The sequence below is a fragment of the Bemisia tabaci genome, chromosome 3 (assembly GCF_918797505.1).
Source record: "Bemisia tabaci chromosome 3, PGI_BMITA_v3".
Taxonomy (NCBI): Eukaryota; Metazoa; Arthropoda; class Insecta; order Hemiptera; family Aleyrodidae; genus Bemisia; species Bemisia tabaci.
In genome coordinates this window covers 45259328-45507127 of record NC_092795.1, presented here as the reverse complement: position 1 = coordinate 45507127, position 247800 = coordinate 45259328, and the positions used below count along the sequence as shown (strand labels likewise).

At 38.2% G+C, this 247800-nt stretch overlaps 9 protein-coding genes and 1 long non-coding RNA gene across 17 annotated transcripts; 5 read left to right on the top strand and 5 right to left on the bottom strand.

The window, feature by feature from the left end:
• Positions 1 to 11119: 11119 nt before the first annotated feature.
• Positions 11120 to 12419, top strand: LOC109030671 (uncharacterized). The gene is made up of 2 exons (XM_019041757.2): positions 11120 to 11247; positions 12104 to 12419. The coding sequence occupies exons 1-2, from the start codon at positions 11130 to 11132 to the stop codon at positions 12295 to 12297; spliced, it is 312 nt and encodes a 103-aa protein (XP_018897302.2). The 5' UTR covers positions 11120 to 11129; the 3' UTR covers positions 12298 to 12419.
• A 794-nt stretch (positions 12420 to 13213) lies between these two features.
• Positions 13214 to 17565, bottom strand: LOC109030529 (uncharacterized). 2 transcript variants are annotated; one of them, XM_072298454.1, is made up of 3 exons: positions 17082 to 17565; positions 15724 to 16011; positions 13214 to 14608 (listed from the first exon to the last, which is right to left on the bottom strand). In XM_072298454.1, the coding sequence occupies exons 2-3, from the start codon at positions 15952 to 15954 to the stop codon at positions 14462 to 14464; spliced, it is 378 nt and encodes a 125-aa protein (XP_072154555.1). In that variant the 5' UTR covers positions 15955 to 16011; positions 17082 to 17565; the 3' UTR covers positions 13214 to 14461. The 2 variants fall into 2 exon arrangements, with proteins under 2 accessions (XP_072154555.1, XP_018897071.2); XM_019041526.2 differs by lacking the exon at positions 17082 to 17565 and having other exon boundaries at positions 15724 to 16071.
• A 2010-nt stretch (positions 17566 to 19575) lies between these two features.
• Positions 19576 to 142325, bottom strand: LOC109030636 (ATP-binding cassette subfamily G member 4). Its single transcript, XM_019041696.2, has 13 exons — positions 141760 to 142325; positions 98113 to 98341; positions 38261 to 38378; positions 36499 to 36688; positions 34037 to 34182; positions 32425 to 32663; positions 26695 to 26817; positions 26298 to 26428; positions 25632 to 25800; positions 24325 to 24425; positions 23549 to 23704; positions 22619 to 22754; positions 19576 to 21703 (listed from the first exon to the last, which is right to left on the bottom strand). The coding sequence occupies exons 2-13, from the start codon at positions 98321 to 98323 to the stop codon at positions 21432 to 21434; spliced, it is 1992 nt and encodes a 663-aa protein (XP_018897241.1). The 5' UTR covers positions 98324 to 98341; positions 141760 to 142325; the 3' UTR covers positions 19576 to 21431.
• Positions 44556 to 52351, top strand: LOC140224270 (uncharacterized). The gene is made up of 2 exons (XR_011899569.1): positions 44556 to 47056; positions 50782 to 52351. It is a non-coding gene; the product is annotated as an uncharacterized lncRNA (long non-coding RNA).
• Positions 142326 to 155373: 13048 nt separating the features above from the next.
• kri (uracil phosphoribosyltransferase krishah) lies at positions 155374 to 169059 on the top strand. 4 transcript variants are annotated; one of them, XM_072298451.1, is made up of 7 exons: positions 155374 to 155760; positions 157370 to 157412; positions 157831 to 157980; positions 158774 to 158922; positions 160400 to 160526; positions 161749 to 161812; positions 166078 to 169059. In XM_072298451.1, the coding sequence occupies exons 1-7, from the start codon at positions 155624 to 155626 to the stop codon at positions 166092 to 166094; spliced, it is 687 nt and encodes a 228-aa protein (XP_072154552.1). In that variant the 5' UTR covers positions 155374 to 155623; the 3' UTR covers positions 166095 to 169059. The 4 variants fall into 4 exon arrangements, with proteins under 4 accessions (XP_072154552.1, XP_018897247.1, XP_018897246.1 ...); XM_019041702.2 differs by having other exon boundaries at positions 155376 to 155760; positions 158774 to 158918; positions 160396 to 160526; positions 166548 to 169059; XM_019041701.2 differs by having other exon boundaries at positions 155376 to 155760; positions 158774 to 158918; positions 160396 to 160526.
• A 3484-nt stretch (positions 169060 to 172543) lies between these two features.
• Positions 172544 to 188346, top strand: bel (ATP-dependent RNA helicase bel). Its single transcript, XM_019041629.2, has 13 exons — positions 172544 to 172702; positions 173249 to 173330; positions 174764 to 174907; positions 176318 to 176521; positions 177429 to 177607; positions 178267 to 178488; positions 179369 to 179490; positions 180589 to 180714; positions 181158 to 181308; positions 182759 to 182927; positions 183706 to 183887; positions 184510 to 184627; positions 185872 to 188346. The coding sequence occupies exons 1-13, from the start codon at positions 172658 to 172660 to the stop codon at positions 186225 to 186227; spliced, it is 2100 nt and encodes a 699-aa protein (XP_018897174.2). The 5' UTR covers positions 172544 to 172657; the 3' UTR covers positions 186228 to 188346.
• A 1222-nt stretch (positions 188347 to 189568) lies between these two features.
• On the bottom strand, positions 189569 to 204050 carry LOC109030587 (isovaleryl-CoA dehydrogenase, mitochondrial). 2 transcript variants are annotated; one of them, XM_072298450.1, is made up of 9 exons: positions 204032 to 204050; positions 200214 to 200303; positions 199665 to 199886; positions 198519 to 198680; positions 197602 to 197767; positions 196541 to 196634; positions 195892 to 195982; positions 195074 to 195242; positions 189569 to 194662 (listed from the first exon to the last, which is right to left on the bottom strand). In XM_072298450.1, the coding sequence occupies exons 3-9, from the start codon at positions 199878 to 199880 to the stop codon at positions 194529 to 194531; spliced, it is 1032 nt and encodes a 343-aa protein (XP_072154551.1). In that variant the 5' UTR covers positions 199881 to 199886; positions 200214 to 200303; positions 204032 to 204050; the 3' UTR covers positions 189569 to 194528. The 2 variants fall into 2 exon arrangements, with proteins under 2 accessions (XP_072154551.1, XP_018897175.2); XM_019041630.2 differs by lacking the exon at positions 204032 to 204050 and adding an exon at positions 202589 to 202946.
• A 3168-nt stretch (positions 204051 to 207218) lies between these two features.
• On the bottom strand, positions 207219 to 228170 carry mael (germ-plasm component protein maelstrom). Of its 2 annotated transcripts, none has more exons than XM_019041705.2 (15): positions 228012 to 228170; positions 226442 to 226573; positions 224414 to 224618; positions 223748 to 223903; positions 222315 to 222445; positions 220652 to 220793; positions 218511 to 218716; positions 217772 to 218011; positions 216057 to 216125; positions 215386 to 215449; positions 214888 to 214935; positions 214019 to 214117; positions 213332 to 213427; positions 211401 to 211478; positions 207219 to 209892 (listed from the first exon to the last, which is right to left on the bottom strand). In XM_019041705.2, the coding sequence occupies exons 2-15, from the start codon at positions 226571 to 226573 to the stop codon at positions 209846 to 209848; spliced, it is 1713 nt and encodes a 570-aa protein (XP_018897250.2). In that variant the 5' UTR covers positions 228012 to 228170; the 3' UTR covers positions 207219 to 209845. The 2 variants fall into 2 exon arrangements, with proteins under 2 accessions (XP_018897250.2, XP_018897249.2); XM_019041704.2 differs by having other exon boundaries at positions 227972 to 228130.
• A 317-nt stretch (positions 228171 to 228487) lies between these two features.
• Sec6 (Exocyst complex component Sec6) lies at positions 228488 to 243278 on the top strand. Of its 2 annotated transcripts, none has more exons than XM_019041688.2 (13): positions 228488 to 228757; positions 229912 to 230022; positions 231479 to 231627; positions 231935 to 232130; positions 232786 to 233040; positions 233686 to 233841; positions 235304 to 235429; positions 235924 to 236106; positions 236900 to 237072; positions 238221 to 238338; positions 239607 to 239759; positions 240879 to 241025; positions 242039 to 243278. In XM_019041688.2, the coding sequence occupies exons 2-13, from the start codon at positions 229933 to 229935 to the stop codon at positions 242501 to 242503; spliced, it is 2211 nt and encodes a 736-aa protein (XP_018897233.1). In that variant the 5' UTR covers positions 228488 to 228757; positions 229912 to 229932; the 3' UTR covers positions 242504 to 243278. The 2 variants fall into 2 exon arrangements, with proteins under 2 accessions (XP_018897233.1, XP_072154549.1); XM_072298448.1 differs by lacking the exon at positions 228488 to 228757 and adding an exon at positions 228865 to 228883.
• On the bottom strand, positions 243270 to 247559 carry LOC109030628 (uncharacterized). The gene is made up of 3 exons (XM_019041689.2): positions 247290 to 247559; positions 245970 to 246207; positions 243270 to 244913 (listed from the first exon to the last, which is right to left on the bottom strand). The coding sequence occupies exons 2-3, from the start codon at positions 246111 to 246113 to the stop codon at positions 243900 to 243902; spliced, it is 1158 nt and encodes a 385-aa protein (XP_018897234.2). The 5' UTR covers positions 246114 to 246207; positions 247290 to 247559; the 3' UTR covers positions 243270 to 243899.
• Between the last annotated feature and the right edge of the window lie 241 nt (positions 247560 to 247800).

Here is a 247800-nt window from a genome sequence, read left to right as displayed (position 1 = left end):
GTTCAAGTTTAGTTTGTTAGTTCTTTTACTTGAATTGTTCATTGGAGTCAAATACAAGGAAAATAGTCAATTTACAAAAAATGCAAAACACAGCCTCTTACCTTGCAGAAAGGGCTTGAATATTTGGATACCTTCAAACCGTCTTGCCTATACTGTACTTTTATTGACTAAGTTATCTGAGTCGGCAGTATTTTTTTCTCTCGTATTATTCCGTTATTTTACGGATCTTTTAACCCATCAGAGGTAAGCAATTCATCTTCATTCTCAGAGACATCGGTCATGTTGCATGCGGGTTATAATATAGAGGTAAGATTAAGTGTTACCCATAAAGAGACACAGCTTTAGGTTGTCACATTTACGGCACCATGAGAGTAATGGAATGAACTTCTGTTTGAAGATCGGAGACCTCGAATTTCTTGGAAACTTTTAAAAGTCATCATTTTACCGGATATTTGTACCGGGTACCATAACGGTTTTGCGAGGAAAATTTTACAATGTTGAGTTGGAAACAGTTTGATATGCAAATACCAGTGAACACCCTCAATCTAGATTTAAAACTTACCTCTACCATTTAGTTGGGTATTTGAATAGTCTAATTACTATTTTTGTGTTCAAGAAACCTGCATTCATCAAGATTCATTATCCTTCTCATCTATAGGACTACCATCCTTATACTCAGCGTATGAACGCAGTCGTACAACTAAAATTACATTGAGAAGGAAGCTTTACTACAGAAAAAACTCCGACTTACATGACTATGCTCTACGCATGCGGTATAGTTCGCAAATCACGGTAGAGATAATTAATTTAAACATATCTAAGGGCTGTTTTATCAGTACAGCACTTAAATATTATTAAATATATTCATCTATCTCCTCTTCTCTCTTCCGAATTCCGATGGCTAATGAGTGACACCACGTATTTCCATCGCGGTATTTCAAAATCTCCGCTCCGGTTTACATTTTCGAAGAGGAACAAGTCAACTTTATTGCTTGAAATCTTTACAGAATATTCTGCCAGGAAAGGAGGAAAATCCAGGAAGTTTTCAAGACATTACGTTGACTAGTTTTTCAAAGGAATAATGAAGTATAACTGGATGTATTTCTGTCAAATGGAACTAAGCGCCATCGGGGAGGAAGGTAGAGGGGGGCTTGGATTGGCGGCGGAACCGGGCGTCGAACTCATGCGTTCCTATACTCGCAATGCTTTTCCATGGCGCTTAGTTCCGTTTGACAGAACGCGCTATCCGGGATTCTAAATTCCTCAAAAGGAACTCAAATTGGCGCTTAGTTCCGTTTGGCAAAAATACGTCCAACTGGAAGTACACTACGTCGCAAACGGAGATACGTGGTTTCAAACTTTCACCATCGATATTATGCATCTTGTCAGAAACCTATGGATTTTGCGGATTTCGGAGGATTTTTGCGTGTTAAACTCCGAAATATAAACATGCTAAATGCAAAATAAACATGCCCAGCCTCCGGCTTGTCATTTATCAAGCGCGTCACTGCGCGTCTCAGTGAGTCTGATTGTGAGAGAAGTCAAAACGCCTTCAACATTTCGTCTAGGCAACAAAGACAACCGTCAAGTGTGATTTGTTGCGCGTGGGGGTTACCATCATAATACTGCCGTGCTAAGGAAGAGCGCCGTATGAGCCCTCGGGTGTTGCCAAATTTCCTTCGGTAAATGACGAATTCTCGGGAAAATTTGAAAATAATTTTCTTCCAATGTCTCGTGTAATTTTGTTCGCAATTTCACCAAAAGTTTCTGAAAATTTCAAGGTAAAAAATGCAAAGTTTTCCTCAAAAATAAACATTTCGTCGAAGGAAATTTGGCAACTCTCGAATGTTCATACGGCGTTTTTCCTTTGCACGGCAGAATAATATCGTGTCGAGCTCGATGTATGTGCCTTTAGGGAGCAGTTACTGCTAATTAGCTGCGCAAACTCCGAAATTTTGATTTGCGCATGTTACATCGGTTCAGCTAAAACGTACTCCGGTCGAATACCACGGTGTTTGCAAAATAACTTTCCTTGACATCCGAAAATGAATCATTTTCATTCGCACCAAATTTCTATGGTAACAAATGGGTGTCTGAACTTACATCGGTGTCCCTGGAAAAATACCTCTACAGTAGTCTATTCGAGATTTTTTTCCGAGTTGTTTGACGATCAGTAATTATTCCAAGTAATGTGTGTCGGCTTGTGTAAACGTCGAAGTAAATTTTTAGTCTCAATCATAATTTTTTGAAATGCGTCACTTGCTGAACCTCCCAATACCGTAGTTTTGACGGCGGTAAAGAAATATTCATGGTTCAAATTTTTTGAAAATAATATTATGAAGTTTGGTAACTTAGTAACTTTTCTATAGACTCTCACATTTTGGAACTTACTTTGGAACGTCTTCGCATGTATCAAGATAAATTTCATTTGACTGAAAATATAGTAATATTTTTTTTTCCCTTTTTTTTGTAAGTTAGGTACATTTCAGACGTCAAGTTGTAATAATTTAGAATGCGGATAGTATTGAAGTTCATCCTCTGTGGGCAATCATCATTAAAACACAGGTAGAATTCATGTTTACATGATTTGATGTATGGATTGGTTCCCTAGAAAATACGTGATTAAAGTTTTATCAGAGATCATTTGGCACAGAAAGAAGTTATTTTTGTTAATAGCCTACATGAGGCTCTCGAGAGCAATATTTATTACAAAATGAAAACACGAGTTGAACTTATTCCTCAAAATTTCAAAATTCAAGGGGTAATCATTTTTTAAATAATAGAAACACGGATGAAAATATGCAATAACATGCCACAGAAGGAAAATGCAATTTTTAAAAAATGAAAAAATTGCGTCGTCTCATTTCGCTATTTTTTTCCTCTCCCTTCACGGTCTTCATTGTTCTTTTACTTCACTCCATTGACCAAGCCACTTTTTTTCAATTCCGCGAAAGGAATGGTCGCACGTCATTTTTCCATGCTTTAAACACGCGAACTGCTTTAAAAAGACCCTACTCGCAGAACTTAAGTGGCCTACGTTCATATCGTGCGAGACGCTACGAATCGGCGGCTTATAACGAAGAAAAAAATGATTGTTGCTCTCACAATGCGCGCAGAGGATTCTAGACTCCACCTGCTTTTCTAGTCGTAATTGGGTACACATTGGAAATTTTATGATACTAATCGAATGTGATCTTGTTACCAGGACCGTATTAAATGTTCACAGAGAAAAATAAGACGGGGGTTCCTACGTAAAGACGTTGGAGAGCGATCACCGTAGTACCTCGTCAATATGTAAAAGTGGTTTTGCGCGGACGGAAGAGAGCGCTGCAAGACGCTGTTGAGCTAGACGTGGAGCGTACCCCAGGAAACATACATATATAAGGAATGTCTTGTCATCATAGAGTAAAATATAGGGCTCATTAGTTAAGGGGTACTTCGTACCCAAAAATTTTTCTAGAACTACGACGACAAAAAAGCACGATGCTCGAAAGAGTCAATAAATAAAAGTACGTTGCGTTGCAGAGTTTTAAAACGTAAAAGAATAAATTTGAATGCTTTGGAAATCATTAAATTTGACACGGAGCTACTCTTATATTTACGAAAAACACATTATATTTTCCAGTAGTACATATTTCTTCTTCATTGGTTTACAAGGGAATAATCAATGCAGAGAGTGCAAACATTTCAAAATCATGAGTTGAAAAACGCTGACTCCGCGAGTTTAAATATTAGAGCCTAACACAGAGCGGAGCGGCGTGTTAGCAGCGCAGAACGCACACTGGTGCCTACAAACCTAAAGGATACTTCACGCATTGCGCAAAGCGTGAAGTATCCCGTTAGGTTTGTAGGCGCCCATGCGCGTGTCACGCTGGTTGCCTGCCGCGCCGCAACGCTTCAAGCAACTATTTTGTGTCAGAGGGGTTGCACAGTATCCTACAAGATTGAAGGCGCACGAAATAACTAGTTAAAGAGGACTTTCAATTTTGACAGCATCTGTTACTGAAAAATGTTTAATTTGGCATTGGAGCGTTTCCTAGGCTTCCGCTTCGGTTTTCATCTTATCATATCCGTACAGTGTACACATGAAAATATATTTTTATCTGATCTTAGAGTCTGTTCTCTTTCATGACTTGATTCATGAATGAAATGTTTTTGAGAATGAAGGTAGTAGTAGTATGCATTTATTTTTGAGGTAGTTCCTGTCATTTAAATGAGAACAAAAAAAATGTGGACATAACATGTCCACAATTTGGACAATCTTGGACATATTCATGGTTGGACATTAAATCATGTGGACTTAATATAGACTGGACTTAATGTTTAGTGAACATAAATGGCGGTGGACATTTATTAAATGGACGAAAGGTAGGTAGACATAAAGTCCTGGAAGCGGTGGATCTATTAAGAAGCTGGCCTTTCGGAAATTTTAATAACTGGCTATCCGGAAAAGGAGGAGAAGGGAAGAGGAAAAAGACCGGGAAGGTCTACCGTGCTAAAGAAAAATGCTGTATGAGCCTTCAGACGTTGCCAAATGCCATTTGATTTTAATACTAATTTTCCGGGAATTCTGCAAGGATTTTTCCTACAATTTTTCAAAATAATTTAACGGAGAATCAGACCTAAATTATCCGAAAACAATGGCATAAAATATTCGTAACCCTCCTCATATGTAATATTTTCATCGTAGAAATTTTGGCAACTCCCAAATTTTAATACGACGTTTTTCCTTAGCACGGCAGAGGTGGTGAGAAGAGTGAGAGGGGGAATGAAAAGAGTGAGGAAAATTAAAATTGTCTAATAAAAGGGAATAGAATTCAAGAAATTAAGAGAATGTGCTGTTAATTAAAAATCACCGTTCAACAGTCTTACAATCTACTTCAAAAAATCCGTACATTTTCAAAGCAGCGAAAAATACTATGTAATGCACAAACAAGGTTCACTTTTGTCCCTTTTCATGTTTCGATCGTCATCTACGGACCCAGCCGCACCGATCCGTGATATACAATGGCGAGGCGTGTATGAGCGATTATTTATACTCGTATCTCCCCATTTAAAGCTGTGGTAATGAATCGGTTACTGCGGTGTCCGTTGTAAACACCCTGTCTGCAATTCTTTTCCGTAGGTTTAATGGCAGATTAATCGGTTTATCGCATATCACGACACGTCACTGGTAATATAAATCTGGAGATTCATTCCCTTTAGAAAACCTGATTGGACACAAAGGCTAGTGCGGCAATCTAGTTACGCCCTTGCGTCAGAGGAGCGACGATACATAGAAGAGATCATGGGAAGATCCTTTGAATTAAACTTTGACACGTTATGAATTGAAGCACGACGCAATTTGTTTTTCTTTCTAAAGGCGGCTCAACTCTAAGGTCACCATGGAAAGTGGAGGGGCGAGGTGTCAATTGTAGTTTTTATTGTTCTTTTACTTCACTGCATAAACTACACCGAGGTTTTTTTTTCATGCCCTCGAAAAAAATTGTCTCGCGTCATTATTTCATGCTTGAAACACGTTTACAGCGTCTTCACCCACGGTAGTAGACCCGATTCTCAGAACTTTGGCGACATACGTTCATATCACGCGAGACATCACGAATCGGCGGGGATAGTGGAGAAAAAAACATGCGGGAAAGCTCTGATACGTTTGTATTAGAGAAACGCCCGGCTGTGTACTATGTGGGCACTTGTTAAAGTTCTCAAAAGAAGATGAGACCGTTGGGATGAAAGAACTATATCGCATCACGATTTCAACTAGCAATTTTGAGAAAACTTGACTATCGCCGAAAAATAAATTACAAGCAGTTTCAACACATAAGTGTTGAATAGCGCGCCCATATCCACATCTATATTAATTGCGGGTAAATTAAGTTGAAGTTAAGTTTGGCAGCTAAAGAAGCGGACTCAGGGGATCCTAAGAGCAAAGGAGATAGATTTCTGGAGGAGGGGAGGAACCCGAGAGATCGGGTCCGCAATGAAAGAGTGCGTTAGATCATGGGAGTCGAAAATGACATCATATTCGACGTCATGACCAGACAGCTTGTCTGGTGTGGTCATGTCAATAGATTGACAGACTAAAGGCTGCCAAAGAAGTTGCTTGATTGGGTTCCTCCTGGGAGGAGACGAAGGGGACGCCCAGTGAAAGGGTGGCGACATGGAGTTTTATATGAAATGAGGGTTTGTCAACTCCCTAAAGGGCTTTGGGAGGATAGGGGACTTTGGCGGCTGGGGGTCGCAGAGCGCCAAAGAGCTCTATAAAAGCAGCTTTATACATAAATACAAATTAAGTTAGTTAGTTAGTATATATTGAGACATTCAGCGTCACAGGCTATTAACGTCTTTACAGAGAATTTTGAAAATGGGAGTATATACGAAAATTTAGATTTTTAAATTAAGAGAGGTGAAGAGTTTCAGAATTTTGGTAGTAATATTGGGTTCGTCGCATGTAAGTGGGTTTGTATTTCTGTTGATTATACGGGAGTAGATCTGTGATTGGAGATACCTGAGGGCAGAGCAGTCCATAAGTACGTGTTTGATGGTTAGAGGTGATAATTTACAAAAGTGACAGATGGGTTGATTTTCTTTGGAGATGATATGATCGTGAGTGAAAAAAAATGAACAGAAACTAAATACATGCAAGGTTAGATAATCTTGAAAAAGCCAATAGAGCATTTTAGGCCACGTGCGCCATCTTGTTTTTTTTATGATATTTAGGAATTTTGAAAAGTTGACTCGGAATTCAAGTTTCCCGTCCAAACATACACAGGGATATCGAATTTCACCAAAATCGATCGAGAAGGAGCCGGGGTAGCATTTTAGCTTTCAGAGAGCTTCGGCAGTGGCGATTGAGGACGGAGGGGTGTAGCCACGGTAGTCGATCATTTGGGCGACTCGCCCAAACGAGCGTATTATTTGGGCGTTTCGCCCGAATGAAAATGCTAATTTGGCAACTTTGTTTTTAAAAAGCACTATTTTTGATGGACAGCAGTTGACATACTCCGATGTTCGCAGGGTTAGTGCTGAAGGAAACGATGAAAACTGATTGCAGATTGCAGGGAGAGAACCTGACAAACCTGTGACAGGACGGTCCCCCATAGGGTCTGATGGGTAATCTGAAAATATGCATTGCCTCTCTTAAGGCCCATAACTGTAGTCGCGGAGGCATCGGTAGAGACCGGGTGGATTTCACAGACCACGAAAAGGTCAAAACTCACCTCATCTAAGTGCTTTGCTAATGGAATTTATTCAACTCATCCGTTGCGTCCTCAATTGCGTGGTGACACCTACTTCGTTGACGCTCAAATGTCAGGTACCCGAGATAGGACAAGAGGGAAAAGTAGACACTTTCAATGCGATTCTCTTCTTAAACCATTTTTTATATCCGAAAATTTAATTTTTTTCCTGCCTATTATTGTACGTATAAAACTGCGCGCACTAAAGCGAGCTGGCATTCTTAGTTGCTGAATCAGAATGTAAATTTTTTAAGGATGAGGTCTCCTCACTACGTTTTGTTCATTTTAGTTTCATCGTTTCTTCGCCATGACGTCAAAGTGGTGAGTTACAAGCAATTACACAATACAGCATTAACACAAAGAGGGTACCACAGATAAAGAAATAAAGTGACTATGTAGTGTAGTTTGCGTTTCAATACCAAAAATACATGAATAATTTTAAAAAAAAACATAAACCTCTGACTTTAATATTGGGATAAAATAATGAGTTGAACCGTTCAATATGTTCACAAAGTGTACGCTTACGCAACCTTACCTCCTAATTGCTTTTAAGACAAAATAAAAGCCCCCCCCCCCCTTCCATCTAATGAAATGGACGATTCATGCTTCGTCACATCTTCAGATTTTTAACGTGTCGAAATAGACGTTTTGAAAAGTTAAAATCAACCAGCGAATCAATTTATCATGGAACTAGGAAAACAATCAGTTTTCGGCGTTGTGCATTTCCCTTCACGTTGTTGTTTTAAGAAGCAGGCGATATTGATCTATCATTAGTATTGTATCAAGAGTTTGTATTTACATTTTTTATAAAGTACCCTCAGTTTTCGAAGAATACGACTTGAAAACTTCGTTTAGAAGTGTCTTGTGATTTTACATCTTGAAAGACTAAAATGAGTAGGAGAGAATATTTTGAAACGCCGCGAAGAATATGCGTATTTTTCTATACTGTCACCACCAATATGCAAACTACACGACTTCTTGAATCACCTAAAATCATTATAACATATTCTCCAATTATTGCTTTCTCGCTCCCCTAGTTTTAAAATGTGCTCATACTTTCAAATTATAAATTAGCTTTTTGCTGTAATGAGTTTATTCAACAATTTTTTCTTCAGCTTTAACGCACTTATCATTTTTTTATACTTTCTTTCATAATTAGGATCATTACATTCACATGACACTTAATTTTAATGCCTGCTTTTTAAGAAGGAACGTTCCCACAACACATCTGTAGTCTAATATCCGTGCACGGAGAAAAAAACTTCGTGTCTGGGACCCGAAGTTGAGGTCATGTGGATCTCTGAAGTTTCCTGATCACACATCCGAAAACTTGAGGTCGAGCTGCCGAAGTTCGGGTCAGACATCGAGGCACTTCGGCATGTACCGGAGTACTTCAGTTGTCTGGCCCGAACTTCGGCTACTGGAGCTCAAGTTTTTAGATACGTGATCCGATAACTTCAAAGATCCATATGACCTCAATTTCGGGTCCCACGCATGAAGTTTTTTTCTCCGTGTGCGTGGTTTTGCCTAAGTTTTGAACTGATCCACCGCCATCATCCGTTACAACTAACCGAACTTTCCTCCAGGCGATGATATGCCTACAACATTTGCCATGTTGGCAACATTGACAAGCAAATCCTAAATACTGGACCCCCCTCCCCCCCTTAGCGGTCGGAAAGGGATGGATACAGACGTTGGTGGTCAAAATTCATTAATTAACTGAGTTTAGTTCTTGACTTCAATAGAGCGTTCTCCTCCTTTGGGTTGCAAATCTGCTGATCTGGTTGAAAAATTCTTACAGGTCCGCTCCTAAAAATTTGCTCTTTGCCGAACTTCACTGACGCGTTTGTTTTCTTCTTTGTCTTTTTTTTTTTCCTTTCGTCGGAATTAGTCATCCAGCCCGAAGTGGGACAATCTTCGCCTATGAAAACGCGAGCAATCGGTGCAAGGAAATCACGAACGAATCTCCCGGACCGGAAAAGCAAGCTGCAGCCCAGGCCTGCGCGCAAGCATTCGCGCACCTAGATGCGCTTGCGATGAACCTTTGCCTCCAATGGGAAAAGCCGAAATGTCGTCAACTCCCAGACGAGCCTTACTACCAATGCTCGATCAAGAATCCTACCTGTGCATTTCTCGAACCGATACAAAGAGCCAGAACCTTATACGAGTGTGCCTACAGAACCGTGCGCGAAGCGGTGGCAATCAGAAGCGGAGGCGGAGGTGTAGGCGGAGTTGGAGGCAGTCGCAGAGGAAGGCCGCCCCTGTCATCCAGCGCTTCCCGGGGATCGCGAGGGCGAGGGTCGCCTGGAAGAGGAAGAGGAAGAGGAAGAGGAAGAGGAAGAGGAAGGTCAAGAGGAAGACAAGAAACCGATGGTGCGAGAAGCCCAACGTATACACTTCCTCCAACTCCTGAGAATCCTCATATCCCTGATGACCCTACACTCGAACATGATCCTTCATTCGACATAGGTTATTATGGAACACCTTCGCGTGCGGTTATACTTGCTGGTAGTGGTTCGAGCCGGTCCCCGTATGGGAGTCCTTCGCATACCACCATGAGTCCACCAATAGGTTCAAGTTCGAGGTATGATAGTGGTGGTGCGAGCGGCTCTGGAAGGCGAAGCCCGACACCTTCCCTCCCTCCATCTTCTGCAGATACTTCGATCGCTCATGGTCCGACTCTCCCATATCATCCCTCATTTGGAGTTGCTGACTTCTCCACAGGGAGTCCTCGTCAGACATTCTTGGGTGCACCGTACGGCAGTTTACCTCCTCCAGCTCCGATACAACCAGGAAGTCCTCGTCAAACATTAGGTTCAAGTTTGAGGTATGGTAGTGGTGGTGCGGGTGGCTCTGGAAGACGAAGCCCAACACCTCTCCTCCCTCCAACTCCTGCAGATACTTCGATCCCTGATGATCCGAATCTCCTACATGATCCCTCATTTGGAGTTGATGACTTCTCCACAGGGAGTCCTCGTCCAACATCCTTGGGTGCATTGTACGGCAGTTTGCCTCCTCCAGCTCCGATACAACCCCCGAATCCAGTCCATGTACCACAATCTCTCACTGGAGATCCCAACTTTGGAGGTGATGCGTATGGAACTCCATCATATGGTCAAGGACCATATTACACCACCACAGGTCAAGGCGGGTCCTCAAGTCGCTATCAAGGAGTTGAAAGCTCCTCCGGTGGCGGTCAAGAGGAAGAAGAAGAAGGCGAAAGTGGAGATGATTCGGGTACGTCTGTCTATTTACTATTACTGTCCTCTTTGATAAAGGGTGCATATGTTAAGGTGGTTCGTTTCTGAACCTTTCCTGAAATTACAAAACGGCTCTTGAAAAGTCCATGTTCCTCCCCGTCCTGATGAGGAACGCTCTTTCGGTTTTTAAAAATGTCGATATTAAAGGGTATCCCACTAGAGGGGTACCATTTTTTGGTACATTTTAGCATTGTTTTCCTTTGGCGGATTCTTCAGTTTCGTAGAGGCGCAGTATAAATGTGAATTTACCGAGTATTTAAACACTGCAACGAAAAATCAATGCTCTACGGATGACAGACGATTGATTTTGATCGTTTTTATAAGGAAAAGTACGCTGAAGGGCCTATACATGTTTCACCTTTTTACATAAAAATGCAGCGAAAAGAGTCTTCAACGGCTGCTCTCAAGTTACCTTGGGTAGGCTTGACACTCAAAATTTTCCATCATAGGTTAAGAGGAAATGAAAGGCACGACCAAAAGCGAAATATGTTGATATTACAAGATTTCAGGGTATTTTGTCCTCCTCAAATGGCTTCGAGGTGAGGGGCCGCACTACTGCAATTTAAAAATTTTTGCTCAGACAACCCCCACCCCCCCCTCCCTTTTCGGTGAAATCTAATCGTTCAAGGCGCATATGAGAGTTCACAAGTGGGTTGCGGAAGGCAAGTATCGCTGCAACGATTGCGATCTAAACTTGACCTCAAATCGCAACTATAAGCATCATATGCTTCTTTATCATGGCATACGAGTAGGTAAGTCTTCGTTGTTTTTATCCAATTGCAATAGGTACTTGCTAGATGCACCTAGAATCTGCATTTAAATGAAGATAAATAGTGACCACATTGCAAAAATTTCCACTGGTTTTCTGCAGTGTGTTATTTGGGCGATAATTCTAGGAAAGGAAGCTAGGGACCTCAGGTGTTGCATTGTTGCAGTATAAACAGTCCAATGACATTTGGCATTAACTGATGTATAATGGTTTCCTTTCAAAAAATACTGCTTATTTTTAAAGAGAAGTCCTTGAAGGCTCTGCAAGAAGTAAGGTGGTAGAAAGGAGAGCAACAATACCATTGCTTTCATCTTTTTCAATTTAAAAATTTCAGAGAAGTCGGGAGAAATGTTGACAAATATTTTCACCCGGCCGGATTGACCTAGTCTCCATTTTGCCTCAATCTAAGCCACCGATGAGAATACTGATAAATGAGGATTTTGGAGGACAAGGCGCATTCGTGAAGTTCTCAAAGAAATAGACTTATTTTTTATTTTAACTAAAAATAGTCTTAAAATACTCCTGAAATACAGTACTTTAAACGTCATAAAGTGAATTTTGAACCTCACTCAAATCAGGGCACTCTGAGTCATTTACAATCTTTAAACACGTACTGTTTGATGTATTGAAAACTGTACTCATGCTCTTTGTACTCCAAGTCCTTCAAGTGACCCTTTCTTTTGATGAAGCACATACAGCTAGTATTTATGCGTCCGTATTAAACGCTACTGTAAACTGGCGCATGCATGTATGTGCTGGTGACATATATTGATAACGTTTTCATTTGAGTGTTAATAAGTAAAATGTTGTTAGAATATCGCTAATTCTTTCTTTTTTAGAATCCCCAAGTGACGCCAAGCCTCACAAGTGCGACTATCCTAACTGCAACAAAGCGTACACAACTCCCAGGATCCTGACTGTGCACAAGAAATCTCACGAGGAACTGTATATCTGTCGTTATTGTGGTAAAGAGCTCAGATTACGGAATAGTTATATAAAGCATGAGAAACATTGCAAAAAGAGGCCGTCTTAAAAGTGAAGATTTTGGAGAGCGCTCACAGAATCTGGAAATTATGGACATCACTTTCGTCTATCATTTTTGCGTAGTAATTTTTAAAAGTGAATTTGTTGAGCTAAATGAAGATCCAAATTAATAAAATCGTTATGCCATACCGTATTCAATATGAACTCTTTCATTATCAGGTTATGATTATCCATGCACACGCCTTACAACTTAATTAGAAAAGGAGACTAGGCAGAGAAGCGCAATGAAGCCTTGAAGTAATAATGCCACATAAATGAACAGAAAGATAACCTTAATCTCTTATGGGCTTTCAATTTTACGATAAACTAGGGGCTTACGGAGCTGCTTCGCAGCCCCTTATTTTTCATGTACACCTTTCTCTTTCACATGTCTTTTTTTTTCTTTTTCTTTTTTTTCTATGATGACAAATTATATTCATTGAACCGACTAAAAATTGGATAACAAAAGTTTCATCAAAGTTCTGATCATCAATTTCATACTTCCGAAATGAAGAAATGAAACTTTGATTTTCGTTACTAATGATAGAGTTAAGTTCTTGCTTCACCAAACAAAGATGCGAAGAATTCTGGAAAACGCGACCACGTTTTGGAGGACGACCGCTTCGGTTATTGAAAATTTCACTCATAACAACTGTTAAATTTAAAATTAAAATTATACGTTTAAAAATTATTATTCTTTAAAAAAAATCACAACAGACGAAGTTCATTTACTGATTTTAAAAAAATAAATCAGAAGAAAAAGGATGAAAAGAAAAATGGAAATTAGTAATAAACATATTAATACACATTGGAAAGGAAATAACTAACAGCGTGAAACGTTCTGATTGGAAATGAGAAAGAAAAACTGTTAACACAATTGTGTGTGTAAAGAAATTGTGGCTATAGAAGCTATTGGAAATCTTACAGCCGGCTGTAGGTCTATGGTATTTTGGAACACAGATACTACTGCCAATTTTTACCACGGTTGACTATCTACCGACGCATTCGAAAAAATGCATAATTTCGATGGAGATGTTTCGATATCGAGATTCCTCGATAACTATCGAGTCGCGAGTTGATTGTACCAGAATTCATTCCTTTGAGAAGTATCTGAATCCTCCACAATCGGACCGCGCGATCGCGATATATCAAATAGATGGGCAAATGACGATTCCAAAATGGAGGCCAAGGGGTGCTATAAATCTTGGGAAAAAGCTAGACTTCATTTATGGATGGCACCGGAGGCGTCACTCTATGTTGTTTCTGTTCGTATTTTTGTTTCGACCGATTGCTTCGTGTGCGGTCGTATTTTATCATAATCTTCATTTATAATTTTTAAAGTCTACGAGTGTCAAAAAGCATGAGATACTAAAATGTGAATATACCGCTACCTATCATCAGACTTATTATTTTCTCAGCCAGTTCCTTCCATGAGATTCCTCCTTCGACGGGCCTATTTTCTTCCAATTTTGAAGGTAATAAATCAAAGGAAAGTACAAAAGAGAAAAATAAAAAGTATTTAAAAAAACGCTTTATTATTAGAAAATATCAAGAACGAGGGAGGAGGAAAAAGAGAAGTTAACTTTCATCGTTTGAAATAGAGGAAGATTTATTTGTTTTCTAAGAGAAAAATTAAACAATTAACAGCTTGATTTTTGCTGAAATTAAAAACAAATAATTGATCTCCAACTTTTCGAAGACCAGACGTTCAGTGACTTACACACTTTCGTTAGATTGGATTTTTGTGATTACTCATTGGCTATACTTACATCGAATACATTCTTTCAGCAAAAACGCATCGAGTCGCATTTTGAAGAAAAAATGAGTCATGAGACATTCTGAATTCAAGTAAGTGTAATATCTTCCCGTAAAAAATTCCAAGTATAGTGAAAATATTAAGCGTGAAAATTGTTGTTAAACTTTTTCCTTAAATTTGAGTCTTGTGAGGAAAACTTTGATTCTCTTTTAATTGGTTCAAATTTAATGTGACTTAGTGAGCTTCTGTTAAACTCGGTCTTCTCGTTGTCGATGATTCTTTTTTTCGGGTCGGTTTTTTAACGTCTCATCTTATCAGATAATTTCCTTCCATTTCATTTGCACTAGAATTAACTGTGTTATTTTAGAATACGCTCGTTCTGATTTACAAAGTCTCTTGCGGAGAATGTATTGAGAGATTATTCCCAGCACTTTGGACATAAGAATTGTAAGATAAGTTTCATCCACCCGAATTGAGTTTTCCAATGGTAGTTGGCATCTCCTGAGAAAGTGAGGGATATTTTCCCGCTGTCCTCTATTTTCACTTTGCTCGCCACTGTGTAAGTCTGAAATCAGTTCATAATTGAAAGATTATGAGGGACAGACAAATAAGAAACGGAACCATAGACATGTCCTGTAGTTGAAAAAATTCTAATTCGAATTGATTGTGTGAATATTTGACAGGCGGAAATCTTTCATCAAACCTTTCAACCAGATATCAGTAAACTTTACAATTTGAACCATTCATCTCTCAACGCAAAACACCTCCCCCTAAAACGCCTGCAACTTTGCACGAGGGCAATCAGCGCGACCGCGAAGCATGAATAGTCGCTCTATATTGAAGTACCACCTTCAAACTATTCGGCGCGGAACAAGTTCAAAGTATGTGACATTGATAAATTAAGTTCTTTGGCGATCCTTTTTGGTCAAGATCTTGATTCTGATAACACATAAACATGGCCTGCTTTCCCAGCGCTCCATGGCGCTCTGCGACACTTAACCACCATAATCACTTATCTCCCCATTGCTCTTCAGGGAGTAAGCGCCCCCTAATTTTTTTGTAAAACTGTCGCCATCATTTTCTTGGGCGTCCTTTTCGTGTCCTCCAAGGAGGAACCCAATTAAGCATCGTTTTTGGCAGCCTTTCTTCCGTCATATGGTTAAGATGCCGAAACCGACGGGCTGTTTGGTCACGATGTCCAACATGATGTCATTTTAACTTTCACGATCATTCTATCATTACGAATTCTTGGTATATTGTGAAAATTTGATGACCCATGAGAATTATGCTCCCACAAGTTTAGGGGCGGTCTGGCCAGGGTTGCGAGGGAGCTTCAGCAGCCCTAAGAATTTGACGGTGGGTCAGGGGGCCCTGCTAGAACGCCTATAAGGGCTTCCTAATACCCACTTGAAAAACTCGGATGAAAAAGGACTTAAAGCCATAAGGAGGGGCCCCACCCGAGCGGGCCCCAAAAACGTATTGGTACATCCCCAAGAATTTTTGAGCCAGACCAACACTATGCAAGTTGACTGAGAAAATGACACTAACATCCATTGGATTCAGTCCGAAAGGAAGTCGAGGTTAACTTTCAATATGGACTTTCAACTTTCCTTGAACAGTCGTAACGGTCGTTGATTCGCCGCTTTCTCAAAAAATAAACTTGTTATACACTTCACAAACCTTTTTCGGCTTTTCCTTCGACGATGTGCGTCTGATATGATGTGATAGGATTATCAGTCTGGGATTTTGCGCAGACCGTGGTTCAGGTACTGATGATGCTGCTTTCAATTTTGCGATTATTGTTGGGTTGAATAGAGGATCCAACCCTGCAGCTTTGATCGTCACGTACGAGAGTATCATACCACACACAACGATAAGACGCAGAGTTACTTGCAGCTGAGCGCGTAACATTTTGCGATGCTTTAATCAGTCTTCTCGAAAATAATTCTACTTCAGGAGTTCCTCTACCTTGAAAATGAAAATCCAAAGAATCACTTTGAGCATTGACCCTCAAATTTTAGAATATTTTTTATTTATTTACCTGTAAATTTATTTTTTGGAGAAGAAACTGGAGCAAGAGTTTTACTCGCAAAGTAGAATAACTCCAGCTTATTTTTCGATTTCTTCAGACATTCATTCGAACAAAGCGAGAAAAATTAAATAGGTTTATTGTAATTTTAAAAGACAAAACAAAACAATATGAGAATAAAACGTTTGATGAAAATAACTATTTTGTATTGCGAAGTTTGATGACTGCCTTTAACTTGTCGATGATAAGGCTTTCTTTATTTGAACGTTGGGGGATTGAAAATCATAGTAAAATTTCAAAATAATTTAACTCCTGATATTTATGAATTATTTTACCTTGCATTATCTTCTATGATTTGTTTCGATGGACGGTCGTCGTTTAGTACCCTTACTCCATACTCAAGTTTTGGAATTTTAACTAGAGTAGGTAGAAATTGGTCAAATAAAAATTCACACACCTCGAGATGAAAATATGAGGAACTGGTCATCTTCTGATTAAGATTGTACCAAACATAAAAATATAGGGGGTGAAGAAAGTTATAACACTTAAGGTCAGTAAGAATGCGGCATGTTAACTATTCTCCGTGAAATCTGATTAGTATATCGTAAGTATAAAAGTTTAGGAACAGTAATTTCAAAGTAGGAACGTTGGAGAATTTCAATTTTTTTTTTTTTTTTTTTTTTTTTTTTTTTTTAGGTTTTAAACTTGAAAGCGTAATGGTTCCTTCTAATCTCACTTATTCTCTTAGAGAGCACTGCAAAAATAACTGATCCACATTCATTTTGGCACACACGTAGTAAAAAACCTTCACATTTTAAAACACCACACTCGAGATGCGTACTAGTGAATTTCTATCGGCAAGATTTGTTGAAACACACAGTTAGACGTTTCCTAGTGAAATATTTCTAATTTGGCATAGAAGTTTAGAAATTAAGCATCAACCACAATTTAATAATTCGAAACTTAGCTTAAAGGGCGACCATTTACTTAAAATTTGAACTGTACTTACGAAAGATGGAAGAACGAAAACATCACGCGTTCACTTACATTCAGCTATGCTTTGGGCCGAGAATATTATTAAACATTTAATGAGGGTTCGATTTGAAGTGACCGCAAACTTGCGACTACCAGTTTTGTTACAATAGTACAGGAGGTGGTTTTATCGCCATTGAATAATACTTCCTATCGTGGTGAAGTTACGCATGAAAATGGGACGAAGAATTTTGTTACTTAGCCCTCCAATGAATCTTCATTTCATAGCCCAACCTGTCTTCCTGAAAGGTAGATGCCTGTTGTCAACTTTTCGAAAATACATGATAATTCTCATCTAAACTCGAGTTTAAAAACCGCCGATTTTTTAGTTCGACAGCGGAAATGAAGCAAATGAGCAAAAAAAAAGTCACATAGACATTCGCAAATCTTGGCTACCGGATACCGGCGTTTTCCCTTTATTTATTTATTTATTTATTTATTTATTTATTTATCATTTATCTATTTATTTATTTATTTATTTTTTCGTGCATCAAACGTAATACGTTACTGTTGTAATTTCATATTTAAGACTAAGATTGTTTGTTCATTTAATTGGTAAGTTAATATTTGACATTTACGTTCGACTCAGTTATTTATTTAATATATAACCTTTTTAAATTATGATATGAAATTGTCTTCCTTAACCGATTGAAGGAGAAAACTTCTTGACGGCATTTGATGCTGACCGAAACGATAAATGCTTACAGTTACGGAGGAGCTCGATAAATTTTCTCAGCGATAAGTCACTACCATTTTAACAAAAATAAATAAAATAAATAAATAAAATAAAATGTATACAATTCAAGACAGGTTATGTGCACGTCCATCAGTCTGGCAATGAGAATAGGTTACATCACTAACCTTGCAGTTGAGTTCAACTTCATCAATACCCGTATATTTCCGATCTTTTTTATATGCGTTATGCTCTAGGAAATGTGAAGCAAGTCATCTGAGACGTCATAAAATATCCGAACATCAATAACCTATAGCTTACTTTTACGTCCTTTCCCATGATACGACAATTTGCGTTTGTTTCGTGGTGCTTTAATCAGTCAACCAAGCTCTCGCAAAGTTAAAATTTCAGTATTTTTGACAGCTATGTCTGGTCGGCTGAAAAAACGAGTTTGACTAACAAATGTATGTACATTCGATAAAACAGATTCATTGCTACCTGGTTGCTGATCGTCGTAAACTAGCTGGCCAACCATCTATGGATACTTATTTTATTCAACTTAAAGCGGATTAAAAAGTATATTTCTACCACCGGCAACAACTTAGACGAGGCCAAAGATTTATACACGACTTTTTAAAAAGGTTCCTCATTAGCTAGTTAATTTTACGTCACCCGTCAATTTGACGAGATTAAATCAATGGAGCTACGTATTTCTGTTGTGACCGGGCTCTGACGATGAGACCCGTAGAAAATCTTGCATGATGTGCCTCACAGTGTTAGTACCTTTTGCTTTACAAGCATCCAAATATACAGAGTCAAAATATCTTTATGATTTCACGGGGTTTTTTCATCAAACCGTTTGAGGAGCTAATAAAAGCGTTTCAGTATTATTTTTCTACGCAACAAATATGTAACAGAGCCTGATATATCATTTGAAGTCGATCCAGGAAAATAATCGGGAATGGCAGTTTTGATTATTTCGCCAAAAAATGCAAAAAAATTATATTCGAAACAAATAGTTTTTTCCACATACCTAAATTTCTTTTGTTTTCAAATAATTATGAAAATAATTGAGGAAAATTTTTTTTTGAAAATAGTCAATTTAATATGTCAACTGATATAATACAAAATTCCCAAGAAGGATCTTGGTGACTATTTACAACTCTTCAACAAACATTCAATACTTACATTATTTACAGATAAAATCATAGGGACAGCCAAGACAGCTTTAAGATAGGCAAGTAAAAAAAATCGTGAAAAAATCGACGAATTCAAAGTTTTTGTGGGGGAAGGGGAGAGGGACAAAAAATTATGAACAGACTAATTAGAGAAAAACTCTAAATGGGGATATCCTGTAAATTTTTTAAAAATAATGTACTTACAGAACATATTTTATTCATTGGAAATGGATATAAATGGAGGAGAAAGAAGAAAGATCTTTATAGAACTTCATACATATAAGTGATTTTTGTCCAGTCTCAGGTACTTTTTTGTCTAACTGTATTTATATAATTACACCTTACTTGAAATTAAAGAAAATAGAATTACAATTCAAAGTACTGATAAAATAAACACCCAACAGCCTTCATTTTATTTTGACCCTGTCAGTCGTAAATATTTTGTTTTTCACTACATACATGTATAGCACCAATAAAAATTACAGAGATATCATATCTTAATCTTCGTCTTCAACTTGCATGTCCCACCTAATTCTTTTGCTCCCTCAGATTCTAAGTGATGTATCCTTTTGGGAAAAAAACTGGTTTAATTTGTTTATCCAGTTTCTTAATTATTGATGATAATCAATGCAGCCACTCCCTTTCGTTACATTGTCTGTTAGATTGAACTCAAAATTTAATGTAGACACTCACGTCGTCTAAAAGCTCCAAAGAGTTAAAACTGATAAATTCGGAAAAGTTGGTTGAGGTAATGATAAAAACTGAGTGTGCTAACAATAAAGGCCGGACTCATTCAAGATTTTCTCAGCTCCCAGTGAAAATGATTATCAATGTTTTCCATTAACAGTCTATTATACTCCAATAATTACCTTTGATAATTTAAACATTTGTGATTAGCTACTGAAACACTTGCAGTCAATGAAATAAAATTAATATTCATGATACTCTGAGTTTTCTTTTTGTGGGGCAAGTTTCAGTGGTTATTACATAGTGTAACGTTTTTTTAAAAAAATGTAAATGCATTATTCTAAAGTAAAAAATACTGGTTTTGTTCCCAAAGTCCCTGTCGAATCCTCTCCATTCTTAAGTACTGAGAAGACAAAAGAAGAAAATGAAGTATCTATAAAGCATGAATGCATTTTAGGGGGCCCCGTCCACAGGACGTGTCAAATTTTAAGATCGACATTTTTAAGTCACTGCAACTTGAAATCACGAAAGGGGTAAAAATTAATACGGCACAGTAATGCAACCACACTATTTTCTCCAATGAGATAAATCAAACCTACAAACATAAAGTAACCTCAACAGTTTACTAAAGAAAACGGAGATGGTAATTTACCTTCGTGTCTAAAAATTCGGTAGAATCCACACCTAATAAGTTTGAAGCACTTCTAGACTGCTATACAGCTGTGCTAAGGAAAAACTAAGGAAAATTTCACTTATTTTCAGAAAAACTTCTGAATATTTGGGAAAAAATTTCTCTGATATTTTTGTTTGTAATTTGATATGAAACGCTGAAAATTTCAGGACGAGATGACACTTATCATACACTCAAGTGACGCGACGCCCAGCCTCCGGCCTGCATGCCGTTTCTCAAGCGCGTCACCCGTCTCAATGAGTCTGATTGTGAGAGAAGTCAAAACGCCTTCAACATTTTGTCTAGGCAACAAAGACAACCGTCAAGTGTGATTTGTTGCGCGTGGAGGTTACCATCATAATACTGCCGTGCTAAGGAAGAACGCTGTATGAACCCTCAGGCGTTGCCGAATTTCTTTTGGTAAATTACGAATTCTCGGAAAAATTTATAAATATTTTTTTCCCAATGTTCCATGTAATTTTGTTCGCAATTTCACCAAAAGTTTCTGACAATGTCAAGGCAAAATATTCATAATTTTCCTCAAAAATAAACATTTTATCGAAGGAAATTTAGTAAATCTCGAATGTTCATACGGCGTTTTTTCTTAGCACGACAGTATAGGAGATCATTTGGCGTCACTTTTACATGTGAAGTAAATGGAAGAACCAAGATGGTGGATCATCAGTCGCAGTCTAAAAGTGCGTAGCCTCATTTGGCGTGGACTCTACAAAAATGAAAATCTCCTATTAGAGGAAATACACTCATCCGAGCCCACTTTTCCTCATACACACATACGCTTCGTGGTGCATCGCAAGTGACGGCGAGTCGATGTTACGATCGAGTTACCGAACAACGGTCATCACGACCAGAGAAAAAACGTTTGAGAGATTCTGCGGTAACATCAAAACTGGACGGCCCGTCCAATGTTGATGAAAGAGGAACGTTGCATGGTGATCAACAGTCATCAAATGGTCAATTTTAATCGGAATTCATCGTCCATCGCGGCGTCATCGGTCTGCGATCACGATGACAATATCTAAGTCTAAACGACTCGTGCAACGTTCACAACCGTATACGATGATAGTTTTTAGTTTAGGCGATGCTTGTTCGATGCGAGGATCAGTGCTCGATGTAAGACTTGATGAATCTGATGACGTAGGAGAGGGCCGACCAGGATTTGCGGGAGCTGAGCCTTTGACGTAGGAAGACGTACAGTGTGAGCTTGAAGAGGACGAAGATTCCGACGAGGGCGACAAAGTCCGTCCAGTAGTCAACGTCCTCCATCCCCACTTCCTTGAGGAGGGCGCGGGGCTCCCGCAGCTCGCACACCATCTCTTCGGTCGGACACATCATCTTCGCCCGGTTGTCGCCGTAGATCGCCATCGTTAAGCCTGTTGGGAAGGAAACGGGGGCTTATAGTATGAAACAACAATCGATATTTGGAGGTATTTCTATCAAACGGAACTAAGCGCCAATTTGAGTTCCTTTTGAGGAATTTAGAATCCCGGATAGCGCGTTCTGTCAAACGGACCTAAGCGCCATGGAAAAGCATTGCGAGTATAGGACGGAATAAGCCGGACGCCCGATTCCGCCGCCAATCCAAGCCCCCCTCTACCTTCCTCACCCTATGGCGCTTAGGTCCGTTTGATAGAAATACGTCCATTTGGACCGCGTTAAGCGGAAAGGAACCAAGCCACATCAGCTATTGTCAAATTTATCTGGTAGCTGAATTGGACCTTTGCGATTAGGAACTACAAATGTTGGCTCGTCTTAAAAATAGTATAAATAGATATACCGTAAAGTATTGCTTAGTAGGTGCTTTTGTGGGTGAGCCTGCAATTGTAGTTCCTAGTTGCAAAATTTAATCCAATTTTTCGTCCTTTCGACGAAAAAACGTAACTACATCTCGAGTTTGCGAACGAATCTCTCGATAATTACACGCTCATCGGAAAAATGTTGGGAATCCCTTCCTGAAAATTCCCCTGATTTTTTTCTCTGAATGCGCGCAAAAATCAATAAGAATTTAGACAGAAATTGCACCGTTATTATATTCCGATAAAATTTTGGTTGGTGGTGGTGCTTTAGTGAATGATGGCGGCTAAAGCAGCCACCGAAACGCGTCCTGAAAAATAGCTACTCTTGCGGAAGCTTGAGTTTTTTGCAGTAATTTTTTAAAAATCTGACTGTTTTTGGATTGTTTTTTTGGAGTATCATAACCCTGATTCAATTTTAAGCAAGTACTGTAGGAAAAAGTTGAAGGTCAAAAAGTGAGCCTGTTTTTTACGGGTCTTATGTTTCGAACATACCTTCAAGACCGTAACGCAAGTAGCTGAAGTACATGGCCAGTCGAATCAGAATTGGAATATGATCGCTGTCGCCCAAACCGTAAGCAGCCAGCAACATCAAAGGAACGGACAAACATGGACCTACGAATACACTATTCTGGAAAAAGAAACAAAAGGCAATGTATAGTTGATAGTGTATTAGGATGGATCGATGGGTAAAGGAATTCATTTCGAAAGAAAAAGTGTCGGGGGCTATCCCCTAAAATAGTGGTACCGCCCCAATTTATTGGATGATATGGAAATTTCTAGTTAATTACTGTAGCGGTACCGAAATTCAATCAAGTTGGGGCAGTGCCCCAACATTTGGGTTAGTAATCCAATTTGTTTGGGTACCACAATTATTTCGAAGCGTTCATAGCATCCCATAACCTCTTGCACTTTTATCCCTTGTTGGATCAAACACAATGCCCTCGACTTTTTATTTCATGATGGGTTCTCTTCTTTTTATACATATTTTGGGTCCTCCCAAAATTGCAGCACTCAGCTGAATAAATAATATCGAGAGAATTTTAGCATTTTGGTTTGGTGTATTTTTCAGAATTTGATTCTTTGAAACATGTTTACATTCATTTTAGTTCAAATCGAGCGAACTATGCTAGGAGATGCAGTAGTCCGGGTGGTTAGCTTAAAAAACCAGACAATAGAGAAACTAAGGATTCTCGTTCATTCATAAATACTCATTTCGACATCCGACGGACACATTTTCAGAGGTAAAATGAAAATATGGTTACCAATTTAGAGACGCAAATCTGAAAAGTTTTCTACCATTTTCCATTCAGAAAAAACGACTGATCATTTTTTCTCCGTTTAAAGGAACAAGGGCATCCATGAATTATCGAAGTATTTCCTATTGGACGATTTCTATCGAAAGGATTGCACTTTAATACTTACTACAATACTCAGTCTAGATGATATCGTTAATGCCATTCCCTCCGACGTAATGGCAATGAGGTAGCAAATGGCGGCGAACTTCAGCCCTCGAGACCATTCCATTGGTTGGTCTGTTAAAAAGTAGGCTAACACTATATACACTGTTGACAGCATCATCTGGAAAAGATAACAAAAAAATCAAGGATCCCCTGTGGCGCGGGCTTAATAGCCAATGTTAGGAATTGCATTTGAATGCTTTACATAGTAAAAATATGTCGAAGTCTAATTATAGGGTTAAAACCCATAGATACTTAATTACATTTGCGATTCGGCATTGTAAAATTTAATTTAACATTTTATTCAACACCACCATAGAAAGGTGTATACTTTATTCTAAAAATTGTATAGCTTTTCTTCGTAATTTGACGAAAGTTATCTGAAACTCTCATTGTAACACATGCTTAAATTCATAACATAAATAATATTATTCAAAACATAAATAATAATTAAATGTTTGAAAATAAAAATTACCGATAAATTATTAGGAAAATTTCAGCAACACTGCAATATAATTGGTCCTATCTCAATTTTTCTCATCTTCATCAGAGCATTGAGACGTAATTGCCCGAGATTTTTTCAATATTCCTAAACGGTATTCTAGCTTATACTCAAATTAAACCAGAAAAAATATGTCTTTTCCAGTTTTTTAGCTTATTTTTTACATCGATTCACTTATTTCCTTCAACGGCTAAGGGTATGTAAAGAGGCATTTTACTAGTTTCATGGAAGGAACTTACCTGCAGAGGAATTCTTGAGAAGATCATGGCGAAAAAATAAGCATTCAGGCTGTACCATCGATTAAAATACTCTCGTTTTAATAGCTGAACCTCCTGCGGAACTGGAAATATAAGAATAGAGATAGGATAGAGATAAGAATATAGAAATTAGCTTAGTTTAGCTACTTACTTTACGACGATCAGCAACGGACCAGAAATTTATATTTAATTTAATTATTTACGTCGGGGACCAGAAAACCTTAAATGTTTAAAAAAACTAATATATGATTGATATATTTTTAGTGTAATTTTTAAAGAGGAAACTGGTCCGAGTTCTGACTTCTGAGACTCCAAAATAACCAGTAAAAATCCTAGAAATTTGTGAATTCCTAAAGCTAATGTTATAAAGTGGCGGGCAGTACTCTGCCGTGCTAAGGAAAAAAACCTCCAGGCGTTGCCAAATTTCCTTTGATAAAACACAGATTTTCTGGTAAACCTGTGGATCTTCACCTTCCAATTTTTTAGATAATATTATTCTCAATTTCACCAAATGTTTCTGAAAATTTAAAGACAAAATATCCATAGCGTTCCTCAAAAATAAACATTTTATCGGAGGAAATTTGGCAACTCTCGAATGTTCATACGGCGTTCTTCCTTAGCATGGCAGCACTGCAAGAATCAAGATGATAGAGCCTCTTCACTTCTTCTTTTTTTTTACATATAATCTCTTAAACACAAAGGGTGCGTGCGGACACGACTGGTAATGAGTAGCTTTATTGCCTCAGTTCGGGTATGGGAATGTGCTGAGCATGATTTCTAGAGCAACTACTCGCGCATAAATGTGCGCGCATAATGTACGTGGCGCTCTGTTCTTTAGGATCCGCGCAAGACAGACCGCCACTCAACCCTTCTTGGCGAAGGCCGTGAGTGCCCGAACTCCTGAAGTATCAAAACGCCTTCACTTCGTGCGCATGCAACACGGACATCCTTCAAGCACGAATAGTTGTATCTCTGCGCCGTCGTCAACGCCCGTCATTTCCCTTGCCCGATACTAATTCCACGTTGTGTTGGTTCCATCCCTATTTGTGGTGGTGCTTCAAGGGCTACGTGAGCAACCGAGGACAGGAGAGTCGTATTCGGGCCTCGTTTTTTTTTTACTCATCACCCGAATCTGAGTGACACTTCATTGGCAGATCATAACATCTGCGTTTTCCCCGATTCCCTGTACCTCACCTTCTCTGTCTGTGGAGACATTATGAAATAACGTGGCATAGTAAAGTTTCAATTATGGTTTTGAATAAATTACGTTTGAATTTAAAATTACTTACAATGTAGTAGGACTGGCAGCATAGGTATGTACAGAAACACGATGATAGTGACGAAACAGAATCCAAAATTAAAAATCGTTTTCGAGCCATCGTTCCCCATTTGGAAGAACATTCCTCCAATGATGAGACTGACAAAAACGAACATCACAGCTTTCAGCAATAAATAACCCTGTCAAATAAAACGATTAAATCCGTTTAACAACTGATATGAACTCCCAACTAAAAAATAAGGATTATTAAGAAGCAAAAATTCATTCAATATTGATATTCTTCCCCTTCAAGACACGTTCAGCGCAAAGATAATTCTGTATTTAATTGTTCGAGTTCGGTTCAAAGTTCGACATTTACCGAAAGGCCTGGGTAAGTGGTGTGGTATTGAAATTGTTTTGCCATCTAACATTTCAATACTGAGGGCCGAGCGCTAAGCCTTGAAAAAAGGCGTCATGTTTGGAGCACCTTAAATAATTGAAGGAAAAATATGGGATGGCTGAACTAACTCACTTAGTTACTTGCAATTTGGAGACGTGTGAAACCAAAGAATATGATTATCATATAGGTTATAGAATTCAATTTATAGGGACAAAAACAGCTCTCACGGTCAGTTTTGCTTTAGGTTTCCCTTAAATGAAAGATTTTTGGGACAAGCCGAAATGAAGAAGAACTTACTTTATTCCGTCGATGTTGCAAAATCATCCGGTTGAGTAAAATAAGAAACTGGCTCCAGCTAGAGCTATCAAAATCGTAAAGATGTTTCGAATGGGATTCGTAAGTTTTCCTTGGCCCTCTGTCATCTCTACCTGTAACATCAATTAGTTAATGGTTAAATAATATAATCGTCCTTGCAGAACGGTTTTTTCATCGTTTCACTAAGAATGTTTCATTTTTTTCAAGAGGTTTCGTTAAATTTCTCAACTTTCAACGGTATCTTTAGAGATAGCAAATGATTATCTTGTAGCCCTTTTATTGATACCTGTACATACATTCAAATTATTATTTCGATGTTAAAATAAATAGAAGGTTGCAGATTGATTGGTGGGTAAAATAAACTGAAGATGGTAGTTACCTAAAGGCCTTCGAATTGAGGAACTTTGATTTTCTTGATTCCATCGGAAGCAACGTCCGTTGTCGACAGTTTTAGATAACTTCTCCGTAAAGTTACCATACTCTCCACTCGAAACTTCGATCACTAAAAAAAAAAAACAGCAGAGTAAAGTTTCAAAAGACAGGAATATTTCTATGAGGAATTTAGATTGAGCTTGTTGAGGCTGTTTAAATAACACAAGTACATTTAGAGAAACATTACAGCTGTTTGTAGCCACCAATAGCTAGCCAAGCTTGTGTATCTTGCGATCAGACTCACGAGTAAATTGACTGAATATGCTACAAGACTTTTATCATATTATAATTGAGGGGTTTGGAGAACTAGGTGCATGAGTGCAGTTTTTACTCTTTCAAGAAATACAGGTTTTGAATTAATTTTAGAAATTACGCGAAGCCTTACGGCGGCAAGAACATTGAGACTCCCTCTTTTTTGTGCTTAAAAATTGAATTTTAGTGGTGAACTTTTCACAGAATATATTTAAGGACTATAGTTTACGCTAAAATCATTAATTTCTCAATATTTTTTCAAAAACTAAAATAGTCTTCCATGCGCTTCAATTATAAAAAATGTATAAATATTACTTGTACTGCGCATCCATACTTTTGCATGAATAAAGAACCCATGAATGATAAAGGAGCAAAATAATTCGTAAAACTAAAAAAATTGTGAGTGAACTGTTCAGTGAACTGAAAATAATTAAGTTTGATCTTCAAATCATTTTAAGGTATTAAAATTAAATCAATTTTTCACAGCAAGATTCGCACCACACGCAAACGTAAAATTTGTCCACATTTTAACATTTGAAACGTTTCTTCTTCTTTGAGGTACCATGATGGAAATGAATAGCAGGCACGTAGCCAGGGCTTTTTTGCGGGAGGGCGTGCCCGCGGATGAAGGGATTATGTGCACCCCCAGTTCCACCATCTTTTCTTCCTTTATTTTTTTATTTCGAGGAGGGGGGAGAGCCCCCCTTTAGCTACATGCCTGATGATTGGGATGTAGAGAGGGATTTTAGATGGATCCTTACTTAGATTAAAATCTTATAGAAACATTTGTACACTCAGAACTTTGCAGAAGGTCCAATTTATTTCTATTTTTCCCTGAACGAGACGATTTTAAAACACTCAAGAATCAAGATTCCGACTGAAATTGGAGCATATTTTCAATGCCATTCCTAGCGAAGGGGTTCAAAAACCTCCTATGCGCGGGTATCTGCGCGGATAATTATTGCACGCAACGGTCTTCGGACTACCACCTCACGCTTGTCCACGTCCATTGCTCAAGATTTATGCTCGATATTACTTTAATTATCAAACCCGCCTGCCATAAAAAGATATATCTCAATAATTGCGGACACCCGTTTTTTTTCTTTTTCTTTTTTTTTTTTCTTTTTTTTTCTTACAATTTCTCAACTTGTTACACAAAGGACAATATCTGCTAAATTCTTGACGTTTCAAATGCACAGCTAAGTCCTGTAAATTGGGAGAGCATCATATAAATTTAATTTTTCTAGAGAGAAAAGAAAGAGAAAATAAATACAAGGAGACAATAAAAAAATATTCATAAGATATTACACATACGAGCCCTACATTAGGATTCATTTCTTACACGGGGTTGAGATCTCTTATTTCGCGATTTTCTCAGGTTAACGAATATTTTGTCCGATGAAGCATTGCAATTCAAGCACCTCTTGCTCTAACCTAATTCATCGAATCAGAGATGCAGTAAACTTTAACATTATATTAATTCATTCTTCATGATCTCCACTGAAGAGGAAGATGTAATTCTGTACCTTCCACCTCTTTATGCTAAAAGAAACTACGTGGAAAATAAATTACATCGGAAGGAGCTATATGTATCACGCGAACTGTATACACATAGTTCCATTTAATTTTACTCATTTTCACCTAGCGTCTTATAGCATGGATACGGTCAATGGTCGAATAAATAATCTCTAATATCATTAATATAAACTTCGAAGGATTCTGCCTTTTTCTATTTCACTCGAGGGGAAGTGTCCCCTCCCGGACTCTCTTCCCCACCCGGTGACTGACGCTGCGCTGTGCTGAAGGGTTCAGCCTGAACCTTTCCCCTACGTCTGACCGTTCCCCACTCCTCTGTCAATCGAACCATATGCCACAGCTTACGTATTGTCGCTCGCCCACTCAGGTACCTACCGGCCAGCGGTCAGTTGATGATAAATCTCGCTCATGCTCCTACGCAGCTACGCATTGATTACCTACGCCAGCGAATTACTTTCCAAATAATTAGAATTTCTTCGATAATAGTTTTCTTTATTTATTCGACGGTATTTTTTCTCTGTTCTACTGTGATTTCCTTGGTTCTCTACTGTGTTTGACTGTGTTGAAATTTATATTAATACTCACACGGAGAAAAAACTTCGTGCATGGGACCCGACGTTGAGATCATATGAATCTCTTAAAACTTGAGGTCCAGCTGCCGAAATTCGGGTCAGAAATCTGAAACACTTCGGTATGCACCGAGTACTTCAGATGTGTGACCTGAAACCTTCGGTATATACCGAACTACTTCAATTGTCTAGAGTGGGCGAATTTGAATGAAATTCCAAAAGTGGAAATGCATTCTCGTTAAATATGGTGGCAAAAGTCCTAGCTGTGTGGATGCATCGTCTGTTCCAAAAAATTTTGGAAGAAAAGAAAATGCCGGAAGACTGGAAGGATAGTTTCACAATTCCCATCTTCAAGAAAGGTGACAAATTTGTACCTGAAAATTATCGCGGTATTACGCTCCTAAACACGTGCTCCAAGCTATTTACATCCGTTCTCAAAGATATTTTGGAGCAGATTGTGCATATGGCCGAGGAACAGCAAGGGTTTAGGAAAAACAGAGGCACCAACGATGCCATATTCATGGTACGACAATTGGCAGAGAAATCCATCGAGTTCAACAAGCCTTTATTTTTATGTTTTGTGGATTTGGAGAAGGCATTCGACCGCGTACGGAGAACAGATGTCTTGAGGATACTTAACGAGCGGAATGTTCCCAGGTGTCTCATCGAGATAGTTGCCGACTTGAACTCGAACACCAAGACACGGATAGTCACCAGGGAGGGAACCTCTGATGTAGTCATTGTAAACAGAGGAGTAAGACAAGGGGACTCCCTCAGCTCTTTTCTATTCAATTTGTTAATGAATAAGCTAATCGATGCAGTTAGATTTAAGAGAGGCTATCGGCTAGGCAATTCGAATATCAATATAATCTGTTATGCAGACGATGCTGTTTTAGTAGCAAGCTCCGAGGATGATCTGCAAAGAATGCTCCATTCCTTCAACCTGGCTGCAGAGGTATTCAACATGAAAGTGTCGGCTAAAAAAACAAAAAGTATGGTCATCAGCAAAAATCCAATACGATGTAAGCTAGTCGTGGACGGTACCGTAGTTGAACAAGTAATGCAGTTTAAGTACTTGGGCGCTTTAATAACGAGTGTGAAGGATTTAGGGACCGAGGTGCGGAGTCAGACAATCAAGGCAACTAGAGTAGCCGGATGCCTAAATGAAATGGTTTGGAGGAATAAGTACATGGCTAAAGAGAGCAAAGTTCGAGTTTATAAAACGGTTGTAAGACCTGTGCTGACTTACGCTGCGGAGACCCGAGCGGACACGAAGCGCACTAAACAACAGTTGCGGACCGTAGAAATGAAAGTCCTGAGGAAAATAGCAGGCTTTACGCTCCGAGATAGGCAGACCAACGAGTCAATTCGCGAAGAGTGCCAAATTCAAGATATTGCCAAATGGACCAAGATGCGCCGGAAAATGTGGTCGGAACATGTTGAGAGGATGGACGGGGAAAGGCTTGCCAAGATTTGTATGGTAGGACGACCTCATAGCCAAAGGCAACCCGGACGACCGCCCAAGAGATGGGCACAGAGCTGCCTTTCATCCCCGGAGAATTAAGTGATCTCTCTCATCGGCATCATATTACTGTTTTAGAGGCTAGACAAACAGGGTCACGGCCCTAGTCAGAAGGCAGAAGAAGAAGAAGAAGAAGAGATCATTCGTCTGAAATTCCGCAGTGGTACATTGCTTAAGCCACTTACAATTTGATTGCCGATCTCAACGCAGTTTTCTTTTAGTTTTGCGTCAGAACATCATGTTTTTCAGCAGAATCGAGGTGTGACTGATCGATTATCGATATTTCTCTATTTGAAGCTGCAGTGAAGAATCGATTATTAAGGTGTTCCTTGCGAACACCCTGTTTATCGATCCTTTTACATAGGTTTAAATGGTAGATCAATCGATACATCGCAAAGCACGTCACGCCACTATTTTTCAAATAAATATAAGTAGCAACTGCAATTGAATTGCACTTTTTAACTACAGTGTAGTTTTATTTCGCTTTTATAGTCCAGCCTCGCTGACGTCAGGCAATCTATTCATTTTTACAAAGTTACTTGATATAAGACACTTACAACTGCTCTTGCTGTTGACTGTCATTTATTAGTGTGACTTTTAATGCAGCTTCAAAAGATTATTGCAAGTGCTTCTTTTTTCAAGCCCTTCTCGTGACGAGCTTGAGAATCTGTACGTATTCATGTCTTACACATCGACTGCTGAAGTTAAAAAGTGCGTATCGTAATTGAAACGTGTAAAAATCTCAATTTCTGACTCGGCATTATTTTTAACCTTAGGTCTCCATGAGATTACTAGGGGGCTAGCTCCCCTGGCCGCTACGCGGCCGAACATCTGGAGGGCGCTGTGCGCTCTCTTACATTCAAAATCTCTCGTTTATTTCAATTTTCTGCCAATTTTGAAATTCCCGCTATTTCTCATAGGTGGAAATTTCAAATTTTGCTTATCACCCCGTAGGTCCGACAGAGCACAGGCGAGACTTTCATAAGCCGCCCTGCGCCGTCTGCAGCGCGCATGGCGTACGACCTGCCTTTCATCATTACACTTCATCCATAGTTAACAGTTCACTTATTACATCACACGACCAGTGTCTAATTTTGAAAGTCGAATATGTAAAAAAAATTGAAGAAAAAAAAAATACACAATGTACGAGTTTCTCCGCCAGGGAGCTCTCCCCGCTAGAAATCGGTCACCACCCGCCCGCGCGGCAATCGAGCTACCAGCCGCAAAACTTGCACTGACGCCTACAAACCTAAAGGGCTACCTCACGCATTGCGCAATGCTTGAAGTATCCCCTTAGGTTTGTAGGCGTCGGTGCGCGTTTCAATTTCAAGCTGGCAGCGGCAGCGCGCCGCGCCGCAGCGTGCCATAAACTTGCCCACAATTAATAGGTCAGGATGTTAAAATGTAGCCAATTTGCCATCAAATTCGAAATTAGCGACTCGAAAAAATATCAGTTACGAAACTTACGCGATCTTTCAGTTTTTATCCGACTTATTTCGTCCTATTCTTGAGTTTTGGACCATGGTGTGACGCTCATGAAATTCCCCCTGTGCTCAATCGCCTTAGGTCGCTTAGCTCCCCGGTCTACCCTAATATGAAAAACGTGAGTCACATTTCCAAAACCTGAATAGAGCGGTCTCATGCAGGGACCTGTCGGTATCACCTGTCGATGAACGCAAAAATCATGAAAATCGGGCCAGTAGAACGCTAGAACTAAGCGTTACCAAAAATTAAAATTTAGGAGGCTTCAGAGCTTATATTTTAGGAGTGGCCCTTACTCTTCCTGTGTTTTACTTACTGAAGTCGGCGGGGTTGTAGTGTTTTGGGCAGTACAGGTCGTGCTGCGCCAAGAAAGGAACGATGTGCTGATTTTGGCCTGCAAAGACGCACTGGCCCTCTGAGACGATGTAGACATGGTCGAACATGGCGAAGAGCCTCGCCGAGGGGGTGTGTATCGAGCAGATCACGGTTCGACCCTCCGCCGCCAGCGCCTTCATTAGCGTGATACACTGCGCGCTAGACACGTCGTCCAGGCCCCTGGAATAGAGTTATTAAGAATCAATGATAGTCACCATCGCAAATGAACCACTAGACAAGTTAAGAATTTAAGCATCTGATCATGTTTCCTACCAGAATTTCACGTAAACACGATTCGCATACGAAAATTACTGAAACCAACTCCTAACGAAGATATTAACGCTTTTATTTCACATTGGTTACGAGGAATTTGAACTGCCCGCTCACAAGAAACTCAAAGCTCTACGTGAGTCAAATCGCGCACTACAACGGTTTCAGCAAGCCTCTCAATCGAGCAATGTTCATTTCCCACCATGTGATGTTCAAACTATAAGCAATTTGCTATAGCTGAGCCAAAGCGTCAAGATTGAGGTTGCCAGATTTTTAAATCGCAGAGACTGTCATGATAACGTTTAGCGCGCGATGTGAATCACGTAGAGCATTGAGTTTTCATGAGCGGGTGGTTTGAATTCACGCATCAAGAATCATTAAATATCTTCGTAAGGAGTTATTGCGTAATTTTCGTTGTGCGCATCGTGTTTTACGTGAAATTTTGGTTAAGAAACATGTATCAGCATGCTGAAATTCGTACCTGTCTAGTGGTCCATTGTGAGTGTCCTAATTGAGGCGTTGGGTAGAGAAAGGGTATTTCTTGGTGTCGATGTCTCAGGATACTCCTTAACGTTTCATCTACTTTAATTGAGGAAAATGCATGTAATTCGTTAAAACTTGTACTGAATTTTCTTCATGATTTTACGATGCATGAAAACTAGAAAGTTCAGAAAATTCACCCTCTAGTTTCCTCTCTAAAGTATAAATAAGCAGTGGAGATTCTGCAGCATTGCAACCAAGGAATGCCCTTCCTGCACCCGACGCCTCAATTATGATAAGTCACTTAATGTGTACGGTCAAAATCCTGCGATAGATCTTTTTTGAAACTTTTAGGAAAAACTTATTTTTGATCTCCAACTATCGCCTGGTTTTCTTTACGATTTTCTTAAAATTTACTTGATATTTTATACTTTTAAACAGAGAGGATGAATATGACAGTTGAAAGCCAATAGTAGAATTAGATATTTTGTTAATTCTGTGGCAAATTGTTTCATGGGCTTATTTATGCTAAGTGGTACTAAGGAACTAAGTTAATAAGCTAAGCTGATCAAATATGATATGTAAAATCATATATGGGAGAGAAGGTCTGTCGTTTGATAAATCGTAGGTAATATACATTCAAAGCTGATAAAAAATTGAGAATTTTGTTAAAAATTTATAATGCTTTGTAAAGAATTTTCCTTGACCAAATGCCTGTATACTTAAAACACGCCTAATGTAGTTACTGATGAACTCTTGACGCACAAAGAGTTCAGAAAACTTATCGAGAGAAAAAAACTTACGTCGTAGGTTCGTCTAAAAATATCACGGGTGGGTTATTCACAAGTTCCAAAGCTATAGATAACCGTTTCCTTTCACCTCCTGACAGCAGCGTCGTTAGTGTGTTTCGACACCGCGCTAATGACAAAAGTGACATAATTTCTTCTACCTAAAATACACAAAAAAGAAAATTGAAAATGAAAATCCAACCACAATACGAAAAATAGATAAGGAGGCCTCTCAGTCAAGTGTTTAATGAACTCCTGATGAAAATCTAAAACCTTCATCTCAAATTAAGCCGTCAGAGATCCGTCATTTTCTCTCGAAAATTTTTAAAATTTTTTTGTTGTTTCAAAAATATCTTTAAAAATTACAGACGTAACATGAACATTGTTTTCTTCGAAAGACTGTAGGCAAAAATGACTGTCGTAAATTTTTATGCTTCGCAATCTTGATACTTGACTTTAAAACTTCATCATTGAAGATGCGCTCTTTTCGTCAACATTAGTGATCAATTTTATCTTCAAACATATCTGTGTCAGAGATCAGCAGCGAAACCGGCAATTTTGCAAAAGTCATAGGAGCTGCAAAAGGAAAATCTACTTGAAATCTCCAAAACTACTTTGTTTCAAGGATTTCGGGGGGAAGGGAAAAGGTACAGTTAAGAGTCTTCTGAAACTCCCCTTTCAAACTCATCATAAAGATTGATTCTGAAATTCAGCTCAGCAGACAAGATTAACCCAGTAAAATGTCTGGTCAGTTTATTCGGACACTAGAATATATAATCTATCCCAATCCAGTGTTAAAATTCATTTGAGAGCATGCACTTGTATCTGATAAAGATAAGTAGCTCAGCGAGCTATGCGTTTACATATGCAATGCTGATTTGTTCTCCTGCCAAAGATTCATCTGAAACTGGACGAAGTTCATGAACTTTTTGGAGAGAGGCTACTGACCCACTTGCTAGGTCGGTAGCAGTGACCTGGATATGTCGAAAAGGGAAGATATCTACAGGAAAGTGGTACATAGGCCGAGAATGTAGGGAGCAAATACAGAGGGCATCGACTGGCCCCACTTATCGTTGACCTTTTGGCACAAATTCGTTGCTCATGTAATCAGCATGATTCTTACGTGGAAATCGATCAGAATTTCGTAATACTGGATTTTTAGAACGAGCGTGATATAACATCAACCCTATGGTTTATCCGTCTTGACACGTGAAAAATGAATAATTTTTCTCGGAAACCTTAGAACAATGAACCAGCTGTTCACCACGGTCAAATGTCACTCACTAGCCAAAAAAAAAAAAAAATCAAGTCCTAAATCCGATAATGACAGAGATATCACCATTGAACAATACAGAGGTTGTAATATCTTGCATCTTAGTAGAGGCGGATCCAGCAATTTGGCATTACCGGATTTTCTCAATTTAAAATCATGTTAAATAATCGATTCTTGTCGGAGCACTTACCCCCTCTAAGAATCAATACATTTTCATAGGTATAAATGGAGAAAAGCAACGTTGCCAATTTGCTGGATCCGCCAATGCATCTTAGACTGCGCGTTACCGTGATATTTTCCACCTTAATCCGCATCAATGATGCATAGGACCATAATAAAAATCCATCACTAATCAATAGCACCATAGTGTTAAAAAATACCATGCAGACCAATGCATTGAATGATGTCTTCCAATATTTTCTTTATCAGCAACCGTCACCCCTAAAATTAGTCTGAAAAACTTGGCTGTTGTACACAACTCAACCATCAAAGTATAATTTTTTCACACGTGACATTGACCAATTATACTAATTTTCCCGTCCCAGGTGCCGGAAGTTGGTCACATGGTGCATAGACGAGTAATACGTCAAGTAATACGTATTGCTGATTACGATGGCACAAAACACCATTCAAATGTTAATCTTATGAAAGAAATCAAATCATCAAGTCTTCTGAGGTTCTCTATTCGATGTTTTTTTGTTTTTGTTTTTCTTGTTTCACTCTTTCACAGATATTTACTGAATATTTCAAGAAGATCGTAGAGACGCATTATTAAAGAGCAGCCCGACACGGTGACCAGTAGGTTATCATTTTTCTCAGATCCCGGCCACCTCCATGTAGGGCTCAGGTTTTTCATCGTTTTTTAAATTTTTATTGTAACATTTCCGACTGAAAATGACTCAGTTTTGAGTCGAACGTCTCGGTTTTTTTTTTAATTGTGTATTTTAGCCTTTATTCCCGTTTTTCTCCCTTTTTTTGTACTGTTCAAGAGGATCTGGTGGTTATTCTTGGATTAGCGATTTTTAAAAGTCACAATGGAGATACACGCATTCTTAGACTCTGGCCATCGACGTTCCCGCATACCCATTTAGCCACTCAAGAACGCTCGAGAATGTCTGCCTCAAATAAATGAAATGGTAAAAGCTGTGATTAAGGGCCTCTTGAACAGGATGCACACAGCAAATTAAAGTGCAAAAATACTTACTGTCTCTGATTTTTCTTTGCGAGAGAGTGTGTTGCCTAGTTTGAGATCTGCAGCTATCCTAATGGATTCAACAACGGTGATTCCCGGCTGAAGAAGATCCTCTTGCATGATATACCGAGACAGTTTCCGGAACTGCTTCATGTCTCGCGGTCGCCCATTCACGTATATCGCCCCCGTTGCATCTTGAGTTCTGTAAAACGGGAAAAACTGACAACTCACGAGATATTTCTCATTATTGGTCAAGTGTGTTGACCAAACTAGGATGTAATCATCATTTAAACTCATAGTGAGGGCTTGAATAATGAGAAGTAATATTCGTGCCAAATATTTATTGTGTGAGGAGAGAAATGATTTAAAAGATTAAATTTGATGTGAATGGATGCAATTCTAGGAGATAAAGAAACGCTGTAAACATCGCAGATAAACAGGGTGGTAGAATAGTGCTGGGTCCACATGGTAGGTGGAAGATAAGGCTGGGTGCCTCATCTACTGAGGGGGTCAAAAAAGACCCAAACCGATATGGTTCTCTCGACATGATCCCAGCTCACTATTCTGCCGTGCTAAGAAAAACGCCGTAAGAGCCTTCAGGCGTTGCCAAATTTCTTCTTCCAAATCGCTAATTTTCAGGAAAAGTTTTGAATGTTTGTCTACCAATTTCTCAGATAATTTTGTCTGTAGTTTGATCTAAAACTTCTGAAAATTTCGAGGGAAAATATTCATAATTTTCCTCAAAAATAAACACTCCATCGAAGGAACTTTGACAACTCTCAAATGTTCATACGGCGTTCTTCCTTAGCACGGCAGTATTCAAGTGCGTCTGCCTAAGCTGAGCCCTCTCTCCCCTTCAGTCTTCCACAGAAACTCATTATAGAGTTCATTTTGATGCTGATTTTTGAAATTGTTTGCCTTGATTTCCCCCCAGAATGGTGTGGACCCTGCAGTATTCTACCATTTTAAAACTCAGTATCCACTAAAAAATGTTGCGAATGATGACTTGGCAAATCTAACAATTTCAAATAAATTACCTAAACCGCAAAAGGGGATTCTTTATTTTAAAAATTTTACATTTTTAAGTCCATATGTCAAAAAAAAAGTCACAGTAGCCTTTTGTAAATGGTTAGCAATATTTAAAAAGAAAAACACACGTTCTTAAGGATGATGATGAGTATTTGTTTTGAGCAACTGCACGTGAACGGTATATTTGCACCGTCCTTTTTCAAGTTTTTTTTTTGTGTATTTCACGTTTGGAATTTTTTAAAATATTGGCTATCAGTTTCACATTTTGTATGAAAATTATTGAAGTAAAATGGTCACAGTGTGAGAAGAGGTAAATTCTTGTGATCCACAAATAAACGCCTAGTTTTCCATGCGAAAATAATCCTCCGAATTCTCTGAATCATTGGTGTCGAGCTGTTGGCCTATCTTCAAAATGAAGGAAAACAGCTACGTTTCTCGAATAGCCATGCTCGTCTTTTAACGTGCTTGTATGTGCTATCGTGTCATAATGTTAGAGATACTAAAATCCTTCTTAGATGATCGAAGTGGGATCACAAAAAGGGTAACCGATAAAAATATATACCGATATATTTATAATTTCTCGATGGAGCTCAATTAACTTTGGATTTAATTATTTGGTTCATCAACAGTCACCGTTAGCCCACATTGAAGCCCAATGTGATCTTCTCAAAATTGTTTAAATTTCAATTTCCTTTCATAGGAAGTAAAATCATCCTTGTATTTTGGATGAACGATTGATACTTACTTGTAACCCGCTAAAACGTTCAGCAGTGTGCTTTTACCAGCCCCAGATGGTCCTAATATAGCTGTCAGTTCCCCTGATTTGAAAAGCCCGCTGATACTCCTCAAGATCATTTTGTGACCTGGAACATAAAATTGTAAATTCTTCATAAATTTGGAATCATAAAAAAATGAGTTGACAGAATCAGAAAAAATAGTCACGGTGCTAGTAATTAGTTTCAAATTTCAATTATGGGTCACAGAGAAAAGTACTCCATACAGTCCCGCGTATTATCAGATAGGACTTATCAAGTAATCATGATTGATTTGCTGTCTCTCAATATTGAAGATTATTTCTATTTTATTATCTGAGATGACAAAGTTAAAAGGACGTATACAGCCAGTTTTTTATAAAAGTCGCACGTAACTCATGATAGTAAATATTCATAATTTACTCGTGCACTTTGCACATTTACCTTACGAAGTTAAAGAAATAAAGACTTGAACGGCAAGAATATGCGAATTTGGATTTTGAATGCATAAAAATGGCTAACTTAAAACTCCACTTGCTTGCAGCAAATTTCGTGGACTAAATAGGAGAATTATTAGAGTATGTAATGAGGGTAGTGCAAATCAAGTGGCCAGATGAATTCTGCATCGATGCTTAATCGAGTTTTGCAAAAATAAGGCTCCAGGTCATGGAGATGTATGAGCAAGGTCACAGAAGCACTATTTCCATTGTGCAAAATTTAGAATGCGCAAAATAGAAACTAATTATCCCGATGATGAAGGATCCTCTCTTCCTCCGGCCGACAAAGCGATTTCCTCCGTTGTGAAAGATGTACAATAGATCGGAGGATCAATTATCGAGTGTTTTACATCAATAGCGCTGAGGAAGGAAGTTAATCGCGCTTCCTGGGACTGCGTCTAAATAGCCAGTTCATTCCACGATTGATTACCTATTTAAATACCCATCACTTAATGATTTCAAGTGCAACAGCCTTGGGATATATTCTCATCATTTGAAACAAAATTCTTGCGATCCATTCTTGCGATCTAAAAATTAATGTAAGTGATAGCCGCCTCTGTACTGCCGTGCTAAGGAAGAACGCCGTATGAACATTCGAGAGTTGCCAAATTTCCCTCAGTAAAATGTTTATTTTTGAGAAAAGTTATGAATATTTTTCCTTGAAATTTTCAGGACTTTTCGGAGGAGTCGCGAGCAAAATTGTCCGGAAAATTGGAAGAGAAATATTCATAAGCTCACCTGGAAATGTGCGTTTTATCCAAGGAAATTTGGCAACGCCTGAAGGTTCATACGGCGTTTTTCCTTAGCACGGCAGTATAGTACTTCCAGGCGCTCTATGAACCGTCTCTCATAGCGATCTCAATTGAACCGATTATTTTCAAAATCACGTAAGCGCCAAAATTGCAAATGCAAGGAAAACAAGAATACCTATTCCCTTTGTTGACAATCTTCTAATTTCAAAAAATGTATGTTCTTTTAGGAGGCTATTTTGAAATCAGACATGATTTATTATACCAGAGAAAACAAAGAAAAAGCAACCCCTCTACCACCAAAATAGAGATCGGCGCTCACGTGATATATGTCACCCGTAATATATGTCAGAGGTATGTCACCCAGACGATGACTCTTGTATTTATCATGTATTTTTATACAAATAAATGAATTAAACAACAAAATATGATATAATTTTTTTTTTTTATTAAAATAAAATTGTACAACTGCCCCTTACGGGGCATTACTTACATTGATGTTAATGTGATCTTAAAGCTAATCTTAAAACTAATGTCACAAGATTTTGTTCTTAAGATATAATGACGACAAGAAGTACAGTCCTCGCACGAGCTCGGATCATACACAAAGTTGAAAAGTGGGTGTTAAAATAGCAAGGTCTTAGCAAACAGCTCTTACACGTTTTTTTGCCATTCTCCGGACGGCCGTCGATAGTTCGTGATCCGGAATCTCATCCGGAGCTGGGCGGAGGATCCCACGTTGGAGCCCGCCCGGAAGATAACTTCCGCGCAGGTCGCGGTCAACCACCGGAACGCTTTGCATCCATTCTGCCGTGCTTAGGAAAAACGCCGTATGAATGCCGCAAGCAAATAGTCAAATCAGACATTTTTTCAAATGCCTTTAGGCAAATATTAACTATCGACTTATTTATCAGTTATTTTTTTCTTGGATCTTCACTTCAAGTACTATCTTATCCATTTTTCTAAATTGGAACCGCAATATTTCGTCTCAGACTCGTTGGAAAATTGAAGCGTTTGAATTTCCAATAATTGCAATAAAAGAGAAATTGATTTGTAATAATTTAATCTTAAACATCTGAGGAAATTATCCATCACTTTTCTTGAAACAAAAAAGTACAATAAAGCAAAATTTGGCAACGTCCGAAGGTCTATGCTGCGTTTTCCCTGGCACGGTAGAACAGCAGTGATTAATTTCTAAACAAAACGCAGTGGCGTGGCGTGAATTGCGATAAATCGATTGTTATGCCATTTAAACCTATGGAAAATGATGGATATACAGGGTGTGCCAGCGAACACCTTAATAATCGATTCTTAACATAGATTTAAATTACATAACAATCGATATATCGTAATTCCCGCCACGCCACTGACCGAACGTACACACGCGTCTCAGACATCAACTCCGATGATGCTTGTTGAAGAATGCAGCTTTACTAACGATAAGCACTCCGTAAGCCTTTCATTTGCGGATAAATTTTCTATGTTACAATAATATTTTCCAAGAAAATCTATGAATATTTATCCTCCGATTTTTCAGAGAATTTCGCGCGCAATCATAAATATATTATCTGAACAATTCATGAGAAAATATTCACCACTTTCCTTAAAAATAGACGTTTCAACGGTGGAAATTCGGGAAAATGTTTATGTCGCAGGCAAATTGTGAAATCAGGCATTTTGTCAAATGCCTAGCCAGGTAGTCAAATTTTAACAGTCTACAAAATTTTGTGAGTTTATGGCGAAGATTTCACTATTTTTGGAAAAATAACTGATCAAACCTACGAACTCTTTTTGTCTCTTCCTTTCCAATTGCTTCTCATATTTTCAAATGTTGAAATTCCGAAACTTCTGTATTTTATGATATGCTGAAAATTTCAAGACCAATGTCTATTCAGGAGCTAAAAATCGTTTAAAATACTGTTGTGTGGTGCTTTTTACTGAGAATTTTTTCTTGCAGGAGCAATGAATTATTTTGTCTGAAATTAGGAAAATAATCAGCATTTCAATGTCTGTTAGAATATACCACTATTGCCTGTTAACTATCGCCTATCGACTTATTTATCAACTGATAAATGAGCAAGTAAGCAAACATTTACATAAATTTATCCAAATTTTCACTGCGTGACTTGCGGGCATAATGTGGGGAATGGATCTGAAAAAATATATATATAGCTTACTTTCTTACTCCAGCGTTTAAGTCTCCGAATATGCACACAGTATAGCCTGATTATCGACGCTCCATTGTCTCTCAATCGGATGCATTTAAATATCTATATATTAAAATGCAAAGTCCCGAATCTTGGGGCATTAACTTTGAGAGAACCACCGGACCGATTTGCATGGGATTTTTTTTAAATGAAAGCCCCTGAGCTGTAGATTTGCAGGCTGTGATCGTTTTTTCGATTTTCTCAAATTTTCTCCCATAATTTTCTAAAATTGTCTTCGATGCATTAAAACGGAGGTCCGAATCTTTGGACGTTAACTTTGAGAGAACCACCGGACCGATTTGCATGGGGTTTTTTTTTAAATGAAAGCCTGTGATCTGTAGATTTACAGGCTGTGATCGTTTTTTTCGATTTTCTCAAATTGTCTTACTTTTATCGACGAGTGAAGTTTAGCTGGGCTCAAATTTTCTCCCATTTATTCAGACTAAAGTCCGCATTTTGGGACATTAACTTTGAGAGAACCACCGGACCGATTTGCATGGGGTTTTTTTTAAATGAAAGCTTCTGATCTGTAGATTTGCAGGCTGTAATTGTTTTTTCGATTTTCTCAAATTTTCTTACTTTTATCGACGAGTAAAGTTCAGCTGTTTCGAGCGGTCATCTGGCCGCTACCTGCTTGCCCGTCCCTAGATACCCCCACTAGGGTCTCAGCCACCCCTCCCACCACGTTCTTTCGGCTATCTCCGTTTTCTTTCGTATAGCTTTCCTCCCACCAACCTCAAAGAAGGTTTGGGTCGCATTGTCGTTCGTCACTCACCACCCACATTCCGTCGCAATCTCTCAGCTACTCCGCTTCACCACTTCTTGATAGGCATCCTGGCGGTTTGACTGACCCTGACTTATTAACTGCAGCGGTGCGCACACGTATTGCTAACAACATGTATTGTTATGGACATTTCATTCTTATTTGTTCTTTTCTCTTTCCAACTTTGTTTCAAATTTGCTTCGTTTCTTCCTCTCTCTTTATTTTGTTGGTCGGTCGACTACGTTGATCGGCTTTTTGCTATTGAAAGCACATTAAGACTTCATGGATTTTCAATATCATCATTTGATCTTCCGGAATTGCTTCCAATTAACCTGAATCTTCAAGGGTCAGAGCCTGACTCTCCTCCCCCTAAAACTATGATTCCATGATTTCTGCCGCTAACCCAGAGCAACATCAAATTATTTCTGAAATAATTAGTCTCATCCAAAATCCATCTTACACGTGTAATGCGATTTTCATTGATGGTCCAGGAGGATCGGGAAAAACTTTCGTTTAAGAATGTCTTACTGCGTATTGTACAAAGGAAAACTTAGACGTCATCTCCGTTGCTTGGACAGGTATCGCCGCATCGTTGCTACCTAACGGTCGGCCGGTTCATAGCAAATTCAAAATTCCTTCGGTTCTGAATGAGAATTCTGTGTCGAGTCTCACGGTTAGCTCAAGAGAGGCTGAGACTATTCGGAAAACAACGATCATTTTTTGGGGCGAAGCTCCCATGGTTATCACGCATGCTCTGGCATGCATCGCACCGACTTCTTATTTAGAGAATGGGTAATGATATCCCTTTTCGAGGAAAAATTGTCGTCTAGGGTGGTGATTTTAGACAGGTTTTACCCGTTGTTCCGCATGCTTCTCGCCAAACATTGGTGCAAAATGCAATCAAATTCTCACCACTTTGACCTCTTTTCAAAATCAGAAAACTTACTCAAAATATGAGAACTTTGCAAGACGAAGCGGAGTTTGCAAAATTTTAACTCGAAATAGGTGATGGTGTTTACCTTTCTGCTAAAAAAGGCCATGCCGGAATTCATTGATTTACCGACAAGCAGTATTACTGAAACTGATATTATTACTGAAATTTATGGAAAAGATAGCTTCCTCATGTTCGAACGTAGATTTCACAAACTGCGCAATTCTGGCCCCTAAAAATAAGCATTGCAATGAAATTAACGACAAGGTTGTTGAAGTTCTTTCAGGTGTCTCTAAAACGTACTTCAGTGTTAACAGGCTCATTGTAGAGGAAGAGGGAGAGGCTCTCAATTTTCCCCTCGAATTCTTGGACAGTCTTAATCTTAGTGGCTTACCACCGCTTAAACTCACACTTTTGGAGGGGGTTTTTGTCATGCTTTTAAGAAACCTCAACGTTTCTAAAGGTTTATCGAATGGTACCCGATTGATCGTCTGGAAACGTTATGAAAATTGTCTTGATTTGCAGGTCATTTCCGTCGAGAAGGCCAGTGAAAGAATGTCACTGCCAAGAATTGATTTGTCACCTGCAGACTCCTCTCTCCCTTTCTCTTTTAAGAGGCGACAATTTCCAATTCGCATTGCGTTCTGCATGACCATCATCAAAGCTAAGGGTCAAACACTGAAGCGAGTCGGCATTTATTTACCCCAAACAGTTTTTGGCCGTGGTCAACTATATGTTGCACTCTCACGAGCTACATCGTACAAAAATTTTGAAGTCCAAATTCTTCCCAAAGGCAACCGTACAAAAAACATCGTGCACAAAGAGGTGCTTCGATCTTTTATAAATCCCAAAAGCCTCATAGTCATTAGAAAATTATCAAAAAATAAAAATAAAAAAAAATTAAAAAATAACACAAAAAAAAGAAAAACTAATAATGCGAGCTTTTTATAACATTTTTCGGTAGAATGGCAGTCTCCACCCTGTAACGCAGAGAGGCAGTTAAATTCCTTGATCTTCTGCCGCAGAATCATCATCATTATTAAATAGATTCAACTAATCGCTCCGATTCCAAATAAGCTACTGCACCACCATTGCTAGCTGTGGAGGGCGCCCGTAGGGCGCCCGGAGCAGCTAGTCTTGTAGTATTTTGCATCAGACTCACTCGTTGAGCTTGTTATCAAGACTAAAAACTCAGCCTACACCTTCGGAAAATATTCAAACTACATGCAGAAATGCGCATTTTTAATATGGTTAGTTAGTTAGTATATTTTAAGACATTCAGCGTCACAGACTATTAACGTCTTTACAGATAATTTTGACAATGGGAGTATATACGAAAAATATGTTCATGCATGTCAAAATTTCAAAAAGTATGTAGATCTGTTTTCGGAATTTCATAATATTCTATCACATGTTTGTTTGATGACTGGACCATTTTCGAATTATTTGCGTGTCACGTTCTCTGAGAATTTGATCCGCTCATCCCGTGTATCCTTATGAAAGGGTATATTAAAGGCCTACAGTTCAAATATCCAGATTTCAAATTCAGTAAACGAGGGGCACACCTAAAAGGAGTAATTTTGTCAATATGCATAGAAATTATCCAAAATTGACGACATTTTTGTTGGTTTCCGCACGATTGAGGCATCTTGATTGCGCTGTTTCAGTATTCGCACTTGCATTTGATTTGCCTACAATGAGAGACCCGCCTCAAAAATTTTCATCAAATTGCTATTGATTTTTTATACCCTTGTGAGGAAAAATTCTAAATTTATGGACTAACTCGTGCGACTGTTCTCCTTCAAAAAAATAACATACTGAAAGAGCGCAGCCGAGATACTTTCTTCCGAGCGAGAGAAAAGATGTATCCATTCATTTCATTTTCAGTCATAACTAGCTCCCGTAGGATCAGCAGGTTGTAGTTGCCGACTTTTGTTTTATTAGTGACTATTTCACATAGCGTTTAACAATATTTTGAATTCACGCGGAAACCATTTTCAACGCCATTTTTGTTTAATTAATGAGTCCGGCCATATTGTAAATGATCACGCACATTACGTAATTTACACGAGAAATGGTTAGAGAACTCCTACGAGTATTAACTCGCACGCAAAAATGTACACGCGCGAACTTCGGTTGTCATATTTTGCTGAATTAGCCATTTTAAAAAGAGGACGATACGCTTTAGTGGTATTTTTTTACCCAACTTGGCTAAACATTGGAACAAAAGTGCGTGATTTCAGCACCATAATTGCTTCATTGAAAGACTCGTAAATTTCTCATACTGTCACTAAATCGGAAAAACTTATACCGTGTTACAAATTATTTTCACACTTTGTTTTAAGTTAATAGAAGGCTCCAACAAATACTTAAAAACAGTAAAATGCAGGATTATTTGTTTAAAATGTTTTATTTGCAATCCATCTGTAAGGCTATAGTCGTTAGCTTACTGGTGTGTAAGAGCACTCCTGATATTGTTAGTCGAGTGTTAGTTCTGCGAATTTGATTCTACGAGTAGAAAGGCGTACATTGGTTTTCACACGAATTTTTAAGGTGAATTGACGAAAAAGATCGACAAATCCAGTCTAAAAGGTTCATCGAATTCAGACAGGTGTTAAAATAGTTCTTTTAAACCGTATTAGTATGAATGATTACTTACTTTTTTAGGTATTTTGGACGGACGTGTGTCAACCATCGACATATTTTTGTGATAATAAATAATTAATAGTAAAAAATCAATATCTGCTAAAAAAAACAACCTTGGTTATCTTAACTACTTTATTTGTTCGCATAGTAAATGCATGTATACTTTAAATTGAGGTTTTATAATTACTTTATTTAAAGAGACGACAATCAAAGACATGACAGAAAGACGTATGAAGTATGTTGCTAATTTTCTTTGTAATTAGGATTATTTTCTATTTTTCAAATCCACGTGAGGAAAAAGTCACTCCTCTTTTTAAGTACTTATGTATATGCAGTAACACTGCGGAGATAAGTAACGATTAAAACCGTTATTAAAATTTTGACATTGTAATTCCTAAAACCCGCAAGGTTAAGTGTTCGTTACTTTGATGTAAATTTTGTATTTTCCTCAAATAATCGGTCAACGCTGCCTACTTATTGCAATAAGGCAATTACGGTTCGGGCAGATAACGAACACAACTGCCAGATCGAAACAAAAATTTATTAATTTACAGGCGAGGAATTTGGAAATGCTTTTTCCGTCATAAAATATGGCAACGCGGGTAAAAGTGCGGTGGTATCCGAGAAATGACGCCGGAGAAGGGGGGATTAAGTGGAAATTTAGATGCAAATTTTGCGATAATTATGATTTATGCGGTTCACACGCTGTCTGATTGACGTATGAGATGAGGAGAACAACAAAAGAATTACAGCTTTGGATAAACAGCACGCATCGTAGCGAGCTTTCCTAAACTTTTGCAAACTTGCAAATACTATAGTGTCACTACCTGCGGAGAAAATAGTGGAAATCTTTAATATTTAATTATAGTGAAACTGCCAAACCACGACTTACAAAAATCTGATTTTTTTGGAGTAACAGAATAACTGCGTCCATTCTTTATGGTTCACGATCGAAAGTTAAGTCTGTGAGCATGGACCAGATGCTTTTAACCATTTGCAAGTATATTCTTAAAATCAACATTGACTTTACGACAATACTTCCTTCAACAAGCACCGCATCTGTGAAGTTCAAATCGCAAGACAACGAATCGGCCATACTTTTTCCCCTCATTTTCATTTCATTTGAAAATCTCCATTTCTTGCTCTTTATGTCAACATTCTCCCCTTCCAATTGACCATATTTTACTATGTTGCCTAAAAATTTATGCTGCTCGAATCAAAATCCAAAATGAGCTCCCTCGCAACACCCACCCCTTAAACTCTGATCATCCCAAAAATTATTACTGAAATTTTAAAACTTTTTTGGCTGCTAAGTCTTATTTAATGTATTCTCCTGGACTTTCACGTAAATTAACGATATTTGCTGATCGTCGTATTAAATTAACTAACTCAAACCAACATATTATTGACGGAGGTGGCTACAGTTTGAGCCACAATTCGTCGTCTCCCTCACGAAAGGACATAACTCCTTTTCAATGTTGCCAAATCTTCCCTCGCAAATCGCATATTAATCAGAAGAATCTTGGGCACCTTTATCAGAAAATGTCACCAATTTTCCCTCGTATTTCATGCAAAAATCAGAAGAATTTTGGATACAAACTGCACAGATCCATTTTTGTATAATAAAATTAATTGCTTGAGCCAATTTAGCAACCTCGGAATGAAGTTACATCCCTTCGTCTAGGAGATGACGAATTTTAGTGTATTTCTTTGCACATATTGATCTTTAGGTATTATCCGCCTGCTTATCGTGCACCACTCGAGGAGTAAGAGTAGCTTGATGAACTGGAGTAGCTTGATGACTTCGAGTAGCTTGAGGCATCATCTGCAAACTCGGATGATTTTGATGGATTTTCTGAATCTGAGGCATTGTCAGGTTTCTCTGCTACTTCGGTTTCTGAGGGGTACTCTGCTGCTTCGGTTTCTGAGGGGTATTCTGTAGTTGTGTTAGGTTCCTCGGTGGTCGTCGCTGCTTCCGTTTCTGATGGGTATTCTGTAGTGGTCTTCAGTTCCTCGACAGTCGTTGGTGGTTCAGTTTCGGATTTTGCGCAATCATTTATAGGCAAAAACCCTTTAGTTTGAGGTTCCTTAAATAACTCTGCGAAAGAAGCCTCACATTCGTCTGAATTTTCTCCAGAATTTTTGTCGTGACTGTGGTTGTGGTTGCTCTCTGATTCGACAGAGATATCATCAGACCGACGATGAGACTCATGATGGCGGCAGTCTTTGTCTTTCAAACATTTCCGAAGACATTTTACAGTTCTAAATTCATCATCATTTGAGCAATCACTTGAACATGCCGACCAGTCAGGTTTGAATTGCTTGTAGTCGTTCTCTCTCCGATGCATGCGGTCCGAATCATGAGACTTATCATCAGACTGACGATGTGTCCCAGGATAGCAGCAGTCTTCATCTTTCAAACATTTACAAAGACAGTTTAAAGTTTTAATATCAACATCTGAATTTTCTTCGGAATTTTTGTTGTGACTATCTTTGTGGTTGCTCTTTGATTCGACAGAAATATCATCAGACCGACGATGAGACTCATGATGGTGGCAGTCTTTATCTTTCAAACATTTACAAAGGCAGTTCACAGTTTTTATATCAACACCATTTGAAAAATCACTGGAACATGCCGACAAGTCAGATTTGAGTTGCTTGTGGTCATTCTCTTTTTGATGCATATGGTCCGAATCATGAGAATTATCCTCGGTTTTTGACGTATCACAGTAAGGAACATCCTGCAATCGTTTCAGCAAGCGAGTCGGGCAAAACGGATCAATCGTACTGAAGTCTTCATTTGGCTTAGAGTAAAATTGAGACAATAATGACGGATTAGTGTAAGTGTTCTGTATCGGTGGGTAGCTACCGAGTGAGTTTTGATCAACATATGCACACGGACCGCAGTAGCTACGTTTGCAATAGTTTTTACGCTCAAAGTCGTCGTAATTATAGTTTTCAGCAGGAGAGCCGAGTCTGAATGCCACGTCCTTTCCGGAAAGCCCGGTGCCTGGGAAATAAGGGAGAGAGCAATCTGTTTGAGCAGGAAGCACAGATTCAAGCTGTCTGTAATGGTGAGAGTTGAAGATATTATTATTCCTTGTTCCTTGAAAATGTTTTGGAGTAAAATAATCACAAGTCGATTTTCTGGTCGAGGGATAGTGTACGGGATGAGCACACGAGGTACAATACTCTCTGGATCTCCCAGTCATGCTTGGCTTTGAGTACAAGTTAAGTAAACATTTTGTGGTTGTACTCGTTGGATGATTCCTTTGCACGTTTCCAGAATGGTAATGCAAGTCCCCACCAAACCTTTTGATTGGGCTGTGGGATGTTGCAGGATGATATTTAGAGCCAAAAATTTCACCTCTCGTCGGATGGTGGTGGCGTGGGTTGTAGATCCCTTCGTTAGACTTTGTTGATCCGTGGTAATCCCAAGAATTCTTCCAGTGAGGATAATGCCCCATTTGAAGTGTTTTAGGAACACCAACCAAACATACCAACACAATTTGCAACATTTCAAAAATCAAGTGTCTCTGTTTCAAAGAGTAAATTGAATAAACTCAAATAAATTGAACAGCCAAGGTTGGACCCAGTTAAATCCTAACTTATTCAAAAGCCGTAACTTTCAGCTAAAAATGCTCATGAAATGTTGGTTTCTGATTATTTTGAGTTAATTCACTGAACAAGTCCAACCCTTATAGCTTGGTCCATAGTTTTGTAACTTTACACGCTGCTTTTTGAACTATAATTTCACCACATGATTTTGTCAATAAATCCTAAAATTGTCTTACAATACTTCAAACGTTAAAATACGCATTTCCATCCATTAAGACGGAAAATGAAGACACGAACGAGTAACGATAGAGCACCGCGCACATTCAACACTGATTGAGGGTGCAGCTGCCGTCGATTCCACTTTAAAGGGTTTAGAATAAAAATTTTGAAAAATGGCCGGTCTCCACAAAAAAAAAATATATTTATACCTAAATGTGGTGGATGGCCGAACAATAGCCCACGTGTATGCAGAGTTTTAGTCACTTCATACAGCCCCGCTTGTTTTTTCATTGTGTGAGTGTCCTATTTTCCGGACTCTGAGATCTCAAATTTCCCCAATAATTCTATCAGTCTTTGTTGAAAATTGATTCTTGAGTTTCCGCTTAGAACATTCTTCTAGGTCTATTCGAATCGTTTCCGTGTACATGGTTCCTGGCAGGCAGACAGGTTACATTGGTTAACGAGTCACCCCACAGGTTTTACTTTTTTAAGCTTATTTATTTCAACATTGAAGAATATTATTAATAACTTTATAAATCTATCGTGGAATTTACAACCGTTCTAGTTATTCAAGGACGAACGAAATATTTCATACCCATTTCATTATGAGTCCCATTGAACCAGAATTCTATATACATTTTGAGGCTTACGCAATTTTTGAATTTATATTTTTGCTAAACAACATAATAATACTTCCGGTATTTATGACACTCTATGAAATTTGACCTAACATTTCTTGACTGAGCAAAATAAATACCGGAAATATCCTCCTGCGGTTTAGCGAAAATTATAATTACAAAAATTGCGTAAGCCCGCCAATTCAAAAGCTGACATGTATTTTAGTCAATCAGCTGAGTATTACATCGAACTTCTTCGTTCAGCGCATTAACTCTAATTAAGCGATTAGGAATTTGATAGTACTGTAATAGTATGTTGGTTTGCAGGTGAACAAAGTTCGATGGGAAAATCATAAAAATCAAACGATTCAGCGATGATGTCAACGGAAGTTAATGATGCGATTGACGCACGGATAAATGACCACGCAAATCAAAACACACGCACTTGAGTACTGAGATATCTTCATTAGCCAACTTGCTCTCATGGGGGCGGCTATGAGTCTTTAATTTTCGCGCGCATTTTTCTCTCCGATTCCCATATTTTCCCGCGCTGATGAGATTTGCGCAACGTGCTGGGAATATGGCATTTGACATGAAACGCTGGATGATCATTTGTCATACATCATTGCCCAGGGGGGCTGCACTATGATTGACGGCCGATCAATTAGAAAAAAAAGACGTCCCCTATCGTCGATGGAATTGCGCATCGTGATGAGCATGAATGAATAGTGACATTAATGGTCCTACCAGTCTCAGTCTGCAGAAGTTTTCCATACAAAGTACGTATCGTTCATTCATGAGGAAGCGTAATGCTGCATCTTGTTAAGTATGCAAGACTGCACTAAAAGAAAAATTAAGGAAAGTAGGTGTTCAGGAACTTATAACACGATTAAATATGGATTGCTGATTTAACAATTGAGTTGTTAAAAAATATGTTAAAAATTTACATTTTAAAATGGTGGAAAACTAATATAACCACGGGGGTGGTCAAATTAGCATTTTCTTATTGTAAAATCTACATTGAGATGCCGGACACTTTTTTTAACTACAAAATTATAAATCAGCAATTTTATTTTTTTCCGTGAAGTTTTCTTATAATGGAAATTTCTTAAAATACTGTTTCTTACACCAACGCCTTCCCCAGTAGTGACAGGAAAAAATCTCCACACTCACAAATTAAATATACTTGTATTATTTTTACTCAACGCACTTACATAAAGATGTTGAACTTGATCATTTTCATACCAGCTTCCTAAGACCAAAAATCGTTTCATAAAAATGGCGTGACCCACCTCCTAATATTTGAGTGATTTTCTCCTCTTGAGAATTATCTACCCTTACATTTTAAATAAGTTATTAATCTCTGTAATCTAAATAAGTTAACTAATTCCGATTTATTAACTGACATGAAGTTGGACTTAGCTCTTTGCATGGAATTATCGTTTCTTTCATATTTAAAGGTACCAACACACTTTTTCTTATTTAATTATTTCCTTTATTTTTTTACTCAATTTTGGTCGCAGCTGGAGCAACAATGTTGCAAACAAAATCTAACCGTAAATGAGCTGCCACAACTAATGTTAAGGGCAGTTCTTTAATAAAAATTATTGTACCTCGGTTAAAATGAGAATTCTACAGCACACTTCTATACACAAAAAATTGGTATTTGTATGTTAATTACTGCCGATGGGGCGTTCAATGATAGTGTAACGCACCTTTTTCACTCTTTTCTTCAGCTTGAAACACAAATCAATTATGCGATCCTGAACACCCCTCCCTAGCAAATTATGTAACCCAGGCGGAGATCATTACTCCTCTCTTTCCATCAAATTTTCTAATGAGGATAAACATAGCTCAATAATCCTTATCTTTTCAAATATATGTTAATTATCTTTCATCTTTTCTTTTTTTTAAATTTAGACTGGTTTCGTAACTCACGCGAATTGCCTATATTTCTCCTTTCGGAACGCATAACAGCTCAAGTAAGATTTTCCCTCTCCTAACGATCGGTAAATGATATAGAGCTGTAATATAATGATTTGAGCGTCCTGCAATCGTTGTAAATTATATAAGGCTAAGCAGAACCCCTCATACTTTCTTGCATTGAATCTGCTGAGAATAAATTAACCAGCTCAATAATCTTCATCTCTCAGAATCTGCTCAACTTTTCTTTCCCTCTTTTTTTTGACCGCTCTGTTATCAATCACCCGTCCTTTCTTTTCTTGGAGCGCGCGCGCATCTCAGGTAATAATTTCCTCCTTTCCAAGTGCGGCATATGATACCTATTTGAACGTCCTCCGGTCATTCAGAAGAACGAAACCTGATGAAAAAATCTCACAATTGTTTTACTACTCGCAATTTATACGCACAGCAGTTGCACGGAACTAAATTTCCGATGAAAATAATAGACATCCATATTAAATATGCTGCGAAAAAAAAGTTTCCGTTGAAACAATAAAAAATCTCCGAGCTTCGAACAGAAGCCCTGTTATTTCAAGGAGACGGCGCTTTGTTGTGTTTAAGATATTGCCAGTTAATTCAAGGACAATTGCCGCAAAGCAAATGTAGCAGGAACATTTTTTTCAGTAAATAAGCGAAGTGCATGTTTGTGTGCAAGCATCATATTTCTCATGGAACTAGCTGGGCTTATTGCCTTGATTACGATTTTTTAAAATTTCTAATTATGTTTTAAAATTAGATCATGATTAGTAAGATTATATCAAGTTGTTAGATTATGATATTTTCAGAGAATGATCCTGCGATAAAAAAAAGTCACGGGCTACATCCAGTGGCGTGGCGCGCTTTGCGATGTATCGATTGTTATGCCATTTAAACCTATGATAAAGAATCGATTATTAAGATGTTCGCTGCAAACACCCTGTATATCGATCTTTTTCCATAGGATTAAAAGGCATAACAATCGATACATCGCAAAGCACGCCACGCCACTGGCTACATCGGGTTGGGCGAAAGAGACGTTCGATACGCGTGTAACACGTGTAGGATCCTCATTTGAAAACCTCGATATTTTGGAAGGGTACGGGTGCCCCCTCCCTGCTCCCCTCCAAAAAAAATCCTCCTTCGATGACCAGAAGTACATACCGAACCGGAACTCGTCATAGCCCCAAAATTGTAAGAATTATAAGACGTATTGATCGCGTTTCTTTTGCCCATTCCGAAATAGACATACCGTCTGCTCCGGACTCAGAGGCCGAGAGCCGAAAGTGCTGGAGCCGTAGCTTCAATTGCTCCAGGTGCTACACCCAGAACTTTTGACCTCTGAACCCGGAGCGCGACAAATGCCTAAATAGCAAAAGGTGGTAAGTGCGGTTTCCACAACCGGAGTTTTCGCTGAAAAAAAAGTATGGTGACATTTACTATTATTCTACTTGATTTTTTACACAGGGATACTATTTGGTGGAAATAACCAGAATTATAGTAGTATATTCACCAAACACTCTGGTGATTGTTACCAAAATATGGTAAATGCTACCATAGAGTCGAGCATTCATCACCATATTCGTATCACTGTGTCAGAGTATGGTAAAATCTACCATATTTTTTTTCAGTGTTTTTTCAGTGTGGAGAGACTAAAAAAATCACACAAGTTTCTGCGGTGTGAAATCAATCGGTTGTTTGTCGAGAGAAGTAAAATATGGTAGGACATTTGCAACGTCGCTACTAGCGATACAATACGCATTTTTCTAATTTCACCATTTGTAATTTCGTGTAACGGAGAATAAGCGCACACTCGTAGTACGTGGTGATTAGCAATTTTGACGGTGACACATTCACCGCATCATTCCATCAATCACGGGCCGATATTTTCCGCTGAAAAAAGTTCATTCATCATCGCGGCGAGTGCTGATGCATCGGATTTGCACTAATCCGCTAATTATTCGACCTTCTTCTTCTTCGGCCTGCATGTTTTCCTCGCCGTAAGTTTGGCTCGCGCGGATCGCGAGATCAATGACTCTCCAGGTTGAAGCTCAAGTTCAAAGTGAACGAGACGTCATCACGCGTGAATTTATTAATCTCGCGCCGCATCATCGCTTTATTTTAAGTTTAGAGTTGTGAAAAAAAAAAGAAGAACAAGAAAAAGCACGGAATAGGCTTGAGCATCCATGATTAAGTATGCAGAATTTCTCTGGGTTAAACCGCCGACTGCTGAAGCCCATCCTATGCTGCGATCTTAAGGAAGAACCCCGTATGAACATTCAATAGTTGACAACTTTTTCCGGATAAAACGCGTATTTTTGAGGAAAGTTATGCATATGAAATTTGTGGATATTTTAGTGTGTTTAGTGTTCAGTGTGTACCACAGTTTTTCCATTTTACTGTGTTTATCAAAATAGAAACAAACTTATGAGCTCATCCAAGGGGACACATCGAAGAGAGAACAAAGATCTCCGGGAAAAATACTTTCAGGCGTCGCTTTCTTTCTTCATAATGCACCTCAATTTTCGGCCGCTCGATGGAAAATCAAATTACAATTTCAAATTGGGCGCTTGCTCTCAATTGAGCTGGGCTTGGTTCTAAATACATTACCCCACATACATAAACTCGTATTTGTAACGGATCAGAATCGACCGATTTAAAATTCAAATGCGCGTGCGACTTATCTTGACTGGAAGGGGTTAAAGGTCAGACAGTCCCGGACTAACTTTAAGAAAATAGAAACATTAATAAGTCTACGATATCTGCGAGTAGGTAAATGCATTTTTCTTTTTAAATGAGTCTGGGATTGTAAAACGAAAGTAAAGACTGAGAGGTCTGCAATCATTTAATTATTTTGCCTGCGTGTGCGTAGTCCTTTTTCCCTGTGGATGATCAAATCTGTGGAATTATGTCATTACTTTACTAAAATATATTTGCAGCCATATTGAGCTAACGCAATAGGTCAGTTGCGCTGGTCACAGAATCGTGTTTCGATGCTTGATTCTCGAAGATTAGTTGAAAATACAGCTACTTTCTGCGTTCATAATATTAACCGAGATATCACTCTTTGAAAAGACGGATTTTTGACGTCATCCACTGCGGTAGTGACACTTTTGGATTCTTCCACATTGATTTTATCCGAGTTAACGCTGAGTAACCAGTGCAAATGTGCGTCACACTGACTGATCAAAGCGAATTGGTAGGAACCAGGAGTTTCACTACTGCAGTGGATGCCGTCAAAAACTCGACATTTCTAAGGGTAATATTTTGGTTTATATTCAACGTAGAAAGTTGCAGTTTAGCTAATCTACAAGAATCAAGCATCAAAACACGATTCTGTGACCAGCGCAACTACACCATTGATAAGCCCTTATGAAACATCGATTGCCTCACTTTTCCCCATAAGCTATATAACCAAATATGCAAAGTGACGAAAGTAGTAGGAGCAGAGAGAGAGAAAAACGGATTTGTCTCCTAGTAATTAAATTCGTGAGACTAAACACATCAGTGTTCCAGAGTAAGCAACGATAAACGTGCAGATATTTCTTTGATGGAAGTTTAAACTTTACTACAAAACACATTAAAGTGACGATTTTTAAAGGTGTGCAAAGACTAAGACCAAACAAAAACCAGATTGCGCGATGAGGATGATAAAAATCTCACCTGTCAAAACCTGATTTTTTTTTCTTTTTTTAACGCATACAGTAGATTTTTCTGTTGATACTTGATAATGTCGTCAGGATAATAAACTGGTTTGAATTTGCCGAAGAACAAGTCGACCAGTGATTCAATTCCAATTTATGGAACCACTTGAAGTTGAGTTTGCACAGCACGTTAGTTAATTGACTTTACGCACCGCTGCAAGGCCTATGTTTCAAATGATTTCGAATATTCAATGGAATGCAATTCGATTGGGCTTCAACGCTTTGCAGCACGCAACAACGATTTTGCAAAATTTCTTAAAATTGAAAAGGTGAATGAATAATAAATATTTGATTGAGGCCTCCTAGACACACTAAGGTGTTGAAAATTGACTCAGAAGCCTTGTGATTAATTCAAAAACTTAAAATGTGGTTTTAATTTTCATTTAAAGGCATAAGTTTATTACATCCCTGGTAAAAATTGGCAGTAGAATCTGTGTTCCAAAATACCATAGACCTACAGCCGGCTGTAAGATTTCCAATAGCTTCTATAGCCGGCTACACAATTTCTTATAGCCTTTTATAGCCGACGGCGATTAAGCAATAGCCAGGCGATAAAGTGTATGCTAAACGTTACTAATTACGGATGCTAGGACTTAGTGAGTTTTTGGAACACTGCTCTCTTTTTGGGCCGTAGTATCTTGATTTATTTTGCGAGGAAAGCTCCGTATCTTGATTTAATTTGATGGATGCCTGCCGTTACTAATATATTAGAGCGCCTTCAGTTTTGTTTGATACTGTGCAATACCTCTGGTGTGAAATAGTTGCTTCAAGCGCCGTGGAAGGCGGGCAGCCAGCGCGCAACGCGCATTGGCGCCTACAAACCTAACAGGGATACCTCACGTGTTGCGCAATGCGTGAAGTATCCCTGTTAGGTTTGAAGGCGCCAGTGCGTCGCCGCTCCGCTTTGTGTTAGGCTCTAATATTTAATCTGGCGGAGTCAGCGTTATTCAACTCATGATTTTGAAATGTTTGCACATCCTGTATGGATTATTCTCATTTTAATTGATGAAAAAAAATATGTATTAAAGGAAAATATAATGTGTGTTTTGTAGACATTAAGGTGGTTCCGTATCAAACTTAATTATTTCCAAAGCACACGAATTTCTACACAATTTCTTATAGCCTCTTATAATCTGTGGCGAAAAATCAACAGTCAGGCGATAAAGTGTAAAGCCCGGCGATAGGAACTATAGCCCGGCTGCATAATTTGTTATCGCTTCGTATAGCCCGGCCGTATGATTTTCTCCGCATTCTACAGCCAGCTATATGATTTTCTGTAGCCTTCTTTAGCCGGCTATAAGAATTCCTATGGTATTTTGAAACGCAGCTCTTATCGCCAATTTTTACCAGGGAGGGAGCACAGTAATTTTGAATTTCAACGAGTTACCGTTGAGAAAATTGATGATTCATGGCTTGCACAATAGTTATGAACCTAATCTATTTTGGTAGGAATTTTAACTGGAGGATCCGCGGGAGTGTATGGGGTGGACTGGTCACCTCCCCCCCCTTTCGTCTAAAAAAAAGGGGTGAGAGAGAGAATGAATGAAGAAGAAAGCAAAGACAGAAGAAGGAAAGGCGCTTATATTTGGTAATTATTCATGGCAAAATGTACTCAAACTGCAAGTCAGATGCTTCAAAATTTCGTAAATTTTCTGAAAAAGGCCCCCAGACCTCGCTCTTTCCGCCCCCGCCCACCGTTCGAGGTTCGGATCCACCTAAGGTAACTTTGAGGGTAAAATTGGACACACATGCAAAGGAGCCTACTCTAGCATATAGTTTTGAAATGAATTACGAACGGAAATTTGCAACGTTGCAACTGGACGCGCATTTTTCGACTTTATATCGTCACCTTTCGAGCAATGTATCACAAGCGCCATGCTACGTTCTAAAATTTCCGCCGCCATTTTTATTTTTATACAAAGAAATTGTCGGGTGAATCCGTTTGAAATCGTCGCTGAATTTTATTGGCACAACAAAAAAGCATTCAGCGAAATTTTCGGACAGCTTCGTCGAACAATTTCCGTGTAAAAAAATAAAATGGATTGCATTTTGCAAAAAGGAACCACTAGCATTGCAATGTTGCTAAGATTGTGCAACTTCTTTTGTCTTGGAGGAAAAACCCGATCATCCATTAATAGTTTCTATTTTACTCGCTAAAAACTGTAAATTTAAGACAAAAATTACCATCTAAATTTCATAGTTTTCCACGATTTCCGCAATTTTATTGCAAAAGATGAAGTTGCACAAATCATTGCAATGCTAGTGGTTCCTTTTTGCAAAATGCAATCAAAGGATGACGGAAATTTTTAAGCATCGCATGGCGCTTGTGGTGCTTTAGCCGGAGGGTGACGATATCGTGACACGCCACTTCAATCCGTCACAACCTGTCCACGCAGCTGCGTTGCTGCGTGCCTCTGAACTTGAGGCTGAATCCATAGGAGTGCTCTCGAGCGGTGCACAAAATCAAGTGCATGACATTGCATCGGCCGGAGATGAACGCCTCGGATCCGAATTGGATGGAAATTCGATCGCTCCTCGACGGTTGCCACCATTGGTGCGTCGGGTGACGTCACGCCACGCAACAACGACGCGACGCGACGCGCGACGTCGTCGCGACAAGATGCACGGTCAAGGCGATGCGTGGACCCGCTAATCCACATCCGTCATCCGTCGCCTACGGCTCCTGCCGCCGTCTCAAAAAAGGTATTCGAAATGCCTCGATGAAAGCCTACTTTGTTACACAGGAGATTCACGTATTGGTCAAAAAATCAACCGTAACCGCAATATTGCAGATCGGCCGAGGTATTCGGTTTATGAGACCGTACTTCCCGTTGACTTACAATGAGTTCACGAGATATAATTAAATAGCATAACAGCGATGAAACAGGGTGGCAAAATTTCATGAAAAATAAATTCTTGAAATTTCACGTGATATATTTCATGAAATTTCAGAAATTTATGAAATATATTGAAAAATACCGGTTCGTTTTCATGTTTCGCAAAATTTAAAAATTGGGACTTTCTTCCATTTTTGTGTGTTTAAGTGCGGGTTGCATACTCTAGCCTCTGAAAAATATGAACAATTTCACCGGCTCGTGAAATTTCATGAAATATTTCACTGAAATTTCCAATCTTTCATTTCTTTCTTACGTTTCATGCCACCCTGGATGAAACCAGTGTCTACGGTCAAATCAGCGTAATACAATCAGAAAGCCAAAAATGTGCTTGTATAATATTCTACGAATATACAAAACAGGAAAACGAACGCACTTGAATCAGTGAGAGTGAAAACGCACCAACTCGGAAAAATGAAAATAATCAAGACGCACACGAAACCGAACAGTAAAGGAAGAAATTAGTCTAAGAAAGAGAGTTTTGGTGCCGAAATATAAGCACTTAAGGACTTGTCAAAGGTCCAAGTTGGAACAGATGCTCTAACTTCAATGACTTTTATAAAAATTGACCGTCTCTTATGAAAATTGAGCAATTTCGAGTTACCGAGTCGGTGTGTTTTCGAACTCACTGATTCACTTGTATCCGCATGGTCCCCACGTTGCAACAAAAATTTCAAACTTTTTCACATTCATTAAGTTAAATTCTGAATTGCTTTTCATTTGCACTCACACTTTCATAAATTCTGCGAAGACATTAAAAGCCTTAGTAGCTGAATGTCTCTCAACAATGGTATAACTAATACTACTTGATTTACATAAAATATGTTCATAAACATACAAAAATGAAATTCAGTTATTACATTTTTAACCGCGATCTCTAAGATTTTGTATAAATAACACCAAGTTACAAACATGTTTGATACTTCAATAAGTTCATCCCTGGGAGCAAGCGAAAAGATTGTATTCATTTTAATTCGACCCATTTGTGTTTCACAAAATCTACAATAAGCGTAAAAAGTTAGTCTGTCAGTGTTTTTTAGCCTTGAGTGATAGTTTAGGATGGTAATGTTTAAAACCTATTAAAGTACCAAATATGTATCTTTCATTTTAATTAAGAGTCAAGTTATTTTCCGATCGAAAAAATAAAGTAATTACGTAGATACGCATAAGCTATCAGCCAGTTATAAATATCCATTCTAATGAGTTTCATTGCGGAGTAATGAGGAAGCAAAACGTGCAGCCTACGTGTACCGTTAATCGCCGGTAAAAATTAACTAAGATGAAAATAAACGGTAATTAATCCTCATTCATGCGGAGAGCCCATAAATTGGCAAAAATACTTTATTGTGTAAACTTTATACCTCCCCGCGCTTAATCAACACACCAAATGCGAAGAATAACTCGTGATACATACCGGGTTCAAGATCGAAACGTTCAATTTTAAAAAGCCCTTGTTTAAAAAGTCTTGATCCTTTGTTTTTTATGAAGCCCTGCAGCGATTCATGAGAGCCGGGACCTCAGGACCTCGCCCAATGAAGAATTCATTTGATTGGAGTGGTGATGTCAGAGCAGCCTGTGGACTAGTTTGAACACGCGATGTGCGTTGTTGGTTTTCACTCTAATAGTGATTTGAGTCTTAAGAGTCAAATAATTCTGGGATTTCCTCCGTCCAAAAGATTATATTCTTGCTTTGAGAACTTGTAACAGCTTTAGGCTCATTTGTAAAATAACCTAGTAGTGAACTGTAAATTCTGTTGATCATGTGAGTTTTACTCAAATTGTGTTCATACCTACTGCTCCTAAGGGGGAATTTCTTTGATTTTTGGGGAGGAAAATAGTATCAATATGATACCTATATTCCATGATAATTTTATATCAAGGATTGTGGGTACTAGAACGTATCCTTTATTGTAATATATTACAAACGGGAGGAACCGTCCTCTGACATAACATCCCCCATAAATTGATTACAAATATTCTCGTAAAACTATTTCACAAATATAACTTGTCTGAGAAGGAAAAGATCTAATAGCGTCTTGCAAAAAACGAAAAAACTAGAGGTACTACAAGTTCTAAGTATAGAGTTTCACTACTTAAACTAGAACGTGTTAACAGTGCACCAAAGAGAGGAAATTAAGGGGAAAAGGATGAAAGAAGCATTACAAATCAAGTCACATGATTTCCCTGGTAAACATGGGCGGTAGAATCTGTGTTCAAAAATACCATAGACCCACAGCCGACTGTAAGATTTCCAAAAGCTTCTGTAGCCGGCAACACAATTTCTTATAGCCTTTATAGCCGATGGCGATTAAGCAACAGCCTGACGATAAAGTTTATGCTAAACGTTACTAATTACGGATGCTAGGACTTAGTGAGTTTTTGGACTACCGCTCTCATTTTGAGCCGTAGTATCTTGATTTATTTTGCGAGGAAAGCTCCGCACTTTCGAAGGATGCCTGCCATTGCTAGTATGTTGGAGCGCCTTCAATTTCGTATGATACTGTGCAATACCTCTGGCGTGAAATAGTTGCTTCAAGCGCCGTGGTACGCTGCGGCGCGGTGCGGCGGGCGGGCAGCCAGCGCGGAACGCGCATTGGCGCCTACAAACCTAACAGGGATACTTCACGCTTTGCGCAATGCGTGAAGTATCCCTGTTAGGTTTGTAGGCGCCAGTGCGCCGCCGCTCCGCTTTGTGTTAGGCTCTAACATTTAATCTCGTGGAGTCAGCGTTGTTCAACTCGTGAATTTGAAATGTTTGCACACTCTGTATGGATTATTCTCATTTTAATTGATGAAAAGAAATATGTAGTAAAGGAAAATATAATGTGTAAAAAAAAATAAAAAATAAATAAAAATAAATTGTTTTGTAAATATTATGGTGATTCCGTACAAACTTAAGGATTTACAAAGCACACGAATTTCTACACAATTTCTTATAGTCTTTTACAGCCGATCTGCCGATGGCGAAAAAGCAACAGCCAGGCGATAAAGTGTAAAGCCCTGCGACAGGAACTATAGCCCGGCTGTTTAATTTTTTATCGCTTCGTGTAGCCCGGCCGTATGATTTTTTCCACTTTCTACAGCCAGCTATATCATTTTCTATCGCCTTCTTCAGTCGGCTATAAGAACTCCTATGGTATTTTGAAACGCAGCTCATATCGCCAATTTTTACCAGGGTTCTGAACTGAGCAGGATCACAGTTAAGAACAGGGCGGGCAATATTACTCTGCCTGCGCTACATTGAAATTTGCTGTAAGTACGGACAATTTCGGTCAATTTATGTCGATTTGTTTGTAGATTTTAAGCTCTGCCTCCTCCGAAGAGATTTCGCTCCCCTAAAGTTCAGTAAAAAGTGTAGGTATGGAATAGAAATATAGAAATTCGATATTTCCCAGGAATGCAACCGAGAAATTGCCACAGAGAATAAAAAACTCCATCAACTGCGGGCCATTTTGCTGATAATTCATACGGGTGCATGAGCAAATATAAATAATATATTGACGCAATAAGAATGAGGTGAAATTGGTAGCTCGGTGAAATCGAAAGTGACGAGATTCTGTCAGCTTCATTTGAGAGGATTAATGACGACAATAGCCGTTCTGAGATCGTAAGTGCTCGCTAATCAGGGTGAAATGCTTCTTCAAGTTGAGCGGACCATTCATGAATTTGTGACTTAGCGTGCAGAGCAACGGATAAAAGTTGCGGCTTTTAGCGATGTAAAGTTCGAGGCGGTATGCGGTAGCGCAATTTACGATTCAGACCGGTTCTGGCCGACCGGTGTTGTTGTGGCGTTCGGTTAACATTTTTTTATAATCAATCTTGAAATTGCTGTCATTCATAAGCCGTGGCAGGTGAGTCGCTCTAATTTGCGTGAGAAAAAGCAAGTACGCTCGTACTTTTAATGTAGCAGTCAATGAATTGAGAAAGTTTAGACATTATTGGAATGATTTTTAAGACATGGCATGAGAGCGAAAACCCAAAAATTGTTGGGGATGATCGTTGATGAAGAGTACAGACAAAATTACAATCCAGAGAGGGAGATTCATCCATCACCACTCATTAATGACACATTCCTTGCAGAAATAAAATTTAATTTTGCTAGTCAAGAGGTATACAAACCTACTGGCATAGAATGATCACAATGTTCCGAGCAAAATTCTGAAAAGTTTTGCTTCCATTAAGTTAAGAATTTAAATTTTTGTGATTGCACTCCACTCACCCTTTATATTTTCTGTGAAGACATGAATAGTTTAAGATTCTGAATGTCTCTAATAAAATTATCTAACTAACTCTCTCTGATTCAGCCTGGAAATGTGTCAGCGGACAAGGTTATACGGCGAGATATACTTGCTTCGCGAATGAGGATAAAAAATGGAGCAAAGCCTCATTTGAATTCCCGGAGCTAATTTTGAATTATGCAAAATAAATTTCTGAATGTAGCAAAGTTCTTTGAGACCCTATTTAGAATACGTGCAATTTATAGCAGAAGCAGTTGGAGAGATCATAGTATGACTGAAAAAGGAGCAACACATCAAAGGTTAATCGCGGTAATACCTCTTTTTATTCGCGGAACCATCGCGATCGATATAGTTTTACCTTCGTTCTTTCGATGGATACTAGCTAGGTGGTATTCCATCAAAAATTCCTTCGAGAAAATTCTAATCTCTGAAGAACATTTGGACTACATTTTGCAATTAGGAACTATAAATTCTGGCCCGGTTTAAAAACAACGCACGCGCCATTAGTTTCCTGGGCACATAAGTGTTTTTTCAGATGAGCCAGAATTTATAGTTCCAAATTGCAAAATGCAGTCCATTTATGAATCCCCGAATGAGTAACATAGGAGTTATTATTGTCACTCGATTTTCTAACCTATGACATTTTTGTTCTTAAATTGAGAACTCGGAAGACTTATTTTTATTTTTTAAAAAAAAAAACGTGATATCTGTTTAAGGACGGACCCGCTCGATCTTACACTGAGAGGATTCTAATAGTTCTTCTTTCTATATTAGAATATGCAGTGATTTAATGTCCTCTTTTGGTATCCACATGTCTACATTCCAAACACGGGGTACACGGACTTTATGTCCACTTTTTTACGTCCACAGTTCTAAAGCCCACACTATCGTTAATTCCATTACTTAAACGTCCACTAAGTTAAGTCCACAAATGTAAAGTCCACTAAAATCAAATTCAAGCGTTATATTTTAGTCCGTGTGTAAAATTATATTGACAATATCGAAATGAGAAAATTAAGAGAGAATGAGGTGTTGTTATCGTAACTCATATTTTAAATGAAATGTTAATTTCTTCTTTTGATTCATCTTTTCAAATTGTCTTTGGTAAATACTTGGTTTCATTTCTATCCTTGAAAAAAACACATTATATTTTCCAGCACATGTTTCTTTTTCATCTGTTTAAAAGGGAATAATCAATGCAGAGAGTGCAAACATTTCAAAATCATGAGTTGAAAAACGCTGACTCCGCGAGGTTTAAATATTAGAGCCAAACACAGAGCGGAGCGGCGTGTTAGCAGCGCAGAACGCGCACCGGCGCCTACAAACCTAATGGGATACTTCACGCATTGCGCAACGCGTGAAGTATCCAGTTAGGTTTGTAGGCGCCTAAGTGCGTGTCACGCTAGTTGCCTGCCGCGCCGCAACGCTTTAAGCAACTATTTCGCGTCAGAGGCGTTGCACAGTATCCTACAAGATTGAATGCGCACGAAATAACTAGTCTAAGAGGACTTTCAATTTTGACTGCATCTGTTACTGACAAATGTTTAATTTAGCATTGGAGCGTTTCCTAGGCTCCCGCTTTGGTTTTCATCTTATCATATCCGTACACTGTGCACATGAACATATGTTTTTATCTGCTCTATGAGTCTGTCTTACATGCGATGAACCCAATGTTACTATCAAAATTCTGAAACTCTTCACCTCTCTGAAATTAAAAATCTTTTTCGTAAATACTCCCATTTTCAAAATTCTACCTAAAGACGTTAGTAGCCTGTGACGCTGAATGTCTCAAAATATACCAACTAACTAACTAACTCTTTCATGACTTGATTCATGAATGAAATGTTTTTAAGAATGAAGGTAGTAGTAGTATGCATTTATTTTTGAGGGGGTTCCTGTCATTTAAATGAGAAGAAAAAAATGTGGACATAACATGTCCACAATTTGGACAATTTTGGACATATTCATGGTTGGACATTAAATCACGTGGACTTAATGAAGGCTGGACTTAACGTTTAGTGTGGACATCAATAGCGGTGGACATTTATTTAATGGACGAAAGGTAGGTGGACATAAAGTCCTGGTAGCAAAAACGGACCGAAGAAGTTTTCCGCTCATTTTCTGTTAAGCACAACTTATATTAGCAACAACCGAACGCAGTTTGTCTAGTCCTAAATTTGACATGTATTTCTGAACAGTAATACAAATAGAAAATTGACATGATTTTGCAAAATCCTAGTTTTATAGCTTTGCAGCTCAAAACGATAGAATGTTTGAAATATAGGAACCATTGTTTGCTGACCAAAAGACGGTCCCTGATTAACCAATGGGTTTAATCCTCAAAAGACGTCAATTTTGTTGGACAGGGGTCTTATTTCCATTTTTTTCAATTTCCCTACTTTAAAGTTTAAAATTATACACTGCCTTTGGTATTCATTGCCTCGAAGCTGCCTCCTGAGGGAGCAAAGTGTCTGGTGGGGAGAGGGGAGGTGTTAGGTTCTGCAACGGCCAAGGAGGGGGGCCCTTTCGATTGAATAATTATGTCCGGAAGAATTAGGACCTAGAATCTCGACATTCAAATAGATGAGCTTCACCTCACACTGCAATGTCGGAATCGAATCCCGGACCACCTGGTGATAGCCTAGTGCGCTGACGGCTACACTAATACGAAAGCCCTGAACTGGCATTGATTCCAATCAATCATAAAACATGTCAACGCAGCGCCAGTGTCTGGGTAGACAGCTCGTCTTGATAACTTCAGCACATGACATCGATTTTTATGGAAGGAGATTGTAATTCTGTTAAATATGACAATTCGGTGGGCGTGCCGCGTAGCCATCCCGCCGATCAAAATCATCAACTCTCAATTTGAGTTTGATGTTAAAATTACTCGTTTTCTCGTTTCCTTGACAACAACGCAAATGCCTGATCTTTTGAACTCATTCCCTGCGTCTGACATGGTTGGCAATGGAATCATATCACGAAGCTTTTTTTTCTTTTCCACAAACGCGGCCAATGTTGGCCTTTGGCTCCATTGATGTCGAAACACCAATTTGCAATTCGCATCGGTGTATTTGCGGACCCGAATTCAGACGTGGACAGTTGCAGGATGTCCCTGAGGCCCAATATTTCTCAAAAAATTCATATAATCATCAAATATCATGAGATCTTGAAAAATTCTCTGGAAAAAAGCGTTTTCTCCCATTGAATCGAGTAAAACTAACCCTGCACAGAAAGTCTGAAGTACGTACATGATCAGATATACATATATTTGTACACCATTTATTTAGAGGTAAAACTTGAATATTATGCCTGCATTCATGCCTTCATTTGATGTATGTAACTAAAAAATGAAAGCAGCACGGGAGAAGTGAGGGAGTGATGGGGTAAAAAGTGGCATTTTCTCCGAAAGTAGGGTCATAAGTAATTTCAAATTGACATCAAATATTATGTAAAGTAAACCAAAAGTCAATGCATTTTTTTTTTTTTGTCTTTACTTAAAACATTTTCCCAGCCATAAATCCCCATTTAATTTTCAAAACTAAACTTGTCGTTTTATTGTTTTCTCAGAAAAAGTACGTACTTTTGTCTTTTGTGAATTGTACCTACATATTTGTTTTATTCTTTGATAGGGGCTCCTTAAAATCCTTATCAATTCCTTTTTCTCGGGGTATGAGTCCATTCTAGGCCTCCTCACCCTCAAACCAACTGAGGAGAATGTTATATCATGTATTTGAATTACAAGTACACAGCGACATCGTCCGTTCACGATTTTCGTTAAAACCAGGTCTCTAATGATAATAAACTCTAAACGTTTGGACGATAATGGGCCCTCCTTTTCTCGAAAGCTACCCAGGGTCCCATCGTAAACTCCAGAGCGCCTTTCAACTCATGTTTAATGGTCACAGTTAAAAATTCCCGAGAATAGAGACAAATGGTCTTCTTCGAAGTAAAATAGGTCAAAAGGGGACATGAACTCTCATTGGGTACTACTCCTTGGCAACGTCTTCAGTTCATTCGCCGACACGAAACACATTGCTTCAATCTAACACGTTTTAAATCAAGGATCGACGGGGGAAAAAAGAGAGAAAATTGAGAGTAAAGAGGAATTTACGACTTGACCCTCTCGTGCACATCCATTTGTTTGGGCGCACAATGACGTCATCCACCATGAGAACAAATAAGCCATTATGGTAGGTTAGTTCAACACAAACAGGCCCACCTAGACTCCACCACCTCTGTTGCTTGCGCGGCCCGCAATATCTAGGCTTCACCCAGCCCAGCTATGGAAATCGCCTCTATTCTCTGTTCGACTTGGCGGCGTTGGTTTACGATTACCTCGCGCCAGCCGCGGGTCGACGAACCCCCCCCCCCCCCCATCCCCGTGAGGCTGACCCGGCCAAGGCAGAGACCCGCGAATGAGAGTTGTAGGTTAGCGTCATACACCGCTCCGGTTATACAACCGCACAGCTCAGACCTCTGACCGTGCGTCTGATGAAGCGATGGAGCGGTACGGTGTCTTCTGTGCCAATTTTTTACCCTTAACCTTTATCCAACCGAGCCTTTTCGGCCGAGTCGTTTCAAAATGCGCTCCCTGATGTCGGTAAAAATGCCGTCCGGATCGGTACCTTTACTGACAGTCATGCAGTGCGCTATGGGTGAATCTCTGTGTTCTAAAAATTTCGAATTTTTTCGGTGACTTCATACAAGAAAGAAATAAAATGAAATTTATATCACATTTGTTTCCTCGGAAATGCCCACATTATCAAACAAAATTGGGGTAGTGTCACATTTTTACGAGTTTACCCCCTACGCAGTTTTTCCGCGCTCTAGGGGCGGCTAGCCACACGCTGCTACAAAATCGCTCCAGAGGCTTTGTTTTAACAGATAATCGACGTTTTTGTGACGGCAGGCGCAGTGCGCAAGACGCATTATTCCTGCTCGATGGAGATTGGCTATGGCTACCGCCAATGAGGGGTGAACGCAAGACGCACCACTTCCACTGGATGGTGATTGGACACCACCGGCAAAGAATGGCGGATTTGGCTACGATAGCCAATCACTATCCAGCAGGAGCAATGCGTTTTATGCACTCACCCCACATTCGATGCTGATTGGCTACAGCCACATTGTTTGTCTAATGGTGGGAACGTCCATCTAAAGCTCGCGTTGAATTCTGCTGTATAAGCCATGAAAAAATCGATAACCTAAATACTTATCTATTTGTAAATGTGTGTGTGTTATTAAAACATAGTTAGTTGTGCCCTGAGAAGTATATTTCTAGATGCGGCATCAAGTGGACAATATCTAACAACATAATTAAGGAATAAAGGGCAAAAATGGCCCGAATGGGGTCGATTCGTTCATGCGGAGAACTACTTTTTGTATTATACATATTATCATTATCATGTGGACACATTTTTAATTTTTTTGTAAATTTTTGTACAAAAAAAATGCTAACCTTTCCTTTCAATTATGTCTTTTCTTTCGCTCAGAAACCCCTATTTACATCCCACATAGGTGAAAAGTGATTCCATGCGTATCAAGCATTTACACGCAAAATTTACTTCTCAAATCAGACGTACCGTGCAAAAATGTCCCGAGTACGCCTATTTCTGTTATTTCTGTTATTTCACGGAAAAAAAAGTGGTCCGCTACGTGAGCGGACCTGCTCGGTGAATTTGAGGTACGAGCTTGAGGAACGACTGTCTGATAAAGACCCAGGTGACTCCTGGTTGTCAACCCCGTACTCAGGTCGCCTGTGGAACCCGGCTGTTCGGGTCTGAGATGAATACCGTAACTTCAGTAATGACGAGCGGCTGGTCGGCGCCAACGAACGGGGAAAGTCCACCCGTGGATACCGGACGCATCGACCCCCGTCGGCACAGAAGGATCAGGGCTCAACCCCGCGTTGGTCCGCATTTCCGCATGTCTGTCCGGCCAACTAATTACCGTTGGCGTGGTCTTTGTCCACTTACCACCGCGCGCCATATTGGTGTTTGACTTCCAACCGTTCTGACCGTTTTAACTGCTTTCCAAGTTTCAGTTGGAATATTAATATCTGTGTGAACACTGTGTTATTTTCTGTTTTGTTTTTGTGTACGATGTTGATGTATTTGAAGAAATCTGAGACGATTCTACGAGAGCTGTAGGCAGTTAAGGATTAAGTGTATTGTCAAGGTGAGTGTGTTTATTAGGCCATTTTAGGCCCTCGAATATTCTAGATTTTCAGAATTCGTCACTCATACATTATTACTCACATTTTTATCTTTCTTATTTCATTTCTCACATTTTGCTTCACAGAATCATTCAATTTTTCGTATCTTGGATCTTTATTGTTTTTGCCCCATCACACCTGCAAACAAGTGCACACCTACTTTATACATATATCAAGTACAACGCGAGAATATTTACCATTTGAGTTACGCATAGCTGGACAACAGTGAGGAATTTAATGTAACTAATATTCAATTTTTATTTGCATTCATTCATTTTTAATGGAATCGATGGTTTTATAATGCTTGTATATTTGTTATTTGGTCACTCATTTAGAAATCAATCAATGATAAAATCCGCAATTTGAATTTTTAAGAATACTGGCATTTCATTACACATTCACGACATTAGTAACGCAACTATTAAGTCCCACTGATTTATTGAAAGGCTGAAATCCAAAGAGAGAAAATACTGACATCGACAAACGCGTGATGCACGTTAACTTCAAAGCAAATGTGTTACATGAAACAATTATTTCCCCCCATTTTTTGCTTATTTATTTATTTAGTTAATAAGTAACTAAAGGGTGACGAATTTTGAAAATTGGTAGAAAATTCATGACGGTGTTCAATGACTGATAAACACACACATCTTTGAGCTTTTGAACAGCTTTGACGCCTGACAGCTCTTTTAAAAAACTCTCATCTTTCGGAAAAACTATCAAAATCAAACAGAAACTGATACAGGAGCACCAGATCTTGATTGCGGGACTTTTTTGGGTTTCTGACTTACATCATGAACTGCGCATGAACGGAAGTACGAAATTGCTAAAACGGATGCGAACTGAAGAACTAATAAACTCTTATTCCTATATAGGAACAAGAGCTTTCTCAACGAATAATAACTGGTCTAATGCACAGGGAAAACCTGAGGATCCCTGGAGCAGCAGGGCTGAGAAGGGGGGGGGGGAAGAAAAAGAAATTCGGTACTGTGATTACATCAGTCTAGCTCTGCTACAAAATTCGTCTTGGTCTGATCTAACGAACGAATAAGCCCGCATGAACGACCGGGAGTTCCGGTATTCACAGCGGACCTCTCTGGAGTGGTGAATGAGTAGGACGGTCGGCGTAGCGAGACATTCGCAGTTGTCCACTCCGGCATAGTGACCATCAAATTCACAGGTACTATTACAGTCGTCAACCCGGTAACCCTCTATAGCGCTATATTCACAGGAACTTTCCTGCAACCGGTACGGACTAGTCCGCTCGGGTAGCAGGCCTTTTTTTTCCGTGTTCTCATTTCCAACAATATCTTTCAGTATCTCAATCGTATGCCAACTTAAAATTGAGGATATAACTACCTTTTTTTGACCTCAGCCAATCCTATACCTGATAAGTAACGAACTGATACCACGATGAAATATTCAATCTCTGTTTTGTGGAGCTGCGATCTTGGCGCTTGGGTCGTTTTCGCACCTAATTTTTCAATTACACACCAAGCTTTGATTGTTAGGCTATGAATCTTACTGAACCAGGTATAAATTGATTAATCGCTTGAGTTGATTGTGGTGCCACAAAAATGATCAATTTCATCGCGTGAGCACATCCGAGGTCCTGACTGCCTGACATCTACCGGCCGTGACATATGAGTGCATCTCGGAATGCACTGTGCATGCAGTTCCGGTGCAGTGACATGCTGCGTGCCTTGAATTGCGGCGCCGCTGCGCTTTTCAGCATATTGGCTCCAGCCTTGCCTACACAGCCTTGCTGCCCAGCTTGATCAAAAGTTGCTTCCCGTCGTATGCTATTTTTCACGGTGCGGTTTTAAAGGTAGCCTTTGCAATGACCCCGCATGCGCGAAGGCTGCTCTCTGTTTCCAAAGACTGTCCTTAAAAATTGAGAGAAAAACTTGGAAACCACCCGCTGCCTTGCTGCGGGGCGCAGCCGCAACCTTCCGCAGGTGCAGAAGCCTCTGTCAGAAATACAATGCGTCAATAATGGCAATTGTATTTTTTTCCCAATAAGTACGGTTGAAAGGGAAGTCGCGGTCGAATCCTTCTTGCAGTAATAAAAATCGCTTCCGTAAAATAAATGTTGAGTAAATGAGCCTCGTTATACAACAGAAGCAGCACGAGACACGCGCGACATCGACATTTTTTTGTTAAAATCGATCGGGAGGAGGGTTCCTTTTTTCTTCACCTTTTCAGATCTTGAATTTTTTTCAACTTTCACTTTTGCATACCAACTTACTTTTTGCTTACTTTCTACTAATTTTTTAAGCTTCTGTCTCGATAAAGATCAGCTAGACGTGTCAGTGTGACCATACACGAGAAAAGGGACCTAAAAGCCGAAAATTGAAAAATGAGCCATCCGGTATCATTTAAAGTGCGTCGAATTTTTCACTCAACTTCATAAAAACGTCTCTATTGAAAAATTTTCCCTATAAGAAATAGAATATTTTCTCAATGCTTAGATGGTTAGAAATGTTGATGACTCTAATTTATACCAATTATGACGAGAAAGTTAACTTTAAAACAATTTCTTCATTTGCCGCTGATTTAATCGAACTTTTCCGTCCATTCAAGGGCATTGTAAGGCCCCATCATGCCGTTTAAAACTGGCATTTTGAGACAGAAAATTTCATTAATTGTAAGCTACATTGCCATCGGATTACTTCAGTCTATAACTGCAGCTTCACCGACCTCAAATCAAGAGGGTGATGAGGTTTCTTTCTGACGGTCTGGTCAGTGACCAATATGAGTGCAAGAGCTACCGACACAATCACCCGCCTCTGAAACATCTCACGTGGCTCAAAGCTGCCAAGTCTCCTGAGTGAATGGCTCCGGAAGAAATATTAAAGAAGATGAAGAGACCTTTCTTTTTTGGAGGGAAGTTTCAAGTTAATAATAAAAAAATTTGCATTGGAAGTCTAAAAATGTTTTCCAAATTCACACAAATGTGTGAAATTAACAACAATTGTGTAAAAATACAAGAGAGATTATCTTAGGAGCTACTTTTTGTATGTTAATTACCCTTAAATGATTAATCTTTGAATAATATTCAACGGGAGAGGAGGAAAGTAAGGAAGAATATTATGTATCTTTTTTTTCGAATTTCAATGTTTGCACGTTTAGAATGTCCTGAAAACTTAATAATAGTTTTAATTATTTTTGACGGTATTGTCATGCTATTATAACCAGGGATGAAATTATGCACGTGACGACAACACGCTAACTTTACATTCGCTATAACATTCGCTAACTTTTGAAAAATGATTGAAAGATTATATTTTACGCGTGAAAGTGAAAATGTTTTCGAAATTCACACAAATGTGTAAAATTAACAACAATTGTGTAAAAATGCAAGAGAGATTATTTTAGGACCTACTTTTTGTATGTTAATTACCCTTAAATAATTAAGCTTCGAGTAATATTCAACAGGGGAGGAGGAAAGTAAGGAAGAATATTTAGTATTTATTTTTTTTTTCGAATTTCAATGTATGCCCGCAGCATAAAGACATTTTTCATGTAGAAAATTTTGATGAAAAAATACTTTCCATGAGGTCCATGGGTAGGTAAAACCCGAAAATGTAAAAAAAAACGCTCCGGGGGAGACAATTTTTCGAAATGAGGATCTGTGAGCCTTCGCTGCTATTTTTTGGGTACGCGTCTGCGCTCTCCAGGCTTCGGCCGAAACAATCATTGGATAAAACAAACTGTCAACACTGTAATCACAACTAATGACCTGCTCCATAGCGCCGCGACGTCGACATCGGTTACTCGGTCAAGTTAACATCATCACTGCTGCGGACAACGCCAATGGCGTGGCGTGTTTTGCGATATATCGATCGATCTGCCATTTAAAACTATAGAAAAGGATCGATAGACAGGGTGTTCGCAACGAACACCATAATAACCGATTCTTTGCCATAGCTTCAAATGGGAACAAATCGATAATCGATCATTCACGCCTCGCTACTGATCATCACTGTTGCGGACAAAGCAGAACGCTGTTGTCGAACAGAGCAGTCCGTCGCATTTTGCAAACTGGTTTATTTTGCAAATTTTATATATATATTGATTTTTTTGCGATTGCTAATTCGGTTACGATCCCACATTGGCCTCAAGTCTTTTTCGTCACTGCGTCAGGTGTGGATCCTGTCGATTTTATGGCTCGATGATGAGAGGCATTGAATGGATTGGGGAGAGAATGCATGGACATTTTCTAAGAGCGTATAGAGCGCATTTTACGTGCAGAAAACAACAATCGCTTGACGTAAAGTATTTCTTGTGGGAGAATGTTACAAGAATCAAACCAGTCGCGATTTTTGAGAAATGGCAACACTGTTTTTCCTCCGTTTAAATGTATGAGTAACCATCGATTCTTTACGAGACAGCTTGCCTCACCTAAAATCGATATTTATAATGGATTTAAAAGGAGAAAAATCAGTGCTGCCAACTTGCAAAATCGCTACTGAATCAAACCTTACATACAATAGCAAAATACCAATCAAAGAATATTATGCCTCCGTTGCTATCAGTCCGCATTCTGATGTTGTTGTTGTTGGTTTGGTTTTGTTTTGTTTTGTTTTTCTTCACACCGTATGTGACCCGTAAGTTTATTAAAATTAATGAACCAAATGATTTGAGGTAGAGGAATTAATTGAAATTATGAATTAATTATAAGTGTATAATTTTTTAAAAAATTGTACTGTTAAATTAATACTACAAAATGACGTCAACGTAGTGAAAAATCAAAAAAGATAATAAATTTCCTCTTGGGTAGTGTGACACATTTATCATTGAAATGTTTCGGAGGCTTGTAATTATGATATGTGAACGCAGATATTACGATATCTATAGATAATTTAAGAGGGAATATTTGGTCCGAGAAAAGAGTCAACAAAAAGTACAGATCGCAAAATTAGACTTCCTTTACCCTAGTGCGCACGTGGTAGTGGTAATTAAACAAGCGGAAATTTGACACTAAAATTATACAACACCAAGCATATTGATTTAGATTCAAAATAATGAAAATCAAGAGTTTACGCCAATTTTCAATCGATATTTTCAACAAATTTACTCAGAAAAAATTCAAATTATGACATACCGTCTTGCAACTTTGGATAGAGTGGAATAAAACAGCAGGCTCTTACCTGAAAAAAAAATAAGAAATAACAGATTAGTATCCCGAGACGATCTATACTGCAGTCAATTTTTAGAGAGAGACTTTATCAAAGAAAAGTGAAGCTGCAGACATACGTGCAGGATTTTGACTTTCAAAAAAGTTTCAATAACTTCCATGCAATAAGAGAAAAAATCAAATTACAATGTATATGATTAACTTATACCGATGGAGGGGATCAGAAATTAATTTATTTGGGAAGGAGGGGAAAAAATACGGAGAAACAACACCCTGATTAAACCCACTTGCTAATTTTCAGCTGGCCGAGCGTATGGTGGAAAAAATCTTATCAAGGCACTGTTTTTTTCCACGAGTTTAACTTGCTAGATTATAATTTTATCAGCATCCTGTAGCTGTAAATATCGCATTATTGAATGCAATGTCCGCATCTATAGAAGTTTGTTTGCTTGCAAGTGGTGCACCCACTGATCAGACTCCGCAAACATTTTAAATCTTGGGTTACCCTGTTTTGTACTGATTGTAAGCTCCAAGTTGCATCCTTCTGTTTAAGATGGTCCTTTTGTTTTAAATATTCAATATTCAACGAGGAAGCGTTAATCCGGCAACATTGGTAACTTGTGGTAGATAGCTACATCGTGGAAGACTGTTCATTCCCTATTCATTTACGGGCATGTCTCTCTTCGATGGATAGCCCTCGCAGCACGAATGGCCCAGAGAGCTTTTGTAGACATTTAAAAAGTGAACTAGGAGCCTCTGGCCACCAACCACTGAATAAAAACTACACGTTAAAAATCGTAGAGCAACCATGTTCAAGTTTTTTAAAAGATGAATGAATTCAAAACCCGACGGATGCACCCGAAAGAAAGCGTATATTTCTCTCCGATTGCAACGTTATGCACCAATTTCATGTTTTATATTTAAAATATGTTTTCAAAAAGCTACACACAGTTTTCCGAAAAGTTTCCGCGAATTTACCTAAATGATCTCGAATAAGAGTATCGAACATTTCGACGCGATGTTTTCGTTCGTTCTATTTTCTTTTAATGTGACCAAAATAAAATTGAATATCATCTGAGTTTCTGAATCGTTACAATGAGAATACACATTTCCCCTTTAATTATGGTAAAAACTTGAGCAAGAAGTCAAAAATGATGACTCGCAGTCCAACAGCATTCCTATACATTCTTGTAGGAGCTAATATGCGTTTCAAGCCAAAAGACCGACTGCACTGCTTTTGGCGTAATGCGAGAAGTATTCATGCAGTCTTGTAGGAGCTGATATGGGCTGTGAGCCGCGCGCCGACTGCACTGTTTGGCGCAATGCGTGAGGTGTCCCCACAGTCTTGTAGGCGCTAACATACGTTAAACGCCGGCTGCACCGTTTGGCGCGATTATTCGAACTCCCGTTACAATAATCGTGGCATCGAATAACGGAACTTAAAAGGCCCATGTTGTATTTTGACGCCGCATAGGCATTTCAACATTGCCACGTTTCTCCCGAATAAATATTTTTTCCGAGAAAAGTTAGGGAAATTCTTTATACCCTCGACCAATATTCAATCATATCACTTCGTTTATGATCAAAGGGTAAGACATCGATGATTCGTCAACAAACTAACCTAAACTAGCGTAACATACTAATGCGTTCATTCGCCAATTGTTTCCTGCTTTGCCAAACTTCTACCTTAAATTAACTTCACTTTAAAATTCGCGCATTCCTGTAGAAGATGTTAAGGTCTCTATGCGCTAAATCATTGTGCCTTTTTCGCACAATCCTTAAATATTTTTTTAGACCTTTCGCGCAATTCTGGATTACCACCTTCGAGCCCATTAGAGCCTTGTGAAGAATAAATTGACCCATGCTTTCCATCCCTAAAAAAAATTCCCCAGTTACATTCATAATCTTAACATTTTTGTGTTCGATCTTCTTATTTTATGCTTTTCTCAAAGCTGCAATGACCAAAATATGATTTTTTGGTCACGTTAGTAAGACCCTTTGAGTCCATACCATAAGAAAAGGCGGCCTACTTTATCTTCATGTTTTCAAATTGCTTTAATTCATTGAATTCCTTAATTGAAAGCATTATTACGACATTTTCCAACGAAGATATACGCGTGATGCTAGGCGATAGACAATCGACAGCACAAGAATACGAGGGAAGGGCAGGACTGATTTGCGGCAGTCATTACACGGCTGAGAAAATAGCGCCATCGCGGCAAAATGAATGCCAACAAATCTGCCATTATGCACGACAAATGTGCGTCATTTCAGTGCTACGACAATGTGAATCGGCTTTGTTGTTGGAGACAATTTCAGGATGTGTGTGTCACAAATTGGACATATTTGCATGAGAAGTAGCTACAATTTATACACCAATTGTTGAGCCTAAATTTCTGTAGTTCTTATTGTTTGAAACTGGGTCTTCAATTTTTAGTTTCGCGAGACGCTAGTAGATTCCGAGGAATAGTTTGGTAAAGTGGTTTGATTTTACATTGCGGGGATAGGTACAACCGACTCCGTTTAAATAGCTTTAAAAAAGCTGCCGGACTTAAAATAACCTCACATCTTTTCACGAAGAAACTCTTCTCTCTTATTTTCCCATTTAATTAAGTGTTCCGAATTACGATTAGACGTTCTTACACTAAAAAATAATAATGTACGGAAAAAGAAACCAAAAAGCACTTAAGTCATACGTAGCGTTTGACTGTGACATTTCAGCAGAGATGATTTTCGTATTAAAGCTAAGAGCATTTGTTTTCCTCCATTTTAATCCTTCACAAATTTCGATTCTATTTCGATAAAATCGATTTTTTGACATACATTTCAAAAGCGAGTGAAATCAATATTGTCATCATGGGAGAATGTACATGTATGTACGTGGATTTCAAAGTCCTACTGATTTCAACTCATTTGTGCACAAAGTTTTGTAAGCATATAAATATCGTCATTTTCTGATCGAAGGAACATTAACATATTCCAAGGTTGCAAAATTCACTTAAAAAGTTCATTTTTTTAAAGAATGTACCTGTGCAATTTTGACCCAGAATTTGTCTGATTTTTGCGTTAGATCACAAGAAAATTCAGAGGTATTTTCAGACGAAAATTCTCCTGGTATGAATGCAATTTGCGAGGAGAGATTTGGAGACATGTAGTTACATTCTTCTGTAAGGAGTGCGACGATAACGAAGGTGAAACTGCAAAAACGCATGTATAGGTTGCAGTGTTTCAAATTCTCCACATACCTATTATTTTTATAAAAAGGAGATCCAACCAATATTATGGCTTGAAATGTTCACAGAATATTCATTGCACAACTAATAAAAATCACCACAGTTTCTAAGAAATTACATTCGGTCGTTTTTCACGGAGAAAATGAAGAGTTACAGGAAGTCTGCAACGCCACGACCGCATATTTGCATCGATTTTACTATAAATATGTTCAATTTTACTGCATTTTGATCAATATTACCAAGACTCCTAGGTAAACTGGCCTCTGTTCCTTGTGGTTTTTTGGTCTTTCGGTGAACTTGCAACAGACTCGAGGAGCTGTCTCACGGTTAAGATGCCATCGATGGAAGCCGCGACGGTCGACCGTGGCGCTTCCCGTGCGAGCATGCGGCGGCGCACAGTGGAACGAACTAATGAAAGAAGTCGGGCATGAAATTTTTGACTAAAATTTCCAATTTATATGTTTATTTCGTCACAAACTCAATTTCAAAGGGTGCTTCCGAAAGAAAATTCCACGAAAAAACCAATGGAACTATTCTTTAACTTTTTTGAGGCTCCTGAGTCAGGACGTTCCATCCACCTACGATGCGTCCATCCAGCCGTTAAGTTAGGTTAGGTTAGGTTAGGTTAGGTTAGGTTAGGTTAGGTTAGGTTGAGTTAGGTTAGGTTAGGTTAGGTTAGGATAGGTCAGGTTAGGTTAGGTTAGGTTAGGCTAGGTTAGGTTAGGTTAGGTTAGGCTAGGTTAGGTTAGGTTAGGTTAGGTTAGGTTAGGTAAGATTAGGTTAGGTTAGGTTAGGTTAGGTTAGGTTAGGATAGGTCAGGTTAGGTTAGGTTAGGTTAGGCTAGGTAAGGTAAGGTTAGGTTAGGTTATATTAGGTTAAGTAGGTTTAGGTTAGGGAGGTTAGATAAGGGTGGATGCATGCATCGTAGGTGGATGCATGCATCGCAGGTGGATGCAAAGTCACGCATCCACTTTTTTGTTTCATAATTTTGGAAATATCAACTTTGAAAGTTTCCAGATTTTGTGAGACTTCTCTTATTGAGCCGGTCCAGTGTGCGGCGTGCGGGCGAAGTGACAATGGGGTGTCCTTTAAGCCGCGAGTGAAAATTGGCGGAACGGACGGGGCACGTCCCAATGGCGAATCGCATTCGCCGCGATCGGCCGTAAAAACGATTTAAATCAATCCTTGTCTCACAATCCAGCAAATTGCTCGCCCGTGAAAAAACAATAGCGCGGAGGCTCCTCTTTCCGACGTTGTCACTCTCCTTCAGAGATTCGGTTGCTTTTAGAGAACGAGTCCATATTTTAGTTATTTTTTCCTAAAAATATTAGGGGTCGTCAAAACGAGGCCTGCCCTAATTAGTAATTATATACGTTTGTAGTAAAAAGAGTGTCGGTATAGTGGAGAAGGAGGATGAGGATGAGGAGGAAAAGAAGAGGAAAAAAGGTAGAGGATGAAGAAGAAGAGGAAGACAATAGAATGAACAGAGGAAGAAGAAGAATAATAAGAAGAAGAAAAAGAGGAAGAGGAAGACAAAAGGAGAAGCAGAAGGAAGAAGAAACAAACTGAAAAACAGAAGAAGAGGCCGGAAGGAAGATGGAAGGGAAAAGGAAAAAAGTTGGAGAATGAAGAAGATGATGAAGACAAGAGTATAAACAGAAGAAAAAGAAGAAGAGGAAAACAAAGGGAGAAGCAGAAGAAAGAGGAAACAAACTGAGAAACAGAAGAAGAATAAGCCAGAATAAAGAGGTGAAGAAGAGGAGAAAAGGTGGAGGATGAATGAGAAGAGGAAGATAAGAGTATAAACAGGGAAGAAGAAGTAAAGAAGAAGAAGAAGAAGACAAAGAAAGAAGCAGAAGAAAGAGGAAACAATCTGAGAAACAGATGATGAAGAAGAAGAAGTCAAAGGGGGAAACAGAAAAAGAAGAACACAAAGGGAGAGTTAGAAGAAGAAGACAAATGAGAAACAGAAGAAGAAGACTAAAGAGAAGCAGAAAAAAATAAGAAAAGAAAAAGAAAGAGGCGAAGGAGATAAAAAAGAAAAGACAGAAGAAAAATGAGCATAATTCAAAGAGGTAAAAATCAGCACCGTATAAATATGACTTTCGTGTTTCACTTTCAAATGATGAAAAAACTGAAGGTTCATCGATGGCCCAGTATGCACCGACAGCTTTTCAGGAGGCTGGAGTTGTCAAAAATGTAAGTCATTTTCATTGGTCTGTAATTTGATCGTGTGACGATTACCGATTGAAATTTTTAACAAATTTCAACCGCCTGAAGCTAATGTCTGGTCTCTGGCGTGTGAATATAAAGTGAAATGTTCTTGGTTCCTAGCGGGAAGAAGGTTGAACTGTTAAATGAAAACAAACCTTATGTTTTGAAAAAGATTGAAATGATGGCTCAGAAACACAAAACTAAGTTCCGTCATTCCATGTTTTACTTCCAGTGCTTCATTACTAGAGTTATTAGCAAAAGCATTGCCTCAATTTCTCCCGAAAATGAGTTTCAATATGTTCATGCACATGATCTCGTAATGATTTGAAAGGCTTAGCGACAAAGGATTTCAAAAATTAGAAAAACCGCCTTTTTCCTATCAAAAATTTAAGTTAAACAAGGCCCGTTAGCACAGATGCCAGCGGACACAACATACAACAAAGCGCGACTTAGGTTCAAACCCGGGATACAACTATTCGTACTCAGTGACTGTCCGCGTTGCATATACACATTATTGAAGGCGCTCCGACTTTCTTCGCCCACTTCTCGATAATAAGAGTGGCGTCGCGGCGTTACCATTCACTAATGAGGTGTTGCTCCAAGCATTGGATGCTTGAGCACGGAGGATAGCCCTCATAGGTACTCTTGGTGCCCATCTCTTTATAACCTCATATGATTTCTCGTCTAGACGTGGCACAACATCATCATTATGCGGCACGGTTGATGAGATCGCTGGTCTTAAATATTCAGAACCTTTCTGAAGTAGTCATGAACGTCGGTCTCTTTTTCATCCCTCTGATTTATCTCTATATCCAAAGGAAAACGCCAAATGAACGTTCGAATGTTGCCGAATTTCCTTTCAAAAAAAATTCATTTTTAAGGAACGTCATGAGTATCTTTTCTTGACATTTTCAGATACTTCAAATTTAATAATGAATCTTCTGAAAAATTGAAAGAAAAATAAACACAAGTTTTTCATAGAATTCATGTATTGAGGAAAATTTGAAGATTTTTCTTAGTAAAAATTTTAAATTTTTAAAATTTTAGTTTTGAGACTCATATAACGCTCCTCTTCATCTGGTCACGGCAGTAGCAATTTTGCAAGTTGGCAACACCGTTTCTCTTCCATTTAATACCATAAAAAATATCGATTTTATGCGAGGCAAGCTACCTCACCCAGAATCGATTGTTTTACATAGATGTTAACGGAGGAAAAAAAACGTTGCTAACTTTCAGGAATCGACAATGTGTCACTGTAGCATACGCTGCAAGAATCATATTTCGACTGATTAGATATCACGATCTAAATATATTGTTTCTTTACAAATGGAGTTAAGTTTAATTGACTCGTTTTGATATTGTAAATATTTGTGAGCGGGCAAGAAAAATTCGCAGAACACCCATTTGGTTTGTTTTCTTTTCTTCTCCGTTTTGTTGTCGGCCTCCTATGGTGTAGTGGTTGTAGCGCTAGCTCTATGATCGGGAAGTCCCGGGTTCGATTGCCGGCCAGGCAACCCGAGTTTGATGGTCTCAAACAATGGTTGCCTGGGACTGGTTGCAGGGACGGGACTAAAAGCGCAAGGATTAGCCCTTGTGGGCTATTTGAAGTAGTAAAAAAAAAAATGAAACTTGGGCGGAGCCTCGTCTTCAAAAATACACATTTCTTTGATTTTAGCCATCAAAATATTGATTTAAATGTAGCTTCGAAAGTGAATCAATATGGGCACTCTAAACGGTACTCTAGGTTCTACCGGTCCCTTACCAGCCGCAGCGGGGCAACACTGGCTGAGCCATTCCGAGGTGAGGGCAACGATAAATCGACGGTGAAGGAGAGATGACGCGATGCATATAATCTGCCGTGATCGGGGCTACTTGAAACAATCGAAAATAATGCGGGTGTTTAGATCCCGGGGTTATCATCCATCGGCGATATGCAGACCAGATTGCCAATTTACTGCACCGAGCACCTACCCCGCCCTCCACGATTGGCAAACTATGACATCAAACCAACCTCCCATTCTGCCGTGCTAAGGGAGAACACCGTATGAATATTCGAGAGTTGCCAAGTTTCCTCCGATGAAACATGTATTTTTGAGGAAAGTGATGCATATTTTCCCTCGTAATTTCCCGATATTTTAGATTAAATTCAGGACAAAATTGTCTCAAAGATTGGAAAAATAATATGCAGCATCTTTCCAGGAAATTCGTTGGTTATAAAAGGAAATGTAGCGACGCCTAAAGGCTCGTACGGCGTTTTTCCTTAGCACGTCAGTATTAGAGTTGATGTAACTTCTTGTGGCGGATATAGGTCTACTACAAATGTTGTGATTGGATGTTTGCTGCCGCAAAGTTAGTACATGGTAAAGCCATGGTACATGGTGGTTTTATTTTAACAATGGTTCCAATCCAGTCATCGTTTTAGATTATCTGAAACCTCATGTTTCCATATTTTTTCTGCGTTATTTTTAGACTTCTACCCACCTGACATCTGTAATTTTTGGTTAACGGAAAGAATTGGAAAAACAGAAGCTCACTATTTTCAAATTTTTGGATTTTGATGGTAGAAAAACGCTGCCACGAAGCGACATCCTGGAGGTGCAAGGGCAGTTGTCCGAGGTGTAACGGCTGGAGGAGTCCTCAAATGATTTTGTAACAACATATGTGGGGAGCATAATTCTTAAAGATGGATCGCATTTAGCAAAAAGGAACCAGCGTGATTATAATGTTGTAAAAATCTTGTTTCTTCATTATTTTCCAAAAAATGTCTAAAAATAGCAAATAGCTTCTTCCTCCCACCAAAAGGGAAATGATTTTGTAACTTTTATTACTACAAAAACATTTTTTTTTTTTTTAAAAAAAAAGAAGAAAAGAAAAGAAAAGAAAAAGTTGCACAATTTTGAAAACACTGTAATCGCGTTGGGTTTTTTTTTGCTAAATGCGATCCAGATATTCTTCGATTCGCCGGTGTCTCACAACAAGAGCTATTTCTTTTGAACATTCAAAGGTTTATGGTTCCTCCGCTGCTATTCCAAAGAATTGTAAATCAATTATAATTTTTAGACACCTTTAATGAGATTCTCGCGTTTTCGTATCGAAAAGACAGGACCTAAGACAAGCAGTGTACATTCGATTAGGATAGTGAATTGATTGATTTCATAGTTTTATGTTCACAACCAATCACTCGTAATTGCAAACTGCGGTTCTTTCCACTAACACTTAAAATCTTCTGCGGAATGCATTCATAGATGAATTATTCCAGCCGTTAGCGCATGACACGACCTTTAAATTACATTTTAGTGCATTGATTGAGGTTTCCATGGCGCATTATTTTTAATCGCTACGTTGACGAAAGTGGTCTGGAATCATTTTCAGTATGCGAAGGAAAAGTTCAGAACGATAAATACATTTTCACTGCTATGCTTCATGTCAGCAGTGCCTTCTTCGGGACTGAAGACTACCCTTGTGGGTCAGAATCTCTCTTTGAAACACCTCTAACTTGCCGAGAAATCCAAGAAACTATAAATATGCCTTTAGAATCAAATCATGAAGAAAGGAAAAAATAAAAATATCAGTGCTTTGAAATCGAGTTTTTTGTTTAGACACGGCAACAACGATTCAAACTTTGACGACAGTGGCACAGCGTGGTGTGCGGTAACTGAAGTCCAACCTTGCACAGTCAATCGTGAAAACGAGGCTTGTCACACGCACCATTGCAAGTTGCAGCTTTTAAGTCTAAGTGGGAAGGTTCTTTAGAGCCTTTGCTTCGCGTCATCATTGTTACTTTTCTACACGAAAGAATGCTTTTCCCCTAAAAATCGAGGAAACGATGGTGAACATTTTTCATGACGCTATGGACCACTGGACAAGTTACGACTTTAAGCATTCTGATACAGGTTTCCTAGTCAGAATTTCACGTAGAGCACGATTCGCACAACGAAAATCGCTTAAACCAACTCCTAACGGAGATATTAACGGTTTTATTTCACATTGGTTACGAGGAATTTGAACTGCCCGCTCACAATAAACTCAAAGCTCTACGTGAATCAAATCGCGCACTACAACGGTTTTAGCAAGCTCCTCAGTCGAGCAATGTTCATGTCCCACCATGTGTTGTTCAAACTTTAAGCAATTTGATATAACTGAGCCAAAGCGTCAAGATTGAGGTTGCCAGATTTGTTGTTGTTCCGGACTCAGAGGCCGAAAGTTCCGGGTGCTAGAGCCGTAGCTTCGATTGCTTCGAGTGCTAAGCCTGGAACTTTTGGCTTCTGAGCCTGAAACGCGGACGGTACGTCTATAATTATTATAGCCCGTAAGTACGGCTTCCACGGCCGGAGGTTTTTTTTTTTCAGTGTTCCCATGTTAACACAAAATGCAGGTTACTTTTCTTTCGGTGTAGAGACTTTGGATGCTTCAGGGTAAATTTTGAAGCACTACTACGTGCATAAACACATTGAGCAGTTTTTAAGTTATTATTTTACTGGAAGAATAAGGGAAACGATGTGCATTTTTCCTATCAACTTATTTTCCTTTCGATCTTGCCTCGGAAAGAGCGAGTTTGCATCGGAAAATCCTGACAATGGCCGCGGTCTTTTGCCGGCTCTTTAATTAACCACGTGCGCTGCGCTGCATGGACACGCACGACGATGCGCATGCGCGCGAGTCTCGGCACACTCCCGCAGTTTTCATAAATAACTTCGAGGTTAACTGCACTGTTACTTGCGTGCGTTTACTATTTAACCGCGCTCAGTGGCTTCCCCGCTCTTCAGATGGGAGAACTTACAATTAGCTGATGCAGTCATCATTATTTTCATCACAGATGACGGTGGTGTGTGCAGGAAGGAAAGAACACCGCTTCATATGGAGCATCAAAATGTCATCACCGAAAAAAAAGTGAAGTTGATTTGACATTCCGAATGTAAAAAAAGTGTGTAAGAACTCAAAAAATGCTAAACTAACCGTCCCGGCAGTTAGCTTTACATCTTGACATTGCTAAAGTAACTGCTGTAGCAGTTAATTCAGTGTTTTGTAAGTTCTCGCACATTTTTTCCACATCCAGAATGTTAAATCAACTTCACTTTTTTTCAGTGTGCGGTTCAGGTAGGTAACCGGCCCTCTTGATCCTGGGGATCGAACTTCAGTTCAAGTAACCAGGGTTTTTGCCGGTCATTTTGAGACTCGTATTATTTACCGAAGACTTTGGTTATGAATTATGGAATGAAGCTCGGTACATTCTAACATTTCCCAATGCAGATAAGTGTTTTCATGTATCAATCAGAAATTGTAGTTCCTAATTTCAAAATGAGGTCCACAAATCCGAAAAAATAAGTAGACCGCATTTAGCAATATGGAGCTACAATTTTTGGCTCAGCTTAAAAATAGCGTAAGTACCATTACTTTCCCAATGCATATAATTGTTTTTACGGATGAGCCAAAAACTGTAGTGCCTAATGGACCATTAGACAAGGTACGAATTTCAACATTCTGATACATGTTTCGAAATTGAAATTTCACGTAGAAGACGATGTGCACAACAAAAGTTACCGCCATTAACTCCTTACGAAGATATTTAATGATTCTTGATGCGTGAATGCAAACCATCCGCTCATGAAAACTCAATGCTATACGTGATTCACATCGCGCGCTAAACGTTATCATGACAGTCTCTGCTATATAAAAATCTGGCAACCTCGATCTTGACGCTTTGGCTCAGCTATAGCAAATTGCTTGTAGTTTGAACAACACATGGTGGGTAATGAACATTGCTCGATTGAGAAGCTTGCTGAAACCGTTGTAGTGCGCGATTTGACTCACGTAGAGCGTTGAGTTTCTTGCGAGCGGACAGTTCAAATTCCTCGTAACCAGTGTGAAATAAAAACGTTAATATCTTCGTTAGGAGTTGGTTTCATTAATTTTCGTAATCGTGTTCTGCATGAAATTCTGGTTAAGAAGCATATATCAGATTGCTAAAATTCGTACCTTGCCTAGTGGTCCATTGTGTCTCTCTATGAAACTTTGACACCTGGTCAGCATCAAAACTCTATTCAGTTTTGTCGACGCATTCACATAAACCTGATTATCTTTTTGTGAGAATATAATGGACATCGGCGATGAAGCTGAGCGCCACCGTTTTCAGACACATTCGACGATGATAACATGAATGCGCGATCAGTGGTTTTAATTGCGATTCGCACAGTCAACTCGTAAAAACAGCTCATAAGGAGTCCATCTCATAATGTGATAATTACTGCCATGCGTTGAGGCGAAGAATACGATGCTCTTTGGCGTGGTCTCTGACCTCACATTTCACTACGCTCCTTGCAATAACGCAACGAGTGATTGTGGTGTCGGATTCACACCGACGAAATCTAAAAGTAAACTTACAACCCACCCTCAATTTCATGTGTCATCCAAAAAAAGTTTTTGAGGGAATCAAGTCTACGGATTGAAATTTTCATGCCACCCTCAGCCAGGGATGGGTCAAACCTAAGAAAAATTGGAATCTTTACGACATAACGGCTTCTTTTACAGATTTTGCTGAAAAGAAAGAGTGATAGGTACATTTAACTGAATCAGTGAGAACAAAAACACATCAACTCGGTAATTCGAAAATGCTCAATTTTCATTAAAGACAATCGATTTTGCATTTAGTTCATGGCAGTTAGCGCATCTGTTCCAACTTGGACTTTAAGAGCATCCCTAAGTACTTGTCTTTCGACACCAAAAATCTTTAGACTAACTTCTTCACGTGCTGTGCACTTTTGTGTGTGTCTGGATTATTTTCATTTTTACGATTTGGTGTGTTTTCGTTTTCACTGATTCAACTGTACTCATAGCTGATTTTGGCGTCGACTAAGATGTACTATGCTTTAGTCAACCATTCTGCTGGTTAAGTCTGTCAATCCTTAAGTTATTTATACCAGATCGATGGCAAATTCAACCACATTTCTTGGTTGGCGTCAAAATCAGCTGTCAATATGGTTGAGTCTATCATTCCTCTTTTTCCGTGTTTGTTTTTCGTCGATAAAATGTGATTGAGTCGGGCAATACGTGTCTTTAGGTGTAAACTCAAATCATGCATATGCTGACCAATCTGACCCCCTACCAATATCTTCAATTCGGTACGTGTACAATTTTACGGTGAATTGATATTGAGTATTCGGTTACATTCGGTGCATTCAAAGTTCAATTTGGTAGTTTTGTTACAGCAAAAAAACGATTTCGTGCCAAGAGTAAAGAATTTCAGTTTTTCGTGCTATATATGCTTTTCAAATACTTTCGCAAGGAATATTTGGTCAAAATTTCTAGCCGTAATTCACATTACTGATAATGTTATAAGCATGTGAACTGCTGAATAGTTGTAGGTGGTGCGTGGTGACGTTGCCGGTTTTTCACTGTATTCCTATTAGTAGGGCGGATAAGGGGAAAAAGTTCCCAGAATCGTGCATTTCTGGAAGAAAGCATGAAACTTTCAGGATATCATCTTTACCTATAGAAGGTTCAATTTCGCAAGTGAGCCCAAAATTCTGAGGCCATGGGGGCCGGGGGGGCAGGGGGCCCTGATTTCGCTATGTTTTGCCGAATTTTCGCGTTGGATCATCGTGAGAACGCCGTTAACAATGTAAAATGTGATCAAAACCTGTGTAAACGTCATTAATAGGTTCTCTCAAACAGTATCCTAAAATGCTAGCACTGTCCGATCCCGGAGCACCCCTCAAAATGCCTAAAATTCAAAATGGCGCCCATAATAAGGCCTCCGGAATATCGGTATTTTCACTTGTGCATATCCTGTCATGTGAGGTATCGTTTTCCATGTAATTTTGGTCGCAGATTTCATATTTGAAGTCAAAACAACCCCCCGGTCAAAATTGGTGCCCCTAGTCCAAGATGGCGTCCAGATTTGAAAGGCAGGAGGGTGCATTTTTTAAACTTTTACGCGATAAGGCAAGTGATATGTCATTTCCTATGTAATTTTGGTCGTAGATTTCATTACTGAAGTCAAAACAGTCCCTCGGTCAAAATTAGTGCCTCAAATCCAAGATGGTGGCCAAATTTTAAAGGCAAGGAGTGTGAATTTTTATGAGAAAAATAATCACGTGAGATGACAAGAGAGGCAGGTATCAATTCATACGCAGTTTTAGTCAACAAAACGAATCTAAATGAAATGTAAAAAAAAAATCCTTTACACAAAAATGATCAGTGGCGTGGCGTGAATTGCGATGTATCGATTGTGGTGTCATTTAAACCGATGAAAAAAGATCGATTATCAGGGTGTTCGCAGCGAACACCTTAGTAATCGATTCTTTACCATAGCTTCAAATGACGAGATATCGATAATCGATTATTCACGCCACGCCACTGAAAATTATACGAGATAATTAAGAGGGTGCTCAGTTTGGCCGTCCACGGTAGGAATGATGTTAACAGGAGCATCTATAATGAGCTATTTTATTCATTTTTAAGCCCATATAATTTCTCAATAAAGATAAGGACATTTCACGCGACGCACACGCCGTACCCTCTCCAGTCAGTATAGGAGAAAATCCTAATCAACACATGCTGATTCACATTCCCAGTGAGGCTCTTCAGGATCTTCCTCCTACGGTTCTGTAAGTTTTTACAGTTTGAGTCTTCAGAACTTCTGCATGAGTCTAAGAACGAAAATATTATTTTCTTGGTGGTACAGCATGGTGTCACTCCCTTTCTTACAATTACACCGGATAATTTTAAGCGGGGATTCCGGATGCTGGAGGCAAGTCACTTAAAATAGGATGAAGCTCCTTGTTTTTATTCATCCATCCCCAAAGACAAGCATCCAGATCACTTCATCCCATCCACAGTTGAGTATAAAAGTAGCTCCTAAATTAATGTTACCTACTTCATTGCTGATGATATCGAGGGTAATTTCTCTAATTGAATGAAGACTGATTGAAAGCTGGAAATTTTTCCTTCGATATATGATGACGGAGGTCTTCGAAAGTCACATTTTTTTGGCTACCATTGAGGAGTAATATTTCGACTGGTGAAACAGCAAAAGTGCGTATCTTGGTTGCAGGATTTCAAAATATTCGCTCCTATTTTATTTTTTGAAAGGGGACCAAACCAACATCATGGCTCGACATTTTTACAGAATATTCCTCACATAGAGAGTGAAAACAAGCAAAGTTTTCAAGAAATGACTCCAGTATTTTTTAATGAAGGAACGGAAGTATGACAAGAAGTCTGCAACACCGCAAACCGAAATAGTATTTAAGCAGTTTCACCATCGATTTACTCTTTTCCAGCTCTTTATATCCGTTCATGGTTTTGATTAGGTTCCAAGAACCTTTCTTTAGATTCTTGCAGGTAAGGATCACATAAAAGCGTACAGAATAAAGTTGCTGTTCCTATTTTATGGATGTGAGGGGTTGAATGGCAACCAGTAAACGCATGCAAGAACAGCTATCATCTCGGATTTTGCGCGTTTAACATCACTTTGAAAACGCAAAGAAACATTGGTGTCTGCTCATCAATTTGATGGAACATAGGTTTGTGCAATGGATTCGTAAGTATGCCTATGCTTCGATCGCACTCGATGGAGTAGAGACCCACCAACTGAAACGCCGACTGAAAGTTTTCTAAATTATTTTCGGTACTTATTAATTGTTCATCCTCTGAGTCTAGGGCATCTGAAATTGAGTTCAGAGTTTTTGTGCAGTAACCAGCAAGACACCTCACTATTAGTGGCTCATCATTTTTCACTTGTCAGCCATGATGGCAATCATCTTGATTATCTCGTTTCATTTTTGTGTAAAAGATTTTTTTTACATTTCATTTAGATTCGTTTTGTTGACTAAAAATGCGTATGAATTGATACCTACCTCTCTTGTCATCTCACGTGATTATTTTTCTCATAAAAATTCACACTCCTTGCCTTTCAAATTTGGCCGACATCTTAGACTTCGGGCACCAATTTTGACCGGGGGGCTTTTTTGACTTCAATAATGAAATGTACGACCAAAATTACATAGGAAATGACATATCACTTGCCTTATCACGTAAAAATTTGAAAAAATGCACCCTCCTGCCTTTAAAATTTGGCCACCATCTTGGATTTGAGGCACCAATTTTGACCGGAGGGACTGTTTTGACTTCAGTAATGAAATCTACGACCAAAATTACATAGGAAATGACATATCACTTGCCTTATCGCGTAAAAGTTTAAAAAATGCACCCTCCTGCCTTTCAAATCTGGACGCCATCTTGGATTGGGGGCACCAATTTTGACCGGGGGGTTGTTTTGACTTCAAATATGAAATCTGCGACCAAAATTACATGGAAAACGATACCTCACATGACAGGATATGCACAAGTGAAAATACCGATATTCCGGAGGCCTTATTATGGGCGCCATTTTGAATTTTAGGCATTTTGAGGGGTGCTCCGGGATCGGACAGTGCTAGCATTTTAGGATACTGTTTGAGAGAACCTATTAATGACGTTTACACAGGTTTTGATCACATTTTACATTGTTAACGGCGTTCTCACGATGATCCAACGCGAAAATTCGGCAAAACATAGCGAAATCAGGGCCCCCTGCCCCCCCGGCCCCCATGGCCTCAGAATTTTGGGCTCACTTGCGAAATTGAACCTTCTATAGGTAAAGATGATATCCTGAAAGTTTCATGCTTTCTTCCAGAAATGCACGATTGTTATGCTTATCCGCCCTACATTCCCAGTAAATCTGAAGCTCTTACCCAGGTTAACTCATTGGGTATTATAATAGATGAAACCCTTAACTGGTCACCACATGTACTGAAAGTCACTTCTAAAATTAATTCTATGAAATGGGCACTCAGAAACTTGTCTAAAGTTTTATCTCTGCCATCGTGTTTAATGTACTATCATGCTAACATAATCTCACATTTAAGGTATGGCCTAGTTTTGTGGGGTCTCAACCACTGCTCAGGGCAATTATTTATTGAACAGAAAAAATGTCTAAGACTGATATTTAACAAACCATTTAATTCCCACTGTAAACCCTTATTCATAAAGTACCAACTTTTAACTCTTCCATCTATTTTTATTCTAGACAGCCTAAAATTTGCCATCGACACCGGCCTGATTCGTAAGGACATGATAAAGAACATGAGAAACCCTTTCATCAATTATGAAATTGTTCGCCTGAAGGTTGCTGAACAGTCTGTGTCTCATACTGCCATCAGACTGTTCAACAACCTTCCCTTGAACCTGAGAAAAGCTCTTCTGAAATGGGAAGTAAGAGAGTTCATGGCTGGTCTAAAAGCCTTACTAGTTGGCAAGGCTTTTTATTCCTTAAATGATTTTTTTAATAATATTTAACTGTAATTTACTATACCTTTTATTTTATTTTGTAAAATTTTGTAATATTCTTAATGCTTCCCTGTGTTCTTACGTACCTATATTATATTAATGTGTAATATTTAGGGGGGGTGGGTTGACAAGTATTATAGCCACAACGTGTGGCATTTATGTACATAAATTATAAATAAATAAATAAATATATTGAATTCCTTATTGTACGTCCTTGAACTTTGAACTCCAGTGAAGAATCATAATTTTTGGCATTTGCCAGTGTTTTTGCGCCTTATGATGTGGTATTAATCCCTCTAAACTGAAGAATAGTTATCCAACTTTCCTTTCTACACACTGAGCACATTTTACATGAATTTATCTCAAGTGTAGTCAAAAAAGTTTTCACTGTGCGACATGGACTCAAAGCTTACCTAGCGACGACGTCACCAACATCCTGCCGTTCAAAGTAAAAACGGCGTATAAGCATTCAAACGTTGCCAAATTTCCTTTCAGAAAATATTTATTTTTGAAGAAAGTAATGAATATTCTTCCATGAGTTTTTCAGATTTTACGGATCAAATCACGAACGAAATCATCTAAAAAATCGAAAGAGAAATATTTTTAAATTTTCCTGAAAATCCGTGATTTGTCGAGGGAAATTTGACAACGCCTGATGGCTCATGCGGCGTTTTTCCTTAACACGGCAGCACTCAACACCCTCCGTTAAGCCCCTACCACGACCTTGCAAACCGCAGTGTGCGGATGAGGATCCCGCGGATGGCGACGCTCGTCAGCGACTGAAAACTAAATTATTTCCTGATTGTGAAAATTACAATTCCGGAGCTGGAATCGTTGTCACCGCTAATCATGGATAATCATGCGTAATATTCATTACGCACATACGTTCGCTGGATGTCGGTTTCAGCTACAAAATAATTGCCATATCGATAGGCAAATCATCGCGGGAGTCTTTTTCCGCTCTTTAGGGAAAATGCGTCAAACGGATTTGTCGGGTTTATGGAGATTAATAAGCCTCGCGCAATTTGTGTTTAACATCACAGCGCAAACCGTGCACTGAAAAAAAAAATCTCGGTGTATTTACTAAGAAAAGGGTAAAATTACCAAGAATTCAGGGTTCTATTTTATCCCAGTTTTTTCTTGGTTAAATTACCATTTGTGGAATTGGTAATTTTACCGAGAAATCTCGCTGAAATTATTGAACTTTCTCGGTAATTTTACTGGACCTTGGTAAAAACGCCAATATTTTTTATCGACTATGGTAGAATTACCGAGATAAAATGACAAAGTTACCGGAAATTGATTACCAATAAAAGTGGTATTCTTACCTTAAAAAAACAGTAAAAATACCGGTTTTTAGGTAAGCTTACTAGTCTGTCTTGGTAAAATTACCAATAATTGGTAAAAAAGTGAGATGGTAAAGGTACCAACGGACCTTGGTAAAAACGCCGAGAATTTTTTTCAGTGCGGGTATATGGAGATTAATAAGCCTCGCGAAATTTGTGTTCATCATCACGGCGCAAATCGTGAGGAGTTATATTGGCACCTCAAGCCGAATTTGAAATTTTAAGAACCAATATTTTTTAAACGCCTGAACAAAGAAAGAGAGAAAGAAATTATTATACGTACAAAAAGACACCCGAAGCTTTTAAAAAATTCCAAATTTTAATGTTTAACTACTGTGAAACTAACTACTTATATTTTATTTCTGTGCTGTTCGAGGCCGGACTGGCCCGGGCGATTGCAACCCGGCCCGGGCCTAGAGCTAGGTTAGGTCAGCCTGCGGCCTGTTACGTGAATTAATTTCAATAATGTGTTTAAATTCATTATTTGTCTTAATTTATCTATGTGTAAATTGTTTTTTAATCATATAACTACCTCAATACACAAGTAGAGAAATTTAGGAATATTAATTTTCCACGGAAAAGTTCTCCGCCAAACTAAGTCAATTTTCCCGGAGATCATGGCTTGGAAATTTTTCAGCAAATATTTTTCTGTAAATTTGTGTCTGATACTAACTTACTATAAACTTATCACCTTCGTCTGTAAATTTAGTGACTCACCAACACATCCAGGCAGGACGGTTGTGACCTGTCACGGCCCGAATATTGCCCGCATTGCTCGGCCAGTATAGTTTATTTAGCCTGTTCATTGTGAGCTGTGACCCGTTGAATAACACATGCCTGCCTCCCACTCATTTCCCCCGCCCCCCTCGCCTTAAAAATTAATTGCCGTTCATAACTGACTCACCGGTCAGACGCACCGGTCAGCCACAGGACAGCGATGCCGCAGTGACGACGCACAAAAATTATGGCCTATTTACATCCGCGTACGAAATAAAGTCGGTCAGCCTAGATTTTAAAGTTACGCACCGACAGTGGCGCTTATGGAGGAGTAAAATTCGACATTATCACAGACGATGCAAGTAATACTGTTGTGTGCTAACGTGCTGCGGAAAAACGCCGTATGAGCCTTTAGTCCATGCCAGATTTCCTTTACTAAAAACTAAATTTACAGGAGAACTTTTGAATATTTTTTTTTTCCATTTTTCAGATATTTTTGTCCGTAATTTGATTCAGCATATCTGAAAATTTCACGGGAATATATGCATGACTTTCCTCGACACACGGCAGTATACACTGCCGTGCTATGGAAGAACGCCTTATGAACATTCGAGAGTTGCAAAATTTCCTTCGATAAAATGTTTATTTTTGAGGAAAGTTATGAATATTTTCCCTTGAAATTTTCAGGAACTTTAGGTGAAATTGGGTACGAAATTATCTGAAAGAAAAACATTCATAAATTTATCAGGAAGTTCGTGTTTTCTCAAAGGAAATTTGGAAACGCCTGAAGGTTCATACGGCGTTTTTTCTTAGCACGGCAGTATGGGTGTTCGTCTCTCGGATGGATAGTATTCAGTGTCGTCTGATATTCCGCGGAGTTGGATTACATGAGCATGGCAATGCAACTGAGTCATCTTCTTCTTTAGTCGGTTGTCTGACTTTAAGGGTGTATCTCAATTTCAACGTGAGCTCCGGAAATCATGGATTCATGCGGCCAACAGGGCTCACGCGGAGATTGAGGTATGTCCTTACGTCAGAGGAGTGACGTATTGTGTCTGATGATTCAACTATTAAGCACATTGCCCGAGGTCCTGTCGGCGTGCTCGGCTCCGTGAAGTGAAGTGGGAGATCACATTTATAGGGACAAAGAAAAATTAACGGTTGTTGCGGAACTAGGTCTGTCTCTTCGTTTCTCGACGAGTAAATGGGAAGATTCGTTTATATGTTCGGCTAAAGTTTAAGATTAATAGAATAGACTGCAGTAGAAAGGTAATAGAGAGGAGAATACATAGCTTCTATGCCACCTAAGAATACAAAACTAAATTTTTCAGAAAATGACTGTATCAAGATTTGTAATATTTCGACGTTAACGAAAAATAAAAATCCAAAGCACTAATGCCCGTGAAAAAAATCGTGTATAGTAACGCCGAACCGGTTAGTCGTGAAAACCGAATTTTGGTTGAAATAACCAATATCTTCGGCAAAAAATACGAGGCCAACGACAAATTTGATCACCAGAACTGCAGTTCAGTTCCTGGTACAAACGATTTCTGAATTGAAAACTTTGATATTCCATAGGAATTAAGTTTCTTCTTCGTGTAAACACTTCTCAGTATAAAAAATTCAAGAAGTCTACCTCTTTACGGATGGGACGGTTTAATTTCAATTGCTTTTTCTCAAAATATACATACATGATCGTCAAACATGATGAATGTTTTAAAGAATGAAGATCTGTTCAGAGGGAAGGATTAATCTCAAATGGTATTGAGTGTGCCTTGTAGCATCACGTCTGTCCTAAATTACATGTATGTAGCTGATCGATCACGATATAAAATCAACCATTACCGATGCTTGCGTCCGTCGTAATAAACCACGTATCGCCATCTGAATAGTGACGCCTTGTCACCTATTGTTTCATTGTTTACTCAATTTAGTTTCACTCTTCGCCGAGTGAGTGCGTGACGGCACGTGCCTTGGTGGAGCAACTTTTCTTAATTGGCAGATTTTCACGCTTGCGATCTCAAGAGGCTCTTTCATATCTTTTATATCTATTTGGAGTGAGATGCACGTCTCGCCTTAAGAGACTTAAGCAAGAATTAACAGAAATAGGTCATGCCTCATAATATACGTGAAGGACACAACGGAACGGGACAACAAAGAACTATGATGAATCAACGTATAATTGGAAACAAACTTCGAATATATCAGTCAAACTTCAATTATGTGGATATGTCAACAAATTTTCGGCTCTTTTTACCAACATTTTCGAACGCCACGACCGGATTTTGGCACCAGAATATTGAGTATAAAACACAAGTCTCCGATAAACACGAAAAACTACTCAAAGCACTGATGTTCGGTGTCTTAAGCTCGGAAAGTTATGGCATGGACGGAAAATTTGTGTAGCTTGACTCTTTAATTTTTCTAAAATGCTAAAAATCCAATTCTTTAGAATTTTATGAATAATTTGAAACAACATAAATCATGAGAACTTCTTAATATTCCGCGCCCTTCACTAGTCCCAGAATTGTAAATGTTAAGTCTTTCACCCATAACACGTATGGCTCGTAAGAAAGAAGTTAAACCCAAAATACGATTTCCGCCAGTAAACCCCGCCCTAACTTGTACGTTGTTGATACTGTACCGATACGATAAATTCGGCTATTCCGACCTAGTCTAAAGCTCAAAGCTTGACCTTCAATTAAGGTTTAATCTATCAAGGATGAACGCTCGTCCGTTTCCGGCCTTCGTTTGAGAAAGTTTGTCAGATTTCAGTCAACTGCGAACTTATATATTCTGTTCTATTTCACTGATAGATGCATGAAACAAACGATATTTGGACGAGTTATGCTAAAAACAACTATTTTACACGCAAATTCCATACACATAGCCTTCCTTTAGCATGAATGCGTCCATTAGATCTATGCCCTCTGTTAGATTACCTGCTGAAGTGCTGAAGTTACGCATTGGTCGTTATTTCGATACAAAAAGTAAAATTCAATATTCAATAATATAAATCCAGTATGACACTTGAAATCATCTGGACCGAAGAATTCAATATAAATTTGGTTTTTAGCACAAAATGTCGGTTTAAATTCGAATCCACTTAAACACTATTATCTCAATATTGTTGGTAGTGATTGACAAAATATTTTGGCCGTGTGTGTGCTTACAAATTTGGAATGAGGACAAATTTTAATAGTCAGGGCAGGATTTAGGGGGTGGCCACATGGGCCGCGGCCCACGGCAACTTTATGGGGCGGCAAATTTTTCAATTTTTTTAAATGTAGGTGTAAAATAAAACCGGATTCAGGAAAACAAATACAAACGAGAAAAGGCGACAAAATCTCTCATTATCTGAGAGTAAGGTAATTTCTAATTTTGTCGTCTTTCGGTGATACAAGAGCCAGCACCTTTAATTAACCGAGTTAAGACTAAGAGAGAAACCGAACACGGAATTTGGCCTGGAACGGCGCGGCGCAGAGAGCAATGATGACGAGACTTGAGATGAAAAGGAGAAACCCTCGGCGCGGCGCGACGGTTGGCATGTAACACATATCAGCGCCTACAAGGCTGCATGAATACTTCGCGCATTGCGTGACAGTGACAGTGTGGCAGCTGCGGTCAGCAGCGGACGGCGTGAGACGCATAGCGCCTACAAGACTGCATGGATACTTCACGCGTTGCGTCAAACACAGTGCGTTCGTCTGCGGCCGGCGGGAAACGCATAGCGCCTACAAAATGCGCCATGCGCCATTGCGCCAAAAATGGTGCGGTCAGCGCGGCGCGGCGGCGGAAGTTACAATTTTTAACACATTTATGTTTGTTCTTTCATAATTGTTTCGTTCATTCCTTATAAATGGAAAGTCCTGTCCACACAGAGGTAGGTTTACGGAACTTAACTTTCGCGCAAAGTTCCGTGAATTTTTGCTAGTAGTGTTGACAGGGCTTTCACAAAAAATGTGTCCAACATAATTAAACGCGTCTTATGTACCCCTTCTCCTTCGGCACGTTAACTTAATGGTTTTTATTGATGTTTCAAAACGAATGAGAAGAAGGCGGCAAAATACAGGCGGCCCAAGGGTAGCAAGTGGGTAAATTCGGCCCTGGTAAGATTGCTTGCGTTTTTCTGAGGTATAAATCATTGCAATAGGATTCTGCGATGCAGCGATTCTTAACCACTATTTTTTGGTTGTGAGTTCACTTAATTTATAGTTCGATAGCGAATATTAAAAAAACATGCTATTAATTGTGATGTTTTAGAATGCCTGACGCTGTTAATTTTTTTTTTTTCGAGACAAACTGGAGTACACGTTGCAATGAGAAACTAAAATATTTGGTTCATTTTAAAAATACACACCATTAAATAGGCACCATTAGTTTCTCTGTGCAGATAAATGCTTTGAAGAATGGGTCAGAAATTTTAGTTCCTTATTGCAAAATGTCGTCCAACTGATGAACGTCATCGTTTGATACTTTGCCAGAGTACTTTGTACGTATGGAATGAAGAAAAACTAGTAAAAAGGTTAAGAAGCAGCGCCTGTCAGTTTCCTTTAGAAAAAGGAAAACGAAAAATCTGCAGTTTTCACTAATGGAATTACACATTTTACAATAGGTTCCTTCATTTGGACCAAATTTCGCGACAAGGAACTATGATTTCTACTCTTTACAATGTAGAAGAATACTCACCATTTCTGCCAACGGGGACTACATAGGTGAGATCGCTGAATTCTATGTCGACCGGAGGCCTTTTGAGAACGTGCCGTCGTGTGAGTGGGGGTGTGCCCGGGGGGATTGTGACCAAAGTCGAGGGAGGGCTGGCGCTCCCCCCATTTACCCCATTCTTCCCGTTCCCCACCCCGGTATCAGTCCGCTCCTCGAGCTTGATACCTGTATCCATTTTAACCTGAGTTCACACCTGGAACACAAACGAAAAACAAATTAGTGATGTACGTTTAATCTTATTCTATAATGTAAAATCATACGAGTCACGTGTAACGCATAGCGACTGAGGCGCACAGCACGTCGAAGGGTTGAACCGCGAGGCGGTTAAAGGGCTTGGCCCTCTAGTTCAGTAAGTATGCTTTACAACCAACGTATGGGTAAGATCGGATCCTGCACTGAGAAGGAGACACCGATATAGCCAGGAATGAGATGACTACCTACTTACAGAGTAAGAAAGGGTTCCTAAAGTTTTGGCCTTTTGTAAGTGCTTTCCTGAAGAAGCTTGAAAATTCCTGAAGTTTTGCCATTCATTCTTATGGCTGAGCACAAACGAGCACACCCCATCTTTCCCTCTGCATATAGTTCTGTTGGATAGAAATACGTCCAACTTATCGTTAGTTTGTTATTAAACTCATTAGAAGTGCCATTTTATCAAAATTAAAAAAGTTTTGCAGGGAAGCCAAAACTTATGAAAATCTTAAAAAACCCTATCCGCTGGAAAAAATTGGCAGGAATTCATTATGACTAAAGAAGAAAGTCCTTAAAATTTCTGACTTGAGGAAAATATTCGTGTTAAAAAATTAATCAATTACGCTAAGTGCATTTCAGCTGTTGGCAACGGAATGCTTCTCGGCGTAATCGAAATCTTACGGCTCCTCAGTGTGTAAACGACGTAAAAACATTTCTTGAAGTATGTGCTCGGTAAATTAGTATGGCTTCTTGAATAAATAAACAACGTGTAATTGACGACTATTCCAAAAGTGATATATGACCCATTAAATCTATTTGGGCCATAAATATGGAAAATCGTTATGTAACCGCTCGCGCCTAAGTTTCATTTCAATTTTCTTCCTTAGATAAGACTTTGGCTCTACGATCAGTTGCTTCGGAAAATGAACTAGTGACTGATTTTTTGCTCCATAAACCGAAGGCCAAACACATTAACCATGAACTTGGAATGGCCTCATAAAGGTAGCCGTCGCTTATTTACTTAATTGATTTTTTTTCTCCCCATGAATAATTGAATAAGTGATGCAATCATGCTTTTCCGCACCGCGCTATAAAGTCATTATTTCGTTATTCACATTTTCACCGACTTTCTTCTCAAAACTGTCTACTCCAATTAAGTTCAAAGTATTTACTCCAACAAAATTCTAAAAAATAAGAATCGTTAATAAATTCTAATAATATTCAATGTACGCTAAGTTCCACTCAACTCAACCTCACGTATCGTCGCTTCTCACGTGAGGGCGTATCTTAATTGCCATGTGAGACCTGTTTTACATCTAAATGCATGCTTACTGAGGCTAATGCGGGAATCAAGATACACCCTTGCGTTAGAGGAGCGACGGTACGTGGACGTACGTCTGTTTCACGATTTTGAATTCGCAATCCTTGTAATCATGCGCAATTATTCTCTACTTGTATGTTTTTTTCCTCTGTTTTTTCATATGTTTTACGTGTTTTTAGAGTTGATGCCTCACAAAAAGTATACTAGAAAAGTTTAAGAAATGTTAATTCCGTTCATAATGCGCGTTCTGGGTTCTGACCTGAATAACCGAAACGAAAACTGAAATGCTCAATGACGGTGAACCGAAACTGAACCGTAAACCAAAATTTTCAACGATAATGAAATGGAGCCGAAACCGAACCGAAATTTACCAGTCTTTCTCAAACCGGTTTTTGGACCGATTCAGAAAATCATTTCGGTTGACAGTTCTATCCAGTCTTCGAAACTCACAGGCGTCAACGCGCCAAATGCGCCTAAGAAATCGGTAATGGCGCCTTAAAAATAAAGGCTCTCCGCCAACGTGACCCCTAAAAATCCCCCCCTTCCCCCAGAGAAAATCCTAAGATTATTGCTTGGTGATTTTTCGAAATTTCTCCCAAGTTACAGCTACTTGCTCTGTGACTAAACATCTTGCGTCTAACGTTCCACTGAATACGCCGTGATATTTAGACAAAAAGTCAGTTTGGCCCCTGAAAAATCTTCAACGGCCCCTAAAAATCGAGCTTGATGATCGAAACTCAAAGATGCGTTTCGAACGCTGGTTCTATCTATATCCCCATGCTTTTTAGGTTTCGCTCCGAGGTTTTTGTAAACGCAAAATCTATAAGATGGTAAGATTTGAGGAACGTGCTTACTTACGTTCCTAGGAGTTCAATATAAATACAAAGAGAATTGAGAAATTTTGTAGGATTGGTAGCCTTACTTGATGATCTTACAATCAAATTTTGAAAATCTGTATATTTATGCAACGATATACCGCGGGAAATCGTAACGCGTGCAGCCATGCATACAGGTTACGACGTTATACGGGCCTCCACCAATCCGCACGTTTTTGCACCGTTGGTCGGCTGGAGAAGATGCGAAAAGCAGCGTTCCTTCCTTCCACCCGTGGGATGGAAAAGGACGAGAAAGTCGGCTGTTTTACGTAATCGTCGAAACAACAGCTACGTCCAAGCTCATTCTGACGGGATCGCTGTCGAACGGGGTTGTGGGGACGCCGTGAAAATTCCCATAAATTCCATGCCGAGCCATACGGAAAAGAGGAGATTTTGTCCAAGTTTGGCAACGCTGCATCAATACAGTCGTGTCCCGGCCTGGCCAGGCCTGGCAGCTTTTCCGCGCGCCCGAGCGAAATAATCGCGGGGGACATGCACACGAGACGTTGCAAAATTTGTCTATTAAATGGATTTAGCAAATAGGAACCAGCGCGGTTATACAGTGTTTTCAAAATTGTGCAACTTCTCCTTTCCTATTAAATATACTCGATATATGTACAGTATTCAAGTTCACACAATTATATTCCTTTAAAATTGCTAATTATTTGGTGGGAAGCAAAGAAAATTGCTGTTCTGGAAAATTTTGTAAATGATTATGGAGAAGCAACATTGTTCCAACACTGTAATCGCGCTGGTTCTTTTTTGCAAAACGCGATCCAAATGGTGTCCATGTGTTTTATATTTTTTAGTACACTATTAGTAGAAACCTCGGAGTGAAATATGGCATCACCCTTTGATATAATATCTTAAATGATTAACAAATGCATACAAATGATCGTGATAAAAACCGTAAAAAGCTGTTAAAAACACATGAAAACCAGTACATTTCGGGGTGAGCAAGTATCGACCACTACTTCAACGGATAAAATTAAAATAAAATTAAAACCTTAAAAACTACCTCCACTCCATCTCGATAAAAATGCTTCCATATCGAAATTTTTCAAGAATCAATATGCTCTCCTTCACATAGGACTGATTTTCTCAGTGCAAAAAACAATTTCACTCGCACTAAGTGTAGTTTGAGTTAGTATAGTTTGTAAATTGCTCTATCACTGGGGACTAGTAAATTTTCGACACACAGTCTATGGTGGAACCTTTGCATTTTCAAAAGTTGGCAATCGCGCAGAATGAGACAATCAACGCTCCCGTAATGAGTCATTGCAAAGCGTAAAGCTCAAAACTAGGTTGGCTTTCCACCGCTCATTCCCCGATGAACGGCAATGAGTAAACATTGAGGATCTTATGGCGCACTCTCAGTCATGCACCGTGGAAAATTACCTAACCTGCGGTTCACTCTGCGCCTGTGGTTTGATGGATGACAGTCAGATTTTTCCCGAGCAGGTTGGTTGTTGAACCGGGAGACCAAAGTCATTTCAGTCCCCTTCTTCATCAGAAGTGGCGAATATATTTTCTGTAACGCAGCGGAACTTCGAGCGGCTAAGGCCAGGGATAAAATAAGTACTCCAGAGACCATAACGTCAACAGTGCATGTCATTACAATTGGACATAACATTGATTTATGGTAAAATTAACGATTTTGCGGTGATAAACGCGTGAATTATCGTTGTCATGTATGTTGCCTTCCATGACTCCGCAAATTCTCTGCAGCGAGAGGCAGTTAAAACGCTGAACCGTCAATTTATTTTATGCCTATCTGTTATTATTTCTCCTTTAAAAAATTCCGCCACCCACACCCCGTGTGTATTAGACTAAAAGCTTTGCGAACATTATCGCGCTGTAATCTTCTCGTCAGGGAACTATGTGAATGCTGGCAATGATATTGCCTTGTCGTAAGGTCAACATGAAAAGATAGAGTACAGACATTATCTATAAGAGCGCACACGAAGAAAAAAAAGTATGGTGGTGGTTACACAATTTTTTGTATATAATACGCGAGGAATTTAATACTGTGCACGGCTATTTTCCTGACAACATCAGCCAAACGGCTGGACGCTAAGTTACTTGCCTCGTGTTAACATGCGCGGGGAGATTTGTCAAATATTCGGCACTTGGGCGCGTCGTCAGGGGCTGACTTAGTCATTTCGGAGGAAATTAGCAGCTATAGGAGTTGCAACCATGAGTGGAGGAAGAATCTGGCCGTGTGAAATTTCCAAGTTAGTACCTGCAGATATCTGGTAAACTTCACGCGAAACTTAAAATGGCCTTTGCGTTGTCATGTTGCGCGATTTTTTGGTTGAAAATTAACAACAAACATTCTACTTATCGCTATGAGGGCGACTTAAAAGGCGGGAAATATGGCATCGTGTTGGATAAGAGGTCTTTTTGGCGTTGCTTTTTTTATTGAGAAACTGCGTGGGGGCTATTTTAAGTTTCATGTGAAGTTCTGCATAACTAGGATGACTCACCTGCGTCAGATTATGCCTTTCCTACAGCATACATTTTTCAGCAGGGAAAAAGGTGCAAATTTCATCCCCAGATTGCAAGGTAAGGTATGAATCTCAAATTTTGCCGCTGCGATTTTTTAGCCATTTTCCACATTTACGACAGTTTTTTTTTTCGTGCATCGTAGGAAAAACTTCAATAAAGTCAAGGGTTTAAAATCCATCAATAAACTTCCAGCCGTACCTTTAAGTTGCATCAGATTGAGTCACACTAAATATTGGGATTATATGTATTTTCGCTCATGACAAAAATCGTACAAGCGGTCACTGGTTAAGTCTAGGATCGCACGTTTCTAGAAAAATATCACGCAGTTTGTCTGGGCGTCCATCCCATTCCGCAAAAAGGGGCAACTCATCTCAAAAGAATGAAACCGGTTTTCATGCAAATGGGCACTTTAAATATTTTCCTTTTCTCGCTGTTCCGTCCCGAGCGTGTCAAATCTAAAATAAAAACATTTCTCCGAAAACATTCCTACACTTTTACTCTCTTTCTCCATATCTCATCATAGGTAATGATTAATAGAGAAAAGCGAGGGACGCATTATAACACATATTTGATTTTCTCCTTTTTAAAGATCTAGGATCTATTTTCTACATACATGTGTTTGTACATAGAAATAGAGAGAAATCCAACTTTAGTTTTGAAAGTTCCTGTAGATCCGTAGATAAAAATCTGCAAGCAGATAAAGTAGTAACCTATGTACAAATAGAATGTGGCGGAAGTTTCGTTGAAATAAGAACTAACAGTTACATAATTTTTTTCCCCCGCAACTTTTTCAATATTTTACCTTTTGTATGCACAATCATACTTGAAACACATATGTTTATACTGTGCAATTTTGATTGTTTGCATCACCAAAGATTCGTGCGAATAATTAGTATTCACATGAATTGATTAAATTTTATTACTAACTTTTTTACGACAGGCACAAAAAAATTTATAAATTATTCAACTACTAAATGTATTCGTGAGAAAAAAACGGAAAAGCCATGAGAAAGTCCAAGGTTGGGCGTTCGCGTTGTGGATTCCACAACTCAGTTGAACATCAATAGCTCTAATTTCCTTTTTTGCGCACACTTGAATCAAGATAAAAAAAAAAAACACGGTATGATTTGTACAGTTTCTATTTTTATCGAGTTTTTGGAGGACCGTTTCAAATTGGAAGGAAAATTGGATTCACAAAAAATGTAGGTAGCGAGAATGAAAAAAGGATTTTTTTCTTTAAAAGAATTCGCGGACCAATTAAGCATAAGAAAATGTGCGTATATGCGAATACAACGACTAGAATGATTGATAATGAGAGAAATTACAAATACTACGGATAATATAAAAAAATACAGGGAAAAAACGCGCATCTAAAATGAAGCTGCAGATGAATGCTTATACGTGATGGCGGTTTCAGCAATCATTATCATACTTATTGTCTCGTTATCTTTCTTCTTCGAAAAGGCACCATGCGTTCTTTTGCAATAAGTACATTGTGTTCCAAGTAAGAAATATGAGTCTAAGACTTAGACTGAAATTCGTTTTAAATTAAAATCTAACCAAAACTAAAAGGAGAAAATTATATCTATTTAGAAATAAAAACAAAATAAAATTACCCATATTGTTAAATAGACGGAGAGGCTGAGGCTGTATAAACGTAAACTCCCTAAAAAAATCGCAACCTTTTTCATTTCTTTCTAACAGATTCGCCAAATGATGAGCGCAGACTGATTATTGAATTGATAGACAAAGCTATAGATAAGTAATAGTTAAAGCTATAGACAAAGCGACAAAGCCATAGAAGCGATAGAGAGCTAGAACTGAGAAGACGTAAGGAGGGTGGGGCGATCCTATTAGTTGGAATGGGTAGTTCTCACAAACGAAGATGGGAATGACAGAATAACTTTAGAGTATCTTTTCGTTCAATTGCTGTTACTTCGTCCATTACTTACCTTCGTCGTCCATTGCAATCACCCCATTCCATCAATAGTATCGCCTGTTTGCTTCCAGGACTTTATGTCCACCTACCTTTTCGTCCATTAAATAAATGTCCACCGCTATTTATGTCCACTAAACGTTAAGTCCAGTCTTTATTAAGTCCACATGATTTAATGTCCAACCATGAATATGTCCAAAATTATCCAAATTGTGGACATGTTATGTCCACATTTTTTGTCCACATTTTTTCTCCATTTAAATGACAGGAACCACCTCAAAAATAAATGCATACTACTACTACCTTCATTCTTAAAATCATTTCATTCATGAATCAAGTCATGAAAGAGAACAGACTCTAAGAGCAGATAAAAACATATGTTCATGTGTACACTGTACGGATATGATAAGATGAAAACCAAAGCGGGAGCCTAGGAAACGCTCCAATGCCAAATTAAACATTTTTCAGTAACAGATGCAGTCAAAATTGAAAGTCCTCTTTAACTAGTTATTTCGTGCGCCTTCAATCTTGTAGGATACTGTGCAACGCCTCTGACGCGAAATAGTTGCTTAAAGCGTTGCGGCGCGGCAGGCAACCAGCGTGACACGCGCATAGGCGCCTACAAACCTAACGGGATACTTCACGCGTTGCGCAATGCGTGAAGTATCCCGTTAGGTTTGTAGGCGCCAGTGCGCGTTCTGCGCTGCTAACACGCCGCTCCGCTCTGTGTTAGGCTCTAATATTTAAACTCGCGGAGTCAGCGTTTTTCAACTCATGATTTTGAAATGTTTGCACTCTCTGCATTGATTATTCCCTTTTAAACTGATGAAAAAGAAATATGTACTACTGGAAAATATAATGTGTTTTTTGTAAATATAATAGTGGTTCCGTGTCAAATTTAATGATTTCCAAAGCATTCAAATTTATTCTTTTATGTTTTGGCTTTTACTGTGCTGCAGCGTGGTGTAAGCGCAACTAAACGCTCAAAATTGGACGTATTTGACTCAAGGAGGTCGATGTACAAATAAGTTAAAAACAAAAAATTGCGTGCTTCTTAGTTTTTCCTCTTTTATTAATTTTTGTATAGTTCCTTTCATCACAACTACGGCTCATTGAGATTCATATCGATGCCATTGCTTGTAATTGCTTACATTTGTGGACTTAACTTAGTGGACGTTTAAGTAATGGACTTAACAATAGTGTGGGCTTTAGAACTGTGGACGTAAAAATTGCGGACGAAAAGTCTGTGGACGTAAAAAAAGTGGACATAAAGTCCGTGTACCGCCTGTTTTCTCTCTGTCTTTCATGTCTATCGCTTTGTCTATCAATTTTCAATTATCATCCTGCTGATGACCAAAGTGTCGAGCACAATTGGTGTGTGCTCCGCAAGATTATCATGCATTATCAGGTGGAAAGTAGCATTGATCTCCGAACTTAATTTTTGCGTCAACAATCAACTATCACATTGGTTAGGTTCCTTGTGCATGCGGGCTGATTGTTGAAATTGATAGACAAAGTTATAGACAAAGAGGAAAAAAGGGATTTGGAGGGATCCTATCGGTGGAAACCGGGTGGTTGCAATGGACAAAGAGATTAGGTAAGTGGACTAACTAACGGCAACCCAAGATAGGCCCTACGGTTAGTCCATCATTTTCTCCTTTAGTCTGTAACAATCACTCATTTCAGCCAATAGGATCGCTTTATACTCCCTACGTCTTCTTTGTCTATAGGTATTTCGATCATTTTCAACAATTAGCCCGCAGCTAGGTCTCTAAAATATGTTCATCAGAACAAACTTCATTTGACATCGATCGATACATCGCAAGACACGGTTACCGAATCGATCTATCGCGAGAAATTTCACTAAGGACAGCCTGTCATCATGGACGACCGCCGCGCCGGTGTTATTAAAACCCCGCGCCGGCGTCGTCGTGTGAAAAATAACAATTAAGCTCCGTCGGCTGGAGTTGTAAATCCGCGAGGTTAGAATTTGAAATTTAAATGCCCGCGCGGCGTAAACATGGAACGCTGGGCGCTGGGTGTCCGGGAACTCGTAAACGGCGAATTTCGGAAGTGCCTGGAGCCGGATGGAGACACGACTCTATCAACAACGAGGACAATGAGGACATGCGTATGCCGGACACGATTCAGACCTAATACTCGCGCCACAAATACTGATCGCGAAAACGCTCCTATAGACAAGGTTGTGTCTAGTTCCGATCGAGTCCCTAACCTATAAGGCACGCGGTGGGTCTGTCGCAGGCGAATGGTCAAATCCGGCATTTTATCAAATGCCTAGGCAGATAGTCAAATTTTCAGAGTTTACAAGATTTTATATGCTTTCAAAAAGACCACTCGAATTTTCAATATTTTAAGAGTAAAAATCCATCAAAGTACAAACTGTCATAGAATTTTCCGCTAAAAATGCCTCTCATACTTCCTCAGCTAGCGAAATTGTGAAAACTCTTCATTTTATAAGAATGCTGCATATTTTGAGATAAATGTGCATTTAAGGAATAAACTAAATTTATTTTACATTGTATAAAGCAAATTTTTACATAGAATTCTTTCCCGCATGTTCAGAGAATTATTTTGTCTACATTTAGCAAAATAATCAGAATTCAGTTCGATTAAAGGATATTTGACTATTTGCCTAGACATTTGATAAAATGCCTGATTGACGAATGAAACCAAGGGTATGTCACTACCGCGGTGGATGACTGCATAAACCTAATTCTTCAGAGCGCGATATCTCGCTTAATATTCAACGTAAAAAGTCGCCGTTTCAGCCGTTTGGACAGAGCTTATTATTTTTAGCTGATCTACAAGAATCAAGCATCAAAACATGATTTTGAGACCAGCACAACTGACTCATTGATGCCCAAAAAAATGTGTACAGCGTATTTTCTTCACACACAACAGCAGTCTGTATAAAGAGAATGCACCTTAAAATATCGCTCAGGCTCAAGTTTCATTTTCACTTGATATTCATTCGCTTTTGACGGATGTAAATCTGGATCTGCACATTGCAAACAGAGCACGTTTGACGTTTGCGGACCGGTTTCGCTAAGATCCTAGCCCGAGCGAGGCAATTAGCCGGAAAACCTTGGTTTCTGACCCCTCCCCCTTCGCCTAACTCTTAGAATGCGAATAGCACAGGCAGAAAACTGCTGTGCTGAGGAAAAATGCCGTAAGAACCCTCAGACTTTGCCAATTTCTTCCGGTAAAATAAGACTTTTCTGGAAAAGCTATGAATTTCTTTCTTTTATCTTTCTTAGAGAATATTACTTAAAAATTAATCTAGTGTTCCCGAAAATTCCAACCGAAAATATTCGTAACTTTCGCTTGAGGAAAATACATTATTGGACAAAATATGACAACATTCAAATGCTCATACGCTATATTTTTCCTCAGAGTCACAGAATACCAGAGCTTTCGAACATTCTATCATCCTCATGGTCCCTCGACGTATCAGGATCAGTGAGCTCCTAAATTATGAAGAGTGACGATAATTTTGAGTGCGCGACGCTTTTGACTGGAAACGCAGAGGCTGGTACGATGGTCTCTACTATGTCTTTGAGAAAAGTAGCGAGTGTAGCCAGTAGTTGAAAAATCTAACAATGCATATCAATGTACGTAAAAATAGTTTCCGTTGGAAACACACTCTTGATATTGATGTTATCTTTCTAATAGTTACCATACAATTGAGGTTGTAGTATCAAAATAGGATAAAAAATTTTAAAATAAATATAATGTTTTTACGAAATAATATCCCTCATCCTTTAAGAGTCGTTCATGATGGTTAGACTTTCATGTTTTTTTGCTTTAACTGTGTACTTTCCTTGTTGAGCACTCAATAAGGATGAAAAAAAGAAAAAAATCCCACTTCGATTTTTTCGGAAATTTCAGTTAAAAAATGTATACAATAGAGCTTCCATTGGAAAATTCTTCATTTTCGGCTGCGAGATGTTTAACCGCCGACCTAAGCCACAAAGTTAAATATTCCACCGCTCCGGGCGCATCATGATAATTGAATTTCCGGATAGGCAGGGTCCGAAACATCGGAACTTTCCATTGTTGAGTGGTGTGTGTTTGAAGTTGTTCTCTTTACGGAGATGGTCTCTGTCTTGGCGGTCATCGCCCCATCCAAGTCATCTTGTTTACAAATCCTTGATCTCTTATGGTCATAAGAGCGTGTGTGCTTCACCGGTGGCTTAGTGAGCCGAGCCAGTTTCACTCTTACCCTCCAATTACTCAAATCTAAGGAGTAACGAGTAGTTTGTTCGGGTTATGCAATCTCCAGTTAAAGCTGTCAGATGGCAGACTCCGAGGTGAGTGTTTGACCAAACTTGATCTTGATAACTTGAAACGAGGTTACGGAGCCGAGACCGTTTCAGGCTCAAAAGTTCGCTGGCCACTCAGTGACAACCGATCCGAGTTGAATGGATTCAGTGCCACGGGTGGATCCCATCCAGGTCCGCGATGTGAATCTGTCACCAAAATGCGAGACCACGTATCCCCAATACTTACGGTGTTTCGAAATTTCGTTCCTGGTTTATTAGTTTTTTGACGAGAGCCAAGACAATTTAGACTACATTTTGCAATTAGGAGCTATAAGTTCTGGTCCGGTTTAAAAACGGCGTATGTACCATTATTTCCCAATGCACATAAGTGTTTTTTCAGATGAGCCGGAATTTATAGCTCCAAATTGCAAAATGTAGTCCATTTGATGGCTTGCAATTTACAATCGATACAGAATATTCTGCTAATAGAGAAGAAAAATCAAAGAAGTTTTCAAGAAATTACGTTTGCTGGCTCTCAAAGAAAAAATGTACGTATTTCTATCAAACAGATTTATGTGCAGGTGAGAAATATGGGGTGTGCTCTTCAGTTCTCTGGCCGTAAGAGTGAATGAGAATAATAAAGCGCCAGTGACGTCAGCGGAGATGGATGCCGTCGTCGCGGCTATTCGTGGTGGTCATTAACTGGACGTATTTCTATCAAACAGAACTATGTGCATGATGACGTGAGCCCTGTTATGTGTGTATTCTTATGGGTCTCAGGGCTCATGTTTTAATGCACATAGTTCCGTTTGATAGAAATACGTCCAACTCATGAGCCCTGTCCACAATGCTCTCGTGCCATGCCCGCGGCTCATGAGTTCCGCATTCAGTTAGCACATAGGTCTGTTTGATAGAATGTAAAATCCCGCTTTTCCAATTCTTCAAAAGGAATCACGCCCATTTTTACATAGTTTCTTATGCAGCTTTCTAGAGCACACCCCATATTTCTCACCTGCACACAGAGCCGGATAAAGGGGGTGGCCACATGGGCCGCGGCCCATGGCGACAAATCTATAGGGGGCGGCAAATTTTGCAATTTTTTTAAATGTAGGTATAAAAAAAATTCGGATTTAGAAAAAAAAATTACAAACGAGAAAAGGCGACAAAATCTCTAATTTTCTGAGAGTATAGTAATTTCTACTTTTGTCGTCTTTCAGTGATACAAGAGACAGCACCTTTAATTAGTCGAGTTAAGAGAGAAACCAAACACGCAATTTGGCCTGGAACGGCGCGACTTACCTAGAGAGAAATGATGACGAGGACTTGAGATGAAAAGGAGAAGCCCTCGGCGCGGCGATCGGCATGTAACACATATTAGCGCCTACAAGACTGCACGAATACTTCACGCATTGCATCAAACACAGTGCGGTCATTGCGGACAGCGTGAAACGGATAGCGCCTACAAGAATGCATGAATACCTCACGCATTGCGGCAAACACAGTGCGATCAGCGTGAGACGCATAGCGCCTACAAGACTGCGTGAATACTTCACGCATTGCGTCAAACACAGTGCGGTCTGCGAGGCGCGGCGGCGGAAGTTAAAATCATTAATCCACATTTATGTTTGTTCTTTCATAATTTTTTCGTTCATTTCTTATGAATGGAAGGCCTTGTCCACACAGAGATAGGTTTACGAAACTTAACTTTCGCGCAAAGTTCCGTGAACTTTTGCTAGTAGTGTTGACAGGGCTTTCCCAAAAATGTGTTCAACACCAGTAAACGCGTCTTATGCACCCCTCCCCCGCTGGCACGTTCATTTGATGGTTTTCATTGATGTTTCAAAACGAATGAGAAGTGGGCGGCAAGTAGGTAAATCCGGTCCTGCCTGCATAGAGATATGTTTGATAGAAATACGTCCAAATAATAAAGTATGAAATAAGTCTGCAGCGTCGTAAAAAGAGATAAGTGGTTTTGCATTTTAGCCATCGACGTACATCTTGTCAGAAACCTCTGAATATTGCGGATTTCGGACGATGTTTCCGTATTAAAATTCAGGAATGAGAACAAGACGGAAATGCGGATGTTCCCCTAACCCTCCTGTAAAACAATATTTAAATTTGGTCCATTGACCCATTTCTAAAGGTCTCTATAGACGATCGAATTCCCGAACCAATTACCATCAAAAGTGTCGGGGAGTCATCAGTCTTGAACTCATTAATTTGCTTAATTTTAAAATGCAAACTTGGCAGAAATGTTTCCTATGGCAGGAAATGATGAATGGTGCCACTCCATTCTGATCTTACTTTGAACAAAATAGTGCGGCCCGTCAAAATTTGATGGTAGATGGTGACCATCAGTCATCAGCATGTCTACTTTGATTTCGAATTTGTTTCGGAATTTGATCGTCTATTCCAGGGCTTAATGACGGAAAAAGTGCACAAATTTTGCATTCATCACCTCCAGCGGTAAATCATGTTGACCGGCCATGACGTCTGCTGAACACAGACCGCTCTTGCTGCAGCATTGATTTTTCTCTAAATCCTCAAGTGATTTCCTTGCCGGCCCCTACAGCACTCGCATCGAAAGATACTGCGCCATAATGAGTGGCCACACGGCAATTAAAGTAAATCAATACCGAATTAAGTTCAACTCCAGCCGCTCGGACAATTAATCGGCCTCCTTGAAATGCAGCGACTACTCCCCGCGTCTCGAGACATCGAACCTCGATTTTTAGGCCGCGAACGATGATGACTGGGAATCGAGTGTCGGCGATATCTCCTAGAACACAGGTTTGATCCGCTGGACCAATATCTGAGAACAAATCAAGCGCAAGCACTGCGAATAATGACCGGTTGACCGGTTACTCGTTGTCCGTCACTTGACTTGGTGATCCGAGTTGCCAAATTGATGATCAATTATTCATATTCCGGAGGCGAAAATAGGCCTCATTTAACTCGTCATCGTACGAATATTTCTCATAGAGGCATAAAAACTGCCTTCAAGTAATCGCATATGCAACCACTTACTTCACATATCGAAGTGGTTAACACTTAGAATTATATAACTGTCAAGGGAAAGTTCCTCGGTCATTTAGTGACCGAATGAACTTTGATAATATTTCGGGGCCCTATATTTAAGGGCCCTTGCATTATTAAATGGACCGCGTTAAACGGAAAGGAACCAAGCCACATCAGCAATTGCCAGATTGAATCGGGCAATTTAATTTTTTACATGAAAACTGTTGTGCGGATTTTTGTGCAAATTTCTATGAATTTTTTCCATAGTACAAAGCAAATTCCTTAAAATTTTCCAAGGAATCCGCACAAACGTTCTCTCGAAAAAAACCAAATTCTCCTGTTAAATTTGGCAATGGCTGGTGTGGCTTGGTCCCTTTCTGTTTAACGCGGTCCAAATCTCCTTTGGATAAAAGACAATCACCATGGGTGCAGAACATTCCGAAACGCTAACCGTCTTCCAATCGATTAGGTGTTTTTGAAAAATCTATTCAAAATATATGCACGTGAGGCCTTAAAAGTATGTGAGATCTTGTTGTTGAGTCGGTGCACCATTTGAAACACATTGCCACTAGTGTACTAGAATTCTATCGGCAGGTCGCAGTCAAAAAGCGCACGGAAAAAATTGGTCTCTCTGATTTAACAATTAAATTGTTTTAAAAAAAAGTGTTCGGCATGTTTCAGTGTAGATTTTACAATAAAAAATTGCTGGTGGTTAAATTATCATTTTTTCATTGTAAAATCTACGTTGATACACGTCGGACGCTTTTTTCAACAAATTTAATTGTTAAATCAGCAAGATCACTTTTTTCCGTGTTCCCTATCAGCTGAAGAAGCTTTCACGGGAAATTAACTTTGACATCAGCTCTATTAAACGCCGCTTTATGAACCGGTCTCATATTTTATCCTTATGTTTCTACACGCTAATATTTCAATTTTTGTCATCAATTTTGCATAAGTTCGTTCCTCCAAACGAGATTTCGAAAGGAATCAACGCACGATAAATACGAGTTTTTCCTGGATATTACGTGCTCTCTTCCAGCAGGGCAATGCAAGCTGTTGATATTATCCTGTGCAGCTCATATATTTCATGAATTAGATCATGGTACGTGACAGTTAAGATTTTATCGGAACCGTAAACCTCCAACACAGAAATATAATACTCAACGTTGTGGCACATGACCTTAACCGTGAAGAGGGTGAGATTGGATCAAATTCAAAAGCTCTTCCTGCAAGTTCACATGCAGAAGAACCTGTCGGCGCGGGTGTTTCGACAGGAAATCCTACGAAAGAATTTTGCTCAGCTCTTACGATTGATGTGTGGGAGGGGAGGAGGAGGTCCTCGCGAACACTGCCGTGCTAAGGAAAAACGCCGTATGAACCTTCAGGCGTTGCCAAATTTCCTTGGATAAAACGCACATTTCCAGGTGAACTTATGAATATTTTTCTTCCAATTTTCCGGACAATTTTGCTCGCGATTCCTCCGAAAAGTCCTGAAAATTTCAAGGAAAAATATTCATAACTTTTCTCAAAAATAAACATTTTACTGAAGGAAATTTTGCAACTCTCGAATGTTCATACGGCGTTCTTCCTTAGCACGGCAGAACAGGTCTGCGACCACCGAAACTACTGGACGTGAAACAAGTTTGTGGTCTGCTCTATATTTTTATGCGAGTCTGCGTCAAGCGTTGGACGTTCGTGGCCACCGGATATCCTTGATGCTCAGTCGGCGAAAAATTATTTTTTGAAGATCAAAATCAAGGTTTAAGAGTTAACCAACGTTTAAATCGACCCCTAAAATCTTCCTGGAATGTCCCTCGATTATGAGTCAACCGAGGGGACAAAATTTAATGGACCGCGTCAAGGAAAAAGGAATCAAGCCACATCAGCTATTGCAAAATTTAACTGGGCAATTTAATTTTTTATGTGAGAACGTTTGTGCGGATTCCTTTGAAAATTTTTAGGAAGTTGCTTTGTACTATGAAGAAAATTCACTGAAATTTGCACAAACATTCTCATGACCGTTTTCGGGTAAAAAAATTAAATTGTTCAGTTAAATTTGGCAATAACTGATGTGGCTTGGTTCCTTTCTACATAAATAATCGTTGCTACAGCAATGCACTTACAGTGGCTTCCAGGTCTTAGAACCAAATTAGCCTCAGAGTGCTTATGGATGAAAGGGCCCGCACATTGCGGGTTGCATACTTCGTACATTGAAGGCAGTTGACGTTTTAAAAAAAGCAAAAGGGCCCAGATACCCTCACTTTGGAGCCCTAAATCCTGAAATTTAAGGACCCCATGACGCCTGAAATTCCAGTTTCAGGACTTCTCCGATTCTTTAAAATCTCCGAGACTTCAGGGGCTCCCAAAATATTTGATCAAACCAAATAATAATATGTAATATGAAAATAATAATAAGAAAACCATGTTCCAAGAGGCCGATAGGGCGGAGGGTCCGGGAGTAGCCCGGTACTCACTGGAGCACTTGGAAAAGTCGAGTACATTAAAAAGGAGAGAGGGGAAGGAAAATCTGCAAGCTGCTTTATTCAAAAACATCGTTGGAGGGTCTTCCTACTCTTTAATTTTAAATGTATTTGTCCTTTTACTTACCGATGATTCAAAGAAATGATTACATACACGTTTAAAAATTAATCCAAGCCAGGAAAATTGGTTCAATTAATATACTGACACAAATTGCGCCATTCATTGAACTAACTGTACGTGATGATAAAAAAGAGAAATAAAGAGGAAAGTATGTTTCATAGCTGTTAGATTAGGTCATTCAAGGAAACCTAACTCCGAAGAACTTTGCTTTTTGCAATTAGTATGCCTATTTGTAAGGCACTAGTCCTACTTCAAACGTCTTGTATTGTTTTCCCGGCGCTGGTAAAATAATTAAAATGACTCCCCTCGCCCACATACATAATCAGTCGCAACTATAATAGTTCGTGGCGCATAACGCACGCGCTCTCTTCGTTCAGACACGTACACGCCCGCACCTGCGCGTGCGTAACGCAAGCAGTTGGGTCATTGTTGCCAGATCTTCAAATAAAGTGCAAAAATGACCATAACAAAATGAGGGCCTTAAGATCGATAGAATCCAAATAGTCCAATAATATGCGGCGACTAAAATGATTATGCTTCACCTCCTATTAAATCACGATTGATTTTTTTATGATTTTGCAGTGTAGGATTTACGCAATTTGAAGCACAACGTAACATTCATCCCTACGGGAAAATGTACGGTTCTTCCCTGGGAAATGATAGAGAGATACTCAATATCAAATCAGATTTTTTCACATATTTCCAATTTTGTTCCATCTAAGAAGCTGTTGGTTTACTTCGCTGTATTTTGACAATTTCTTTTCCCTATAAGCAGAGAACGAAGAAAATTTATGCAGGAACATCCTTCCGGTATCTGTGGCGTGTATGTGTCAAGTTTCTTGGAGTGAAAGTAAATTCAAAGCTGCAAAATTTTAAATAAATTTGAATAGTAATGGTGGATTTGCATCGTAGGAGGTCTAACCTGTGTCCTTTATTAGTATACAAAAAACCCTGATTAATCTATCAAGTAATCTCAATGGCCAAATTGTTTCAGCAATCTATAGAGGCATCAGTTTGAAGCGAAAAAAGTGAGCTTTTCCGCGATTTTGTTAATTAATTTTAGTTATTATACATATGTGTTTTCTGCGCAGTAACAAAACGGCAAATTTGACATGTAAACAAAATAGAGCTTTTCCGGCTATAAAACGGAAAACAATATGGTAATTTGCCAGGGAACGCGTGTGTGGAATAAACCTGCTTCTATCTAGCTGGCTGCGATCACATCATAACTCTACAGTACAGTGCTAAAATTTTGGAACGAGTTAACCACACATAAATTAAGCTTTAAAAAATGAGATGGGAAAAAACAAATTCTTCCGCAACTGTAATAACACTGTGGAATCCCGACTCCAAAATTTAAGTCACGCGTGAGCGACTCCTTGCCCGCCCGGCGATTAGAAGCACGCATTAATCCAGACGTGTTACAGAGCGCGAATATATTTTTATCGCTACGTCATCGTCAAAATGCCACCGCAAAAATGTGCCTAACGGTTCATAAGGCACGAGACGTTCTGTATTTTTAGCGCGGAGTGAAGGTAATTAGTTTAGACTATGACTCGAGGAAACTGCTGATCACGTGACGTAACAAAAATCATTCATAACCGGTCGCGTTTTTACAAACTATTTTCTCTTGAATCCGAGGAATGTGAGAGAAAAATTCGCCTCAAGAACATGGAATTTATCATTTCAAAATGGCAGTCGTGGAATTTTACTTCTTATGCCTGGAAAAGTTTGTTTATTGTTCGAATGAAGCGTAATATTATTTTTTTTTTTTCCTTTGAACTTTTCCCCTTTAATCCTAACATAGTCGGCTTGATCTAAGATAAATTGGCGCTTAATTATGGACGCTTTTTTTCTATGGCAAGTCGTGTGCTTGAGTATGAGTATATGCTACGCTACGCGCTCGTCTAAAAATTCGAACCTCTATTATGACCAAGCGTTTTACTCTGCAAGGAATAAACCGCGTGAAAATATAAAAAAGTACCAAGAGATCAAAATTGGTTGTCACTGATTGTTTTTTTAATTTTAGAATATAACATATTTTTATGAAAAACAAACGTGAATGAAATTAACTAATTTTTGTGCGGCCAACTACGAAAATATTGGCTTTTGAAAAACTCGTCAAAAATTTCATCTATCGTAATAATGGGTCAAAAATTAAAAAACTCGACTGTATCTCAATAACTTCAATTTTGTGCTGGACGCTTTTCGAGGCTGCGACAGCCCCCTTTTCTTTTAAATCTTACCTCAATTTTTATTAGTCTCGGTTTTGCAGTTGTATCGTAATATTGCTTGTGTAGAGCAAACATTACTGGGTTACTTGGATTACTTTAGATTTACTTGGTTACTTGTCTCCTGATTCCTCTTGATCCCCAAGAAATATATAGTTGTCGTGTCTTGACTTCTGACAGTGCCCGGACGGTGAACATCACTAGATCCGTAGGTAATTAATACGAATAGAAATCTAGAACTGACAACTAGATTTTAGGGGATCAAATGTAATAAGGAATTAATCAACGACTAACAATCTTTTTCATCGTAGCATATCGTAGTTTTTACACTTCCAGTAACGCGCGTGAGGTGTACATATTAGCATAATACGAGCTTTTACAGTCCGTAAACTGCTTATCGATTATTCCTTGCTGCCAGAAGCCGTGTTCTTGAACTTCAGATGGATTTACTGATTTAGAGATTTTTAATCCCATGAGTCTAAGACATGCATCGCGGCTGAATAAAAAAACTCATCAGAAACCGATCATTTGAAATCGATAAGTTGCTAGACCGCGTGTTGCCTACGCAACGGACTCAGCAAAACATCATCATTCACCTTCACTAAATGCATCGGTGAGGATGGCAAAACGTATCTCAGTGGATATATCTTTGATTGTTAATACTTTATTACGCAGTGCACATGGAGGATGCCGTAATACATTGTGGATTTTTCAGAGGGCGTTGTGGGCTTTTTCTTGCGATAAGAAATGGCTCTTCCTGATTCATCTATAAAATGGCGTATCTAATTAGGGAAACTTATTTTTATATATTTTCTCCAATCCATACAGAGTGTGCAAATATTTAAAAGTCATGAGTTGAAAAACGCTGACTCCTAGAGATTAAATATTAGAGGCTAACACAAAGCGGAGCGGCGACGCACTGGCGCCTACAAACCTAACAGGGATACTTCACGCATTGAGCAACGCGTGAAGTATCCCTGTTAGGTTTGAAGGCGCCAATGCGTGTTTGGCGCTGGCTGCCCGCCTGCCACGGCGCTTGAAGCAACTATTTCACACCAGAGGTATTGCACAGTATCATACGAAACTGAAGGCGCTCCAAAATATTAGGAATGGCAGGCGTCCTTCAAAAGTACGGAGCTTTCCTCGCAAAATAAATCAAGATACTACGGCCCAAAAAGAGAGCGGTAGTCCAAAAACTCACTAAGTCCTAGAATTAGTAACGTTTAGCATATGTACACCTTATCACCAGGCTGTTCCTTACTTGCCATCGGCTATAAAAGGCTATAAGAAATTGTGTTGCCGGCTGTAGAAGCTATGGGGAATCTTACAGCCGGCTGTAGGTCTATGGTATTTCGGAACACAGATTCTATTGCCAATTTTTACCAGGGGAGAAAATTTGAATATTTTTCTTTGGTATTTTCGGAACCTTTGGAAAGAATTGCAAACAATATTATCTAAGAAGTCGGTGGAAAAATATTCATAAATTTACCACGATATTCGCGTTTTATCAATGGAAGTTTGGCAATGCCTGAAAGTTCATACGACTTTTTTCCTGAGCACGGCAAAATATGTGTCGCGTTGTCGACACCTATTCCTGGAAGTCTTCGCTCCACAGACTGGAGAACGCAACTCAATTTTCACCTGAGCCTCAGATAGCATGTAGTTTGCCGGAGTGGAGGGCTCATCTCGAAGTGAACTTAGGCGCTCTCTGCTGGGCGAGGTGGGAGCTTGATCGTGACGAGGATGACCGCGGTTGGCCGGCCGGGGTTCCCGTCCTGATGTCTCGGCCATTCGGAGTAGGAGGCTCGTCGTCTCGACGGAGTTGGAGTCGGGACTTGGAAGGGAGCCCTCTGGTCCCCCGGGGCCCGGCGAGTCCGGGCTCACGTGACCGGCCCGGCGCTCATCCTACCTCTGCATTGCAACCCGCCGGTCCGCCGTCGCCGCCGCCGCCACCGGTTGCAAAATGCATTTTGCGCAAGTTTCTTTGTCATTCGCTGGCTGGACGTCGCGCGATGCCCGGTCGGCTCCTTGCCCAGCCAACGGGCGATGACGCGCCGCGACGTGGATGACGCGAGGCCTCGCCGCGTCGCCCGGTTTCCACCGATCACATCGAAAAGTTCAAATTTCGAAAAGCGCAAATCTTCAATATGGCTTTCGGATGGTGGCTCGTTTGCGCAAATTGTGGTGTGGTTTTGGGGCGACAGAGATGTACAGAGAGAGAAGGAATCAAGTGCTTTTAATACCGTTAGGGGACTACACAAGTTGAAATTCTTTAAAAAATTATTTAAAAACACAAAGATAAAACACACTCACTTGCGTAAAATTGTATAAAATAATAACCGGGAGGGGTCGCGGGGGAGGATGGGAGCTAAGCTCCCGAAACGCGTCCCGGTTATTATTTTATACAATTTTACGCAAGTGAGTGTGTTTTATCTTTGTGTTTTTAAATAATTTTTTAAGGAATCAAGTGGTCAATACTAGGCAGACTCTAACCTAACGCAAGTTATAACAGCCGCAAGCTGAGGTTAAATTAGGTTAAGTAAGGTTACTTTACGTAAGGTTAGGTTGGAGGAAGTAAGGTTCGATTAGGTTCAGTGAAGTAAGTTTAGGTTAGGTGATGTAAGGTTATGTTGGGTTAGGTTAGGTTAAGTAAGGTTAGGTTCGGTTAGGTCAGGTTAGGATAGCTCAGGTGAATTAAGGTTAGGTTAGGTTAGGTTAGGTGATGTAAGGTTATGTTGGGTTAGGTTAGGTCAAGTAAGGTTAGGTTAGGTTAGGTTAGGTTAGGTTGGTTAGGTTGGTTAGGTTAAGTCAGGTTAAGATAGCTCAGGTGAATTAAGGTTATGTTAGGTTAAGTACCTTACCTTAAGGACCCTACCTTACTTAACCTAACCTAACCTAACCTTACCTTAATTCACCTTGGCTATCCTAATCTGACTTAACCATCTAACCTAACCTAACTTCGTACTTAACTAACTCGTTTCTTAACCTAAGCTATCCTGACATGACTTAACCTCACTTAACATAACCTAATCAAATCTGACCTTCCTTCACCTAATCTTACTTAACCTTCAGCTCATTTCCGGATTCCTTTCCTCGATTCTATCTCGTCTCCCTCCTCAAAGGAGGGAAGTTTAAAGGTGACGAATTTACCATGAAGAGGCGAGTCCAGGGGGTCTCTCCTCTCACCTTCGACAAACTTTGAAATAACCGCTCCTATATGCAATTTGAGAAGTTATTTGGCACTAACGGTGATGAAATAATGGAGGAGAGTGCTCTCTTCAGCCTTTAGACCCAGGTATAAGTCCATGAAAAATAAGGGAAAATGCCGTGATCGAAAAATTGTTTCATGTTGAGGGGGATGAAAGAAAAAAAACAAGAAAACTTTTTGATGCGAGCCCCTACCTACGCGTATAGTGTGTTTCTATGTATATTAATTTGTCAAGGCTTTATATAAACGACCGCACATGATTATAAACCGGGTGACTGAAAGGGTTAATCTCAGTGAACGGCACACATGTGAACGCAACGCGGTAAGAGCGAAAGTTGGATTAAAACGATTTTTTAACCGCGTCAAGTATAAATAGCCTTCGGGCTGATTCGACGAGATAGTTGAGACACTGGTGACACTGTTTATAGTTACGTTATTTAAGGGTGTGCGTGTGGGGAGGGGGGGAGAGGACAACGGACGTAATAATTTGGCAGCGACCTCTGACTCGGCGCGAAATGGAAACTTCTCGCTTATTCCTCGTTTTGAACGTGATCTGAATTTCGGCCATTCTTATCAGACCATTCGTGGTCTGTGCGGCCCTATTCAAGGCTGCCCAATTTTTAAAAATTCCTAAATACCACTCGATTGAAATAAACTTAATACTAAGTGGCAGTGCACGAAGAAGTAAATGACAAACGCTCATGAGCTCCGAAAATTCAAGCAATTCTACATTGAGCAGTAGGCAAGAGCCCTGTAGTACTAGCAGTGATAGCGCAGGTGCTTGAGTAATGATGACAATTCTTCAATACACCACAAAATGGTAAATAGTCTGCTACTGGACAACACTGAAACCTTCTTACTCAACGCAAAACCCCCTCTGGTCCTCGTTAATTTCACACTCCAGAATTGTATGTATTTTATATTTATATTTTATATTCAATATAAGATTTTTTAACAGCTTAGTGGACTTTTTCCTGGTTACCTCTAAGTAAACTTAATTCGATCATGCATACATGAGTAATTCTGATTCTTTTAATACCAACGCCTAATAATTAATAGCGTTCCATTTGAGGATGTTCCTATAAATAAATCAGATCTGCGTAATGCGCGAATGTATAATTAATTAGATAATATGTACGCGCGCTTAAAAATGGGTCTAATCTCAAAATATCATTGTCATTATAACGCGCCTAGGGAGGAGTCCAGAAAATAATTACTTCGAAACCCAAGGAAAAATAAAAGCAAAGGTAAAAGAAGGAAAACACAGCAGCGTCGTTGTATTCTGGAGTGAGACTTTTATCTAATACTACGCCTCGTGTAATTATTTTTTTCTCTCTCGTAGGTAATATGTGAAGAAATTCCTCCTCTTCTAATTTCAGAGAATGTTTTCGCCCACGGTATCATGCCTTGCGTGTCAATCCGGAATCAACCGAAGGACACCAAGAAAATGTCAGTGTCAATACGCAAATTTTATGGGACCCGAAAATTTCAAGATAATTATTTGGGTGGAGGCTTGCTAAAATAGTCATCATTATGGGAGAGAAACAACTCAATTTTTTCCGAGTTGAGAACGAGGAGTTATGCAAAAGTGAGTTGTGAAATCATCTTTTTACGGTAGCGATAATTATGAGTGAGACGAATTTTTTGCGTATATTTTCAATACTAAGTTTAGAGAGTAGCTTTCTTTTTATATCAATAGACCGTTTTTTCAAACTGAAAGTTTTATAGATTGTTCGAATTCAAGTCGAGGTACATTGGTTTCAAGTTTAATTTTTAAAGAATTCAACGAGTCCTTCGTGACTGAAAAAGCTGTTGAGTTGAGGTTCCTCTAGGACACTGAGGTAGAAGTTTCTCTAGAACATAGATTTCATGACCAATTAGCCGCAATCATTCAGGATGTGTCTTCGTTGGTTCATGGAAAGGAGAGGGAAAAATGTTTTGGTGATTTTTTGAAATTTTTTTAATCAACAACTTATGCTTTGGCGGCGCAACACTAATACTATTTTTGGATCGAACACATCAGAAGATCCGTGTTCTGGAGTAAGTCGTATATTTTTCCTGCCAAAATTCAAAATTAGGACAAAATATTTAGTTTGTTAAACTAGGGCTGACAATGCATTTTTCAAATCATGGATACATGAAACTTCAAACTTCTTTTCTCCTGTTTAATTCAAATAGAAGAAAGAGTTTACTCTTTAGTTGAATTCGGTCCACTTACTCTGCACTCAACACTGCGCTTTGAGTTTGAAGTTAGTGATACGACTATTTCGACTCCTAAGTAGTACAAATTGCATATGCCCCAAACTGAAGGAGCGTATATTTTTTAACTCGCGCTTTTCCTCTTTTCCTCGTTTAGAACTTCTAAGTCTGCGATATGCTCTACTATATGCATCCAATTACAAGTAAAACTAATGGAAAATAAACTTTTCCTCAGAGCTTTACTAATGTGTTATCTAACGTTTCATCCACAGGTGTGCCACAGGAGCCACTTTCCCTGAAGAGGAGGAGCAAATTTTATCTTTTTGCGATAACTTCCTTACGTACGTAAAGCAGCTTCGAGGAAATCCCAAGGCCGGATTCACCTACTTGCCGCCCATGGCCGCCTGTATTTTGCCGCCTCCTTCTCATTCATTTTGAAATATCAATAAAAACCACCAAGTAAACGTGCCTGAGGGGGAGGGGTGCATAAGACGTGTTTAATCATATTGGAAACATTTTTTTGCGGAAGCCCTGTCAACACTCGTCTCACATCGAAATATAAATTAAGTGCACTCACAACTAAAAAATAGTGGATCAAAATAGCTGCGTCGCAGAATCCTATTGCAACGATTTATACCTCAGAAAAACGCAAATAATATTACCAGGGCCGAATTTACCCACTTGCCACCCTTGGGCCGCCTGTATTTTGCCGCCCCCTACTCACTCGTTTTGAAACATCAATAAAAACCATCAAGTGAACGTGCCGGAGGAGAAGGGGTACATAAGACGCGTTTGATCGTGTTGGACACATTTTTTTGCGAAAGCCTTGTCAACACTACCAGCAAAAGTTCAAGAAACTTTGCGCGAAAGTTATTAAGTTCCCTAAAACTATCCTTGTGTGGACAAGGCCTACCATTTATAAGAAATGAACAAAAAATTATGAAAGAAGAAACATAAATGTGGTTTAATGATTTTAACTTCTGCTCCGCGCCGCGCTGACCGCACTGTGTTTGACGCAATGCGTGAAGTATTCATGCAGTCTTGTAGGCGCTATGCGTTTCACCTCGACTGCTTTTGCTCACTTTGTGTTTAACGCAATGCGTGAAGTATTCATGCAGTCTTGTAGGCGCTTATATGTGTTACATGCCGACCGCTACGCCGAGGGTTTCTCCTTCTCAAGTACTCGTCATCATCGCTCTCTACGCCGCACCGTTCCGGGCCAAATTGCGTGTTTGGTTTCTCTCTTAACTCGACTAATTAAAGGTGCTGTCTCTTGTATCACCGGAAGACAACGAAATTAGAACTTACCATACTCTCTGGAAATGAGAGATTTTGTCGCCCTCTCTCGTTAGTAATTTTTTTTTTTTTTTTACACCTACATTTGAAAAATTGAAAAATTTGCCGCCCCCTAAATTTGCCGCTATGGGCCGCGGCCCATTTGGCCATCCCTAAATCCGGCCCTTGGCAAACCTGCAAAAACCCCTTCACCCCTTTAGACAAAAAATTAACTAGCTTTTAAAATAAAATCTGGAACTTAACTTCAGGTCAGAGTTTTCGGAGGCTTAAATTTACCATTATATCTTCCGCGCAAAAAAATTAAAAGACTGTCAAATTTCAGTAAATGGCAATGCCTCTTTGAGGACATTATTGCAAGAATTGAATTAATTCAAGTTTGTAATCTCTTGTAAAAGTCAAATTGAATTACTCCCCTACAATAAAAACAAATGTCTCTCTTTTTCAACATTATTTTTCACCGGCTCGATCAATGCTAAATCGACGACGCATGTCTTGTTTCTCTCGATGACTGTCGAAGTTTCCGGAAGGAAAAACAAAAACTTTCCATCGCATTTGTATGCAAATGGAAGATGCTGTAGAACAGCAATTACCGTTGGTGGTCGTTAATTCCACGTTTGTGCAGAGCCCGGCCGTTGATTAGGCCGTGATAGTAACGCTTGGCTTATGTTGACTTGTTTATGTTTGAAGTTGATTACTTTAACTTTGTTACTCGTCAAGTAGCGTTCAAACCGCAGCAACAACGCTTGTACTGCCGTTGTAAGGAATGATACCGTGTGAAAATTTGAACGTTGCCAAGTTTCCTCAAATAAAATAGGCATTTGTCGAAAAAGTGTGGGCAACTTACCCCCTACTCTTTCAGTTAATTTTATTCAGAATTTATTTTAGTTAATTTGAAAATTTTGAGGAAAAATGTTCCTACGTCTTTTGAAAAATTAATGTCATACCTGGGATAATTTGGCAGCTTTCGAATGCACTTACGGCGTTCATCCTCACTGCAGCTGCGTGGTCTGGGCGAGTCGAGACAACGACAGCACAGACATCCGGAGTTTGCAAATACGTCGGGATGAAAACAATACAGCAAGATTACCGTGGTGATCGGATGTAGTTAGAGTTATCTTGTATAAAACTCAGCTTTAATGAAGATACTTGACTGATATAGGATTATCGTGTGACGTCATTTTCGTCAAAATATAATAATTATAGATGGTCACTGCGTATGGAGGACTTTTAGCAGTTTCAAAACTAAATATCTCTTTTCATTTCTCCTAGTAACCTTCGTGAAGAAAGGCTATCGCACCTTCTCTTAAAATTGATTGCCGAGAAAAAATTGTGACCCACTTTCTAATGATAATCGATTCAAAAATACTCTCTGCCTTTGTTATCTATTGCAATGAAGTTTCAAATGATCTTACCAAAAAGACACAGTTTTTGATAAAATAATTGTGAAATCATATCAGAAACGCAAAGAGTAACTCGGATTCATCATGACCGAAACAATTTTACAGCAGAAAAAAGAGATAATTAAACAATACAAACTGACCATTCTTAATGTAACAGAATCACATGTTACAGTCACAAGGTGGTCCGGAGAGATTCCCTCAGAACATTTTAGAAATTTTAAAGAGTTCCATGTCCAGTTTAGTTAATTTCGTCATGAATAATCACAAATATACGCTTTCTTCCTTCTTCTTTCTTCTGTTCTCTCCGTTCTTCATTCCCTTTTCTTTCACCATTTTAATTTTTTCGGGCGAACGAGGGGAGGGGGGGGCGGTGAACGCCCCCTACGATTCCTTCCCACCAAAAATCCACCAAAAATTTCAAAGACTACGCTTATGGCTTGCACTACGACCCGTACCCGTGTCCAGGAATTTGTCGCAGGGTTCTCCGAACTTTTGGAACTCCGGAACTTTGAAAATGAAAGTTCGAGGAAGCGAAAACCCTGATCATTATTTTTTCTCAATGAGTTAAAGATTGCGTTAAGTTCTATTACGGTGCGGCGCCACCATGCGACGATACGCGCTAGGCGTGACCGCCAGGAATAAGCAGGAAACCGCATCCATACTGCCATGCTAAGGAAGAACGCCGTATGAGCCTTCACACGTTGCCAAGTTTTCTCCGATAAAAACAAAATTTACTGGGAAAATTAGGAATATTATTTTCCAAAATGTTCAGACAATTTTTTACGCAATTTAATCTGAAGTATCTGAAAATGTCAAGGAAAAATATGCATAAATGTTGTATACAATACATTTTTAATTCGAGGAAATTTGGCAACTCTCGAATGTTCATACGGCGTTCTTCCTTAGCACGGCAGCGTAGCTGAGTGCAACTTGGGACCCAGCCATCCCCGTCCCCCTCGCCCGTCCCCGCGACGACCAACTTTTCCGGGGTTTCCCTTTGTTGCATTCCATCGGAATGCTCCTCTTATCGACCTGTTGATTACTCAGCTCGGATATACTCACCGCGGGGAAACTCATCGATCAGGGTGGTGACGTCACGGAAAGTTCAATGACCCGATAAATGGGATTCGTGCTAGCTCTCACACTCACACCCACGCTCGCATACTGCCGTGCTACGGATAAACACCGTATGAGCCATCACATGTCAAATTGTCCGTGATTGATCACGAATTCCCGGAAAAATTTGTAAATATTTATCTTCCCATTTTTCAGAGAATTTTCAGGCTGTGCTTTTGTTGAACTTGAAGAAAGTATGTCATTTTTACAAATTCTCTCTCCGTTGTCTTCTTTTCTTACAACAGAACTTTATGCAATTCTGGAAGCCCTTTAGTACATTAAAACGATAAATTTCTCGCAGCCTCAAAATGTTTGCTACTATCGGACTCTCTCTCTGGTCTTACAGTCATAGAAAATCAAGGATATAACCCTCTTCTCTTTGACATTTTTGCTCAACTTCAAAATTTACCCCATAATATCACTATTGCTTGGATCCGGGGCCATTCAGGCATCATTGCCCTGGTAAAAATTGGCGATAGGAGCTGTGTTTCAAAATACCATGGGAATTCTCATAGCCGGCTAAAGAAGGCTACAGAAAATCATATAGCTGGCTGTAGAATGCGGAGAAAATCATACGGCCGGGCTGTATACGAAGCGATAAATAATTATGAAGCCGGGCTATAGTTCCTATCGCCGGGCTTTACACTTTATCGCGTGGCTGTTGCTTTCTTGCCATCGATAATAAAAGGCTATAAGATATTGTGTAGAGATTCGTGTGCTTTGGAAATCATTAAGTTTGATACGGAACCACTTTAATATTTACAAAACAATATTATATTTTCCGTTGATACATATTTTTTTTCATCAATTAAAATAAGAATAATCCATACAGGATGTGTAAACATTTCAAAATCATGAGTTGAATAACGCTGACTCCGCCAGATTGAAATATTAGAGCCTAACACAAAGCGGAGCGGCGACGCACTGGCGCCTACAAACCTAACATGGATACTTCACGCATTGCGCAACGCGTGAAGTATCTCTATTAGGTTTGAAGGCGCCAATGCACGTTTCGCGCTGGCTGCCCGCCTGCCGCGCCGCAGCGTGTCACGGCGCTTGAAGCAACTATTTCACACCAGAGGTATTGCACAGTATCATACGAAACTGAAGGCGCTCTAATATATTAGGAATGGCAGGCATCCATCAAAAGTACGGAGCTTTCCTCGCAGAATAAATCAAGATACTACGGCCCAAAAAGAGAGCGGTGGTCCAAAAACTCACTAAGTCCTAGCATCCGTAATTAGTAACGTTTAGCATACACTTTATCGCCTGGCTGTTGCTTAGTCACCATCGGCTATAAAAGGCTATAAGAAATTGTGTAGCCGGCTATAGAAGCTATTGGAGGTTTTACAGCCGGCTGTAGGTCTATGGTATTTTGGAACACAGATTCTATTCAATTTTTACCAGGGTGATAATGAAACAGCGGATATTATTGCCAAATCGTTTTGTAATCCAAATGGTCCCCCTTTATACACACATTTCGTCCCTCCACAAGATCTGAAGAAAGCCCTCCACTCTCACATTAATGATTCCTGGGAATACTACTGGATGAACTATGACAAAAACTTACTTCAAAGAAGGCGTAAGCCATATGATAGCACCTCTTTCAACAAACACCGCACCTGTGAAGTTCAAATTGCAAGATTATAAGAATCGGCCATACTTTTTTCTCTCATTCTCATTTAATATCAAAATGTCCAGTTCCATTCTGCTCTCTGTGTCAACATTCCTCCCTTACAATCGACCACATTTTGCTTTCTTGCCCAAAAACCTATGCTTCAAGCATAAAAACTCAACATTCCCTCCCTCAAAACATCCATCCTTTCAGCTCAGATAATCCAATAGTAATCACTGAAATTTTAAAACTCTTTCAGCAATTAAATTTAAAAAATTTAAGGTTTCCTGCCCCCGACGTAAATAGCCTGGTTGCTGATCGTCGTAAATTAACTAACCAACCAACATCTTTGTTACAGAATAATTGTAAAATTTGAATTTATCATCAAAATTGGCATCACAGCATCGGCTGCAGCACGAGCACATTAGCAATTGTAATATTGTCCCTTATACCCGAACCCAGGACACCGTTACTGGTGGACGAGAAACGTCACTGATGCAACATGGTGGAAAATACATTTGCTGGACAATTCACATTCATGGTCACCTTTGGAGAAGAAATGAGGCAGACAATTTCCAGTGCCACACTTGAAAATGGAATCATTTGTCGGACAATTTTTGACCGACATTTTACAAAAACTGTTAGCACACGTTCCATTATTATTTGTAAAATTTAGGGTGTAAAGGGTGCATTTTAATCTAGCAATTGTGTGCTTTAAACATGTCAACTTAGAATTTTAAAAAGCTTCTCTGGATATTATGGTTTCCAAAATGCAATTTCAAATCGTCGTGGCTTCTGTTCAATTTCAAATCGTATCTGGGCTGGGGGCATCTGGTAAATTGCACTTTGCAATTTTATCTTGAATGCCACCTTACCCAGATTTCGCCGGGCGTTCCCTACATCACCTCCCGGGAGGAGTCCAATTTAGTACTTTACCTACTCAGCAATCGGTCATCCTTCATTCGTTGAACATGACCATACCACAAAAGCTGTTTGGTCATAATTTCATGGCCGCTGTCCTGCTCGGCGTCCATTATCTCACGCACTCTTTCGTTCCTTACGGGATCCCTCCTCGAGATTCCGGCTGATCATCGCCAGAAATCCATTTCCTTGCTTTGAGAATCTTTTGGGTACAATTTTTCATGCGCAGGCGAGACCGGATTTTGGTTTTTGCCGCCCCTGGGGCCTTGGGCCGGCAATATTTTGCCCCCATATTATCAGCAATAGCCCTTCTCTCCTTCCCTCGTGCCACATTCTTTTTCCGCTCATCTTTTCGTTTCGCTCCCTCTCTATCTTGATTTTCTCTTTCCTCGCGCAATAACTTTCAATTTTTTCAATTCCGAATTTTTCTTATCGTCAAAATTTGCCGCCCCTCAAAATCTGCCGCTATGGGCGTAGGCGTAGGCCCCAGTGCCCTAAGGGTAAATCCGGCCCAGCAGGCTGATTGTTGGAATTGGTAGACAAAGCTATAGACAAAGAAGACGACAGCTACAGACAAAGAAGGGATATGAAGGCATCATATTGGTAAAAGCGGGTGGTTTAAATGAACAAAAGAGGTAGGTAATAGACTACTAACGGCAACCACATGAGACCCTTTAGTTAATCCATCGTGTACTCCCTTGGTTTTTAACAATCAAACATTTCAACCTATAGGATCGCTCCATACTCCCTATGTCTCCTTTGTCTATCGCTTCGTCTATCACTTTGTATATCACTTTGTCTATAGCTTTGTCTATAGCTTTGTCTATCGCTTTGTCTATCGCTTTGTCTATCGCTTTGTCTATCGCTTTGTCTATCGCTGTGTCTGTCGCTTTGTATATCACTTTGTCTATCGCTTTATCTATCGCTTTGCCTATCAATTTCAACAGTCAGCCCGCTGTAAGTCCTAGTCGTTCATAAATGATGATAATAATAAAGGCAATGATCCGGATAATGACGTCAAACAACTGACCAAGTCCATAAACCTGCAACAAGTTCGGCTGAAACGCCGGCTCCGAGTCTGCGTGACGCAACCCGTGCTACGTTTTGTCACCGGTCTTCGTCGACGGCTACCCGTTGCGCCTTGCGCGTCGCTTCGCCGCGAAAAAAAAATGTCGGACAGGAAAGTCAAGTGCGTCGGCTTTTTGCCGATTTCGCTCGGTGTCGCGTCGGGCGCTGCATGCGCCGAGTTCGGTGACCTCAGCCATAAACTTGAGGCGTTATCCAGCCGCGATTTCGCGCCTGTCGGCTTGCTTTCGTGACCGCGCGCGCGGGGCGAGGGGAGGGGGCGTTTAACGGGTAATTAGCCTCATTAAGGCCATGTGCTGCAACGTCGCCGCGGTGCCTTTCACGACCTTCAGGCAACGGCCGCGAGTCAAAGGATCCGACGGATGACGACTACGGAGTCAATGAGAGTAGGGTCGTCTCTATTCTTACTTTCAACTCTCGAAAAACATTTTTTCTCCCATAAATAATAGGTTATCTCAACATTAAACTTGATGTTGTTCAAAATCGGTTTTAGCAATCAAAATCAGACTTTTTGGTTCCATTACGTTTTCTCAAAAAGTCTCCCTTAGAGTACCTATATAGGGAGAGTATGGACAATGGACATGTCGGAAATTTTGAGGTTAGGTGATGGAGCTCTTAGGGCCCAAAATGGCATGCAATCTATGAATTCAAATCATCCAGAATTACATCACAATTACACAATTACAATTGTAAGGAACTGTCGTTGGTGAAGCACGTATTTGACTTAGTTTTTGCATAAATTTAGAAATTTTTGCGAGAGAATGCTCATGTATAAACTTTCTTTTCCATTTTGGTCTGATATTCGAGTTTGAAGATTGGCAGTGACATTTTTCGTTTTCAAAGATTACCTACCTTTGGGCCCTAAGAGCTACATATTCCGATAAGTCCACACTCTCCCTATATAGGTACTCTAGTCTCCCCTTCAGAGTTATAGCGTCGGACTTAATATGAGGCCAAAAACGGTTTTTCTGGAGTGCGACGAAAGTCATGAATGAATATGCTCAAAAATTGGCACTTGCATGTTCTTTTTCACGCTGAACACATTTTCTGATCTCAAAAACACTGAAATAATACTTTGTGGGGAGTTTTGGATTTTCTTAAGGGGAATTTGTGAGGAAAGCGTTATGGAACAAAAAAGTATTATTTTGATCCCAACAATCAATTCTGAAATAATCGAGTTAAACTTTGGGACACCCTATACATCTGGAAGTATACCGAACCAATTTTCACCATTTTTCATGTATCGACAAGGAATTTAAAATCCTTTGCCAAGCAATCAAAATAGTTGGCAGTGGTTACTCACTGCTTGAAGGGTTGAAAACTGCACGATGATGCCCACCCACATGTCATTGCTCAAACTATAGTTATGATGTCGGGGGAAAAAAATATGTTGGGAAGTTCTGAACTACCCCTGTCAAGCCTAGAGTTGGCTTCCCTAGATTATCATCAGCTCCCAAAATTGAAGTAATAATCACGTGGTGGGTTGCAAATACCTCCTCTCATGGAGAGGCTCAAAAACCAGCTGGCAGAGTTTTCCGACGCAGGGATCCGTAAGCTCATGAAACGACTCGAGAAGTGTTTGAAACTTCTGGGTGTTTACGATTACGTAAGAAAGAAACTTTTCAAAGAGAATCAATATCTGTTACTTTTTCCGACAATAAATCGTTTATTTTTATGAGGCAAACTGCGTTGCTTTGCCAATCTTTCATGACATGTTGGGAGTATTTCCATCAAACGGAACTATGTGCATTAGGACATGAGCCCTTAGATCCATAAAAACATGTGCATAACAGGGCTTACGTCATAATGCACATAGCTCCGTTTGATAGAAATACGTCCGTTTGATAGAAAAACCGCACTGACAGCGGTGTGGTTTTCACTGCAAAAATGCTGTCAACTTTTTGTTACCTCTCAAACATACTTCCAGACCCGGTCAAGGAACGATTTGAGTAAATTGACAAATTAAAAACATTTCCGTAAAATTTTAGGGAAGTGCTTATTCTTTTTTACACTGAAGAGGAAACGAAAAATGTTATACGCTTCATAAGTACTCAAAATAAGAATAAAAGTCTGCTTGCACCATAACTCTCTACTATACCGGCACAACCTCTGAGAGCGTTTTAATGGCTATAGGAAAAAAATGAGTGTTTCCGATTGCAACGTTGCAAAACTCCATTCATTTTGTATTTTTATTTTGGAGAAAAAAAAACCTAAAAATGTTGTCTATCTATTTTTTGTTTTTTACCTTCATGCATTAAAACATGTTCACGTAAAAATACAAGGAGATGTTCCGGTTAGTTTTCTTTTAAATAAGTAAAACAGAAACGGAGGTTTCAAAACATTGTGTGGCAGAAACAAATTTTTTCAAAATTCACCCATCGATTTAAAATAATTCTGCATATATTCCGACAAAGATGTCTAGATAATTTGAAATCTAGCAACCCTGCTCATACTAATATCAACACTATAGCATCAGTAGCCGAGTAACTTTTTTTTGTTGGTCTTCAGTTGTTCCTCCGGAAGGTCAGTTTTTTGCGCTGGCAAGGCATGGACTCTTTCATTATTTGTCTAGCTCCAGTTTAAAGTGGATCTAGAGTCACTGATCAATAAGACCGCTCTCGATCCTGCTGAAAATGACCTCCACGTATTTATGTCTCTTTTTTGCATCATTTTTTCCATGAAAAAGCAAAAAATCAACGCGCATCTCCCCTTCCAAAATCGTGTGCCATTTCCTGGACCACGTGTTTGCAGTATGATCTGATAGCTTCAAGAGCATCAGAATGAAATTTTGATAACCACTTCTATCGAGCACAAAGAAGGTGCCCACTGTAGACACAGAGCTAAATAAAAAAATAGTGTGTATTTCCTTCGAAAAATAAACTTAAAGCTAAGATGAAAATTGAGGTTTACTTTTGCAAGATCATACACAAAAATATTGATTGAGTTTGCATGGTATATGTATTGACTTCTTGAGAACTGGCATTTATTAGATGGAGTTTCAAAAAATCTATAGTAGAGGTATAATCACTTAATCAGGACCTCCACTCGATGAATGATAACGCACCGTCGCGCTGCTGCCACATCATGCCAAAAGGCTTTGGAAGTCAAAGCGCCTTCAATGTCCTCTACATACAACACGCGCATCCATTAAGCACGTATAGTTGCATCCAGGCGTTTTTAACAGCGCTGCAATAACTACAGCCACCGTTTAACTAACCGAACACCGCTGATGCTTCAATTGCCGTTAACAACTTCAACACCATGATATTTTCTTTTTTAAACGCATGGTTAAAGGCAATGCCATTTTTAATGCAAACTGCAATTGATGTTTCGGGTGTCTTTAATACTTAAAATTACATTTTGTCCCGAAAAATGATTGGAATATATAGCACGTCCTCAGGAGTGGTGCCAAACTCTCTGATTTATGAACGCGCATAATATTAAATGGGGAAACTCCTTCATTTTTCAGAGAGCAAAACTGTTTATGAGATACCAATAATGCCACCGCCATGCCGCACGGCGGGAGTGCTGCCAGCGCGAAACGCGCATTGGCGCCTACAAACCTAAGTGGATACTTCAAGCATTGTGCAATGCGTGAAGTATCCACTTAGGTTTGTAGGCGCCAGTGAGCCTCTCGCGCTGGCAGCACGCCACGCCACATGTTCTGCGTTACAATTTCAAGTGAACGGTGGAACACAAAACCCAAATGTTCCACTAATTGCACGTTGAGGTTGTCATCCTCATTTCTGCTAAAACTGTGCACTCGATATGTCACATCGGTTAAGATGTTGAATCAGATATCTGTATTCAGTGTAACAATAACTGTGTAGTATAACTTTAGATCCTCTCGCTCATTAAAATATCCCGCTTCCAAGTCGTGATTTCAACCCCTTTAGATTGCAGGTTGAGATCCTGATTTCTGCTAAAACTACATATATTCACTCGATATATCACATTGGTATAGATTTTGAATCAGATATCTATATTCAGTGTAACAATAACTGTGTAGTATGACTTTAAAATTCTCTCACTGACTCACTATCGTGATTTCAACCCCTATAGCTTGCAGGTTGAGAATCCCTGGTGTATGTCATAATCATATCGCAAATCAAATGACGGGAGTCTAAAAGACAAGAAGTAATTAAAATTAATCTCCTACTTTATTCGACCCGACCAATAAGGACTAGAATGGGGAGAGGAGGGCAAGAATCCACGCAATGAACATGGTAGCCTCATCAATTAACCGACTTTGAATGGAGGAGTCAATGCAAAAGTGCAATGGACAAAGCCTCTGCTAATCAAACTGCATATAAAGGCTGTCCGTCATCAATTGCCGAGGCCTGATTTGATTTGATTTGAAAAGATGACGTATGTTTTTGTCCGGCGGCTTTGAGCTATTGCAGCGCGCAAAGACAGTGACCGCTTCCGTTTGATTTAGTCGTGGATTGCCATCCTTCCATCTAAAAGCGATGAGCCTAACCGAATTCATCAGTTACGTGCTACCAATAGCTAGGCTACGATCGATTAATATTCTAAAACGCAGAATCAATTCAGATTAACAGCAATAATGTATATAATATTCAATGAAAGTGAAAAAAGTATCTCATATGTATCAGAATATTTAACTGAAATGCCACGAGATCTTTTAAGAGTTCAAATTGAAAGTCAATTTTTCTATCTTACAATTTCGTCAAAATTTTATCAATTTAGTAAATTTTCAAAATTTTCAATTTTCAAATCTGGAACTGTGGGTATGGGCTCATTGAATATTATCATTCTCAAGGAATACCTCGCCTGTTATTAACTGCTAATCAATGAAACTTTTCCATCGACATTCAGTGTAGGTAACGCTCTAGTGACGTATTTTCCAGTTGCATTACGTGGAAAGTCGCTCCACCTCTTTTATTTTAAGGAAATTTTCAAGAGGCAAACCATCAAACTTGAGATGATTCTGATCATGATACTTCCATGTGATTCTAGCTTTCATTCAGTGTTTCAGGGACGCATATTACGGTTTAAAAAGAAAATTAGTTATGACGGAAAATTCAATTTCCACGTTCCGAATTGGCATACTTATTTTCTTGTCGCACTTCGGTTATCTACACCGTGAATCTAGGTAGATAAAATATAAAATTTCTTGAAATATAGATCCAAATTTCATTTTATCATGTTTTAATCTTGATTTTTAAATATCAGTAGTGAACAAAAAATCAAAAAACGTGAAAATATGCATCGCGCTATCTCAATTCATGCATTTTTAACGAGAAAATTTATAATTATTGAAACGATTAGATAACATCCATCACACCCATGATTCTCTTGCTATCGAACTGGCAACCTTTTATCAGTTAAAGGAGTTGGAAGAGAGGGGTCGAACTTAGGACATCAAAGATTAGTGATTCATCCCGGGTGCCTTGTTGGTACACAATCGGCTCATAAAAAAAGTTCGTTACGCCCGCGGACAAAACGTTGCCATCTCAATTCTCGGGCCCTTTCTTTCCAGTAATTAATGTAAAGTATAGCGTACTACAAATAGATTCCCCACGTGCAAAAAAACACTTGGCACCAATGCCAAGTTCGTGTAGGTAAGCTTTCTCCCCACCCTTATACCCTTTCCTTGCCCCCTTATGCTCCGGTCCACTAAGTTTATCAATATCTATGTTCATTTTATCAAAAGTCAGTGGCTTCGAACTGCCATGCCAATGTTGAAAATTAGGTCGACGGAATATTCATAGTTAGTTTATCAATCGTTGATGCTTGTTGGAAGAGCAGTGGTTCGCGCATTGAACGACTCTCAAAAGGGCTGCGCATCTTTAATTTTATCAAATTCAACACGGAAAATAGAGGTGCGGATTGTCGGATGATATGGACTTTTCCCATTAATTGTGGTGGCACCCCAATAAATTAGGTTACTAATTTAATTTTGCGGTGCTACATGCCCCAATTTATTGGAAATGCCCATATCATCCAAAAAATTGAAGCAGTACGATAATTTTAGGGAAAATCCCTGCTACTTTTTCCCGTGAGTTAGAGAGGATTAAATGAAAAAAGGTAATATTTTTGGGCTTTTACATGACACCTGAATACCTTCTACTTACTTCTTAGTGACATGTGAAAACTACCGCTTTCGGAATTTCTCCACTCTCTCCTTTAAATTTCCCTCTTGTCGAAGGGTTGTTGAGCAATTCGAAGTTGAACCCTTTGTGCTGGTGGGAACACTGCTCAAAATGTAAGCCGCGGAAAAGTTATTTGCGAGCGGAGAGTTACCTTTATTAATTATAGTGCGCCTATATGACCTGGATATCGGCCAGATGCGAATGTTAAATTAGTGGGTTTTACGATTTCGGTATATTCATTACTCATTATTTGACCATCCACAAGGGAAAGGATCTTAACCTGCAACAACGCGAGATTTAGTTATTAATTCCACATCACGAAGGAGTGTTCCAAAAATGCTTTGAGACAAAAGCAGGCCAAAATTGATACCTACCTAAACCAAATCGAAGTTATGGTGGTTCAAAGTTTGCAGATAAAATAAGGAGTATCCAGAAAAAAAGTTAATTTTTCTAATTTGCCTATAAACTCTCGGAATAAATGCTACTTCACGCCTTTCACTGGCACGAATAAAAACTGAGCAACCCAGAACCTATTCTGCAGGACATCGGGAAGAGTTCTTCGCTGAAATTTCAAATATTCGGTAAAAATGACTTGTTTAAAAATTTTATCTGAAATCCCTTTTTCCCGGCACAGTCACATTTCTACTTGATTATAAATCCAAAACTCACCCCAGTTGACTGAGTTTCGCGTGCAAACGACGACGGTTTCAACTCAAGTTGAGCAACTGGGGCTGCAACGGCCGGTCTCCCGCGTGGATTGACCAATCACAGGCGGCGGACAGAGCCCCGAGCAAAAGCCGGTTCGCCGCTACTCGTATCGCGCGATGAGGCAAACGCAGAAAACGACGTGGGTAAACTTTACGCAAGACGCGGTAATACCGACAATAATAAGCGCATTGTCGCTCCGGCGAATGTAGCGACACCTCGGCCCTTGGAAAATAAGCTACCGATCAAAGGATTAAAATTGGACAATAAATAAGCTTCATACTGAGATCGGATTGATTTTTTGGAGGAGACTCCAAGTTTGCTGACAATGAGAATGTTTAAAATTGTAAAAGAAGATGTATTCTATTCGGATGATGTATTGCCCCTCAAAATGATCTGTTCGCTGGTAATAACGCCGTTCAATTCAGTAAAAATTGCTCAAAACTCATCAAAAATGCTGTTGATGGTTATATTATAGGAAACCTTTTTTTTATATTCTCATGTAAAACTTTCCTGGAAAAGCCTTTTTCTTAGAAAAAATCTACTGTTACCTAAAGAGTTTCCTTATGTTTATTAAGCGTTCAAAACCAAAAATCTCAGTAGGTATAGATATATCTTTAACGAGTTTTTTAACACCTGACAACTGCAAGTTTAAGTTTCTCAACTTAACTCAAGGTTCTCAACGACAAGTTGAGTTAACAATATTCCGTAGTTTAGTAGTAATTTCCTGTAAATTATACTTAAAAAACACCAAAAAACCAGGGTTTCTAAAATAACTTTTAATGGGTTTATAGAGTTTTATTTTTCGTATGTAATTTTTTTTAAAAAAAGTTTTTTTTTTTTTTTCAACAATCATTGTTACTGGATGTAACTGGATAAAAGCAGTCTACTTGCATGGGGAAACTGATTGTCAAAATGTCATTTCCTAAAATGAATCAGAAATAGTAGGTCCTTGATGAAGAATATGGTCCAATTGAATTTTATGAAAGAACATCTACCTAAATTTTGCCTCAACTAACACGTAGCTGTCGTGGCACGATATCGATGGTCAAACCACGTATCTCCGTGTGCGACGTTCTAAACTTCCTGTTATATTTTATTTTTTTATTTTTTTTTTTTTGTGGAAAACTAGGTATAGTCGTCGAAATTTCTTGAAAACTTGACTTGCATTTCTTCTTTGTCAGCAGAATTTTCTGTTATAATTCCAAGCGATAAGGTTGGCTCGTTTCTCTTCGCAGGAATTAAATAGGAGCGGAAATTTTGAAACACCGCAATGGAGATTTTTGCTTCCGTGCTTCGGCTATCGATTTGCTTTTGCTTTACCGTACTGAATATTTTTTTCTTGAGATATTACTCTGACTTACAGTGTCGATTCTTGTCGACAAAATTTGGTTCCTTTGAGATAAAGAAACGTTGTTTTGCTATCGTTTTTTAAATTTAACTTAGCGGTAGCAAAACGACGCTTTTTTCATTCAAAATAACTTACTACAAGTCGAATCCGAACGGATTTAACTGAAAAATACCAAATTTTGTCGACAAGAAACGACGCTTTGAGTCAAAACAATATATCAAGAAAAATTTTTTTTCAGTGGCGGGTATTTACCAGTGAAAGAATTCCATTTCTCTTACAATTAAACCTTCGGGGACTTGACCCATAATGTCAGTTTAGTGTCCTAGTGAAATTGTCACAATACAGCCACGAAGAGGCTCGATGAAGAGTGGCAGTTTTTCGAGGATAAAAAAGAGAAAAACGGACGAGCTTTATGTGTCAATGGTGCATCGACACACAAGATCATTTCTATACTGGTAAATGTGTTCAATCGAAGGCAAAGCGGTCAAGCACCCATGCAATTCCAGGTTACCCTAGTTCCAGTCACCTAGGTCAGAACTTGCAGCTCACCGAGACGCGAGGAGGTTCTCGCTTCGAGCAAGTTTACGCCGTTCCATCATACCAACATTACAGCGCTCAAACAATTTAAAGCAACTGCAACAACCTTCAGGCTTGCCAGGTCGCTAACAAATCACACGATTCAACGCCCCCGTGGATCAAATGGACTTCATTTTGCAATTTGGAACTATAAATTCGAGCCCGGTTTAAAAACGACGTATGTGCCATTATTTTCCCGATGCACATAACTGTTTTTCCAGAAGAGCCAGAATTTTTAGTTCCAAATTGTAAAATGCAGTCCAAATGGACCGCGCCAAGCAGAAAGGAACCAAGCCACCTCAGCTATTGTCAAATTTAATCGGGCAATTTAATTTTTTACATGAAAACGATTGTTCGGATTATGGTGCAAATCACAGGGCAGTTTCTGCATAGCACGGAGCAAATTCCTTAAACTTCACAGAAATCCGCAGAAACGTCATCTTACAAAAAGTTAAATTCCCCTCTTAAATTTGGCAATAGCTGATGTGGCTTGATTCCTTTCTGCTAAACGCGGGTCAAATACAAAGGCCCAATACTAAGATACTAAGGAAGAACGCCATATAAACATTCGAGAGTTGCCAAATTTCCTTCGATAAAATGTTCATTTTTGAGGAAAATTATGAATAAATTTCCTTAAAATTTTCAGAAGTTTTAGATCAAATTACAAACAAAATTATCTGAGGAATTGGGAGACAAATATTCAAGAATTTTCCTGAAAATTAGTGATTTTCCATGGGAAATTTGGCAACGCCTGAAGGTTCATACGGTATTCTTCCTTGGCACGGCAGAATGGGGCTCTTGAATGTGAGGGGGATTTGCGATTTCAGTGCTCTTTGTTGCGCATTTCGCGAGAAACATGATGGTGCCACTGGTTTTCTCTGAAAAGAACTCCAAAGCTCGAAGCTCTCAAAGTTGAGGCCGTACGGATGGGATATCCCACGCGACCCTGAGAGTCCACCTCTATATCAAGTCAAACTCTTCATGCAAAGATGGGAAGTAAACACATTAGCAGGGTTGCGGTGTTTTCAGTTTTGGGGTCCCCAAAAATAGTGGCTGCCCTATCAACGTATTTGCTCCCTATCTTTGGATGGAGTATTTGACTTGATATAGAGGTGGACTTTCAGGATAGCGTGGGATATCCTCTCCATTGCGGTCTCAACTTTGAGAGCTTTTTTTTAGTTTTAGGAAACCAGTGACTCCATTGTGTTTCTCGCTAAAATTTACTTGTAGGAATCAGTACTTAAATCGCAAATGCCTGACATGTGCAGGAGCTACATTGCACCGTGTTTAAAGGAAACGGACAAAGTGGCGTTTTGAAAAAAATGAGTTGGGAGTAGTTTTCAGATCAACTAGTCGTTGAATCTATTCTGTCAAAAATTCGAAGTCGAGAAAAAATATTTCAAAAGCGAAAATAGCCCCAACAATTTTTAAGTCTTCTGAAGAATTACTGACAATATTATGAAAAACAATAGAATTTTCGATAGCATTTTCAAACGAATTTTTCTAGGACTCGGACGCAACATGGTCCATTTTCCTCAAATTTTTTTAGTTCATTTACTGCTCTCCTCAGTAGCATGGCGCCTTACGGAAATTTGACCAGATGAATTATTATCAAGATTTAAGATAACCAGCCCAGTGCAAATCCAAGCGCCTGAATATGCATTACGACGAATCATATATTGGTTGTGATGAAATTCCAAGTCAAACTGACCGGAGTTATAAACGATATGATGACAAAATTCCAAGCAGTTGTAGTCGCAAAGTAAGGTTTTGGGGTTTTATGGTGGATAATCTTGTTAGAGCATTTCCTCTACAAGCTGAAGAGAGAATCCAATGAAAGTCGGCCATTTTTTGTCATCATTTTTTTCGACGTTTCCGGTTGAACTGTGTGGTTACATTTGAGGTATTACACTTTCGATAAGCTATTCGAAATCCGGTCAAGAAAATATTGATGCCAAAATACCTTTTTTTTATCAGACGCATGAGGTAAAAGACGTTGTCTCGAGGTAAGAATGGTCTTTTTTGACCTGCACTCCTTTAAAACTTTTAAAGTTATATTAACGATTAGGAACAGTTTTCAATCAAAACTGCCCGATTACATCAACGTATGAACAAGGGTACACCCTTTTACCTATAATGATTTTTGGTTTAATCTGTCCCCACGAGTTATATTCAGCTTTCATTTTACCATAGGAAATGAACTAACTGAACCATAGTGCCATCACTCGGTCGATCCATCATTCATATCATGTGTCTGTCTATTTGGAATAACCTTTGCGTAAGCAAACGTTCTTCACTGGTCAGTAAACGCTCATGGAATTATTTTTTTCGCTGCGGGTCGATTGTTGGATCGATATCAAATTAGTTTGATCGATAACTCCCTATCTGCACAATGGTATATATCGATCAAGGCCAATCGACAACGATTCATCAATTGGACGTATTTCTGTCAAACGGAACTGTGTGCAACAAGACATGAGCCCTGAGACCCATAGGAATACATGCGTAACAAGGCTCACGCCATAATGCACATAATTCCGTTTGACAGAAATGCGTCCAATTGACCCGCAGATGAGCTTTCATACCACGGTGTTCGTTGACACCACATATGAGGGGCTTGGAGGACAAAGCGCAAAATTCCTAAATTACATGGATCCTTTTGGCGGGAAAAAAGTTCAAACTGACTTTCTGGTGCTTAAAAATTGAAATTTGGGAGCAAATGTTTCACAATATATTATGCATTTAGGACTAGTTTCGCTTGAAATCATCAATACCTTCATTTTTTCAAAATTTCAAGCCCCTCATATGAAGCAGGAAAAGACGGTCTTTACACCCAGGCTCAACAAAAACAAAGTTAATATAGGTACGTACATTGTAATTTAACATCACTTCAGGTTTTTATAAAATTTTCATTTATCATAATTTTCGAAACTTTCCCATCAAAACTTTATGAAAATATCGCAAGGGGAGGGAGGAGGGGGGCACGGGGCACATCGATCAAGAAAATCAACAAATCTACGTTTAAACGAGAGGTAAACAAAGCTATAAAAATATACTCACAATCCTTAAACTGACGACGAACGAGAGATAATCCAAATAGAGACACTCCAACGCTTATTTTTAGAACACTTCACAGTTTCACAACAATTCCTCTTTCACAGGAAGCACTAGTTTCGTATGCCGAGCGACGGGCCCGACGACAAATAAAGGGGCAACGATTCAAACTTTGCAACACTGGAACGAAACTTTCGGGGCGCTCGGAATGCTATCCATGTGCTCCCCTAATCCGTCCTCGATTTTGAAAAAAATTCAACGAACCTCTCGGGATGGAGCTCGACTGTGACTCCGGCCGCACTTCACACTTCGAGACGAGCCTTTTTGCCTTTCTTGCGGACGAGGAAAAGGAACTTCTTGACGCAGAAGAAGAGGTAATCGGGCATTGGAGAAATGCGCAGCAGCGACTCGAGTGCTTAACGCCGCAAGTGCTCGAAAGTGCACTTGGAGTGCCGTGTCTGTGTGCTCGGGTGAACTCGCGCGCCGAAACAGGGCAGGGGAACGCGCGACCGCGAGGACTCAAGTTCACCGGGAACGAACGCTGTGCGCCGACTGACTGGCCGGTCCCGGTGTCTTATCAGCCGGGTGAGGTTCCTAGTCATGGCGAGGCGGGCGGGGTGATTACGGGAATACACATGGGTGTCTGGGATGCTCCACCCCGGCCTTTGCAGCGGCGAGATGGGCGAACGCTTTTCTTCAAAGAGGAAAAGGGGCTTAGGATAATCTTTAGAAATAAATTAATAATTGCATAATTGTGCCGTTGCAGGGCGTCGAGGTTTTGCCGCTTCGTCGTCCCTCTGATGTGAGGGCGTATCTGTGTTCTACAATAAAAACACACTAAAATACAAAAAACAAATGGGTGTACAAAGCTAGAGGAGACTAAAGCAACCAGGACGTTTCGTGCTAATTACATGCCCATTCTCAACTGGAACAGAAGCTAAAAAATGTAAAAATGTGTTCTACGCTGCCATGCTAAGGAAGAACGCCGTATGAGCCTTCAGACGTTGCCAAGTTTCCTTCGATAAAAATCGAATTTACTGAGAAAATTGTGAACATTTTTTTCCCAAAATTGTCAGACTATTTTGTACGCAATTGAAACTGAAATATCTGAAGATTTCAAAGAAAAATGTGCGTGAATGTCGTCCAAAATTCATGTTTTATCAAGGGAAATTTGGAACTATCGATTGTTCATACGGCGTTCTTCCGTAGCACGGCAGTGCGTGAGCCCCGGAGAGCGTATATTTATACGGCGAACACGACTCACGTTGAAATTGGGGTATACTCCCATACTCCCGTGCTGAGGACGGAGCCGGATTTACCGACTTGCCGCCCATGGGCCGCTAGTATTTTGCCGCCCCCTTCTCATTCGTTTTGAAACATCAATGAAAACCATCAAATGAACGTGCCAGCGGGGGAGGGGTGCATAAGACGCCTTTACTGGTGTTGAACACATTTTTTGGGAAAGCCCTGTCAACACTACTAGCAAAAGTTCACGGAACTTTGCGCGAAAGTCAAGTTTCGTAAACCTATCTCTGTGTGGACAAGGCCTTCCATTCATAAGAAATGAACGAAAAAATTGTGAAAGAACAATCATAAATGTGGATTAATGATTTTAACTTCCGCCGCCGCGCCTCGCAGACCGCACTGTGTTTGACGCAATGCGTGAAGTATTCACGCAGTCTTGTAGGCGCTATGCATCTCACGCTGATCGCGTTGTGTTTGCCGCAATGCGTGAGGCATTCTTGCATTCTTGTAGGCGCTATCCGTTTCACGCTGTCCGCAATGACCGCACTGTGTTTGATGCAATGCGTGAAGTATTCGTGCAGTCTTGTAGGCGCCAATATGTGTTACATGCCGATCGCCGCGCCGAGGGCTTCTCCTTTTCATCTCAAGTCCTCGTCATCATTTCTCTCAAGGTAAGTCGCGCTGTTTGGTTTCTCTTTGAACTCAACTAATAAAAGGTGCTGTCTCTTGTATCACTGAAAGACGACAAAAGTAGAAATTACTATACTCTCAAAAAATTAGAGATTTTGTCGCCTTTTCTCGTTTGTAATTTTTTTTCAAAATCCAAATTGTTTTTATACCTACATTTAAAAAAAAATTGCAAAATTTGCCGCCCATGTGGCCGCCCCCTTAATCCGGCCCTGGCTGAGGATCAACGTCGTTTGAACATTCAGGTGTGATAAAATTTCCATTGAGAAAATACGAATTAATTGGAGAAGTTGTGAATATTTTTCTTCCAATTTATCAGGCACTTTCGTTGGAAATTTAATGCAGAATATCTGAAAGTTTCGGGGGGTAATATTCATAACCCCTCTCCAAAATACATTTTTTATCGGAGGAACTTTGGCAACATTCGAATGCTCAATATTGTTTTTCCTTAGTATGGCAGCACAGGCTAGAGGGGCGATGATTTGACTCAGCGGATCACACCCATAAACTGTAGAAGATCACACTCCGAGCGTTTCAAAGTTCTAGAACGACAAATCGCAAATTGGATGTGAACGCCCCGATGGCAGTGACTGGTGAAAAGGAAATTTCGAAAACTCCTTGAAAATACTTGTTAAAAATGAACGAGTAGGGAACCTTTTATGACTTTTTCAGTATGTTTATGTCCCGGTAAGCTTACGTGAAAATGTCTGAAACCATTGTAAATTTTGTAAGGTTTGCTGAAAAACTTTTACATTCAAAGTGTTGAGAACCATAGTAGGTACATTGTTAAAAATTGAGGAGTGAAATTAGGTGGCGGAGTCAATATAGTGCCCAAAAACCTGAAGTGATATGAATGCGATGTGAAATTAGCACCATAAAAAGTATGCCACTCCGCAAAAATTGTAGATTCCTCTTCGTAAGGAGTATAGATTCCGCTTCGCATTTTATATCACTCTCGGGTTTTGAGCGCTATATTGACTCCGGTACAGAATTTCACTCCAAAATGCTTAACAGTTTAAATCGATTGAGATTTTTTCTTAAACTAAACCTTAAAATTTTACCTCTTGTCCTCCTAAAGTTTTCTTAAAAAATAGTGTATTTCCTTCAAAAAATATACTGAAATTGCCGAAAAAGATTTACTTTACCTAAATTAAGAGTTTTTTCAGAGTTGTCTTTTCAAATTTTAGAAGTTTTATAAACGTTTCTGTGACAGTCGTTGCTACTAGAGACAGGCAAAGTCTTAAGTCAGTTTTACCGAGAAAAGTCTGCTTTGGTGTTGATAAATAGTATTTGTTCAATCAAAGGTAAATATCCTTGGGATTTGTAGGTTCCAGTTCCTCCGAGATTGAATATTTGAATTTTCCATGATTGATAGTTGATTGTTTGATATTCAACTGAGTTAGTAAAAAAACCCGTAGCTTGATTGCGACGTTGTACATTTCTTGTCACGTTGAATTGCTTGTAAGAAATACTGATCCATTTTTTTTCTCGGAATGTTCAATGATCTCTCATTTTTCTGTACAGAATTTTCTGTGAAAATGTTTAGCGCTGATATTCATTTGATTTGCTCTAATAATTACTGCAATTGAGACAGTTTCATCATACTTTTTTGTCTCTATTCATAAACTTCATGGACGTAATGCATTTTTCTGATCTTAGAAGATTGAGCTTTTCAATTCATTATCAGATAATCAAAACGCTTTGTCTTTTAATAATAATTTTTACTCGCAATTATTTTTTTTCTTCATTATGATTTTTGCCAGGTGGTTAAAATGGTACAGCGACAGTTTCATCAAATTTGGAATATTAGGATTTTTTTTTTTTTTTTAAAGATAAAAGTTCTCCAAATATGTTATTACCACCTTAATTATTCGAAGGGGCTTTGACAAAAATAGCCTAATATGTACAAACATTAAATCAGCTCAAATTTTTAAAAAAAGAGAAGAGATTTGCAGCGACAATCACTTTCAAAATAAAAAAAAATTGTTAAAAACCAACATTCGAACATTCTTCACTGACCGTGCTATCTCTGATCCAAACCGAATACTAAACCTTACTTAACTACCCTACCTTACCAACCTTACATACCTTACCTACTTTTCTTCAATGCTTTTCCTCTCGATGGTTCCTCTTCCATGTTTTCCAGAATTTTTCCCTTTTTGGGAGGGTACTAACCGAAATTATTTCTATTCAAACTTATTCCAGTAAAGTTCTTTCCGCCGTTGCCCCTCATTCCGCACAAAATTCTTCAACGAGCGAAATCAATAGGCGTTGAACTCTTCGATGACCATTACATTTTCTTTGTGAATAATTGCACCCCAGTCGTTATCATCTGCTCTGTTTAATACTTTTTCAATTTTATTTTTCATCCTACATCGTTATCTCTCCGAGGATGTCGACGACCTTTGGCGCGTTTCCAGGTCAGTTCCTCCCCGCGGTTGCCAATTTGTGCGGGAAAATTCCACATTCTCCATCTCCGCGATCGAACTCGGGCGGATATCCGCAGCAAATGAAGCAACGACGGACACCTTGTCTATATTACGTTACGTCGGAACGCTTTCTATCACTCGATGCTGCGGAAGCCGCACTGATAGAGTGGGTCAAGACAGGGATCAGTATCCCCATTCTGTCGTGTCAAGGAAAAACCAATTATCCTTTAGGGTTTCTATCGAAGTTATACGAGGTTCTGAGATAAGAGTATATCATTAATGAACTCGCATACGGCTGATTTTTTAAGCCTGCGTCACAAGTGGAAAAATAATTTTGGATTGGGCTATGCAGAACATGTTAATCGCTCGAAGCGATGCGTTTTTTATTGCATTGCGAAATTTTAGGGAGTGGCAATTTTCTCGGTATGAATAGAGTCCCTTTATACTGAGAGTCAAGACAATGTGAATTCATTTCTGATTGGTTCCCGTATTTTAGGCCTTCACAGTGTCACAAACGGGAATAATGATTACATTTTCACCGATTACAAAGATTATAATCTGAAATGGACCAGGGAATTACGGGTTCGGCAAGGAACAAACGGAATGAGAGAAGGAACGGAGAAAGGAATTTGAGAATGGGCCGATCAAAGATTACGAAAAACGTTCAATTTCTGTAATCTTTATTCCCGTTTGTGACTCCTGCATGAGGGGGTGTTGTCTTGACTCTCAGTATAAATGGACTCTGGGTATGAATAGCACTAATTCAATGGCTAAATCTGGTCTGATTATTATCGATTGCAGTTAAGCGTAAACAGAGCTCATAACCTAAAACAAGATCACTCACTCAAAAGGTTTCATCTGAATGCTTCGTGGAGCAAATTATGATCGGTGGAGTCTAAAGGTGGTGGTAAATGAGAAGATTGAATACTTTAAAAAAATTCCAAAAAACTCTGTTAAAGGGACGAGAATCGTTTATGAATTAGACGGAAAGGGAACGCCCACTCATCCGAAAAATTCACTTCCACCCTTGAGTGACGTCTCTAATTCGTTCTTGCAAATTCTGGTGTCTTTGTACTTCAATGTCTTGCAAGGTATGAGTTACAGATTTCCAAAATGAATTTTCCAAATAACGGTTGACACTCTGGAAAAAAATATCAAGCTGCTCTAAATGTTGTGATGATATATTGTCCAGCTTATCGGAACTTCGCGGTGGCCAAAAATAGACGTTGCTCGGAAAAAGAAAATCCTATCGCACAATTTTATTCTGGATTAAAACTGGAGCTTGCAGAAAGTCTGAGCAATTATTCAAGTTGCACAACAACCATTAAAAATGATGTACCTTAACGAAAAAGTACACCTTCAATAAGTATCACGTGGTACGCAATTACAACATACACAAATCCGCAAATAGTATGAGAGGAAGCTAGGCAGTGTGGAATGCAGTTAAAAATGTGTGGTTCTAGTTAAAAATTGAGTATGTCTAATTGATAAAAAGGACATGAAATGCACGCAGTATTTTTCATTGAATGTTTCTCTATCAAACTGAATCATGGTTGCTGATTTCAGGCTCTTTGAGATGTATGATGGTCGATATAAATATAATTAAATTGATGTGGAGCGATGCGCCTTCAATCAATAGAGACGCAATAAATTATACATAGGAGCAGCCACTTGAAAGTCCTAAACTCTCGGCTTTCGGGCTTTAAGAGTATGATATAACCGCTCATTTCACGTCTTCTTTTGCCCCCGTGGAGTTGGCAGTTTCAGGACATATTTTTATTTTTTATACACTACACGTTATACGGTAGACTAGTAGGAGTCAGAGAAACAAGAACGTCCAACCATTGTCCCAACAGTCGTTGTGTTTAAAACTACAACATTTAGACACCAATGGAATTCTTAAAATTTCGCTCCTAGAAAATTAAAAATGAGCTATTAATGATGGGAACATACAACTGGTTGGAATATAGCGTTGTATCCATTCCCCGTTGCCATATGCCCCAAATGACCATTTTGAGCAGGGAATTCGGTGTTTTATGAGCTGCGATATTTTGACCGCCATGGAAATTTATAAAATTTCGGTCAAAGAAAGTTTCATCCATTAAATACAAAATTCGGATAGAGGGAAAAGTTGAGAAAACTAAAATTACTAGAGACAAAATTGTTCAAAAGGACCCCATAGTTTGATTATCTAAATCATAACATTTAATTAAAGACTCAAATGTTAAATAAACCATGATATACAAAACGCGATATAAATAATTATGAATTCGATGCATTTTGTGCGAAGAGAACAAAAAATATTTGCTCCTATGCCAGCCTTCTCGGCTGAGAATCCGCAACTAGGGATTTTGAACTTAGTTTTCCGTGGATTTTTCGGCGCCTTTTAGAGTTTTTGAAACTTCCAGTGGAGAAATTTAATAAAAGCGTGGAATGAATATTGGAGACCAAAAAAAGGACCAAGCGACCAAAGCGAATTTTTTTCGAGTCATCGTTTTTTTCCCGTAATGTTGTAATTTTCTCATCCTTTTCAATCACTTAAAGGCCCCGAATTCCTTGAAAATTTGTCTCTAAGAGACATGGAAGGTCGCCAAAAGCATTTGAGATGAAGGGACCCCCGATGAATCCTGAGAATGGGTTATTTTGAAGTTCAAGTACTGTAGAATCTAACTCCAATAATGCCTACGTGTTTAAAAAGTGTGAAACTTTCAAAATTTACGGGGGAGGGCCCCCGGACCTTCATAGAGGGGCCCCCGAACGACAGGAGGGGCCCTTACATTTAGGTCTCCATCTAACTTTTCGACTACTAGTCCACCCCTGTGTGCCGCTACTGCAGTTTCGACCGTTAAGGCCAGAGTTTAAGGGCGCTAAAGCCAGGATTGTCATTCGCAAGTAGAAAATTTTACCTGAATAATTAAATATTAAGAAGCAGGAATATTTTAACTAAAAAATAAAAGGATCTCAAATCAACACTATAATGCAAACAAATTTGGAATATCTCGTCATGTAAAATAGAAGATTCGAAAACGCCTTCAAATGAGGCGTCATACCTCACGCGTTCCGGAGTGTTCAAATAGTTGTATCCCTGCGCCTTAGCAAGGCGATGGAAGCTTTATATTGAAGTAGCGTCCCGGGTTGGTTTTTCGGTTTTCCTGTGCCGCTCTGCAGTTTCGACCTTTAAGGCCGGAGTTTAACGGCCCTAAAGCCGGGATTGTACTTCCCAAAAAGATAATTTTTGCAGAATAAATAAAAATTAAAAAGCAGGTCATGTAAATACACAAGATTTGTAAACGGCCTCAATTGAAGCGTGATACCTCACGCGTTCCGGAGAGTTCAAATAGTTGTATCCCTGCGCCTTAGCAAGGCGATGGAAGTTTAATATTGAAGTAGCGTCCCCGTTTGGTTTTTCTGCTTTCCTGTGCCAATGCTACAGTTTCGACCGTTAAGGCTGTAGTTTAAGGGCGCGAAAGCCAGGATTGTACTTCGCAAAAAGAAAATTTTAGATTCGGAAACGCCTTCAATTAATTCAATTTCAAATAGTTGTATCGCCTTAGCAAGGCGATGGAAGTTTAATATTGAAGCAGCGCCCCCGCGTTGTTTTTTGGCTTTCCTGTGCCGCTACTGCAGTTTCGACCGTTAAGGCCGGAGTTTAAGGGCGCTAAAGCCAGGATTGTATTTCGCAAAAAGAGAATTTTACCAGTATAATTAAAAATTAAGAAGCAGGAATATTTTAACTAATTAATAAAACGAACGCAAATCGACAATACAATGCAAACGAATTTGGAAAGTCTCGTCATGTAAATACAGAAGATTCGAAAACGCCTTCAATTGAAGCGTTATACCTCACGCGTTGTGAAGAGTTCAAATAGTTGTATCCCTGCGCCTGAGCAAGGCGATGGAAGTTGAATATTGAAGCAGCGTCTCCGTTTGGTTTTTCGGCTTTCCTGTGCCGCTACTACAGTTTAGACCGTTAAGGCCGTAGTTTAAGGCCGCGAAAGCCAGGATTGTATTTCGCAAAAAGAGAATTTTACCAGAATAATTAAAAATTAAGAAGCAGGATACGCCTTCAATTGAAGCGTGATATCTCACGCGCTCTGGAGAGTTCAAATAGTTGTATCCCTGCGCTTTAGGAAGGCGATGGAAGTTTAATGTTGATGCAGCGTCCCCGCTTGGTTTTTCGGCTTTCCTGTGCCGCTACTGCAGTTTCGACCGTTAAAGCCGAAGTTTAAGAGCGCGAAAGCCAGGATATTTTTTCGCAAAAAGAGAATTTTACGAGAATAATGAAAAATTAAGAAGAAGGAATACTTTAACGAAATAATAAAAGGAACTCAAATCTACAATATTATTCAAAACAATTTGGAAAATCTCGTCATGTAAATACAGAAGATTCGAAAGCGCCTTCAAATGAAGCGTTACGCCTCACGCGTTCCGGAAATTTCAAATAGTTGTATCCCTGCGCCTGAGCAAGGCGATGGAAGTTTAATATTGAAATAGCGTCCCCGCTTGGTTTTTCGGCTTTCCTGTGCCGCCAGGGGCGAACTGGCCATGCGGGCGGGGAGGCGATCGCCCCCTAACAATTTGCCGCGGGGGCCCCCTCGGCGAATTTTTTTCGAGTTGTGGTTTTTTTCCCGTAATGTTGTAATTTTTTTATCCTTTTCAATCACTAAAAGGCCCCGAATTACTTGAAAATTTGTCCCTAAGAGACATGGAAGGTCACCAAAAGCATTTGTGATGAAAGGACCCCCGATGAATCCTGAGAATGGGTTATTTTTGAAGTTCAAGTACTGTAGAATCCAACTCCAATAATGCCTACGTGTTTAAAAAGTGTGAAATTTTCAAAATTTACCGGGGGAGGGCCCCCGGACCATCTTAGAGGGGCCCCCGAAAGACAGGAGGGGCCCTTACATTTAGGTCTCCTCCTAACTTTTCCTAACTACCAGTCCGCCCCTGAATTTGATCCGGCTTAGGCATGTCAGGGTTGAATGAAGTATCCCAAAATGTGGGGGGGGGGGGGGGCATGCGCTTTAGTAAAAAATATAGTTATTGGACCATGCAGTCTCTCAAGGTCGTCACTTCAAAATTTTGAGTTTTCATAAGTACCAATTTCCCTAGACTGGGGAAATTCCCAATATTTCAAGTTTCTACCACAATCTGAACAAAAGTTAGGCGTAGGAGGACTCTAGTTATGAGGATGGTTCGGGAACATTGCGTACACCTTGTACGTACGCAATCCGGGTTGCCTACCCATCTCGTCTCACGCGTGGTGTAGATTGATTGCGGTGCCGGACACGGGAGCTGTCAGCAATAGATTTCGGGTGCAGATTGCAAGAACGACGGTGGTGGCGCGACTGCGGATTGCACAGGAGTTAGGGCGCTCCGCGAGAATATATGAACAATACCTATATGAAGCGTGTGGCTCATTTTAGAACTTTGACTTTTAGAAGTTTTCTTGTCCGGACTGCGGGCCGAACGCTGCCTTTTTTTAACGGTATATTACAGAGAAGTGCAGGTAAAGGGGAATTGTGTCGATATAAAAGAAGGGGCAGTGGACTGATTAATCGGAATAACTGGTCAAACAGTGGTTGCCCATTTTTGAGAGTGATTCTTTTCGCTCTAAATGTTTTTACTTTTTTCTTTAGGCCTTGTCTCCACGGGCCGTTTCACGAGATTTGTCCCAGCGTTAAATTCCACTAACGAAGTTGAGAAAAATATTGAGTTAATCAATATTTTTCCCAGTACCAAGTATGGTACTTGTACCTCTAGGACCCACTGAGAGGAGAGGAAGAAGTGAAACGAATTGTGCGATATTTTATTCATTACTCCATTGTTAATGTTCGTTTCGTTAAAATAATGTGTATAATTGTCAATTGAGTGCAATTAGTATTTTAATCCCGGTTAAATACTCGACTTTATCTAATTTATCTTCTCGTGCAAACTAGTCGCAGGACTGTATGAGCCCCGTCTCGTGGAGACGGTAACTGGGAAAAATCCCAGAAGTTTCATTCCTGCGATTCGAACTTGGGACAAATCCTATGAAAACGTCCCGTGGAGCGACAAGGCCTTACCTTTCTCCTCTTGTATTTTAATCCCCCTAACAAGGGGAACTTCCCAAGCTGCCGCCTCCGATCGGGCTGAAAAAATTCGTACGAACTCTTTGGATGAATTTATTTGACCCATATTTTTTTGTTTTTTCCAATGCCCTCCAGAAACACCCCAAAAAAATTCCGGAAAGTTTTGCTTTGAGCGCTTGAGTGTATATACGCAGTATAGCTGCACCCCCTTACTGTCAAGTGGTGGCTCTGCGGTAGCGCGCTCGCCCAGCGATCCGGCGGGCCCGGTATCGATTCCCGAGCGCCGCGCCAAATTTTTACGACCGAATTTTATATTCTCACACATTTTCACATCGATTCCCATTTGATACATTAGATCTTAAAACATCAATTAATTTACAACCATCAACGATCAATAACTTCTTCAATTTGAAGTATAGATTTTTTTTTGGGAGGGGGGGAGGGGTCACGCGCGCGATATTCTCGCCAGTCACTGTACTTTCACATTAGCAGACGACCCGCTCCGCCCCCTCACATCAACATATTTCTCCCGATCACCCGTATGCGTCATGATTTTTCCCATCATTATCCAGAAAATGATAATGAAAAATTACTACGAACATTCAAATTAAAAATGCTACAATTTTTCATTATCATTTTCTGGATAATGATGGGAAAAATCATGACTCATACGACCGGGCGACATGACTCATGACTCATTCGGGAGAAATATGTCGATGTGAGGGGGCGGAGCGGGTCGTCTGCTAATGTGAAAGTACAGTGATTGGCGAGAATATCGCGCGCGTGACCCCTCCCCCCTCCCAAAAAAAAATCTATACTACTAAAATTGAAGAAGTTATTGATCGTTGATGGTTGTAAATTAATTGATGTTTTAAGATCTAATGTATCAAATGGGAATCGATGTGAAAATGTGTGAGAATATAAAATTCGGTCGTAAAAATTTGGCGCGGCGCCCGGGAATCGAACCTAGGCCCGCCGGATCACTGAGCGAGCGCGCTACCGCAGAGCCACCACTTGACGGTAAGAGGATGCTGCTATATTGCGTATATAGACTCAAGCGCTCAAAGCAAAACTTTCCGGAATTTTATTGCGCATTTTTTGCGCGCATTTATTGCTAATTAGTTTTTGATGAGTCAATATTTTCTAAATTTCTCATTTTTAATAAATTTTCCGCTTCATATATAAAACCTTCTTTAGCATGTACAGCATCAACTTGTTTTGAATCCCCCGCCACCTCTTTTTAAAAGTCAGAGAGTTTTTAGAATCTTGTCCATCTGTATTACAGGTCGTCAATTTTTACAGCCCACAAGCTGTTCGTTAGTTCCTCAGATGTCCGATTCAATTTAGAGATTCAATTCTTCAATCCCGCGGCCAAAGTTTGTTTACATCATACGAGCGCCCTAACTCCTGTGCAATCCGCAGTCGCGCCACCCGTCGTTTCGCAATCTGCAGTGCACCCGAAATCTATTGCTGACAGCTCCCGTGTCCGGCACCGAGATTGATTGGATGTTTACTTTTTGCAGGCAAAGACCCCCTCGGAATGAGCAGGCAAGATGGCTGCGTGGTGCGACGGGAACTCAGAGCAGTTCGAGCACTCTCTAACCAATACCTACTCTAACCCATCCTATCGTCTGCCGTCTCCCCACCTTATCTATCCAAATAATCATGTTTCCAATAATGATAATGTAAAATGAATCAGTGAGTTCGGAAACACTCCAACACGGGTTTTTTTCGATTTTCACTTTTTTACGGTTTTGTTACACTTCTGGATAAGTAGAAGCATCTGCACGCAAAAGGATATTTCGAAATTGCAATCGGAAGTGCTCGAAACGGCGACGGGAAAAGGGAAGAATCGAAGAATTTCATTGGAAATACCAATTTTTGGCCGATCAAGGGAAACGGGTGACTATCCGATGCGGTTTTCTTTTTTCGGTTCAGTATACCTTGTGCCAACAAGTTATATAAATATTCAAGCGTTATTCAGGTCAAAAAATATAAATTTTTCAGGGCAGACTATGAAAAATCAGTATCTGAAACTTGGTGCGTTAAAGTCTCTAGAGTACTTCTTGCGTCCTTTGGCACCAAAAAAGTTTTTCTTAAACTAACTTCTTCGCCCGCTGCGAAGTTTTAGGTGTTTCCTGAAAATTTTTTTTCCGAGTTGGTGTATTTTCGAACTCACTGATTCAAATGTCATCTTAGGTACCTAATGCTATATTTATGCTCTCATATTTCACCCCTTGATGCCTGACTGGTAAAATTCACCACTTTTTGGATCGTTATGTACTTTTGTAGGTATGAGTTATCAAAAGCAGAAATGTGCAAAGATATTTTTTTAGCAAATTTTTCAAGAAATATGCTAAGTGCCTCGTTACCTTTAACAGGATGTTTCCCAGAAGTTGTACCATTGTGCCACAAAAAAAAATTTATAAATTTGTGCGAATGCTGAGTTAAATTTTTAGCTTGATGGTTCATCTTCACATGGAAATATTTTTGGTAGAATTACAAATTCCACAATGAAAGTCTAGCAACACAGCTAACTTAGCAAAAGCCCTCATATTTCTTGAAGTCAGGAGAGGGTAATATTTCTCCCCCCCTCCTCCTAACTAGTTCCCCCAATGCTCCTGAAAACATCTCTGCTGAGCGCAAAAATCCTCAAACTCATCCCTCATCATCTGGCATCCCCATGGCTCAGATATAAATGAAGCCCCTCCCCCCCTTATTTTCCATCAAAATTCAAAATGTAAGTAGGTACGTTTAGAATTTGATTTCAATGCCTCAGAACGCTGCGGGGCCCCCACACAAGCTTGTGATTTCTCCAGATATGCTAAAGATTTTCCCTCCTTAGGTAATCCTTAAATTATATCAGAAAAATGTCTTGCCAAAGAATTTTGAGAATTACCCTGGTTAGTACTTGGTTTGAACTCTTTTAGAAATTTAATCCCGATCAAAAAGGTCAATTCCCTGAGCTGAGCAGTTTAATTTTTCTCCGAGAGTGAAATTTGTGCTTGGCGCCATTATGTGATGTGCAAAGAGTAGAGGAGAGGAGAGAGCAACAGAGTATAATCATGGAGTCCGAGCGAGCTTCATGCACGCTCCACCAGCTACTCCCGCTCTGTGATCGCCTGCTCATTCGTAGGGGGTCTTTGCCTGCAAAAACGCTCAATCGATTGATTGTTGGCTCACCTGTCGAAACCTAACCTAACTACTTGTTATTATTCAATTGTTTTGTTTTCGACTGCGTGTCTCTTCAGCTTTCGTACTTCTATAGAGTCTCAATCAGATCTATTTGTGTCTTTTCAGCTTTAATTTCCGTGCGTAGATTTATGTTTCCAAGTGCTTTCAACAGTTAAAGAACACGTGTCCTCGCTCGTTAAACGCTTTGCGTAAAGAACCATATCTACTCCTCTCTTGAGTGTTGGACCCTTGTAAAACACCAGAATGGGAAGCACAGAAGACTTTAGAAATGCAACCAAAACTGCAGCCATCAAATGTGACCCGGAAGAATTTGGCCCAAATTTCAAGGTGCTCCCATCTAATGATCAAGTCAAAGAGTTGCAGACCATCCTTCGTGACAAGTATGTATGGCAATTCGATTCCTGTGTTTCTGAAGTCCGATCCGTGAAGGCTCTGCAGGCTACTGAGTGGTCTTTAAAGGCTTCTAATCTGAATTTATTCCAGGCATCTCTCAAAGGCTTACTTGATGTTGCCATCCAAAGTAACATGAGAAATTCTCATCATTGTGGGAGCCATGTCATGTGCAACATGTTATTCGTGAAGACTGGCTAACCTCCAAGTCATGAGGTCTCTGTTAACTCTAATTTAACTGAAATGAGGAGTTAGACCTCTTTACTGGGTGTAAAATATAGTAGAATCAAGAGACCTCAAATTAGCTCTGTTCTGGTACCGTCATCTCATCTCCATCGTAGCAATTACAATGAATGCTGTGAATCAGGTCTCTAATAAGTTGCAAGTGTATAGAGAGGTAATGGAGTTGGAAACTCAGCTCTTGTATCACTACTACTCAATTTACAGTGGTGGATGATTCTACTTGCACCAAAAAGAATTTTGCTCCAGTCCAGGCTATGGCTTGGGTGTGGCTATGACCTTGGAATAGCATGAGCCCGCAAATATCATGCTTTTCAAGCAGAGGGATGAAGGGCTGGGGTAATGAATACAGAAATGGCAGTCTGCTTTTATAAGTCACAAACAATTATGTCTCAGTGCAGTATAAGATCACTGTTAAAACTCAATTTAATGCTATCTTAATCCATGTATATCAAACTGTATTTGTCCAGTCTCTAGCAAATCAGTCATTTCTACAGGAAGTTCCTGCAGTTTTTTTTTCACTCAAAGAAGTTTTGCTCTGGCAGCATAATCCATCAGCTAAAACCCACTTTTTCTAAAATAAATTGTCGGAATTCTCATTAAAAATGAGTGATGTAATTTCTCTCCAACTTTGCTCAGATTAACAGACCGCTTATTTTAAGTAAGTCCCAATTTCTCTCCGGTGAACAAATAGATGTATAAAGCAAATTTTGAAACTCAACACTAAGGTAGATTATCGAGAAAAGAAAGGGGGATAGCTAAAAACTGCTCAATGATGGGTTGAAAACAATTATTTTCCGACTTGATAACTTGAAAGAGGAGCTTACAAGTTAACATTCTTTGAAGAAATTATCTACACCAACATCAAATGTAAATTTTAAAAATCTGAACCTCGTGTGAGTGTTGTTAATTTTTTTATTTATTTATTTATTTATTATTTTTTTTTTTACTTTTTCTTATATATTTTAAAAAATTATGAGAGATTAAGTATTGAGTGAATTTTTCATTATTTTATGGACCGAACTCCTGTTAAAGAAATTTCTTTTAGAAACAAAAATGACCGGGTTAGAGCATTTTTTACCAGATACACTAATTCACTGCAAAGAATTCAGCAGTGCCTCTGGTTATTACCAACAAATTTGTCTAAGTATTATTATGCCACATTTTTAAACTTTCTGGATTTATGAATGCTGGCAGCGTAGGTGCAATGATTTTATTGTTTACATACTTATTAGAAAAGATAATTAGTAATTGCCAACTTATTTTAAACGTTTGTCATGGTAGGAATCAGTAATTCATCTTCTAGGTTTTTAATTTTTGTTTTCATAAATGTAATTGCTGGTTCTCATCTTTTTGCAGGACAACAACGCGCAGTGATTTTAAGTTTTACGCCGATAGATTGGTAAGTCTTCTTCAAAGCCATGTTTGAGTAATCCCATAAGAACTAGCTAACAATTTACAGATTAATTTGGATGGAAACTTTGAATGAGGGTCACAGTTGTCTGCATGTGTTAAGAAAGTCTCAAAGCTATTTCAGGAGCATTTAGTCAATAACTTTGGCCATTCTATTGCTGATATGAATAAAAGTGACTATTGTCAAAACTATCTCCAAGTTGAATCTAGAGGAAAAAAGAATGCTTTTTAGGGCATTAAAGTTATGATTTGCAACTGTAACTTAATTACAACATCATTCTCATTTGCATAATGAATACTTTTCTTCTTTTACTTCAAATTATCTAAAAAATACAAAAAACCAATTATTAAATTGAAACAGTAGAGAGAAGCTATGTTCCTCCTAACAGTGTGTTTTATGCCTATAGATCCGTCTTGTGGTCGAAGAAAGTTTGAATCAATTGCCATTCTCGCCTTGCTCTGTCGTCACTCCAACCGGTGCTGTTTATGAGGGCCTCCAGTACAAACGTGGGAATGTTGGAGTCAGTATTGTAAGAAGCGGGGAAGCCATGGAACAGGTGAACTCATTGTCTTTTTCATTCGTCGCAGCCCATCTAGACTTAATCATTTCTTCCATTTTATTTTTATCATCAATGTAACAAAGATATCACCCAATATAAATATATGCATATAATTTGGTCAGGAGAACTGAATGAAAAAACTGGCTTGGAATTGGAAGTTTCAACATTTTTTTTCACCTCCTTGACTTTCGTGGAAAACTCACCAATCTGTTTCCCTCAAATTTTTGAGCGGCATCTTAAAAAATTTTCCAGATCTCATCAAAGTAAAACTGTTTCATTCTCACATTACGTGTGCCTTGATGATTCAGTTCAGTAGTCATCGCAAGTGCAATCTAATATTGAACATACTTTCATATTTTATAGAATTTTAAAAATACTTTTTGTCGGAAGACCTTTATTATACAGGATGTTCCTTGCTGTTAGGCAGCTCCTTGTGTGCCCTTCCTGACTTGTTTGCCTGTTGTTTGCCCTGAAACACCAGGCTTAAGAGCTCTACCAACAGCTAGGGCGGCAGGTCTTCTTGTATTATGCATATCTCTTACAGAATTTTGAAACTGGCGACTAGATATGGTTTTAAATGATAAACTATTATGATGCAACAAAAAGCCTATAATGATCCTGCCAGTTTGTAAATTATTCTTCAATGTATATTTCAGAACTTAATTATTTTATTCAATAACAATAATTCATTAAGTGCTCTCTTGCAAATGGTTTGTGAGATTCTGAAGCCATCCTATGCTTTACTCACAGAATGAAAAGATTATTTTTCAAATATAGTGCTTTTTTTCAGGGGCTTCGAGATTGTTGCAGGTCAATAAGAATAGGAAAAATTTTAGTCGAATCTGATGCTGAGACGCACCAAGCAAAAGTAGTTTATGCCCGATTTCCGGAAGATATTGCTGCGAGAAGAGTCCTCTTAATGTACCCAATTATGAGTAAGTTATTTTCTTTCCCCTCCTCCTAATTAGTTTTTCCGTGCTTTTCAAGTATTAAAGCATTTTTGCAGACCATCAAGTAGACTTGGTTGCTTGACCTGCACGCATTTGTCCAAAAATGAATCGTTTTTTTTTTTTTAAAAAAAAAAAAGGCCTAACTCTGGGAAAAAGGAAATTCTATTTTACCAAAGAAAAGAGATTTTGAATATTTCTCTCATCTTCTTTTATTCTATCAATTGGAAAGATGGGCGTAGACTTTGTATTTATTGAAAAAGCGCCAACCGTCAGAATTTATAATAGATTTTTCCACTGTGAACAAATAGGTACTGTTCAACTTCAGAGTTTCCACTGGCTTTTACTACCAGTCCGCAAGCACCAGTAAACTTTTTCCTGTGTACGTACACAGAAAAATTAAGCAGGTCACTATATATAGTGTACCATGTGTGTAGTAGTAGTATGTATATATGTAGTAGTGTGTATAGTGTATAATAGTGTACACTATTTTGTGACCTGTGTAATTTTTTCTGTAGCTTGATAAATGTTCCACAGCGCTGACCTTGTTTTAAAGTAAAAGTTTTAAAGTTAAATAAGAATTTTAATTTTTTTTAGGTTGAATTTACATGTATGTATGTTTAACTTAATTTTTTTTTCCTTTGATATTCTTAATGCTTCATTCCTGTAACTTATAATAGAATATGTGGGCAAGAACTTAAAAGTTGTCTTCCCTCTCTCAAATAAAGATATATTTATATATATAATTCGCTCTTATAGCACCCTCTGGCGCGCTGTGTCATCTAGCTGCCAAAGTCCTTTATCCTCCCAAAACCCTTCAGAGAATGAAGGGTCCCTCAAGTACGGATTATCGCGCAATTTATATATATATTGCAGTCAGAATCATTGTTTAGCCTGTAACAAAATCTTATAATTGATAGAATAATCTAAAAAATTACAAATTCCTCAATGTCTTTTTGCACTTTAAAGATACACTTCATTCTTCTACAAATTGTACTCTATTTTTACCATTAAGCAAATATCCTTGATTCAAACGTATACAATTTACTTTTCTATACATACACATATGAACACAATATTATAATGCAATCATTTCTTCCTCTTAATCATCAAAATATTGATGATCAACTGCTTCAAAATGATCATTTCTTCAGAGTCTCCTTGTTTTGAGCTTTGTCTCATGGGTGTTAAATCTATCCATCTATCTAAATCTAACCGGAGCACAATTTATTTGATTACCATCATGGTTGTAAAATTTAATGTATCTGATTATTTTTACCATTATCTGAGAAGTTATGTTATTATTATTTCATGCCTTAGATTGATTCATAAATTTAATGGCGGTAACAGTTTGTCCACATTTTTTAAATTACAAAATTGCAGTGTCTCAAAATTGAGTAAAACACCGTAAAATGGGTGGCCACATTCTTGAGTACTAATTCTCTTTTTTTTCACTTTATTTCAGGCAGTGGTAATACTGTAATCAAAGCCGTGCAAATTCTGAAAGATCATGGAGTTCCAGAAGATAGTATAATTCTTTCAAATTTGTTTTCAACACCATTTGCTGTCCGAGCCATCACGTCTGCTTTCCCGAAGGTGAATATTTTTGCTTGTGTGAAAATTTCAAAGAAGAAATAGCTCGCATTATTTTGATTGAATGGCTGATCGATCTTCACAAAAAATAGCAAAAATTATCAACTCTCAGAAAGAGTTGGATCTCTGAGTTAACTCATACGTCAGAAACATATTCAGAATCTGACAAAAATTCTGGTACAGATAACGAAGACATTGTATTTAAACATGAAATAGGAACTCTCAAATGACAGCAACAAGAAAGCAAATAGGTGTTTGTTGATTTTTTACCAAAGAATGGAATTTGAAGAATTTCGACTGAGGAAAAGAAGGATCCTTTTTACTGTATATTGAATACTGAAATACTGAAAAAATCGTCTCATACGCTGTCATAAGGATGAAGATTGATCCCCCCCCCCCCCCTTTCATTACCTTACATTGATTCAATTGTATTTGAGCACTCTTCCTTGAATGTGCAGGATTTTTTTTTAATCAGTATGTATGCAGACTTGAGTTTGAATAATAACTTAATGAATGAAAAAAGGGGAAAGGGTACTTTAATTAAAGAGATTACATACTAAATAGATTGCCTCACGACTGTTGATAGTCGATCGCTGGAACTGTTTCTTGCTACATTATCAAGATGAGACATAACCCTATCTGTCCAATATAATTTATTGAATTTTGATGTTTTTTACGCTGACATATCTTTCAATAATTAGTTAACCGAATGATTCTATTGTCTCAACTGAGGACAAACCAATGATCGTTGCTATTTTCCAAGATTCACCACTGTAATGTGAAGAGAATGAAACTATAATAAGGAGACTGAAGTTTTTGAAACAATGAAGGTAATTTAAGAATTTTTTCCCCTCAATGATTAACTTCCCTGACTTCATGATGAGGAAATCCATTACTTCTCAATTCCCCCTGCTTTATGCCAGAATTCTAATATTTCCTGAAATTTTTAAAAAAATCGGTGCAGCCGTTCTTTTGTAAAAAAATATCAATTTACAAAGAAGTTAGGCAACAGCTAATGTCATTTCATGTTCCCTTGTTCCCTGGTTTGGTTCCCCAAACAGGTTTGCAGTCCAAAAAAATTTTCTGGAAGGCTCAGAAATGACCAAATAATAATATTTCTGCAAGTTTCACAAGCCATTTTAGGAAAAGTACGATTGATATGTATTTTATTTGATACAGAGTACCTATTTGGTATAATCTGGCATTTTGAATTTCTGTGTTTCAGATGATCATTCTCACATCGGAGCTTCACCAGATTGCACCAAACCACTTCGGACAGAAATATTTTGGTACTGATTAATCAATTTCAGTTATCCCACTTTCTTGCTCTTCATGCATTTTCTTTTTTTATAAAATAACGAATCATTGATGCTTTTCAATCTACCTAGTACCTGACCCTGATGACCATCTCAGTCATTTTATAAATTACATTGCTAAGGTAGAGTTAGAGTGGGGTAGGATTCTCTGCTTTTTTGTTTGATCAAATATGAATCAATCTTGCTTTGCCTTAGTACATTTCATGCCTAGAATTTTTCTAATGGCTGCATCCTGCCTAGAAGGTGTAATTAGTGGAAGTGAGAACATTTTAATTCTTAGCTATTCATTTAGAAATCATCAAATCCAAATTCAATAATCTTTAACATACATGGACGGTGCTGTTTCAACTGATCATGTCCAGAAAATGAATCTACTATAGCTCCAATGGTTTTCATGAAAAATCAGGAGCCTGGAAAAGATTAATGTATGTTGAAGGCCTGCTAATAATCACCTTAATGTTTGCATGAAGCTACTTCAATTAGCCAGCTAGACTCTTTCTGAAGCAATGTATTGCTCATAATTAGGGAAACTCGCGATGATGTGCTTTTCAATGAATTAGAATTTCTCATAACTCATATACTAAGAGTGTAGCATGCAAGGATGTGATTAACTGAAGAGCATGGGTGCAGAAACTTTGCAATTATACAATCAGCCCAGTTGTATACTGGTTGCATGAAATGGGGAAACCTCCCCTTTCCCTCCCCCTCCCCCTCCCGTTGTCATGGGACAGCGGGACAAACAGGCGAACCTCATACCAAGGACAGTCAAGTTTCTTACAACTGGTAGACACCCTGATGAGGGGCAGTTTTAATAAGCCTATTGCTCTCTTATTATGAGCAGCTATCCATTGCTTCATTTGGACACTCAAACCAGTGAACTTCCTTCTATCAATTAGTCTATGCTTTGCAAGGCAGTCGATCTGTGCGTTAACTAGCTGTAAAAATTCATGACATTATTGATGCTTCTCATTTTAAAACGAATCAGAAATGTCACATGTACCTTGTCTGTAATTTTTCTTTTTATTCAGTTGAAACACTCAGGAAATGAAGATAAATTATTGCACTTACTGGGATAGTATGCCCAAATCTTAGTAAGGCAAAACAATTTCATACCCAACTAAATTATGAAATCAAAGTATGCAGTCATGATCTGATAAAATTCCATCAAATGCGCTTGCGCCGATTTTTCGATCAGGATGCAGTCGCTTGTGTGTGATTTTTCGATCAGGGTGCAGTTGCTTGTGTTGAGTGCACCTGCGAGGCTAGCAGTTGTCGGAGCCATTTATATGATAATGATTAATAACCTACTTAGTCCAAGGAGGAAAATGCAGCCCTGAACTTCGGTTTCTTTGTTTTTTTTGGAGGAAAAATACGCAGTGGCGTCAGGAAAAACATGTACCCAAAACCAGGGATTGGGAGTAGGCTAAGCGGGCAATCTCTGCTCAGCGAGTCTGGGTATGGACCACCTCGAGGGGGTCGACCATCAGCACAAGACTGACATCGGTGCAGCTCCATCGAGTCTGCCCACATAGCACAGAATATTGATATAATACTACAATAGTACTGACACGTCAGTAGTGTCAGTATTTATATAATGCTGATGTATCCTGATTTAATATTATATCAAGACTATGCCAGTATTTATTAGTTACTGATTTGGAGCTGTCAAAATATTGTTACAGTATTGGCCGAAAAGGTTGATTTCATATGGAAATCAGGGTTATGACAAGGTCATCAGAACACTGCAGGACACCGACAACATGTATGCATTACTACCTTGACACTGACACGTCTGTACACTCAGCGCCCTCTGTCAAGTAGATATGAAAGTTCAGACGATGACCGTCATTTTCATAGTACTGCACATGTATTACATTTGAAACATGAATTACACAAGTATACAAGTATTGAATATTATAAACCGCTTACTTGATGTCCTGCGACGTTTAGTAGCGTAAAATACCCGGATGCCCTCGGGTGGATTTGAACCCGAACCGCGGGATTCCTAGCCCAGTTCTCTGCCATTGAGCCACAGGGAGCTGATGGTGTTTCGGGTTGAAATCACGCCTGTTAATAAGGCTGTTATAGCATGCATAGTATCAGTGCGCGGCTCGACTTTCATCATAACTTTGATTAACACCGTGTTTTCTTAGGCTTCTTTTTCTTCCTATATTTTTTTTTCATTTTTTCGTGTTAATTTCTTTTCGTGTTATTTTTTTTTTACCTCGTCAGCATTGACTCAATACTGTTGTTTGATATATTGAAGGTATCAGTGTTATACTTATGCTGACGCGGTATACCTTTTAACCGACAATCTTAATATCATACTGCATTAGTGTTGGTGATATCATGTCAACATCCAACAATATGTATCAGTATTGACATAAGATTCTGTGCTATGTGGGTGTCCTCTGAGCTGCACCGTAGGGCAGACTCGATGCCGATACCGTCTCTCTTGAGACTGGGTCCGGTCTCAACAATAACCCAGACTCGCAAGGGAAAAACCGGCTGGCTGGCAGATTCGGCAGCGCGCCCATGGGACCTTCTCAGAAGTCAGCATATTTACCCCTGTCTGCGTACAAGCGCCGTTGAGCCTGAGCCTCTTCATCCATTGTCAAAGGATCTCAGACCACTGCCCCAATACCAGGCGTCGGCTGATACCCGGCATCAAGGCAGTGGTCCGAGGCTGTCAGGGGGTCATGGTGGCAGACCAGCACCACTGCCGCGGGTCTGCCCATGGCCCGCCTGCCAAGCTCAATCGCTGAGGCTGAGTCTCTACAGACTCAACTTACGCAACCATTAAAATCCCTGCCCAAAACACAGTGGCAGGCAACGTTGTAGGTGGGAAAAATTAAATTTACTGAGCTGCCGTGAGAACGAGGTCAGCCTCATTTTGCATGCACTTGCTTTAGCTTTGATCATTTCTTTGTTAAATGAATTAATGTTTTAGACTCATCCAAGAAAGTTCAACATTGAGCTTTCATGCATTCTCCATACCAGAAACCAAACGTAAACATCCCAATGTTTTCTTGAGTTTTTGAAGGATTCGATCATAATCTATCCAACTTTTAAATCTGAAAATTTTAATCATAGTAGGACCTTGATCATCTGGTAAAATTTCAGAAGTCTCACCTTTATGAAATAGTATGAAGCTAGCTCTATGTAAGGGCAAGTATTAATGCATGAAAACTAAAGAAAATTAAATGTACCTGTTCACATAAAAAATTTTATGTGATGACACAAGAGACTTCATCAGACAAAGCCCTATCCTGGTGACTACTGGATCCAAGTAGCAGAAACCATGACCATCTTGATTATCGGACCTTTGGTCATGGAACCAGATCATGCGCCACATTGGGCTAGATCATCAAGGTTCAGTGTAAAACAGACCACTTCAAAGCTTGTCTGCTTGAAAAGGTCTTTCACACTGTCCTCCAACATCATTAAAAACTATCTAATCACTCGTAAACGTGACCCTGTCAAGTCAGGAAAATCTCATTTTGGAGATGTAAATGCAGCTGGATTATTTATCCTTGAAGTTTCCCCCTGAAAAATCTAAAGCTGGGATGAAGATCGCTGAACCGGTTTCTCTTAGGAGTTGTGATATGAGGTGATCCAAATGTCAGCAAGTTCTTCTCAAATATTCATCGCCTTTAGTTTTAAGATAGTCCTTGGGGTACCCACCTTATTTATTTGACAGACCATGCTTGTATTAGATTAGTTTAAGCTTCCAACCATCTGATTGGTCAATCTAGTCATCATTATCCATCGATTAGTGTTATCATCCTCATCTTGTTCTGCCTTTTTCCACTAAACATTCTGATTTTTCAATTCGAGTAATCATTATGAGAAATCTTCTACCCTGAAATGAATCTCAGCCCGACATCTATCACATTCATGTATCCATAGTCGCATCTTTTATTTTAATAATAGTATAAAAAAGAAAATACCGGTAGAATCAGGTTTCCTGTATTTTATTTATAAATTATTTTTATTTGTATTTTAATTTTAAGTAAAAATTTAAAAAAAAAAATAAAAAATCCCCCTCCATTAAGGTTGATGATCATTAGTGAGTAGTGTTCCCATAATTAGTTGATAGTTTCAGTCCCACCAAAGTATCATCGGAATGCTTTCATGATGGCTCTCATTTCCTCATTTGTTCGTCCTTTTTTTCTGGTCTGCTGTATGTTTTTATTTTCCCTCATCATTGTATTTATAATTTTTTTTCTCTTTTTCAGGATTAACTTCAAATTAACGTTGTTTTAAATAGCATATTTTCACCTGAATTTAGTCAATTAATCTCTTTACTTGGTCTCAAGTATCACTCTTATTTTTACCTTCATTTATTGATATTTCTCTTGAGACTTTTAATAAAGCCAAATATCAATGAAAAATAATTTTAATTAGATGTAGCTCTCACTGATACTGCAGCTCAAAACCGAGCAAAATTCATCATCAATTTGCTTTCCAACTGATTGTCTTAATTTGAAATCACAGCACTAGAGATGTTAATATTTTATTTGTTGTATTTAAATTATTATCTTTATATCGTACACCTAAATGCATTTTGGTTTCTTAAAACCACTCGTAACATTGTAACAATTTTACAGTACAAGAGAAAGTTTCCTGATAAATTTGTGGACTTATTCGTTTAAATTTACTGTTTCATTTTCTTTTATTTTTTATATATGTTCTTGAAATTCTCCAGGAACAGGAATGTGAGATACGTTTACCGTATTCAATGTATCAGCTTACTGTGAAGCCGTCCTGATCAGCTAAAGCATTTATTTTATTTCTTCCTCATGGCCTCCTCAGAAGATATTTTAAACGTTTCTTAACCATGAATACATCCTGCTGTAGACGGCTGTCTTTTTCTTCCATGATTTTTTTACTCTTTTGAGGTCCTGGCGATTCTCAAAAGGAACTCCAAAGACTCCACTATCTTGAGTTCAAAAACAGCTATCAATGAAACAAGGCGAAGGACTTTGCTTGGAATACCAAGAAATTTGGTGCTGGCTAAAGTTCCATATTTTTTGATAAGTGTTCCTTACAACCCTCTGAGCACAATGAGCTTTTAGTGCCAAAATTTACATACAGAAAGTTCAATTCTAAAAGCTCATTGTATTCAGGAGACCATGAGGAACATCTTGTAAAAAAAAAAAATATCAAATTTAGGCCTGCCGAATTTCATGATATATTGTGAGTAGTCCTTCATCCCCTCTCTTTTTCATGCAGAGCGTTAGTTAGACTCAAACCAGAAATATGTTGTCATGTACTGACGGTAGAGGTCATAAAGTACATACGTACCACGGGTGAATATCATACGTAAATGCTTTGATAACTTCAAAGCATTTACGTATGATATTCACCCGTGGTATGTATGTACTTTATGACCTCTACCGTGATCAGCAAGTATTCCTCCAGTCACTAGAATTTGTTATGATAAAAGGAGCACCATGTGAAACTTATTTTCAGCCAATACTATTATTGAGGCTTTTACTCAAATTCTAATTTTTTCCTTTATAACATTTTTTTCCTTTTAAACATGTTTGGATTCTTTATGGTTCAGTTCATGGGAATAATTTTATAACTTTCCCCCCTCCTTTTTTAATTTATTGAAAATTATTCATTCTCCTATTCATCGTCAGATTTGCCTGGCAGGTGGAAATTACTTAATTATCAGTGATTCTTGTCATCATTTCACAATTTGTACCTTCATGTTTGCTTTTTCTGTTTCAAATTAAGTGATTAAATATCAATGTGTCTTTTCTTGTGCATAATACTTAGTGGCTCTATAAGTCAAGTTGTAGTATGATTTTAGACGATAATTTATAGATTATTTTTTTGTGCATTATTTAATTATTTTTTCAATGTTACCAGATTTTATGGAAGATTGCATTTTCTTTCAAGGCCTTTATTGCCTATTAAGTTTCCTCGCATTTTTGAAAATTCATCGATTTTCTAGGACTAGGCAAGTCCACTTTTTTACATCTCTTCATAGATTTTTTTTTTTTTTTTTTTTTTTTTTTTTTTTTTTTTTTTTTTTTTTTTTTGAATAAAAGGAGATGAAGGGTTAAAGATACTCACATGGTTGTGTGATATGTATCAGTTATTTGTAAGATATTAACTCTCATAGTTGAAACTCTCGCACAAACATCATTAATGATTATTTATGTCCAGAACTAATGACAGTGTTGCAATATTCTGTTTAATATCGACCAAATTGAGAATGTTTTCATGATAATTTCTACAAAAATCAAACTAAAACTTGAAGCACAAGGAAATTTTGGGATTGATGAGTAAAAAAAAATCAATCAATTTTCTTTCTTTCTTTGGATTCTTTGCTCAGCAGCGTTCCAATTTCTTTAAGATTATCACTGACCCTCTCCCTCACTGTGAAACATAATCAAAGTATGAATGTTCGGTATTGGGGAGGCTGAGGGGTCTGGTGGAGCCTCCAGGAGAAAATTGGGGGAGGGGACAGCTACTTATGGCAAATCTTCAAGACCAGAGAACAGATTACACAAGTAAAAATTTTTTTTTGTTTGTTTTGCTTTTCAAGAGATTACGCACTATTAAAAAAACGACAGTAAATTAAATAAGTAGATAGATGAAAAATATGAGATCCCTTTAGAAGTTATGACTAGCGCCCGGCAAAAATTAAATTCAGAGCGGAAGGGATGGTCCGCAGGAATCGTTATTTGAACTTGAGAGCCCCTTGACTCGACCATGTCTCACAGATTGAAGGAATACATCTGAAACAAATGAGGCAAAATCCTATGTATAATGTTAAGGCGATGCTATTCATTCTTGCGAAATCCCGGATCCTTTTTTTTAATGTACTTTTGAAGCATGGTTTATTGTATTATCTTTCTCTGAATGTAAAGCACTTTTCTTTTATATCAGTAGATTGTATCCCTCATCTGCATTTTATCCTGTCCAATTTGATTTGCGTTTTTATCCTCCTATACATATCCTAATCTTTTCTCACCTCCTTTTTGCAGGTACCTCAAAAGTTCGGTCAAAATATCCCATCCTTGTTGAGAAGCTTGCATAGAATCAGAAAATCCTTCTTTTTCCTTTCCCATCTTCTTTCCTTGCCTTTACTTTATCTTCGAAGTATAATACTTATCATACTGATGTGTAACCCTTTTTTACCTACTTGTTTCCATTGTTTTTCTCTTTTTAAAAAAATAAAAAAAATTGAAATTTACAAATTATACTTTTTTGTAAGTATTTTTCTTTAGCTAAGTACTTACCAATTTTATCAAGGCAGTACTTGAATTTCCCCCTCACACTGAAAACACATCACCTATCCTGAATTTTGAGGAAGGCATGTAAATTCAAGCAAATTGGTGTAATGCTTTTGAAGTTGAAAGAAAGTGAAAACTGAGAGAAACTACACTTGGAGATTCTCAAAGTAAGAACAAGCATTGCGAGAGTTGGTTCTATTTTACATATGCTGGGTGGTGATTTTCTGAAACATGAGTAGAGTTGCTGATCCACTATAACTAATTATTGAAATTTAATGTATGAGTTAATTATTTTCAAAAATAGTTTGATATGGTACAAGCACCTTTTAAGAGAATCTTTAACACAATGAATAAAGTTTTGTGATTCAATTCAGCTTAATGCAAATATTTTTCAAACATTTTATACTTACAAATTTCCTCAGGACATCATTTTTCAGGACTTGAGACAACTTGTCCTTTTTTGCTGAAAGTATGCCCAGAATAAGGATCCCTAGTCTGTGCATGCAGTGGAGAAGGACGAGTATATATACAGGGTTATTCAAAAGTTACGCACCACTGGCCATAACTTTAGTTCTAATTATGATATCGATTTGCGGTTTGTGGCGTCCTTCCTCATATCGAGGGGGAAACTATTTGAGGTACTTTTCAGTTCTTCACCCCCCCCCCCAGGGGGAGGGGGGCGGGGGGCAACTCGAAAATTTCAAATGGCAACCCCCATCATGTGATACATCGTTAGAAAGAGCATGAAAAAAGAAAATTTTTGGCGCAAACCGGAAGTCGATCTGACCCCCCTGTCAAAAGTTAGGGGGGTCCAAAGGTTATTTAGGGGGTCCGTACCTTCATTTTATAGAGTAGCTTCGGCGGCTCTTGGACATACCGTTTCTCTTTTCAAAGAGTCCTCGAATACTCCAAGTCTAATACCGAAGTCTTCATATTGCCCCCGGGCCACCACAGCCCCCCCGTAGGGCGGGATGGGCCTGTTACAATGAAACATTGCATTATAATGCGAAAAGTCACAGAAGAGCTTCAAACTTAGCATCAAATCCGAGTGGAACTTCTTGCCAATGTTAACGCAAACGCAGCCTGCGACTTTAAAGTGAGTTTTCAAAACTCTTAGCCCACTGCCCCCCCTCATTTTTGGTTGCAGAGCGGGTAAAAACCGGGAAATTCACTACAAATAATGCCCGAAACTAATGTCCAACTTGAGGAGGACCCTTGAAACGTTGCGATCAGTCGGAGCATTGAAATACAAGGACTGTCACCCCCTTAAAGTACGGAAATATCCAAAACACCCCCGCTGCCCCCCTCATTTTTCGTTACGGAGCGGGTAAAAACCGGGAAAATCGCCAGAAATGATGCCCCGGTTCTTACCAGCTCTGCAACGAAAAAAGAGGGGGGCAGCGGGGGTTTTATGGGTGTTTCCGTCCTTAAAGTGGGCGGCAGTTCCTGTGTTGCAGTTCTCCGACTGACCGCAACGTTTCAAGGGTTCTCGTCAAGTTCTACAGTGGTTTCGGTCATCATTTCTGGCGATTTTCCCGGTTTTTACCCGCTCCGCAACGAAAAATGAGGGGGGCAGCGGGGGTGTTTTGGATGTTTCCGTACTTTAAGGGGGTGGCAGTCCTTGCATTTCAATGCTCCGACTGATCGCAACGTTTCAAGGGTCCTCCTCAAGTTGGACATTAGTTTCGGGCATTATTTGTAGTGAATTTCCCGGTTTTTACCCGTTCTGCAACCAAAAATGAGGGGGGCAGGGGGCTAAGAGTTTTGAAAACTCACTTTAAAGTCGCAGGCTGCGTTTGCGTTAACATTGGCAAGAAGTTCCACTCGGATTTGATGCTAAGTTTGAAGCTCTTCTGTGACTTTTCGCATTATAATGCAATGTTTCATTGTAACAGGCCCATCCCGCCCTACGGGGGGGGGCTGTGGTGGCCCGGGGGCAATATGAAGACTTCGGTATTAGACTTGGAGTATTCGAGGACTCTTTGAAAAGAGAAACGGTATGTCCAAGAGCCGCCGAAGCTACTCTATAAAATGAAGGTACGGACCCCCTAAATAACCTTTGGACCCCCCTAACTTTTGACAGGGGGGTCAGATCGACTTCCGGTTTGCGCCAAAAATTTTCTTTTTTCATGCTCTTTCTAACGATGTATCACATGATGGGGGTTGCCATTTGAAATTTTCGAGTTGCCCCCCGCCCCCCTCCCCCTGGGGGGGGGGGGGTGAAGAACTGAAAAGTACCTCAAATAGTTTCCCCCTCGATATGAGGAAGGACGCCACAAACCGCAAATCGATATCATAATTAGAACTAAAGTTATGGCCAGTGGTGCGTAACTTTTGAATAACCCTGTATGAAACGGGCGCTCTTTTTTGGAAGATCATGTGATACAAACATCAGTAATCACCTGAAAATTTTGTTATAAATTTAGCTGCCACATCAAATAAATGCATATTGATGGTTAAAGTCTAAAAAATTGGTATCTTTTGATTGCGACAATGCAAATCTTCCATCGTCTTCTATTTTCTTTTTTTTTTCATGGAAAGTTCTGAACCAACAATTTCTCTTGCAATTTTTGGAAATTAATTTCTCTCATCCAAATATGTTCATGCTAAATTTCATGGAGTTATCTTGTGGTGAGTCGTGAAGGAAACAAAGAAATTGGAAGGTTCTTCATGTCCCAAATTACCTAGGTAAATTTGTGGCTCTTGACTTCAGTCTTCAATATACATCTCACATTCATCCTTAATTGGCTGCGAAATTCAGGAGAGAGTAGCATTCAATTTTTAAGTCAAGCGTATCTGACCTAAAGAACTTTATTCAAATTGAATTGGACGGATAATTTGATTTTTATCCTGAATTTCAACTGCGAGATCGACAAGATCAACTGCGTAGAATTTGATCAGAGCGCAATGAATTTTGAAAAATCCGCCATGCAGAGGTGGTTCATTTTTTCAGGTTGACCACTTTTTCCGAAGCTGACGTCGACACGCGTTCTGGAATTCAATTGCATCAGATGTGGAAAAAATTCAATGAGTCGCTGCAGAGACCTCTCCTTTGTATCTGAAGTGCTAATTTAGGTAGTGGTAGAGTTTGAAAGGTCGTTAATACAAGTTTTAATTGAAAAAAACAATTTTTATCGTGGCCGTAGAAATTAGCAATGTTTGGTAAAATATTTGAAACATTGGTAACCTGTAAATTTATCAATGTTTTTACATATTGCCAACATGTTAACTATTACACCACATAGTGCATCTTTTCCCTTTGCCTTCGGTAGAGTTTTTATTATGCAGAAAATTTTTGATCCTCATATATGTTTTAACATTTTTATCAAGAGAATCATAGATTTTGATTCCAGTGAGTCAGATTTCGTTCGAAGTCAGCTAAAATTAATTATACTCCCGGCATTGATGTACTTCAGTAATATTTTGAGTGTGCGTTTCCGAGTCAAATATTTTCAGCACCAGTAGTATTATCACTCCTAAAAATAGGAAAACTGTTCTTTGTGTATGTTCCTGTGAACGACGCTTTGAAGACAAAAAGCATTATAATAAACGTTTTAATAGTAATATGAGTAATGTACCCAACCAAAATGGATCAGGTCTAGAACAGCAGGTAATAAATTGTCTTGTTTTCAGTACTCCTAAAGTTTTGTGTGACTGCAATTTGCGGGTGTTAGGGGTTAGGGCCTATTTTCTGTAGCCATTTCTAGACGGTAGTATTTGCTCATTTCCGGGCTCATTTATGTCATTTCTCCTACAATTTTAGCTGAAATTGCTGATTTAGCTCTCTTACTCACATACAGAAAGTGTTCTTTTCCTAGTTCGATCTCTACATTGAATGTAGACCTCTTTGAAGGGGCCATGGTGTCGAGCTCTCCTTGTATGTCCGAGTGTCGAGTCACCCCTAGGCCTTCGCTTCACTTTTAATCTGTTATCATGCGTAGTTCTTGCATGTTGGTTTTGTCTTGCTGTTATCTTGGTAGTGTGGACTCTCACAGTTACCACCCCAAGTTTCTGAGCATTGTGAGGTCACCAAAATGGAGACAGTCTGACCTAGTAACAGGTAGTTTATCAATTAAGTATCTGTGAATGAGTCTAATATATTATTTTGGTGTCCTTCGCACTCTTCAAATGGTCAAACCTTGTGTTTCTTTTCTAGTTTGCTGGTCTGGACTTGCAGGGCGGCCGTAAGGAATCGCAAGGCCGCTACGTCCCACCTCATCTCCGTAACAGATCCGGAGGTAAGATTTAAGCCTAACACCTAACAAGTTCTTATCCTCGTGATTGTCCTGTAGAGTTTAAATAGCCAATTTTCTCTGAGAGAGCGGTTGATTCAGCTGAAGTATAGCATTCCTTACATCTCTGTCTCATTAATCGATCTTTCTTGTACAAGTAATTTAATAATGATCAACGTGTGATGTGAATAGGAAAAAGTAGAACAACTACTTGGAGCTGAATGATTAATTCTTCACGGTTTTTTGCTTTCATAGATATCTAGCCCAATTTTTTACCTCTCTGATACTGTTTGCAATCAAGCTGTTCTTGCTAATGTGGCGGAGTCAGGTAAATTTTACTTGAAAAAGAACACTTAGGTACTTAAGTTGTCTATCACAGCTGATGCACAGATTTTGAGTAAAGATTATAAACTTTCAGTTTTTGACACTTAATGACTTTGTTAATTTCAAGCTTGAAGGTTCTAATAAATGATTTTTTAAGCGTTTGCTGTGCATTATTTCTTCAGTTCTGAACAGTGTCTTTAAGGCAAGCTTCACTCGTTTTTCCCAAAGTCGCAACTTACTTATTATTCTCCGGCTTTTTAGTGCTCTCCGGACATCAATTTATAGGTTTACAATGCACTGAATTAAGCATAAGTGAATGGTATAGCTTTCCCCCCTCCCCATTTTCAAGAACATTTTGCCTTTTATTACCCACACTTAAGTACTTATTTACCTCAAGCCTAACTAATATGTATCTTAAGGCTCATTACTTAAAGAAAGCCTTTTTTTTGTCTATCAATAGATTTTTCTTATTGTACCAGTTCCTCACAACCCTTTTTGTAGTTACGGTCTCTGCTTAAAATGTTGCTTCTATCCAAACCATAGTTTTATGTTACCTACCCGTCACTTTTAATAAATCATCTTTAACAAACTGGTAAATTTTTAGTCAAGTATAAAACTCCAAATACCTCAAGGTTGATAGGATTTTATAAAATGATTTAATAAAGATCCTGAACATATACTCAAGACAGGCACTCTTATCAGTTGTACTGGAAGTATCGAGGCCTAACATATAAATTTTGTTGAAGATAGTTAATTTTCAAGAACATAGTAAAAATGCTCCCCCCCCCCCCTTTCAAGTCCTCTTTTTTATTAAAGGTGTTGGTCATCCTGAGGTAATAATTCCTCCATGAAAGCTACCATTGCTGTTAATCATTTCAGACTATTAGAAAGAATAATTTGAACTCATACTATCCATCATTTAAAAGTTACCGCGGGCTTATTTTTTTGTAGCAGTGAATATGTGCTTTCGTAATCACCGCTCCCTTTTCTTCAATTTTTCTCACCAACCTGCATAAAATTTATTCTCAAGTCATATATCTTATCATTCAATCATAGAATAATAGGTCTCATGCTTCTCTCACAGCTCATAACTTTTTTAATTCCCTTGATTATAGATTCTGATAACCGTGGGGCAAGTGATAGCTCACACTCAAGATCGGACTATAACGATAATCGTGATAGCCGTGACAGCCGCGATAGTCGTGACAATCGGGGCAGTTATCCTAGAGGTGGCGGCTATCGAGACAACTACAGATCAGGTATATCTCAATCCAACTTTTCAATCAATTAGTATGAGTTGCTTTCCATGATACCTAATTTTACAATGTAGGATTTACAGGGTGAATAAGCAACATCTTTCACTCTCACTGTATTGTCAAGTCTCTCAAAGCTTTTATAACAGTTGTATTAATGACAGCATCTCTCTATCTATCTGGCATCTTGAGCATGTCAATATAGAAAGAGTATCAACCCTTTTTCTTTTGTGAATTAGCAGGGTGTGACCATGTCTGGAAAGTAAGTACATGGTTCATGTAGCATTGGACAGCGTTGAAAGTGCGAGATTTTGATAGTTTTTTCCAACACCTTAAAAGTGCTTGATATTTTGGAAGCTTGTAAAGGGGAGCTTGGTGCTGGTAAAGATGTAGGGAGACAACCTGAGTCTTAGAAAAAAATATTGATTAAGTTCTTGATAAGTGCTTGAAAATTCCTCAAAAAGTTTTTGACTCCTTATTCTTGAAGCTAGTACCTAGAACCATGAAGTTAAGAAAATATGCAGAATTTTCTCAATTGGCTCAAGAGTGCTGAAAAAGTTTTGAAAATGTACAATTAGTGTGGAATTCATGTTATCTTGATAAAATAGAGTACTTAGAGTCTTAATGTAAGTGGGAGAGCAGGCGCCACTTTTAAACATTTTCCAGGTCCCGAATTCCAAGACTCCCGTGAGACGCCAGGCCACTTTTTTGATACATAATCGATTGTATTCGATACACGGCGTACCCGGCCATCTGACGTAAACAAAGAAGATAGGAATTACCTCGTATTCCACATTGCCATTTTGGAGAACATGCATCGAAAAAGTGACTGAAGCTGGGGGCACACCGGGCTTGAAACTCGTCGAGCAGAACATGACGCCAGCTCTCCCATTTATATTATGACTCTATGTACTCTATGCTTGATAATTGAACTGGCTGTCCTAAGAGTTATGCATCCGGGAGTGTAGGGAAATTTTATTTGATGTTTTGAAAAATCAACTTTTTTCAGAAAAAAATTGATTTAAGTAATTGCATCAATTTCCTCGGCTTCAGTTATTTATGCGAATCTATTGTTGAATCACAATTGAATCTATTTAAGTTCTGTGCTAACAAAGAAAATACTTCAAAGTCACCTGCCGTGAAAGTAAATCACTAACTTTCTCAAAATGTGCCATGAAGGAAATTTTAAAAGTACCTACCTACTTTATTTTTCTTATTGCTTTGGAAAAAGTAATTGAAAGGAAGTAATTTGATTTCTATTTAAGGACGCTAGCAGATACCTTCATTGAATGCTGAACTCTCAATTTTCCATCAAAATATGGCTAACATTATTTGTATTAATCATACTCTAAGCTTACTTTAATAATTTTATATGCTCAAAATCTATTTTTAATTTGTTTCCCTTTTTAATTCTAGGTGGTGGCGGTGGTAGAAACGACTACAATTCTGGCCGAAGAGGCGACTACTCGAGCCAGAACGGTGGTCAAGACTACCGAGACAACAGGAATTATGATAGGAGGGATCGCGGAGGCTTCGACGGCTGGCGAGACAATGATAGAGGTGGCCGGGACCGAGGAGGTTCTGGATACAATGACGAGCGCAATGATGGACCGCCTCGTGGTAAGCTATTTTTCAATGTTTTATTTTCTCTTGGATGAATATTGTTGTTGTTGTTTTAAAGGTAGGTGATGTATAGGACATAATAGCAAAAAAGAGCTCTGAGTAGCATGAGAAGGAGTGTGAACTAAACTAGTACATGACTATTTATTCCTCGTTAACTTCAAATTTGGCTCAACACTGGATGGAACAGCGCTAGCTATTGACCAGATTTACTGCTGTATTTTCAAAGGCAATCTATAACTAGATTATGAAACTACATCATGAAAATTCATTGGTTGAATTGAAATGGACTGACTCCAAAAGTAAATTAGGTATTCAACCAAAGGGGAAAGTTTCTCCTGGATTTGTTGAAACATTTACATAGCAAGCAAAGCCTTCTAAGTTGATAACCTGAGGTCCACCTTACATAGCCTCACTTGCAAATTTGCCTAAACATATTAAGAGGTAATTCTAATCTTCACCGGAAGCCCTTACCATCATACTGATCATGTTTGAGCATGCATATACTTACAATGTCTTATGAGATCTGTTGTGTCACAGGATTTTTTTCCTCTCACATCGTCTCGTATCCTCAATTGTCAAGGAATCCTACTGAAATGTGTCCGGGGAATGTTAGTGAATTTTATTTTCTAAACTCTGTGACAACCTTGTCATTGGCTTATGCATACAATCGAACTGAAGGGTCATTGATGTTTTGATATGACACCACTGATCAATTAAAGAGCTGAGAGAAGCATTGGTGATCCCTTGGTTTGCAAATATTTTGATTCTGTAGTACAGACCTCCGCATGCAACAGAACAAATTTTCCTAAATAATTTAAAATTCCATTCTATTTGTTTAAATGTTTAGCTCTTTAATCCGACTAGTTTGCTTGTAAATTAACATTGGGTGATTTTGTATTTTCAGGAAACGATAGATGGCAAAAACCAGTTGAACGAAGGAACGATTGGACTGTTCCCACCGAGCGGGATGAGCGTTTGGAGCATGATCTCTTCGGCACAGGCAACACCGGAATCAATTTCAACAAATATGAGGATATTCCCGTGGAGGCGACGGGAAATGATATCCCCCCTCATATCAACACAGTAAGTTCAAGTATTTAATTTCAGCCGTTAGTGGGGCGTTAGTTAGATTCAGGGGTGCGAATAGTTCTAGGCCTCAGCAATTTTTCTAAGGAGCCTCCCCAATTTCCTGGAATGCGCTGGGTTTCCGCAAAGAGATCAACACAATATGCTGTTTAAAATTTTGTCAAATTTTTATTTGATTTGCAATTTTCATTGATATCTAAGTACTTAAATTATATTGTTTGCAGGAGACAAAAATTGCCTCTTAAAAAATACAGAAAGAAAAAAAAATACCTCTGAACAGTATTGATAATTTTATATTCACTGGCAGGTGACGCAGAGAACTATTTGCATTCCTGGTTACTTTTTGTGGTTTTTTTTTTTTTTTTTTTTTTTTTCCCCTTCTATTTGGAAACAATCATCTCATTTTTCCAAAAATATTCAAGTTGATTTTCACTCCAATGTCAGTATCACACAATAAATGAATTTAATTTCCACATTGAAGCTTTGGAAGTTCAGGGAGAAAACTTGAAGCCAACTGCAAATTTTAAGTTCGAAACTTTGTTGGAATTATAGAATGCAATTTTCCTCACCAAGAACCTTGTTTGCTTTGCACAATTTATATCTCAAACAAAAAATAGTCAGTTATTTTTTGACTAATTGGTTTTCATATTTTCCAGTTTGCTGACATCCAGATGACAGAAATAATCACTAACAATATAGCTCTAGCCCACTACGACTCGCCAACCCCTGTGCAGAAGTACGCCATTCCAATCATTATGTCTGGCCGTGATCTCATGGCGTGCGCCCAAACTGGGTCTGGCAAAACAGCGGCTTTCCTTGTTCCAATTTTGAATCAGATGTACGTCAGAGGACCCCAGGGCTTCCCGTACAATCACCGAGTACGTACTTTTATGTATAACAAAAAAATTAATATCTGAGTAAGCCTTTTAAAGAACCAAGGAATTTACCCCATCATGAGGGTTTACAGTCCTTGCCCCTTACCAAAAAAATGTAATTCCATCTAGATGCATATTAAGTTCATTAAAACAGGCTGGCTAGCAACAGGAAAAACCGGTAAAAGTGAGAGAATTTAACTCTACAGGGAACAATCAGAGAAAAGTCAGGGACTTTGTCAACGATCAGGGAAATTCGTCAATAGTCTAGGAATGCAGTCTTTTATAGAGCCAGGTTCCAAGTAAAAATTGGGTCCGTGGCTGGCCAGCTGATTGCATTGCTGTGCCAACGTCTTGACCACATTAATTAAGTGCCCTTATGTTATCACAAAAAAGTCAGAGTATTTCATTAGAAGAAGTCAGGAGAAAGTCAAGGAATGATTAAATGAAGCAGGAATCAGTTTTTGATTATCGCCTAAAAAAAGAATCCTTTGATGGAGCAGATTTTGCTCAGCTGGATAAAGATTCACGATGTTTCATCCTTTCCTCGTTTCTTCAAAAGATTCATGTGTTGACTCAATTCACTAAATTCTGAAGAAAACTGCTCTCAGTAAAATAAAAGTGAAAAAAATACCAAGTTTGTAGTAATCCAATCCAAAAAATCAGCTTTTTTCAATTGAAGAGAGATCACTTATAAACGGTGTGACACCATCTATAAGTCATTCTCAAGCCACCATGCCTCATGCTGATGGTAAGGGGAAAAAACACTGAATAATTAGCAATATTACTTTAACCTTTTCATGCTCTAGATGATTCCTTTCAATTAAAGGTTTCAAGAGCTTGTTATAATATTTCTTTTCAATTTTGTTCCTTATTATTATTACAGGGAGAACGTCGTAAGCTTTATCCTCTAGGTCTTGTCCTGGCTCCCACAAGAGAATTGGCTACTCAAATCTACGATGAGGCTAAGAAGTTTGCTTATCGCTCCCGGCTTCGTCCGAGTGTCGTGTAAGTTTCCAGTCTACAGAATTACATTAGTACTCTATTGTCATCCTATGATTTAAATAGCTTAAGCCGAATACCAAGTACAAAGAACCAATCAACATAAGCGCATAAGTTTTTGGTTCTTTAGAATAAATAATTTAGAATTGAATCGGTCAGTTACCAACGGACTCAAGCGCCAAAAATGGGAATTCGAGAAAAATTATAGTAACCGTTTTTATTGACTCCCTTTAAACCTCAGAGCTCTAAAATATTATAGCAAGGAATCAATTAATCACTCTATTAATTAACCTGCAATTGAAAATGGGTTAGCTCATACAGTTTCTACCTTTTTTTTTTTTTTTTTTTTTGTATTTTTATATCTGGCGCTTGGGCCCTTTTGTAACTGACCGGTTCAATTTCTAGCGCAGCAGTTGAAAAATTTGGAAATGTATAATAGAATAATGAGTATTTTTTATGTCCTCTACCTTTTTTAATTGAAAATCATAGTCTGATAACCAATGGCTGACATCACCATTTCTCTTAAAAAGCTATTTAGTCCAATTGCAAACTTTCAAAAATTTGTTTCAACGAAAGGATCAAAAACATACTTTGAAGTGTTTCAGTGAAATAAATCCTGTTTATAAATGTTTGAAGTGACCGATTCTGACTCTGGAATTGATAATATTATTTCTTTTTGTTTCTTCTTGAGTGTAATCAAAAAGTCACCGACGAACTTGCAAGACAAATGCTTTACAATTAGTCTGCCTAATCTTAACTTAGTTTTTATCAACTGTCTGAGATCAAAAGCAGAAAATCAGGAGATTTTTCCTCGCTGATGATGAGACCTACCAGTTCCAAATTACCTCCCTCATTTGACGTTTTTAGAGTTGCACTAAATATCATATCTTCTCAAGAGGAGAATTGTGTAAAAAGAGCTTTTTTGCTCAATCATAAAATATTCAGTTCAATACATATTGACTTCATTGCCCAAAAGTGATCATATAATCCCTCAATATTATCTTAGTTCACTCTGTTCTACATATTTGGTTCTATTACAGTCTGAATTGTAATTTCACACCATTGATTCAATTAGTAAAGATTGCATTTTCTGTTTTTGTTTAGGTATGGTGGAGCCTATGTTACAGAGCAGATGAAAGATCTGGACAAGGGATGCCACCTTCTAGTCGCAACTCCTGGTCGTTTAGTGGATATGCTTGAAAGGGGTAAAATAGTGCTTAGTAATTGTCGGTAAGTTCAAGTGTTTTTAAATTCATTTAATCTTTCAGCTATTGTGTCATTTTTCACTTATCGCCCCAATTCATGCGATGTGAGATAGGAAAAAATCTAATTTTACAGTAGCAAGGGTGTAACAGCGTCCAAGCAAACGTTGAGCCAAGATACGAGCTAACCAATACTGACTAAATTTGTTTTGTCAAAAATTGACCAACAAAATGTAACTCTCTCTAAATGGGTCAGTAGCGCAGGTCACAGAATCGTGTTTTAATGCTTAGTTCATGTAGATTACTAAAAATAATATGATCTGTCCAAACTGTAGCTTTCTACGTTCAATATTAACCGAGATATTGCCCTTTGAAAAGTCTGGTTTTCGCTAGAATTCAATAGGGCCAGAAAGACTGTACATAGGTATTCTTTTATATATTTTGCATTAAATTTGCTTACTTTTTGTTCAGGTTTTTGGTGCTGGATGAAGCTGACCGTATGTTAGACATGGGTTTCGAACCGCAAATTAGGAATATCGTCGAAAATAAAAATCACTGTATGCCTCCAACAGGCGAGCGCCAAACACTCATGTTCTCCGCAACGTTCCCAAAAGAAATCCAGGTACCATCTTCCCTCTTGAATTAATTCTTGATTTTTTGGTTTCACATCTCGTCCATATCATGCAACTGAAAACCAGTGGGTTTTTAAAAATTTTCAATTTATTAATCTCTTTGGTTTCTGTCTTTGAATAATCAGAAGCAAAAACCATGCTCAGAACTCATTGATTCTTATAGACCTAGACAAGGTATAAATTGTATGAATAAGAAAAGAGCCTGATTTAAAACGCCCTAATGTTTGTTGGCCCTCAGGTTTTCCTAGCATGATTTATATGAATAACGATACCTGAGTTAAGACATCACTTCCTGAAATTTCACACCTTTAACCAAGAATTCCTCTTCATAGAATGAGGGGATTCAGTGCTGGCTAAACTAATTTAGTCATTATTTGACGTTTTTTTGACCTCCTTAGCAAGAAAAGTAAAGAAAACCATGTGGCAATTTGGAAGAATGTAGAGTTGAACAGAGAATTTTTCAGCACTTTTATCTGCGTTATCTAGTAATATTGTTGCATATTTCGGTGATTGGGGAGAGCTCTCCTTTCCTTGCTAGCGAGAGACTTTGAGGTAAATGCTAGCTACACGTCTCCTTATTTTCATGTTAGAATATAACAACATTCAAAGAAACCAAAATTATGCCGAATGATAACAGCATGCAGCGGAGCATTGCGTCAACTGCTGATCAGTTGGCTCGTTGACAAAACTGGCTCAGGGGCAGTTGTATACTTTTTTTACTTTAAAGTGTGTATAAATGCTGAAAAAGTCATTCCTCAGTTCTGTTCTTCTTGTAATAAGTATATAGAAAGTGCTTTAAGGTAATTCAATGTGATCTATGGACGAGATCAGCCACCACACTGTGCTGCCTCGCCGCTTACATCTTTAAGAAGCAATAATTATTGTAATGTACAAGATAATGCTAGAAACTGATTCATAACGTGTAGCAGCATTAATACTGAGTAGAATGACATCAATTTTGTTAAGATTCATCGTTAATTTATACCTGAAACTATGATAACGGACGTTGCCCATTGACTCAGTGTGTAAGAGAAAGATAGCGCATCAGACTCTCTTGCACATTGAGTCAATGGGCAACGTCCTTAATCGTAGTTTCAGGTATAAATTTACAATGACTCTTATCAAATTTGATGTCATTCTACTCAGTGTTTATGCTGCTACACGTTATGGATCAGTTTCTTACATTAATTTGTACATTTTGATAATTAATTATTGCTCAAAGAAGCTGTAAACCGCATAGTAGGGCAACGTGGTGGCGGATCTCGTCCCTAGATCACATAGAATCACCTTAAGGTTAACAATACCTTAAGGTCCCATTATCCCTTAAGGTCCCTTATTGGTCCCTTAAGGTGACCTTAAGGTCACATTATCTGCAATTTTATGAAATCACAAGAACGGTTTTTTTCACTTGCTTATTCCGATTGTATCAAATTGTTTCAGATGTTGGCCAGAGATTTCCTCGACAACTACATTTTCCTTGCTATCGGTCGTGTTGGATCAACATCCGAGAACATTACCCAAAAGATTGAGTGGGTTGATGAGGGTGAAAAGAGATCATTCTTACTGGATCTCCTGGCCGCCACGTATGCCAGAGATATCCCAGAAGATGGTAAATTTTTGCACATTATTTCCTCTGTTTCGCGGATTCTCATGCAGTAGTTTGTGGACTAATTTCACTGAATATTTTGCACCTTATATTAGAAACAAGCCTCTTAATAACAATCTAACCAGATTACTCTCAATCTTTCAAATTAAAAGTTTTTTCTTTTAATTACGAAGATGTGGGCCTCAGCAGAGATGCAGGAAGTTCATGGCCCTCCAATTTTACCAATTGACCTCCCCATTTTATAAATCCCTTATTCCTCAAAAATGCATGTTCAGTCATTCCTTTTTGGTCTTCACGAACAAATCGCTGCAATTTAACTACTATTATGCGATTTTCACCATAGTCTTGCCAAAACTGTATGCCATTTTTAGCTTTGTTCTGTGGAAAATACACAATTTCTTTTCTAGCATGGGTGGCTTTCCTACTGAAAATAACCTGTTTTCAAGGCCTTCTCATTTTCGTATGTGGCGGTTTGTAACCTGCTAGTTATATGGTCGAAAAGTTTTTGCACCCCTGCTCCTCAGCCAAAAGAGTAGATCTTCCTTATATCTGTAATTAAATCTGAACTCAGCTGAAAAGTTGCCTTAACTAGTTTTTTTCTCTGTCTCTGAAAAAGTGAGGAATACTGAGATGTATCAATCAAGCATATGTTGGAAGCTTCATTTAAAGTTGAGTGATTTTCTGTTACAATTTGAAACTTTTTTACGGTTTTGTGCGACTCATTACGCCTCATTGAAATGTTTTACAGAAATAAAACAACTATGTGTTTTTCATGTTTCAGAACCTGAATCATTGACATTAGTGTTTGTTGAAACCAAAAAAGGAGCTGATTACCTCATGGAGTTTCTGATCAACGAAGGTTATCCAGTGACCTCGATCCACGGAGATCGTACCCAAGCTGAAAGAGAGGAAGCGCTTCGCCTGTTCCGTTCAGGCCAAAGACCAATTTTAGTCGCAACTGCTGTGAGTAATATTTGCTTTCTTGCCCATTTCTGTTCCAAATTGCTCTGAATACTTAATTGTTTGCTGTTATGAAGCATTATGAAAGTTCAGATCACTATTTTGATGCCAGCGTTCAGTAGGTAAGGGAGAGTTTGTAACTTCAAGAAGACTTGCTTTCCACCATCTCTTTCATGTGCAAGCTGAAGAAGAGTAAAAAAACTCATTTGGTACTTACCCAAACCTAGCAATTGATGTCTAATTCTTCTCCAGAAATTTATCATGTGGGGATTAATTTTTTGTTGAATACTCAGAGTTTTTCTATTATTGACGAAAGTTTGCTCTTTTAAAGACGTGCTTTTTTAGAAAAGCATCAGTTTTGTAAAAATAGACTAGCTGGCAGCAAGAAAATCTCAACACTTCTTCCTATGAATTTGACTTTTTACTTTTTGATCCCACGCAACAATACTATCTTTTTACTTACTGTGTAAGTAGATTGTATAAGTTTTTGCTTTTTATGTGAAATTGCAGATCTATTGATTTTAAACTGAGCTATATTTTCCCCATTGTCCCATCAACAATTTTTTTACTCCGGTAATAGTTTCGTTGAAGCCAAGTTTACCTAATATATTCTTTCTCTTTGTAGGTGGCAGCTCGAGGTCTTGATATTCCTCATGTGAAACATGTTATCAATTTCGACCTTCCATCCGACGTAGAGGAGTATGTCCACAGAATTGGTCGTACTGGACGTATGGGCAACACTGGTAAGTAATGTGAATCATCAACAAAATATTTAAAAAAAATTGCAAAATGGAAGCACTGCCTTGCTTGGACTTTGGCCAAGCTTTCTGGATAATTCACCCGCTAGATAGCAGTAAATTTGCTTTCCGTCATGACACCTTGCCCAAATCTTGGAATAACTTTTCAACCTCTCTGAGCTTGGAAGCGGAAAGTCAGAAGTGTTATTGATAGGACCAACTGGTCTTAATGTGAGTCCCTATGTGAATTTTAACGCAAGCTGGCAAAATCTCCAACACTGTTTACGAATGTTGCCTTCTTTCCCATCAATTCAGGACCATTATGGAAGGAAGTATACACATCATTGAAGTCTGAGAAAACTAACCAATTAAAGTTTATACATGTTTATTGATTTTCAAAAGTTGATGATAAGTCTTTTTGATGTCATGAACCAGCAGCAGTGGATGAGACTCAGTGAGTCAAATTCCTCATAGTGAAAATTCAAACCCAACGCAATGAGGTACGAGGGGGGACCCAAAAACAACCGGAATTTTGCTGTAACTTGACAACAATGGAAAATATTCGGGTTCCGCCTCTAGGAGGTGTAACTAGGAGCTATGAAGAGCCACGAGGCCAAATTTCAATATTGTAGCACATTTTCTTTCATTTTGGCGAGACTTTGCTTTAGGAGTGTTTGGCAACTTCGTCGTTTTTGAAGGTGGGTCAATTTCAGTAACAATACTTAGAGCTCAAAATTTTCTCTCTTACTCAATGAAAATACGGCTTCCTCTGTTAACATTTTGAAGTGCTGCTTCTGGAGGACAAGCCTAATCAAAAACTTCCGTGTAAGTATGGTTTTTGGGTTTCAAAATGATGCCATATCGCCCAAAACCCCTGTACGGCTCTAAACCTTCGTCGCCATCTGACTCTTCATAGCTCCTAGTTACACCTCTTAGCGGTGGAACCCGAATATTTTCCATTGTTGTCAAGTTACAGCAAAATTCTGGTTTTTTTGGGTCCCACCTCGTATTTCTCTCTCAAATGCAATCACCCTGCACAATGCAGGTGTACAATGTCACCGGGGCCTTTTCTTAACTTACCTCTTTTAGCGGATGCATGTGGTTACCACTGTTTATCATAATAGCGCAGTGTCAGGCTTTAGGGATGCATATCAACCCTCACTCCAGTAGCGCCTGATCATATTTTTCAAGGTATAGGTCTAAACTCATCCTGTGCTCATTTTAATCTGATCTTGTGATGATATTTTCAGGTGTGGCCACATCCTTCTTTAATGACAAAAACCGTAACCTGGTACGTGACTTGGTCGAGTTGATCACTGAAACCAAGCAAGAACTACCACAATGGTTGCTCTCCTACGCGCAGCAAGTCTCGTCGTTCTCCAGTTCAGCTCGCCGCTCCGGAGGAGGCAACAGCAAGGGTGGCCGCTTTGGCAGCAGCTTCGGGGCACGCGACTACCGTACATCTGCTCAGATGAGCTCTCGTGGGTCTCCGATGGTGCGTCGTGAAGGCGGGAGCTACGGTGGACCCCCCAATTACGGCGGTGGCAGCTATGGTGGCTCATATGCCTCAGGCAACAGCTCAAGCCGCCCTGACTACTGGAACTAGATGTTTTCTTCGGAGGTTTTGTTTTTGTTTGAAAATAAACATTAATTGGAATAACAGTTGCTTTCTGTATTGAGACCTGAAAATTTCGCATTTTTCACATCTTAGTCTTTGATTTTGTGTTTGTGAATCAATTTGAAATTACTCTAGCGTAAGTTGGCTTTGATGAACACTCATGTTTGTGGGGATACCATATTTTCAAAACTGAAAATGCACGCCGCTGTCTACCTTTTGACTTTTGTCTTTGTGGCTACAATTTTTCTTTTCTTTTTTTGTACTTCATGAAGCTTTGAGCGTAGCTACTTTTGCTGTTCCTTCTTTGAACCCACAACACTTTTTGGAGTTCTATGAACACCGTGTATTTTCTTCACTCATTAGATAATTGTTGATTTTTTTCTTTAAAGTTTTGAGGAAATTGAATTCGTAGATGAAGCGAAATTTTCAGGTGATCATGTGTTAAACAATCATCTCTCTTGTATGCGCAAAAAACTTCAGGGGTAATTGCGGTTCCATGTGGGCATGCGCTGAGAACCATCCATATTCTGCCAATCGTTTTCTTCTGTAGACCAAAATTATTGATTTTGGCTTAACACCGTTTCTCACATAAGTGTCTTGAAAAGTCAATTTCTAGTGAAAGAGAAAAAATAGCATTAGTACAGGAGCCTAATGTTAAAACAAATTCTTATGAAAAGGTGTATTTCTGCACATATCAATATCAAGTTTTTCTCAAGCTTCTCTCATGAACTTCCTTCTTGTTTTGAATCATTCCAAAAATTCATAAATTCTCCAACTTTAAGACTGGGTTATTTCTGCTATCGTGACAAGCAAAATCATGTGCTCCTGGTTCGCTACGTTAACTTTCCGAGTAAAAATGAGTCTGACTTCGTACTGCACTTAGCTAAAATCTAACCATTGACAATTTCACTGCAAAAGAAACGGATGAATGATGCAGCAAACCTCTTATCCAAATTGTTTTTATCTTTGTCTAACGTTGAAATGCGTTAACAATATGTCACTCTGCTTGTCTTATGTTCTTAAGAAATTGTAAGTTTCGAACATTGTAAATTCTTACAAATTATTCCATTTTGTATTTTTACAGATCAAAAATTTGACGGTTAAATTTACATTAGTAATCTACTTTTTTTGGATGGTTTTCAGTCTTAAGATGAAATAATTGAGTTTGGCTTCCGAGGACACAGTTGTCAGGCTATTGTCTTAGAATAACCCATCCATGACCATTTTTTCTTGAATTGTAAGGAAGCTTAATCCATAACAGCTGGCCCAAATTCTGTGATTATACAAATAATTTTTTGTTAGTTGACCGCCTGAATCCTTACAAATCTTCTCCTTAGACTCAACTGCGTGGCAGAAGTTGTTCTCGATCAAATCAAAGGAGAGGAAAAGTGGTACCAAAACCATAACTGTATTAGCGAATGTATGAGAGCCTCAACAATATTCGTAACTGCATTTACTGTTCCTTGAAATCAACCTAATCAGTTATGGGTCAATTTAATGTGTTTGCTTGAAACCAAAGTTCACCCCTCTTCTGTTTATCCACTCCCAGACGTACTCTCTTTCTTGTCTGCTTAACTTAGAATTGAATCTTATAAATATCTATACATACAATTAAATGATAAGTTGTTAACTTAGGATAACTCTCTTAGAGAGAAGGTATATCTCTATGTTATTTATTTTAATTTTAATTATTAACTACTATTATTTATTTTATTCTTTCTTTGTGAGCATCCAAGTCCGTCGCCACCAGTCTCCGATTTTTCTCTCTCCTCCTCCCACAATTAGGAATCAAATTGGTTTCCTTGATTTTTTTCCTTACAAGTCATTTTTCTTTTGCTTTGGTCATGTTTTATTTATGTCTAAGCACTTACACGAGTAAGTTAGAGGATGCGGAGGTGTAATAATTTATTATTCACAAAGTAATCTTAAAACACCGATTATTTGGTCCTCCGTAAGTTCAATCATGTAATTTTCGTCTAAGTACATATTTTCTAATTGTTCGGGGACTTTCTCTGTATTTATGTTCATTTATAATTTTTTACAGTTAGCACTTTATTATTACTGATATGAATTTAATATACAAAAAATATACAATTATTACAGTAAATATTCCTCTTCTTCTCTTTCCGGCAGTTCTCAGAGTTACACCTAGTATTTTTTATCTAAAGAATAAATACAAACACAATTATGATATCTTTTGAGTTTTATGCCTCATTTTTAGGAAATATTAATACTCATTATGCTTCATTTGTGACATTTTGAGGTCCAATTAAAACTGAATTATTTCGGTTTGAATAAAGTAAATTTGTCTTCTCGAGGAAGACCTTTTTTATTCCTAATGTCTGCATTTCCATTATGTAGATCATAACATGCATTTGGTCCTGAGAAATGAGTGGCGCATTTTATCACCACCAGCGGTAAAAGTTACAGACACTCCAGGCTTATTCAATCGTTGGGTCTGGATACAACTATTCGTGCTCTTTGAATATCCATGTTGCAAACACCAAAAATTGTGGGCGCTTAGGGTTTCCTAGGCACGCATAACACAGCGTATACAGCTGCGGTTGATAGTTCTCAAGGATTATTTATAATCGTGTTTACCATTAAATCCTCAATATTCGGAGCAGGTGTGTATCATCAGCAGCGTTGCCAATTTGTGCAAATTGTGGGAATGTTATCCTCTTTTCTTGGTTCATAAATTGAACAATTATTGGAGGAGATATGACAAAATGATCTAATCTGCAAAATACATGCATTTAAATGGGAAACGCTGCAAGATGATGTCACTAGGTGGCGCATTTTCTCACTTTTAAATCTGTCTATACACCCTTTCCCATGACCGAAAAAAATTATAAAGAATACTGAAAAATCAGCTCTTTACGCACTTTCAGATGAAGTAATAAAAAATTAGCGTGCGAATTCTCCATTGCTTGGAATTTCGAGGATTTCATGGTAAACACGATTGTAAATGCAAGTTGAACAATCCTTGAGAACTTCCAACTGCAGCCGTATACGCTGCGTTGTGCTTGCCTAGGAAACCCAAAGCGCCCGCAATTTTTTGTGTATGCAACATGAACATCCTGAGAACAAGAATAGTTGTATCCAGATCCAGCTATTGAAAGAGCGTCTTCAACTTTCACCACTTGAAGGGAAGTGAGATTCCTCCTTCATTTATAAGAAATTAAAAGCTGAAGCTGAAAAAATTCTGATGAAACCACTGAAAAAAGTACTTTCTCAGCTTTTTACTTATTTAATAATTTTTAACTATACTTTGAAAGATTAGGAATTGAACTATCCTTTGGCAGCACTCAGATGAAATTACAACCAGCTTCTTTCAAATAAAAAATGTAATTCCTTTAAGATACACAGTAGATTGACAATCACTATCACATTATTAGAAATGGTGGCCACAAATATCCTTTTACATCAAGAGAAAACATTTCTCCGTCAATTTTAATAGTTTCATGACCATAAGGAAAATATAAAATATGTAAAATAAAGCATTGTGGCATTAGAGTAGAATCAGATAAATGAAGTATTTTACCACGGTAACATTTATAAATACGGAGGAACTAGTGTGTGACTACATAATTAAAATAAACTTCAAAAGTTTTCTGGAATGTTATCAACAATAGGATCAAAATTTCAGCACACTTCTTTAAGCTTTATTGACTTGAAATCTCCTTGAAATTACCTCTACTACAGGGATTGAGGCCGGAATTTTAAGACGTTACTCGAAACTTCCTCGACTCGAGATTTCCTTAAGTACGCTTTTCGAGTGTCCTCGATAATTGGCGGTATTTTAAGACGCGACTCGAAATTTCCTCGACTCGAAACGCGCTTCGAGTCACCTCCAAATTTCCTCAAGTGAATTTCGTTGAGCAAATCTCGAGATTTTCGTGAGGGAGGTACTGAGGTCCCTCAAGGGAGTTCTGAGGAAACTTGGTTGAAAGTGATTTGTTTTGTTATGAAAGTGAATTTGAATGAAGTGAATTTTTTTATGAATTTTATTGCTAAAATTTAATTTTACCCACTTTCCCTTGTTTACTATAGATATGTATGCTATTTTTCCCTTCAAAGAAAAAAGTATACTGTTTTGCCTCTAGAACTTCTCCTTCTCAGTTGCAACTACCTTACGACTTCGGTGTTTTGAAACGGTAGCTGAAGGGCGATTCTTGGGGGTCACGGACATTGAATTTCAACATTTTATATTGTCATAGAGGGTTAATTTTTCAGAGTAAAAAAACCCTTAAATCCACCCCCGTGCGAGGAGCATCCCCTCCTTTCCCTCAAAGCTTCATCAAAGAAAGTGAACCTCAGAAAGAGCTACTGAAAAGTACAGCGCCACGGGTACTACGCATCCCAAGTAGCACAGTGCAACGAAAATATTGAAATTAAATTGCAGTTTGATTTCAATACAATTGTAATTTTTTTACCATTAAATTGCAACATGTTTACATCATTTAGTCGATTTATGGTGATTTTAAACAATCAACAAAATGAGTTCCATGTGTCAGAAAGATAGGCAATATGCAATGCATTGAAAAATTGCAACAAGTTTCAGTAAACGGGACCCCTTCAAATAGGAGCTAGGCAACATACACAACACTCAGTGGAATTGCAATCTTGTTACAATGAAATTGCTACTTATGGCAATCTGTGCACTTGGGATTTTGGTCATGCACTTTACGAAGCTACTTACAAATTCAAAGTCCTCATCAAATAGTGATCCTAATAAAATTCCAAGGGCATTAATGGGTTTCATTTGACGTGGAGTTGATGTTCAATAAAATATTTTTATGATAGTTTTAAAAGTTATTCCCGTTTTTTTTCATCTAAGACATTACATCGTTTGTTTCGGTGAAAAAACATTTGGTTCCCTAAGGTATTGTTTTCAATCAAAAATAATAACTTGCAAAAGTCTATCTTGGTTTTTAACCTAATTTACTTTAATTTAAACATGGGTTTTCCACGAAATAAAGAAATAGCTTTCATCCTGAATTCATCTTCATCCCCTGCCCCCCCTCCTACTCCTCCAAAAAAAACCTGAAGAACCTGACACTGAATTTTCAGTTTTTCAGGGAGAAAAATGTTCGAGCAACTCATTATTCCCCCATTCTTTGCTAACACTCCTGTAGGTAACTCCCTAGAAAATCAACATAAAAATTGACAGATTGGATTAAAAATGACCTCATTTACTTCTTCAGTAAAGTGAGGCAGAATAATGATTTTGGGGCCTCAGATTTCTAACAACTGAGCGCCGAGTCTCAGAGAAACATACAAATAATTTCCACTGGTTAGGCCTCCCAAGCAATGAATTCCTTAGAAAAATAGAATTTATCAGGGCGATTCCTAGTGACGCCATGGCGTGTCAGGTATTGCTAAAATAGTGAGAGCATAATTGAAACATACAAAAGGACACGAGAAAACACATGAACATGCTCACTCTAACTTTTTGCACCTTGGCCTCTCCCTCCTTCCCCCCAAAAAATCATCATAAGAACTAGAGGAGAAATGAATCGCTGAGAAAAGATCAAGTTTGTCCCATCAACAAAAATGAAGCAATATTTGAGTGAAGAATTCCAATGTTTCTGAGAAGAGAGAATCAAATCAGTTAATTTATGAGCAGCTTCACCACTTCACTACAAATGTGGACACTTGGTGACGAAGTAGTTTTAGCTAAGCATGTAGTCAAAACAAAATGGGCATTTCAGGTCAAAGTTAATAGCCGAACCTAAAAGAAAAATACTGTGTGCTGAAGGAATGGAAGTTATAGAACATGATGTCATGAATACTCACAGAAAATCAAACTCTCTGCACTATATGGTAGAAGATTTGAAGGATGAGAGGGTACGTGGATGAGTGAATTCAGAGGCTGATGAGTTGCGATGAAATTGACAGCTGTGGACAATCAATCCATGGTCTCCGCAAATTGTTGAATATCAAATCAGCGGAGAACCATGATCTTTGAATGAGACAGCCACTAGATACACAAACTGATGAGGTAGGTTGCTCTCTTAAATTCTGGGCAATGGCCATCTTGGAAACTCTTGAGTCTGACACTTTGATGAGAATAGCATTCGAACTGCCCATGTGCTGCAGTGTGTCGGGATAAGTGAATATTATTATTCAGTAGAGATTCCTTTGGTTCAGGATTAACTTAGGTAAATACCTGAGGGCCAGGAGACCGCACACATTTTAATTTCAAAGAATTATGAGCACTTGACATACCAACCCAAAGAAAAGCATCATGATAGCAAAGTCCTCTAGATTAGGCAATCACTTGCGCATCGCTGTTAGAGCTTCCTCATCGCATGTTGAGACGAATGTCATTATCTGATCAGCTCCAAGTCAGCAGCAATATAACAGGTTGATACATGCTTTCAGACAGCACCATTGGTGAGCATTGACAAGAAAATACTAGACTTTTGTTTCAACATACACTCAGTGAGCTCTAAAACGCTTATTAGGTAGAATAAGATTGATAGTCATGAGAGATACAAATCGCTTAATGTGGCCTATGCTTGTGCTTTCAGAGACCAAGTAGAAAACTTCTATTAAATCATGTTCAGAGTCTGGAAAATGTAGAAAAACCTTATCTCTAAAGTCACAAATCTGCTCAATAGGTACAGTGTTTAATGTTCAATGTTGACTCGATAGAACTTGTGTTTGTGAAAACCAGCTGACGACTTGATGAATCACAATCTTAACCAAAGGGCTTTGAAAGAAGATGCTTTTGAGTGAGGGTATGGTTTGTAATTTTTGATAAGTTACCTGAGAGAAAGGGATATTCCTTTGCTATAAATCACATGTGGACAATATAAATGAAATAATAAAGCACAGGGTTTCATAATTGGTACGTATTTGAGACGCTGACGCTTAGATAAGGGCTACACTATCAACTTTTCTCCGGAGAATAAATCACGCATTTCCGAGAAATTTCACAGAGAATTCATGATGGAATACATGTATGATGAAAATAAGTACTGAGGAGAAAAGAAAGGTTCAATCACCGAGAAATTCACTTCCATTCAATCGCATGAATGTTAAGCATCGGTGGTGTGGGTTTAGGCGTGTTCTCAAAGACGATTAGGATCCATTGAACGCTTGAACTATGACAAAAAGGGCTATATCACATAAAGAAACACAAAAACCACTAAGAAATCGAATTATTAACTTTGAAACAATTAATTAAAAGGATTACTGGTCTGGCACTGATAAACAAACAAACAAATACCATGAATGGCCAGGCCAGGGCCGCCTTCTCACCAGTCACCATCTCACGAATGCATACTCTAGTGGATGAATCAGAAATTAACTCATGGCCCGGGAATTTATGAAAGTAGCCGCTAAAGTTTAATTTGACGCACTTTTCCATGATTATTATTCCAAATAAATTCCTAATCTGTTCTTTAATTGACGTTGAACGACATTCTCTCACCTGGAAGCCATTTTTTTTTTTTTTGGATGACGGAGATTCGAGTCGAGGAGATTTTCGAGTTGAGTAGATTTTCGAGTCGAGGAGTTTTTTCTCGAGTCGAGTGAGTTTCGAGTCGAGGCCGTTTGGAGGTTCCTCGAGTCGAGTAAATCTCGAGTCGAGGAAGTTTCGAGTAACGTCTTAAAATTCCGGCCATTATAATGTGCATGAGAAACTCACAAAGAAGTTCCCAGTCCATGCAATTTACAAGTGTGGGTTGAAATTTAAACTTCAAGACTTGAGTACATTTTTCAATTTCAAAACTGTGGTCCATATAACAAATGAAAATGGAAGTGCTCCTATAAAACATATCTATATATTTTAGAGAGGCAAATTTAAAAATGACACTTTCATTTCACTTGACCAAGAAAAAATGATCGGAAGTGGCTTAAGAAGTCCAAAATTTTCCTTTATTAAAATAAAGATATTGGTGCACCAAATAACAATCACGGAAAGTGCATATCACTTATGAGCTTCCTTTCCAGTGACTCATTAGTCCAGGGAAAATTCTCAGTTACTATTTTATTTTTCCAATTTTGAATGATTAAATTCAAGTTTCACTACAAAAGTATAAATGCATATAATAAGTGATATAAAAACTTTTGTCAGACAACCCTTCTCATCAAAATTCATAAATTGGCAGTTCCAGTTATCTAGCTGATCCAAAAATATTTGATACATACATTAAGCTAATTATAATACATATTATGTAAATCATTGAAAATAAAATTGTATTTATTAGTTATTTATTACCCTCCATAGCCGGTAACTTATAAGAGGAAACACAAACAATCAGCTGGAAAATTGGTTCACTATGAATACTCAGCATTTAAAGCTTTAGCTATGACTATTTTCCTTATTTCACTAGTTCCTGCTCCTATTTCATAGAGTTTTGAATCTCGGACTATTCTGCCAGTGGGGTAGTCATTGATGTAGCCATTGCCACCTGCAACATCAACCGGTCAAAAGAATGAAAAAAACATAATAACAAGAGGAATTTTCTCTTCAAATTTATGAAAACTTTCTTCCAATTCAACATTTGAATTATTATGCTTGTTTTTCATACATTTCTTACTATAAGATTGTACAAACTTTGCACACACAACATTAATTGCTAATTGGTGATAGAGAAAAACCTTTTTCGACACGGAACGGAAATATGCATGGGATCGATTATCATAGGTCCAGTATTTAAAAAAAGAAAAACATATAATAAATACGTATTCATGTCATTACATGACAGAAGAAAGTTAGGTTTGAGGTTCACATGATACAATTCTAGTCTTAGACATATGAATAGATAACCATTGATTTTCTGAAAGAAGAAATCCAAAAATGAGAGAAGAGATCTACGTACCTAGACATTGCAGGGCATCCAAGGCAAGTTGTGTGCATTTTTCCCCAGCATGAAGGAAAACTCCAGCACAGTCTTTGCTATTAATTTTTCCTTGGTCGCATGCTCGTGCAACAGTGTACAAATAGCTTCGAGAAGAACTCAACTTCACATACATGTCTGCTAACTTGCCCTATTGCAACAAAATGAGAAGAGGTATTAGGGAAATATAGAATTGATATTAAGTAGTGGTTCAAACTGAAAATAGGGCCTGGCATTCATTTCCAATGATTTTCAATATACATAATGCATTTGCATTTTTAATGTTTATTGGCAATATACAGTTACAAAAAAGATTTAGATATTTTATAATTTATGAGCTTTCACTTTTTCTTCTATAAAAGTTAATTTTGCACACATCTTTTCATTCCAGTTATGCACAATAGAGAATTTTAACAACTGATGCAAAATGTTCCTGTAAAATTAGAGATTTTGAATGACTCAATCTAGTTTAAGTGTTATGCTTTTATTTTAATTTCATTTTCAATTTTGAGTGGGTGCAATATTATTTAGAGCTAAGATCACAAAAAATGAACTTTTTTTGTTAGTTGTTGAAAGACAGCCTGTAAATACATCTATTGATTGTAGAGGAGAAATGGTGCATGAAGGAAGGAGAATAATTTAAAAATCACTGAGATTGGAGGCAACATAAGTACACTAAATACATGTTTTGATGAGCTACTGAGGATAGTTGTTTTCAGACTATCAAAAGTGACCACTGCATAGGTAGCAGTTGTATAAAAGAAGGAAGAACAATGAGATAAATTCTATCAGATACTCACTTGAATAAGTTGGAATTCTCCTAGCTTCTGTCCAAATTGCTTTCTCTCGTGGACATAATCAAACGCTATGTCACAGGCAGCTTGCATTAAACTGGAAAAAACAAAAAAACAAAAATAAAAACTCTGACTTCAAATTCGAGAATGAGAACTCCACCTAGGTATACTATAGATACTAATAATTTTCAATAATTTAATTTTCTTTACTCACAATGCAAATTCATTGAAAGGAATGACTTTTAGGGGGGGGGGGGGGGTTGGAAAAAGATTTGTTAGAGGGAACCATTAATTTTTTCTTTCTTCATGCTCTTTATAGTTTGGCAAGCCGGGCAAAACACAGGTAAGCTGCCAGAATCACAAATCCATGGATTTAGCTTCCAAATTTTTAGGAATGAAGGCAACCGAAATCTGTTTCTGCAGATACACTTGTCATAATTTCAGAAAAATTTACAATTAGAGTTACAATAAACTCTAATGACTTTTAGCGTAAGGTTGAGGAGGATAAGGTTCAGCTCGGGCAAAAAATATAAGTATGATGTATGACTGGCTCAGGAAGTAGCTTTCTTAGCCAGATTAGTTATGAAGGATAATTGAATTGGATCTGAGGATTTTCAGAGATGATCAGGGTAGTAATACAATTTTTAAATCTTACCCAACAGGGCCAGCTGCGATGACAAGCCTTTCTAAATCAAGACCGCTCATTAGAACATAGACACCTTTATTTTCCTGGCCAAGCAAGTTTTCAGCTACAACATACACGGAAAAAAGGTTAAGATAAAATACTGGATAAAAAATTAAAAACGTGATAATATGAGGTACCAAAACTTTTGTGTGCCAAGAAAATAATGAGCAAGAAGTTCAAATTTACCAACTTGGAAAGAAAATTCAGCCCATAACAAGATAATATTACCGCATATTTAGAGAGCCTAATTAAAAAGTAGGGGAAACACACTGGGTAAAAGATGTATTATTACAAGAACTTTGGGATCACATGATCCTAAAGAAACGGAGGCAGTGCTCTTAATAGAACTACATTTCTGATGATAAATGAAATGAGAAGAAACACAGGGTACAGGCTGGAAATAAAAGTAATTTGGACAGGACGTTTCGGGTTCACATTCCCTTTTTCAACCGCCGAAAAAAACAAAAAACAAAAGTTAAAATTTACACATAAATGAGCCGCCGCTTAACAGCAAGGCAAGACTCAAATATGTTTACGCAAAATATACTAAGTACTCTTTACTTGTACTATACTTTGTACTCGCAAAATATAAGTATGTACTCATTCTGATGATAATACAGTCATGTCTTGTTAGACGGTTTCTCAAAAAACGTTTTTCCTGAAACAACGCTCATGATTCTGAGTCCCAGTGAAACGTTTGTAGGAAACCATAATTTTTTTTTTCATCATAACGAATTCCGACACAACATTTCACTCAAAACAGTAAATTTTTTTGTCCTTTGCGAAGGAAAAAATGTATGACTGAGTGATTTGCATGTCAAGTCAACAAATGAGGAAAATTACCATGATTTTATGAGACAGTCATATAATATCTTTGCGTACAACCCATCAATTACTGAATTTATTGATCGATAAATGCCAATTTGACATCAAGTTCAATTTCAAAGAGATGAGTTTATAATGTTTTCGGCAGCTTCAGCATTCGCCATTTTTCTTTTTACTTTACGCTAAAAAATGAAATAAAAGTGTACCTGGAACCTCGCAATTATCAAATATTAACTCCCCAGTGTCAGATCCTCTCATTCCAAGCTTATCCAGTTTGGGACCAGTCTTGAAGCCCTTGAAACCTTTTTCCACAATAAAAGCAGATATTCCATGTTGTTTCTTAGAGGCACTAGTATCTGTTCTTGCGTAAACCTGTTTAAAATAAAAGGAAATTATCAATGTGTTCTCATTGGTGTGGTTATTGATAAATGATTTGAAGAGAAAACTTTATAATGAGAGCCATGGTCAAACTAATTCACACATATTGGACCATCTTACAGATGGTCTTCTTTTATTTATTGTTCTCAATTCTAATGGATATTCAATATACACGCGAATACCTCAATACATGATCGACATTAGCCAAACACTTCTTCTAATGCAAAAAAAAAAAAAGAAGGTTGGGACTCTTTTTTCTCATTTTTGAGCTGTGAGATTTTTCTATGAATGCAATACTCAAGGAGGACCATTTGTTGCACATCTTTCATCCCACGGTTCTTGGAGGCAAATTGTTTGCGAGATTGCGAATGGCTTTATTGGCACTGATGACTGAAATTTGAGAGCATTTGTAAGTCAGAGCTTGCTCTCATCTGCTGAGATCTATGCGTTCAAAAGACCTATGTTATAGAGCATTAGAGGCTAGAGAAGGATGCCATTTTATGCATTTTTTTTACTGCGTATCAAAGCATCAGATAGATCTACTGATGTTTAATTATTAACTCAATAAAACGTACCTGACAAAAAAATTACATTATACAAGACATTACAAAAAAAGTCATTGTATCTTTTTTATAAAAAATACTCCAGTCCTGCATAAATGTAACTTTCTCATCACCCAAATTTAATTAATAAATTGTAAGAAAATGTTAAGACTGAGAAAAATTTAAAAGTGGTTCTAACTTACAACAAGAACATCTGCAATAGGGCCATTCGTGATCCAGAATTTGCTGCCATTAAAAACGTAGTGATCACCCTTTTTTTCTGCTCGAAGCTGCATCGAAACTACATCTGATCCTGATCCTGGTTCTGACATAGCCAATGCTCCGATATGTTCTCCTGAGCAGAGCTGGTGACAAAAAACTAAAAAATAGAGTAAACAGCATGAGCGGAATATTTACATATTCATAAAAAGAGAAAAAAAGAAAAAGCAAAAAATCACGAGCATAATTATAATAATGAAAAGAGGACATAAATGTAACAATCGCGGTCGCTGACATTCGCCATTTTTAGGGAATACGCTTTTTTTTTAATTCTGGAGCCCTCAAGAATGCCTGTGCAAAGTTTTAGACTTCCACCTCATGAGTAAAAACAGCAGATATGAGAATCCACTGTTCTCCCTGGCCAGCGCGGCAGGGCACCGTGGAGATTCAAACGCACTTCCGATACCTGCCTACGCAAAGGCCATGGGCTGCAGCTGACACTCAAATGAAACAAATCGCGACCATCTCACCGGAATTGTTGATTTTTTTACTGATTTCAAATTTGTTCCTTATTTTTCTTTTAGAAGTTACAAACGGTTTAGTTTTTTCTTAAATTTTATGAAATGACTCAACATTGATTTACTTTTGGTTCATTTCAATTGTTTCACCTGCCTTACCCTTCCTGAAGACTTTGTTTCATGCATAAAAAAAATATTTTCAGTAAAAATAGCAGATGTCACATTTTTTTCAAATTGCTGTTACTCCTCCAATTGTTTACTTGCATTAATCGTAAAACGCATGTTTTTCACAGGAAGAGTTGGTCTTTATGAAAATCTTCATAAGAATCCTCTCAGTTCCATGGGCGGCAAAGTGCAAGGCTTCGAAAACTTCAAACTTTAAACTTGAATGATTTGCAACTAAGTTCCTGATAGGCCAAAATACTAGCCATGATAATACTTTCTGTCAAAAACTCTAATTTTAAATTTTCTGTCAAATTTGACAAAAATCTTTCCTGATTATTTGCCTTGATGAGCTTGCATCCATTTTTTCATGGACAATCACTTAAGTAGATAGTATTTCCTGACAAGAGCACAGCTTGCATAAAAAGCAAGAAATGGAAATGAACTTACTTTAGGTAAATATTTCTTTTTTTGTTCTTCACTGCCATGTCGCCTTATTTGATTCACGCATAAATTTGAATGCGCTACGTAGCTGAGTCCGACTGATCCACTTGCTCTGGATAGCTCTTCCATGATGATGATATGGTCCAGGTAGCCTCCATCAGAACCTCCGTATTCACTCTCCACAGTGATGCCTAGTGCACCGAAATCACCAAGTTTTCGCATAAAATCCTAAAACAATGCAATGTAAGTAAAAACATTTCAGCACTGAAGTACCAAAAGTAAGAACCTATCAGAAATACATCCAGGAAAAATTAGATTTAAATTTAATGAGCCAGTATTAATGTTACAGTCGTTATACTACCCATGTCGTACCCATGTCCACAGCAAAATTTTCAATCTCTCGGAGAAGACTGTCTTTACCTCAGTTTTGGACGTTTCCTTTAACATGTAGGACGACAAATTTACTCATTTTGCGTCAGAAATGTGTATTTTATTTTCACAGCAGGGATTAAAAAGGAGAAAAAGATTAAGTTCATAAAATAAATACATACTTACCCTAAACTGAGGAAAATTATTATTTTTGTCAATGTCCGCTGCCTTGGGGTAAAGCTCCTTTTGAGCTAAAGCAAAAATACTCTGCCGTAACTGAAAATAAAAACAGATACAGTGGAGAATCAATTTAAAAAATTTCAAGTCAACAGCTCAATTTTGAGCGAGTTATGATGATTCAAACTTCTCCATTGCATTTGTATTACCTCCCAAACGATGTATCACGAAAGGAGGGTTGGAGGATTTGACAGAAAAAAGTTAGAGGGCCTCGACCCCCCTCCCTCCCCTAAAGGGTCCCTCCAAAATGTAGAATCCGGTAAAAAGTAGCTTCAAGTGATTGTAGAATTATCCAGTACCTCGAATCTTAGGTGGAACCTTTCAAAAATTAGAGACGAGGGGGGGCGGGGTGTCAAAATGTTGCATAATCCTTGATGTACATCAAAGAACTTAAAAATTTTCCAAAGGATCTAATGCAACATTTCATCATACCGATTTTTGCCGCGAATATTTCCAGTTCTAGTTCTGTTGACGATTTTTAACTGATATCAACGCAAATGCCCGCGTGTGTAAGATCGGAGTTTTTGCGCGGGTTTCCGCGGTTATAAATGAACTACATTTTGCAATTAGGAACTATAAATTCCGACCCGGTTTAAAAACAACGTATGTGCCACTAGTTGCCCTATGCATATAAGTGTTTTTTCGGATGAGCCAGAATTCATGGGTCCAAATTGCAAAATGACGTCCAAATGTACCTACCTACTCGCAGCCTCTCCCGGATTTTTAAGGTTTCGCGGTTATTCGTAGACTTCGGTAACTCCGCGAGACCATCTGATTTTGCGCTGTCATTTGAGCGGTTTTCCCGCTTCGCGGTTTCGCGGGCGCTTACGATTTTTCGCGAATTTCTCGGCACCTGTGGGTGTTCGCCTGTTCATTGTACTTTCAACGGAGACTATCGCAAGTTTGGTTTTCGATTTTACGCGGGGAGGGGCGCCGTGTTGGCAAAACCTAAAGGAAAGGGACGAGTTGTTGGGAGGAGACATCACTTCAAAATATCTCTGTAATTGTTTCACATTGAATAGAAGTGCCCCGAGAAAATTTCAAATCACGAGGGAAGGCTGCCGTGCTAAGGAAGAACGCCGTACGAACATTCGAGAGTTGCCAAATTTCCTTTGATAAAATGTTTATATGTGAGGAAAGTTATGAATGTTTTTCCTTGAAATTTTCAGGAACTTTAGATCAAAATACAAAGAATATTCCCTGAAAAATTGGAAGAAAAATATTTATAACTTTACCAGGAAATTCGTATTTTATCGAAGAAAATTTTGCAACGCCTGATGGTTCATACGGCTTTTTTCCTTAGCACGGCAGAAGGTGAGGAGACCACTACTGCCGTGCTAAGGAAAAACGCCGTATGAACTTTGAGGCGTTGCCAAATTCCCTTTGACAAATCACTAATTATTAAAAAAATTTACACATATTTTTCTTCCGATTTCTCAGATACTTAATTTTGTTCGTGATATGATCTGAAAAGTCTGAAAATTTCAAGGAAAAATATTGATAATTTTCCTCGAAAATAAACATTTCATCGGAGGAAATTTGGCAACTCTCGAATGTTCATACGGCGTTCTTCCTTACCATGGCAGACTACCCCCCCCCCCCCCCCACTACCCTCGCCGATGCGCACCCTTTGACACGGTTTGACGCACGGTTGGATTTTCGGGAAAAGGCCTTTGTAAAAAAATAATTCTACCGATAAGGCAGCACCCAACTCTCATCTCATTATCATAAGATTATGTAAGGATATTTACAGCATATACCTAATCTTGTTCGGGAAACTTATTGTTGGCTTGCAAGTTTACGTACATAATATCATTAGGGAAGGGGGGGAGGCTCAGACCATGCGTTCTGTTATATCCAACGGTTGAAACACGTTTTTTTTTTCCGAAAAGAAGATTTTTTTAAACAGTATTCCGCAATAAGAACGACAGATGAATAAAAAGGGAGGGTGCTCGATAGTTATTATGGTAAAAGAAGGGGTTCGTTAATCAGGTTTGTATCTTAGAAGCACGGAAAATGCGTTAAGTAAATAAATATTTAAGGTCTAAAACACTGCGCCCCCCCCCCCCTCCCCTACGACGCGCGTCTTTCTATTCCTAATTAAAACAATTAACTTATAATTTGACGAAGCTGACACGTCTTGGGAATAATCTGGAAAAGGATTAAAATGTCAGAGGAAGAGAAATGAAATTACGGCTTGATGAATCTAAGTATCTGTAAAAGCTACATAACTTATGGTGTTCATCATCACTTGCCAAAGTAATGGCTTATTTTGTAAGGTAATTTAAAGTTATTCGAGGAATTAAGGGGCATTAAAAACTTACTTTCTGCTGCTCTTCGTTTAACCCATAAGTGACGTCATCAATGGGGTAGAACGCTAAATTTCGGCGAAAAAATTTGTTACTTAAGGGCAATCTCCTCAATAAACAAGAGTTCAACATTTTTAACGGAGGAACCGGTGACGACTACTTAAACTTGAAAAAAACGTTTTCTTTTCGGCATTCCTGACGGAAATTAGGTGAGCACGAGAGGTATCTATGATGCGAGCCGCGGTATTTACGAAATTATCAAACGTTCCGCGATAACACGCTCTCACTTTATCATGAAAGCATTGACGTTTGTTGGGCAGATTATAATTAAACACGACGTAACTAAGTAGGTAGTACGGAACGATACGCTGCTCAAAATCATCACGGCTCTGGCGGTTTCCAATACCTAAATTGTATTGCGACTTCCGAGACGTAGGTCACAATGCAACGCAATACGGCCGGATTTGGGGAGGGGGGGGGGGGCACATGGGTTGCGGCCCATGGCGGCAAATTTTGCGATTTTTTAAAAATCGGTATCAAAAAGAAAATTCGGCTCTTCTTGATATTTTGAAACGGACCACAGATTTGAAACATCGTTTTGTTATTCAATTAAAATTATTTGCTCATTAACCGTCAACGGGCGATTTCGACGATTTCGTTGGCCGCGAATAAGCGGCCTTCGGGGGCGCGCAGCGCACCGGAAGTTAGGCCGCATGGCGGCCAGGGGGCAGGGCCCCCTAGTAAATATCTAAGACAATCGGTATCGGCCTAGAGCGCGCGCAACTATCGAGGACTATTCGGTCGCGAGTCAACGGCTTCATTAAATCATTTTCACTCAAGTTTTTGCACGACTTCTCCCCCCCCCCCCCCCCTCTTTTCCCACTCATAAACACAAATGAATAATGGCCGCAAATACAAAAAGCGTCAGCCAATTTTGCTAAAATTCTAAAATAAACCAGTCTTTGAAGATCTCAGGCTACCATTGAAATTTCAGCTCAAAATTTTCATTTACACTTGAGTTAACACGCAACTTAACCTCCCCTGTACCTACTCACGAGAAGTACAAATGAATGCGATTAGGAAACGCATTGGTCGATGTTGCTGTCATTGGGATAGGAAAACAGTTTTAGTAGACTTCTGTTTTTAAATTTCAGCTCAAAATATGTATTTTTACTCGAGGTATTCTACAGTAAAAATTACCCCCCTCCCTTTCGCCTCTCAATGTTAAAGTGCTCTTAGGGGACTAATCATAAAACCTGAGAGTTTTTCTTCAAAAATCTTACGGCAAACAACACAAAAAGCTCTGAAAACTGAAAAAAACCACATACTGGTTGAAATACATGCATGCATTCAAATATAAATTAAAAAAAATTAATAGCATACATACACATAGATTCAAGAAAGAGTATTTTAAATTCTGACCATTAATAATGAAAGGTAAACATTTTATCCACTCACCAAAGTATACTATTGATAATTCTGGAACTTAATGATGATGGGTATCCTTGAGTTATGTGTTTAATCTGATCCAGTAACTAACTTAAGGACTGATTTGCCTCAGTACTTATGAAAGACATTGCACCTATGATCAAGGTCAGATTACTTAATTACGAAATAAACAATGGACAAAATTGGGTGGGTGTCAGTAAGCGCTGTGAATATCTATCTGATTTATAAAATAATGTATAAAAAACGAAAAAGGGATAAACGCTCACCATTTTTACTTTCTTGTCTTCCTCACATCTTAAAATACTTTGCATTGCATTGCATTGCAATTATATTACTCTTCTAGCCATCCTTAAAAATCTTGTAATAATTAGTTTTGCAAGTTTATTGTGGAGGCAATTGCTGATTGGTCAAAAGCATACAAGCGGTGCTAGCAAACAAACATTTGAAATGACTCAAGCGGTGCTAGCAAACAAACATTTGAAATGACTAAATACTAGACACCCAGGAGTGGACAGTTTTATTCTCTTACCATGAGAGTAAGTCATCGTCAAAAATGGCTATTCTCTTTAAAACACAATTTTAGTAAATAATTTTACCAAAGCTTTTGATAGAAACCCTCAAAATTGCAGATTTCTTATATGTGTATCAACAAGGATTGAAACTTCATCTTGTAGGTGAAGTAAGCATAATCTGATTTCTTACATACTTACATGCTTCATGTTGATAAGCTGCAGGACTGGAGCAGAAAATCATGTTTGCTTCATACACCTCAAAGAAGAGAGCCCCAAACAGAGGCACAGTTTGGTTTGGTTTGAAGCACAGAGACCCATCTCTCCAGCACAGGTAGCATCAAGGTTACAATGGTTGGAGAAAAAATGGTGAGCTGTTTACTTTCAAAACTGGAGGAGTTATCTGTGGTCCTGTTTTAATTCCAATATTTAAACCCTGAAAAGTTTTGATTCTTTCTGCCAAAAAAGTTCCAATTTTTTAACGAAATTCTTTCGTATTGAGAGTGAAACAGTGAAAACACATGCTTCAAATTCGACATTTCGAAATTTTTGCACTTAGCTCTTCTTTAGATATTTTTGTGAGGAATCTGTGTAGAATACTTTTAAAAGACCAGAAAGGAAATCACACGAACTTTTAATACAACAATTGCCAGAAATCTATGACAAGGTGCAAAAAATGTGTACCTCAATTATTAACAACATTAAAAAATCTCAATTCTTGAAGATGCATTTGGCAAGAATTTGATTAAAATAGTATTTTAAGACGCATATTGAACTACCCACATTGGAGGTGCTTTCACAGAGATTTTTAATTTAGGTAATTTCTTTCTTAAAATTCGACGCTGTCATTCTCAAAATTAGAGAAAGTGAGGATGCTGAATTTGAGAACTTAAAGGCAAAAGCTACTTTTAATGTCTGTGGAGGTGATCCACTTATAGAGAGTCAAAGAAAGACAAACGCAGTGGGCGAATTTACTACATTTTTCCTTAATTTTTTAGGTCTCGTCTGTTTTAGTTGTAAAATATTAGAAATCAAGTGATGAAAATAGTAACTATATGAATAAGGAGAGATAAAAGAGAATTGCAAAATTTTAAGGTTCAATGGCAAATTTTTGACTATTCCCTGACTTTCCGAGAATTTCCCATTCTGTACATTATTAAAGACTATCAATTTTAACCCTGGACCTTTGCAAATTAAAACTTTAAAAAACCTTCTCTTAATTCTTAGTTTTCTGCATGCTTCCTGAACTACAAATAAAAAGCCATGACAGAGTGTTACTGATTGTTACTGAGCAGGGCACACAAAATTGACATTATTGTTTGAACAACATTGCCATGCTGTTGCAACATTTTGTTCCACAAAAATCTATAACAATCCAAATGGGTCCCAGAATTTGTTACCTATTGTTACAAGGTTTCCATGCTCCCTTTTCTCTCTTGCGTTCTGATTGGTTATTCTTTGATTGTGAAAAAGTAACACGAGGAGGAAATTTTTAGAAACGTACTTCAACTTTTACCTCAAAGGAAGTGCGTCTTCTTAAAAGCTCATTGGACGAATTTCAGCGAGTGGATTTGGTTGACTTTTTAGACCAGATCTGTAGGGTTTCAAACCAAGGGAGAAAAACGCTCTACAGAAGTCAAGAACTAATAAACTCAATTGCTTGATAAATTTTGGCCAAAATTTGCATCTATTCCTTTTTCAACCCACCTCGGGAGGGGGGTGGAGAATTCTGGATGTGATTGCCGTTGCTGCCATCATGAGAATCAAATGTTGGAGGTGCACTGTTACCCAGAGGGCATTTTGTTTAGTTGTACTGGAGGTTGGCAGTAGGTTAGAAACTCAACCAAATCCACTTGCAGAAATGGGTGTGCTGCACGCATGATATACAGCTAAACAAATATACTCTCAGCTGGTAAAATCGCACAAAAATCAAGGTGGGGACGTCAAAAAAGTTCGAATCTGCACCCAATCTGCCTAGTTAGTAACATACTTTTTCAAGTTTCCCGCGTCCGTGGGCAGTTCTTCTCAGTCACCCTTGACCAGGTTTGCACAGGCTGAGGAGTAAGAAAAACGAACTTGAGTAAATGAACGATTTCACTGACTTATTCTATTGTATGATTTCAACTTTTTCCAAGTGTTTGTTTCCTTTTTCTTTCTTTCTTTTGCGAAAATAAAAGCTATGAATCAATTGAAATCTTACACAAGCAGAATTCATAACAGTTTGCAACATTGTTTGTTTATTCAGGTTAGGTCTCTTGCCAGACAAACCTGACTGCCGGCCATCAAAAAAAACTGGCCGCCTGGCCGCATACACAGTAAACTTGAGAAAGCATGTTACAAATTACAAAGATTGCGCACTGAAGAGTGTATTTTAGATTTTTTTGATGTGCCCAACGTTTTTTTCAAGCGAATTTACTGTTAGATCGTGTATTCAGTTGACTGTATCTCTTGAGTGCAACAGACCCAATTGCCTATTTAGGATCAAATTTTTGCTAGATGAGGGTGCATACATCAGTACTTTGCTTCAGAAAAAACTTATGGATGCATCTTTTATTTATCATCATGTGACACATTATTGGAAAGGTCACAGGAAAGATAGAGGCCGATTGGTCTTAATAATCCTGTAAGTTGTCTGATGCGAACGGAGACAGCCCAAGGTAAATACGCCAAACAAAGAATGCAAGTAGTAATCGAAAAATGAGAACAAATCTTCATTAAATTTAGCACTTACAATTACAAGGAGTTCAGAAGCTCACATTAAATTTAGACACAAAAATAATGTAGAGTAAACAAAATAGCATATAAAGAGAAATTAAAGGGCTCAGAGACAGTGTTCAAATCTTACAGAGAAATTTACAAGGCAGCTGGGCCAGCTTGATCAGTAATCAGGGACCATTGGGATTTTTTTAAGGGACAAAAAGGTTTTTTCTCAAATCATTTATGATGGGAACCGAACATCTTTTAGCACCTTAGAATCAGACTTCTTTTAAGTTATTAAATATTCTCCCAGCTTTCTTTTATTCTAGTGAATCATTATTAAAGGGCCCCTGATGGATGTTATTATCAATTAAAAGTTTGTCTGGGTTCCAGCGTTCTTATAGCTAACTGACTGAGATTATTTAGGCACAAACTCAGGCCACGATTTTACTTTTTTGGGAGCATTTTTCCCATGATGCCTGTCAGATTCAAACACTACCTTGAGGTCTTTCCTCTTAAATTTGTTGACTAAACAGGATTTAATAATACAATTACAAAAACTACTGAGTCTAAATATTAAACATAGTCTGACCCAGAAATCTTGAGACTGATTCTGTGCTTTTAAAAATAAAACAAGCAATGCAAGATTTGTTTTCACAAGATTAATTTGTGATTCTTAACCCTAAGTTAGGCACATGGCAGTGTTTGGATCACATTTTTAAGGAATTGCATCCCATAGAAAGAAGCGGCATAAAAAACAGCTTTGGTTATTGGGCATTCTTCAATGATTCTCTGATATATATAAATCACGCATGAAAAGAACTTTCATTTCTTGGAAATGACTGCAAATAATGTGTATTCTGTCTGTGTGTAACTATAAAAATTGAGCAAGTCTTGATGTGCGATCTGATTGCTATTATGCACAGTCATTTTTAAAAATTTTTCAAGTTCAAATTTTGTAAAACACAAGAAAATTTTACAATAAAATATCCAACGGTAGAACTCCTTCTTAATGCCGGTACAGTTGTCTTTCCAAATATTTGTGATTAAAATGAATTCTATCATGGGCCAATTTCTGATACTTCACTTTCTTGGTTGCTCTTAAAATTCTGAAGGCTTTTGGGTGGCAATAATTGAAGACTAGAAGTATGTTTGCAAAAATAAAAAACCATCTGGAAGTACTTACTAAACACAGACTTGAATAATGACGAATTAAAGGCAATCAGGGAACAACCTAAGCCGCATAAGTTATGAATTCCTTCAGAAGCAAATTCAAGGGAAAGAAATTCAGGAGAATCAAGAGATGCATCTGTTTCTCATGGTTATACTTCAGAAACTTAAGGTCATGTTCAGTCATTCCGTAAACATTGAGCCCTCCTTAAGCTATAGGAGTTGTATGGGTGAAGGAAGTCTTACTATTTAAGGAGCACTATGAATAAGACCCTTAGCAATAATCATGGTCAAATTGAATGATCGTAGAAAAGATAAGATATTTCAACAATTTAGTGAGAAAAATCTCAGTTGGAATGTTGAAAGAATCTACTTCCTTTTTCAGCTTCTAAATAAATGAATTTCTTAATTTTTAACCGGGAGAGTTCAACACTAGGTCTTATTTATTAAAAAGAAAAAATAAATAAATAAAAAATAGCTGAACAACCTTCTAAATATCTTCAAAATAAGATAGTTAGCTTAGTTGGCCTTGATGTCACAGTGCCAATCTCAAGACTTAAGGGACAGTTTACAAGGCACTATACTACTGGTTGAAATGTATGAAAATATAAAAATAAAAATAACAAAACGAGAAAAAAAAATTGGTCGAAAAAAAAAATAAATAAATCTCCTTTAACAGAATGATAATAACTGTATCAAAACGCAAGTGCCAATTCATTTCATCAGCCTTAATCTTTTATTAATAACTGGAAGATTGATTTCTATAATAATATATCCTACATTCAGGAGTGCAGCAAGATTCAGTTTTTCGTATTTATTTCAAAGGCCTTTCACAATTTTACCTTTTCGCTCTGGTGGTGGTGTGCAGGTGTTAATAGGAAATGTTTCAAAATTTTGGGGTGCTCTGATCGTCTGCCACAATGCGCCAGTATTGAAAATCTCTAGGTAGACTAAGGCAAACATGTGTGTAACTTTCGTTTTTTAAACATTTGTCCTCCTTTTCAAATATTTTGGGCCTCATCAAATTTTCTGTGCACCTGATCAGCATTTGAGATGTTGTGGTTGATGCGATTGACCTGTGACAGAACATTTCCTGCATTCCTCCACTGGTGGCCTCGGCAACTAACTTACATGGATCAAATCTTAACGTGTTTAGTACGTCAAATGTATATGTATTATTGATCATTAGTCAAAATCACGAAGACACATTAAAATATCAGATCCAGATATTTCACGGTTTCTAAATTTAAGAAACAATTCAACATGTAATTCATTACATGGAGCTTGGAAATCAGTAAAGTAAAAAAAAATAGAGTTAATAAGTATAAAAATAATATCTCAAACTGAACTTACTCCTTATTTTTCGAGGAGAAAAAATTATATTTAATCTGTACTTATAAAAAGATTTTGAAGCGATGAAGAAGACTGATGCTGTTAAGTTTTCTATTCATTTTTTACCTCGGCTTGAAACCTGTCGTTTGCCACGTCCAATGCCTGAAAGCATATTACAAGTGTTAGGTAGGTAATTAAATTTGAGAAAAAAATGTAAATATGAAAATTTTGTGGTACTCTCGTGCAACTGTGATCATAGCCAGAATTAAATTAATGAAAGGATGGAAAACAATTTTCCATGATCACAGCAGGATTCCAAAGTCAGCGGACAGATTACCTTTTCACAAGGGCAAAATGGGCTCTCGGAATTCATTCAAGAGCCCATTTTAGAGCATTAGGCAACGAAGGTCACTGTAACTTTTCTTAGTCTTAGAGTCATATAAATCACTTTCCTGGTACCATGACGTGCTGTGCTCCTTACAAAATAAAATCGCTGGCAGGATTTAATTACCAGCAACTGAGTCTAGAAACCATTGCAATAGTCTCTTACAGTTATATTGGACCGCTTCCATAGCCGCTTGTTTCTACCCATGGATTGGAAAGCGCACTATTTTTGGTCACTGAAGGACACTCGATAAAATTTGCTTGCAAAAATGGGCTCATTTCTGCTATGCCTGCTACATGTCAGCCAGCAACCCAAGTCACTGCGGCTCATTTTGGATTTGGGCGCCTCATTTTTTTGGCGCTACAAAATGCTGCAGCACTGCATCAGTTGCAATAGACTGAACAAAAATCATTACACTGGGTTGTGTGCTTAGTGCCGCTGCAAGATAATAACGTGCCTTGAGCATAAGCGCATCCATACAGCTTGTAGTTATGCGTTGCTGATGACACAGAATTGTCAGCGGTTTCTAACTACTGGTGACTCAATCTAAAAACCACAGTGAAAGCATTGCTGCGCTGATTTTTGGCTGCCCCCATTAACACCTTCATCGCTGCTCATACAGTTAAAAAACGCAAGATTTTCTGCTGCAGAGCAACATGGAACAAATAAGATGTTCATTAACTAGGCCTTGACATCCAATAACTAGGTGATGTATCTAGAAAAATGTACATCATAGAATTAGAGAAGATAGTGAAATTTTATATACCCAACATTGGGAGATTTTTTTCATGCGAGAAAGCTTTATCTGAATCTGGCATTATCCGATGTTGGCCAGATACTTCAGCAAATTATCTGGGATCCTCCCTGATACAACAAACCAGTATCTGTGGCCAGTGACACGGAAAAACTATTTCCGCCCAACTATAATTGCAAACTGAGCTGATTTCAAGGAAGAGAGCTGCTGTTCCTCTTTTCATTCAATGTAGGTTTCCAGATGAGCCAATTATTTTTTGAACGCGCAAGTGTAATGCTGAAAGAGTTAGCACAAAATTCTAGCATTTTGAGCATCCAGGAAGGTTCAAAATCCTATTTAACATCAACTCAATGATTTTACTTAAAGCTTTGCGCTCTTGAACCTCCTTTTCTATCACTTACTAGACCAAAAAAACATGAAACAACCTACCAAAAGTGCTACATCTTTCTCTTAGCACACAAGAAGTTAGAAATTTTCTTTCCTTTTTCTACAACACAATTTTAGAGTGCAAAAAAATTCATGAAAACTTACCAGCTAAAGATGGAAAACTGTCATTCGTAAAGAGTGGCTGAGGTACAATCTCAGCTTCTAACATTGCTTTCCTGGCCTCTGGAAATTGACATGAATGGTCAAAATTAAAAATAATCAAAGTAGAGATTTGAAAGGCATTCACAGACACTCATGGAGAACAATAGAGTCGCTACGTACTAGAACGTTGTTGAGGTCAATCATTGAACAGTGCCTTCCTGGCCTCCTGTTTGCTGAAAGTGTGAACCAAGTTAAAAGCACACAGCTTTTTATTAAACGACGCCTTGGAGGAGAATTACAGGCTACGAGTGGTTTTCAGGATTTATTGGTGAAATCGATAACTATCCTCGGAATTATTGGCAAATTATGTTGACCATAGTCTCATAGTGGTTCTCATAGGTTCAAAATGATAACTCGTCACCTCACATGAAATATCTAATCTCGAGTTAGGACCATAAAGTTGACCATAGAACTCTCAGTTTTTGAGAAACGAATTTTATGCGTGATTGAGAGAAGCCAGGAGCAGGGTACTTGCAGACATGGCATCATCAGTTGCTGCAAGTTTCAAAAGTACTGAACCAAACAGTCTCAGAAAGTGACTTCATTGATGTTCCAGTACACAGCAACTCTATTGTTCTCTATGGACTTCTCTAAGAGAAATTTCTACAGAATGACAAATTTTATAATTGCTTTCCAAAAATGTAGGTAATGATTCATTTTCAAAAAGTACCTAAATGGTCCACATGAAAATTTTCTAAGTTGGCATTCATTATCAAAACCTCTTATTAACTGTTAGTTTTTAAGTCAAGCTAAAGTTACACAATCACTCAAACCCCCTAACTTAAGAAACATTTTTCAATGCAATGATCATTTTCGTTCATCAAGCATAGCTCACAGCTCTCTACTTCGCCAGTACATTTAACTTTCTACTTGTAACAGCTCTTCCCATGAGTTATTTACTTGTTTCTTCAGGTTCTCTCTTTAAAACAATAAGCAAGGGTAAAAGGATTTTCATAAGGAGCATGGTATCTTTGTTATCAGGTAAAGCTCTGCTTCCCCCACTTGAACTGATGAAATGAGAGAAATACAAGTGCAATATTTAATAATGGAAAAATTTAAAAAGTTAAAAGTTTCATATGAAAATTAATTAGGAAAGAAGCGTAGCAGGAAAATGAGAGAAAGAATGATACGGATCTGCACACAAGGTTAGCCTGAAGCTATGCGTTGGCATTGCCAGGTTTGCTGAGAACTTCCAGGCCTGCCTGGCTGAGGAAAGCTTTGAATAAGCAGAGCTTAAATGCTACGCACACATGCCTCCTACCCTCATTTTGCCTAAAACTTAAGAATCTGCCTACAACATTCTTACACTCGCACTTCATGACCCAATTTGACTGATAAATCTGCTGCTGGAATGTGCAAGTATATTTTTTTAACCCTCTTCCAGACCTTTACTGGCCTTCTTTTATCAAATTCTTTTAATCGTTAAAAATCTCATTTATATAAAGTATATATCATAGATGAAGGGAATAAATTATGTATTTGAAGAAATTTACATTGGAATTAATTCGCTTAAAACTCGTCTCAATGAATACTTTGTGGAAAAATCAAGTTACAAAGCTTATTTTTTTGCTTTAATGTCTACAGTTCATTCATCACAAGAGTTCATAAGTAATTTTTCAACTCAAACAGCATTTTCATAAAAGCAAAAAGATATCACATGATTTCCTTATCCTTGAAACCCTTGATTTATTAATTGCTTTAACAGAAAGGGGGGTGGGGGCATTTTGAAAGGATAAGTTTACACAATTTGAGCTGGCAGGAATTTGCCAAAATTTTGTATCAAACCACTGCTTTCCTTTTGTAAATCAGGTCACACTGTGACACTACATTCTATAGCTCCTGAGGTTGAAATAAAATTTGAAAGAGATTCTCACCTTCTGCCCTTTTGATTTCATCTCCACCTTGCAAAATTTCGATTCCATAGACTGAGGGGTCTACCGGTTTTATACCGAGAGACTGTAGACTTTTACCTACAAAATAAAAACAATTCAGATTAGATTCAGGATTTCATGCTTTAGAGATTTACAAATAAAACATTTGTTTAGAAAATTCTAGCATAATCACGACAGTACTCCGCAATTCTGAGGGAAGATTTCGTGACAGCAATTTTACTCAATAATCAGGTAATTAATTTTGCAGAGGACTTTGCAATTCCTAAACCTGCTTGTTAGTAGTTCTAAATGATATTATGATAGCCTCTTTTATTGTGATTAGTGCGGTAAAACCCCACCAAGTCAGAATGCATCAGGACCAAGGATTCATTCTGACTCAGCGGACTTTTTGAGATACACAGACTTGTATTGCCAAGCAAAAAAACGGACCAAGCCATTATTCCCGAGATAGTAGGAATCCTGACCTCAGCAGAATCCGAGTCAGTAGGATTTGACTGTAACTTCTGTCGAACTAAACCGCGTGAGAAAAATCTGATTCTTTTCTGACTCAACCCCAGAGACCTGATCAGTCACTGTTCAAGAAGAGTAATTCAAATAATTAAAAATTGTATCACTTGATTGATTAAATTACTGATTAAATGAAAATCCTTCATAATTTTTGACTCTTACCAACATTGGTGACCTCCCTTTCATCTACACGCCTGGATTTGATTGAGTCCCCAGTAACTGATCTCTCCGAATCAGTGCGAGTGCGTCCAGGTCTTTCATCTGAATTGGAAAACAAAGTAGTGGTGCAAACATTAGCAGTCGAATTTTATTTTCACACACAACTATATTCTAGTGCTGAGAATTATAAATAAAATAAAGATAACAAGACAAAGTTAGGCGAAGAGGAGTTATACACAGGGACTTGTTCATAAAAGTTCATATTAGTACAGAGAAATCAATTATAGACATGTTGTTTCCGAGATGAACTTAAAAAGTTAGTTTTCTTCTGCTTAAATCAGTTCAATGACACTGGTTTGCATGACAAATACTCACTTTGTAAAAATTGATTCCATTTGTAAAATATCTCTGTAAAAACAGTATATTATCTCGATCATCATAGGGAAGGTAAAGCACATCTATAAAACCTTTTGTCTCTTGTACAATCAGTTTTCTTAATGTTTCAAATTTCTAACTGTGATCTTTTTGAAACATAAGTTGAGCATATAAAACATGCACTGAAATTTAGGGAGAGAAAAAAAATATTTTAACAGTAACTATATCCCCTATTGTAACTGCATACATAAAGATGCCATACGTCATATAGCAAGTGTCATTTTGCATTTGCAGGTAACTATATAGGGGTTTTCCGTTGTTTCTTATCTTTCTCATGCTTGAAACTGCGAGGGAACAGCTTTTCACGAGTGAATCTTCCACCGAGCTAGACTGACCCATTTTTGAAGTCTACTTCCACCTCCTATTAACTGTAGGAGGATACGCTACTCTAATATCGTAATACAAAATTTAGCAATAAGGAGCAAAATTATACTGACCCACAATGGAGCTGGCTGTTGACCCCCAAACTGAAGATCCTCGTCCAGCTGAAAACAACAGAAAGGTTTAAAACTAAAAGATCAACAACAAAAAATGAAGTTTGACAGCTATTTTAAGTTTTATAATTTAAGAGAATAGAACATTTCAATGGAAACAAAAAGGATTTCCCTGCTTCATGAAAATTCGTACATTAAAGCCATTATTATAGATTACTGACCTGTAACTTATCTTTGCATGCTGACAACCTCCATGATTATTCAGTGTAATCAATTGAAATTGCATAAAAATACATAGTTCGTAGCAATTTATATTCTTGGATTTAGATTATTACTAATGGAGAAAAATCGACTCTTTAGAAATTTAAAATGAAAATTACCCCTTCTTAGGCAACTAAATTTCTTGCTCAATTGCATTAGCTGAAAAAAGAGAATTGAAAATACTGGTAATTACTGTAATCTTTTCTTCAGCTGGAAAAAAATGAATTGAGCGATACTTACAAGTACTTTTTGGCAGTCTCATTGCTGGTAGAGACTCGGCAGGTGGTTTAAATACTCCTCTTTTCTGAAATTTAATTAAAAATAAATTTAAAAACGAAAGAAAAAGAAATTGCTAGAAAGACCTATTGGAAGTTTTGGAGTAGCTTACCGAGTTAAGAAATCCTACTCATTAAATGAGCACAATTTGCCATAATTTTATCTAATCTTCAGAATTTAAATGCTGGTAATTCTGTTCTGCAGAGGATAATCGCCATTAACAAAGTGGCATACACGATACAGAGACTGACTTCTTTGCTTCTACCTTTTCTCCACCTTTAGTCCTTTCAAACTTGTCAGCTTTTGCAAAAGTTGAAAGTCTTAAATGTCTTGTGGTGTTGATGTTCAAGCAACAGCCACTGCTTTAAAAAACTTGTTCTCCATCTGTCAAGAACTCTACAGAATGAGCAAAAAGTATAGGAACTTGTTAGTACATACAGTAAAGTCTTGGTACCACCACTTTCAGTGGAGCAGCAAAAGTAACGTTAAATCGAACATGAATCGCTCTTTTATCAAAACATGTTTAAAAATGCAGCTAATGTTGATCAAAGCTAACTCCAAAAGTTTTTGCAGGATTATGCGACCTGCCAAAATTCCAATTATAATCTCAGTAAATAATTATTAAGAATACTCACTTCAACATTTAATGATTTGATGGTGCTATAATCCAATGACGCTCTACTGGCACCGGATACACTTTCATTCTGAAAATAGATTGAAAAAGTGTTAGAATGGAACAAGGAGGTGTATCTTTGATTGTCTCATTGAATTGCTTGACCTTTGCAAAGTTGAATACTACACGATCTTATCTGCCAGACAGATGTTAGTGATTTGAAAAATGTATACTTTTTTTTATTGGTGTAGGTTTTGATTTTTTTCATTGGAATTTTTAAGTATGTACTCAACGAAGGAATGAGAACTAGGCATAACTCTGGTGAGAATTGTAATTGCTGACTGAAGTCTTAAATCTCTCTTTAATTACTCTCCTGTAGCCTTTCTCTTCAAAGAGCCAGACTTCAAGTCTCTCCACCCTCTGACTGCTTTACATTAGGTACAAAGCCACACAACTTGGGAAACAAGAAAAGCAGATGACTGTCCTAGCATAATGATTTTACTGAGGTGAAGGTAAGTGTCTTGACTCATCGATGTACGATTTCATTAGGCTCTGCTGCACCTAAAATTAGTATTTAAAAACGCAACGATTCGGGACTCTGAACGCTTATAAATAATCCTAGTTTCATTTCTCATGGTTACAAATTATAAAAAATAAGCATTTGTTACAGGTTTTTTTGTAGAAACAGGGAGAGAGTTTAGTTACAAAAATTTTATTTTGTTGATTAAAAGCTATCAAAATTACAAAAATTGCAAAAAGGAGGTTATTATATATAAGAATGCAAAATAATACAAAAATACCGTTATTTTCAAAACTTAATTACCATGAGAAATTACAAAATTTTCTCCCTGTATCGTAATTTTTAGTGATGGAAATGTTTTGCCTTTTTTCTTTTTTTACGTTCAAGACCTGAACGGTCGCATATAACAGAAGTGCAGTACCACTGCCTTTAACATAATGAAGACTTGGATCCACGATTTTGGGTTCTCATAGAATGTAGATTGTGTTTTCTTTTGTAAATTGCAGTCATTACAAACGATCTACTTAACATCAAGGGTTTGGTTATTTCTTAACGACAACAAATTTTCACTAAAAAACTAGTTAAGAGTAACATTCAAACACCATTAAAAGACCAAGCACTTTCAAGGCCTTTAGAAAAAATTTCAAAATCAAGCTCCAGCATGAACCATGCAAATACCTAACAGGTAGGTTTACCTACTATAAAAGAAAGACAATGGCTCAACACAATTCTCTCATCTTCATTGAGGGGATTATTTTTTTTGTAAACCCTTTCCATTCCAATGTCGGATACATTCGCCGTGAAAAATAACGCGTTCAGGTCCGATGTCGGATATAGTCGCCCAAAAGTTTGAACTTCTGTGCAGGCCCGATGTCGGGTATACTCGACTGCTCCAGCAAGTGGCAGCCTCTGGTGGACCCTTTGGAAACCACTGTCTTCATTGACAACATTGCTGCTGCCTTAACCTCGCTTAACGGCGGCCGTGGAAAACTGCCGCGGACCGGAAAGGGTTAAATCTGCAAGTTCTAGCCTAAGTTTCACTACAAAGAGCTTACCATGTGAATTTTGCAATTCATTGAGGTTATCAAAAATAAGTCCTTACAGAAATTCTAGAGTAAATTCTTCAGTATTCCTGGGGTTAAAAAGAGTATTAAATTAAATTTTTGGAAGGATATTCTTAAAAAGATCATTGACTAATGCAAACAGATGCTACTTACATCATCATAATAATGACTATTTGTTGCACAACTGGCTCGACTTTCAGCACGGCTGGTAACTCTGGATGATGCTAGTGAAGTCAATCGTGAAGTCCTATCAATATCAGCAGTTGGAGGGACATGACTTTCTGGAATAAGTGGAATATTTAAATCTTGACAACAGTAATCACAGATTAGGTATACCCACCGTCGAGCAAAAGATAGACTGCAGTTGGCCATGTTGTCATCATCTTCGTGAAACTGAAAAACAAATCTATGTTTTAATTGAGTGTAGCAAATTCCTCTAAAAACACTTAAAAAACTAAATGATGAATGAAATATACTTTTCTCTCCCAAAGGGGTTTGCACAAAATGGGTCCAACCATGTTTGTGGGGGACGCTTCTGCGACTTTTCACATTCGATTATTAAATAATGCTAAGCCTTTTCCTAATTTTAAAGGCCCCTAAATTTGGAAGAGGTTCTATTTGGGAGAAGGGTGAAAGTTCGCAATGAGTAAAATTTTTGCAATTTTTTACTGGGGAAAGAGGAATTTCAAAAAAAATATTTGCATAAGCGTTCATGGCATAATATGAGCTCTCAGAAAATAAAAAACAAGATATGAATTTTATTTTCTTTTTACGATAAACTTTAATTATGGCGCCACAAAAGACCCTGTGCTTTTCACATTTGAGTCAATTCCCAAAATGGTCTAATATTGATTTTGATGAAAAATACTCATGAGAGGAAAAATATTCATACTTGACATGCAATGTTAGGTGTATAATTGAAAACATCTCTACGCAGTTCTGATTCTGCTAATGACTGCTGTGGGAACTTTCCTTTCAGACCTCCTGCATTCAACCCCATTGAACTTGCATAGTCACCAGTTTTGCACTTCAACTCGAAAAATAGCTTGCTTAGATCATAGACTTTGAATTCATCCATCCATGCATCAGGATTATTACCTGAAACACGCGGGAATGCAAACCATTAAACACCGTAATATCTGAGGATCAATAAAATAGCTTCACAATACTGAGCTTATAGTTTTTGGAAAGATCAAAAAGTAAATTTTCCTAGGCTGAAGTTTCTTTGGCAAATTTGTATTAATAATAGAAATGGTGTGACCAGCCATGTAAGTTGCTGATGGATCCACAGTATCCTAGTAAGAGAAGTGGTTTATATTATTGAGATTAAAAATACAATTGCAGACCATGATCTCTTTTACAAAATTGTGTCGAGTTAACATTTTGAAATGATCTTTTATTTAAAACAAATTTTCAAGTGGCCCACAGGGAAATTCCCTTGATAAATACCCCAGGCCCAAAAGACCATTGCCTAAGACTGTCAAACCCGGGCAGCTTGGTTTTTGACAGAGTTTATAATGATAGAGAGTGAATAATTTGAAAATTCGATGATTCACAGGAATCCGAAAATTAGGTCCTTCTATCAAGAATTGCCATCATTGCAATGGGTCAGTTAAGCTCGGGAGGGATTCGCCTGCAACTAGTTGAATCTTCCAGTTTTCAGTGCCAGAAGATCGATGTGCACATTAAAATTTCACACCGAGATATAACGCTTCCTTTTTAGGGGTCCTCGAAAACATATTTGAACTGACCGCCGTGAATCTCCAAATCTACACGTCATGGACGAGAAGATGGCAGCAACAAAGCCAACATGCTTACTACCGCCTTGTTGCCGTTGTTGACAACACAATTTCTCGTTTGAGGTTAAGTAAGTTCTGTATGCATGTTTCATACCCTACATAAATCTGTATCGCATTCTGATTGAAAATCTTAAAGAATTAAGAACAATGAGTATAAATCTCAGACAAAGTAACCCACATAACCTCCAATTGACCAACAAAAACACACTGCCAACACGACGCCGCCTTGAATTCTTCCATAATGCATTCCGCCGCCATATTGATCGTGTTGTGTACATTCCAAACCCACGAGCGCGTGGTTCAAAAACTGTTTTAGGCCACCCTCATTTTTGGCTTTTTCAAATAAACTTGTCTCAAGTTTGCAGTCATCCAAAAAAATTAGAAAAAAAAACGTAAGCTTCGGCCACTTACTACTTTTGAATGACATAATAAAAAAAAAATAACTTAACTGACTCATTGTCGCTGTAAATAGCCTACAATAAAAGGGAGACTGCAATCCTTCACAATGGGCCTGTTGCAAACTTTTGTTAGAGCAAAAATAAGGGTTGATTCTTGTAGAAAATGGCTTGAAAGTCACGATGAAGGCATCAACAAAGTCTGAAATGTACTCCTAACTTCACATTCTGCGTAAGAAATTCACGCTTTTAAAACGATACTACAGTACAAGGAAACATTTTGTTAGATGAGTCATCCCTTCCAACCTCTGTGCAGAGGGGTACTGCACAATATTTAACATGGCCGACGCCAATCCGCCAAAACTGGCCAAAACTCATGTGCCGGGACAAAATTCTAACCATTTGTTAACAACCTTGGGTGTTTACATTCACGTTTTCCTCACATTGATAGAGATCCGTCTTGATAGCATCAGTTATGTTGAGTATTGCAAAACAATCTAGTACGCAAGGGCTGAACGGAATGACTTTTCTGACGAAATGTTCACCTGTGCTGTGGTATCGTTTTTGAAGCGGGAAGCTCAAAAAACGAAAATTCCTTACACAAATTGTGGAGCTAGGAGTGCATTCCAGACTTTGCCGATGCGCTCATTGTGATTTTTGACCCACTTTCTTTAAGGAACAACTCTTATTATAGCTCCAGCAGAAGTTTGCAACAGGCCCATTACACTCATGCACAGACTGTAATAATTCTTAAAAAATACGATTTGATTAACTGAGGGATAATCTTAAAGAGGGCACTCATAGTTCTCAAGTTACATGCACGAATAATAATGACTTACGAGCATATTCTCTGTTATTAAGATCATAGATGTACTTAAAAGCATCACAAACAGCTTCTTCACTGGTATTTTGACTGTCGTCTGTACTAAGCGTATAAACTGGAGGTAACTCTCCACCTGAAGCACCGGGTTCATCGTCTCCCTGAAAAAAGTGAGATTTACTTGTTATTTGCTTGATTTACTGACAATGGATACACAGTCAAAAAACCGAAATTAAAGAAAAAAAATGAGAAAAAAAGGTACTGTTATGATTGAACTATGTACAAAAACGAACACGAGGAGGGGGGGAGGGGCATTAAATGGACTAAAAAAGAATTAAATGAGGCTCACTTACGACACCTGCAGAGATATCATGTAAGATCAGCTACAAAATACTGAATATAAACTATAATACACTCCCTATGGGCGTAAGTGCCACGATCGATTTCCAATTTTCTAATTGCATTAGACTCGTCTATGGATGCTGATCAAAAGTAATCACTGCTCCAACTTTTTAGGAGGCACCGTTTTCGCACATCAGCGGTTGAAGTTTCTACAATTACTTGATTAAAGAATAAATGAGGGCAGTGCAGCGATGATGAGTCAGGAAAAGCCTTCTATCTTTCAGCACTTCCAGAAAACGATGAAAACCTGGCAATCTCATCTCGGATTACACACACCTTTCTGTTTCACTATCCGAATCAGATTTTTTCTCTCTCCCACATTCTTCCTACGTATCACCAGCTGGGGTTTTCCTTGTTGGATCACTGCGCTGTCTTTAGCTAGTCAAGGAAATATCAAATCCACTGCGAATTGTGCGAAAACTATGACTTGCAGAAAATTGGCACAAAAAATTGAAAATCGATTGTAGTACACATTCTCATAAGGAGTGTGCAGGGTTCTTTATCAACCTCAGCAACGAAGAGATAAATACATGAACAACCTTTCTTGAATTTGACAAGATTTAATTTATACTGCTAATAAGAGAACTAAGAGCAATGGTTCGATTTTATGAGAGTATTTTTTACCGATTCACCTGGACTAACAATAGGTTAAAAAAAAGTATCAACGATATAAATCCGCAACCACGTGCCTTGTTTATGGTGTATGAAAATCTAATAAGTACATCAAAAATACAAAGAAGGAAAAGCAACAATTTTTACTTATAGTTCTTCTGTTACTCCTGCAAAACTAAAGTTTGTCTCTGTCCATTCTGATTAACTCTAACAGCTTGATGGCAATTTTAACATTTTGTTGGCATTGTTGGGAGAAAATTATCTCCCCTTTCTCCCCTCTCAAGTTTCCTCCTTATTCAAGCTTTGTTGGCTGATCATTATTTTTCAATGATGCAACTTCAATGTTACAGTGAAATGGTAGTTGTACGTCAAGGTCTAATGAACAGGATGAAAGAAGCACTGGACTACAAAATTGTTGTTAGGTAAGTTAAGAGTTGTTCACTTCTTAAGTGCGGACACCTGCTGCATTACCACTTCCCTAGAGTGACAAGGAATTGACTAAGAGCAATGCTGCTGAACTTCTTTCACTCAGACATCACAAATATGTAAAACCACTCACTGTCGAAACTGGCTGAAAGTAAACAACTGCCAACTTACTTAACAGTAGTTTTAAAAGTTGCGGGTAACACTCTCAAACAAAAAACGGGATATTATTGGGACATACATACCAGGAGAAATTGGCGGATCTTCTTATACACAACCGTCATATTTTGTCGGGCATCAGGAACATTTAAAGGGATTCGGTGAGTTTTCTCTCTATGTATTTTCGCTTCACCTGCGTAGCCCAAAGGAAAGTAATCTAAAAAAAAAAAAAAAAAGCGAATTAAAATTGGTAGAAATTACATCAGAGTTTCTGCGGCGAAGTTTATCCAACAAGGACTTTTTCCTAGGAATACAAGAGGACTCATTTTTAGAGCTGTCAGTTAATCAAACATTAATCATAATTGCAATTAATTTTTTTAACCGTAATTGTAATCAAATTGAAAAATTAATCGCAACTAAGTTGATTAATTTGACTTCACAAAATTTTTTATTTCTTGCCGCGCTTTGAATTTGAAATTCTTGCCGCATTCATTTGAATTTGCGCAATTGGCGTAATGTTAGCCTCTAGCAGTAAAAAATCACACTAAACAAGGTGACAATCCTGTGAGAATATCCGCACTGGGCGTGTTCCACTAAACTTTTGATGAGAAAGTTTGGCTGTACATTGAATTTGAAAAAAAACAAAACGAAATATTAAGTAATCTGCAGGCTAACGGACATACACTGGCACGAATTTTACGAGGTCATTATAATTAACTGTCTGCCTTGTGCTGTGTTAGTTCCCTCTTCTCTCTAAACCAAAGAGCTGATAAGAGTCCATTTTATTTTGGGCAGAAAGGATCTTTTAAAGAAAAAGACATTGAGTCAAGCTTGAGGAAAAGAAGGTAAAAAAAAATATTGGAGGAAAAGTGTCACCTTTCAATGTATTATGAAAATTTTTTCAAGAACACTTATGCCGCAACTTCATTTTTGGTCCCAAAAACCAAAGATACAAAGATGACAAGAATTTGATCATCATTTACTTTTTTCCGATTTTAATTTTAATCATTATCATAATTACAATTACTTTCATTAATCGTAATCCAATTAAAAAATCCTTGATCGCACAGCTCTACTTACTATGCTACAATATTGTAACAGTTATTAAGAAAACATTAAATAGTTTCTATTAATTGCCCCCTGGTGTCAAATTGTGGATAGATTTCCACTTACCCACATTTTTGAGTATTTTCCTTGGATAAGGGCAATTTTGATTTTTCTTTCCTTTCAACACTTTTCTACTTGTCCGGTATTTCTTTCTTCTTACTTTATTTTTTTCCCGAAAAAATCAAAATCTCATTGCGAATCAAGTGTTCTTCCATCACTTGCTTCCAACCTTGACCCTCTGGCTTCCGAACATGTCAGGCTCTGGGTAATATCTTTTTACCATGAGCTCATTCACAAGTATTTCCTGTGCAGTTCTTCCTTTACAGAGAAAAACTTTTGAACATTTTTCTATTCTTACCTTTGAGACTAATTGATTGAACACTTAGAAATCTAAAAACATAATGGAGCTTACTTTCATATGGTTTAATAAAGAAGTGGAAAGCTCCTTGTAAGCCTTGTTCTAAATTAAATTTAACAAGTCCTACTTCTGCAGGTACATGGAACCCATCCTTGTTGTTGACAAAATAATAATTCACATGGGCTACAAAGAATAATTTAGTCCGGAGAGCTGTAAGAAAGAAAAGACAAAAGTTATTTTTTGGCCAAGTTTGAACAAGACTCTTATTTACTACTTCTTTTTTGAATTTCAAATTAGACCTTCAAAATGGGTGCCTTCTAATTGGTGATGTATGCAAGAAATTTTTTATCGGAAAGGGGGGGGGGGGGGATTAGTAGTGCTGCAAAGGAACTTTTGTAGGTTATCACTTTAGTGACTTGGCACAATTATTTCATATGTGTGGCTACAGCCCAAAAAAAATTGAGCTGCAGGAGACAATTATCCTTCCGATAAAAGGTACAACTTCAGGATATACCAATCTTCACTGTATTTTCCAAAGGAAATACACTATTATTTGACATAATTTCAATATAGACACGTCATTTACCCTTTGTCAAAGAATTGAACATTTTTACACATTGAATAAACTGGTGCTCCATCTAAGAAATCATCAATGGCTACCCCGATGAGAGGACTGATGGATACAAAGAATCCTAGATAGTCCCTTCACAACATACTTACTTGACTCAGGTTTCAAATATTGTACTATTTTTTCCACATTGCGTTTTTTTTCTTGATTTCTTCTTTCCTCTGTTTGCTGCTTCTGTTCGACCTCAGAAAAAGTTTCTCCGTAAGAAGTGTACTTCTGCTTTGGGTCCATTTTTCTTTGAAGTTTTGATTGCTTGGCTATTGCTTCATATCTTGCTTTTTCTTCAGGCGAAACCTCCTGGGAAATATACAGTTGTAATTTAAAGTAAATTTCAAAAGGAAAAATAGCTTTGAAATTGCATATCTATAAATGGTAGCGGGACGCCCATTCCCGAACAGCACGTCCGCTACGTGAAGATGGCACCCTTTATACTCTGTGCTTTGCTGATGATCAGGTGGTAATAGCTCAGGACGAAGAAGATGCGAATTACATGACGCGTAAGTTAGTGGAAGTATACCGAAAGTAGGGAATGGAAGTTACTTAATGTGGTTAAGACGGAGAAGTTGGTTATCGGTGGTGATCAGCGAAGCATTGAACTGGAGGATGGCCGAAAGATTCTTGACTGTGAAGAGTATAAATATCAAGGAGTTTTGGTAACTAAGGACGGAAACTTGGATCGTGCTATTAAAGATCGGAATGTGCAAGGCAGGAAAGCTATCGCGATGCTAAATGGGGTTCTCTGGGACCAGAGTATCTCCAAGGAGACTAAAAGAAAAATTTACAACGTCATCGTGAAGAGTATCATAACTTACGGGAGTGAGGTCTGGCAACTCAAGAAAAGAACTGAAGACATGCTTAGGGCAACTGAGATGGACTTTTGGCGAAGGTCTGCTGGGATATCGAGAAGAGAGCGTATCCGCAATGAAAGGGTACGCGAGATAATGGGTGTGGAGAAGGACATCGTGCACGATATCAGGTCCAAACAGTTGGTCTGGTATGGACATAGGCGAAGGATGGCAGATGATCGGTTGCCCAAGCAGGTCTTCGATTGGGTTCCTCCCGGAAGGCGACGGCGTGGACGTCCTGTGAAAGGTTGGCGACAAGGGGTGGAGGAGGAGATCAGAAGGTGCCAATTGCCTGATGCTCTCTGGGAGGATAGGGGGCAATGGCAATTGGGCGTCGCAGAGCGCGAGGCGGCGCTATAAAAGCGACTTTATGTATGTATCTATAATTGGTGTATTTATCCACACTTTGATAAATTCATTTATCAGAAAAGTTCTACACTTTTTGTGGAATTTATATTCACTGGGAGCATCTGTGGAAAATATTTTATTAACTAATGAGACAATAAATTGTAGAAAAATTAGTGTGAGGGCTATTTTTAACTGCAGCAGATCAATCAGGGTGTCTACTAAAACAGGCTGGTCAAAAATAAGAACTTTTACAGTACTTTTTCAGTGCATTCTCAAGAAATTCAGTACCCCCTCCAACACAGAAATTCTGTACTTTTTCAGTACCTCCATTTGAAAAAATTAGAAAAATTTCAAAAATTTAAAATTGCAACAAAAATGACAAAAAATTATAAAAATTCCGGACTTTTCGGCGGAATTTCCTCACTTTTTCAGCACTTCCTTAAAAATCAGTACTATTTCCGGAAATTTTGGACTTGTAGACACCCTGTCAATGCTGGCATACAGTTTTCTTCTATAATTACTAGCTGTTACATCTTTGGCTTCCTAGATTTCTGCTTTCTGAACTTCCACTAGGTATAGATAAATTCGGTGATTGAAACCAATGGTCGCCGAATCACATGACACAGGTGCCAAACCAATGAGAACGTTTTATTTTGTGCTCCAATTTGTGCACCTAGGAGCTTAAAAATTTTCTTACTCCTAGGCTGAGGGGCACTAGGATGAGGGGATCTGCCTCTAGTAGGTGATGCGCTTTCTCTTAGTGGCACAACAATATTTCTGAGAGAAGAAGTCGACCCATAAGACTCCCACACAAATGAGTAAATAGACCACTGCAGATATAATAGATGTGTAATGCCCCCAGGGTACTTTTCGAAATTTTTACCCTGCTGAAAATCAATTATATCAATTGCTGAAACTATGACTCACTTTCCAAGCTGGACCAGCTTCTTCGGCAACTTGCGCCATTCCATTATAGAACCTTCTGCCCTTTGCCTCTTCTTGCCTCTTGTAATCTTGCATAAAAAAATAGTATGAATTCTTCGGTGGTTTTTTTGGCATCTGTAAAATGAAAGAAAAAACTTAGCAGTTCATGTTTTATACATATGAGTGCCTGCCTAATCACAAAATTAATTTGATTTAATTTCAAAATCTTTTTACTGACAGGGTGCTGTCATTGTTCGTCTACTTCATAACTTAATGTATGGTTTTTAATTTGACAAAAACAGCATCACATAGATTAAAAACATTGTTTATATTTCTAATATGTGCCTCCAAGCCATTCCGATCCTACTTGGCTTAACCACAATTTTTAAGTAAGGACGCATGCCTGCTGGTGGTTAAAATCGTGAAAAACGTAACTTAATATGCAATATGCAATGTTGAAACATGAAGTCATGACGGTTCAACCTTTGCAGCTCAAATAGGAAGTTGTAGGTTACAGCATTTATGTTTTCATCTACGATGTTCAAGGCTGGAGCTTGAGTTAGAAAAGTTGGCATTTGGTAGCATGTTGCTCTACTGCTACTGTCTAATAGCAGTCGAAGATTGACAGATTTTTCAGATAGATTCAGATGGCTTCAGATAGACAAATGCTGATGATTGAAAACACATAAAACAGTCTCCTGTCTGTGAAAGTTAACAGAAAACAACTGGCGACTAGCCTGAATGTGAAATTCAAATTATTCTACTCAACTTAGAGGGGACGCATCATATGTTAAGACAAATGTCAATCTCTGATTACCTCCTAATCAGCACCACTCAACAGGTTAATACATGCAGTCAGATTGAACCACTGATGAGAGATGACCTAAACAATATTTGACTTAAGACTTTTGTCTCAACATACGATGCATCCGCTCTAACCAGGACTGCTTTCCAGAAAAATATACCACAATGTGCTGTCTAAGGTCCTTTAATTGCATAGTAGAGGATCACACATGCAGTTGATAAATGAATTTCGGATGTAATCATGGAAAATACCTTGGCAAACCACCTAGATATCTGAGTTGGCAATGATCAGATTCCGGGGACTCGTAACATAAGAGTCTCATGGCTGGCTAAGTGGTACACATATTTAAAAAAATTGAAGACTGTTTCGGCTCAATACAAAAAATTTGGAAGTGTCAGTAACGAAGGTACTGCAGGATTACTATCCATAGCAATAAAAATCAAAGATATAAGTTGGAAATGAGTTTACATTGTATGCGTAGAACCCTGTTCCTCATCTCCAGCCTAGTTCACTGCAGACAGTTATAAAGCTAGTGCATTAAAGATTATTTCAGTTCAAAATCTTGGCGAGGAGGAAAACACATGAACATGTACGGAATGCTCACGAGATAGATTCTCCATGTGGAAATGAGACAGATAAAGGCATGAGATGCATCATGGCATCCGTAAGCGAAGCAGAGTTGCTAATATTTTCAAAATCAGAATACATGTTCAAGAGGTAAAAATTACCTTGATAACTGGTTATAATTGAAAATGAATAGATCCTCACCACGCAGAATTCAGAAACAGTCAGGAGTCAGAGTCAGACACAGAAACAGTATCAGTCGGTATCAGTCAAGAGATCCAAAGAGAGAAAAGTGAAAAAGAAAAGTGCTAAAATGACGGTTTTTGGATTATGGGAACTGAAACATGAAACGATCAGGACTGACAAGGCCCAGAAATGAATTTGGCGGCAATTTCGTTTGTAACTCGGTGACGTCACGTGTGAGCAAATGAAAATCGCGTGAAACAAAACGAATCAAAGAAAAATAGATAAATAAATAGAATCGTGAAATAAAAATAAGGGAAAACCAGGAAAATCACCATTTAAAATTATTTTTATTCTTCCTAGCTCAGATGTGAGAACGATGTGAGCTGGTGTATTTTCATTACGTCACTAATAATTGGGGCCGGTTGACTTGTTGCCTGTAGCCTGTTGCTGTACGACCCACTTTCTACAATAATAAAAATAAACAATCTCTGCAATTTGCTATCAGTTTCAGGTTTCAGCGCTTATCAAACACTTACGTATCAGTACTTATCAGTCATATCACCATCAATTAGCTAGAATCAAATATCAAGGAATATATCTGTAATTACTCTGCGTTATTTGCTTGAAGTGGATGTTTTTGCTCTATTACATTGAGAATCCTCGTTTACAAACTATCTACTGAATGTGGTGCTAAAGTATCATCGTCGAATATCTCCATTAATCAGCATGTTTGTTACTTTTGCTTAAGTCAACTGGATAAGAAAGTGAGTATATTCTAAATGGAATGGCTGTTTACCTAATAATTCTGCGCAATTCTGACTATGCAAAATCTGCAAATAGAAAGTGTCGAAACAACGACACTGCCCATGTATTGTGGGTCTAGAGTACAGGTATCCAATCACTATTCAGTGAAGTATTGAAAGGATTCCGTAAAAAATAATCAGAGTTGGCTTCCAACAATTTTATGTACTTATATCAGAAGATCAGCTGTCTTTGTTTTGCATTCAAAGCAAATACAAGAATCCACAGGCAGATCTTCTGTTGCGTTCTTGAAGTGCGCACACCCTCAAGTAAATACATTACAAGGAAAATGACAAATTCTATAGAGAATGCACAAAGGATTATGCATGGAACACCAAGAGATTCAGCCAGGGGTGCAGAAAGTTTGTGGCCTTCACATTTTTGGAGCTAGCCTTTGCATTTTTTGGGGTTACCTTTACATTGCTGTCCACACTAGACTTGCAGGCTTCACCGTTGTAGGCAACGGCTTCACCAATCCCTCCGTTTGAAAGAGTGTGTTACATAGGTAGTTCCCTTCACGAAAAGCTATGCGCCTAGCAGTTTTATGCCTTCTGCCCTCACATTTTTTCCCCTTTCCAGATACCTTCACATTTTTTACCCCTTTTCAGGTGCCTTCACATTAGTCCTGCGATTGGTTGATTTTCTACTCCCCTGGATTTGGCAATTTGCATGCCAATAAGTGTTGGCACCAACCTGCATCAATGAGTTTGTATGTCCCAGTTGCGCTCATCTGCACATGCTCAGTAGCGGCTTCAATGAATTTTTGTTGGATTATGAGGCTTTTTTTCTTGGTTGATAATTAGTTCCGAAAACTGAAACATTGCTATGCGGTTGTAAATATATATGTTTTAAAACTTTTCTTCTTAGGATTATTGTCTAGAAATTGACTCTAAACGAGATATTTGTGAAAAACCGAGCGCGGAAATGATTTCACCATTGCCTCTCTGCAGTCTCTATGAATGCTTGGGACACACGCTCTCTCCCCTTCTCTGCCTGCCCATCATGGGGCTCCAAGAGACTTGCCTCGCTCCGCCTGTACTAAACCGAGCTGGACGCACGGTTTACGTGATTTGATGTCTTTTAACTTCATTAATTTTTTCTTTCTTATTGCTCATAGGTTGTTTTAGAAGAAAGTAACATGTGTCTTAAAGATCAAGAGAAAGAAGCCCGCAGCTTGGCAGTGAAGTATGCCGTAAATATTTTGCAAAGACCAGGCCAGCTGGAAAAAGTAAGTTTTCACAAGGTTTCTTCTTAAGGGTTAAATAAAAAACCTACTTCTCTGAATTCCTCCGATTTGCAGAAAGTCATGAAAAAACAATTATTTATGTTTTCTGCAGTGTGTTTTTCTTTTCCTTTTCTGGAGCACGTTGTTTTTCCAGGGGAAGGGAGAAAGGGGTTGCAAGACAGCAGATGGGGTACCATGTGAAAAGTGGAAGGAGGCTTGTATATTCAATTCAATTCATTTGAAATTGAATTCATTGTAAAATGGAATGGTTCTGATCATTCAAAACAAATTCATGAAAGTCTAAAGGCTATTGGTTGTCCCAAACGTAATGCATTTATCTCTTTTTTGATAATCAAGAAAATATATCAATGTGCGATTTTCATAGAACTTGAGACTTTGTAATTATGGTTTTAACAAGACCTTCTTCATTTTTCTTGCTTAAAAATGTCTGAAATAATTCAGCTTGTTAAAGATAATTTCTTCAAAAGCTCGTAAGATTTTTAGCAGTTGGTATATCTTGGTCATTGAAACCTTACTCGCGATCCATCTTGAGAAATAGGATGAAACAATCTTTTACAAATATTCAGGAGGTAATTCTTGAAGTTAACGCGTAAGTAGAAAATAATAATATCAAATAACACCAGTAAGTACGGAATTTAAAGTCAGTAATGGAGGTGGAGATGCATTCAGATGTCCAAAATTCTCCTTCAAATCTCGTTTTCTGTAGAGATTAACTTGAGCGAATGAAAAACTATTTTTTCACATATATGCTTCAATGAATGCACTTCTCAATTTTTAAAAAGCGTGTGCCCAAAGTAAGGTATGCTGATTGCGTATTGCAGCTCCTTTTTCAACATTCAGTGAGTTATTGCCAAAAATATCACTAAGCATGAGAGATCTGACCGCCCTGACCGCAGCTAGCAATCAAGTTATGAAAATTTCTACGGATCATGATACGCCATTTCCGCGAGACAAATTTTTTGCCTGGTGTTTCAACGTAGTTTAAGGCAGTAGTTTCTCCATTGCTGTTTTTTTTTCACTCGAAAAAGTAATTCCCAATCTCCTATTTTCAAGGAAAAGCTTTTTGAAAATGCTACTTGTAGGTGTGCTGCAAGTTACATTTAAAGGTAGTTTCTCGATTAATTATCAACTGGATGAGCATTAATAGGTCTTTTTAGAATAGCGATTGTGTTGTCCAAAGCCCGATTTGAACCGCACGTCAATAATAGTTTTCTTGTTTGCTCAAGTATGTAACTTGTATTACTTTTAGGACAGTCTAAGTTTATACATTTTCTTTTGTATTTTATGAGTTCTTTTTTATAATGAGTTTTTTTACTGATAGCTTATCTAACTGAATGGTTACAAGAGTAGATGGCTACCATGAAAGATTTTGTATGACTTTCATGAGATTTTGCTCTCCTTTCTGATGTTTCTCTGATTTACTCCTCTCATTTTTTAGGTAAGTCAATATAAGAAGAGAACGTATTTGAAAAAGCTTTCCAATGAAGCAGTTTTGAAGACTGCTATGCAGAGTCAACTTGATGGTGTCATCGTTGGGATGAATCAACTTGATGCTGCTCTAAGAAATCTTGTTGATGTCAGAGAAAAGTAAGAATTTTTCTATCTTTCTCTCCCTCCTTTTCCCCTTTCTATTTCATTCTCTCGTCATCAATTTTTGTGTACAATTCTAACTGTGCAGTCTTCAAAAAATTATTTTAAAAGACTTAATACATCCGAAAGTCTTCAATTATCCCTAAGAAAGATGTCATATAGAAGCTAAAAATGTTGCAATGTAACTGTAACATAATGTAATTGTAAAGTAACAACTCCTAGTCCATTCTACGGAAGAATATTATGTTTGAGATTTTGAGATTTTGGCTTTTTTCATCAGTGTTTCATCCTTTTTTGTCCCTAGTTTGCAAGGCATTGAAGAATTGTTACGTCCACTCCCAGCTCTAGGCCCCAAATTACAAGATGTCAAGGAAAAAAACATGAGGCATTCTCAGTATGTCACAGCCATTGAAAATTTGAAACATTTATTCACTGTTCCAGAAAGTGTTCAGAAAGCCAAACAATGGATAAATGAAGGCAAATTTTTACATGCCCATCAGGTAAAAGCAGATTGAATTTAATTTATCAAGGATTTTATTCAACTGTCAAAATCATAATGTCATAAAATATTCTAATTTACACTTTTGCTAACTTGGAAACAGACTCAGCAGCTAACTGCCAGCCAATTTTTACTCTTAATTTCCAATTTGCTTCCGAACTGACGGTTGATTTTTTTCTCTCCATTGTTTGCATTCGTATTTTTTGCACTGCATACAAGATTGCCAGCAAGAAAAGTCTTTCTTCACATGAGAATTTACTGATATTATTGTTTTACATGCCTTTTGAGAGATCTCATCAGTGTTTTCTAGATTTTCACAGAACAAGGTATCCATCTCAACTACGCATGATGGTAGCCTCTGCTCATGCATTTTACGTTGGCAATGATTTGCAATAATGTATTTTTAACCAAATTATGCAGAAGTTCTCTCCTAAAGAACAATCGTTACCTAGTCCTCCACCCTGTGTGCCTATATTATTTTGCTCTAAAGGGTAGCTTTTCATAAATTAAACACTTATCATAAATCATATTTATTGCTACTCCTGCAAATATTAATTCTCCTGAGTTTTATCTTCAAGATTCAGGTTTTTCTCCACCCTCCCCCCCCCCTTCTACTTTTCCTAAAAAGGAATTTTTTTTATTATTATTATTTTCAGAGTTTAATGGATTTGGAAAATTCAAGAGATGACCTCTTGTTTGAACTCTACAAATTACCCAATCAAGCTCCTGCTGATCAAGTTCTGCTGAAAGCATATTTTGAAGATGTTGAGGATGTGTCACAGTCTCTCGGAAAACAACTGAAATTAGTTCTCAGCAGAACACTCAATACTGTGAGGAAGGAACCAACTGTGATCGTTACTGCACTCAGAATAATCGAAAGGGAAGAGAAAGCAGACGCTTTTTGCCTTCAGGTTAGCCTCTAATAATTCAATTCGTTATTTAAATCGAAGAATCAGTCTGTATTAGAAAAAAATGAAAGGATATTTTGAGATATCTGGTTATTTTCTTTACCATTATTTTTTGGGAGGCTTGAAAAAACAGTTTAATAATTATAAAAGTACATTTTATAAAGGCCTTGTAAAGTTCAAGAAATTATTTTAAATAACCCTCCTGAAAGAACCTAAGGACAACATCTACAGTAAAACGATCAAAATCCATCATCATATTGAAGACTCTCTGGCATAGAAGAATGTGCAAAAGATACTGGAGTAACTACTAAGTGTGATTCTGTTTCTGTATGAAAATTTATCTATCTATTTATTTACGAGAGGTTCTCCATGATACTGAGGATTAATAGCATTTCATAAATTTTCCTGGAAGCCTACTCTCCCGTTATGTAGAAACTTTTGCATGCACCCATACACTTAATTGAGAAGCAAAGGATCCATGTAGGATAGGTCTGAGCAAAAGGCCGCATGAAATAATGTGCCTCACCTTCGAAAAACCGCTCTGTTAGAAACAAAACTTCAGTTCATTTAACTTTTGGAATTTTACGATCATATCACAAAATCATCTTCTTAGATCTAATTTTACATCTGTATTGAATTATTTTGCAGCGACAAAAACAAAGTGGTTTTCTGCCGCCGGGAAGACCAAAGGCTTGGAAAGAAATGGCAATGGAAGTCTTTGAAAAATCTGTCGCCACACGAATTGAAGGGACGCAAGTTGATGAAAGATCTAGCAATAAAATGTGGCTTGTTATGTATTTAGAAGTAAGTACTGAATACTTTTCTAGGAATCATTTCTTTAGTTAAATGTTTTGTGTCAGTTATTGCATCATATTTCCAGTACATTACCTTGTTATTCCCATCATCTTATCAAAGTGCTTCATTTGAAACTTCAGCCTTAAGAATTTAAAGTTTCTCACTGTCCAATTTTAAAGTTTTAGGGGTTTCAAACAATATATTAGTTTTCATGTAGCATGTTATTTGATTTAAAAGACCATGTCTTTTTTCAGAATCTTTTTTTTTTTTTTTTTACTGGATGAATTAAACTATTACAATCTCCAACTGAAGAAGTCCCTTATGTTTCTCAAAAGCACATCTTGAGTCAAAAAGTGCAAAATTTCAGAGACATGATCACAAATTACAAGATCTTGCTCGTGTAATCAAATTTAATTTCAGAATCCAAACCACACTCCAAACTTGTTCTAAGGTGTTGGCATTTGGGAGGCATAGCTTTCTTAAAACTCATCACTGCGCCTGAAAGCAGTGCTAAAAATGAATATTCTCTGAGTGAGAGCTCTGGCTGATGCTTGCCTTGCTCAAAAAGTATGGTCAAATCTGCAGAAAACAAATTAATGAACCAATTTTTTACAAGTTTTAAGAGTGCAACTTAAAAACAATTGAAGGAAAAAATCCCTGTATTGAGAGCCATACATGCCATGGCCCATATGTAATTTTCTCACTTCGTCTCCCTCTGATTTTCAAAAATAAAATATCAGCCTACACATTGCACCCACTGAATAATTGAAAAATCGAGTTTTAAATGCTCAACATTTTGTTTCATGAATTCTTTGGGGCTTTAATCAATGACAGTCCAGCCAATTTTCCAGGATTCCCTGCCGTTTCTCCAGAATAAATAGTAACCTAGAGATCTTAATTTTATTTTCGAAAGTTTATGATTCTAATATTGCAATGAAATAGTTTGAATAGTTAATTTCAGTATACTCATAATATCTCAAAATATAGTTGTTCTCTAATCGGATGTGCAAACGTCAGACATGGTCCAGTTTCTTCCCCCTAAGAGATTGAACCTAATTGAACCTAGACTGAGGCGAATGTTCTTCAGAGAAGTATGTTTTACTAAAATACATCCTTGTTGACTGGCCTTGACTGGCAGTTGTTTACTAAACCTCTAGTTTTATGTTTCAGGTAACAATAACTATTAAAGTTTAGACTAAGCAGAAGGAAAAATAGATTAAAAAAGGTCCTGTGATGTGGTGACTTAGGAAACTTTTGTCATTTATTACTACTGTTACGGCTTCAAATATGAAGATGATTTTAACCCCAAACTTATAATCGAAATAAAATGTATTTACTTTGATGGAAGTTCTTTGAAAAAAATCGAAACGATACTTTATAATTTCTGACCTTTTTCTTTCATAAATGACTTGGAAAACTGTTTATTTTTGGTATACATAAGTGTTAATGCTGTCATTATGATATTTTTCAGTTCACAAGACAACTTATACTGGAAGACTTGCGTGTCGTCAAAACTTTATGTGGACCTTGTTTTCCTCCATGGTATAACATTATCGACAAGTTCGTGTTTATGTATCATAATTGCCTTTCAAAACATGTGAGTTCTTTTTTCTTCAAATTCAATCAATCAATGATTTATAGTTTTTCTATCAGTCTATCCAGAATTCCATTTGGGAGAGGACATGAGATAATTTAAGAGCTATAGAATGCTCGTCAGCAGGCTCACTATTGAAGTTTTAAGTTGTAGGCTGTGTGACCGTATTTGAAGAGAAACTCTAGCAAGGAACAGATTTTTAAAGCAATGTAAACGTTTAATTTTCCCAAATTTTTAGGTAATCCTCATGAGTAAATCACGCTTTTTCTAAAAAAAAATTTCAGTCCAGAACCGGTTCTTATTTTTTTGACTTTGAATCAATTTATTTTAACCAATAACCCATATCATGACCGATTCTGCTACAAGCAATTACAGTTTTTTATGTACAGTCCAGCTTTGATGAATTGTAAACATTTATATCTGACTGTGTACCCAGAGTATCAAAGTCATTATTTATTGTCTATAATTTTTTTTTTATTTCTAATTCTAAATTCCAGTTGGAAGAAATTATTGCTCAAGGTCTCAAGGGGAATGAATATGTCTCAATTCTTTCATGGACAATAAATACATATCCGGGCAGTGAACTTATGCGACATCCAGAACTTAACATTGATACCTCTACTATGGGTCCTCTCCTGCGACCAGCGATCATTGAACAGTTGCAATGCTCATATCTAGAGGTAAAAAGTCCTAAGAAAACTCTATGAATTTTGTTTTGTTAGGTTCTCTTTTTGGCAAAGAAGTATTAACAGAGTCAACGAAAGTATGTCTGTTTTTCAGCATTTCAAGTTCTAACAAGATTTTAATCGTTTAAAATGTAACTATCAAAGAATTGTATAGTAATAAAGTATTGGAAGAGAAGAAAAATTTCAAATCTTGAAGGCCATGCCAATAGTTTCACTACAAGCAGTCATGATTAATTGTATGAGTTGTCTAGGTAGAGAGGTGGTGATTTTCCCATCATACTTTAAATACAGATGACGGTAAGCTTGCTTGCTTGCTGCTTTGGCGAGCTCGTCCAATCTTATTGTGGCTTTCTCGACCTCTTTAAGGTGAGAAGTAAAAAATCAGGAAACGATTTTTGTTGACGACAGGACCAATCAGCCCTGGAATCTCTCGTCTGTTTCCTTCCTAATTGACTGTAAGTAGTGTTGTAGCAAACTGCATATCTCTTTGAAAAATAATTGTCCTTAAATGAGCTTTTTCTCTCCACCATGAAAATTTCAATTTTTTTCTGTATTTCAACTGTACAGTTGAATCTAAAATGGCAGTACCTTAACACTGTCTAAAGATTGACGATTGAGTTTTAAAATTACAATTATGTAACCTACTCATATTGTGTGTGCCACAGGATATGAATTTAGTGGTTAATAAATTGGTGAGGTCTACAAATCCCTAAATCTACAGCATTTGACACTCTAGATCCATCTCTCTCCTGAAATTTTCTAACTGATTATTTTCCTTTTATTATAGTATATGGAAAATAACTATGTCGAATGGATGCAGAAAACTCTAGAGACAGAGAAGCAAGATTGGAGTGCTGGAGGAACTCAAGAAACTGGTGCTGATGGAGCATTTTATACTGCTGCTCCTGTGATAGTTTTCCAAATGATAGATCAAAATTTACAAGTAACAAACACTATCAGGTACAACTCTTAATGTTGTAAACTCCAGATCAATAGGATAGCTAGCGTCATTTTTGAGAGACTGATGACAGTCCATGTAATCTTATTTGAACCTGAGAATGGAGCATAAATGAATTTTTCTATTAAAATGTGTGTTTTCTATTATGTTCATAATGCCAATAGTGGTTATGATCTTAAGTGTTTATCCTATACACAATTGCATTTTTTGCAATTTTTTACAGAATTTTCTGCCAATAGAGAAGAAAAATCAAGGAAGCCTTTAAAAAATCACATTGGCTTCTTTTCCTAAAAAAAAATTCGGTATGAGAAGAAGTCTGCAACGCTGCAAACGGAAATATATGGTTTTGCACTTTGACCATCGATGTAATGATATTTAGCATGAAAGTGGGGAAGATAGTGTTCAGTGCAGTCAAGTTAAATAGGACCTTTTGTTTGAATTATACTATCAAGGCTACATCTGGTTTTTTCTTTCATTAGTCAGGCACAGATGAGTAAAACCCAGCTCAATATTGCCACACACCAGGAATGGCATAAAAATGTGTTGAGACAGAGCAAGAATTATTCACTGAGGTGTGTGTTTGGGTCCGCACCCTGATGCTTCTTAAACAATCAAACTTGCACTGATAAGCAAAAATCAGAATTTTCTAAACTTTCCAATTATTAATTGGACGTATTTATGCTAAATGGAACTATGTGCAAGTGGAAGGATGGAGTGTGCTCGTTAGTCCCTTGGGCCATAAGAATGAATGGGAATTTAAAAGCGCCAGTGACGTCAGTGATGTTAGTGCTGAGGACCAGGCAGGATGCGCATGACTGAAGTAAGGTCGTCTTTCTCTAACTCATGAGCCCTGTCCACAACGCTCTTGTCACACGCCCTCGGCTCACGAGTTAGCGCTCAGATCTTTTTTATCCAATTTCAAATCCCGGTTTTCCATTTTCTCAAAAGGCACTGTATCCACTTTTACATGGATTCTTATGCAACCTGCAGGAGCACACCACATCTTTCCACTTACACGTACATATAGTTCCATTAGCATAAATACAGCCAATTTCTTCCTTGTTAATGAAAGTGAGCAGCTGAATTTTTTGCTTCTTGAAATGCCTCCTATTCACTAGATTCTATGTCTACGTTTTGTCTGATTTTTCAGCCCAGAATTGACCCATCGAGCTTTAATTTTAAGCATGGAACAAGTTATCAAATATGGCAATATGTACCGAGGTGCAATTATAGAATTCAAGAAAAAACATTTTGAAGATCGAAGTCAGGTATGGTTTTGTTATTAAGTAACTAAAAAAGCATAACATACAACTTCATTACATACTTGATTACATGCTACTCATAACGTTGACGGTAGTCCAGTCACGTTCAATTTTGTGCTTTCCCAATGACTTTTTATACATATTGATTTTTTCCAAATTTTACTTTAGTCACTTCTGTTTTTCAATTATTTTTTTTCTTTCATCAATTAAAAGGGCCAAAAGCTATTTTGTCACTGAAGAAAAAAAAAGTTAATGGAAAAAATTTGGCTGTCTCCAACTTAGTCTCGATTTGAACTGTCTAAATCGGTTATTTATTCATGGTTGAAAGAATTTCAAATCTTTAAAAAAGTGATCATTTTTTGGCACCATACCAATGTCCGAATCACTATTTGTCATCATTGTAATGATTTCCTATTCGTTATTTGTTGGTACTGTACTCTAAAGTCGAGGAGAGAATGATCAGTCAAGTGATTGAAGTCAACAAAATATGGAGTGGTCTAACTTTCCTCTCAATGTCTTTTCCTAATAACCACGTTTTTCTCTAGACATATTCCATTCCAAGCTAAGTAAAGTAGTCATCTCCCCTCCCTCTATAATGGACCACTAGATAAGGTACGAATTTCAGCATTCTGATATATGTTTCTTAACCAAAATTTTACGTAAAACACGATGCACACAACGAAAATTGCCGAAATTAACTCCTTACGAAGATATTTAATGATTCTTAATGCGTGAATTCAAACCACCCGCTCATGAAAACTCAATGCTCTACGTGATTCACATCGCGCGCTAAACGTTATCATGACAGTCTCTGCGACATAAAAATCTGGCAACCTCAATCTTGACGCTTTGGCTCAGTTATAGCAAATTGCTAATAGTTTGAACAACACATGATGGGAAATAAACATGGCTCGATTGAGAAGCTTGCTGAAACCGTTGTAGTGGGCGATTTGACTCACGTAGAGTTTTGAGTTTCTTGTGAGCGGGCAGTTCAAATTCCTCGCAACCAATGTGTAATAAAAACGTTAATATCTTCGTTAGGAGTTGGTTTCCGTAATTTTCGTCGTGTGAATCGTTTTCTACGTGAAATTCTGGTTAAGAAACATGTATCAAATCGCTTAAATTCGTACCTTGTCTAGTGGTCCATTGAACCAGATAGCAGTTAGAGTATGAAGTCTCCAAGTGTTGAAAAAGTACTACAAAATGAAAAAAAGTTACACCTAAAATTTGTCACACTGAAGATTTTTGTTTTATTTTATGTTTTGCTCTTGTAGATGCCGTATTTTACAAACTTAATGATCACCATTGTGAACAATTGCTTACAATTCGTTGAGTTGGCGGAGCAAATGGCCAGTCATTACTGGAGGAAAGATACACATAACAGTCAAGCAAAAATGAAACATGATGCACTAGTCAAAACATTCCAGGTCTGTTGATACCAAAAATACTTTTTTATTTTATTTTAAAATGTTTGAATTACATATTATCATTTTTCAATTTTATTTCATAACATTTGAATTGCAATAGCATGAAGCTTCAGTACTGATGTCAGTGTCAGATTAGAGAGGAGTGCTAACTTAGATTCATAGCAAAAACACTCACTCTAAATCTGTAATTATGTGTACATTGGAGTAATAGGAGTAGAAATATAAATTGTCAACATTTCCTAAGTAACTCAGAATGGACCACTATACAAGGTACGAATTGAAGCATTCTGATCAATATTTCTCAACCAAAATTTCATGTAGAACATGATTCTTGCATCAAAAATTACTGGAATCAACTCCTAACTAAGATATTAACGTTTTAATTTTACATTGGTTACGGGAAATTTAAATTGCCCAGTCATAAGAAACGCAACACTCTACGTGAGTCAAATTGCACCCTACAAAAGTTTTGGCAGACTTCTTAATTTAGATTTGTTCTTTTCCCACGCTTTATTGTTCAAAAGGTAAACAATTTGCTATGGCTAAGTCTAATTCTCAAGATTGAGGTTGTCATATTTTCGTATCACAGAGACTACCACGGTAACGTTTGGTGTGCGCTTTGACTCACATAGACCATTGAGTTTTCATGAGCGGGAGGTTTAAATTTATGGTCAATAAACATTGAATATCTTGGTTACGAGTTAATTTCAGTAAGTTTCATTGCTGGAGTCGAGTTCTACGTGAAATTTTGGTTAAGAAATATGTATCAAATGCTTGACTTCGTACCTTGTCTAGTGATTCATTATGTATTTATTTGTGCAACAATGAAAGCTTAATAAACTGCTAGATGAACTGGGTTTTCTAAATTTCTTTAAAATCCGTGTTTCAACGGAAAAGTTTTTTGCCGAGAGTGAATCTATTTCTCTGACCTGAAAATTGGCTGCAGTATTCAATTGTATGAAGTCGTGGTTTCTCCAAGGAATTAAAACAAGTGAGTTCAGTATTTTTGGTGATATTGGCAGAAACCATGAAGTAAGATGTATTTCTTTACGTAATGCTTTCCAGCGCTCTTGAATTATTATAAATTTTTCATGATTTCTCTTTCTATCATTTTTCTAGGATTTACGATGTGAAGCCGCTCAATTTTTGTTGGAAGAGGCATTCCTGGATTTAGAGTCTCATTTCCAAGACTTAATCACGCAAAAGTGGGTCAGCAGTTCTATTCCAATTGACACTATTTGCGTCACTCTAGAAGATTATTTCCAGGTATGCTTTGTCAATCTCTTTTTTTTATTGTTTGTGATAACTTAGAAGAATACCAAAAGCACACAGTGATAATAAATTTAAAAAAATGGAAATCTTTCAATTATGTTCAGATGGTTAGATTTTGATGTCTGCCTTTTTAAAATGCATCAACAGTATAACACGTTTTGTATTTTATCAAATGGTCATTCAGAATCATAACAACTTGACCCAGAACTCCATCATCTCTGATTTAGCTCAAATTTCGTTTACATATAGTGATGATGAGCTGGTTCAGTAATCTTCAATTCTTGCATTATGAAAAATAGAGAAGGCACTTGCCTCTAAAGAATTTTTATGGATTTCTTTGTAAAATATTAATTCACAAAAATTGATTCTAAAGTTGTGTATTTTGAGCTCTTGTGTAAATGCGCATCGCCAAGAAAGCCAAAATGGCATCAAAAAGTATCCCTGTCCTTGCGATCTCATTTTGACCGAACAGTGCCCGTGCTGCAATCAATGGTCCATTCAGCTGTGCAATGATGACTGCAGAAACCATAAATCGCAGCCAATGGATCGTGTGGTCGGAAGAGAGATCATGATGGCGGCGATATTTTTGGACGTCATCTTAGCTTTCTCGGCATTGTGCGTTTAAATAGGTGCTTAAAATAAGCGAATTTGAACATGTCTTTCTTGGTTAAATATGATTCCAAAATATTTGGGAAAAATACTTTTCAAAAATACAACAATTAAAAAAATAACTGCTTTAAAGATCATTCACAACCAATCAAACTATTTTGCAGGATTTATCATTGGTAGCTTTTATTCCTGATGTTTCATTTTCATTTCATCAGTCTTTTGTCAAGCTATAAGTTTCGTAGTAGGTTTTTTTTTTAATTGTTTATGATGAGCCTTCACAATGATTTTTTAAATTTTATTTTTCTTACTATTTACTCATTATACGTAATACATTTTTTTCTCCGTGAGTTTGTGTCTTATAATAACACTCTAAAAGAATGATGATTTAATTTTTTCAGGACTACAGTCATCTACATCCGAAAAACTTGGAGTATGTTGTACAGATAGCTGAAGATCTAGTTGTTCAAAAGTACATTACTGCCATGTTGCAAAGAAAAATCACTTTTAAAACTTATGAAGAGCGCAAAGCAGCAGCTCTGAAAATGGCCAAAGAAGTTGAGCAGCTTCAATTTTTCACCCACATTTCACCAAATAAGTCCAAACGAACTGAATCGCCATTGAATGCTATCATCGCTTTATCAGAGGTATTGAAAAGTGAAGATCCTGAAATTCTCTCTCTAGATCTTTTAACCTTACTGAATAAGTATCCAGATATCACAGAAGACCATCTGGCAAGATTATTGAGCTTAAGAGGTGATTTATCAAGGTCTGATATTAGAGAAAAAATAAGTTATGCCCTCAAGCAGAGGAATATTACCGAGATCTCTTTGAAACGCAGCATTTTCCATCAAGTAAGGTTATAATTTTCTGCTTCAATTTTTTAATGAAGGTGTTCAAAAATCGAATCCATGTTTCATTCTCCTAAAATTTAACATTTGCTGTGTTTCATGCAATGACCATTACAGATCTCTTGTGGTGAGTGTGTGATGATGTTATGGTATCAAATAGTTGTTTACATAGAATACTACACAGTATTGTTTGATCACATGATTGGAAGCTGAAAATCATTGCCATGTGGGGTAATGTATCGAAGAGCGTTACATGTCACTTTCAAAGAATCTGTTGTGAAGTGTAATAAGAGCGGCCTTCTCCTCACAAATTTACATCGAACTTGGGATTAATCCTTGTAATCATTGTAGAACTGAAGCCCAGGATTTCCTAAGTAAAATTGCTACATAGTCCGTCAACTTAAAGCTCAGATTGTGGATGATTAAAGCTATGAAATTTCTCTGAACTAAATGTTGTGTTCTACAAACTCGAAACTATCAGGACTCTAGTTTAATTCAATGTCACAGACATCGTTTGTATGAAAATGTTTGTAAAACACTATTTCAAGAAATGGCAATAGTATTTCATTTTGAATTTCCTGGCATTTAGGCTCCGTCTCCCATGGGGATTCTATTTTGAAAAATATTTCCGCTTTTAGGAAGCTGGTCCACTGTTATGGCTGTTTGGTTAATTTTGAGTATCCAGTATATGAAGAAAATGCCTTTCAATTGTAATTTTATGAAAGCATATTTTAATTTGCATTGATGAAGTTAAAGAACAAAAAATGAAGAATAAATGCGGTTAACAGTCTTTTTTAAAGTTATTATTTATTCCAACTATTTTGCTATACAATTCTACATATTAAGACAAATTGTCAAAATCATTTCTCAATTTCATCGCACTCTTTTGAAAGCTCTGCTGCTTGGATGTAAAAATTTAAATAAATGAGAGGTCTTAGGGTTAGGAATAAGGAAATTGTGAAAGGAAAAATTTGAGGGAAAATTGGAATAATATTAGGAAATTTTATGAACAGAACTGAAATTCAATCTTCCTATGTACTCATTGCCAATTTTACTCTTCCCTCAATTTACTCTACTTATAATTAGACATATTCGATAAGAATCAGTCTAACTGCATTTCACAATACCTAAGTATTTTCCTCTCATGTTTAATTTTTTAATAGAGAACAAAACTGACTGACGCTACAACCGAGCTGTTTCTATCTATTTAAAACCCGTAAAGTCAAATAATTTTTTTCCCTGAAGTTTTTAGACAGTAATTTTGGACAGGTATTCAAAATTTCAAAACCGTGTCATGTTCTCAACACCTGTGATTAACTTTTCCCGTTTTTACCTATGTCTTACGAAGATTGGAGCTTATGATACTTTAGCCAATAGATTGTTGTTTGTTTCAAAATGTGAGCCTGATATTTCAAATTAATGACGACACGAAACAACAAAGGCAATCTACAATGCAGCTACTTTTATACTGAACGATAATAAGATCGGAGTAATCTTCATTATGATCTGTTTTCACTTGATTACTACAGCAAATTTTTGCATCAACATCATCGACGATTTCCAAGTCTGTTGTGGGTAGAGGCTGCATGATCAGTGCACCTTGCATGCTCCGCAGAGGGGGTTGAGTTGTTATTACCGGTAAAGCTCGCTTTGGTCTGCTTAGTTGTAGAGACATTGGTTTAATGGTTAAGTTATCTGTTGACTGTTGATCCAATTTCGAAATGTAGTGCTTCTCCTTGTATTTAAACCTCGACTCGTATTTGGATTCATGAATCAAAACTTGCTTTGACTCATCTGCTTTCTTAGGCGTGTCCTTGTTTAGATTTCTCAAATCTTCAAGTATTGCTTCAATAGCTGTGTCAGCTATAAAGTCATCACTCTCTTGCTCTGTTTCTGAAGAACTGCAATCCTTCAACAAAATGTCAGTATTTTGATTGTCAAGGACATTCATTCCTTCAACTTGGCTAAATTCATATGTCTCCTCCTGCTTCATTCTGCCCATTCGCAAAGTCTTTGCTGTGCTGTAATGTTGATCCTCCAAGTCAGTTTCGAGGTTGGTTTGGCCGATATCTTGAATTTCCTTTCTTTCTTTCAGTTTAAAACTATTACCATTAAGAGGAAGAATATTTTCTTTTGATAACTGTTTTTTTAATCGATTGCTAGCTGCTAAGAAAATTTGATCTTGAAAGGATGGTTTTTTTTCTTCTACTTCTATCACCTCATTTTTCAAAGTTGATGAGTCTAGCTCTTCATATTTTTCATTTTCCTTGGTATCAATAGCAGTGTCAGGATGACCCTTTTCCAACACAGCTTTTGTCATTTCCAAATTGTCCTCATTTTGTTTGATTATATCCTGCTTCATATTCTCTACGTATGCAAAAATACATGTCTCCTTTGCCTCTTTAGATTGCTCATCTGACAAAATCTGGAACAGTTATGTATAAAAAGTTGCAACAATTTATGCAAATTTTAAATCAGGCACTAAATCTAAGAAATGCAATCTTTTTTATGCAATATCTTATATCCACGGTGTAAGTCGGCAATCACATAACTCGTTTGCGGTGTCTGAAAATCTTCGCCTCATTGTTATTTTCTTAAAGGAGTACAAATTGACATCATTCCTTGAAATTTTTGCAAAGTTATCTTCGCACAGAGAAGAAAAATCACAGCAGTTTTAAAGAATTGTCGTTGAGTAGTTTTCCGTTTAAAAAATAAAGTATGACAGAAAGTTTGCGACGTCGCAAACCGAGTTATGTGATTGCCGACGTACAGGTACACCGTCGATATATTTTTTGATGCAATATTTTTTATAAATAATTTTGATGTACCTCTTCACAAAAGGACTTGCATCCTACGTTAAATCTTTGCCGCTCTCCATAAAGGTGGCTGATTCTCTTAGGTCAACCTCCAAATTTTCAGAAAAATGTTTTCCAAAAGTCGCATTCAGACCTTAAAAAGTACAGCTTGTTAGCATTAAGGGTACCCTGACTATGCAACCACTATGTGACACCTTATTGACCAATAAAGCTATGATAGAGGTATTACTCGGTACTTAACAGTTTTCTCAAAGTTATTAAATGATGAAAAAAAAAGACAAAACCTGTTTTATGGTGCACTGGTAAGAACTAGTTGATAAAACTAATCACTGTGCATACGTTTTTATTTTGATTTGCAGCAAGAACCTCCAACAGGTGTGCTGTTAGATTATTCCTGGCTAGTTAGAGCTTTTTTTTTATAACTATTTCATTACTTATCCAGAACTTTTGTCCAAAAACTGTTGTTATACCTATTAATATTAATAACTTTCAGTCACAGTTGACAATTTAATAACCAGCCAGTTGCAGTGAGAAGTCGCCAATTGTTAAAGAAAAAAGACAAATTTCACCCGGTTCTGTCTTCACAATCAGCCAAAATCAAAAGTATCGAGTATGAATGTTATCCAGCAAGCAAGTTTTATCGCTGAAATAACAAGTATATTTACCTTTTTTGATAACTTCAACGGTTCCAGTGACTGAGGTGTCATCGTTGCTTCCCCATTCTTATCAATTTCATCTGTTCCTTCCACCTTTAGTTTTCTCGATTTCTGATTTGTATTCCTCTTGTGGTTCCTCAATGTCCCATTCATTCTTATGCTAGCCAATGAATGTTTATTCTTCTGCAATGGTGACAGATGAAGCTCTGATACCTATCTTAATCAATAGTTGGAAATGATCCTGCAACTGAGCATAACACAGAAAAAGTAAAAACAATTTGGAGTGTTTAAGATCAATGTTGCTTTCCTTTTTTCATCAGATATATTTCAGCAACATACGTTTTTTCTCATTCAATTATCGTCATTCCATGACTGTACCTATTTTCTGGAAGAAGTCCTCATTTTGCTCTCTGCTGAAGAAACTAACTGGCTCAACAATTTTAGTGTTCATCACCATTGTTACAGTCCTCATCCTTCCAACTCTCTAAATAATTGGCTTTTGGCTGCTCCTTCAAAATTTCTAAAACCCCTGCTGAACGCCAATTTTCCTACTATGGGCAATATTACAAGGTTTCGCAGGTATCTATTTCTTTGTCCTTGTTCATGAAATAAATGTCAATCCAAATTTAAATATTTACTTGAGAACTTTACAGTTCAATTGAGTGATGCAAATAGACACTTTACACTAAGTATTAAGTATGCAAGGAAAGCGAGATGCTGACAGGGCACAAATGCTGCACTAAAACTTCATTTCCATCCCTCTTTCATTTTGAACCTCATTTTGGCTTTAAGCCTTGGTCAGAATTTGAGGTTTTAAGCAAAAGCATTTTCTCTGCACACTACTTAATACTCAATTAGGGACAATTTGTCCCAAGACACTACGTCTTTGGAGTCCTTTTTAGGAGAAATTTGATGCTCATATGTTGTTCTTCCTTAGCACGGCACAAACAGCCGAGCAGGGCCGGATTTACATTTTTAGCGCCCTAGGCTAAACTTAGGGTGGCGCCCTTAAAAGTAGGCGCTCTCGTGGGGGGGGGGGGGGGGGGGTCCCCAGACGCCCCTCCCCTCCAGATCAGAAAGAGGATGTTAGGTGTCAGGAAAATTTTCAAATTCACCTTTAAAAAAACACGATTTTAAACAGTTTTGAGGTACGTTTAGGTTTGCAAGTTGGTTTTGGAAAATAACAACAAACAAAAGACTCGTTAAATAAGAAAAAAAAATGCTCAAAAATTTTGCGCCCCTCAGAATATTGCGCCCTAGGCTACAGCCTATGTAGCCTGTTGGTAAATCCGGCCCTGCAGCCGAGCTCCGGATAAGTTTTCAACTTACTATTTTCTCGGACGGGCGTCTATAGATGAGCAAGATCGGAAGTTGAGACGATGGTGATGCAACGGAAGAATACTCGAGTTTACTTTCGATGCCGTAAGAACCGACTGAGAGGTAATTCCCGCGCGGTTATAACCACGATCCGACCAAGGAAGATCCAAACAAGCTTTCAACTGAATTTGTTTGGAATTACATCAGTCTTTGAAACGAATCTTTTTTTGCTGACAAGTAAATTTTGTGAGTTTTCCTAGACTCATTGTCAGCGACTTCTGTCCCCGGTTGAAGCTCTTTTTGTCGTTGTCATTCGTCGCCGAACCTGCGATGTACGCGGTTCCAGACACCTTGAAAGGGAGGGGGGGGGGGATGTTCGAAATTTTAAAACATCTGATATGCAGTTTGTGTCAGTTTCGTCATGAAGAATTACCCAAAAAAAGCGTCCTTCCTTCTTCTTTCTCCCTTCCCTTATTTTCCCCCCTATTTTACGGGGGGCCGGGGGAGGGGGTGTCCCCCCTCC

What these genes read in the sequence shown, in the direction of transcription:
- LOC109030628 (XM_019041689.2), bottom strand. Translation starts at nt 246,113, where the DNA reads ATGAATGGGACATTGAGGAACCACAAGAGGAATACAAATCAGAAATCG. An exon ending in CGTTGAAGTTATCAAAAAAG is followed by an intron (nt 244,914 to 245,969) that starts GTAAATATACTT and finishes TAACTGTTCCAG; the next exon opens with ATTTTGTCAGATGAGCAATC.
- LOC109030636 (XM_019041696.2), bottom strand. Translation starts at nt 98,323, where the DNA reads ATGGATACAGGTATCAAGCTCGAGGAGCGGACTGATACCGGGGTGGGG. An exon ending in CTCAATTCGAAGGCCTTTAG is followed by an intron (nt 26,429 to 26,694) that starts GTAACTACCATC and finishes TTGATGTTACAG; the next exon opens with GTAGAGATGACAGAGGGCCA. An exon ending in CATCTAGACTGAGTATTGTA is followed by an intron (nt 22,755 to 23,548) that starts GTAAGTATTAAA and finishes TTCTTTTTCCAG; the next exon opens with AATAGTGTATTCGTAGGTCC.
- LOC109030671 (XM_019041757.2), top strand. Translation starts at nt 11,130, where the DNA reads ATGAGAGTTCACAAGTGGGTTGCGGAAGGCAAGTATCGCTGCAACGAT. An exon ending in TTATCATGGCATACGAGTAG is followed by an intron (nt 11,248 to 12,103) that starts GTAAGTCTTCGT and finishes TTTCTTTTTTAG; the next exon opens with AATCCCCAAGTGACGCCAAG.
- LOC109030529 (XM_072298454.1), bottom strand. Translation starts at nt 15,954, where the DNA reads ATGTTACGCGCTCAGCTGCAAGTAACTCTGCGTCTTATCGTTGTGTGT. An exon ending in CGAAGGAAAAGCCGAAAAAG is followed by an intron (nt 14,609 to 15,723) that starts GTTTGTGAAGTG and finishes AACTGATTTCAG; the next exon opens with ACTTACACAGTGGCGAGCAA.
- mael (XM_019041705.2), bottom strand. Translation starts at nt 226,573, where the DNA reads ATGCCAAAAAAACCACCGAAGAATTCATACTATTTTTTTATGCAAGAT. An exon ending in ATATTTGAAACCTGAGTCAA is followed by an intron (nt 223,904 to 224,413) that starts GTAAGTATGTTG and finishes TCTTTCTTACAG; the next exon opens with CTCTCCGGACTAAATTATTC. An exon ending in TAATAACAGAGAATATGCTC is followed by an intron (nt 218,717 to 220,651) that starts GTAAGTCATTAT and finishes CGCGTGTTTCAG; the next exon opens with GTAATAATCCTGATGCATGG.
- LOC109030587 (XM_019041630.2), bottom strand. Translation starts at nt 202,705, where the DNA reads ATGTTGAACTCTTGTTTATTGAGGAGATTGCCCTTAAGTAACAAATTT. An exon ending in ATAATTTTCCTCAGTTTAGG is followed by an intron (nt 199,887 to 200,213) that starts GTAAGTATGTAT and finishes GCATTGTTTTAG; the next exon opens with GATTTTATGCGAAAACTTGG. An exon ending in GAGAATTCCAACTTATTCAA is followed by an intron (nt 195,243 to 195,891) that starts GTGAGTATCTGA and finishes TTGTTGCAATAG; the next exon opens with GGCAAGTTAGCAGACATGTA.
- kri (XM_072298451.1), top strand. Translation starts at nt 155,624, where the DNA reads ATGGGAAGCACAGAAGACTTTAGAAATGCAACCAAAACTGCAGCCATC. An exon ending in AGTTTTACGCCGATAGATTG is followed by an intron (nt 157,413 to 157,830) that starts GTAAGTCTTCTT and finishes TTATGCCTATAG; the next exon opens with ATCCGTCTTGTGGTCGAAGA. An exon ending in GCGGGGAAGCCATGGAACAG is followed by an intron (nt 157,981 to 158,773) that starts GTGAACTCATTG and finishes GCTTTTTTTCAG; the next exon opens with GGGCTTCGAGATTGTTGCAG.
- bel (XM_019041629.2), top strand. Translation starts at nt 172,658, where the DNA reads ATGAGTAATGTACCCAACCAAAATGGATCAGGTCTAGAACAGCAG. An exon ending in GATCAGGTCTAGAACAGCAG is followed by an intron (nt 172,703 to 173,248) that starts GTAATAAATTGT and finishes TTTCTTTTCTAG; the next exon opens with TTTGCTGGTCTGGACTTGCA. An exon ending in TCTCCGTAACAGATCCGGAG is followed by an intron (nt 173,331 to 174,763) that starts GTAAGATTTAAG and finishes CCTTGATTATAG; the next exon opens with ATTCTGATAACCGTGGGGCA.
- Sec6 (XM_019041688.2), top strand. Translation starts at nt 229,933, where the DNA reads ATGTGTCTTAAAGATCAAGAGAAAGAAGCCCGCAGCTTGGCAGTGAAG. An exon ending in CTTGTTGATGTCAGAGAAAA is followed by an intron (nt 231,628 to 231,934) that starts GTAAGAATTTTT and finishes TTTTGTCCCTAG; the next exon opens with TTTGCAAGGCATTGAAGAAT. An exon ending in CTCTAGAAGATTATTTCCAG is followed by an intron (nt 241,026 to 242,038) that starts GTATGCTTTGTC and finishes TAATTTTTTCAG; the next exon opens with GACTACAGTCATCTACATCC.